At 38.2% G+C, this 285,329-nt stretch overlaps 1 protein-coding gene across 1 annotated transcript; it reads left to right on the forward strand.

Moving 5' to 3' along the window:
* Positions 1 to 13,646: 13,646 nt before the first annotated feature.
* pdgfc.S (platelet derived growth factor C S homeolog) lies at positions 13,647 to 202,802 on the forward strand. Its single transcript, XM_018243245.2, has 7 exons — positions 13,647 to 13,723; positions 19,538 to 20,623; positions 132,009 to 132,204; positions 172,979 to 173,159; positions 194,002 to 194,209; positions 199,308 to 199,525; positions 201,834 to 202,802. The coding sequence occupies exons 2-7, from the start codon at positions 20,500 to 20,502 to the stop codon at positions 201,948 to 201,950; spliced, it is 1,044 nt and encodes a 347-aa protein (XP_018098734.1). The 5' UTR covers positions 13,647 to 13,723; positions 19,538 to 20,499; the 3' UTR covers positions 201,951 to 202,802.
* The last annotated feature ends 82,527 nt before the right edge of the window (positions 202,803 to 285,329 follow it).

Consider the following 285,329-nt stretch of genomic DNA (forward strand, 5'->3'; position numbering starts at 1 on the left):
CCCTGTTTGTGGTGTGAGTGCAGAAAGGGCTTCTTTCTCATCACCCTGCCATATAGATTTGTGCAAATTGCGTTGAATTGTAGAACGATGTACAGATACACCATCTGCAGCAAGATGTTCTTGCAGGTCTTTGGAGGTGATCTTTGGGTTGTCTGTAACCATTCTCACAATCCTTCGCATACAGTATGCTGCTCCTGTATTTTTCTTGGCCTTGGCCAGACCTGGGTTTTACAGCAACTGTGCCTGTGGTCTTCCATTTCCTTATTACATTCCTTACAGTTGAAACTGACAGTTTAAACCTCTGAGATAGATTTTTGTAGCCTCCCTTCCTAAACCATGATACTGAACAATCTTTGTTTTCAGATCTTTTGAAAGTTGCTTTAAAGATCCCATGCTGTCACTCTTCAGAGTGACACAACTTGCAATTGGCCACCTTAAATACCCTTTCTCATAATTGGACACTCCTGTCTATGAAGTTCAAGTTTCAAGGTGTTGCCAGTAATTTTTGCACAGCCAGTTTTTCACATTTGATTTAATTCCACACAACTTAATACTGCTTCACTAAAAATCTTTGTTCAGAAAACACCCCAGTACTCAGATGTTCCTGGGAAATGAAAGACATACCACTGTTATCTTTTTTTGTTGAAAGTGGAGTAAATTATCATGCAGGCTGAGGGGGGTTCTCAAACTTTTTCATATGACTGTATGTGTGTATATGTGCTTATACTGTATGTATATATGTAACCATCCATTAATTATAAAACAATTTCTTCCATCTCAAAAAATGCTAAGTAGTGAATATTTTTAAAAGTTTAAGCAATGTGCTCTCTCTGGGGCAAATTCACTAAGATGCGAAGTTGCGCCAGGCGCAACTTCGCCGCACTTCGCCGCACTTCGCCAGGCGAAGTTTTGCCAGGGCTCCGCAAATTCACTAAAATCTGAAGTTGCGCACAGGGGTAGCGTAAGGTTGCGAAGTTGCGCTAGTGTTGATTCGTTATATAAAGCGAAGTTGCGCTAGCGAAGGCTAATTTGCATAAGGCGCGAAATTCAAATTTCAATGGAGGAACACGTATCTGCACTACAAATGCCTAGAAAACCTTCAAATCAGCAAATAAAAATTTTATTTTGCCCTACACATGTGCCCACTGTCTAGGTAAGTTGCCATGAGTCAGGAAATGTAGGGGGGAGGAAGGGGAGCCCCAAAAAATTTTCGATCTTTTTCAGCCTATCACCCATCATGTAGAAAACACGCCAGCGTTTTTTGGGACTTAGAAAAAAAATTGACTTTTTTTTAAAACAATCCCTATCTACTCTATTGCGCTTCGCCAGGTCTGAGGTGGCGAAGGAAGTCTAGCGTAAAAGGTAGCGTTCAGTACACTGCGCAAGTTAGTGAATTTGCGTAGTTTCGTCGCTAGCGAAGATTCGCCTGGCGTAAGGTTGTGAAGTAACACTAGCGAAACTACGCCAGCGTTCGTTAGTGAATTTGCGCAGTAGCGAAAATGCCAAACGCTAGCGAATTAACGCTAGCGTTCGGCGCTTCGCGCCTTAGTGAATTTGCCCCAGTCTGACACCAGCACAGGAATTATCTACCCACATCTAAAACTACTAAAGAGGAAAATCTTATCATACTTACCGTGATTTTCTTTTCCTGGACTGTAACATGGCAGTGGGCACTAACGGGTTAACCCCCCTCGTCATGTGACGGACAGGAAATACCTCATCAATAAAAGCCTCCCTAGCCCCTGATACGTCCTCCAATTTTTTCTCTGTACCGATGATCTCCCCTTAAGGGCTGGGAAGTGTTGCCCACTGCCATGTTACAGTCCAGGAAAAGAAAATCACGGTAAGTATGATAAGATTTTCCTCTTTCCTGTCCTTCACATGGCAGTGGGCACTAACGGGACCTTACTAAGCAGTAAAGGATAACACTTGGGCGGGCAAATGCAAATATATTTATTCATTTAAGGTAGCTGCTTGAAGAATGGATCTTCCAATTTTGAACGATTTTCTGCCCAGACGTCTAATTTGTAGAACTTTATAAAAGTGTTGACACTGGACCAAACTGCCGCTCTGCATAAATCCTCTGTCGAAACTTGGGCATGGAAAGCCCAGGATGTCGCAACCGCTCTGGTGGAATGAGCCTTAATGTTTAATGGGACTTGCACTGCACTAGCTTTGTAAGCCTCTGAGATACAAGACTTTATCCATCTGGCTATTGTAGGCTTTGAAGCTTTGCAGCCGGCCTTCGAGCCTGAAGGGATGAGAAGGATATTATCGTCCTTTCGGATGTCTTTTAATCTGTTAAGGTAAATCTTTAGGCATCTCACTATGTCAAGGTTATGCCATCGAGCTTCTTCCTCTGTTTGGGGTGAAGGAAAGAAAGTAGGTAGTACAATGTCCTGATTCATGTGGAACTCTGATACTACTTTTGAGATGAAATTTTGTGGAGTTTTCATGATAACACAATCATCCATGAATCTGAGGTGACTGTCCAAGGCTATGAGAGCCTGAATTTCACCTACTCTTCTAGCTGATGTTATTGCTAGAAGAAAAGCCATCTTCCAAGTTGTGAATTTTAGCTGAACTGTGTCAAAAGGTTCAAAAGGTTCTTGTGTTAGAGCTTGTAGCACCAGAGACAAATCCCAAGGCGGAACTCTTTCTTTAATTTTGGGCTTTATTCTTCTTAAAGCTTGAAAGAAACGGGATACTAGAGGTTTTGATGCCCAAGACTCTCCATGTAAGGCTGATAAAGCTGAAATTTGCCCTTTTAATGAGGAAACACTCAGATCTTTGTCTAAGCCGGATTGCAAGAATTCCACAACCTGCTCCTGAGATGCTGCTTCACTGGATTTATTGTTGCTGACACACCAGTTTATGTAAACTTCCCATATTTTGTAATATTTTTGGGAAGTAGATGGCTTTCTGGCTGCTAGGAGTGTGTTTATAGTCCTATGAGATAGACCTAGGTTTTCCATGTTTAACCTTTCAGTCGCCATGCCGTCAATTTCCAACTTCTCGGGTTTGGATGCAGAAGAGGCCCCTGTCTCAATAAATTCTGATGTACTGGGATTTTGAGTGGGGGAGCTTGTGCCATATTGAATAATTGGGGGAACCAGATCCTTCTGGGCCACCAAGGTAAAATTGCTATTACCTCTGCTTTGTCCTCCTTGATTTTCCTGAGAAGCTTGGGAATCAAGGGGATTGGTGGGAACACATAAGCAAGTTTGAAGTTCCATGGAATTCTGAAGCAGTCTTGGTACCGGGCTTGATTGTCTTTGAACCTGGAATAAAACAGGGGAACCTTCCTGTTCATTGATGTGGCCATCAGATCGATTTCTGGTAGACCCAAAATCTCCGATATCTGGATAAAAATATTTTGATCTAGTTCCCATTCTCCTGGGTGAGGGTTCCGACTGAGCCAATCTGCCCATACATTCATTTTCCCTGGTATGTGGAGGGCAGCAAGATCTGATATATGAGCTTCCGCCCACTGGAAGATAAGTTGAGCAATTTGAAGTAAGGATCGGCTCCTTGTGCCTCCTTGTTTCATCAGGTATCTCACTGTGGTCATGTTGTCGGAGTTCACCATAATCGCCTTTCCTTTGATGTCTTTTTTGAACTTCAGGAGAGCTAGTCGGACTGCCATAAGCTCTTTCCAGTTCGATGAATACTTTATTTGATAAGATTTCCATCTTCCCCAAACCGACTTGTGTTCTATGTGAGCTCCCCATCCGTGTTTGCTCGCATCTGTGGTCAGGTGTAGCCACTGAGGAGATAAGAGAGATTTCCCCTTTAACAAATTCTGCTGAATTTTCCACCAGGTTAGGCTGATTCTGACTGCCCGGCTGATTTGAATGACTTGAGAATCTTGAGTTTTGTTCCATTGCTTCAAGAATTCTGATTGAAGGGGTCTGATATGGGATAGAGCCCATTTTACAGCATCTCTTGTAGCCACTAACTTTCCTAGGAGTTGTTGGCATATTAAGGCTGTAGAGACTGGGAACTTTGTGAATTTGGTTATGAGATGATGAATCTCTTCTGCTTTCTCTGTCGGAAGAAAAATCTTGAAGTTCACTGTGTCTAGGTAAAACCCTAGATATTTTAAGTTTTGAGTTGGTATTAGACAAGATTTTTCGGTATTTAGTATCCATCCATGATCTTGAAGGATCTTTGTTACGGTTCGAGTGTGATGATTTAGAATCAAAGGACAAGAGGCCTTGATCATAATGTCGTCTAAATAGGCAAATATCTCTATTCCCAAAGTTCTGATGTGTGCTAGTAGTGGAGCAAGAACCTTCGTAAAAGTCCTTGGCGCGGTGGCTAGGCCGAACGGGAGAGCCGCATATTGGAAATGTTTTCCTCGAATGCAAAACCTTAGAAATTTCTGATGAGCTGGAAACACAGGTATGTGTAAATAAGCATCCTTTAGATCTATTCTCACCATCCAATCTCCTGGTTTCAGCATTTGAGATATTGAGGAAGTTGTCTCCATACGAAATTTCTTTATTGTCAGATATTTGTTCAATTCTTTTAAGTTCAGAATGATTCTGAAGTCTCCTGATGTCTTTCTTCTTAGGAAGATTGATGAATAATTGCCTTTTCCCCTTTCTTGTATTGGAACTGGAAGAATAACTTTTTCTTCTAGTAGTCGTAAAATGCCCATCTTTAGGGCTGTATTCGCTTCTTCGGTTTTTGGTTCTCTTGAACTTTTGAATTTTGGAGGAGGGAAATTTTTGAATTCTAGGCAATAACCATTGGAAACGATTTGTGTTACCCATTCGTCCGAAATTGTGTGAGCCCAAACAGAATGAAAGTCGAGAAGTCTTCCGCCAACCTGATGCTGTAGGGCTCGCAAACCATCATAAGTTTTTTGGATTTCCCTGCTTCTTGTCTTCTTTACGTTGAAAAAACTGGCTTTTGCCTTTCCAGTAATTTTGCCCGGAGAAATTTCTGCCCGGTCTATAAGATCTAGCTTGTCTGAAAGCTCCCCTTGATGGTCTTGGAGGTTGCCTTTTGTCTCCCTGTCCTCTTCTATCCTGGGGCAGGAAAAAGGATTTCCCTGCCGAAGCTTTTGAAATTATGCTATCCAGCTTTTGACCGAATAAGAGATTTCCTTCAAAAGGGAGGGAGCAAAGGTTGTGTTTTGATGGTGTATCCGCCATCCAATGTCTTAACCACAATGATCTTCTAGCTGCAACTGCAAGGCTCATGCCTTTTGCAGCCAGCATAACTCCATCTAAGGAAGCCTCGGAAACAAAGTCGTTTACTGCTTTTACTTTTTCCAACATTTTTAAGATTTCATCCCTGCTGATTTTTTCATTTAAAGCTTCTTCAATCTCTCGGATCCAAATGTTGTTTGCTCTTGCCAAGGATGTAATGGCTATAGCCGGTTTACAGGAGGCGCCTGCCACCAGGTAAGCTTTTTTTAACGTGTAATCCTGCCTTCTTTCCATAGCATCACGTAGAGATACCCCTTCATCTACTGGTAAAGTGGTTTTCCTAGCGACCCTAGTAATAGCAGCATCGACCTTGGGAGCTGTGTTCCACTCTTTAATCTCCTCATCTTTGAAAGGGTACATTTTCTTTATTCTTTTGTTAGTGTAAAATTTTTTATCTGGAGTGTTCCATTCTTTATTTATCATATCATTAATTACCTTATGAACTGGAAAAACAGCTGATTTTTTTGAGGCTGTATGAAACATTAGGTCTTTGTCTTCCGTTGTTTTAGCGGATGTATCTAGTTTTAATGTTTCCCTCATGGCTGTGATTAGAGGTTCCACAAGCTCAATGTTGAAAGAAAATTCTTCCCGGTCTTCGGCTTCATTCTGAGATAACTCTGTGTCACTTGAAATGGGGGAATCCGATAAGGACACATTCTGTCTGCCATCCAAACTTGTTATGGTCAAAGATCTTCTTTCCAAAGCGTGAGAGGAAACTTTTGATAAAACGTTTTCGGTAACTTTGTTAACCATATCGTTCATGGTTTGATCTACTTTCCCTTTCATCCAATCCATGAATGATGAGACCTCTTGTGAGGTAGATGGGCTTGCTAATTGATTCAGGCATTCTTGACACAGCTTTTTGTTTAAAAGTGCTGGATTTTCACAAGAGAGACACTCTTTCCTTGAGGATTTACTTCTCCCTTCGCTTCTTTCTCTGCCCTGATCATATCTTCTTCTGTCAGGGGAATGCCTGTGAAAAACAGTGCCCATAATATTAATAACATATAAAATAATGCTTTCTTCGGCTCAATCACTGTCCACTCACCCCCTTGAACTTGAGTGCGATCGCCTCCCAGAGCTCATAGCTGTATTAGGGAAAAGGTAACAATTATCCATAAGCAAGTAGGTAGAAAAAAGAAAACCTTACTGCCAATGTTCCCTGTGGATGCACTTACTGCAGTGTCTTAATCCCAGTTGGAGGCTTAGAAAGTTGTCCTTGGTTGATGATCCAAATCTCACCTTGGTTTCCTTGAGGTTATTATATAATTTATGCGGGGAGACCCGCGGAGCACGCCAGTTTTTATCCGTGCTTGAATTCCGCCGGAAATGACGTCATCCGTCTGGCTGCGCTCCAGATGATCCGGCGTCTTACTGCGCATGCGCCCCAAGCGGAGCATTGCGGCTTATGGCGCCGGCTGGCAACAACGGCCACGGCCCCGGAGGAAGAGGCCCTGCAGGGACTCACTAAAGGCATGATGCATTGTCCCGCAGCATCAGTGGATGGAGCCAGGATCCACCGGATTCGAGGGTGAGCCACAAATGACGAGGGACAGGAAAAAATTAAGAGGACGTATCAGGGGCTAGGGAGGCTTTTATTGATGAGGTATTTCCTGTCCGTCACATGACGAGGGGGGTTAACCCGTTAGTGCCCACTGCCATGTGAAGGACAGGAAAATAACATTGCTGTTGATTGGTTCATTTCTGGGCTTAAGCAAAGAGAAGATCTGTAGCAGATAGTTGTAACAGCTGTTTATTTAGTTCATAGCCTGAAATGCAAGGTGAGGGGCAGGGGGGTTCTTTAATTCTATGTTACATGAACTTGTTACTATGATGGTGTACATTTACAAAAGTTCTTCTCTGCAGTTTTTATTATTATTTATTTTTTATAGTTCCTGGGATATTATTATTATTTTATTATTAACATGTATTTATATAGCGCCAACATATTGCGTAGCACTGTAAAGTAACTGTGATTATACAACTACATCACATGAATTACATACATAGAATATATGGAGTAACAAACATCACAATCAATACAGGTACAAAGAGGTGAGGAAGGCCTTATGCATAGGCATACAGTCTAAAGGGAAGGGAGTAATACACAAGGTGTGGGAGTGGGCAAGATCGAAGTAAGTGGGTGAGAAATGTGGTGTTGTATGTGGTGTTGCGTTTGGTAGTTAAGCAGAGTGAGGGTAGGCTTCTCGAAAGAAGTGCGTTTTCAGAGATTTTTTGAAAGCAGAAAGGTTGGGAGAAAGTCGGACAGATCGTGGGAGAGCGTTCCAGAGGAGGGGTGCAGCCCTTCCAAAGTCTTGAATGCGAGCATGTGAGGAGGTAATGAGAGAAGAGTTGACTAGCAGGTCAGTAGAGGAGCGAAGTAAGCGAGTGGGTGAGTATATAGAGATGAGTTCAGAGATGTAGGGTGGAGCAGAGTTGTGAAGTGCTTTGAAAGTCAGTGTCATTAATTTGAATTTGATTCTGAAAGGTAACGGAAGCCAGTGCAGGGATTGACAGAATGGCGAGGCAGAGGATGAGCGGTTGCTGAGGTGTATGAGCCTCGCAGCAGTGTTCATTATGGACTGGAGAGGTGACAGTCTCTGGAGGGGGAGGCCAATTAAAAGAGAGTTACAGTAGTCTAGACGCGATATGATGAGAGAGTGAATAAGAATTTTGGCAGCGTCTTGGGTGATAAATGATCGTATTTTGGATATGTTCCTTAGGTGGAAGTGACATGATTTAATAAGTGACTGGATATGAGGAGTGAATGACAGGGCAGAATCTAGGATAACCCCAAGGCACCGGGCCTGGGGAGAGGGGGTGATAGTGGAATTGTTAACTATGATGGATACTTCGGGGATGCTACTGGTGTTTCTTGGAGGAAAGAGAACCATTTCAGTTTTAGAGAGGTTTAATTTAAGGTAGCGTTGCGACATCCAGGTAGAGATAGCGGACAGGCAGGAGGAGACGCGAGTTAGGAGTTCTGGGTTGAGATCAGGAGATGAGAGATAGATTTGAGTATCGTCAGCATAGAGGTGGTAGTTGGTTTAGACTAATACCAGTCTTTTGGTAATGCTCTTTTATAGTCAGAGTATCTGCAAACTTACGGTTAACTGATTATGTAGATGGTTAATGTTCTTTAAGGAATTCAGGATTATGTAGATGGTTGATGGTTAATGTTCTTTAAGGAATTCAGATCATTTTACTGACTATGTATGGCAGTCACATACATTGCTTACAGGTTATAAATGTCTTTATGGATCCATTCCTATTTGTAGCTGTTTTAATCAGTGAATGATAACATTTTCTAAAAATCCATCTGAAAACAAAACGAAGAGCAAGCCTCACTCGGTAAGTGTCATCAATGGTTTCAGATGTATGACTAATCTGTGTGGTTTCATAAATTGTATTTTTATTGTGGCAGGGGTCAAGTTAGTAAAATGAAGTGTATATTATGTTATAAAGTGTTTGATGCATTTATCAGGGTTTGCTTTTATGTTATGGTTTCAAACAGCTGTCGGTTCAGCAATTACTCTTTTCATCTGCCTTCAAAGTAAGAGTTAACGTTATTTATATTGCTTCTGCGATTAGAAACTTCAAAATAATGTTATGTCCCTTTGTCTTAATTGGACTCAAGTTGCAGGGGATTATTGAATGAAAAAGTTTGATATTATCACAAACTAGTAATACAGTATGTAATGTGCTGCATGTAGGGAAATCGGTAGGGTTAAATGAATCATTTATTAAGGGTAAGGCCACACTAAGCGATAGCGCGGCGTTTTGACTCGCCGCGACTATTCGCCGCGACTTTTAATCACAGCGAGGCGATTTCGAGCGACAATAGAAAAAAGATCGCCGCGTGTGTTTTTACGCAGCGATTCCCCATAGATGCCAGCGCCAAAGTTTCGCCAGCGATTGAGGATTAAAAGTCGCGGCGAATAGTCGCGGCGAGTCAAATCGCCGCGCTATCGCTTAGTGTGGCCTTACCCTAAGATGCACAGAATGCAAACAGAAATACAGTCATCTCTTGTTTTGTATTCTGTAGGATTAGTTTAATACCATCATTATTTTATTGCTTTGCTAATTAGGAATAGAATGAAATGTGTTTCAGGAGTCTGTATATTGGAGTATGCCATAGTTCATGGATGAGCCAGTTAAAGGCATGGCTGTGTTTGAATCAAATAGCCAAATAGTTCAAATATTGTACAGTTTGGCCTTAAAGTGGACGACCAAATGTCAGTAATCAGACTGATTTGCAAAGAAGAAGTGTAGGCCAATGCAACACTAGTATTGCAGAGATTCCCATACAGATGGTGAGAACTTCCCTGTAACACATAGCTGCCGAACAGGTCCACCCATAGACTGATGTTTATGCAGTTTAGCCAGAAATTAGTACATTGTGGTATGGTATAATCATAACCAGTTATTCCTTTTGTTTTTGGAATATGTTTTGCGTGAAAGGACCAATATGCTCAAAAAACAAATCAAGATTGTTTGGCTTTATTTTTTAATGGCTATTTTCTGGTAAACCAGAGTCTCAAGAAATAGGAAATTAGTAATATTATTATTGGTAATTAGATATGCACCAAATCCACTTTTTTGGATTCGGCTGAACCCCCGAATCCTTTGTGAAAGATTCGGCTGAATACCGAACCGAATCTGGACCCTAATTTGCATATGCAAATTAGGGGTGGGAAATTAGGGGTGGGAAGGGGAAAACATTTTTTACTTCCTTGTTTTGTGAATAATAGCATAATTTCCCTCCCTGACCCTAATTTACATATGCAAATTAGGATTTGGATTTGGTTTGGCCGGGCAGAAGGATTTGGCCGAATCCGAATCCTGCTTAAAAAAGCCGAATCTTGTCCGAATCCCGAATCCTGGATTAGGTGCATCCCTATTGTTACTACATTTTTGTGTACCAGTGGTTTTTTGAAGTGCCATGTAAACATCATGGCACAAATCAGAATCTCTGGCTCTTGCACTATGGTCCTTTAGAACTAGCCAAGTGGATTCTACAAACTATAGAGTTTTTCCTCTTTTTAACCTGAAGTTGAAATATATGTATGGGATCTCTTATCTAGAAAGCTTTAAATGATGGACTGCTCAGGGGACCTGAGATGAAAGTTATGTACAAAATACAGCAGATTGTAGGATTTACAATTATATGATGACTGCAGATATGAGTGGGTTACATGAATGCTGTTGGCTCAAGAAGAAGACATTTATGATTTTGGCTGCAACAGCTGTGTTTTCCTCAGTGTCAGTACACTCAGATGTTCTTTTGAAATGTGTATACATAACATTTATTAAACTGAGGACTTTTAACAGGTAGAGGATTTTAATATAGATTCACCTGGATGGCTAATCAGTTTTTATCACTAATGGGATTACTCTGTCACTGGATATCTTACAACCATCAACAAAATCATAAAGCTGTGTGTTCAGTGCATTCACAACCACCTATATATTATTGGAAAGCCCACTGGAATCCATTAGTTTGAGTGTCTCCGTGAACCTCTCCTGTTTGGAGTTCACATCTTGGGACGTTTCACATGGAAGCATGGCAAGCCTTGTCCAGTACATGGTGTTTTATACTTTCAAAGAAGCTTTCTTCTTCATTTGCCATCAGGAGTTCCCAGCAAAAGGAAAATTGTATATATTTTTAATCATGTTTGTGGTATTGAGCATAGTACTATTTTATGATTGCATAATACATTCTATTTTGTGTGAGAAAGTAGGCTTTTTTTTAATGAATAACTATTGCTCCAGCTTTGACCCCTTGTATTGGGAATGTGCCATTTCCTGGGAATCCAGGTCTGACCCCTTGCAACAGAGACATAATAAGGGAAGCAGAGCAGTCAACCCCTCTCACAGCTTCTCATAGGTGAAGCTATTCTGCAAGACCAAAACATGCACAATTACACAACTTCTGTTTTCACTTCCATAGAAATTTAAAATGTTTAAGAATAAATATTTCCTGAGTAACTCCATATAAGATTAAAAAAGAAAGAAAGAACCCCTCTTCGACCAGTGCTGAAATTCCACAATGTTATCTAAAATGTTATTATATAAGGTACCCACCTTGATTAAAATAAATACCACTCCCAACTTAACCTCGATACTGGGGTTAACCAGATTTTATATTAAAGTGCAAGTGCATTTGATATAAATAAGTATATAAATATCTGAGTGGAGTACATTTGATAGTACCTTAAAAAACTATGTACATTAAAGTGCTAGGTATGATAAATTATAATCAGTTGATTATTAAGTACAGACAATTAATAGTTTTTAAAGTGCAGTGCTATTGATTAATTCAATTCATACATTTTCCAGTAGATCAGTTAATTCCTTAATATATTATGAATTATTGAAGTGCAGTGCTAATAAATAAATTGTCCCACATGATTTAATAAATAGTAAAATTCATTGTGACCAATTAAGTATTTAAGGACAAATTAATACCAATGGACTCCAAATGGAGTCCAAATGAAAATAGTGAGAAAAGGTGGAGTTGTGCCTAAAACTTCTGCCTATATCATTACTAATCATGGGACACCACAAAGATAGAGAAAAGCAGGGTAACCAAGACTGGTCTCAATTTTAACTTGCCCTAACTTATAAAGAACTGTCTTATCCTTAAAAACAACAAATCAATGGTCCCTTAGGAATCCCAGTGCGGGACTGCAATAGAAGAGGGAGAAGAAGATTGAACCAGATGCCAATTTGAAGCTCAGCCCACCCTGCCCGACCAATTTAGTGTTTGAATTAGAAGGCTTTTAAGCTAAAATATCTTATAAAAACAATTTACACAGCAGCTATTCTATATAGTAATATATAGTAACATATATAGTAACATTTTAGATAACATTGTGGAATTTCAGCACTGGTGGAAGAGGGGTTCTTTCTTTCTTTTTTAATCAATTTAATTCTATCTGAAATTTTTCAGACCTCAATTTCATTAAAGGGATGAATAATTAAGTGTTAATCACGAGTATCTAATTCTTTTCAATATAACTCCATAAAAGATAATCTTGTAAATATCATTTGTATTATTATAATACTATTTTTGGTACACTAAAGCATTTTGTTACTTTTCGCATACATGGTAAGCTCCCAGTAGACCATGGGTTACATAGGACACTTCTCAGACAATGCGGACACTTGCTAAAGTGGTGGAGGAAAGGGTAATTAATGTAGTGGAACTGTAGCACTCATGTACAAACAGCAAACATGAAGAATGAACTGAGTGTCAGAGGTTATTAGCCATGAAAAATGGTTTTATTCAACATACAAATAAATAGCAATAGACACTTGATTTGTATTAACACTGAGGTACATAAATCCAGTCAAATAGAAGAACAGGTAGAATTAATATTCTAACACACAATCAACTGAGTAGATAGGTTGGATTAAAAGTCCCACCAGTGCGTAAGACATCTCTGTGTACTCGGTCCTCAGCCCTCCCAGGGAGAAGAGCACTAGCCCGGACCAATTTCCACTTTGGTCCCTGTAGTAGGTACTGTAGGTGTAGTGAGTCACACACTGCTTCTTCTAGTTTATCTTGTTCTGGTTTACAGGGTCCCTGATCCCCAACTACAAAGGTGAGGGATCACCTTTGACTGTGATAGTCTCCATACTAAGGGGTCCCTTCATCTCAGGTCCTCCAGCACTTCCACCTCCTGTCCAAGGTGGAGTCAAGAGAGGAAGAATTATGGGTTGCCCTTTTATTGAGTAGAGAACCACAAAATACCCATCATATACCTGCGCCAATGACAATACCACCCTCTAAAAGGTAATTTCAATTTGGTTAAAAAGCAATTGGGATTTAGAATGTGGAGTTGTTTTTTAGTTTTATTTATTTATGTAAGTTTGAGGTGTAATGGGCTAAGCATTGTACTATAAATATCTAATATAAGTAATTCTAAAACAACTGGACCTGCTGAGTAATCATTGAAGACGTTTTACTACTCATCTGAGCAACTTCTTCTCATTCTTCTCTGTGTATACATCCATTTATCGTACAGCACTGTAAAATATTTGTCACTTAATAAATACGTGTAGACTGTTGTTATTATTAATAATAACAATGATGATGGTAGTAATAACAACAAGGAATGCTTGCAAATATGTTAAGGTGCTGTACATCAAGGCACCTTTCCTCATCTAGGAAAATTATCTAGGATAATTATGAAGATGAAACTAAGGCGCCAATTTGACAAAAATAAATATGCCTCTAAAAATCCCATAGGAATTAATAGACAGTATACTTGTAATTCAGATTTTTTTTTCTTAGGAAGTCCACCGCCAACTAAACAGCTTAAATAAATACCAAATTGATTTAGAGGACAAAGGTAATGAGAAAATTAAACATGTAATCCTGTTTGTGTCATTTATTTTATTTGGACTATGTCCTGTTCTGTCAGATCAGTACAAATGTCTTTTTCTGGTTCTGAGTGCTCCTGATAAGTTCCTGAGCTTGAACCTGAAATGTGTTCTGGGTAAGTAACCAGCCCCAGTGTGCATGAGCTACAAGCACCATTGGTAAATTGTATGTCATTTATGCATGTGGACAAGGGGGTGAAACTTGTGCTTAATGTTCTGTGCATGAAATTTGCACATTAGTCTTGACTACGGGATGTGTATTTCATATATTTGTATTGTGTCATTTGTAACATTCCATCAGGGCCAGAACTAGGGGTAGGCAGAAGAGGCACCAGCTTAGGGCGCAATGGCAGGAGGGCGCTGGGCAGGTACCACTTAAATTGTCTTCTGCCTACCACTAGTCTGTTTTCCCATGTCTCTTTGGTTTCCCCCCTCCCCAGCTCTGCGCCCTCCCCTCTGCCCCCTTCCCCTCTTCTTGCTGCTCCTTTCCCCTCTGATGCTCTCCTCCCCTGCAACCCCTCCCCTCCATCACTCTCAACTCTTTCCTCTATCTTTCCCCGTTCTGCGCATGCACAAATTGCGGTTCATCTGGGGCGCATACGCGGGAGGAGCGGGGTGGCTGGCCGGGTTGCCTAGGGCACCCACCTGACTTGGCCCAGCCCTGCATTCCATTAAGCTAGCTTTTTTGTAAAATGTTCTCTAAAGAATAGCATGACCAGTACCACTGATTACATTGCATTGAAACAGAGGTGACTGATTAAAACGTTCTACTACCTGCCCAAGACAGGCTTAAGCAGGGCCGGAACTAGGGGTAGGCAGAGTAGGCAAGTGCCTAGGGCGCAAAGCTGGAGGGGCGCCAGGCACGTACCTGCTCAGTCGCCTACCCCATGTCCGGTCCCGTCTCAGATGAAAGTGAGTCTGAGAAAGCCAAAAATAGAGGCCTATATAAAACTAAGCTCTCTATGTACTCGAGGGTATATTCCATCTGAGCCTAGTATCTTGTTCACATTCATTTTGAGTACCATACCCTGTGTCAGCCACTGGCTTGGCTGCCACACCCGCAACCTGTATCTTTTTACTATTAATATACTTAAAAAAAATGTTGAGCCTGTACCACATTCTGTTCCTAATGTTCTGTCCTTGCCTTCTTGGTTACTGTTTTACAACATGTGTTAACAGTAATTGTGTCCTTTATGTCCCCTCTGACTTGTAGTTTTTCAAATGTTTCCCTCTTTGTTACTTTTAACTTCCTTACTGCTGTTAAGTCACTTGGGTGGTCCTTAATGCTCTTACATTTCCTCCTTAAGGGAATATATTGAGAACAGTAATTACAGTATTTAATATCATTTAAAATTACAACTATTTCTGTTCTGTGTTTTTAGCCCCAATCTAAAATACTGACCTTTACAAGTTTGATGTTGCCTCAGTGTATATTTTCTTATTTCAACAAACATTAAATTATATAATATTATGGTTACTATCACCCGGGGGTTCAATAACTTGCACATTTGTTATAGGGATGCAGCGAATCCAGGATTCGGGATTTGGGCAGGATTCAGCCTTTTTCAGCAGGATTTGGATTAGACCGAATCCTTCTGCCTGGCCGAACCGAATCCTAATTTGCAAATGCAGATTAGGGTTGGGAGGGAAATTATGTGACTTTTTGTCACAAAACAAGGAAGTAAAAAATGTTTTCCTCATCCCACCCCTAATTTGCATATGCAAATTAGGATTCGGTTCGGTATTCGGCCGAATCTTCTGCAAAGGATTGGGGGGTTCGGCCGAATCCAAAATAATGGATTCAGTGCATCCCTAATTTGTTTTACAATCTGGATTATTAAAGACCATAAGATGCAGTATAACATGATATCTGATTGGCTCCTCGGGAACCAGTAACATAAAATTGTCATGCAACAATTTTATAAACTTGTTTCCATTAACTGTCCTGCCAGTACTGTTGCTTCAACTCCATATCTATTTGCAACAGGAACTAAGCCTATTCTTCTTAGCTAACTTGAAGGGTTCTATAGCAGTGGCCCCAACCTTTTTTTTGCCCCAGGGACTGGTGTAAAGCCTTCATTTTTTTCAAGGACTGGGGGGGGGGGACGTCAGGTGTGTGCGGTGTCAAATTTTGTGTATGCCGTATCAAATTCAGACGCATTGCGTCAAATTCGGACTTGGCTCGGTGGCTCAGTTCAAGTATGTCTGAGGCCCGGCGGTTGGGGACCCCTGTTCTATAGCATACTCTAACAATTAATTTGCTGGATTCTTTACAATATGTGAAAAGCTTGACTCATAAGGTTTTAGCACTTTTTCCTTTATGATGAGTTTTAAATTCTGCTTAGCAAACAGACATACCTCTCCTCCTTTGTTAATGTCCTCTGTCCCTCAGAAAGAGGGGAAGTATAAACTTCTATATTCATTACACAGTCGTGTGACTCATTCCACCATGTTTCAGCAATACCAGTTACATCATATCCCCCCCCCGTGCCAGTACCTCAAGCTCTCCCATTTAAGCTTCTTGCTTTTGTAAACATACATTTAATACTGGCACCATTTGTAACTTGTTTAAATACACATTCTGACCTTGTATCCAACTCGCCACCTTCATTTTTCTTTATGCCTACATCCTTCTGTAACCTTCTTTCCAAAGAATTGTTTACTGGTAGGTGTGCAGTATACTTTTTCTGTTAGTTTTGTTAATTTTTTGACATTTACTGCTGTTTTTGTTTAATTTTATGTATAAGGACCCAAAAGGTCCCTGTTCAGTAACATATGCCTAGTGAAAGGTTGGTTTCCCCAATTGACCCAGATACCTAGCAACCAAATGCTGTCTATCTTAGCAAGAGACACATCTGTTGCACTGATGAGCAGTAGTGTGGAGTTAGTAGTAAGCAGAAGTGTAAGGGAACAGAGTCTGGAAAGGGACTCAGGCTATTCTTAGAGACATAGGGGGAAATTCACTAAAGGGCAAAGTGACTAACATTAGAGAAAATTCGCCAGCATGACGTCATTTCGGCACTTTGCCGATTTACTAACGGGCGCAGGCGTAAATTCGCTAGTGAAGGAGATAGACTGTGTATATCACACTCTAACGCCAGGCGAATTATCGCTCTGGCGAATGGACGTAACTACGCAAATTCACTAAGATTTTAATGAACGTGAATGTTGTGCCAGACTTGCCTTCACCACCTCAGACCAGTAGTGCATTAGAGTAGATAGGAGTTCCTCAAAAAATAGTTGAAAATTTTTCTAAAACCCAAAAACCGCTGGCTACTTTTCAGTTTTCCAGGGTGATAGGCTGCAAAAGATCGTAATTTATTTTAGGGTACCCGGCTTCCTCCCTACATTTTCTAACATATGGCACATAAACTATACACTGGGCTCATGTGTAGGGCAATATAACAACTTTATTTTATTTTATTAAGGTTTCCCAGGCTTGTGTAATGTAATGTATTCACTGCAACATATACGTCCATTCAACTTTAACTTTCCGCCGTATGCAAATTAGCCAACGCTAGTGAAACTTTGCCATCGTTCGGTGCCCTGGATGCAACTTCGCATTTTAGTGAATTAGCGTTGTCCTGACTAATTTTTGCCTGGCGAAATGTGACAATGTGAGCAAAGCCGTCGCTGGCGAATTTCCGCAGGTTAGTGAATTTGCCGCATAGAGAGGTATCCTATGCCTTTACTTTCTCCTGCATGTGGCGCAGCATGATCTTCTGTACTTGCTTAACCTTTGCCACAATAAGACTCATATAACATCAACATTTGTTTTATTCAGGAAGTACCTTTGCTACTGTAATGCATCCTTTTTTGGTTAAAGGGATCCTGTGATCGGAAAACATGGTTTTTTCAAAACGCATCAGTTAATAGTGCTGCTCCAGCAGAATTCTGCACTGAAATCCATTTCTCAAAAGAGCAAACAGATTTTTTTATATTCAATTTTGAAATCTGACATGGGGCTAGACATTTTGTCAATTTCCCAGCTGCCCCATGTCATGTGACTTGTGCCTGCACTTTAGGAGAGAAATGCTTTCTGGCAAGCTGCTGTTTTTCCTTCTCAATGTAACTGAATGTGTCTCAGTGGGACATGGGTTTTTACTATTGAGTGTTGTTCTTAGATCTACCAGGCAGCTGTTATCTTGTGTAAGGGAGCTGTTATCTGGTTACCTTCCCATTGTTCATTTGTTTGGCTGCTGGGGGGGGGGGAGGGAGGGGGTGATATCACTCCAACTTGCAGTACAGCAGTAAAGTGTGATTGAAGTTTATCAGAGCACAAGTCACATGACTTGGGGCAGCTGGGAAATTGACAATATGTCTAGCCCCATGTCGGATTTCAAAATTGAAAATAAAAAAATCTGTTTGCTCTTTTGAGAAATGGATTCAGTGCAGAATTCTGCTGCAGCAGCACTATTAACTGATTCATTTTGAAATTTTTTTTTTCCCATGACAGTATTTCTTTAAAAATCACCTGGAGACTACCTCCTCTCTAGAATTATCCTTCCCTATTTATCTATTCCTCCTTACTTTCTACCAACTCCTGTTAACCACCCCCCCCCCTCTCCACCTCTTATCTTTTCTTCTTTTTTTACATCTATGTCTGTACAGGTACATACCTCCCAACTGTCCCATTTTTAGAGGGACAGTCCCTCTTTCGACAGCTCAACACAGTCCCTCGTTTGTACTGGAAAGTCACATTTTTCTCTGCACTGAAGAGCCAGAAAAAGAAACAAAGTTTCTAACTTAATTGGCTTTTCACTGAGAGCCCAGAACAGCCACAAGGTTCTGATAAGATACTTTTGTAACATATTACAAATATTTTGTGCGGCAACTTTTTTGTCCCTCTTTTTATTTCCAAAATGTTGGGAGGTATGCAGGTATAGGATCCATTATCCAGAGACCCATTATCCTGAAAGCAACAATTTACGGGAACGTTGTCTCCTATAGACTCCATTTTAATCAAATAATTAAACATGTTAAAATAAATTTCCTTTTTCTCTGTAATAAAACAGTATCCTGTAATTGATCCCAACTAAGATACACTGAATCCTTATTAGTATGAAATTGTTTAAATCATTTTCAGTGGACTGTATGGAGATCCAAATTACAGAAAGACCCTTTATCTGGAAAACCCTAGATCCCAAGTATTCTGCATAATAGGTCCATACCTGTACTATACTTATACTTGTTAATTCACCTGACTGTTATGTACCAATAGTCCATAAAACATTGATTGGGAATAAAAAATCACTGGTGTCGTTTCTCACATCTTGAAAGTTACAGTTCAGCTTCTTGAATCTTTCCAGGGATGAGAAAAGAAGTTGCAACATAAAAGTGTTTTAATGGTCTGCAGCTGGGGTTTTTGAAAAAAAAAGTCATTTCTACCCCTTACTGTTATTTTCATTCACTGAAAAAGACGTGAAATCCAGAAAGAGACTAATAAAATGCGGCAGATTTCTTCATTAAGGGTAGGACTCCACTAATGATTTTGTCGCGATCCGACTCGATTCGACGCGACACGACTGTCGGATACAGACGCTGCACGCTGCGTCTGCATCCGACAGTCGTGTTGCACCGGATCAACGCTGCGACACCATGCAACAATTCAATTACTTACCTTATTTTTGTCGCATGCGTTTTGTCGCATGCGTTTTGTCGCAGCGCATCGGATCGCGACAAAAACTCTTGTGGAGTCCTACCCTAAGGCATAGATACTATATGCAAGCACAGTTGTGTTAATCTCATAATTTGGGATCTCCATGACCCCCTATCTCTGTCCTACCACCTGTTGAGTCACAAGGTGGCAGTCTGCATTCACTCTGGTTTAGGAAAGTGAGAGGGAATGAAAGGGGGAAGAAGGGAGGGGGGACGAAGGAGAGGGAGTCAAGTACTTTCATCAGCTCTAAACTCTTTCCTATTTGTTGCAGCTAGGAGCAAACTTTAAACAGACACCCACAGTAAGTTCTCAGACTCCCAGCTAAGGAAATTGTTTCCTTTTTCACTTCTGAATTCACTTCAGAAGCAAAGGAATCCCACCAGCAAAGCAAGCAGACCCATGAGTGACCCACAACTCTATTAAGCTCTGGAGGATCGCCTGCTGCCTGGAACCTGCCGCCAGACAGGGAGCTCATTGCTTCTTTATTTTCATGCTGCTGGGTCAGTGCACTGAGCAGGAAAACAGTGTGAGGAAGTTTGGGGCATAGCCAAAAAGTAAGGTAAATAATCAGCACAGCCGTGAAGCGCAGACTTTGATACTGCCTAAAAAAGGAACTGCCGGTGAGAAAAAGAAAAGGGAGGTGGATGAAGACACGTTTTTATCCCACCATGTCCTGAGGGGACACACATTGTTCTCTCTCTGCTCTGGATAAAGGCAAACTTTGGAGCACTTTAGCTATCTTGCCTATTTCTTTATCAATTGTTGGAAGTTTTTTTTCATGTTGTTGCATGCAGCAGTATAGGTTTGCAAGAGAAGACAGCTTACCCAGGAAAGTGTTTTTCTATGAGCTGGAAACTTTGTTCTTTTTCCTTTTTTTTTTTGCTTCACTTTGAAGTTGACAGGTGCTGGCACTAAAAACAACTTTCAACCCCCATTTCTTCGGAAAATATAAAGCTGACTGTTTGTTTTTTTTCTATGTATCTCTGCTGGATTTAAAACTGTTGCCAAACATAAGGAATATCATTGCTTTAACAGAAACTGGAATACGGGGGTCCTCTGTAAATGGGATTATGAAGGATCTACCCAGCGATTATGTGCTACCAATGTTACCGAGCCAGGAGCAATACTTTCTTGTGAGGGGTGCTGTTATCATGCTGTTTTAAGGGTGACTGCCATTTGCAAATCTCAAGTGCTGTTAGTGTGTGTGTGTGTGCTTACCTCCTATTCATCCAAATGATCCTCTTAGTGCTACTCCTCAGAGTCCTAACTACTGCACTGGACTTCCAGCTACATGGGGTACAAGCTGATTCCAATTTAAGCAGCAAGTTTCACTATGGAAGTGTCAAGGAGCAAAATGGTAAGGCAATATTTGCTTATTTAACACATCGCTTACTTGGCTAGAACACTGTTTCTCAAGGACTGGCCTTTGAATGGATGCCAGCTCTTGGTGGTATCAATGTCTGCCCCAAGAGACCTAATGACTTAGAGCTTGAAACTGGTCCATGTCAGTATAGGAGGGTAGCCAGCAAGGAGTAAAGAATAGAAACACTGTGCTAGATATGTTGTCCTGCAAGTTCCACAACTTGAATAACTTAGAGTATTATGCAGTGCCACAAAGTGAAGTGCAAAATGGGCACATTTATTTTATTAAGAAAGAAAAAAAACCTTTTCCTTTTTATTTTAGAATTTCTCCATATGTTTGTTCCTGTGGACCTAGATCCGTTTGTGTTTTTTTTTTTAAGGATTCCTGTTCCTCTATGCGCTGGAAGCAGTCTAATCCCACATAGGAAATGAGAATTACTTTTAGCTTTCAAGTGTACCTGAATTGTTTAGAAAACTCTCAAATGATAGATCCCAAGGGCAGGAACTAAGGCATGTCTACAGAAAGCCTCCATTCATTCTGCCAGGGCAGCTCCAGGGTGTGTAATTTGCTTGGCCTCTCAACTCCTTTGCATTGACATTATTCCGATTTTGAAAGTGCCGTTGATTAGAGCTTCTGTGGGGTTCTCTGCAAGGACAAAATGCAAGTGAACTGCGTAATCTTAGCCTTAACCTAGAAATGAGAGTGTACGTTAGGAATTAAAATGTGTCTGTATGTAAACAGTGAATCATACATTCCCATAGCTTGTGGTGCCTGTGGTATTATTTGGCGCATACACATACTGGCCATGTGAATTTCCCCATATTTATGTCAGCTAAAAAAATTGTAAATCATGTTGACTTAAACGTGAAACAAATCGCTCCAATGAATAGGCTTTTTGTTACCTTCCCTTTGAGAGTTTACTTAGAGTTTTTTTTTTTCTTTTCTCTAGCATTCATAAAGAAGCTAAAAGAAGGGAAACGTATAAGGGGTTAATTCTCCTGCAGATAACAGGCTCAGAAAAGCCCAGCCCTTTATCATGTGTACTGTACTTGTTTCAGAGGAGGCTGATATTGTCTGTCCATGCTGCCTGCTAATGTGTTGACATGTGGCACCTGCAGACTGCCAGAGATTGTGATCAAAGAACAGCACAGGGATCGGTCTTTAATCAGACTTAGCTGTGAAGGGCCAAGAGAAACTGATCAAACGAATAGGAAACCCTGCTTTGTTGTGACAGGAACCGATCAAGATGACCTTTGTCTCTTCTTTAGTGTTATAAGAGGGTTTGTCTATATCATGCTCTGCATGTCTATATCATGCTCTGCATGGCTGGGCCAAAGTCCTCTTTGCTACTGTGGATAATCAAAGTTTCTGTGAGTGCATGCTTAGAAAAAAACTGTTATTAAATGTTATGTTCTTCTAGCAAGGGTGGTATCATTACTGTATGAAGGCAACATTTTAATTCCGGAGTGTGGTATTCTAAGGAGATGTGCAGACTAATCTTTTTTTTTTGTTTTTTTTTTATTACTGCATTTATTTTGTTGTCGTTATTTAGGTAACTAAATCCAAAATTGTAAAAACACTCGCTGTCTATTAAAATAACCAGAGACAGTCTATTCAGTTTAATGCATGCTCCAGGTTCCTTGGCAGCAGCCAGCAAAATGTTCAACATTAACTACTAAGTTATACTTGGTTCCCTAAAGATGGGTAGTTTTTCTTACAGGTTGTAGCCACGGATAGTGGTCCAAAAATGGTTCTGACCCAGAATATGCTTTCAGTAGTTAAATATAAGACACATTTTTTAGAATTTTACATTTTCTGCATCAATGCAGAATTTTGTTAACAGAAAATGGAAGCCCCTGCTAACATGTAGGTTGTAGTCCAACATCAGGTCTATGGGCTGTCCAACTCCCAAGTGCCACCAGGCAGAATGATCTGAGCTACATCCTTGACTTTGTATTTCCATGGGAGGCTTGATACTTGCAAGTGCATGCAGCCATCATGGTGCTGCTGTGGGCCCTTGCAAATGGTAGCAAGCTGTCAAAAGTAATGCAGATGTGTAAGTCCAATGCAGAAAAAGAACAAAAGCTTAGAAGCTTAATGGATGTTATGCATTTTACCCTCATATGCAAAAGACAAAAGAAAAAGGGGTTGCACATTGGTGCATTAGGAAAAAGTATCAGATTAGAGGATTTTTTTAATTAAAGAAAAATTCACAACAATATATGATAAGAATAACGTGTCACCAAAATAAACAAGGTAAGGAAGAACATGAAACTTGGAATTACTTTGTTTGCTTAAGTATATATTCATTTAATTGGAGCTGGGGAATTGCTGCAACCATGGTCATATATATATATAATTTCCATTTTGGAATAAGGGTCACATTCACTTTTCTTAGCCATAAGGTGAGGGTAGGAGAAAGATCAAAGGACTGTGTGGGGATCTATGAGTTACATAGTTACATAGTTAAATTGGGTTGAAAAAAGACAAAAGTCCATCAAGTTCAATCCCTCCAAATGAAAACCCAGCATCCATACACACACCCCTCCCTACTTTCACATAAATTCTATATACCCATATCTATACTAACTATAGAGCTTAGTATCACAATAGCCTTTGATATTATGTCTGTCCAAAAAATCATCCAAGCCATTCTTAAAGGCATTAACTGAATCAGCCATCACAACATCACCCGGCAGTGATGACCATGCCACATAATTCTGCTCAAGCTAATCAGAGATTGACATGGCAATAGTTCACTCACCACATCCAGCCATTTGTTGGACTGTGGAACATGGGCAGAATTCTACTTGTCATTTATACAGTATATGGACCCAAGCTGTAGGCCTTTTGCACAGACATACCTGTGAGTTTCTATCTATTCTACCATACATTCCACCTCAGCCACTGCAGAAAAGAGATATACATAAAATTTGAGAGGTGCAGCCATGCACACTGTGCATTTACTTCATTCTGCAGGATTACATATCTCAGGGGTATATTTCTCATTCTCTAATATCAGAGCGTGAGAAATATATACTGTATATGAAGTATAGACATGTGTGCCAAGAGCCAATTTAAAAATAGAATGAAGGATGAAGTTTATATACTTGAAAGCAAATATTAATGGGGCCCTTTTAGATAGCTGGTTAATGCAGCTTCAGATCTGATAAATAACCTGTATGGGTTAAGGGATATAAACCGGGGTCAGCTGAGACACCTGCTTTCGAAATAGACTGCTGTAATGTACCAACATACATTTTCCCTCCTTGAAGAAACCAGAGTCATTTACTGGATGTCTGACTTGCAATCCCCAATCTGACTATATCAATGGGTGACTGTCACTAGAATTTGTTGGATATAACTTTTTTTACTACTTTATTTAATCTAAATGGTTAGTGGCAAATAGGAAGATTGGGATGTACCAATCAGAATGCAAACCCCTTGAATTCTATCTTAAAATAAATGTATTATTCAGTTGATCTGTGCGATCATGGGATTTTCACTGTCCAGCGATAAGCTCTTGAAGGCTATTTGACCAATAATTGAATATTGTTCTCTTCAAGAACACAAATCACCAAAGTACACACTATTCATTAGTACAACTTAAGCTCATGTAATTTTGGAGATGCTTCCCCCTTGAAATTGCATCACTTTCCCAAATGCCTGGTTCTGTTTTTGTGTCTATTATGTTATGGCCAAGTTCAGAGGTCACCAAGGTATCTGGTTACAGGCTGGAAGTTTGTAATGCCACTATTCTAAAAAGTGTTATTTAATCTTCTTGAAATTATGCAGAATCAATCTGGTGCCTGATTCCTACATACAATTTAGAAAAGGTGGATTTATTATTTTATGTGGAAAGAGGTGTAAACACAATAGTGTATATCACTTTTTTTTTCTTATTAATGTTGCAGCCCTTTATACTGTTGAACATACCTGTTTTTACCATTAACTAAGTTAGGAAATTAATTAATAATATCATGTTTGTTTTAGAGTTACTAGGGACTTGTTCAGAGTTATGACTTTCAGCTGACTTGCCCAAATGTTGTCATAGTGCAAAACAACTGTTTGTTGGTTAATTTCAAGTTAAAAAGACAATTTCTTGTTTTTTGTTAAGCATTTACTCACTTAAAACTATTGTAGGTGGAAAAAGGAAACCATTAAACATTATACTAGGTAAGTAGTAGGGGTATGTCAACAGATATTTATTATCACAAATCATTGACTGTATTTTACATTTCCTGATGTCCCTACCTTTTTCTGAGCCTGTGGATTCCTGCCTTTGTCTAATATCAAAGACCATAGACACAAGGACAGACAAACAGGGAGGTTAATGGTAGCTGAATAGAAATGGGAGTTCATTGTTTCCTGCTGGAGAACATTTCCCGTAACATTATTTGAGCCAACAATAATTTAGTTCTATAAATCACTCAGCTAATGTTTATAATAGAATGCTGGTATTTAATATCCTAGATTAAATACAGATACAAAGAGGACATGCATCCTTTAATAATCCTTCTTCATGATTTGGCCTTGTGAGTGAACTGCCTGAATGCTCACTAGCTACCTGTACCTTTTCATGTCAAGTGCACAAACATTGTATAGAGGTATATTGGTTTGGTGTTTGCCAAGGATTTGAGATGAGTTTATGTAAGAAAGACCATTTGTGTTTCTCTTGTCATGTGGACCTATGGTATGTGCCATTTACATACCTGAAAATAGGGAATGCTAGTATTTAACAGCAGAAACTAGAATTGTCCTGAAAAATAGACTTTGTACAAATAACCCCCTAAGAAATTTCTACAGAGCCTTATATAAAAACAGTTCTGGAACAGTGATCTGTATAATATTAATTATGTGTGAACTGTGATTGGAAGCACTGTGCTCTATAAATGTAATAACCTTTATAGTGAAGAGCTGTTATCCAAAATACAGCATACTTGGGGCATGTATTTTTTAAACAATATAGGGTCCTTTCAAAATATGAAACATCATGACTTGAGGGTACCGAAAAACACATATATGTACATTACCACTATTATAAAATTGAAGGGAATTAGAAGTTACCAGGACTATATCAATTCACCTGGCCCCTTGAGTCAGGTATGCAGGTTAAGGAACTCCAAGATTATTTCTAGTATCTCTGCACTTTAGAGTGCTTTATTTCTCATGATATACAAGTATTAGTAAGTCAAGTGTCTCATGACGCAGGTGACATTAAACACCGATTATAATGGCATTCTTCATAAGGATATAATTATTTTATAGGTTCTTCATTGTTTTCTGTAAGACAAGGATTCTACATTATGAGGCTTATTTACTTATTTTTGAGGTTGAGAATAAAAAATGTGAGTGCCAAGACAAAGCTGCGACAAAATTCACCGGACCTTTTTTCTGGAATGCTAGCTTATTTACAGTAAGAAAAAACTGCAACAGAATATTCCCGCAAGTGTTTTTTCTCATAAAAAAGTTGCAATCCAGCAAGAATCACATTGTTCCATTCACTTTCTAAAGAGGCTAAAAAACTTGAATGTTTTAATATAGAATTAAACTTTTGGAGACAATTCACATTGACTCTTATTGAACCTCTCCGGCTTTTACTTGCCAAGTTTTTTCTGGTGATTTTTCGTGGTTTTATTCTTGAATAAAGGATAACAATTCAAGGTTCAAAAGAATATTCTTAAGTATAATCGAACAGCCATTTTTTCTCTGGGTTTTTTCTCGAACCGTGGAATAAAACTGAAAACTCTGCTTTTGATAAATTGACCTCTATATGTGTGGTTAAAGGCTTTGCATGGGCTGGTATACGTTGAGTAAATTACAGTGAGTATACAGCGAAACCTACAATAAAATATTGAATAGACCCGTTTGACATCACCATGATGGTATAGTTAGCTCTATATTGCATATAATTATGTCAGCTTATGGATAATACACTAATATAAGACAGCATTTGGAACACCACAGAAGCCGCAAATGTTTCCTGTTGGTGCTACATGTAACCAGTGATGTTCTGGGATGTATGTTAGATGACATAGCCAAAGGTATTTGGGTAACTAGAGTTGGCTTTAGAAGTAGTCAATAAAACCATACCAGACAACTCTTTGGGCTGAAGCCTCAGGCTGAAGGTCTTACACAAATGTTAATGTCCCTGAGGGATAAAATCATCAATATAATACAAAGCAATTGTTCATATACTTACTATTTGTAGTAAAACACTGATTCTAGAATCCTAACCCAGGTATGTCATATTTAAATAGCTTTCAGTAAAAGTGCCCTGCAGTTTTTATCCACAGTGGAACAGATGACCCATTCTGAAAAGTTGCAGCTGTCTGATTTACCAGTGAGTGTTAGCAGAGCATTCACAACAAGACTCACTCAGTAAAACTGCACTCATAAAAAAAATAAACAAACACATACAGCAGCTTATATTCATTAGCACAATAAATCAGACACTGATTCATGGAGCTTGCAGTCAGACTAACTAGCACAAAACCTAAAATCAATGTGTACTTTGATCTATGAGCTTGCACCCCAGACCCTGACAAAATAACAACTAGGCTTTATATACAAAATATAAATCTTCCCTCACCCCTACCAGACAAATGCATGGAGAAAATTTGTGCAGCCTCCTGCTGCCCCTGCAGAGCATATATTATAAATGACTCTTAAGACTGAACTACACGGGAGATTTTATTGGCTCAACAGCCAAATTATAATGGAAATGATAAACAAATCATACTGTAACAGTGGGTATCAGATATTGTAGGATCACAAACAATCTTGTGCTGTTGCTAGATTTTGTGGGTCTGGTAAAGTCTGACCCACAAAATATATTCAAGTTCTCCTGTGTTAAGCCCTTAGAGCAGGGGTCCCCAAACTTTTCTACCCGTGAGCCACTTATAAGTGTAAAATAAGTTTGAGAGCAACATAATCATGCAAGAGGGTCCTAGGGGTGCAAAATATGGAATGTTATTGCCTATTTGGTAGCCCCTATTCGGATTTGCAACCTACAAGAGACTCTGTTTTTCACATTGGGTCACATGAGGTCACAAGTACGCATGGGGTCAGAGCACAACATGTTGCTCATGATCCACTGGTAAGTGATCACTGCATTAGAGGAATAGGGTCTGCAAAGAAACCTATATGTCCATCACAAATTCTCACCATATTTTGCTGTATCAGTGGATCTTAAAGGGCATGTAAAGGCAAAAAAATAAAATCCCATGTTTACTTTTTTAATGAAAAAGAAACCTCATGTTTACTTTCTTTAATGAAAAAGAAACCTACTGTATCTCCAATTTACTTTAATTAAAAAATGTGTACCTTTTTTTATAAGAAACCTGACTGTATGCAATGAAATTCTCCCTTCATTTACTGCTGTGGATAGGAATTTTCAGATGGTCCCTAACTGCTGAGCAGGGAAACAATCATACTTATGAACAGCAGGGGGAGACCCCACCTTACTTCCCAGCCATGCAGAACTCAAGCAGCTTTGTTTATGACGATCCCTAAGCAGCCCAGACCACACTGAGCATGTGCACAGTCTTAGTCTTGCAAAGATGTTTAACAAAGTTGCAAGATGGTGACCCCCTGTAGCCTACTTTGAAAGCATAAATTATTTGTTTGATTAGGCTTGTGGTGCAGTAAGTTCATGTTTATATTTAGTATACAAAATACAGCATTTCTAGCCTTATTCTATTTTAGACTTTACATGCCCTTTAAGGACTTCACTATGTAATTTCCTGCTAAGAAAAATCCTTGAAAAGCAGTAATTCAAATAGAACACATGGTCCAACGCTAATGCCATAGGGGCTGCAGATCAGCATTTTTCATCCAGTTTTGTACTCTCAGGCTAACCAGAAACCAGCACAACTGAAATATAAGATAACTATGCTGTCATCATTTATATAATTATATAATATACAAGATCCATGAATATCTTTTATATTATATCCTTATAAACAGAAATATATGTTTCCCTTGCTTTCCTTCGAACCCACTAAAAAAAAAATTTTCACTGTTAATTTCCTGTCACTGAGTAAAATTATTTCCCACATATAATGCTTTTTATACTACCAATACTTGGTTGAACCACCTTTGGTTCCAAAAACAGCTGCAAGTCTTATGAGGTAAATCTATACCAGCTTTGTGAATCTGGATCCTGCAATTTTTGACCGGTCTTCTTGACACAAATGCTTCATCTCTGTCAGGTTGAACGGGGACTCGATAATAATTTTCAAGTTGTACTGCAGATTCTTAGACTGAGGTTTGGGCTTTGACTGGACCATTCTAAGACATTTATGGTTATGGTTTACAACCACTCAAGTGTAGGTCTGTCTGTGTGTTTAGGGTCATTGTTCTGCTGGAAGCTCTGCCCCAGTCTCAGGTCTCAGACTGAACTAGGGTTTCCTTTGGAATTGGACTGTGTTTAAATACAAAGAAGAAAGAAATAGTTCATCTGATCTCAATGATTCACATTATTACAGTATAAAGTATATTGTTTAGAACCAAAGCCCATATTATACCTCTAAATAAGAGTAGGGGCATCCTGGAAGAAATAATAAGCAGAATCCCAAAATGATTGCTTATTTAGCATTGATTTGTGTTTAAGACCTTTGATCAGACCAGAAACCCTTTGTCCACAAATGTTTTTGTCTCTCACCAGCCTTTTGAAAAACTACAATCAGACTTATATATGTCTTGTTCAAGTATCAATTAACTCAATATGGGTGGGGTGCTAGCAGGGCAGCCATCAGGGGGGAGAGTTGTAGGGGGCCCAGCCACGCCACACTTACTTGATTAGCCGCCCCCCCATCTTTCTGAGAGCTGCTGACTTCGGGAAGGCATGGACGTTTAAGGGGCCCTGGCCACTAATTTTCTCATAATGTGGGGGGCCACCAATTTTGGCCACCAATTATTTTTTTCTCATGTGGGGTCCTAGCCACCAATATTTTTTAATGGGGGGGCCCTGGCCACAAATGTTTTTTTATGTGGGGCCCTGACCACCAATATCTTTTTATTTTTTATTAACATGTGGGAATCCTAGCCACCAATATTGTTTTTGTTTTTTTTACTGTGTGGTGGGGGGCGGACCTGTGGGGGTGGGTGGACTTGTAGGTGGGGCTTGCGGTGGGTGCAGCCTAGGGGGCCCAGGAGATTTTGTCGTATGGGGCCCTGCGATTTCTGATGGCGGTCCTGGGTGCTAGCAACTACAGAAAGAATGTCAGACTTCCAAAATATAAAAAAATAAATCCTACGCTCTATGATTATGAATGAGGGTATTTTTAATTGCGGTATAAGGCTACCTATAGAGTAAACAGAATGTATGTAGAGAGTTGTTTAAATGGATTCTGTCATGATTTTTATGATGCATATTTTACTACTAAATTACACTGTTTACACTTCAAATAATTCACGCTACAATATAAAATGTAATTCTTGAACCAGTTTTTTTAATTTTTAATATTGGTGTGTAGGCAGCTTAGATCTACCAGGCAGCTGCTATCTTGTGTTAGGGAGCTCTTATCTGGTTACCTTCCCATTGTTCTTTTCTTAGGCTGCTGGGGGGGGGGAGAAGGGAGGGGGTGATATCATTCCAACTTGCAGTACAGCAGTAAGGAGTGACTGTAGTTTATCAGAGCATAAGTCACATGACTGGGGGCAGCTGGGAAACTGACAATATGTCTAGCCCCATGCCAGATATCAAAATTAAATATAAAATATTCTATTTTGAGAAACAGAATTCAGTGCAGAATTCTGCTTGAGCAGCACTATTAACTGATACCTGTTGAATTGTTTTTCCCATAACAGTATCCCTTTAAATTCAGGTCAATTGTAAATAAAAGGATTTATAACGTCGATTTTCAGGGCTGTTAATGGCATTTGGTATAACTAAAAATCTTGTTTGTATTAATATAGTGCAGGCATATTATGCAGCAATACAAATGTCTTAAAGTGTTGTACAATAAAACTCTAATATGATTATGAAGATTTTCATTCATCCAGGTCATGGTATAGGTAAAACTAAAAACAATTGGAGAAGCTGCCCGGATGAGTACTGAAACGTCTTCAATAATTACTCAGCAAGTCCAGTTGTTTTTAGATTTACCTACAGGTATACTAGATATAATACAATTCTGAGTTATGATTGAAATGTTTTCCAAATAAATGCATGCATAAATGTTTTTATATGCAATATATTTTAAGTGTGTGCTGGTCACTTCTGCTAGAAGAGTATTTTCTCTTTTTGCGATTGTTTTTTTAACTGGATCAATTCTTATTTTTACAAAGAAACTAAAAGCAAAACCTTTATTAACACGAATCCAAGCATTCTTTTTGTCCACTTAAAGTGGAGTTGTGTGATTGATTTGGCAGGATTTCAACATTTTGCCATCTGTCACATTTGACACAAGTTTAGCTACCCATTCAACTGTGGAATGTAAAAAAGGATTTGTCACTGTTCTGTCCACAAGTAAATGGACATATATATGGAACATGTTAAACTTTTGCCTTACTTATGAAGGAGCAGTTTTGCTACTGTGTGCATGAATCTGTCACTAAAATATATGTATATGTAAATATACAGTATGAATGTGTATATATGTTATAATGTACTGCCTATTGTAAAATACAACTGGCAGATAGGCAGTTTAAAAAAAGTAAATAGTAAGTATGATATCCTTATATTTTACAACAGGGGGTACAACATTTATTATGATATACAACTTACAGTGACTTGCAACACAAATTGAAGCTCTAAGAACCAATCTCTAAGCATTTTTTAAGCATATAATTTACAAGATATTCATGGTGCTTGTATATTATATACAAGAAATAATATACGGATTATTGTAAATTATCAGGCGATTATAACCTGGCCCTCAGCCTTGTGCCTTTATATGATCATGGAACTTCTGGTTGACTTCAAATATCCTTATATTTTATAACAGGGGGTACATTGTTATTATAATAAACAAGAGACATATGAAACCACTAAGCACTTATTATAACTAATGGCATTACTAAAGGTGTCATAAGTATATCATTTACAGAATATTTATGGGTCTTGTGTATTATATGCATACGTAAAACACCAACAGCACAAAAGAATATTAATGCATTTACATAATAAACACGCTAACTTTGAGAATCCAGTAGGTTGTGGAATATAATGCCGGGTGATGTTGTGATGGCTGATTCTGTTAATGCTTTTAAGAATGGATGATTTATTACAGACATGATATCAAAGACTATTGTGATACTAAACTCTATAGTTAGTATAGATATGGATATATATAATTTATGCGAACGTAGGGAGGGGTGTGTGTATGGATGCTGGGTTTTATTTCAAAGGGTTGAACTTGATAGACTTTGTATTTTTTCAACCCAATTTAACTATGTAACTAACTATGTAATTCCAATAGGTTTATATAGGGTTGCACACACACACATTTCGGGGATTATTTATCAAAATCTGAAAATTTCTGATAATTTTTGGTAAAATAGTTCAACCAAATCCACCATTTTTTCCACTTATTTATCAATCAATTTTTCTGAAAATTTCCTGTGCGTGACAAAACTTGATAAAATCGTGATCTCATTTTTCCGTATTTTTGCCCGAAAACCACTAAATCCAGGATATCTTTGGGACTTCTCCCATTGACTTCTACATGACTTTGACAGGTCTGAGCTGGAGTTTTTTTTTATTCTGACTTTTAACACCCTCGGGGGTTTAGTACAGTCAGAAAAATTCTAGGTTTTTTTTCCAATAAAAATTTGGATTTTATAGTAAAAATGAATTTTTCACGGTTTTTGCATTTGGACTTTGATAAATAACTCCCTTAATGCCCATTTTACATACATTACTTATTCTTTGTGTGAGCTGACAAACCCAAGCAAATAAAATCAGAACAGCACTTGCAATTATTTTTCAGATTACTAACGTTTAATTGCCATTTGTGAACGTGTAGGAAATGCCAAACGCGTTCTTGAGAACAATGTTTGTTAATGAATACTTAGCAATGCACTAATGTTGGATATTACATTTTTTTTATTTGGAAGAGAGCCTTGAATGATGGTCTTGCCTTTGGGTGTGTATTTTACATATCTTGTAATGGTTATAATTATTTTGAATTTTGGCAAATCATCCTAATGGAACTATTCATTCTTTTATGGCAACTGTTTATATAATCTACATGCATTTTTGATGCCACTGTCTGACATCACTTTACATTTTAATACAGGTATGGGACCTGTTATCCAGAATGCTCGAGACCTGGGGTTTTCCGCATAATGGATCTTTCTGTAATTTGGATTTTCATATATTAAGTCTACTAAAAAATAATGTAAACATTATATAAACCCAATAGGCTGATTTTGCTTCCAATAACGATTCATTTTATCTTAGTTTAGATCAAGTACAAGGTACTGTTTTATTACTACAGAGAAAAAGGAAATAATTGTAAAATATTTGGATTATTTGATTATAAAGGAGTCTAAGGGAGATGGCTATTCCGTAATTCGGAGCTTTCTGGATAATGGGTTTCTGGATAATGGATCCCACACCTGTACAACATAAAATAGAATTTATGATGCAGCAGGACGCAGTGAAATTAATTTGCATATGAGACATATCCGGTCTGAAGATGGTGTTTACTGCAGCAGAGCTGCATAGTGAACATGGAGCCATCTGAACCCTGTATTAATGCATTTGATGCATTGATCACCCTGCAAAAGACTTCACTCCCAAAATGTATTGTAAAATTTACATGATTTAATCAGGTTGAAATTTTAGATGTTGAGATTTTACATGGTTTTATTTAGGGCTTCGGCCAAATACCAAATCTTTCACAACGATTTCAGGCCAATCCTGAACTGAATCTGAACCCTATAATTAGCGTACAAAAGGAGATGGAATAAATAATAAAACATTTTCAATTTCCTTAATCACGTGATCTAAAGTCACATGGTTTTAAGAGTTTGGATTCAGTTCATCCAAATCCAAATTCTGCTGAAAAAGGCTCTGATTCATCCAAATCCGAAGTGAATCTGGTGCATCTCTAGTTTTATTGCGTTTTTACGGAGGCTATCTGGATCCCTATTACTTTCAGTCTCTACTAGTCTCTAATACAGCCACTTCAGTCCACCTATTGCATTCAGCCAAAACTGTTGGCCCTTATAAATAAATATAATAATAATACTATGTGGCCATACATGGTTATGATCTTTTTAAAATTCCTTTTTAAAATCTCCTAAACCCTTAGGGAAAAAACATACCAAAAAAGTCAAGCAGTGTGGTAGAAAACAGCCAGACTGCTCTACCAAATCTTCGAAATGGCCAGCTTCCTAAATATACTTTACAGTGTAGTACAGCCTACTGTACGTTGTAAATGAAAATATTTAGAAAAGCCAGATAACTTCGGCTCTCATGTTATCAGTATTATCTTGAAAAGCTAGCTAAATAGTCATCAGAGTAAATGAGTTGGCCTTAGGGCATTTTTAGGGTATGGTTTATTTTTTTTTGGCAGTTGTGGTTTATCCCAGGAATTACATACATTCTGGGACTCGATGATCAGTGGTCAAAATCAAATAGAGCAGTTTGACAACTGGATGTAATGATAATTATGGAGGGACAATGTGCTAGAGTGGATTTAAACATTCATCTAAATATGCCCTATTCATATATACTTCCTTAACTGCATTTACTTTTTGCCCTTGTAGCATTTTCAGTTACACATGGTCCTTTTTTCCTCCTGTGAAATTTGAACTCACACCAGACAAAGGGACCTGTAAATTCCACATCAGAGACAAAGAACTACATTTTCCATAGCCTTCAAATCAAAGGCTACAGGTTTCAATTTAAAGCTCAATATTTGCAAATCACATTTTTCAGCTATGTGAACTGCTTGAGGGTTGAATAAAAATGTTATTAACTAAAGGTTTTGGTAGCAGCATATGATGGAATGGCCTGGCAGTTTATTAAAAACATCATATCTAATTTATTTAATGCATCCATAATTGAGTATGACTGCAAGATTAATAGATATTTGCCTTTTGCATAACATGAGAAAAGTTTGATGGTAAAATCCTGTAGCATGAGGAACAGATTTTCTGAAATAGTAAATTCACTATAAAAGAATGTAGTGAAATGGATCAAATGTGCTCTTGTGTGGTTTTAGGACATTTCAGTATGGATAAAGGCTAGAATATGCATTGAAACACCCTTGACGGACTGAATTTTTATTTGAAGCAGAAAAGGTGGTTCATTATGAAGAGGGCAGTTAAGTTATGCCGGGCGTAATAAAGGGGTGGACCTTTATCAATAATAATAATAATTGTATTAATTAATATTAATACAAATATTAATACAAATATACAGGATCAATAATTAAACCTTTTGATAAACTGCTTGTGAGCAATAACTTACACACACATAAGTGAAGGTAGAATTTAAAAACATTTTCTTAGCTTTGTATGATGATAATTACAAGAATAGCCAGTTCTGCATCAAATCAGCACAATCGGGGAGCCCCACAACCTTTGGTTCAGCACCCTCAGGTTCCTGATAATCAAGTGATGATCTAAATCCTGGCACCCGCTCATGGGTCCGAAGGCAAAGGCTGTGCTTTTATGCCCAAATGTCTTGTTAAACCCCCAACCCCAACTGCTGACATAGGCAAATTTGTTTCTAAAAAGCAGCAAATACTCAGCCATTGTTTTAGGAACTGTATGCTTCTTCAGCCAAGTCTTAATCAAATAAATTGGGCTTGTGAGGCTGTTGTCTGCCTGGTATTATTAGGGCTATTTGATGGGTAACAATACCTATGTTTACGATATAACGATAAACAATGGCTATGACTGTTTACCCAGCAAGGCACATACAAGGACACTGGACTCCCCTTATTCTCAGTAGGTTTCTCTAATGTGTTGTGCAAACTGTTGTCATAAACACAAATTTAAATTAAAAAGTATTAACGTTGTACAAGGCCTTATTTCTTAATCGAATAAGTTGTCTGGATAGATTAATATCTATCTGCTGTAACAAAGACATTGTACATTGACCATTGGACAATAGCCGTCCATAAATCTGCTGCTTTTACCGAAAACAAGGATTTCATATATCAAAGCAGATGTATATATTGTAAATCATTATCAATCAGTTTATATAAAACCGCTATGCTACACCGGGTGATGTTTGATTCTATTAATGCTTTTAAAGGAACAGTTCAGTGTAAAAATAAAAACTGGCTAAATAGATAGTTTGTGCAAAATAAATATTGTTTCTAATATAGTTAGTTAGCCAAATATGTAATGTATAAAGACTGGAGTGAACGGATGTCTAACATAATAGCCAGAACACTACTTTCTGCTTTTCAGCTCTCTAACTCTGAGTAAGTCAGCAACTTTAAGAGGGGCCACATGGTACATATCTGTTCAGTGAGTTTGCAATTGATCCTCAGCATTCAGCTCAGATTCAAAAGCAACAGTTATGACCCATGTGCACCCCCTCAAGACATTGATTGGTTACTGCCTGGTAACCAATCAGTGGAAACCAAGAGAGCTGAAAAGCAGCAAGTAGTGTTCTGGCTATTATGTTAGTCATCCACTCATTACAGCCTTTTTTGGATAACTAACTATATTGAATTTTTTTTTATTTAATTTTTTTTATCTATTTAACAAGTTTTTATTTTTACACTGAACAATTCCTTTAAGGGTGGCTAGGAGGACTTCTCCAACAAGCATAATATGTGTGTGCGTGTGTGTGTGTAGTAGCCATTGCTACCTCTCTATGAAATAAAAGAAACAACTACTTTTTAATACCATTTATGTTATATCTAAAGAAAATATTCCTCTCAAATTCCTGTGCATGTATAAATAATCCATGCAACCATGTAGACCAATAAAGCCTCCCCAATGAATTCATTGCTGAACTTTAGAGCCAATTTAATCTGACTTTTGAAATATGAACTTTCTTACATATGTGGATAAAACAATGTTCTCAGAAAGTTTACCCTGTATCACCATGGCCCCTGAAGACTTTAATGGTGGTCTTTGGAAACGTCTCAACATTTCATTAGGGAAAGCTTTCACGTGCAGACAAGGCAACTGATACCACTTCTGAAGGTTGGCTTCTGGACTCATAACCAATGTTTATGAAATATGTCATTTATTTCAACTGAGTCTAAGTTTTCTAAAATGAACATTAACACCATAGTCATCTGATATTTGAGAAACCATTAAATGAGAAGATATAGGGATAATGTACTTATTTTTGTGTACATATACTTGTGGTAGTTCATTATACCATTCTCCATTATTTTCCCATTTCTATTTATTTATAGGGAATATAATATTAATAGAGAATTCGTATATTTTGGGATTTTTTTCTCTTTTTCACTTCCTTATATGAAGGAGTTATCAATTTCATTTTTCTTGATGGCTTGGTGTCAAAATTCTTTTTCAGTTGTCATAGAACCGATCCATTCACATGAAGCCAATGGGTGAGTGGCCTTTTGGGGGAAGGTGTGTGGTACAGGTATGGGACCTATTATCCAGAATGCTCGGGACCTGGGGTTTGCCGGATAACGGATCTTTCCATAATTTGGATCTTTATGCCTTAAGTCTACTACAAATAAACCCAATAGGCTGGTTTTGCTTCCAATAAGGATTAATTAGATCTTAGTTGGGATCAAGTACAAGCTACTGTTTTATTATTACAGAGAAAGGTCCCCATAGGCTTCCTAACAATTTTCTGATCGAAGGAATATTGTCACGGTCGGCACCCTACACCAGAACAGAAACCAAGCACCCTGGTCTCGGCTCGACTTCACTAGTTAAGTGACCGCCTTTGGCCTTGGGAGGAGCCCTCAGCTTACTCAGATGCCACCTGGACTTAACGAGAGGTGCAAGGTGTAAGTTCTGGCAGGCAATGGGGCACGACTGTTTACAAGGATACTGGAAGATAGGAAGCCACCAGGAACCGGCAGGCCGGGCCAGCACAAGCAGGTAGAATAATCAGACAGGCCAAAATCAGGATAGAGATAGCGTAGAATGGTCAATGGACAGGCAGAGGTCAGGATTGGAGATGTCAGAATAGTCACAGACTAGCAGGATCAAGATTGGAGAGTTCGGAGTTAACAGACAGGCAAAGGTCAGGATTAGAGAGATCAGCGTAGTAAATCAGGCAGGCAAGGGTCAAACACGGTAGATAAATCAGGAATCACAAGTAATAGCACCCAGGAACAAGCTAATTTGAACCTAACAACGGGCAATAACCTGAAAGCCAAATTCCCCTTTTATACATTTGAAATTCGCGCCAATGACGCCAGCGCGACTGCGCCTTTAAATAATGCACACGCGCGCCCTAGAGGAACCGGCATAGGAGGAAGAGGGAGCTGCGCAGCAGGCGTCCACGCCGAAGGAGCGGCGGTGGACATTACCCCCCCCTCTAGGAGGGGCCACTGGACCCTCAAGCTTACCAGGAGACCTGGGATGGATCTGTCTCCTAAGGTGGTCTACCTTGGCATCAGACTTGACCAGACTTTTCACCAACACTGGAGTAGGACATGATTGTTGGTGGACCTGAATGGCTGGTTTTAACACAGAAACATGAAACAGGTTAGATAACAGAAATATCTCAGGTAACTCAAGGCGTACAGAGGTTGGGTTCACAATTTCCACAATAGGGTATAGACCTATAACTTTGGGCCCCTGCTTAAGAGCTGGAATTTTAAGCTTAATATTCCCTGTGGATAGCCATACCAAGTCCCCAACCTGAAATTTGGATACATCCCTATGGGACTTATCTACTGCTCTTACTTGAGCGGATGTAACTGCCGATAGGGACCTACGTATCCCAGAACAAGACTTAGAGCTATGCTCAACAGAAGGGAGTTTCTCTAAGGAAGTAACTGCAACCATTAGAGTGGAAGCTAGACATGAATCTTGGCACTTGGAACCCCACTGAATAACCTCCCCAGTTAGCCAATCAATGTGGGGGTTGTGTACCTGTAGCCATGGTAACCCCAGAATTAACTGGGATGAGGAACCATCGAGAATGTGAAAAGCTAATTTTTCATAATGCATATTGTTCACACACATGGATAATGCTTTGGATTTTTGGGTTACCAAACCTGACCCCAGTGGGCTTTTATCAATAGCAGAAATCCTCATAGGAGGTGTGAGGGGATTAAGGGGAATATTATACCTTTCTGCGAAGGCAGCATCTAAAAAATTTCCCCCAGCCCCCGAATCCACTAAGGCCGAAACTGTAACTGAACCCCCAGGCCAGGATAAAACTACAGGTACTAAGTTTTTTGAGGCGAATTGGGAAGAGGAAATCTCTCTACCCAAATGGAGCTTCCCTTCTCCACAAAGGTTTTGAGAATTTCCAGGCCTCTTGGGACAATTTTTAAGAAAATGCCCCTTATCCCCACAATACATGCATAGACCCAGGGATCGCCTATGGTCCCTTTCCTCGGAAGACAGGCGTGTAGCCCCCAATTGCATGGGTTCCCCCTGAGGGTTAGGAAACGAGGGAGTTGGAGACTTGTCATTACATGTAGTAGGGAAATCTATATCCCCCTCAGCTCGTCTTTCCCTTTGCCTCCTATCAATTTGGATGGCTAACCTCATGAGGTCATCCAAAGTGGATGAAGGAGGGTAATTAACCAGGCTATTTTTGACAGAGCTAGAAAGACCCACCCGGAATTGACTACGAAGAGCTGTATCATTCCACCCCGTCTCAACTGACCAGCGGCGGAATTCGGTACAATACTCCTCAATAACTCTTCTCCCTTGACAGAGTTTACAAATAGCGGAATCGGCAGAACTAGCACGATCCGGGTCATCGTATAACATGGCCATGGTAGCAAAAAAATGCTTCTAGGGATAAACGGGCAGGGTCAGAGGGGGGTAATCTTAGTGCCCAAACTTGTGGGTCACCTTGTAGTAAGGTCATAACAAACCTTACTTCATCCTCACCAGTAGGGAAGTTGTGAGGGAAAAAACTGAGGTATAACTTACATGCCTCTTGAAAAACAAAAAATTTACTCCTATCCCCACTAAACTTATCAGGAAAGGGGATTTTTGGGTCATGGGAAAAACCTCTATTACCCGGAGTAACTGACGAAACAGGCCCCTCAGGAATCTCAGATTGCTGTGCATCCAACCTCTCGGAAAGAGACCGCAGACCTTGAATGATAAAATTCTGCTTCCCCTCTTGTTCATCAAGGCGCTGGAGGAGGGTTGAATACAACAGTTCAGTGGTTTGCGGAATCACGGGAGTTTCTTCCATTTTCTTCCGTCTCATGGCCCGTTGTACTGTCACGGTCGGCACCCTACACCAGAACAGAAACCAAGCACCCTGGTCTCGGCTCGACTTCACCAGTTAAGTGACCGCCTTTGGCCTCGGGAGGAGCCCTCATCTTACTCAGATGCCACCTGGACTTAACGAGAGGTGCAAGGTGTAAGTTCTGGCAGGCAATGGGGCACGACTGTTTACAAGGATACTGGAAGATAGGAAGCCATCAGGAACCGGCAGGCCGGGCCAGCACAAGCAGGTAGAATAATCAGACAGGCCAAAATCAGGATAGAGATAGCGTAGAATGGTCAATGGACAGGCAGAGGTCAGGATTGGAGATGTCAGAATAGTCACAGACTAGCAGGATCAAGATTGGAGAGTTCGGAGTTAACAGACAGGCAAAGGTCAGGATTAGAGAGATCAGCGTAGTAAATCAGGCAGGCAAGGGTCAAACACGGTAGATAAATCAGGAATCACAAGTAATAGCACCCAGGAACAAGCTAATTTGAACCTAACAACGGGCAATAACCTGAAAGCCAAATTCCCCTTTTATACATTTGAAATTCGCGCCAATTGTGATGACGCCAGCGCGGCTGCGCCCTAGAGGAACCGGCATAGGAGAAAGAGGGAGCGGATCGTTCGATTCGAAGGATTTGATCGTTCGATCGCAGGAGTAGCGCAAAATCCTTCGATATTCGAAGTCGAAGGATTTTACTTCGATGGACGAATATCGAGGGTTAATTAACCCTCGATATTCGACCCTGGGTAAATTTGCCCCTTAAGGTGTTGCATTAGTCCTGTGTGCCATTGGATTCCTTTACGTTTGGTATAACATTGGGATCGGAGTTTGTAGCAGAAAATATTGAGATAAATTTGGACTTTGATAAATAACCCCCTTAGTGTATAAAAAGCCTAACCTTCGATATTTTGTAATGACGTACATTAGAAATGTCCATCCCTCTCACTTACAGAATTGTTTGCTGTGCAAGCCTCAGCAGCCTGTTTTCAGTTAACTCGAGCTAGAAGCTGAATTGTTTATAAACAGTGGATTCAATTGGCAGCTCATTTCAAGCAAGAGAAGTGTGCAGCTTTCAATAGTCAGCAACTTCTGTTACAGTGTAAAATTAAGCTTACATTCTTAGACTGATTGCTTTTATGCTCTAAATAATATGGTCAATTTAGCAATCTAATTGCTAGAATTAGCACACGTCTAATGAAGATGATCCTGACAGACCCCCAACATATTTTGGTTTAAGAATAGTATTATCATGGCTTGTTGCTTTTTGATTGAATGAGTTATAAAGAAAATAAATGTCTGAATGTGTACAACTCCACAGCAATGTGGAATGGAATGTACAAGAGATAAAAATTGTGAGCCTTTAAGCATTTGGTTTGCACTTAGGATTGCTGTATCAACATCAAGGTTCATGTTTGGTTTATTACTTTAGAACTTAATAACCCATTTGTCACCACTAAGAATTTCCTAAAGCTGGCAGAAAAGAAAGTGGTTGGTTTGTCTTTCAAAATAGCTCTCATCCACAGCAGGAGGACCAGAAATGAACTAAGAAAATGTTAGTTTTCTTTCTGCCTAATTAAAATACAGTATTTTACAGTTCATATGCTCATATTTGTTTGGAAGAATGGCTGTTTGGAAACAAGACAATTAAACTGGCAGTTGTCAAAGGTTAACTGATTTAATTGTACTCTGAATGCCATGTATGGGCAGTGGAATATTTTTTTTTCTTTACCTTTACAGGTACATGCATCTCTCTGCATCTGAAAATCGTATTCAATATCATAAATAAAAAAAATGGTTTAAAAAAGAATATATTGTAGACTCAAACCTAGATAATAAGATGGATGTCTGTTTCATGTAGCCATCAGACCCTATAGAGTAAAGTTCACAAGGGAGTTTAATGGTGCCCTGTGTCGGGGCTATGGTGGTCATTCGCTATGACCCTGGATGCAAGTGCTAAAGCGCTATCGGGTGCAAAAGCTTGCCTCTTAATGCTCCTCCTAAACACACTTGCATACTCGTACTGGCTGTATTCTACAGCTATGCACAAAATTGGAAACCAAGCACTAGGTACAGAGCATCCCTAGGGAGATAGTAAGTACAGGGTTCTAATGTGTATGAATGGCATGCAAGTTAAGGGGTGTGAGGAGGACAACTTTGTGCCTCTCCCCTCTTCATGAATGAATGCATTGCTTCATTTTGGAAATGCAGAGACGTGCAGTGCAGGACACAAAGTGCAAAATAAGACAGCATCCTCTTTGGACTTTTTATCCAACCCTGCACTTAGTCATCTAGTTACCCTCCATATACATCTGTCTTGTTTGACCATTGGAATGGCAGTTTTCTTGCCCTGTAATTTATTTTTTTTCATATTTATTTGTGATAGACGGTCTATTTGTGCCAGAGGGAGTCCCAAATTACCTTACTGGTTGACTGTTTAGTTACACCCCTGTATAGGAAGCGGAGGCACGAGTGAGAAGAAATTGACCTTAAATCTGGTCCATGGGTAATATGATAGTTATTTAAGCTTAGGTTTCTTCTATGCTGTATGTGTTGATAAGGTTGTGTAAAGGTCCTTATCCCTTAATGTGTTCATGCTGCTTAGAACTGGCCTACTGTGATGTCTCTGGCAGGTTCTGTTTTGGTTCAGGTTACTCATATGTGTACACATTTCAGGTCAGGCTAGCTGTAGATTATAAACAGTTGACTTGGGTTCAGGTTTTTGTTCTATTTGTTTGCAACTAGTCATCAGTATGAGGCCCTAGCTCTTAGACCAGACATAACTTACACAAAAAAGAAACAGGCATTACACAAGTGTGCAGATTTTTCACAAGAACAATATATAAAATATATGTTCTTACTTGGTTCTCTTTGTATCACTCCTCAGTCCAATCCAATAATCCAATGTGTTTTTGGGTATTCATACACTGGCTGAATCAGTCTAGTTCAAGTGTTGGGATTAGAGTTATCGAAATTTTCCTTGTTTGGTTTCATATACCTGTACAAATGGGTTTTTTTTCGTGCAGGTGAATTTTTTTCCATATTTAAAAGAAGTTGAATAAAGAGCTGAGTTTGTTTTTAACTTTTCTTTCACAAGCAGCAAAGTTGTTTCTAGTGAATATTTTTTTGGTAAAGCCAGATATCTTCAAAATGTTAACAGGACATCTGCTGTTGACTTCTACATGAACTAGGCAGGTCTGAGTTGGAGTACTTTTTTATTCGGACTTTTAACACCATTGGGGTTTAATAATTCTTGAAAAATATGTTTTTTTCCTATGAAAAAATAGTTTTTCCCATTTAAAAGCCTGACCAGAAAAAAACGACTTTAATAAATAACCCGTGAGATTTATTAAAAGTTGAAATATATATATATATATATATATATATATATATATATATATATATATATATATATATATATATATATATATATATATATATATATATATATACATTGCCTGCTGACATGTGACTCTAAGTACACACCATAAATCAAACACAGATGCGGGGCTTTTCTTCGGAAATCTTAACAATGAATTGTTTTTGAACCCTGTTTCTGGTTAGGGACTTCATGTTTGCTGCCAGCTCTATTTTAGTTAAAGTTCGTTCACTGTGAATGTGTTGCTGTACTGTTATTCTGTAAATAGTGGTTCTGTTTGTGTCGAAGGTCTTTTATTTTTCTATTTAGAACATTTATCTGTACCATTGCTTTACTTGTTAGATGCTACTGTTAAACAAAACGATTAACTTAGGTTATAACTGACAGCAATAAATTAGTCAATTAATGGAGAACAGTAACAAATTAGTTTTAATAAGCATTTTACAAACAATGCATTATATAATACTGGAATTTGCACTTAGGCGACTGTCTTTGCCGTTCAGACATGTTATCTACTATTGTGATGCCCATACTGTCAATGTGCCAAGATGCTTTCCAATGGAATCATAGGCACTGGATTGCCTGCTGGATTATCATATACACTTTAGAATTGGGACTACATGCTTTGAAATCAGGTTTTTAACAGCCCCAGCTATTGACAGACTAGAGTTTCTTTTTATTAATGTTACAGGTTGCCAAGGCTGAACAATGTGCAGCTGTTTTTGACCATCTGTTCTACTTAAAGGGCATGTAAAGGCAAAAAAATAAAATCCCATTTTTACTTTCTTTAATGAAAAAGAAACCTATCTTCAATATACTTTGATTAAGAAATGTGTACCGTTTTTATAAGAAAACTGACTGTATGCAGTGAAATTCCCCCTTCATTTACTGCTGTGGATAGGAATTGTCAGATGGTCCCTAACTGCTGAGCAGGGAAACAATCATACTTATGAACAGCAGGGGGAGCCTCCGTCTTACTTCCCAGCCATGCAGAACTCAAGTAACTTTGTATATGATGATCCCTATGCAGCCCAGACCAGACTGAGCATGTGCACAGTCTTAGTCTTGCAAAGATGTTTAACAAAGTTACAAGATGGTGACCCCCTGTAGCCAACTTTGAAAGCATAAATTATTTGTTTGATTAGGCTTGTGGTGCAGTAAATTCATGTTTATATTTAGTATACAAAATACAGCATTTCTAGCCTTATTCTATTTTAGACTTTACATGCCCTTTAAGGGGAGACTCAAAAATCGCAGAAGTCATTTTTGGGGTTTCAGAAAAGTAACTATTTGCTTCGCTGCCTGATGTTGTCAGAGCTCACAAAGACAAGAGTGCCAGGTGTCTTTGTTGGGTACTTAGCTTATTCTATGGACAGAGAAGCTAAGAAACAGGTAAACAAACTAGTACAAAAAAAACCACCAGATATGTTAGTTGTTGCTGTTCACAAGTAAAAGTCATTTCTGGGTAATAGAAATAAGAGTGAATTCCATGGAGATACAGCAGAAAAGGGAACAGGACTGCAAAGGAAGTTCACTAACACTGATCTGGGTAGGATTAGGGAAAAGTGCACCAAGATAACTAATCAGAGAACTTGGACAGCAGCCAAATGCCTTGTCAGAGCCTAGACAGGAAGGAGATTCACACCACAACGTACAGAATCACAAGTACACAGACTACAATGTCAGTATCTCCAATCTTTTTTACCCATGAGCCACATTCAAATACTAAATGGAGAGCAACATAATCATGCTATAAGTTCCTGGGGGTGTCAAATAAGGGTTGTGATTGGTTACTGTTACCCCCTCTGTGGATGTGGACTGGCAGCCTACAGGTGGCTCTGTTTGGCAGTACACCTTTTATGCAACTAAAGCTAGCCTTCAAACCAGAATTTCAAAAATAAGCACCCGCTTTGAGTCCACCAGAAGAAACATTCAGGGTTGAGAAAGACATGCTGCTCTCGAGCCACTAGTTGGGGATTATTATTATAGTTCACTGGTAGGACATCATGTTACAGTCTAATTCTGCAATTCTAAGCATCATACACAGTTTTAGTTCAACTAATGATGAATGCCAGGTTTTTTTTAACCATAATTGGACCCCGATGCTTTTTTCTTCTACAATACCCAATAGTAATTAAAAAGTATTTCAATCCATCCTCAATTTTGGGTCCTAAAACAGACTCCCGTATTTAATCTGGGTGCCATTAAAAAAGTTAGAAGAAAACCCTCGGTTGGGTAGGTTTGTATTCTTGCAATTTTCATTGGTCGAAGTAATATATTTAAAAATATAAAAGAATGCTTTAAAAAGAATCTCTATTTCTATAACAATTATCCAATACAACTTGGACAGTCAACCTCTGGATTTAGCCAGTTACTAATGGTCTCGTTTGTTCAGAACTTCCACAATATACAGTATTAGCAAACAGAAGCTACCTATTGCCTTCCAGTGTCTGATTTTAAACCTCTTTTTTCCTTAATTTATATACTGTAATGTAGGTTAGCTCTCCAGTTGCATTGGTCATTCTGTGGAGTACATAGTTACTAGCTAGTCATTTAAGTAATTAGCTGCAATAGCTAAGAGCCACTTAAGGGATGGTGACTGCTGCTTATGAGAGGCCAGTGCAAGCTACACTGCCTTGAAGTAAAAGTAAAAAATGAAATGAAATGTTACTTGCCATTTATATAAAATGTGGTAATAGTGATAGCTGTAAATTTCAATTTATTACCCCTAGAGCAGCTACTCTGGAGTATCCTTGGGCTTTGCAATGCAGCCCCTGACAAACCACGTGTGCTTGAAGCAGGGACACATGAAAGTATGTGAAATTTATCTCTACAAATTCATTAATTTTGATAATTTATTACAAAAGACAATTCAACTGCCTAATTAAAAATCTCACAATTCAGTTTAGTAAAATGGTTTATTTTTAGACTTTTTGCATTACCCTAAGCAAGTGATTGTATCAGTTCTATAATCAATCATCTGAAGGCGGTATAACTGTGAAATGGAGAAGAAAGTGCACATGAGAAGACAAAATACTAAAGCTAATGAAGAAGGACTTGCATTTAAAAAAACAGCATAGTAAACTATAGTTCAAAAGAAACCTACATGATTCATCTCATTTTCCTAGTAATTACACAATCTCTTGTTGCTACAAATGATGTAAGGTTTGAAAACACATTTCTTAGTTAGTTGTCAGTTGCAGCTGTTCCTAGAGAAATATGATTGTGCCAAGGAGAACAGAATTAGCAGCAATCACCCAACGCGTGTGCCCTATTTCTAATAGGACATTTGCACCATACAACAACCTCACGGATACAACAGAACAATCAATCTTAAAGGAGAAGAAAAGCCACAGAGGCATTTTATTGCCAATAGATTAGCTGCAATAGTGCAAGCTAGAATGCTATATTTATTTTGTAGAATGTTTTACCATACCTTAGTAAAAGCTCTAGAAACTCTCTGTTTGTTTAGAATAGGAGCTGCAGTATTAATGTGGTGTGACATCACTTCCTGCCCGAGTCTCTCCCTGCTCTTGGCTCAGATTACAGTAGAGAAGGGAGGGGTGGGGGGAGAGGAGCAAACTGAGCATGCTCTTGCCCAGGGCAATGAGGTTTAAGCTGAAGGCAGGAAGTCTGATACAGAAGCCCATGTGTACACAATAGAAGGAAAGAAACACAGTGTTTCTTTTGACAGGGGACTCAGAGCAACATTACTTTGGGGGTTTACTGGTATATTTAGATGGACCTTTCTGATAAGGCTTACTTAGTTTTAACCTTTCCTTCTCCTTTAATAAAAACTTGAATTCTGTGATGTACAAAGATAGTATTTATATTGAATATGTCACTGGAAAACCACATTTAGCCAAGGTCCTCTGCAAAGAGAACTAATGAGTTCAAATCCTTGAGTCCTAAAATATGGTTGTGGTCTGGATATTATGACCTTTTAATGGTTTTCTGCCCCAAGAAAAAATAACTTTCAACTTCTACATGCTTCTTCCCAACTTTGATACATGATTTCTGCTAAATTATGTCCATTTGATAATAGGGATGTGTCAACTCTAAAAAAAGTGCATCTCTATTTCCCTATATCAAATGATGGAAATTTAGTTTGAGCCTAATGTAAGAATATGTGCAGATTGCAAACAGATAGATAGATCCACCTTTAATAAGTCTCTACTTGTTTGTGTCTCATGTGAAGATAAGTTAATATACATTTTCTCCAATCATGTTTTAAATAATCTTGGCCTGTTGTATGTCTCCTTAAAGGAGTTGTTCACTAGTGATGGGCGAATTTATTTAGCAGGCCCAATTTGTGGCAAAATTCTGTATTTCGCTGCCGGCGAATACATTTGCGAATTTGCAGCGAAAATTAGCTGGAGTCACATTTTTTTGATGCCAGCGACAGTTCCGACACCGGCAACAATTAAACGGACGCCCATTGACTTTAATGTGCGTCAAATGTCGCCGACGTCAAATTCGCATTTTTTGCACATTACGCAAATTTTGTGGTGAAGCAAAACAGGACAAAGTCGCCCATCACTATTGTTCACTTTTGAAATTAACTTTTAGTATGATGTAGAGAATGATATTCTGAGACAAATTGCAATTATTTTTTTTTTATTATTCGTGGTCTTTGAGTTATTCAACTATTTTATTCAGCAGTTTTCCAGTTTGCAACTGGGAATTGCAAAGCCCATGCATTTGTTTGAATAAGAGACTGGAATGTGAATAGGAAAGGGGCCCAAATAGAAAGGTGAGTAATTAAGGCTAAGAGCTTTTGTTTTTTAGATGGGGTCAGTTACCTCCATTTGAAAGCTGGAATGAGTCAGAAGAATAAGGCAAATACTATTAAAAAGAAGGGAAAAAATGAAGACCAATTGAAAAGTTTCTTAGAATTAGCCTTTCTATAACATGCTAAATGTTAATTTAAAGGTGAACCACCCTTTCAAGGACAGCAGCCTATATTGTCAATAAAGATATTGGGTCCTAAATGTTTCCACTTGTTGACGATACACAGGTAGGGGCCCATTTAGTTCGAGTGAAGGAATAGAGGAAAAATAGTTCGAATTTCGAATGGTCGAATATGGCTACTACGACCATCGAATGGGCTACTTCGACCTTCGACTACGACTTTGAAATAAACGATTCAAACTAAAAATCGTTCGACTATTCGACCATTCGATAGTCAAAGTACTGTCTCTTTAAAAATTTCTTCGACCCCCTAGTTTGCCTCCTAAAACCTACCGAGCCCAATGTTAAGGAAGGTCCCCATAGGCTTCCTAACAATTTCCTGATCGAAGGAATATCCTTCGATCGATGGATTAAAATCCTTCGAATCGTTCGATTCGAAGGATTTAATTGTTCGATCGAACGATTATTCCTTCAATCGTTCGATCGTAGGAATAGCGCAAAATCCTTTGACTTCGATATTCGAAGTCGAAGGATTTTACTTAGACGGTCGAATATCGAGGGTTAATTAATCCTCGATATTCGACCCTAGGTAAATGTGCCCCGTAGTGTTCTGATCAGCAGCTCTATTGCCCATGTGATGCAAAGCACAAAGAGAAAGAGCAGGGAAATCAAAAAATGAAAATATGAGGGAGTACAAGGTACAGAGAAACCATGGGAGGGTTTCAGGTTAAAATAGTGTTACCCTCAGCTGAAGAACAAGACTCATAAAGTCACCCTATGCCTATGTCAATAATTACAGTGTGTTTCAAGACTTTATTTGTTCTTTAAACATATTTTACTGGTGACCATCTCTCTAAGAAGCAGATGTCTGCATTTTATGAAGACAATACGTTTCCCCGTTGACTTTGCCAGGCGATTTGTCAACTTGACTTGTAACATCAACAGTTAAGACAACAATAAATCTCCATGTGTGAGAAAGCCTTTTCCATTACTTGTGGTCAGAGTCGCATAAGACAAACCACAATAAATGGCATGGAAATAATATCCTGTTTCTGGGTTAGACCAAAAAAGGACATGGCTGTGTAAGCAATTATGTCATTCACTAGAAATGGACTTACAGTCTAAACTTATGGTTACGAGTTAAAAACCTTGCACCAGAGTATACTGAGGATACCATGACCAGATAATCCCTCTCATATCTGTACTGAGCTTAACATATTTTGTATTAGTCATTGGTGGTGGGTTAGTCATTCTGTCTGTAACAAATGTTGAAAACTACAGATGTACTGCAGAAGGCTACCATCGATTTTATGGCTGAACAACAGTTCTTACATCACCACAGTAATTACATCACGATGGGATACTACAAGAGAGCGCCGTTCCATAATATAAAGATCATAATTATAGCATTTCCCTTCTGGGTTTATGCATGTCTGGGCTAGTCCCTGAATAATCCTCACATCTTTCTCTTTTCTTCACTCCATATGGTTCAGTGCCAGAGCATCACATTGCAGAAATTTGTTAACAGAAAGCTTTGTTCTTTACTCAACATGGGCTAAATTATCCAGGTTTTATTGTGCTAATATGTTATTTTTCAGAGGAAGCCTAGTGTTCATGCTTTGTATTTAAAGGGATGATATCAACCACATTATTAGAGTTTTTCATGTTTTTTACACTTAATAAGTATCAACATTTTCGTTGTTTAGAGTAATTATTCTAATACAGTTATTTTTAGACATTAAATAAACCCAATAGGCTGGTGTTGCTTCCAACAAGGATTAAGTATATCTTAGTTGGGATCAAGTACAAGGTACTGTTTTATTATTACAGAGAAAAAGGAAATCATTTTTAGAAATCTGGATTATTCGATTATAATGGAGTCTATGGGAGACGGACTTTCCGTAATTCAGAGCTTTCTGGATAACGGGTTGCCGGATAACGGATCCCATACCTGTAGTTTTATCTGCCAGAATAGAAATCAGTCTCTATTTTACACCTTTCTTTATGGTTCCCCAGTACTAAAGAAATACACTTCTCAACTCTGGCATCTGGACAAAACAGAAGCAAAATCCACGGGGAAAGTGTGAGAGACGCAGGAATAAACACATGTGTAATGTGTTGGAATCCAGAGCGCACAATGCCGCGCACAGATTAAAACCATACCACTGCTATTTATTTACATACGGGGGGCTGCTTTAACTTTTTTGCCTTCTGTGCCTCCTGCTTTTAAACTGATGTTAACATATTTCACATATGCTTTATTATGCTTTCTGACGTTGTATGTAAGATATTGAACAAGCAATACCCTATAGATAATTAAATGCCAATTAAGTATGTGTGTGGTGCTAGTGGGTGGGTAAAAAAAGTGATATATGTGTTTGTGTATGTTTGACTTTTCGACACTTGTAATCAAGTGTCTGTAATCAGCCTGCAGAACTTACCCCAACACATACTTTATATTTTGAGAAACTTGCCAGAATATCTTTACAGAGGTTCCATCCTTAATAACTCCTGGGGCCCTCGGTTTAAGGTGGGACAGCAACAGCATTCAGCTCTCCTCTGTTAAAATTCTCCGGGGCTGCTCATTATGCTCCTAGTAACTGATTGCAGAACATCTCTGGCCCTCACAAAAAGAATATTTCACACCCAGTCCCTCCTCTGACACTCTAGGGGGCTGGAATTCAATGTGTGTATACTTCACAGCATGGGTGCTTGCAGGTTTGGGTGCCAGAAATGTGATATTGGCTAAAGCACATCTATGAAAGGAGGCCTGTAATTTTAATATTCCCTGTAGTACTAATTAGGCAACTAGGAAAAATTATCCTTGGCACCTCTGGGTATGCTCCCTCAGTTGTTGTGCTACTGGTTGCCTAATTAGTATTAGAATTAGTGTCATTTAAATGACAGGCCTCCATTCATAGATGTGCTATAGCCTTTTTCCAACCAGTCTAGCACCCCATTCACCACAAGTGTGGCAGTGTGAGAAAGACAACTCACCCTGGTGGTCCAGTGGTGCGGCGGGGATGCCTGCCGCTCCTCTTCGGCCACCATTGCGGCTACTTAGGGCGCGCGTGCCCGCGTCTCGTTTGTAATATTGACGTGGGCGCGCTGGCGTGATGACACAAAATTCAAAAGGGTATTTAAAGGGATCCCATTCATTCACTCATTGCCTGTGATAGGTTTATCCTGGTGGTGTTAAGCTTTGAGCTATCTGTTCCTGATTCTGATCTGTATCCTGTTTTGACCCCTGCCTGGCTATTGACTATTATGAACTCTTGTATCCTGACCCTTGCCTGAATATCAACTACCTCTTCTGCCTCATTCTTCTGATTGACTACCTGGTTTTGACCCTCGCCTGCCTGACTACGTTTACTCTCTGCCTGCCTCGACTCGGCCTGATCTGACTACGATTCTGTCTAACGCCTTGTACTGAGACCTTCTGCCCAAAGACTTTTGCTTTACAGTTGTGCCCCTTTGTTTGTCCAGAACCCTTCCCCTTGCACCTCTCAATATAAGACCTGGTGGCATCTGAGTAGCTGAGGGCTCCTCCCGAGGCCAAAGGCGGCCGCTACAGGCAGAAGCATGAGCCGAGACCAGGGTGCTTGGCATCGGTTCTGGGTTTAGGGTGCCAACCGTAACATTCAGACTGCACACATTGTAATTGGCATAGGGGATTGTAACACCCTGCCATGCTGAGATGGCACTTGACCAGGTACCTGCTCCAAAGGCTGCAACAGTTTTGGATGGGAACTTCTATGGCTTACCAGATATTCTTATAGTCATTACCTATTCTCACACTAAATTTTGAATTCTGGAAATGTCCTTTGTTTGTGCCCACTAGAGATCCTCTAGTGCACCTGCAAAGCTGGAGCTTGGCCATTCCTGATGTAGATATGCATAAATTAGCAGGTATCTGTATCTACATCAATATTTATATTTAACGCAAAGAGTGTAGTGACACTTTGGCCTATCAGTGGCGACACACATTTGAGCACAGTCAAGCTTTCTCCACATATTTGTTGAGGGTGGTCTCCCTACAACAGACACATGCACATGGGCACGTAATTATAAATGTACTAATCCAGTCCAAAAATACATATACATTGGCCATTATAACTTTAGTTACACAATGCAGAATGTGTTATTGTATATATTGTTTTGAACACAAAAGGTAAGCAATGGCATAAAGCCCTAATGCAGTCCTAGGGAATTGGCAGCATGTTAGTTACTGTATATCAGCTATAATGTATAGCAAGGAAGTTAGCAAAGCACTGCTGTGTATTGTTCATTCTCAAAGTTTATCATAATTAGCAATTCTGCATACCTTTCTTACAGAACATTTTCCTAAGAAAATATCAAGACAAACCATATAATTATGCAAGTCTAGTTCCGTTACATTTATATGTAAAGGTTACAGGCCATTCTAAAAGGCACATCTGGATACTTTGACAACACAGAGCCAGAGCTTTATCTCCACACCCATGCTGTTTCCCAAAACCATTACATTTCTAAGTATCCTTTTTATCCGACTTATGGCTTCCTTTTGTCAGATGATGGTGCAATGCTTTTTTTTAACAAACATTTCCTATGATCTTGGTGACTTTTTGTTACTTAATATTATGGCTATGTGGGAAATGCACTAATTAATGTCTTAGAAACTCAATACATTATTCACAGAAATGTTTTAACGGTAGACAAAGGCTTGAGTAGATGCAGTTAGCCGCCAGTGAATAAATTTGTGAAGCTGCGGCGAAAAATTTGCAGCAACAAAAAAAAGTCAAGTGCATAAAAATTGATGCGTGTCAAAATTATTCGGGCGTCCATTGACTTTAATGCTTTTGAAAACTCAGCTCCAGTTTCCAAATCTGTTTTAAGCGAACCCCTCTTTTAATGCCACGGTTTTTGTCTTTCTTCATACTTAAATAAATGAATAGTTTGGGGGTTATTTATCAAAATCCAAATTTTTCTGATTTTTTAAAATAAAAAAGTCTTACCAAACTAGAATCCATGTGACCTTATTTATTAAAAAGCTCAATTTAATCAGACAAATTTCTTAAAAACCCAGAATTGTGTGATTGTATCTGAGTTTTTCACGAATCATATGATTTTTTCAGGCTTCTTCCCGAAAAGCCCACATTTTTCAGATATTTTCCTGAAAAGTCTGACATAGTGGGAATTTTGGGTTAATTCCAATGCAGACCACAGAAACCAAATAGGATAGGGACCTCTCCCATTGACTTATATACAACCTAGACATGTCTGAGATGCCGGATTTTCAGATTCAGACTTTTTGCAGCATCAGGCTTTAATATATCCCAAAAAATTTTAATTTTTTTTTACACTAAAATTCAGATTTTATATGGAAAAAAAATGAATTTTACGAGTTTTTTCCATTTGGACTTAAATAAATAACCACCTTTCTCAATATAAGGAAGATTCATGAAGTTACCATCTTTGGAATTCGTGAAATTATCTAAGGTCCCGGTTGAGAGCACAAGGCACAACATAACAGTAAAAAGAAATAAATGAGATGAAATTAAATAAAAAAAGGTCAAAGAGTTGTCAACCATCTGCAGGAAAAGAGGTCTGATGTTATCAATGAACTGTATTAACAGATTGTCCTTTTTGGTTATTAACGTCCAAAGGAAATGGTGGCTTTCAAAAGTATCAGATTGCACAGTGTGATTTATACTGCACTTTCCCACAAAGATCTACTTTTCTCCAAAATCCAGAGGCTTAAATCATCACTTTGTAGATATTGTAGTTTTATGTGCAGGGCACCAGCATTAACAATGCACTGACCAAATAACTTGTGCAGGTGGCACTCACATTATTCAGTAGGGAATGTCTGTTATCCAGCGTGTACACTGTGCATATTACAAATTCAACTAAAAATCTAATATATGATATATAACAGGTATGAGACCTGTTATCCAGAATGCTCCGGATCTGGGGTTTTCCTAATAAGGGGTGTGTCTGTAATTTGTATCTCCATGCCTTACATCTGCTAAAAAATAATTTAAACATGAAATAAACCCAATAGGATTGTTACTTCCAATAAAGATTCATGATATCTAAGTTAGCATCAAGTACAAGGCATTATTATTAGTATTATTAATACAGAGAGAAAGGAAATCATTTTTAAGATTTTGAATAATTTAATTAAAATGGAGTATATGGAAGATGGCCATCCTGTAATTTAGAGCTTTCTGGATAACAGGTTTCCTGGATACCAGATTCCATACCTGTACTACCATTCAACACAGACTTAGGGCTCTAGCTGCAGTATAGCTTCAGATACTAAGGGGCAGATTTATCAAAGGTCGAAGTGAAAATTCGAATTTCGAAATTTATAATGTACTGTCTCTTTAAAAATTCAACTTTGACTATTCGCCATCTAAAACCTGCCGAATTGCAGTTTTAGTCTGGGGGACCTCGTAGAACTTATTTGGAGTCAATTGGTGAACTTTGAAAAATCTATGGGTTTTTTTATAAAAACTTCGAATCAAATTCGATCGAATGCGCTATTACTTCAATTTGTATGTTTCGAATTCAAAAACAGACCTATTTGATCGAAAATTGACCTATTCGGCCAAAAAAAACGTTGATTTTTTTTAATAAATTTCGGTTGGTATTTTTGAATTTGAATTTCAAAGTTTTTCAAATTCGAAATACGACTCTTGATAAATCTGCCCCTGAAAGTGAGGGACCCCAGTTTTCTTATTATGCCCTGAAGCTTAAAGGAAGAGTAATAAAAAAAAGTGTTTTAAAGTAATTAAAATATAATGTACTCTTTCTTTGCACTGGTACAAGCCATATGTTTGCTTTATAAACACAATTATAATTTATATAAACAAGCTGCTGTGTAGCCATGGGCACAGCCATTCAAAGCACAGGTTACTTTCAGATAACAGATACACTTTGTAGAATCCAATAGTATTCTATTACAGAGCTTATCTGTTATCTACTAAGTAGCCTGTGCCTTTTCTCCTTTTTTAGCTTGAATGGCTGCCCCCATGGTTTCACAATTGCCTATTTACATAAACTATAGTTGTCTCTCTAAAGCAAACACTTTACTTTTACCAATGCAGGTCAACAGTACATTATTTTGTAATTACTTTAAAATGCTTTTATTTGTTGGTGTTAATGTTCTTTTAAGGGGCAGTTGCACCCAATCACTAATCCTAGAAAGAAGATAAGATCAATATCAATTAAACGTAATGTAAAATATATTATATTAGGTGAAAAAATGTAGTGTTGCCCCTTGACTACTATGGGAATTAATACTTCAGACCAATCAATCCTTAGAAAGTTTGAGGGCTTGCATTCCTGGAAGACTCAGACAATATTAAATATGGATTTTGATTTAAAAGAATCAATTTAGCCTATCCATTTAATCAAAGTGATAGGCTACTTTGATCAAAAAATTAAATCTAAGATCAAACGGCTGGAAATACTGAAGGAAACCTGCAGAATTTGCCAATCAAGCTTTGATGAATTGGCTCCGTTCACTAACTGCATGCTGAACTTTTTATCAAAAATCTTGCTTAGTGAGGGTTTGTTTGGAGAGCATTGCAGATGTTTGGCATGAAGGAATATAAATGGGGGCACTCCTATGGTGAATGGAAGAGAGTTGCAGTATGGTACAGTCCAGTGAGCATATAAAAACACCTAGAGGCAGATTTACTCAAGGGCGAAAATTCGCCACCAACCGCTTCGCACCCATCACTACACTCCTCGAGGCGAATATTTGATTAGACAATGCTAATTCACTGGAATGCGGAGTTTCGTTCTGGGCGCCAAACGCTGGTGACATTTCGCTAGTGTTACTTCAGCAATGCGAGCAATTGAAATCAAAGATGCGCTAGCGTTCATTTCTGTCTAGCGCAAATTCGCTAGAGGTCATACCCTCAAGTTAATTTGCATAGGGTGGGAAATTTAAAGTTCAATGGATGCATATGTTACAGCAAATACATATAAATTACACAAGTCCAGGGAACCTTAATAAAGAAAATAGAGTTGTTATAATGTCCTACACATGAGCCCACTGTATAGTTTATGTTCCATATGTCTGGGGGAATCCAGTCACCCCAAAAGAATTCAAGGACTTTTGCAGGCTATCACTCTGAAGAAGGGAAAAAGACGCCAGCGGTTTTTGGACTTAGAAGCATTTTCCACTAAAAAATATGATGTAACAGAAAATTGAGGAAGATCTATGCATTCCAATGCACTTTGCCTGGTCTGAGCTGGTGAAGGCAAGTCTAGCGAAAGAGGTAACATTCAGTAAAATCTGCATTTCATTGAATTTGTGGAGTAACATCCATTCTCCAGAGCGAATTGTCGACTGGCGATATATTGTGAATGACCGCTAGCATCTATCACTTTCACTGACAAAGCGATGCCTGCGCCCAGGCCCAGACTGGCAATCTGTAGGTTCTGGCAAATGCCAGAGGGGCTGCTATAAGGTGCTATAGAAAGTCAGTATTTTTTGGTTACGGTCTCTTTAAATAGCAATTTACCAATCCAGGAGCCCATAGTCCCTTTTGCATATGAAAAGTACTGGGAACTGGGAATTACAGCGCAGTGCCTCCACCTAGTGAACACACCTCAGGGGGATTCCATTAGGAATAATTAAACACACAGTTTGCAATTGAACAAATATATACTTTATATAAACAGTTTAACACTTGGGCAACTAATACACTCTTCACTCCTACACTGGGGACATGTGGGGCACTATCTAAACCACTATTAGGTGCTTAACTGTTGCTTTTACAAAGTCCTTGGTAAATATCACAGTCCCAATCTTCCAGAAGGGGTTAATACCCACACAGTTCAAATGGTTGTCCCTTCCCCAGAGCTCTTATTCCCCAGGTAGCGCTACCTTATTCCCCAAAAGTGCCAGTATTCTCCCTTGGGTGGCTCACTCACTGGGGTGCTCTCAGAGGAATTCACACTGGAGATCACATGCAGCTCTGCAGCAGAATCAATCTCACTAGTGGCACCTTTCTCCTTCTGAGTTTCTAGCTGCTTGGCAGGGGACAGGCTGGGCTCAATCTCCCCAGATTCAGCAGCTTCTCTGTACCTTACAGTCTTACAGCTACTCACACTGGCTCTCTCAGCTCTCTCTCTGGGAGACCCCATGCATTTGGCTCCAAAGTCAGGCACACCCTTTCCCCAAGGATGCACTGGGGTTCCCAGCCAATCGGATCGCTATCCAGCATGCAACTGGACTGGATGATGTCACAGGCAGACAAACAAGGGAAGGAATCCTCATGTCCCTTACAGTAGTGTGTATGGTTTATTTATTAACAGGGTCAAACACCTGTTTATTATTTTAAATGCAGTAAGAGTGAACTTTGCCCTTATTGTTACATGGACAATTGAAAACTGATTGCTGAACATAAGCACTAAACTGCACAGCTGCAGTTGCCAACAGTGATCAATCAGCAATATGTTTTGACCAACCTACTGCAAGTTAGAAAGTGAAAGCAAAGATCTAAGTGGTTGCTACTTGCAACTGCATTTTAAATACAGTGAATCAGCCCCTGTCATTTTTGCAATGTATTAACCTTCTGTTTGACAATATTCACACTTGCCCCTTACTCTCCCCCTGACTGCAAGTAGCCCGTGCGTATGTAGACTGTATACTAAGGGGCATAAGAGAATCAGCAGAAAAGAAGATGAGGAGCTACTGGGGCATCTTTTAGATCTTCAGATCTTCCCTGCTAAAGGGCTGGGGGTTGCATTGGGCTGGTATATAAACCCAAAACATAATGTACAACATTCCTAGCCTACTTCTTCAGGGCAAAATTTTAAATGCATTTTAACGCATTTTTCTTTTCCATTTGTTAAAATTTGAAAATGAAATTCACCCAGCTCAACCCAATCCCCTTTTTAGCATTGCAAATACTTAATACCTTGATGACACTGCCTGCTGAAATGTGTTTGACTATATATATATATATATTCAATGTGCTAGTATTATTGTTGGTTTATCTATCGTAACTAATGAATGAAACACTGAAGCTGTAATGTACAGTGTTTTGGTGTATGGCAGCCTATTGGCTTACACAGGAGGATTATTTATGAATTTTATTTAGTGCCGACTTTGTTCTTACTTCCTTGAAACTCCATCCCAGTCAATGAGTTTCCCACATGTGCCACAGAAAGCCTGCTGTATTGCTTTTCCTCTTAATATTGCACTGCATTACTCTTCAGTGTGTTTCCATTGGTCTGGGCTATGAGGTGCCTAATATCGTACAGTAGAAACATATGTTTTACATGTCATAGTAGAGTCATTCTCTACTACTTTGCATCTTACCTAGTGGTTTGATGATATTCCCCATACTTGAGGTAGGGAATATATTAAGCAAGGAGAGGTAATTTATATATTTATAGTATATATTTATATTTTTATGTCGGCACTGCTCCCAAATCTGCACAAATAAGCTATGGACCATATTTTATTCTGTATATTGATACAGACTACAACATCATAAATATACAGACTAATTATTATTATTATTATTAACATGTATTTATATAGCGCCAACATATTGCGTAGCACTGTATGAAAGCAGTTATTATATGTACTGGTAATAATACTAATTATCGATATATAGAATAATGAGGTGCAGTCATTATTTGTTGTGTATAGTTTATGTTAGGGTGTACCTGTGGTAAACCTGAAATAAGCTCAAGATAGGCAGAGATTAGATGTCTGCCTAGTGGCATTCTATGTTGTCTTTATAATTTGTGCAAAAAAAAAAAAAGCACGAATTATTTAGTCCAAGTTCTGCACAGTGAATGAGCCGCTAGCATGTTGAGTAACGACAAACATGTGTTTCCACAAAAAGACAAAAACCACTAGGTGCAATGAATATGTAAGAAAACTGGTATCTGGAATGTTTGTAACCTGGGCTTTTCTGGGTAAGGGCTTTTCCTGTAATTTGGGCCTATTTTTCAACATCTACATTTAACCTTTTGCCACAATTCAAGTTTTTATTAAGCGCAAAAAAAACAATAAAAAAGGTAGACCCTAAAAAGGTGACAAATTCATGTAGAATTTATTGTGAGCTGTATTAGCACAATTCAAGCTATTATTTAATTGGCGGACTGATTGAAAAAGGTTTTCTTGATCAAGTTTTTAAGTTCCAAGTTTTGAATAGATAAGCGTATATTTGAGACTTTTTTGTATAAAACGCTAAAATTAAAGTGATACTTTAACTTTAAAATTTTGATAAGTCTACCTCCCTGTCTACCATTTAAACATTATGTAAGTCATATACATTTGTTTTGCCACCAAATAGCTGTCATCTATGAAAAGATGCTGTTTAGAGAAAAAGTACATCTTAGAAAAGGAAAATGGATTTCGGATAATAGTCTCTCTCTCTCTCTCTCTCTCTCTCTCTCTCTCTCTCTCTCTCTCTCTCTCTCTCTCTATATATATATATAAATATATATAGAAATATAATATACTGCTGGGATACTAATGTTATATCATTTAAATTACGGTATGGAGATTTGCAGTTACAATGTATGTAACATAGAATCCGATGAACGGAGACTTGTTACAACAAGTATGAGATTGAATGATATAGTGTATATCTCTGTTGAATCTCAGGCTCTATATTTTCATCTTTCTTTTGTGTTCTTGAGCACATCAGCTTGTGTGTTTGTTTTTTATATATGTTTGTTTCACACTGGTGACGCATTTATGATGTAAAACTCTTGGCCCAGTGCACCTTTTTTGCCATCCACAGTTTAAAAACGTAAGTTGTGTTTTTTTGTGCACAAAACTTCTACATAACTCATTGGATCTGCACCCAGGCAAGCAGGACTGCTTATACATAAGTACCTACTTTATGTGGCACATTTACTAGGGTTGAATATCGAGGGTTAATTAACCCTCGATATTCGACCGTCGAAGTTAATTGAACGATTCGAAGGATTTTAATCCATCGATCAAACGAGTTTCCTTCGATCAGAAATTGGCTAGAAAGCCTATGGGGACCTTCCCCATAGGCTAACATTGATGCTCGGTAGGTTTTAGGTGGCGAAGTAGGTGGTCGAAGTTTTTTTAAAGAGACAGTACTTCGATTATCGAATGGTCGAATAGTCGAACGATTTTTAGTTCGAATCGTTCGATTCGAAGTCATAGTCGAAGATCGAAGAAGCCAATTCGATGGTCGAAGTAGCCAAAAAAATACTTCGAAATTCAAAGTATTTTTTATTCTATTCCTTCACTTGAGCTAAGTAAATGTGCCCCTAAGTGTAGTATTTTATATCTATATATCAATATGAATATACCTGTATATATAGAATACAGACAGAGATCATTGCTAACCCACCCAGAGAGAAAATGTTTGGTTTTCAGAGGAGCTGAATGCAGTATTTATATAATTACGTACTGATCTCTGTTTTGGTTTGGTTATATTATATATACATAGGATTTCATTGATTCTTATACTTTGATCCATGTGGCTTAACCAATTCCATTTGGGAGATCTTTTTTTTTTCAAATAACAACTATTTAGGCTGAGTGAAAACGACCAAGGATGTATTTATATTATTTCCATAATACATACTTCTTTTATTCAGAAATATCTTTTTCTTCTAACCTGTTCCTTCTGGGTCTTGTTAAACAGTGGATGTTTATTCTTTCTTCTAGACACAGCAGCAAAAACATTAATCACAAGTTGTCAGCTGAAGCATAATTCTCAACCAAAGGGCCTCAGCATGTTTTCATCTCCACATCAAAAATGACATATCTATAATTATATTGCAGCCCTTTAACAGTGACATATAACTGTATTCCATATTTGTTTGTCCGGCACAAAGAACAGGAGCCGGGCTCACACTACTAGGCTTTTGTTTGTGAAAATAACATTTTTATCCTCACAGGATTAAAATGAATAAACATTTAGGGACCTATTTATAAAACCTCAAATTTTCTGTTCCCATTTTTAAAGGGAAAGAACTCACATTTTTAGAGGAAAAAATTGAGGTTGTTTATGTTCTGAAACTGCTAAAAATTAAAATCCGAAAATATTTTAGAATCAAAATCATGTAGAAGTCAATGGCAGATGGTCCCTTTAACAACTGGAACATGTTTTTTACCTTCAGGATTTTCTCCAGTTTTGGGCTGTTTTTCGGGTAACAACTTGATAACGTCGGCTTTATAAACTGCTTGGGTAAAAAGTATACAGTAAGGGGCACATTTAATAAGGGTTGAATATCGAGGGTTAGTACAATCCTTCGACTTCGAATATCAAAGACAAAAGATTTACAGCATTTACTTTGAATGATTCGAAGGATTTTAATCCATCGATCGAACGATTTTCCTTCGATCAAAAATTGCATAGACAGCTTATGGGGAAGGTCCCCATAGGCTAACATTGGTGCTCGGTAGGTTTTAAGTGGCGAAGTAGGTAGTCGAAGTTTTTTTTAAAGAGACAGTACTTCGACTATCGAATAGTCGAATGATTTTTAGTTCGAATCATTCGTTTCGAAGTCGTAGTCGAAGGTCGTAGTAGCCTATTCGATGGTCGAAGTACCCAAAAAAAAACTTCGAAATTCGAAGTTTTTTTAGTTGTTTTACTTCTAAACCTTCACTCGAACTAAGTAAATGTGCCCCTTAATGATCACTGTGTATGGGTAATATTACAGATATGAAGCTTAAAAAAAAGGCACAAGACGTTTTACCATGGAAATGACTCCAATAGACTCCAATGGGAGAAAAAAATGACATGTGTCAAAAAATTTTTTGTCGCCCATAGACTTTAATGTATTTAGGCAAACTTTTGCCGGTGGAAACGGGTCAAATTCGCCCATCCCTAAGTTCTGTACCCTGAGCAGGGGCAGTTTTCAGAAAGGACAAGCACCGTCCCACGGCATCAGGTACGTAATTATAATCACTGGTGTTGCCCAACCAGTCATAGGAAACCCCAGTCCTTTCACCTTTCCTTCTCCTTTAAAGAGATACTGACACCAGAAAATAATATTTTTTTATTTCCATCATAACATCATCATCGAATACTATTTATAATTTTGCCATAAAAGTATTCGTCTGTTGCTTTTCGATTACCTTTCTTACCCCTATGTTCCTCTGTGGGGGCTGCCATATTTGTGCTGTCGTAGTTGGTTACCATTAGAAACTCTAACTGACAGGTTAAGGAGGGACAGTCAGGTTGGCAAAACAGGTTTAAGAACTTCAAGTAACAATTACTTACAAAGCAGAACTATCAGCAAAAATTGATCAAAGTGACCTATAGGTAACTTTTAGGGGGTTATTTACTAAACTTTGAATGCAAAAATCACAAAAAAATTTTGATTTTTTTAAAATAAAATCTGACTTTTAAAAAAATCACAAATTTGTCGGAATTTATTAAACCCCGAGGATGGAAAGTCAGAATCTGAAAATACACCATCTCAGACCTGTCGAGGTTGCATATAAGTCAATGGGAGAAATCACAATGATTTTTTGATGTGCGCAGGGTTTCATGCAATACCCTGAAGTTATTTGGAGTTTTTGGGTGAAAATTGTTAAAATATCGTGAAAATCATGAAAATTGGATGGAAAAATCCTAAAATGTTTTTTCTCCCAATCAAATTTTTGCAAAAAAGTAATAATAAATGAGCATAAAAAACCAAAGCTGATTTGATCAGAGTTTGTAGCACAAAATATTGAGATAAATTCGGACTTTGATAAATAACCCCCTTAATGTAGATTAATATTTTGAAAAGAAAATGCTTAGTGTCAGTATTACTTTAAGTATAAAATAACACATATAAACCCAATAGAATTGTTTTGCCACCAGTATGGATTTATACTATCTTAGTTAGAAGCTCTAAGAATCATCCTGTGTGGCTTAATACAGAGGTAAAGATGTTAATGGGAAAGAAGAGAAAGGCATTTAAAAACTACAAATCTGTAGGGACAGAAGCTGCATTTAATGAATATAAACACTGTAATAAATGTTGTAAATCAGCAATCCGGAAGGCTAAGAAAAGAAATGAAGAGTTAATTGCGGTGGAGGTGAAAACTAACCCTAAAAAGTTTTTTAAATATATTAATAGTAAAAAGATGCAGGTTGAGAGTGTTGCTCCATTAAATAATGGTATCAGTATGGTTGTAACAGATACAGATAAGGCAAATGTGTTAAATCAGTTCTTTTCTTCAGTGTATACAATAGAGGAGTCTGGGTTCACAGGCTCACTTAATAACTGCACGAATGGTTCAGCTCAATCTAGTCAGTGGCTGACTCAGGATATGATTCAAAAAGCTTTAATACAAATTAATGTAAACAAGGCTCCAGGGCCTGATGGCATACACCCCCGGGTTCTAAGAGAGCTTAGTTCAGTTTTAGACCAGCCCTTATTTCTGATTTTCTCAGATTCACTGTCATCTGGTATGGTGCCTATGGATTGGAGAAAAGCTGATGTTATTCCAATATTTAAAAAGGGATTACGATCTCAGCCTGGCAATTATAGGCCAGTAAGCTTGACATCTGTGGTGGGCAAATTATTTGAAGGCTTGTTAAGGGATCACATACAAAATTTTGTCCTAATGAATGGCATTATGAGCAACAATCAGCATGGCTTTATGAAGGATAGGTCATGTCAGACGAATTTGATTGCATTTTATGATGTGGTAAGTAAGATTCTGGATAGTGGGGGGGCAGTAGATGTGATCTATTTGGATTTTGCCAAAGCGTTTGATACTGTGCCCCACAAACGACTGCTTTCTAAACTAAGGTCTGTTGGGCTTAATGAAGTCGTTTGCACATGGATAGGAAACTGGCTACAGGATCGGGTACAGAGGGTGGTTGTTAATGGGACATTCTCTACTTGGAGTAAGGTTCTTAGTGGGGTCCCCCAGGGCTCAGTATTGGGTCCACTTTTATTTAACTTGTTCATTAATGACTTAGGGGAGGGTGTTGTAAGTAATGTATCAGTGTTTGCAGATGACACAAAATTATCCAGCCCAATTAATTCCATCCAGGATGTGGCATCCTTGCAACAGGATCTTGACAAACTGGCAATCTGGGCAGCTAAGTGGCAAATGAGATTCAATGTTGATAAATGTAAAGTCATGCACCTGGGATGTAAAAATATCGAAGCCACTTATACCCTAAATGGGACTGCACTAGGCAAATCCATTATGGAAAAGGACCTTGGAGTCCTTGTAGATGATAAACTTGGCTGTAGCAAGCAATGCCAGTCAGCAGCATCAAGGGCAAATAAGGTCTTGAGCTGTATTAAAAGGGGCATAGAGTCACGGGAGGAGGGGGTCATTCTTCCACTGTATAGAGCACTTGTAAGGCCCCATCTAGAATATGCTGTACAGTTTTGGTCTCCATCACTCAAACAGGACATTATTGTATTAGAGAGGGTACAGAGAAGAGCAACTAAGCTGGTAAAAGGTATTGAAAATCTTAGCTATGAGGAAAGACTGGCCAAATTGGGGATGTTCACGCTGGAGAAGAGGCGCTTAAGGGGTGATATGATGACTATGTATAAATATATAAAGGGATCATATAACAATCTCTCTAATGCTTTATTTACCAGTAGGTCTTTCCAGCTGACACGAGGTCACCCATTCCGATTAGAAGAAAAGAGGTTCCGCCTAAATATTCGGAAGGGGTTTTTTACAGTGAGAGCTGTGAAGATGTGGAATTCTCTCCCTGAATCAGTTGTACAGGCTGATACATTAGATAGCTTTAAGAAGGGGTTGGATGGCTTTTTAGCAAGTAAGGGAATACAGGGTTATGGGAAATAGCTCATAGTCCAAGTTGATCCAGGGACTAATCCGATTGCCATTTTGGAGTCAGGAAGGAATTTTTCCCCCTCTAAGGCAAATTGGAGAGGCTTCAGATGGGTTTTTTGCCTTCCTCTGGATCAACTGGCAGATAGGTAGTTAATAAACAAAAAAAAAAAAAGGTTGAACTCGATGGACATGTGTCTTTTTTCAACCTTACTTACTATGTTACTATGTTACTATGTTACTATGTTACCATCCCAGTGGAGATTTCAATCGGAGGACCCTCCCTATATCTTTTACACACGATAGGCAATTTTATCAGGAGCAAATTAACTGCATATACTGTATGTCTTTGCAGTGTGAGAAGCGACCACTCTAATCAAACCTGGGACTAGTGATGGGCGTATTTGGGCTGTTTTGCTTCGCCAAAAAAATGGCGAAAAAAATTGCAAAACGTCGCCGGCGTCTCGTTTTGCGAAAATGCACCGGCGTCCAAAAAAAGGACACCAGCTTAAAAAATTTTTTTGACGCAAGCTAATTTTCGCAGCAGTTTCATGAATTTATTCGCCAGCAGCGAATAGCGGGAATTCGCACCTGGCGAATAAATTCGACCATCACTACCTGGGACCCCAGTGTGGCAAGGCAGCAGCGCTAACCATTGTACCAACATGCAGTCAGTCATGTCAAGTCATAGCTTCTATACTACCTTTATAAAGATGCCATATTCCTTGCAAACTTTCTACCAAAAAAAATAAAAAATGTTTATATAAATATAACCTGTATATGCATGATCTATTGCAGGAAATATGGATCACGAGAGGCTAGTGTTAAATGTATCAGCATATTTCTCTACAAATTTTGCATATCATGACTTAAAAGTTCTTTAATACCCTTACCATGATAATTGATTCATTTTAAGAATAACAGTAACAGTTCAGTGTAAAAATAAAAACTGTGTAAATTGATAGGCTGTGCAAAATAAAGGTAGGCTGTAGTGAATGGTTAGTCAGCAAGTTGAAGGGGGGGGGGTCACACGGGACATACTGTAACTGTTACGTTTGTTTGGTTTTAGCATGCAGGTCAGATTCAAAAGCAAATGAGTGGTTTTGACCCATATGCCCTTCCCCTCAAGCCACCGATTGGTTACTAGCTGGTAACCAATCAGAGAGCTGCAAAGCAGGAAGTTGTGTTCTGGCTATTATGTTAGTCATCCAGTCCCTCCATCCTTTATACATTACATATTTAGCTAACTAACTATATTAGAAACATTTTTTATTTTGCACTGCCTTTTTACCCAGTTTTTATTTTTATACTGAACAGTTCCTTTAAGTGAATTCTGTTTTAATACCTGCAATATATTATTATTTACTTATAACTAGCTTTCTCCTTCTACAGACAATTTTCACAGACTAGCTGCTGTGCAACCTTCTCACCCCTCATTAATAATTTACTGGAGCTGGTTAGAAACTACAGAACTGGTACATTTGTGTTTTCTTTAAATTCCTATAATGGTTAACTTGGATCATTCAGGAGAACATTCTTAGGGGTCTATTTCACCTTCTTAATCAAGAATCCCATTAATGCTCCAGGTAGTGGTGGGCAATATCTGTTTGAGGCTGCTGCCAGTTCCTGATGGCAGAAGGTAATAAATACCTGTGTTTACTCAATCATTTAAACCAAATGTTTTCTTTTTACGAGGCCTGCACATATAATAGTGTAATGAATTCAGGTATTACTTGATTTGTTCTTTCTTTGGCATATTTATTTGTAGTGTTTGTGTTAACTGGAGTTCAGCTTGGGCCTTGTCAATTTTTATGAGTGCAACAGAGAACAGAGCAGAGACAAAGCTTTCACAGTGGAAAAACCAGACAGGCAGAAAGCAAGGTAGAAAAAAAGATATAAAGTCAGGGCAGAGAAAAGAAGCAAGACTGGGACAAAGTAGAATAAAAAAGTATAGCACATGTGGCAACAAGGGCAAAGGTAGATACTGTATAGGGGGAAGAGATAAGAAATGTATCTTTAAATCCCTTAATAAATTTGAGATGGGTAATCAAAAGAGGACTTTATAGGCTTCATGTTCTAAGGGGCTGCAGTGTTACCCTTATTTGTTTTAACTCATTTAGACCAAAAAAAAATCAGGAATGATGGTAAAAACATGGCAAATTGCATGAAAAGTTGGGATTTGTGAGAAAATTAGCAGCCAATAATAAACAAGCCCCAAGCAGACACTAGGGGCATATTTATTATGTTATGTAAAGAACAGCAGGATAATACACCACACATTGCCAGGCTTTCAAATGATGCAGAAAGAGAAGAACTGGATTTCAGCATAGAAAATGGCATTTCTTCATACTTTTTGAAGAAACAGACAACTGTGATCTGTATATTAGGGGTTTCTGTGTTATGTGGGCCTCTTTATCAAATTTTGGTTTGGAAAACGGAGTTCCCCTTTAAAATATTTATTAATTATTATGCAATTGATTAAAAGATTATAATAAGGAATGACCATTATACAGTGCAGCAATGTGTAATATGCAAAATGATAAAGTACATTATTTTTGTCAATATGATGTAGCACATGGTGCCATTCGGCCCCCAGTCATTTTCTTGTTCAAAAGTATTTGAAATGCTCAGACATTGCTACAAATGGACTGTACTTCGAAAATGAGCAATAAAGAATTTTATGAGCACATGCTTAACATTTCATTGCTAGAAATCCTTAATGAAAACATTCTTGCCTTTCAGCTTGAAGGTCTGTAGAGTATAATGTGAGCTACCACAATAGCAATTTTAGAGACCGGGCTCCAGGTACAGCATCAGTCTATTATTACTGAGCATCCCAAGGAGGGTATTGGCTTGTATGGAAGCATGTCTTGTGTGCAGAGAACATCTAATTACCAAGCTGATTTCTGGTTTTATATGGTGCACATTTTATTTCAATGCATCACTTATAAAACTACTTCTATAAGCTAATTCCTCTTTAAAGAAATACAGTTTTGCAGTATAACAATGTCAAACATGTTATTGTATTTTCTGGCTTGAAAGCAGGTATGGGATCCATTATCTGGAAACCCATTATCCAGAAAGTTCCGAATTACGGAAAGGTCATCTCCCATAGACTCCATTATAATCAAATAATCCAAAATCTTTAAAATGATTTCCTTTTTCTCTGTAACCCATTGGGTTTATTCAATGTTTACATGATTTTTTAGTAGACTTAAGACATGATCCAAATTATGGAAAGACTCCTTATCTGGAAACCCCCAGGTCCCGAGCATTCTGGATAACAGAATTATTTTTGCTTTAGTAAGGGCCCTCATTTTTGCACGGTTGTCAATAATTTATGACAATGAACCCCATCTGGACTGTGTTATATGTACTGTATACTGTATATGTATATTGGTGATGTAATGTTTTGGGGCATGTCTGAAGAAGGGGCTTGCCCTGAAAATGTTACATCACTTGCACCAATAAAAATGCAGGGTTTATCCCGCTTGTAATAGCCTCATTGTACCGGTTTCCGAGCGCCGATCCTTAAGGACTCATTGAGCACCAGGTGGAAATAGGCCAGGATTTGTGGAAAGGCTTCCAAGGCCGGTGCCTGGGGTGGCAGGATTTTAGGGGCCAAACACACCCACATTGGTTCAGAAATACTGAAGATACGTAGGAGATAGGATAGTTTTTTGAATTTCCTGTGTGCCAATCCCCATTGCTCTGGTCCTGATGATGAAAATTTGAGCAGGGACAGGGCAACAAATGCCAGTGGGCCTAGGGGCACCCGCTATGTAAATCCAGCCCTGGGCGGAAATCAGTTTCAAGGGCAAGGGTGAGTTTCTTTACCTTTTAGCAGAGAGCCCAGAAAATGTGGCAGGTGCACTTAGATACATTTGTAACAATTTAAGATAAGCAAAGAAACAATTATAACACTTTAAGATAAGCAGGTCTCTCGGGGGAAACTGACTTGCAGCATAAAGGGCTTGGCAAAACTGTAATAACACATAACAACCACAGAAATGTGTTCAAACTTTCATAACCTTCCAAATTTTGTAAAATGAACATGGTAATTAGGAGGAGTGGCCACAAAAATTGGCGTGGTCAAAACATTCAAATCTTTCTGAACCTCTTTCTATTTCCAAAATGTTGGGAGGTATGACATGGCAGTTCTTACATGGAATTGCCTAATAAGGATAAGGTACCTTTTGTATCTAGTATGTGTTCTGCTAAATCTATTCTGCGTAAATAGTCTGCAACTGAGGAAGGGGGGCAAGAGACCCTCAAAGCTTGTTCAAATCACACAATGTTTTTATTGTATAACTTCACATGAAATATTTCAGTGGAATGAATGTACTTCCCTATTGAAATGTTGGTGTGTTTGCCTCTATTGCATACTTGTTACCTAATACAAATAATATAGATTGAATCTGTTATGTGTTCTGCGCTTGGTCTAATTTCTTAGGTTGGAACTCAGTGCACTTTTGCCGGTGTTTAACAAAATTCTCCTGTGCCTTATAGTCTTGTGCTGCTGACGTCATGTAATGGAGATTGAGCACTTCACTTACAATGGAAAATTCACATTGGTCTTGGTTACTGGGGTTACTGGCAGCTCCAAAGTCCCAGAGAAAATGAGCAGGAACAAGAACAAGTGACAGGGAATTAAAAGATAAAACTAAATGGGGCCCTATCATTGAAGTCTTCTAAAACACATTAATACAATGTTGTTACCCTTTTAAGGCTGGATTTATTAAGCTGTGAAAAAGCCCATAGAGTCAGATAAAAGCATTGCAATTCCTCTTTATCGCACAGAGGCTGGCACAGCAACGTACTGCACAACTGCATTGGAATTTGGGAGATTTCACTCTCCATGATAGTCTTCATTGGAACTGGGCTAGAAAACCAGATGCTGCCGGGTCTGTGTCAAAATAGCCATGTGGCATCAGCCTTAGGAACAGCTGCAAATACATACCTGACTTTCAAAACTCTTAGTAGAAAGGAGATAGTAATGTAAAGATAATGTGATATGTATTTTTATCTAAGTATCGTTATTAAATAGATAAGACAGGAATGTCCAGGATACTGTCTCCAATCTCTTGTTAAACTATGAACTTTAATTCCAGGAATACCTAACATTTCAATCATATGTATGATATTCACTCTATATATATATATATATATATATATATATATATATATATATATATATATATATATATATATATATATATATATATATATATATATATATATATATATATATATATATATATATATATATATATATATATATATATATATATAAAACCGAAGGAATGGTGCACTCCATAGACAAAATTAATACCTGGGTGCCAGCATGGGAAATAAGCAGTGTTTGCGGCACTCACAGGGTTTTAGTGAAAAAACAAAAAATGTTTTATTATTAAGCCTCAATGTTTCGAACAGGGGGATCGAAACGGTGAGGCTTAATAATAAAACATTTTTGTTTTTTCACTAAAACCCTGTGAGTGCCGCAATCCTTTTTCACTATATATATATATATATATATATATATATATATATATATATATATATATATATATATATATATATACACTGTAATGTGCAGTAGATTGAATTTTTCAGTTTTACGAACAACAGTACCCTTGAATGCAATACTGTACAGAAGAGACACGGATCAGAGCAGGGATTTTGGCTGGAGACCAACATTTTGTTATAAAATTGAAGGGGTTGTTTTTAGTATGATGTAGACAATTTGCTGTTGGTCTTCATTTTTTATTATTTGAGTTATTTAGTGTTTTATTCAGCTGCTTACCAGTTTTCAATGTCAGGAATCTGGTTGCCAGGGTTAAATTACTCTTAGCAACCATACACTGATTTGAATAAGAGACGGGAATATGAATAGGAAAGGGCCTAGCAATAACAATACATTTTTAGCCTTACAGAGCATGTGTTTTTTGTAGATGGGGTCAGTGACCCCCATTTGAGAGCTGGAAGAAGGTTAATAATTGAAACACAATAAAAAATAAATAAACAATGACAACCAATTGAATATTTGCTTGGCCATTCTGTAACATACTTTTAAAGTTAACTTAATGGTGAACCACCCCTTTAAATACTACTGTTAATTGCAGAAATAAACTTCACTGTGTTAAAGTTGAGCATAGAGACTCACACTAAAGTACAAGGACCCAATTTTGAATTACTGTTGCACAAAAATATAAAACTCTTATCATCACTTGATCTATCACTCTGTAAGAGAAGGTAGTGTATATATATATATATATATATATATATATATATATATATATATATATATATATATATATATATATATATATATATAACACGATGGATCAGCACACACTGTTGTTTGGTGAAGCAATAGTGTTTATTTCAAACAAAACACATTTTCTATCCGACGTTTCGGTCCCACCTGGGGACCTTTTTCAAGGATATATATATAGAGTAGTCCAATAGCCGGCACAACACGTCAAGTGGTCAAAATTGCCTGGGTGCAAAAGGCCCAAAAAATAAACAGATGAATGAAGAAGCTCGCACTCTCAGGACTTATCACATCAAAAAAAGTGTTTATTCAAAAACAAAACGACTAACGTTTCGGCTCGCACTCAAGCCTTTCTCAAAGTGAACACTGCACACAAACACCAACCTTTTAAAACCCAAAATGGCGGGAAGCTGGGGGTGATGACGTCACAGTGACGTTTGTGGGGGAGTGTACTGGACAATAGGGTAAATAAGTAAATAGCAGGAACAGAAAATCAATAAAGCACAAAGGGTATGGGGTCATAACATCAAAATGAGATAACAAGCAGCACTAAATTTATATACTTAGTTGCAGTAGCAACTTGTTGCTAATATGCGACTTATGAAAAAACGCTACTGCAACTAAGTATATAAATTATCATTTTGATGTTATGACCCCATACCCTTTGTGCTTTATTGATTTTCTGTTCCTGCTATTCCCGCCATTTTGGGTTTTAAAAGGTTGGTGTTTGTGTGCAGTGTTCACTTTGAGAAAGGCTTGAGTGCGAGCCGAAACGTTAGTCGTTTTGTTTTTGAATAAACACTTTTTTTGATGTGATAAGTCCTGAGAGTGCGAGCTTCTTCATTCATCTATATATATATATATATATATATATATATATATATATACACACACATACATTCCTCCAGCTACAGGCTCTCAATGAATATGGGTTATATTATAGCAGAGGGGATTAGATTGCTTAAAATCCACCTGTCCTCATCTGTAATTAAAATTATTTACAACCTATTGGACCCTCACAATAACTACCGAAACCAACACAGATGATGCATACCTCCCAACTGTCCTGCGGGGACAGTCCTGATTTTGACAGCTCAGCCCGCAGTCCCAGATTTTTACTGAAATGTTCTGACTCTCTTTAATCCCCTGCACTGAAGAGCCAAAAAAGTTTCTAAAAATTCATTGGCTTTTGGCAGAGAGCCCAGAATTGTGGCAGGTGCACTTCAATACTTTTGTAACAATTTAAGATAAGTAAAGAAACAATTGTACCAATTTAAGATAAGCAGGTCCCTTGGCGAAACTGTGACTCACAGCTTAAAGGGCAATTCACCTTCAATAGCAAAACTGTAATAACATATACAACCTGACCCAAAAACCCCAAGAAATGTGTTAAGATTTTTCATAACCTGCCAAATTTTGTAAAATGGACATGGTAATTAAGAAGTGTGGCCATAAATAGGCATGGTCAGAATTTTTCGTTTGTCCCTCTTTCTGTTTTCAAAATGTTGGGACGTATGGAGATGTTTGGTAACACACCCCTTTTGTGATTGACAGTTTCCCTTATGATGTCAGAGACTGGCTGTCTAACAGCAGCAAACAATGATGTTTTAAAAATTAATATTTGGTTGTTTGTAGCTCTCCAGCCTGGAGACTGTTTGGTTGCTATGATTATTGACTCTAGCAACCATTCATTTGCAGAAGACTTACCAATGAGAAAGCATTATACATTTACATTTGACATTGAAGAGTCGCTAAACAGAAAGGCAAACCATTCTTAACCAACCAGGAATAGGACTACTGAGAGTTTCTTAGATTACCCCCATATGCATGAAACAAAATGTTAAATTAAAGATGAATTTATCCATGAAATAAAACATGAGATGAGGTAAGCATACTAAAGGCTTTCCTTGGAGAGCTTGAATAAGGAGTGTGTAAGCTGATCTGCTTGTTACTGATGCCCAGACACAAAAGAAACCTGACACTTGGCTGATTTAAAGGGGGGGGGGGGTTGGCTTCCAGACCATGCATGGCTTTATGAGAAATAGTAGGCTAGAAGCATTTTAGGAACACTTGTTTTGCCTTTAATCTTGTGAATGGTTCATCTTTTATTGTTACTTTTTTAACTAACAAGCAATGCAAAAGCAGCTTGTGCATTTTTGTGTCTTGATATCATTTTGGATGCTTGCCGTTGCTCATATATGGCAGTTCTCTTCTCTCATGGTGGGGTTTGTCCATGAATGTGTGTCCTTTTACTGCACATCTGTGTAACACACACAACAAAGACACTTTCTTTCTTTTCCTACGTGAAGAGTGTTCCCCAGGCCCCAAAATACACAGGGAACCCTCTTTCCATTACTGGGAATAGTAATATGACAGCTGGAGCACAGAAGAATGGATATTGCTGATTTTTCTAAAGTTTTGCCACCAATATGGATTTGTGCAGCTTAAGGTGGCCATAGATGCACAGATAATATCTTATGAAATAAATTTTTGTACGATATTCATTGCGTGTATGGTGGGAAAGGAGCCGACCAATATCAGCAGAAGACTTGAATGTCGGTCAACACGTAGATCAGACTGGAAGGAAAATTTTGATCGGGTGCCTTTGAAGGCTCCCACATATCGGCCAGTGCTAATTCATCAGATACAGGTAGAATTCTATTGTTTCTACCTGTATATCTCACGATTCAGCTCTACACGTGTGTATTGAAATGAACAATCTTTCTTGGAAAGATCTTTTCCAAGAATGGACGTAATTGTTATGTCTATGGCCACCTGAAGTCGTCTAAAATGCTCTGAGAGCTATCCCACCGGCGATTTACATTCTAGCTGGCGGGAGGCAGTTCGGGGAGATTAGTCGTCCCGAAGAAGAGGAGATTTGTCGCTGGGCAACTAATCTCCCTGAATCTGAGCACGTGCCCTGACCCTAACTCTTTATCATCAATTTAAATGGCATTGGGTTTCACTTATAATGCAACATGAGTGTAAGTGGAGTGAATCTGTTTTTTCTATTGCTGATATGACTTTCAGAGCTGAGTTAAACTGAGAATATAAACTATCTGCAGCAATGGTTAATGGAATGTACTTCCTTACAATGTTTGTCATTAACCACAAAGGAATCAGAGGGAATATTTGCAAAATACACACCCAAATTTCCTAGTAGGAATTTGTTCTGAAGTAGAAAAACCAAGTGGCGTCTCCTTTTAACGTAGCGGGTATGAAAATAGCAGCCATTACCAACCCTGTTTAAACAGGCTGAATAAATTGGCGAATTGCCCTTTAAAGACCTGTCATTATGCTACAAACAAGATCTGTATCTGTTTTGAAGAGCAAAGGAATGAAAAGTATAGTCCTGAGGATAAGAATTTCATTGTCGAACAGAGCTGGAGAAAGCAGGCAGCCATGGACACTACTTACATATTACATATTAAAAATGCATTCCAAATTAGAGGCAGAACAGTGACCGGGGCTGCCATTTTTAGGGCTAATGTTTATGCAGATTTACCTAAAATTCCATGTGTATATCGGATTGTTACCCTTAACATGCTGCCTTCAGAAACTGCCATATACAGGGAAAATAATACAGATTAAAGGGGTTGTTCACCTTTAAATGATCTTTTAGTATGATACAGAGAGTGATATTCTGAGACAATTTGCAATTGGTTTTCATTTTTTATTATTTGTATTTAGCTTTTTATTCAGGTGCTCTCCAGTTTTGCAATTTCAGCAATCGGGTTGCTAGGGGCCAAATTACCCTAGCATCCATGCACTGATTTGAATAAGAGACTGGAATGTGAATAGGAGAGGGGCTGAATAGAAAGATGAGTAAATAAATAGCAGCAATAGCAATACATTTGTAGCCTTACGATGGGGTCAGTGACCCCCATTTGAAAGCCGGAAAGAGCCAGAAGAAGAAGGCAAGTCATTCAAAAACAATAAAAAATATATAATGAAGACCAATTGGAAAGCTGCTTAAAACTGGCAATTCTATAATGGGGGAACCGCTCCTTTAAAGGAAACTGGAGCTGGGCTTGACTGTGATCAATAGAATTGAGTGTTCTTGTGCCCTAAATATATTGCAAAGGTGTTATTGATTTGCAATAGAATTCTCATCCATCGTTTTTCAGGGGATGGTGGAAAAATCCAGGAAAATGTAAATGTATTATGCCTGATATACTGTGTATATATATATATATATATATATATATATATATATATATATATATATATATATATATATATATATATATATATATATATATATATATATATATATATATATATATATATACACACATATCTACAGTATATATATATATATATATATATATATATATATATACACACAAAAGAAAAAGCTATAAAATGAGGGGAAACCTACAATCAGGTTTCACTGTTTTTGTTCTTTAAACACCCACTTGACCTTAGTAACCCTTGGGACACACAATGAGCCGTCACCTCACCTAAGTTTGGGATTAAGTTCTTTTTATTTTGCATTATTTGCAACTGCACCTTTATATGATTACGTTCACTTACTTCTAATGCTGATTTGGAGATACAACCCCATTATTTATCATTTGCCGCTACATGCACATATCTTCTTGATTGAAAACCAGAGCTCATAAAGATTTAAGGTTGTCCTCAGGCTGTGTCTAATGTTCCTATGTTAGCAGAAATTCCTGTGTTTACATGCTGATATTATCAGAGAACGGCTGCCTTTACTTTGCTCAGACTTAAATCAAACATCACCGCACTCATAAGCAAGCCAGTGTCAGGTGGACTGAGGCAGGGAAGGGGGAGGGATAGGGGGAATAATTTATATTTATTGCTGGCCTTAGTTGCCCCATGTGCTCTTAACAAAACAAAGTTGCTCTGAAGTACTGTATAATGTAATGCAACATGACCTAACTTTTACTGCCAGGTTTGTCTTATGAAAACAATCCACCAACAAAGAAGTGAAAAAAAGATTTACTTTTAAGAATCCCCTCATAAGTGTGCATGTATTATATTATCACAGTTTTAAATATACCTATGTACGTATCGAATGTAATCAAGTTATTTCCCCCCAAAGTATTAAATACGAACTAAGAAACCGGGTACCATAGTAATGGGTTGCTCAATGATATTGATGACAAACATTAAACAATGTGAACAATAAGATGTATTTTATACGTCTGAAAATAAATTCCGGCACAAACCACTGGTGAACATTTACAGGCTCCTTTTAGTAGCGAAATTGATTTCTTCAACTGTGAGCCTTTATTCTGGATTCAATTAGCAGGACACATCACGCTTGTGGCATAGCTGTTATTTGTCAGTCTGAAATGTTAACAAACTGAATAAACACTGACATTATTGTCTTGAGTGGCTCTGTCCTCTGTATTTTCATTCCATTAATTATTCTGAACTTCACGAACTAACAAAGCAGTTTGTTTTTTGACTTTCACTCTGTTCATTATTGTTGTTGTGAATAGACAGCGGTTGATCACGTGAGCACTTGCTGCAAGCCAAATAAATACATACATCTGTTTGTCCACTGTAAAGGCTGAGCACTAGACCACAATTTTACCTTGTGACCTGCTTCCAGGATTCATGTCTTAACAGTCTGAAACAGCAACATATTACAAACAATTTGCAGGTCCTTGTATGACCTTCCACCAGATATAGATAAAACTGGAATAGAGAAAAACCCATTCCTATTGCAAGGACCACCATGTAAACCAAACATCAAATAAGCTTTTTTTTTAATCTGTTTCATTCATACAAACATCCTGCATTGCACTGCTCAACCACACTCAGGAGCAGATTTATCAAGGGTCCAATAGAAAATTAGAATTAGATTTTTCCAGTTTCAAGATTCACACATTCCAATTTTAATCCCCCTATTCGAATGTAAATTTGAATGTGAGCTTTATCACACCTTGGCCATGGAAAGAGTCCTAATTAGAATATTCGCCAACTAAAACCTGCCAAGTTCATGTACAAGTCAATGGCAGAGGTCTATTGAGCCATTTGGAGATGTTAATAGCCTTCCTGACATTAGAGGGGTTTCTTTGGAGAAAAACTACTAATCGAATATGAATCGGATGCAATTCGAATTTTCGGGTCGCAACCATTCGATCGGATATTAGACATTCAATTTTTTTCTTAAATAACTTCCCAGTCAAATTGTATATAAAGAGTATATTCAAATTAAAAAAAAAATGAGAAGTTAGACATTTGAGAAATGGGCCTTCCTGTTGTTGCTGGACTACAAATCCCAGATACAAATTATCAAAGTTAAGGCATGCTGGGAGCTGTAGTACAGAAACTCAGGGTTGTTTTTTTAAAGTAATATTGCTCATTAAAACTTTTACCCAGCTCTTCAGGGCCCACGGCAGCATTAATATGTAAAATAATCCTCCAACGAGGATCACAGCTTATCTGTGTAAATCTGGCTCCATTTTCTTTGTTCCTGCATTTGGTGTTGGAAACATTAAGGCTAGTGACACACGCTAAGATTCAGGAAGATTTAATCGCCCGACGACAAATTGCCTCTTCTTCGGGGCAACTAATCTCCCTGAAAAGTCTTCTCGTCAGCTAAAATCTAAATTGCCAGCGAGATGGCACTCAGAGCGCTTCGTTGCCTTATAAGGAAACAGCGACTTCGGAAAACGAAGCAATACGAGTGCCACCCTGCCGGCAATTTAGATTGTAACTGTCGGGAAAGCTTTTTTCGCCTTAAGTGACTAAATCCCCCAGAATCATAGCGTGTCACTAGCCTAAGAACAGATACCCAGCACTGAACAAGTCTGTCCTTACGCCCCATGTTTAATTCCAGTGTAATATAATGACCCCAAAATGGCATAATAATCTCTTTATGTAAAATAAGAGCAAAGTTGATACTTTTACCTCTGTAATTAAGTTTTTTCTCAACTTCTACAGAGAACTAGGGGGTGCGTGCAGAAGGACAGCTTTATAGTTGGGTTTAGTGTTCCTTTAAGAACTTATGACTAGTCATGGAGCTATCTGGGGATGTAATTAATCAGGAGTATATGGACAGAATGAAATAAAAGTGACAAATGGAACAAAATTCTACAAAAAATCAGAATGAATAATAACATTTTGCAATGTGATATTTTTCACTAGACAATTTATTCCATCACATAATATAAGTGGTCACCATGCAATAATTTTTCCACTAGTGGGCGAGGCACTAAATTGTAAAATTTATTTGAAATCAGCAGATTTAAGAAGAGAAATTGTTTGAACGGAGGAAAATGTATTGGCATTGGCCATATTTTCTTCCAATATCAGTTGTCATTACATAACAGCCAATTGTGTATTTTATGCTGCACGTGTATCTATCGCAGTGTAGCCATAGCTGTGCAAAACAACTTACAATAACAATAGAATGATCTCAATGGCAGAATGCATCAAAACTAGTGTCTTGTACATTGTCCATGAGTCATTATTAGTATTTCCATAGCAGTATCATACAATTTACAATGACCATAGAACCAGCTTGCAAAGTAAATAACTCCGCCAAGGGTCTTATATGCTGCACACCAGCCTACAGCAGGGTTTTTATAGGTGCATTAATGTTTTATTACCCCTATTAAGCCATACACAGCAATGAAACACAAAGGCAGACAAAGATATAAACCATGGCAATATTTTCCAGTACGTTTACATTGCTACATTGGTTTTTTAAATGATGACAGTCTATGACTGTCTGTGACCTGAGAACTCAATGAGTCTTCGTTTCAAGGGAAAGTATAATGTTACCTATGTGCAGCTGTATTATTTAATCAACTGGAGTATTTACTGTTCATAGAATGCAGCAGTGCAGTAAAGATGACCCAAAGCCTTTGTGCATGACACACATTTAATACAACAAGCTTACCTTTTTCTAGTAGTTAATTGCAGGTCTAACTTTTTGAGGTTTTTCTATCAATGTTACAATGAAATCTGCTCAGTGTAAATGATTGACGTTTCATGAATGCCGTACACTGAAAAGAAGTTCTTACTAGATTGTAGGCAGTTTATTATTGACACTCTTATGAGAGGCGATTTATAAAGCACTAAGGATTTTTTTCGTAAATGTGTTCCTAGCAGGTGCACTGCAAGCCTGTGCACAGTTGGTAGACTGTTTTTTTTAGCTAAAGTATTATACACATGGACAGATGCTAAACAGAAGATAACATGGTCTTGTCAGAGCTGAGCTAGCAAACCATTTTTTCTGCATTTTGGTCATTGGTAGACATAAGGTTTTCTCTACTGTATATGCCATCGGTTAAAGTATATCTATATTCACCTAGGTTCATAGACTCTCCTGCTATCCTCTGTACCCTAATCCCTGTTCCTTATTATACCTACATACCAACTGCTACATGTGGGAATGAAAATGTGAAGCCACTAAGAAAAATTACACTGAGAAATACTGTACTATAAAGTCAATTGAAAGTACAGGGTTTTACAAGCTTATTGCAAAATACAGCTTTCCACTTTGTTTCTTTCTGTTGTGTGATACGTCATAGGTAAATGTTGATAAAAAATGGCCTTTAAAGGGCATGTAAAGTCTAAAATAGAATAAGGCTAGAAATGCTGTATTTTGTATACTAAATATAAACATGAAGTTACTGCTCCACAAGCCTAATCAAACAAATAATTTATGCTTTAAAAGTTGGCTACAGGGGGTCACCATCTTGTAACTTTGTTAAACATCTTTGCAAGACTAAGACTGTGCACATGCTCAGTGTGGTCTGGGCTGCTTAGGGATCGTCATAAACAAAGCTGCTTGAGTTCTGCATGGCTGGGAAGTAAGGCGGGGGCTCCCCCTGCTGTTCATAAGTATGATTGTTTCCCTGCTCAGCAGTTAGGGACCATCTGACAATTCCTATCCACAGCAGTAAATGAAGGGAGAATTTCACTGCATACAGTCAGGTTTCTTATAAAAACGGTACACATTTTTTAATCAAAGTATATTGGAGATAGGTTTCTTTTTCATTTTTTTCATTAGAAAATTCACCTCGACCTTTGATAAATCTGCCCCTTATTGTATGACAATGTTTCATTTTTATCTAATTTAGTATGAGCCTAGTTGTTACTAAACAAATGTTGGACTACAAGGGAATGCTTGAACTCAGTGGGATAGGGAGAGGAATAGGAGGTAGGGGATATATAATGCAACTATAATGTTTAATACTTGAAATTCGACTGTTTAACATTATCCTAACTAATGGAAATATCTTTGCCCCTCCAGAAACAGTGAACTGGATTTTCTAGCACTTGCTTGCTAAGGATACTGGGAGCTGTAGGAGTAGTTATATGGATATGTGAGCATCCCTAGTCTTGGGTCTTTGCCTTCAGTCCAGAAATCCGAGAAGATGATTTTCTTAGAGCTGCTAGTACCACTTCATCTACAGCTTCTGTAAATTCTCTGCGTTAGCTTTCATTTTATGCCAAAATGGAACAAAGAGAGAAATTTCAGAGAACATGTCAGTTCTAAAAACAGAGGTCTCCAAATTTATATTCAGACACAATTCTAAGTAACGAGCAGGCGGTTAATCAGCCTCTTTGTCCTTACCGAGCAAACTCCACTTATGCTTTTCATTTGATGTTACAGTGTGCTGGATTTGTTTTTCATTTGAAGTCTTAAAGATTAAAAACAACAAAAAAAGGAGGTTGGAGAGACTTTTAGCTTATTTTCATATAATTGAGACAAGGGTCTCCTGTGCCTTCTGAAAGCTCTTTTAGAAATAGTAATATTATAGGCAGCAGCATTGTATTTCTACAGATTTGTATTTTAGCTTAGAAAAGAGGAATTACAATGTTAAGTACAGCATGAAGGTAAATTATTACTCCAGATACAAGTTCTCTGTTGTTTAAAGGTATTATATCAATAATAGCTTGTACAGAAGTCCAAAACATAATGTATGACATTTCTACTCTACTTCTTTACTTACGCTTTACATCTTCTTTAAATGCATATACGGCCAATAATACCTTTATCCTAAAGATTCTGGACCTCAGGTTCTGATGGCCAATCTACCGCAGTGGTGGATTGGCACTACAATGTCCATTCACAACCATATACTCTATTATTTAATTCTATCATCATCACTGTATGTTTTCTATTTTTTAAAACTGCCTAGCTGTTTCTATCTTTGGATTGGATTGTTATTCTTTTGCATTAGTGAGTGACATTGAGTTCAATGTAATTGATTATAGTGAAGCTCTTTAGGCTGATGGCCGAAGGGGTAGTTTCTCCACTGACCTATATTAGCCAGCAGAGAAATGCCCAAAGCCACATATGAAGCTTAGCTTTCCATCGACTTTAATGGAAACCACCTGACACTGTTAGAACACTCTCTAATGCCTCTTTGTGCCACGCACCTATTGCTTTGGGCAGCAATGGTATTAATAATAATGGTGTAAAACAGTGCTGTCCAACTTCTATGGTACTGAGGGCCAGAATTTTTCCAATCTACATGGTGGAGGGCCGATAACGGAAGCCAGTGATAGCCACTCCTTGTTTTTAGACCACACCCACTATAAACCACACCGATGTTACTGCAAGACCATGTCCACATTAATAGCACACCAAAAAACCAGATGGTTGGTGCTCACTGCAGGGATAAGGGCTTGAACTAGGGGTAGGCAGAGTAGGCAGCTGTCTAGGACGCCATCATTGAGGGGCGCACTTTTCAAGCGTTTATTTAATAATTTGTTTCGGTAATCATGGTCACCCAGATGGGTGGAATCCATCTCCTTCCCCTTCTCTCTCTTGCCGGCAAGTAATAGCTCCTTCTGTGCAGTGCAGCGCGACGTGTGTACACGCGTCAATGACGTCACTGATTTGTTGGGTGACAGAGAGAGGCAGAGAGCTGGGGGGCTGCTTGGTGTGGCTCTCGCTGCTCTCAGTCTTGCACAGTTGCACTGAACTGAAGACTTTCTTTCTATTACTGTAAAGTGTGAAGCTTCCTGCTGGCACAGCCAGGTACAGATTTGGGTCGGGGCCATATGCTGTTGCTGCTGGGCTGGGTGCTGGCACAGGTACATAAATACTTGGGGACAATATGATGTGATCAGATTTATTTTTGGCTGCTACTGACACAGGTGAAGATTGGGGGCAATATGATGGCTGCAGGAGGGCTGTATGATGGATGGCTGCTGAGCTTGCTGGTACAGGTACAGGGGGTAGTAATATAAATGAAAAAGTGTTGTACATTTTCTTGCTCTTTATTTAACAACCATCATGGTAAGGAGGGAAATGGTAATGCAGGACAGGGGGGCACTGAGTGAAGCTCTTGCCTAGGGTGCCGAACTACCTTGTGCCTGCCCTGGCAAGGATGTCACTCTTATGAACAATAGAGGTGTCACAAGTGTGAACAATACAGGGGGATCACAGGTGTGAACAATGCAGGGGATTAGTCTGAATTTGAGGTTTAGACAATGCAGTTAATCTCTGTAGTGATACCTTTTAAAGTTTACATATGGTAAGAAGACACAGCAGGCAGACTTTGATGTGGAGGGCCACGTAAGGAGGGGTTGCGGGCCGTGCCGCCAGTTGGACAGCCCTGGTGTAAAACATCTTCTACAATTATAACTGATGTCATCTGAAAATTAAAAGCAGGCATTTAAATGGCCAACATACATTTGTTTTTCTTTTCTATTGTATTTGTCCAGTTTTTTTAAACTTGTCTTAGATTTGGGATTATAATTATTTACCTCACAAGGACCAAACACAGGGTATCTTACATTTCGCTGTTTGCCCTGTTTAGCTCAAGAAATAACAAAAACCATGAATGTTTTCTTAATTAAAATAGGCAAAAAGTATGTTCAGCACACGCTCTACACATTGTACTCATTGTGGGTATACAGGTGAGTATACTGCTCTTTTAAAGACAATAAACAATTGCAAGGCTGCTGGGCACAAACATATTGTAGACAACAATGGAAAAGAGATAGCGCTTCAGTGGCATAGATCTTTACCTTCAGCTTGGCACAGTAAGCCCTATGCATACAATTAATAATTTTTAGTTATTCCTTTGTGATGCATTATTTCTCTTTTAAAACATTAGCTGAAGCATTGCAAGTTTATTTGTCTGGGAACAAAGTGAGTCACTAATGGGCCGATTTAAGCATGTTCGGGGAACATTGGTTTGCGCTTTTTTGTGCAAGCAATCATATTTTTCTCATAGTACCTTAAACCACAATTTTTTTCATAATTTATCAAGTGCCAAAGCCGTAAAATCCATGAAAACACAAAGTCATTTAAAACTCAATGGGAGCTGCACTTCTTTTCTTGCAAAGATCTGTCTTTCTTTCACGGTTTTAGAGGTCTTCGATGAGCCATTCATTGATTGTTGTACGAACGTTCATTTCTAATTATTTTTTTGAATTGCACAACAGCTAATTTCATTCGTGATCTTTTCATCATTTTCACGGCTTTAGTAGTTTTAGAGAAAATGAGCTAATCGTGGGTTCAACCTTTGTGCTCTATATAAGTTTGTTACCATACTGTGAAAGTGCACATGATCCGGATTAATGTTTTGTCTTTCTGAAGGGAATATATGAATCAGCGGGTGGCAATTTTACAGCACCACCTGTAGAATTGTTATGAATGTTATCACTTGACATTTCTTTTTTAATTGTAATAGTTTTTTTTGCTCTTTACCCTCAAAACAAAAGAAGCCGTGCTTGGGTCACGCATCTGTTTTCACATGGCAGAGATCATACTCTGAATACCATCACATCCTTTCCTTCACAATTCCTGTCAGTGAAGCACTTTCTTGGATTTCCTCTGAAATACAGGAAGATGTAATTATTGTGTCTCTCAGCAGGAAAATTGGTGTATTGTTGTGAAGCTGATGAGGCAGAAAATTTGACATTGAGACACCAAGTCATGCTCTCTAAGCACCCAGATTCCCCAGTTCCTGGCTTCCATTAAAATGAATGCTAATAAAAGGAAATTAGTCCCAAATAAAGTGCTCTGAGTGGTATTTAATGATGGTTACATCTCAAAAGGGGGGCAAGACACACTAGATGCATCAAGAGCTAAAAATGGAAGCAATGCTAAAGTAATTATGTTGTGGGGCCAATAGCGCTTAGTGTTTTATTAAAAATATGTGTGTTCATGTAGATAGGCACTGAGACTTTGCAGAGTTTTTAGAGGGAATTAAGTGGAACGTGCTGAAGAAATGATTAATAGTATAATTAGAAAGTCATGCAAATTTGCTTCTGGTAATAATTATGAAGTGAAGACTCAGGTACTCAAGAGGTAACATTCTAATCACTTTGAAGAACCACAAGGACTGTGGTGATCTCTAACTTCACTCTTTGATAAATATACCCCTATGTGAGCAGACTGCTAAGGCCCTAGTTCACTCCTATGACTATGCATTGTAATTGCAAGTAAGCACGGCTTGTTTCACCTTTTGCCAATCTGGCCACAGGTGGTCTGTGTAAGCCATTAGTCTGGCTATAAAACCCCATACTCTGCACTGACTCATTGCCCAACGTAGGTCTATTTCCTGATAGTTCCTGGTGTGATTCTCGTCTGATTTCCTGTTCCTGACCTTTGCCTGATTTTGATCTCTGCCTGTTTATCCGGACTACGCTCCTGGCTCCTGATTCTGTACTGTCTGGTTGTTACTGTCATAGCCTAATCGATGACTTCAATTTCTGTTACCCATTCCTCCTGTATACGTTACAGTTCGCTTGCCTGCCCAGAACTTTCTCCGTGGTCCTTTAAGACCTGGAGGCTTTAAGCGGAGGGCTACTCCTGAAGCCAAAGGCAGCTGCTATAGGCAGAAGTGTGAGCCGAGGCTGGGGCCTAGTGGTTTGTTCTGGGTTTGGGATACCATACGTGACAGCAGGCCTGTCATTAAACTGCCTTTAAAAAGAAGAAAAGTGTCTGTTGTGGATTCCGCAGCTTACAGTAGATAATGAGATGCAATGGTGGTTGTTCTATCTTCCTAACAGTGATTTGACAGCCAGAACCAGTGGCAGAACTACCGGGGGATCAGGGGGTGCAATTGGACCAGGGCCTGCACCCCCTCAGGGCCCCCAGGCAGCTTGCGCACTGCCGATTTCCGGCCGCATCTCTCGATTTCGGGGCAAATAATCTGGTACGGAGGGGGCCCGGCGGCACGTCCCGCACCAGGGCCCGCCCCCCTCCAGTTACGTTACTGGCCAGAACCTGGCAAAATTCCTTTTGGTCAAAATTGTTAATGCAGTCTTGGTATCAGAATATTCACAGTTTCGCACTGGAGAAATTTCACCTTGTAAAAAAGTACAAATGCTCCTCAAACTACTGATGTTGTGATGAGTTTCTCTAAACGGTAACTTTCTCCCTGTAGTATCTATGCCCCTGTATCTGAGATGCCAGGACTTAAGGTCCAGCACAGATGAGTCACACACGCAAACGCTGCAGACTGGTGGGAGAACAGTTCCCGGAGTAAATTTATTACATTACAAAATGCCAGGGTGTCAGCATCTCTGCAGAGGAAATTCTGATGTGGACATAGCAAAATATTGTGTTACCATAAACATCAAGTTCTTTTTTTTGAATAAATCCTGTTATCTGAATTCCTCTGTTGGTTTCAGCATATGATTTTTACCCATGTTAATCACAAGAAACAAACAACTGCAAAAAACGAATTCTTCCCTTCAAAAAATGTATGTTCAGTGGTCTAAAAAACCTATATAGTGCCATAATAAGTGACTGTGCTGCAGATATGATGCCTGCGACAGCTTGCCAATTTGGCATAGAGTTTTATTCTAGTGTTTAGTAGATTAGTCCAGCCTGGCATTGTCAGACTTGAGTACCCGGGGGCCCACCAGGTACCCGAGTCAAGGGCCCTCCATCCAACCACCGCCACACTGAAATCCCCACCTGAACCACTTCCTGACCATTTCTACCCCACTCCTCAGCAACACACAGCTGCTTGCTTCCTGACATCAGGCCACACCTCTGTGGAAAATTTAAATATGGCCGTATGTTCCAAGTTTCCATAGTTGCGTGAAGGTAGCAGGGCCCAAGAGGATTTTATCTGAGTGTCCCAGTGGGTCAGTCAAACACTGCAGCCTGGGCAACATTTCCTAATGTATTCTGCAATGCTGTATGCTTTTATGAATGAATGCTTTTTCATGAGGTGGAAGCAGGGGAGCTGCTGCCATTAAGTGAGTTGAGAAACCCGCCGCAGGCAGCAGCAGCCTGCAGGTTACCAGGGACTTCAAAAATCCGTTCCTGGTAACTTTAAGGAGAATTAAACCCTAAAAATGAATGTGGCTAAAAATGCCATATTTTATATACTGAACTTATTTCACCAGCCTAAAGTTTCAGCTTCTCAATAGGGGGTCACCATCTTGGAAAGTGCCTGCGACACTCACATGCTCAGTGGGCTCTGAGCAGCTGTTGAGAAGCTAAGCTTAGGGGTCTTTGCTAATTATCCAGCAAAAAATTAGGTTGGCCTGTAATATAAGCTGATGCTACAGGGCTGATTATTAAATTCTGATGCTAATTGCACTGGTTTCTGTGCAATTTTCTGTATTAATTATTAATCAGCCTTATATTGTGACATTTATATTCTATATTTACTGTATATTGTGAGTCAGTCCCTAAGCTCAGTAAGTGACAGCAGCACAGAGCATGTGCAGTGACTGAGCAGAAAAAAAGATGGGGAGCTACTGGGGCATCTTTGGAGACACAGAACTTCCCTGCTAAAGGATTGTGGTTGCCTTGGGCTGGTACAGAAGCTAGGCTTTAGTTCTCCTTTAAAGAGCAAAAATTAAAATTTTTAAATCAGAATTTTGGCTCTTCTAGTGCAGAGAGTGCAATTACGATGCGCCCCCCCCTCAACCCACTCCAGCACTTGGAAAGGTAAGAGCCAGGTGTAAGGGGGGCAACATCTGAAAAGACCTCAGGCAGCAAAAACCCCAGAAACACCCCTGGGTGGAAGGATCAAATCCATATGCAAAACAAAGATATGGAAAACATATCTCAATTAAGATCCCATTGTTAATTTGCAGTCTTCAAGAAACTTTAAGTAACAAGCTGGTAATAGTTCACCTATTTTAAATTTTTCATGGTAGAGCTTTTTTAAATGTTATATTAACTTCACTTGTTATGTATTTCATTATATAAGCTGTTATATTACTAACATCTTATGTCCTAGTTTACAGACATTTCACACTGTATTTATTAATAGTAATTTACAGTAAGACCATGCAAATATATGTTGTTTATTGATATCTGATGTGGTTCGAAATAAACTGCAATAAAAACGATTGAAGAAATCCATATGCAGCAGAACAAAACAAATCCAGCAGTTAATGGGATTTGGCTATTCAGAGTACATAGTTGAGGTAAAAAAGGCCTCATGGGCTGCTAAACTGTTATTCTTGATTACTCCTTAATCATCAATATATAACACACAGAACATCTCTGAATAACAAAGGCTAAATTAATGAAAACTTTAAAATATGCTACTGTGAAAAATTTCTGAAATTTTCTGGCAAAATTCTGAGTTTTCTGGTGAAAAATCAAAAAAAACTGTGAAAACTGGATGAAAAATCCGAAAAAATAGTGAAAATCTTATTTTTCACAATTTTTTCGGATTTTTTCCCGCAAACAACATTTTCGGGACAGTGTATTAATAAATAACCCCAAAGAACCCGTGCTGATTTTGGAGTTTTTTTTTCAGAAAATATTGAGATAAATTTGGACTTTGAAAAATAACCCCCTAAGAGAGAGGGTAAAATTGAAGGTTGATAGATCATTATTAAGAAAACCATTGCATGTGTAGTATATACTACTATTGGCAGTATGATTTACACAGAAAGCATAGGTGCATTTGTAGCACATACATATGGTATAAAGAATAGGTAGCCAAAATATTTTAGCATCATGCATTTTTAAGTATTTAACATTATAACAGCCACAGAACTTTTTTAACTTGTATAACTTGTTTAAAAATGCTTTACTGCACCCTTGTGAGTATTGCTCTACTGATCGCGCAAATTATATGCATCTCAATTGGATGAATCTTGTGCCTGTGAGTGAGCCCAAAGTGAATCATTTTCAGGTCTGCTGTGTGTTATTATTTTTTTTTTGCTGTTCCCCAACATATTCCCACAATGCTTTACAGAGAAGTTAATGGCTTGCATTGGCCCCTGCCCCAGTGAAGCTTATGATCTAAATTCCCTGTCATAAGCACACAAGTTAAGGTGGCCATACATGGAGAGATCCGCTCGTTTGGCGATGTCGCCAAACGAGCGGATCTCCCTCCGATATGCCCACCTTGAGGTGGGCAATATCGGGCTGATCCGATCGTGGGCCCTAGGGCCCAACGATCGGATCCTAGCGAACGCGAACGGGCGGTCGGATTGCGGGACCGCATCAATAAACGGGATTTTTAGTCCCATCCAATTGAGATCTGGCTGACTTTCGGCCAGATCTCGATCGGGGAAGCCCGTCGGGGGCCCCCATACACCGGCCAATAAGCTGCCGACTCTGCCTGTCGGCAGCTTTTATCGGCTCCTGTATGGCCACCTTAAGGGTCAGTTTCTAAAGAAGACAATTAACCTACCAGCTTGGACTGGCTGCCTATCAGTGTCTGCAAAAGCTAATAATATATTATGTACAGATGGCGCCTTTATTATTGCTCAGATCTACGTGTATGAGAATCCCCTTGTGTGATTTTCCTCCCATATTGTGAGATTATTAGCGTTCACCATAGTAACCTTTAATATAATATAAGAGATTTCCACTAAAATGTTCCCTGTTTAAAACAAAGCTGTCCTAGTGAAAAAATAGAAGCTGGTTGGGTTGTTGAAGGATTTCTGTATGGTCCCTAAAAGCAACACAGACTCATTTTGTATGGAATCCCTATTATAATATAATCCTGCACTCAAATGTACAGCTGGGAATTTCTAATACAGGCTTTGTTATTTGTTATCAGATTTGTTATCCGGAAAACCATTATCCAGAAGTTCTGAATTACGGGAAGGCCATCTCCATAGACTCCATTTTAATAAAATAATTCAAAATGATTTCCCTTTTCTCTGTAATAAAAAAGTACCTTGTACTTGATCCAAACTAAGATATAATTAATTCTTATTGAAGACAGAACAACCCAATTAGAGTGTACAGATCCAAATTATGGAAAGATTCCTTATCCGTTAAACCCAGGTCCTAAGCATTCTGTATAACACTTCCCATACCTGTATAGTGAAAAAGGGAAAGACATTTGGGTTAATTTACTAAACACGAAAATTCACCAGCGACGGCTTCACAGCCATAGCAACACTTCACTAGACGAAAATTCGCTGAGACAACGCTATCTTACTAAAATGCAAAGTTGCCTCCAGGGCGTCCAATGCTGTTGAATTATTGCTAGCGTTACTTCTGCAATCAAAGTGAAGATGCGCTAGCGTTCAATTATGCCTAGTGCAACTTCGTTAGAGGTCTTCACTCAGGCTAATTTGCATACGGCGGGAAATTATAAAATTGAATGGTGGTTTATGTTGCAGCAAATACATTACATTACACAAGTCTATGGAACCTTAATAAAGAAAATAGAGTTGTTATATTGCCCTACACATGAGCCCAGTGTATAGTTTATGTTCCATATGTTCGAAAATGTATTGGGGAACCCAGTTACCCAATAAAATTTTTAAGGACTTTTGCAGGCTATCACTCTAAAAAAAGGAAAAGCCAGCGTTTTTTGGGTCTTAGAAACTTTTTCCACTAAAAATATGATGTAACTATCAGAAGATTGAGGAAGATATATGCACTTCAATGCACTTTGCCTTGTCTAAACTGGCGAAAATTCGCCTGACTATAGAGTGTGAATGACCGCTTGCGTCTGTCTCTTAAGTGCCTAAAAGCTTTTACGCTGGCGAATTGTCCCCAGCATTACTCACTTCGCCTTTTAGTATAATCTGCCTCTTGGTGGGGTACATCTACATTTGCTCTGCCTACATCACATTCACAGTTTTAACAAAATGAATTTAATTTTTCTTCTCCATATTTATTGTTGATTATCAGTTGGTAAAACCATGGACATTGCTTTAGCAGAAGTCAGACAATTACAGTATGTGTGATTCCACATTCGGTTCTTTTGTTGATAAGACAGAAGCATTTGTTTGAGAATCTGTCTAGCTGATGATGAGTCTAATCACAGGCAGTAAATAAGACAAGAGATGTGATGACAAGTCATTGCACAGGTTAAGTGGGTAGAAGAGTTGCTTCTTATTTTTTTCTTCCTTGGACATAACCTAGGCATCTCCAGATCCCAGAAAAAAATCATGCCAGAATGGATTGCTGTCAGTCACATCTGTTTATTTCATGCACGCTGAATTTAAGAGTGTTTCTCTAATCCTGTAAATGTTGGCTTTGTCTTTTGGCATTGGAATGGTTACACCGCACACCTGGAACTTTACTCACTTTTTCTGCTTTAGTGGTGCTGGTTATCCTCCGGCCTGACGAGGCCCTCCAATAGTAGCAATTTCAATTATGGATCCGCACACACCAATTTTCTGCAGTTTTCTTTAATTTTTATTCACCACCAGTATCAACGTTTCGGGGGGTACAACCTCCCTTCGTCAGGATGTCTTTTGGCATCCAGGGCTTCGGTTTGGCCTGTGTTGTGCATTTCTGTTTGAGTTATGAAGCGACTGGTACAAACTTGTTAAATGTTTTGTTGCACTATGCTGAGTATCTTGTCTGCTCGCAGCTTATTTTGTTACGTAAAAAAAAAACATTTACAAACACTAATGGGGTGTCCAACCCTTCACGCTTCAGCTAACTACAGTTCCCAGCATTCCCTGATAAAAGCTCTTAGTTCCAGTTGAAAAACAGCTGGAGGAAAGAAAATCACATGGATAAATGAAAATGTAATCACATAAAACAGGGATTTAAATAATTCAGTCATAAATTCACAACTTTTTATTTGAAAAAAATCCCACTAAATACACAAGTAGGAGGCATGCATGGAGATGGGCAAATTCATAGCCCTTAAATGAACAGCTATTTGTTCTCCATTTGGGGCACACATAGAGCTAGACATGAAATGAAAAGATTGAGTACATAAACTGCTATTAATCAAGGGTGTCCTCTTATTAAATCTGCATGGCTCCATCCCCATAGCCAATGTTGTATGGTTTAGTACATACAAGAAATCATCAGTAGTAAATGTGGAGAGAGATTTATGGGTACGTAACACCTCAAGGAGAGATGCACACAAAAATTAGCTGATGAAGGCACATGTGTCTACATACCCTGTGCCACTCATATAGGTATGTAGATTCACTGCTAAAAGATGCTGAATATTTTTGACTCATAAAGCTGCCCCTAAAACAGTTGTTTCAAACTATCTTGGTTTCAGTTCTTATGAGATTCAATATATGATCCAGGACCCCCGTAATCCATAATAAGATTCAATATGTCCACATCATCCATTTAGCCATAGTTGCAAAGATATTTGGGCAGCAAAATGTGTTCTCTCCAGATCTTACCCGAACTGACACCACATTATTTTCCAAAATCTCAGCCCTACTAATCTACAGGCTCAGCCCGTGAGCTTGGGAGCCCCCAACATCATTGGGGATTCCATAACCAACAGCTTTTGGAATTGTAGACCATGGCATAACTTTGATACTAGTGCTACAGTATATTTGTCATCAAGATATTCCAATCAATGATAGAGTACAGCATAGCAGGGCACTGGTACAAAGTGCAGCTTAGGTTAAACTACTCTGCTACTTATCCTGAAAAGAATCACAGAGCTGCTATAATGTTGCCATTCTGTCTGAGATCTCCCATCTATATGGGGACACAGGAAATGTTCTGGGTAAGAGTAAATAGTGTGTTCTTGGGCTCCATTCATTCTGGAAGCAGTGTGTTTTCATTGGCATTGCAGAGTGTACTTAGTACCTAGCCCTACCCTTGCTTACTGAACAGGTCAGTTAAATGTCACCCCCTTATAATGCCATTCTATTAATATCTCTAGCTCCAGCCTGTGTTTATGTTATATGCCATTGTGCATGGTCAACCCAATAGCTATTGTTATATACAGTAGATTCCATGTACCTGGAACAGTAGTGCCCATAATTTACTAATGCAAGGTCTACTTTTAGTGATGCTGTCCCAATATGACATCCATATTTTCCATGGAAAATATTACTTAAAGGAGAATTCAACCCCCCACTAATAAAAACCCCTACCCCCTACCATACATAGTCTCCCCTCCCTCCCACATAGGTGATACCACCTGTAAGTGCCTCTAATCCATTACTCACCTATCTAAACCGAGTAAGCACAGCAGAGCTCATGGGCACCACCCCCGTCTCTTCTGTATTTTTCGGGGAAGCAAGCACCGTATCGATGCAAGCGTAGTTGGAGAAAACTGCACATTCTCCAAAAGTTACGGAAATTGTCAAAAAGAAGGAAGAGGACCTGAAGAATACCAAACAGCCGGAAAATCGCACCCCGCTGCACTTACTCTGCTCAGATAGGTGAATATTGTATTAGGGGGGACTATGTAGGGTAGGGGTTTTATTAGTGGGGGTTTGAGTTCTCTTTTAAATAGACAAGCTGTTTGTTGAGTTTTTAGATCTACTGATCACCAACTAAGGGTCTACTGGTAGATCTCAACCTACCTTTTGTGCACCCCTGACCTGGAGTTTACGTTTCCCCAAAATTGAGGCAGTTTTTTCTTTCCCCTGTATTTTTTACATTTTCATTAAATTTACACCATTTTGATGCTGCTCCATGGGACTTGTAAAATAGTGGTTCTACTGTACTATTAAGTAGAGAGAATTCAGAGCAGCAGTAAACCCCCCACCTCCAAATGTGGGAAATTTTGAAATCCATGAAAACTGGAGAAGTAGGATTTCACTTCATTTTGTTGTCCATTACAAATTGGGTTGTTTCCATTTATTAAAATTTATTACAATACTGGTGATACTTCAGGTATTTTATTGGTTATAAGGAATGAAGCAAGTGGACATTTCTAATGACTATGAATATGGTAATGAATATGGAAGAACTTCACAGGATTCATGTTGCTGCTTGTCCTGTAGTGCCCCATGTTTGTTGCATTCCTGTATTGGAAATAGGGATGTAGCGAACTGTTCTGTGGCGAACTTGTTCGCGCGAACATCGGCTGTTCGCGTCCGCCGCAAGTTCGCGAACGTCGCGCGACGTTCGCCAATAGGCGTTCGCGTCAAAATCATTCGACCTTTCGGTCGCTAAAATCGAACGATTTTCGTTCGATTCGAACGAAAATCGTTCGATCGAACGATTAAAAATCGTTCGATTGTTCGATTCGAACGATTTTCGGATGTTCGAAGTTCGCGAACTGTTCGCGAACTGTTCGCATTTTTTGCCGGTGTTCGCGAACGGCGTTCGCGAACACATACTCGGCGGTTCGCTACATCCCTAATTGGAAAGACTGTGAGCAGCATGCAGCAGCAGGTTGTTACAAAGTGTAAAACATATGTGCTCTTGGTCTTGCCTGGAATGTAGAATGCATGGATTACATACTTTTAATGAATTCATTTGGCATATAGCTTTTTATAGAACCCTTTTTTTTAAATTTAGCCCCTCTCATATTAATGATAGACGAGGAGTGCCTAACCACAGTAACTCTAGTTGAGAAATTAAAATATCTGTCACTCTAAGGCATGATGGAAGTTGAAGTACAAGACAGCTGATGTGTTTCAATATCACTCTGCTAAAATGTGCCCACTGTTTTGAAATACTTCATTAAAAAGCTTTCTTGATTACTGTGAATCACATTATATGTTTAAAATGAAAATGTATTATGGAATATGGAGCCCATCTGCAGAGTGCCACATGTTAGGCATTGTACTTTTTCCTCCTTCTAGACAATAAAGGTAGTTATTATAAATATTTACTAACCACATATATCAACCAATCAGTAGGTAGCATTTTCTTGTCACTCATTTAACTATGGATTACTACATTTGAGCAATTTTTTCCCTGTATTTTTAATAAAGCAGATTCATCTGTGGCTTTTTAAATGTCCGGAAAATAACAGCTCCTATCAACTGTAAGTTACATGAATAAATACACAGATACTTTAGTTTGACAGACGTGCCTCCCCCCTTTTCTGGGGGAAAGGCTTTTTTTATCTTTATCTTTCCTAATACAGTTATGAGATCCATTATCCGAAAACCAGTTATCCAAAAAGCTCCGAATTATGGGAAGGTCATCTCCCATAGCCTCCATTTTAATCAAATAATTCACATTTTTAAACATTATTTCCCTTTTCTCTGTAATAATTAAACAGTACCTTGACGTGATCCCAGCTAAGATATAATTAATCCTTATTGGAAGCAAAACGATCATAACAAGTTTAATTGGTTAAATTATTTTTTAGTCATTTTGATATGGCGTGCCAAACAACGGAAATACCCCTTGTCCCTATTCCCAAATTCTGGATACCTGCAATAATACTGGCATCACATTGACATCCCTAGACACGGGCTGATTTGGGTTAGCCAGAAAATGCCTGGCTGTATGACAGAGGCTTTTAAAGAGGGACTGTTAAAGCTTCTACAGATTTCCCAATAACCAAGTAGGATAGAAATAAATAAATGGTATTTTAAGTCAAATCAAAAACTTTTATTTTTTAATATTTCTACTATTAATGAGATTATTCTATCTGTGCTGCAGCAAAGTGCTAATCACCCCCTCCCTCGCCTCCATGATGCTATAGGGTGCCAAAATCCAAAGAAAAGAAATCTGATGAAAGCACTGCTCACAGGTAATAGAAAACCAACCATAGTTAAGCAAACCTGACTGTACTGATTTTATTCTCATTAGAGCCAATTCCAAACCTCCCACATAGAAGTGTTGGTATGCTGGCTGGTAGGACCAAGCACAAAATGTCATGGCCTCTTAAGTGCAGGAAAAAGATGATAGTGATTTTTAGAATGTCTTGTAGGATAAACAGTACTGTAATACAATACACAAGGAGGAGGCCACATAAACGATATAATAGAAAGAACATTTTACAGTCCAACACATCACAAAAGGATCACTTTGGAAGCCAAAGTATTAGAGACACACACTGCTGTTTTGTATTATTTGAGACTCCACTTTACAGCCTCCTTTGTAGAACTGTGTAGGAGCAAAACCAAGTGTGTCACTTTAGAGAACCACAGAGGTGGTAGCATACATGTAGGCGGGATGGTTTAGATGGAATCAGTGTTCATGAGACATATTAAATACCCTTCTCAAAGTGAGAGATGGATGGGCAAAGTTACCAAGATCTGATGGGAAAAGCTCCACAGTACAACAGCTATTTCTGTAACAGTCCCTTAGCCGTGTGATTTTTATTTGAAACAATGACACTTTATAACCTTGTGCCAGATTTAAAGCATATGTTAAAATATAAAAATGTCATACAGTGTCAGCAGAACAAATATAACTCATGGCTTAACTGTGAATAAGGTTAGCTGTGCAGCTTCTTCACACACAACCTTGAGACTGAATTCAGCAAAAGAAAATTGGAGTGTAATCGCATTCCCTGATATAAGGGGCATTGATTTAAAATGTGCCTGATGGAAAATGAATCTAAAGGCACAAATAGAAATGCTTAAAACCTTTCCTTAGACCTAACATGGAGACAGACTGAGTAGCACCAGACATTCATTGTGAGGCTGTTGCATTTCTGTTACTCTAGAAGCACTCACTCTTATGGCATTGGCACTAGTGTCAGTTTTGGATGTTTTGCCTGCTGTGAAAAGAGCTTGTAAACCCTCAGACATTCTTAACATAAGTATTCTGAAAGTTGAGTAGAGTATTGGGTCAATGTGAGATTGCCATTTCCAGATATAGCTTAATGAGGGCATCAGGTCAATATTTGATTGAGTATATAACTGTGCAGGAGGATTTTCAGACATAAAAAAATGCACTGCACTTTGCTTGAGGAAGCTCCTCCATCCTTTTGAAATCCAGCACATGAGGCACTGGCTTGGGATTTAGATCCGCCTTGGCAGTGTAACTTGATTACTGCTAAATCCTCTTAAAGGAAAACTATACCCCCAAAATGAATACTTGAGGAAGAGATATTAAACAGATATCAGATATTAAAGAATCTTATCAAACTGGAATATATATTTAAGTAAATATTGCCCTTTTACATCTCTTGCCTAAAAACACCATTTTGTGATGGTCTGTGTGCTGCCTCGGAGATCACCTGACCAGAAATACTACAGCTCTAACTGTAACAGGAAGAAGTGTGGAAGCAAAAGACAGAACTCTGTCTGTTAATTGGCTTATGTGACCTAACAAGTGTAGTTTGTGTGGTATGTTTGTGTGCACAGTGAATCACATGATCCCAGGAGACGGTCCTTATTTTTTTATTCTATTTATGATTACCCAATGGCACATACTACTATAAAAGTATATAATTATGGAAATGGTTTATTTACATGAAGCAGGGTTTTACATATGTGCAATATCTTTCTATAGAGACCTACATTGTTTGAGGAGTATAGTTTTCCTTTAAAGAGCTAACATAAATATATTGTCAGAGTCCTCTAGTGGGAACATTTACTTTAATTTTGTCTGTAAGTTGACAGCCGCCTGAAGCCTCCTCTAGTGGTAAACGTTTTTGCTAAGAGGCAACAGAGGGTATTGTCTAGTGTACAGTTGGTTGTGGTATTCTACCATATGGATGATGCCACCTGAAAGTGGTTAAAGAAAAAAACAAGGCAACAGCAGGAAAACTTTTTTTCCTCATAGCACATTCAGAAAGGTCTAAAGCTGCTTTAATGATTAATGGCGGTGTCCATGACTTTACGAGGCTCAGTTGGACTAAATACTAAGGTTTGAGCCATATCCAGCCCTGCTAAAAATGCTGGGATATGAATGAATCACAAGGGAGATCAAAGCAACCTACATTCTTAGTTGTAGTAAAAGGGAATGGAAAGGCAACAGTAAACTTATACAACGTAGGATGGCCATATCATCTGATAACTGTAGGATACATTTGAAATACTGAAATCAGCAGGCATATTTTTAAACAGTTTTAAAATTAGGAATACAATTTAAAATGATCCCTTTTAGGAAATTGCCTGCTTAGTAAACTGTCTACACCCGGAACTGAGGTTCGTTGAGGTATTTTCAATCCCTTGAGACTTGAGACTTCCTCAATACCCTGTACAGTACATGTATAAGTAAATGGTGGGCTTATCACTCCTCGACAATTACATTGTGGTGGTTCACACTTTCTGTATATGTATGAATATGTTGGCAGCAAAATGCATTTGAATAGTCAATGTACCTTTGGCTGCCAACATGCTGTCAATCAACAATTGCCTGACCTTTTGCCATGAACTTAGCGGGCTACTGCTTCATACTGAATCTGCCCATTTGCTATCAAACCTTGCTAATGATGATTATAGTAGAATTTGCCCTGTCTGTCTATGTGTTCTGCATTGATCCCTCTTCTAGGGGGTTATTTATCAAAGTCCGATTTTATCTCAACATTTTCTGCTATAAACTCCGATCAAATCCGCTAGGGTTTTTTATGCTTATTTATTATTACAGTTTCCCGAAAATTTGCTTTGCGGAAACAGATTTTCATAATTTTTTCAGATTCTTCACCCGAAAACTCTGATTTCTTATTAGTGATGGGCAAAAATGTGCCGGCGTCCAAAAAAACAGATGCCGGCGTCCAAAAAAAATGGATGGATCCGCCAGAGGATCACAGGAATTCGCTGCGAATTCGTGCCTGTCAAATAAATTTGCCCATCACCATTTCTTATGCTTTTTGCCCTAAAACGTGAAAACTTCAGGGTATTGCAAGAAACCCCAAAAAATCATTCGGAGTTCTCTCATTGACTTATATGCAACCTCGACAGGTCTGAGGTGCCGGATTTTCTGATTCTGACTTTTCCATCCTCGGGGGTTTAATAAATTCCGATAAATTAGTGATTTTTTATGTCCAATTTTATTAAAAGAAAATCACAAATTTTTCGGGATTTTTGCATTCGGAGTTTAGTAAATAACCCATCTAAAGTCCATTCTCTCAAAGCATTTATATGTAGATAGTGGAATATATTATGATGTCATATGGTAAAAAAAGAAGGCCCAATGGGAATTATCCCAAGCTTGGGCTACTCTCTAGTCTGAACCTCCCCTGTGTCGGCCCTAGAAACATGCCACAGAGATTCTAAGGCTCCTTACCTATTGAAGTAATAATAAGTAGTGTAACTACAGCTTTATGGGCACTAGTACAAAATCTGCATACCCCCCTGCACTGCTTCCTTCCAATATATATATATATATATATATATATATATATATATATATATATATATATATATATATTACAGTAGAAAAGAAAGAGATGCTCACATCATTCCATGTCTTTTTACTTATGCTGCAATGAACGGATTCTGAAGGAAAGTAGAAAACAAATAAATTACTAAGGAGTTAACACAAAGTCAGTGGAGCGATTCAAGGGAGGTGGCTTAAAATGCATTAGCAAGTTCAAAGCTGATAAGAAAAACAAACTAAATGACAGGCGATCTGCTTGTGAACCAAAAACTTAAAACCAAATTAGAGGTTAAAAAAGAAGAAAGAAACATAAGCATTTTCTAATTGGCCAATGTTAAATAAACAATTAAACTGAGGTTATTTCTTTACTTTTTTTTCTTCCTCTTCTTCTTGGTATTTTTTTTTAAATGAGGAATGTCTAGTCTGTTGTTGATCTTCCACTCCCAACAGCCCTTGACAGAAACTTTGAAGGAAGTTGGATTATACGCTTTCAATCAAACCTTGTTCTTTACTTGCTCCATGGTAGATCACCTGCTTTGTTGTAGGAAGGCTTTCATGAATGTTTTGGTGCTCCATCTGTAGTTGGTAGGGTTTTTTTTAGTTACAGAAGCATATATCTGAAATATATTATTGATATAACCAATGAATGCATACTTGATGGCACATATACATGAGGTTGTGCTCTGTGATTTCCCTGCATGATATCATCAGGTTAATGTCCTTTATGTTAATGCCAACTAAACTACATAGAACAAGCTGGAGAGAACTGATTTTGACACATAACTTTGACAGTTAGAGAATTTATGAAGCGTTTGCTCACAACATTACTGGGATGGGGATCCCAACTGTTGTGATGACATGCAAATGTAGGAAAATATTTTTCTACCCTGCAAGACTTGTGGAATGAATGGCAGAACAAATGGCAATGGATGACAATTTATAAAACCCTACATTTAATTAATCCCACCCTCTGATGCCTGTAGGGACAGCATTGTCTAGTCTTTTTGGACATATCTGTTGTTGTGCATCACAAGAGGAAACTGCATTTCTAGTTCTTATTTCAGTTCATAGGTATTCTCTCCTTTGGTGGATCTGCTTTTCTACTTTCCTTTCTTGCTTGCTTTCTATGGTTTTAGCTCTACCTAAATGATCATTGCAAGGGGCACACAGAATGTTTACAGGGTGGGGCAGTTTTAAGCTCTGGCCTCCTGAATCATACTTAAAGCAAAATTCTAATTTGCCCAGTTTGAACAGCTTTGTTGATGTGAGTATAGAGAGAGCTGTGTTTACATTAAAGGAAGGTTCTTCTTTGTGAGTGATTAGGAAACTAGGTGGAGGTATGAGTGAAGGTCACATCAGTGTGTGCTCTGAGAGTGATGGCATAACTAATGCATTTAAATCAGTTCAGAAACCCCATACAAAATCAGTTGTTTTTGCAAGTAATATACAGGGTTTTGATTACATCATGCCACACTTTGTAATTTTAATTTAAGTTCAGACCAGAACGGCAGGTTTTATAGCACAGATGCAGCCTTACAATTTAGAGCCAAATATCCAAACTTGCAGACAGCCTGTTTCAATCTTGTTAGATCTCATCAGTGCAAAGTATTGAAACATGGCTTCTGACTTGGTAGGACTTGGAGAGGATAGTAGGCTGTATCTGTGCTATAAAACCAATGGTTCTGCATACCTCCCAAAATTTTGGAAGTAAAAAATTTGCCAGGTTATGAAAGTTTGAAAATATTTCTTATCTAAACTGTTTTTATGTGTCTCAAAATTGTTACAAAGTATCTTATTTGCACCTGTTAGCTATTCTGGGCTCTCTTCTAAAAGCCAATTAAGTGAGAAACGTTGTTTCTTTTTCTGGCTGTTCAGTGCAGAGAAAAAAGGGACTTTCAAGTACAAATGTGGGACGGCGGGTTGAGCTGTCAAAAGAGGGACTGTCCCTCCGAAAAAGGGACAGTTGGGAGGTATGGACTTCTGGGTGCATAGTTGGCCACAGGGACATAAAGGAGTTATTTGCATGTCTCTGTCCATAATGCCTTATGTGATAGTTGAAATCTCATTTTGGGTATAACTATAAAGGCATGCTATGTGTATAGCATGAGGCATATAAATACCTTCTGTTTTCAGAAGGCTTTCCACTGCATATCCCAGTAAGAAAGACAAATATAGAAACTGTATATGTAAAGTGTAAGTTTCAGTTTCATCAGAGGGTAGCAGCATACTCTAAGGGTTGCCTTTGGTTAAGGCTCCCCAAAAAGTTTCTAGTGATGGGCAAATTCCAAAGACTTAGAGTATAAGCTGTATGAGTTGCTTGGAGAATGGGAAATGCCTCTTAGGCTTAACAAAGAACTTGGACAACGTGAGCCAAAAGTAGGTTCTCATTCTTTGACTAGACTCTGTGGGTGCAAGTGGAACCTGAAGGAATAAATAAGGTTAGCCTTATTAACTCACATGAGAAGTAAAAAGCAGGTAGGATAGTGACGAAGGGCAGCTGGGGTCCTGTAGAGGAGATTTTGGGGGACCATTAGTGGGCAGACTGTTGGATGCCTGTTCCAGGTGGCAGGAGGAGCTCCACAGTGTGCATTTGGCTTACTCCGTAAAGCTGCATTATTGCCATGCAACGTGTGCTGAGCAAGGGAAGAGTGATGTGGTAATGGAGACAGATGTTCCATAACTGTAAAGCATGGTGCATTCATTTAGTTTATGCAACTCATTCTGACAACACTATAGGCCTGAACCTATTTTAAGTAGGAGTTCCTAGCAAATCTGCATATATGTCTGTAGCAGCTACAGGTAAATTAATGTACAACAGTCTCATAAGAGGCCACAAGTGAGAGTTGCAGCTGACACCATTAACATTGTTTGCATCCTCCCCTTGACATTTAATAGCTGAAATATAGTCTCCAATTATGGATGGCTCTGCCCTAAGTGTCAATAGGCCATTTCACACTATAGATTATGCTGATTCTAAGCACATAGTTGCCAACTGTCTCTAGTGGCAGTCACATACCTTGAATATTTGTATCGGGAAATAACTGTCCATGGAAATGTCCTGGGATTTTTAAATCAATCAACTGCTATAAGAGTGCTTAGAGCTCTCAGGCTATTGCTGTTAAAAGTGACGGCAGTAGAGAAAAATAGTTTTTTAACTGCTTTTTAAACATTCACACAGCCAGTAGTATGTAATTAAATTGTTAAATGGAATGAAAATAAGCAAATAAGAATGACACGTTTGTACACTACTGTACACTTGAAAGTGCAGTATATGTACAGGTATATGTATTAGCCTAACCTATTTATAGGTTATAGACTATTATAAATAAAAATGAACTAGGACAGCTGTAGGAGCCACTAGCCTGAAGATACATAATTCTGCAACTTTACACCATAAGACAGTGAGAAAGTTACTCCCACTGTGTTGGGATTTATTTGAGATGTTTCACACAATGAGATAAAAAGGAGTGAAAAGTGCAACCAAATGGTGTGATAGCTACAGTGCTAACATCTGGGGGGGGGGGGGTTTCTTTTGCAGAAAACAACAATATGTTCTGATTTCTACTTACATCAGTCATGAGGCTAAAGCAATTGCTGCCAGTAACTGTGTGTGTCAAGAAAGTTTCAGGCAACTGCCAACTTTCTCAAATTGGTGCAGTAGTGATTAGTTGGTAAGAACAACTCCATACAGAATCAGGAAGACAGAGATATTTGAAAGATCACAGAGGCTCCGTTGTAAGCAGCTAAAAGGATGTAGTGTAACAAAGTCAATACTTCCAATACAATGAATAGAATAGGGTAGGCAAACTGTGTTGCTGTGCAAGTCTGCTCAGCATATAGTAGCAATAGCTAATAGTTGGCCTAATTTGCTAAAGTTAATTGTGTGAACTATTTGGAAATCATAGGGTTCATTTACAGTGCAGGGTGCAAAGATTAGCAAAAAATGACTTCCAAAAAAAGACACCCCCCAAAAAAATAGACCTAAGGTAAGCCTACTGAGAGGATTGAATGAAAGTCCTAAAGTGTTCAAACAGATTTCAAACCTGCCCTGTAAATATCTGGTCATTTTCAGGGTAGAAAATAGGATGGGCATTCGATTGGGCCATGTCGGGAGGTTTTGTTGGCCTGGGTATGGCCACGTATACTGCTAAATCTGTGCCACACAGTGCATTTATTGACAACAAACAAAAGGGCAAGATCATAAAGCTCCTGACATTTTAAACTTTGATCCAGGACTGTTTAGCCAACTGTGCCTGCTTTCATGCCTATGACACACAGCACATTATCCAGGGTGCACAGGTGCAAGTGCTCACTACCTTGGTCATGAAACAATGTAGTTATAAATGTGTCTTAGTTCCTGCCCTTGTCATTCTACTTTATTCTGTGGTTTCCCTGCTTCTGTCCTTGGTCTCGTCTGCTTCTCTCTGCTGCTGCTAACCGTGACCACTGACTTCTGATTATCTGCCCACCAACAATACAGACCCATTTACTGAACTTTGCATCATCTGCAGCCGTGGAAACAATGCCGGACTTGCACTCTCAAAAACTCCAACGCACAGGCCAAATATTAAAAAAAAAGCAAAAGAACCGTATTCAAATAACAATTCCACAAAAAGACTTAATGTGTTTCATGCCTACATGGTGCTTATTCATATAATCTGCTGCCAGCACTGACTACTAGTTTTATTATGAATAGTCTCTTATACACAATGGTGAAATAGGACTAAAGTGTAGTCCCAGACCAGATAATCAAGCATACCTAGTAACAAAGTAAGTAAGGTTGAAAAAAGACACACGTCCATCAAGTTCAACCTTTTAAGTCTACATATAACCTGGCTAACTGCTAGTTGATCCTGAGGAATGCAAAAAAACCCATTTGAAGCCTCTCCAATTTGTCTGAGGGGGAAAAAATTCCTTCCTGCCTCCAAAATGACAATCGGACTAGTCCCTGGATCAACTTGTACTATGAGCTATCTCCCATACCCCTATATTCCCTCACTTGCTAAAAAGCCATCCAACCCCTTCTTAAAGCTATCTGATGTATCAGCCTGTACAACTGATTCAGGGAGAGAATTCCACAACTTCACAGCTCTGACAGTAAAAAAAACCCTCCGAATATTTAGATGGAACCTCTTTTCTTCTAATCGGAATGGGTGACCTCGCTTAAGCTGGAAAGACCTACTGGTAAATAAAGCATTAGAGAGATTATTATATGGAAGCATACTTGCTTCCATTTCACAACAGCATCCATGTACCTCAAGCTTACCAACCACTGATTGTACCTCATTATCCAGCATATGGGATCCAGGTGGCCTTACTGTAGCTTGCATTTCCTGATATCTGTCCTAGCCTAGCCACTGAATTTTAAGAAAAATAAATCACTTTACCTCTCTGCTGCGAAACCGTCTAGTGAAAACACATCACATTTACCAAATAATACTGTCCTTTCACTGGGGAAATACAATTTGTAAATGGGCCCTGTACTGCCATCTATGGGACAACTCTACAGTAGCCTCCCTCTGACAGACTGCATGAACGTCAGTTAGCATTTTGCTTGTAGCACAGATTTTTCATCTTCAAATAGTGACAGTGATATTAAGGACATTTGTCTGCTTAAGAAGCTCTAGAATATAAATAGAAAAGAATGAGCAAATCTGGACTCACTGATCATATCCCTTAAAACAGTGATCCCTAACCAGTGGCTCGCAAGCAATGTATTGCTCACCAACCTCTTTGATGTTGCTCTCAGTGGCCTCAAAGCAGGTGCTTATTTTTTAATTCCTGGTTTGGAGGCAAGTTTTGGTTGCATAAAAATTACAGTAGGTGTACTGCCAAACCGAGCCTCCTGTAGCCTACCAGTCCACATAGGGGCTACAACACAATCAATCAAGCCCCAGGAACATTTTGTTTATGTTGCCACCAGGTAAAAAGAGGTTGAGGACTCCTGCCTTAAAAACTAACTTTGATTAATAACAGTGCAACTATGCTTTTTTTGTATACAAAAACAACTGCAGGTATGGGACCTGTTATCTAGAATACTTGGGACCTGGGGTTTTCCAAATAAGGGGTCTTTCCGTAATTTGGATCTTCATAGCTTAGTCTACTAGAAAATCCTGTAAACAATATATAAACCCAATAGGCTGGTGTTGCTTCCAGTAAGGATTAACTATATCTTAGTTTGGATCAAGTACAAGGTACTGTTTTAATATTATAGAGAAAAAGGAAATTTGGATTATTTAATTATAATGGAGTCTATGGGAGACGGCCTTTCCATAATTCAGAGCTTTCTGGATAAGGGGTTTCTAGGTAAACTTAGAAATCCCATATGCTAATTTGTGAATGTGTTGGTAAATCACAGATAAATTGCAAGTCTCGTTATTTTATATGCCCCCACTATTATGGAAAATAGCTGCTGTGGGTAAAAAACTATTTCTGCTGCATGTTGCAACTGAAACACAGTTCTAGGTACAAGTCCCTTCAAGTAACTGCACAGAAATTCAAACACTAAATAGAAACATTTACGGGTCTGAATGTAAATATTTATAGGCTTCTAGGATGCAATGAATGTTTGTTTCTTGAAAAGCTAGTGGTTATATATGTACTACAAGGGGTAAATTTACTGAGCAGCGAAAATTAGCCAGTGACTGCTTCGCACCCATCGCAACACTTTGACAGGTGAATTTGCGGAGTAACGTCTATTCGTTCACATTATGTTCATTCGTCCCGTTAGTGAAGTTAGTAAAGTGCCTGAAAGTCATAACACTGGCGAATGGTCGCCAGCGTTATTCACTTCTCCCTTTAGTAAATCTGCCCCTAAGTCTCCTGGATATCTGAAGAATTATTACAACTTACGAACAAGCATCTCAATCACTTGTGTGCTCATGCAGGGATAGCCATAAGGAAAAGGCATGCAGGCAGCTCTTGAGGAATGGTGTGAATTCCTCTGCCATAATCGACTTTAATTAAAAATGCCTCAAGCTCTTTGTTAGATTAATCTGATTGATTCTAGAACATTTGCAATTAGATTTTGAGTCTATTATTATAGTGGAGGAAGTTGTGGCCCTTCAGTTGACTAAGTGTCAACTCAAACCATCTCCCTTATGTAAAGATGACGGCAATTGTCATTAAAGAACAGCTGGAGACTCACAAACACATCACCCCTGACCTATATCTATCACCATATTTATAATGATGACTTAGGCCTTGTCAGGTGTTAGGGGTTTAAGGATTTTGCGGGGTCTTTCAGCATGTAGTCTTATTGCAGTGTGTGCCATATTTTCCACACATACAACATCATGGTTTGGGAGAAGACTAAAGAAGATTAAAGTGATTAAAGTGTTGGCCCTTTTCTGGTTTTCTCTTCTCCTTTCTGTATTCTGTATACGTAGGATTATTTCAATTAACATTTGCTTCTATTCTTTTCAGTATGTACCTGCCTATACAGAGTAAGGTTTGCTTGGTTCTAATGCCATATAAGGCATAAAGCATGTGGCCTGTTTAATGAAAGAAAATCAATTGCCAAAAAGTATATTTACTTATTTAGAAAGGATGTTATTTTATTAACTTTTGATGAAAAGAAGTTGTCTCTTGGGGCTTATTGGCACATGGATTTTTTTCCCAAACAGTGTGGACATTAAGATTTCATCATTCTTTTAAAGTCTCATTTTGCTTTTTATTTGTGGCACAAGTTGTCATGAAGACTTCGTTTGAGCAGAATTATATATGTATATGAACAGACCATTTAGCAAAAGAGCATGAAACAGCAGTGTGGAAGGTTTTTTTTTTAAATTGGATTAAAAAATAACACAGTTTTGCTGCTCTCTCTTCAAAAATCATGGGTCCCCATTAGGACCGGGACCAGCTGGCTGGGCACCTAAGCAATGCAGTTGGCCGCCTTGCCCTCCTGAGTGCATGTATGAATGACCGCATGAACTCTTGCACACACACATGGGGGCATATTTATCAAAGAGTGAAGTTAGAGATCACCACAGTCCACTAGAGTGAAATTCTGCCATTCTCCATTTATATATATATATATATATATATATATATATATATATATATATATATATATATATATATATATATATATATATATATATATATATATATATATATATAGTACAAATAAGGTCCGCACTCTCAGGACTTAGGAAAAATTAAGAATTGTTTTATTCACATAGGAGACTGATGTTTCGACCTCTTCAGAGGCCTTTTTCAAAGTATATATATTAGGAAGGACCAAATAGTAATACTTGCTAAAAGCGACGTTCTCAGACGCAAAGGTACCAACTATTCTGTACAGCTGATTTCCCAGGAAGGCTGAATGTAGCATTTAATTGGCATTTCAACATAAAATTAACCAACAAATATCCTTATTTAAAATGTATACTGTTTCCCATTTTGATAGACTCTTATTAGGGATCCTTGTGCCTGACCGAACCGAATCCGAATTTGCATATGCAAATTAGAGCAGGAAAGGCAAAAGTGTAAAAAAGTTCTTCTTTTTTGACAAAAACCAGCCCCTAATTTACATATGCAAATTCGGTTCGGCCAGGCACAAGGATTCGGCCAAATCCGAATCTTGCTGAAAAAGGCCGAATCCTGGCCGAATCCCGAACCAAATCCTGGATTCGGTGCATCTTTAATAAGAGGCTATCAAACTGGGAAACAGTAGACATTTTAAATAAGGATATTTGTTGGTTAATTTTATGTTAAAATGCCAATTAAATGCTAAATTCAGCCTTCATGGGAAATCAGCTGTACAAAATAATTGATACCTCTGCGTCTGAGAAAGGCGCTTTTAGCAATTATTACTATCTGGTCCTTCCTAATATAGGAAACATGCCAGTATGTGTGTATGTATATATATATATATATATATATATATATATATAATCATTGGATAAGGACCCGCACTCCAATGTTTCGTGAAAAAAAGGTTTTTATTTTAACTTGTGCATCCAACGTTTCGGCCCATGCCTGGGCCTTTATCAAGGATAAAGGCCCAGGCATGGGCCGAAACGTTGGATGCACAAGTTAAAATAAAAACCTTTTTTTCACGAAACATTGGAGTGTGGGTCCTTATCCAATGATTGTATGCTGAAGCTTTGACCCAGCACCCACAGTATCTCCAAGACTGAATCAGAGTGCGAGTGTTTGTCTATATATATATATATATATATATATATATATATATATATATATATATATATATATATATTTATTTATATTATACACAGCACAGTCATGTTTTATTAATTTACTGACTCCTAGTGGTGGTGCAAAGCCAAACTTGTTAAGACAAAACTTGTTCGTAAATGGGATGATTAGGGTTCTGAAGAGCAGCAACCAGTTATTTAATGTCAAATGATTAAAGTTGCAAATATTGTGTTATTTGATATTACAGTGAAGTGAAAAATTGGCTGTTTCAAGTGGAGATGTGGCAGAAGTGTAATTTTAATGCATTTTTAAGGAAATCATTATGGAGATTATGGCATTGGGCCATTGTTTGACACATGAATAATGTGGATGTCAGGCAAAGGTTATAATATTAATTCCTCTTTAGGAACTTTTTCTAAATGACTAAATATATGGGTTGTGGGTCTTTTACTACAACAGCCATGCTAAGAGTTAACAGCAGCCTGCTTTTAAAATGTATTTTGTACAGAATATTGGTTATAATTAACATATCAGAGGTTCTCCTAGATTTTGAAGCCCGGCGTACAGACAAGTAGATTATGTGACTGTATCAACATTCAGCCATTTTTGTGGTCTTTAGAAAGTAAAACAGTTCACTTCAGCTTCTTCTTTTTAAGATGGCTTTACAGACAATATACAGTATGGACAAATAATCCCTGTTTTGTTTAAAGGGTAAGAGATTTGTAGTAGTTTAAATCACAAAATGTTTCAATGTCCTTAATTTATTGATAATGGGTTGAGGTCAGAGGACCTCTTGTATTTGTCTATGTGAATTTTGTGGCTACAACCTCATTGCACCCTACCTTAATGTTTTTAAAAATTAGTGGAGAGCACAACTTTCCCTTGTTTGTTATAATTTATACAAGAGCAGTGACCAGCTCCATGTTGTAGCTCCCACCCCCTCCAACTATAGTCAGGTGATCCCACTGGTGTCTAATAAAAGGGCAGCCAAGTTTGGGAGTTTTACTTTGAAAGCAGCAAGTAAGTTGCAGGCAGCGCCGATTCCGACCTAAGCGCCGCCTGAGGCGGCTCCTGCAATGCCGCCCCCCCTCGCTGACTTACTTGTCGGGAGGGGAGGCAGGAACACTAATGCGGAGAGCGCAATTGCGCTCTCTCGCATTAGTAAAGCCGAATTTCCGGTTTAAAAACCGGAAATTCGGCTCTTAAAGGTGCAGGAGCGGCTTTTTGCCGCCCCTGGAAACCGCTTCGGCGTTGCCGCCTGAGGCGAGCATCTCAGCTCGCCTCATTGGCGGCGCGCCCCTGGTTGCAGGTAAAACTCAGTCCCTGTGTAAAATGTATAATGAAGCAATAGAATTCTTAATGAATTAGATGCAAGTCGAGTGTAGGAACTGGCCACACTGTGGATGACTTTGAGGTAGTTGGCCAACTTAATTATATTTCAATATATTGAAAAACAATCCCTGCTTTGTTTAAAGGGTAAGGCATTTTTAGTATCTTAAGTCACAAAATGTTTCAATGTCCTTAATACATTGATAATGGGTTGAGTGCAGAGGACTTCTTGTATATTTCTATGTGAATTTGCTTAATGTTTTTAAAAATTAGTGGAGAGCACAACTTTCACTTCTTTGGCTTTACAGACATCAATAAAGAATATAAAAGACCTATAATAAAGAAACATATAACACCATTGAAATAGTGTGAAAAAGCAAGCAATTTAGGGTGAAGATAGTGTGCAAATTTTGTGGAGTAAATATTATACAGCATGTGGTACTAACCAAACCAAGGATTTAAACTGTGTGAACTTACAGTAGTAGCACATTTTCTCCAATTCCAATGATTTTCAGACAGTGTCAAACCACATTCATCCAGTTCTTGTTGGTCACACATCAACATCCAGATGTATCGTTATGAATGTATAAGGATCAGGCATGCATAAAAAAGAATGCAATATATATACATAATAAAATGAGTTCTCTGCCTCAGGACCTACTTACAGACCATGTGCAGGTATCTAGATTTGTACAGATCTTGACATTAATAGATTTGGCTGTTAGCTTTGCCTGGGAATGGTATTTAAACTTGTCTTAAAATTGCAATTAGCATTAAGCAAGAGGACATAATAAATGTCATGCTAGACGAATGGAAAGTATAGATCTCAATAAGGGTTAAATACTGCTGAGTAGGAAAAATACACGGATGTTTGGAATAAAATGTAACGTTGAGTGGTATGTTTTGCTCGTAAATCCTTCTGGCATGTTTCATGTGTAGCAAATTGCAAAAGATACTTAAAGAGAGACTTTACATGAGTGTAAATGTGCAGTTAAGTAGCAGCTGTGGTCTGGTAACAGCTCCAGCCTTGTTGCTGCTCTCTGTGGGAAAGCATCGACTTTACTGAGCTGTGTAGTGCACCTGTGTCTGTTTGTGTGTTTCTTACTGGTCTCACACATGTGCTGTAGCATGCATATACAAATTAGTATACATTCCTGTGCAAGGCACTGAGGCTGAAGGCATTTTTACCTGCGCTCCCCTGCGTTCCGTTTTTCGGCGTTCAGCCGCAGGGGAGCGCAGGAATAGACGCATTTAATTATTTCAAATAGGGCTGTACTCACACAGGCGCATGTAGGCGCCGAACGCAGGTTGAGACGCAACATGCTGCATTTTTCCTGCGTTCGGCGCCTACATGCGCCTGTGTGAGTACAGCCCCATTTGAAATAATTAAATGCGTCTATTCCTGCGCTCCCCTGTGGCTGAACGCCGAAAAACGGAACGCAGGGGAGCGCAGGTAAAAACGCTCATGTGTAAGAGCCCTTAACCTGTAGAATTTTTAGTCTATATAAATAAAACACCACATACCTGCTATTTGTCAGCAGGAAACCCCCAGCTGAAATCGAGAAACAGCAGGTGAAATGTCAGCGACTCACAGCATTCATGTGTTGTTTGCAGCCAGAAAAAAAGTTAGGTTGAGGAGCTCACAAAAATGGTTAAACAAGCATTTTAAAGAAAGAAAAATAGACCATTTATTAAACAAATATATTAAACATCCACTACAGTTTAGTAGATATTTTATAATATTGTGACTTTTTCTTTTATTATCGTATTTTTACACTAATTAAAAAAACATACTGTAAATATTTCAACACTTAAGAGTATTTAGTAAGCACATGTAAACAGAAAATGTTAAAGAATTCAGAAGCACAAGACTCAAATCATGTTTGTAGTTTGTAGTTATTGTTTGGGGGATTTGAACCTTAATACTTTGTGCTAGACAGTTCAATTTGCAGTTTGGGTCATAGGTTAAAGAAGCAAAATATTCGAGCCCCTGAAGTCAAACATGGTAAAAAAAAGATCATTTTTCACAGTTCCCTTGATCCCATTTGTCTTCAAACTTAATGTTTTCAAGAGGTCAGGCTGCTGTATTTGAAATGAGAGAAAAGTATTTTTCAGCTGGCAGAGAAGTGATTCTCAGGACACATATGTCATTAGGAGATGTCTGGTGAGAAGGAAATGTATGCAGCTCTTGAAGTAACTCTAGCTGACATATTATAATGAAATGCAATTTAAAATTATGGCCATATTGAGTCGGAGAATGAGAAAATCCTGCCATAGGGCAATTTCCATAACCCTTAAAGTCGAGTTCAGTGACTCATTTGACAGGTGGAGAACCTGATGCAAGATAAAAAAAAAATAGAATAAGAAAAAAAAAAAACACAACTTTGTGAGCCTTAAATTTAACTTAATAGTTACATTTTGTTTTATGATTGATATCTATAGACATTCATACAAAAATGATTACACATTTAGTCAATTTGGAGTGAAAAGTAGAAAACAACTACTGCAGGAATTAGTGTTAACAACGGCATATTTGGGTGAAATTATGTGCAGATTCATTTAGATTCATTACATGTAGTTATTTCACAAAAGTAGCTAGATCTAGGTATTTTAAACAGACTTGACATTCTATTCATTCTAAGGTTACCACCTGCTTGGTTTTGAGAGGTCCTGTCAACTTTTCAGCCTACTGTCTGGTTTTCCTGATGATAAGAAAAACAGATTGAACTTTGGGAATCACAACTCACTTTTTGCAATGGTCTATCGCGATTTTTTCCTTCCATTTTATTTTACGCTTCTAAATATATTTACAGAGATAATAAATCATTTTAACCACCTCATTAAATAAACCATTCAATGATCATTGCATAACAAAACCTAAAAAAAGACCTATCCTTGCTTTGCTTAATGTTCTGGACACTTGTGGCATTTACAGCTCAGACTCTATAAATGGCCTTATGCCAGCAACAGCCAAGATTATATAAAATTATTCAAATCACTCATTCCAAGGTCAAATTATAACTTATATCATCACATGGCAGCCACCCATGCAAGAATCTATACAGTTTCCTTATTTCATACAGTATTTGAACTTGAACATTTGCAAGTTAATTTCCATAAAATATATCTGAACAAATTCATTTTATTGTTCAAAATTGGGTCTCTATGCACACTGGGCTGGTTCTAAACAAACTCGCCTCATTGGCGAAGCACCCCTGGTTGTGATATACAAGTCCTTTCTGTTGTGTGATGACCTGATACAGCGGTTTTAGTGGTCGTCAGACATGGGCCAAAAAAAAAATTCAATGGACCCCATTATTTTTATAACTTTTTTCTCACTTGGGTACTGCCAGTTACATTTTAACTACATCAGAAAGGCTGCAGGTTGGGCAACACTTACTGTTTACTGTTGCTATTCAGCCCTACTGTCACTATCTTGTCCTGTTATAGTTGTTGTCCATTATTCATGCCTTCTGTTGCTGATCTGTGGGACCCCCCCACTCTGTGCAGGCCCTGAGGCAGTTGCTTCTATTTGTACCCCCTTAAAACATTTCTTCTCCAAATATCATATGTGCTTAACTAACTTCTGCTGTATACTGGTGTAATGAGGTTAAATAAGAGACACTTAAACCATAGAGGATTAATGTTGCACATGCATATTTTGATCATGAGCTATGATATATTATGAAATATTGCAGACTTACCTATACTTTTTTGAGTGACACAGCTCTGTCGTGACTGTTAGTCAAGATTTTTTTGCCATGTGTTATAGCTGACTGTTTAAGACAGTGGAAAAACTGCCCCGGGCAGCTTGCATTCAGTGAATATTCATGCTGTCTAGCATATATCTATTTTCCTCAAGCAACCCTTGAATAAATGTGTCCTACTATTATAACAATAATCACTATATGTTAATTTCTTTACTCTGAAAAAGCACATTTGCTTTTAGTTTGTCCATACACATATATTATGACCTTAAAATGAGTCTTACGTCTTATCTGATTTTTAATCAATTTTGTGGTTGGAAAATCATTTATCCAGGCCTGCTAACTGAAATATTCCTGATATCCTTTTGTTTGGAGTTGTAGTGGCTGGAATTCTGCCAGGTTTCCTATGTCAACTATTTAAAGTTTGTGGTTGAGTTCAACATCTCTTGAGAGGACTTTGTTTAGTTGGCATTGACATCTGGAACATCTTATATAGTGATACATCTATGTATTTATACAATTGGAAGATCTTCAGTTAGCCTAATTTGCTATAAAGTTGATATTATGTTGAAAAAATATAGATAGCTCCAGTGTTCTAGTTAAAATACAGTGAACACATTAATAAGCCTATTGCCCCCCTTTAGTTTCACACTGCTCATTAAATACACACCAGTATAGAAGGTGTAGGTGATAGCTTTGTGGAATTACCATTCAGAAGTTAGAACCAATATAGCCTGCCTGGCACAATGCCAGTTTAATAGAATCAGTGAATGTATAACTTTACAACCCCCAAGAGTCCATACTTTAAATGTTTTCTACAACTTTGTTAGATGTATGTATAGCCCTTTCTCTAAATTTCAGTTTGCATAAATGCAAATTCTTTGCAAGTATAAAATACTTACAGATTTACCATGGCATAGATACAGTCATGTAAAGATCACGAGATTTCGCCACCATTTTGCCTTTGACAAAGCCTTCACGGGCGAACTGCGCGTCAGGCACAGAGCACTTACCACAAACTTTTTTCTGCTTCTGGAGGCAGCCGGTGGAGACAGGCAAACTAGCAAGATGGGGGATATGATGGTTTGAATTTTGTTATAAGCAAGTAGAAAGCATAATTTTGAAGGATGCAAATTTAATAACCACCGGTTACAGTTATTCACAAGCTGTCTGCGATTGCCTTGGAACTAGCAATAGGGAATAGGCCACAACTCACTTAGGTGCCTCTGAGAGGACAAAGTGGTAGCATCACAATTCCTTCAGCATATCGGTCAGATTCACTTGACTTTGGTTAATGGTGTTATGATACTTTATAGGTATTGGCTTTAACCTTTATTAATTAAACCAAGATCACTTTTCTCCCATAACCCCGCATATACCCTGGGTAAAAAAGTTGGTTCAGGAGGGTTGTTAGGTCTGATGTCATTAATGTATTTATTTTTTGTAATAAGCAAGATCCCTTGCCACTAAAACCGGATCAATACATCCTTGATTTTAATTGTTTTTAACCCATGTACTAGGTGCTCTATATTTTTATCATTGATGAATTAAGGGGCAGATTTACCTAGGGTCGAATATCGAGGGTTAATTAAAGGAGAAGGAAAGGCTAAAATTAATTAAGCTTTATCAGAAAGGTCTATATAAATACACAAGTAAACCCTCAAAGTAATGCTGCTCTGAGTCCTCTGTCAAAAGAAACACCACATTTATTTCCTTCTATTGTGTACACATGGGCTTCTGTATCAGACTTCCTGTTTTCAGCATAAACCTCCAGGGCAGGGCTTGAGCATGCTCAGTTTGCTCCTCTCCCTCCTCCCATCCCTGCTGTAATCTGAGCTCAGAGCTGTAAGTGACCAGGGAGACACTCAGGCAGGAAGTGATGTCACACCAAGCTTATATGGCCGCATCTATCCTAAACAAACAGAGACAGTATCTAGAGCGGTTAACTTAGGTATGGTAATGCATTTTGCAGAATAAATATAGCGTTCTAGCTTGCACTATTGTGGCTAATCTGTTGGCAATAAACTGTCTTGGAGCTTTTCTTCTCCTTTAACCCTCGATATTCGACTGTCGAATGTAAATCCTTCGACTTCGAATATAGAAGTCAAAGGATTTACCGCAAATTGTTTGATCAAACGAAAAATCGTTCGATCAAACAATTAAATCCTTCGGATCGTTCGAAGACATACTTCGACTACCGAATGGTCGAATAGTCGAACAATTTTTAGTTCGAATCATTCAATTCAAAGTCATAGTCGAAGGTCGAAGTAGCCAATTCGATGGTCGAAGTAGCCAAAAAAACATTTGAAATTCGAAGTTTTTTTTATTCTATTCCTTCACTCGAGCTAAGTAAAAGGGCCCCTAAATGTTACATTTTAATCGCTCTATAGCACATGGCTGCTGCTGAAGATGACATTTTTTAAGGAGCTATTTAGATGAATTACACAAGGCACTTTATACACTGAATGCACTTTATATTTAACTAACCAAAGAAATCACAAGCATTGATCATTATATCAATGAGGCACATGCATGATTAATCTAATTGTATTTATTGTAACTGATACAATGAACTTCTGATGATCACTATTTATTTTTTGTATATACTGATACATATTCAACTTTCTCTAACCACAATTTTATCATGGATGGTGCGACACACTATAACTCTTCTGATTGCTCTCTTTTTTGGATACATTTAATACTGGAGTTGTAGGCACAGGCTTTTTGGACTAAAGCCTGCCATAGATGCACAGGTATAGTTTTCAGACTGTCTGTGGAATAATCGTTCTTAGAATTTTCGTACCACAGCAATTGGTTGTTTAGTCAATCAGGTAGGTTAGGAAATTTCTGTCGGCTACAATAATATCTTTGCATGTACAGGTATGGGACCTGTTATCCAGAATGCTCGGGACCTTGGGTTTTCCGGATAACGGATCTTTCCGTAATTTGGGTCTTCATACCTTAAGTCTACTAGAAATTAATTTAAACATTAAATAAACCCACTAGGCTGGTTTTGCTTTCAATAAGGATTAACTATATCTTAGTTTGGATCAAGTACAAGGTACTGTTTTATTATTACAGAGAAAAAGGAAATCATTTTTAAAAATTTGGATTATTTGGATAAAATGGAGTCTATGGGAGACAGCTATTCCGTAATTCAGAGCCTGTACATACCTGTACTGCCTATTTGACAATATCCATCAGTGACTGTCACTACTAATACTGGGACACAACTTTCATTTGTTTGCTGTCTGTCAATTAATGGCCAGGACTTTGTCTGATTTGTTATTTTTCCAATGACCAAACAAGACAATTTTATAACACAATGTACAATTATAATGCAATATAGGTTACGTGGAGATCTGATTATGGTGTAATTAAAGAAGCTTTATAATCCTCACCTAACAGACAAGGAAGGGTATAAAAAAAGATAACTGACATCTAGCCCTAAAGCTATAGAAGGAAATTAAAAATCACTTTTAGTGATGGCCGAATTTGTCCCGTTAAATTTGCGAAACACATTGAAGTCAATGGGCGCCAAAATTATTTTGAAGCATGTCAATTTCATTGCCCACAACAATTGTTATAAGTGGGCCTTTTTTGGCCAAATGCATTCAATTCAATTGGCGTCTAATAATTTTGACACGTGACTATTCTGATGCCCGGCAAAATTTTTCCGATGCAGCGAATTTTTCACCGGGTGAATTTCCGCTGCAGTTTCACAAATGTATTTGCCGAAATGCAAAAATTCACCGCAAATGCACCCATCACTAATCACTTGCTTATCATAAGGACTTACAGTTTTTAAGCTGATCAGAATTCAGTGTTTGCATTCTAAAGCAAGAAGTATTTGGGTTGAAAAAGAACAGTACTAGTGTCTAGAGATGGGCAAATCTGACCTGTTTCTCTTCGCCGATCATTAGTGAAACAGTGAAATTCAGCGAAATGCATTAAAGTCTATGGGTGTCAATTTTTTTGACATGTGTAATTTTTTTCTCCCATTGGAGTCTATGGACGTCACATTCGCAGCGAAAACTTTCGCTCATCACTACTAGCAGCACTTGATATCATGTATCTATAGAAAATATATAAACAGGCAAGAAGTATGTGTAAATAAATACTTGTATAGTATTTATTTGTGCTAGATTGTAAGCTCTGCATTGCCTGGACCTTCTCCTTTGTCTCTCTCTTTACAAACTTCTCTCTTTACTGTACATATTTATTTTATTTTTGCTATTATTTGCCCCATGAATGTATTGTAATAACTGTTGAACCTCACTTATACTGTAATATAGTATAAAAATCTGTATTTAATTCCTGAATACATTTACAGCAGCTGACAAAAAAAATGGGTAATATAATAAAGACCACTTACATTTTTTAAGTTTGCTACTTGTCTAATAACCCATATAAACCAATCAGCAGGTAGAATTTAATAGTCAGCAGAATGAAAAAAAATATCTGAGTGGATGCTATGAGTTACTATCTGTGGGAATAGAATTTTAATTACTTTGTAAGAATAAAAAAAAAATATTAATGCAGTGGTGGAAATGTGTGGATATAACCACAAAACTCATACCCACTGGGTGTAACTATTGTCAAAGGAAGAGGTTTTTAGAGAGGCTGATATTTGTATCTGCCAATTAACTGACCTGGGTTATACTGATTATACTGAATCTACTGTTTAAACCTACAAACACATGAGTAAGCTTAGGTAGTGAAGGCAGCCATACATGCTACATTCAAAGCCGGGCCAGACCGAGCAGGTGCCCTAGGCTCGCGCACATCGGCATGCACGGAAGCGCACATCAGCGTGCGCGCATGCGCAGAAGTGTGACTCTATGTGCGCACATGCACAGTAGCGCAAGAAGATGCTGAAATGTTGGGGAGAGAGGGGACCGGACATGGGGTAGGCGACAGAGCAGGTAAGTGCCTGGTGCCCCCCCAGCTTTGCGTCCTAGGCATGTGCCTACTCTGCCTACCCCTAGTTCCGGCCCTGGCTACATTTACAATCGTTCCCACAACCATTGGTCGTACGAAAAATCTTTTCTCCACTCTACTAACGTTAAGAGTTGAATCGTCAGATATGCAGGTAAAAACAAAAGTAATTATTTAGCTCTATCTGATGATTCAGCTTTATGTTACGATGTTGGGGCACCTTAAAAGGTGCCTGATCAAAAATTTTCAGTCCTGCCTGATTGATGAGATGACCGATACCCCAGGCTTTTTTCTGATATTGGTCGCCTTTTCTCCCACCACACATACACCGATTATCATACGAAAGATGTTAATGCGTCTATGACCACTGTATGGCAGAAACATGGTTAAAGTTTGCCTAGTAAGCCATCACAACTCACCAGCTGCTAGCATTTACTTGTCTTCAGCAGTTAGAATTGGATCCAGTGCATATTTGAACTGTTGTTGAGTGCTGGGAATTGTGATTTACGCACTCTTGGAAGCTTGTAGGTTGTGCATACATGATTGACAGTTGACAACTTTTCAGCATTATTAAAAATTCCTACCATTTTGGTAGGACCCTTATTTCTGCTGGGGGATCTCTTTGGGTGAGAAATTATTTTCATATGGTTGTGGCTGTAGCTCCCTTTTTTTTTTTACTATTTGATTTGTTGCTTTGCGCCTATTTATAATAATTGACACCTGCCAATAAGTGAGAAACACTGTGAAAATGATTTGATTCCATTTTCAGATGGATGTGAGACAAAAACTTGAAACGGTAAAGGAATGACTGATTACATCTAATTCTCCGATGGAAAGATTGCTACTTTAGGGAGAGAAAGTTATACAATAAAAAATGACGAGTATTTAAGTGAAAAACTATTCCTCCTCTGATTTATTCATTTCAGCTCGAAATACACAAATTGCAGACATTCCGCGAGCAAAAAAAAAAATCAGCTTTGGAAAAATGAAGAGCTTGACGCCAACTGTGAAACTCATTGCTCATACGCTTTTGACCCCATGATCTTTATGAATAGTCTTTGGAATTCTGTTTTGGAAGTATTCAAATCCTCGGATGCAGTAGCATCATGTTGGAAAGAATTTCTACTAACCAGATCGTTGTGTCCAACATTTTTTTGGACAAACCATCATAAGTCACAATTCCAAAAGTACATACGGCATGCAGAAAGTACTCAGAGCTTGAAAGATCAGAGAGCCAGTACAATTGTTGTAGTAACTTATTTGCAGTTTATTGGAGTCAATACAGAATCCAGCAATGCTATGATAGTGGGAGCATATCCAAATGAATTTTTTGAAGAGGACTTTTCCTAGGTTAATACTTTTTCTATTTCTTACAGCTGTTCCTTAGTGGATCATAAACAAAACTCACTTCAACACACTGCACCAACAGTTCTAAGAATTTCTATCCATCTTTTACATTATAGTTTTTATAGTCTATAAACAATAGTATTGCAACAGCTTTAATTTATATTAGCTCACTTTATTTTGTTGCAGCAGGTGATCTGTTAGTAGAGCCAAAAGGATAGGAAATTGGGGCCATTTGCATGAAACGCCAATGAACAGCACAGTTTGTAGTTTATTCTTTGGTTTTAGTTTATAGAGGTTGTTTATTATTACCAAGGGCACAAGTGCTAGAGCACTAAGGGGAGCAATGATACCAGTATAAACAGTTAAATCTAACAAGTAAAGTAATAAAGGTGATGAATTTCTATATAATAAACAACATTAGAATTAAATATGGCTGCCTATAATATTAACTGAATTGTCATGGGTTGTCCTTCAGTAAATATCAGAGGTGAAGTACAGTCTAAAATGCCTACTGCTGAGCCAAGTCGATTTTCTCAATATTTATGTAACTGATTATTATTTCTGGATAACAGCAATTCCATTTTAGAAGTAAAATTGGTTTTGTTCAGTAGTTGTTCTCATTTAGGGGGTGAGTTTTTTTCCCAATTCTCTAAATATAGTGAGTTTAGTCATAGCTAGAATATGATAGTTTTAGATGTGCTGTGTATAAACTGAGATCTAATGCTGGTGTGCATAGAAATGCAACTTTAATAACATTTTGCTAATAGAATGTCTTTTTTGTTTGCCACATTCTTACCAGATAACTATGTATATGCGACCCACAACCCACATTTCTTCCAGCCTAGTTTGTTAAAAGATAGGTACATTTTTGTCACTTTAATGGGTTTTTAATAAGTTTGTATTGGATTCATGAAAGTCTATTGACTTGTTTGATAAAAATATCCACATTCCCCATTAAGCATATCATAGAAAGGTTAATTTTAAGTTTCTGGTAAGCCTATTAGTCTAGAAAAATAGCGTCTGTTCAAGGCTAGTGAGCTGCTTAATTATGAACAAAGGTGAAACTTGGAGGATATCAAACTGGCTTTACAAGCAAATCATGACTGGGACCTGAATATTTTAGATGGGTAAAGAGAGTATAGATCTTGGATTTATATCACCTGTGTTTTAAATTAATGAGGGATGTAGTGAAATGGATAATACATATTTGATACACAGAGTATGACATCTAAACACAGCATTTTTATAGATATAGTACTGTCTAGAATCTAAATGAGGTTCACTTTTATAAGCCTGTTAAAATAATTTTTGCAACTCCTGTTTTTCAGATGTGTTTTACTCACTGAGATTGTTGTATCAGTGGAAAAGGGAAATTTTCCTTATAACTGCTAATTAAGTGGTTCATTTATTCCTAATGAGGGTGCAGTTTTGATGTCTGCACAGGTTTGAGTCTTCCATCTAGTGGCCAGATATGTACAGCACAACAACTATATTTATATGCCTTCTACCTTCCACCATGCGTTTGTGGATTAAGCATTCTTTAGCTGCTTGTCTGCAACAAGAATAAATTGTCTGTCATTCTCTTATAGCAGTTCTTTCAAATACTGTGTTGTCAGTAGACAATAAAGAGTATAAGAAGATTCTAAATTACACAGTTTCCCATAATAGACTATAAGCTCATCAGGACAGGGACCTTATACCGACTGTGAAATCAAACTCCTAGAACTTGGATTTATTCTCCCTGTGTGTGTGTGTGTATATATATATATATATCAATTATCTTCAGACCAGCACTCCCTTTAAAAACTTAGTTGTTTATTATTGCATAGTATTAAATGCCCGACGTTTCGGTCCATATTAGGACCTTTTTCAAGGTTTCAAGCCTTGGAGTGCGCATACTCATTGGAAAGTATATACTATATATTGTTCCAAAGTGCCTGCATTCAATCTGTTTTTGATACATAGAAAACAATCATAAGTGTGTTATGGATTGATGCAATGCATCAGCACTCTCATAGGCTACAAAAGTGATCTTTATTTCATATAGTGGTACTGAATTGTCCTTTGTCATCCATATACTGTATATCCATATTCCAAAATGTTGATATAATAAAGCATAAATATATATATATATATATATATATACACACACACACACACACACACACACACACACACACAATAATTATTTCTTTTAAAAAATACATTTATCTCAATATGCTAGAGACACCTGGGTTAATCACATGTGGCATTAATGTGTAGTGCAAGGATCAAAATAAGTGCTTCTTGGAGGATTTTATTTATCAGTAATTGTAACCACACATAGGATACCTGCTAAAATATGCAGTCCATCAGTCTGAAGGCCAATATTTCAGATATGTGTGTGTGAGCCAACTGCCCAAATTATTGGGGTAGATGTATGATTTCACTGCAGTGGGGGCCATAAGGTTGGTTATAAAAGTCATTAGTTGGTTTGGTTGTTTGGAATGCTAACACATTACATAGCACAAGTAGTTATGTAATGTTGAGCCAAGTAGCAGGACCCCCATCACACCATCATGCCTTCTGTGTCAGAAAATGAACAAAGTATATAAAAACGATGGAACGTATCGAGCTTAAGGTATCACAAGTCATGTTTAGCAAATGTTCATATCTTGATGGACAGAACAGCATAAAACCCTCAATCTGTTGTAAATGTATCTGTAGTACTAACATATATTTCCTTATGATAACTATTACATTTGAATGAAAAAAATAAAATAAGGAAGGAAAATGAATAGGATTCCAGCGCATTTAGGCTGCTTTAAAACGTGGAGTAAAAAATGCAAGGGGCAAATGCACATGTGACACATAGGAGCAAGTACTGTATATCCATATTTTTGAGTATTCGTTTTGATGGAAAATGGTGATAATATTAATGCAGGGGAATAGACTATTGATATTCTTGAAAAGCCTGAGCTTGGCCCACCTCTGATATGATTGATTTGACTGCTTTAAACATAACTGGTATTCCATAGGTCAGTGTAACCGATATCACTTGGTCATTTGGTGCCTTGAGTGAGGGGCAGATTTATCAAGGGTCGAATTTCGAAGTTAAAAATTCGACCATGGAATTAAAATACTTCGAATTTGAACTTTTTTTCATCGAATTTGGCTATTCTGCGTCGACGTAAAATCGAACGATCGAACAATTTAATCCTTTGAATTGAACGATTCTAACGATTTTATCGTACAATTGAATGATTTTTACTTTGACTTCTAAAACGTAGAAAAATGCTGTAGAAGGTCCCCATAGGCTAACATAGCACTTCAGCAGGTTTAATATGGCGAAGTATTGAAGTCGAAGTTTTTTTAAAGAGACAGTACTTTGATTATCGAATAGTCGAACGATTTTTACTTCGAATCAAAGTCTAAGTAAATTCGAAGTCGTAGTATCCTATTCGATGGTCGAAGTATCCAAAAATTACTTTGAATTTCGAATTTTTTTACTTTGAAAATTCCCTTGAATTCACTTCGACCCTTGATAAATCTGCCCCTAAGTGTATCTAAGTATCTAATCAAGGTGTATTATTTGATAGTGTTTGTGTACTTTGATTTAAATTATCCAATAATCTCACTCCACCTCTGTAAAAGCACTGGGACAAATAATGGCAGAGAAGAAATTCTTGGGTAAAAAGTAGTGTAAAAATAAGTAAAATTTTTTGCACCAGAACTTTTTGCTTTCATGTGGTTTAGCATGGTCTTAAAGTGGTGATATGTGCTATATATTAACACTTTTTTACACAATTTAAGAAACAGGCCCCTAAAGTACAGCTAAGATGTCAACAGACACAGCCCATTAACTAGTCTCTACCTTGTCAAAACTAGTTACTAGTGATGGGCTGGAAAAATTTGCAAAAAAGTGAAAAATTTGCAAAACACATTGAATTCAATGGGCGTCAAAATAATCTTGACGTGGGACAATTTTGACACAAGCGACAATTTTTGTTACATGCAACTCTTTTGTCCAAATGCATTAAAGTCAATGGGTGTCCGAAAATTTTTGATGCACGACAATTTTGGCATGCAAATTTTTTTTTTTTTCGTGGCTAACTTTCCACAGCTAATTTCACTGTTGTTTCGTGAAAACATTTGCAGGCCGTGAAACAAGGAAATTCGTCGTAAATCAATGCCTGGTGAATAAATTCACCCATCACTACTAGTTACCTCATATTGAAACCACCAAATGGTTTCATCAAATTATTCTTTCTTCACCAGGCTCACTGATAACTTTAAACACATCTGAACTGGGATAAAAAAGTGCTTGATGGAAACCACAGCTGCTTTATGACAGCAATAATTTAAGCTTTTAAAAAGCATCAGTCCCAGTACAGTATATAACTGTATTACGTTGCAGGTTCCATTAGTATATCAGTTATTCTTTTAATGACTGACTTAAAACCCCCATGGGAGTAATTGTAGCTCCCATGACATTTACTCATATAGTGTGGAAACTTCCTAAAGGGATTATATGCCACAATAAATTAGAAACCATCAGCCATTGCTCTCAGTTTGCATGGTGATGGTGGAACTCAGAAGGTGGTGAAAGGCCACCATTATAATGTAAATGTTATGCATACCACAAGGCATTCCCCTGTCCATATTATACAGGCCTTCAAATAAGCCTGCTTCTTGCAGTACAGTCCTATCTCCTGCAACCAAAGGGCATTCCATGGTAGAATAACAGGGGTGAAAGCTAAAGAAGCGGCAGCTATTATTTGTAGTGATGGGCGAATAAATTCGCCTGGCATGAATTTGCGGCGAATTCCCACGTTTCGCCGCCATCGAATAAATTTGCGAATCTCCCGCGAAAATTTGCCGGCGCCAATTTCCGATTTTTCATGAAAATGTCAGATGTTCACGATTTTTTTGTGAAAACCTTCACATTTCACAATTTTTGAGTGAAATCCTTCAAATTTCGCAATTTTTTGGTGAAAACCTTTACATTTCACAATTTTTGAGTGGAAAACGTCTGAATTTCACGATTTTTTTTCGGGAACTTTCCGATTTCAAGATTTTTCGTGAATTTTTCGCCCCCAATTCGCCCATCACTAATTGTTTCTCAACTTACTGTATATCCAGATACATTTCCTAACTACATTTAGGTTTAACATTACAAATCCAACCTTGTGTGTGTTTGATATGATTTTAGAAGTTTTATTGCACCCCCTGGATAATAGCAAAGGCCGTCAGATCACAGATCTCTATCAGAGAATAAGTCTTTTAATTATCATTATTAAAAAGCAGGTACAATACCAGTGAACAATGTTATAACACTAGGGCCACACTACTGAAATGAGAGAAAAGCCCATGTTACATGCAAGTGAATAAAGTCAGTGGAATTTAGAAACTTGTCATAAAAGAGGCACCAGTGTTTTAAATTGACTTAGCGCTCCTATGCTTTTACTGCATTTATCTATTTTATTGTAATACAGACATCTGACCTGTTATTCATAATGCCCTGGACCTGGTGTTTTCTGTATAAGGGATCTTTCCATAATTTCTATCTGCATACCTTATGTCTACCAAACATCATTCAAACATGAATTAAACTCAAGAGGATTGTTTTTCCCCCATAAGGATTCATTTAATCGTAGTTCATATCAACTTCAAGGAAATGTTTTATTATTTTAGAACAAAAGGAAATAATTATTAAAAATAGGAATTATTTGATTGAATTGGAGTCCATGGGAGATGGTTTCCCATAATTCAGAGCTTTCAGGATAACTGGTTTCCAAATAACGGATCCCATACCTGTAACTCTAGTCAGTGATGACAGATACAAGATAATTAAGCAATGAGCTGTACAAGAAAAGGAATCACTCTTAGCAATGATAACACTGCAATGGAACAGTAGTTATGCCTTCTGGAGGAAGAAGAAAAGTGTAGCAACAGCTGCAGTGAATAGTTAGCACAGCTGCACGGGACACTTAATGGTTTTGGTAGCAGCTGTCTATAGCGCTGTTCAGCTGGTTCTGCTTCACAATGACACACAGCAGGATTTTTTTGTATTTGCTCCTAGTATTGCTCCTAGTTTGCTTCCTATATATACATATATGCAGTGCACTGTATAGGAATGTTAATCTCTAAATAAGATCATTTTTTGCTTCTGACGAAAGCTTTTATTTTCCTGTCCATTGCCCAATCACTTTGTTTACAACCTGAAATGGGGAAAAAAAACAATTCATACAAGAGTGAATAAAACAAATACTATGCAGAAATATTTACTCTCTATGTACTATATTAAAATGGTTGGAAAGTGCTTTGTATAAGAGGTCAACCCTTATGATTAGAGGGAAGAAAGTTAAAAGCAAATGCTTAGTTAGAATAGTACATTTATGGATTGATATCCCAGTCAAAGGTTGCCTTGAAAGATTAAATAATTTAAATAGTACAAAATATGAAAAGTGCCAAGCATACTTGGGATGTTTCAGGATTTTTAGAAACATTCAGGTTTTCATGTCAGGACACTATAAATAAAGACACATTATGATAACCATGCTCCTTCCTTCCCACTTAGTATGGCTTACTGCAACTATGATGTGTTGTTATTTCCCAGAGCAAGTTTGTTCATTGCTGAACTAATGTTTTAACACCAGGTTCTTCAAGTATAAGGATGTTTTTTTATAGACAAAAACATGACTGTAGCATGGATTTGTCCTCCATGATAGTGAGCCTTTATATAGAGGAAGTAGACAAGAGAGGAAAGAGGAGCAGCACTGAGTCATCCGATCTGATATGTAGATGGCATGTGGGTCGAAAGATTCCAGCCTTAACTGAACACATATACTCAGTGGGCAAGAACATTATATTCACAAGAGAAGATGAGACTACATCAAAGGGAGGAAACATAAATATTGAAGTATAGAAAAAAACCCGCTCATACTTCAGTATTTGCAGTATGATTTATGTTACCCTCTGAAATATAAATGGCGGTTACAAGACCAAACTGGGTCCAAAGACAAGGAATGCAAGCATCTCAAAGGAGTTTTGAAAACATATGTATTCAAGATCTAAAGGAAAAGGGACACTCCTTTGAGGACTGCAGTGTTCATATTTTGGACCACAAATATAGATGGTTTGAAATTGGTGTTAAAGAGGTAGTTTATGCCAAACAGGAACAACCATCCCTAGACAGAGGAGGGGACTTGCAACGTTCAGTGCCACTTCCAGTCATGTTAATTGAAAAACTTGACACCTGTCTGATGATATTGTCCTGACAGGATCACACCAAGCTGAACTGAAGGAGCTGTTCAGATGAGGGTGTCATGTTTTCAAGAAAACTCAGCAAGTCCAGTTGGAGTATACTCTACTAGATACTAGATATATCATGACTAAACACCTTAATAGAAACTGCTGTAATATTTGAGGGGAAAAAACAGAAAAATAATATATAATATTCTTCCAAAGCCTTAACGGCGAAATGCGTCAGTGATGAAGAGGAAGTGCAGAAGTGTGCTGCTGGGGAGCGGAGACATGCGCAGTGAACTCTGGAGAGGCGCAAGAGAGACAACAATCGCTTTGAAGCTGCCCTTATTGATTTTAATGCAGATTTTAATGTGGATTCATACTATATGTTTGTGGGTGTATTTTTACTTATTTATTAAAAGATAGTAAACGCTTCTACACATGTCATTTTTTATTACCCACGAAGGAGAAAGGAATTGTTGGGACTTGTGATGGAATATCCATACTTGATACATGCCACTAATCACCTGTTGTCTGTGAGTATAATAGACAACCAGAACCACCGTGGATTATAGTGTGGGTATCAATTGTACCCCATTCTCTCACATCACCCATAATAAGCACAATGTTTGATGTGTTATTTCTCACCTTTCACCACAGTAAAAGACAATCTTTGGGGTGCACCGAGTTGAGTGATGCTAACATTGTTTGGTGGCAAACTAATTAAGAATACTACGCTATATTATTTTTCTGCTTTTTTCCACCAATATTTTGATTTTTGATGTAAAACAGAGATTTATTTTGAAACTGTCATTTTGTTTGGAGGCAGAAGAGAGCCTGACAAATTGCAGGCTTGGGAACACAATGTGTTTGGGATTCACTTTTGTGAAAATACCTTAATAAATATATTTTGATGAGCAGATTTCTGTGTTTGTTAAGAAATATGTATACTGTAGGTAAAAAGGAAGAAACCCCAACTTGCTTCAGTGTAATACAAAAAGACTTATTAGGGACATGAATTGCTGAATAACACCTGGAGGGCTGTAAGTTCCAGCCTTTTGCAAGGACCCTATCTTAAGGCACCAATAGATTTTCCAGCTTCTTGTTGCTTGAACTTTTACCAGGAAAAGCATCACTACAGTGCAGTATGTATAGGCAATTATCACCTGTTGGTTAATACTGGGACATTTACAGGACTGTTAAAGGTCTGGAGAGGAGAGAAAATTTGGGTGGAGATAGGGGACCCTTTACTTACCGATCACCTTCACTTAGTGTTGCGACCTTCATCCAGAACCTCCTTCTCAAAAGAAGATAACACCCGCTTTCTCTGTTGGATAATAATGGCCGCAGCTTCTTTATTAATTTTTTTCTCAAACATTGAACAGCAATAATCAATAATAATTATTAATCATTTACAACAGATATGCAATTTTGAACATCCATAAAATTACATATTATTTCGTAACCCAAACTATTTCCTAATCCCTACGGCAGATGGTTCTGGGATTACTGTCCTGTGCATTGTACCGCCGTACCACTGCACCCCTCATGAATTTTGTTTTACCCATCAGCCACAGTACACCGACTCAATGGTATTTTTCCTTTTTTACCACCAGTCGACCCCATGCCCGAGCTGACCAGTTATCCAGTATTCCTCCTTTTTCCGTAACTCATAATAGTTCCTCTTTTAACTCTCTGTTTTTTCCAAGGACCACCGCCAACTGCTGCGACATAAACTACACCCTTCCGTTACCTATTCTACTTTTTAAACCCATAAACTACTTCCTGCATACTTACCATAAACTTTCGCGTAGCCTTGAAAAAACATGGGAGGGTAGGGTGGGCTTGCTCCTCCTGTGTGCTGCCTCTAGGTAGGAAAAAGGAAGTACCCTCTCCTGCACTTTTCCATATATATATGCCCCCAGCCCCCTAGCCTGCCTTTTCCATTACCACTTCCTAAACTGTACTTCCTGCCTTTCTCTCCCCCCGTTTACCTTGCAGTCATGCCCTCTTTCCGCCCATACCAGCTCCATTGTATCTTTATGTGCCTACAGTATGGCACTAGTGATGAGCAAAATTCTGGACTTTGACACCTACAAATTTTTTCATGAAACTGTGGCAAAATTTGGCTGCGGAAAAATTCTCCATGTCAAAATTGTCCCAAGACAAAAAAAGTCACCATAAGAAATGAGTGAAATGAGACAGATTCACTCATCGCTATTTGACACATTTCCACAAACATGGCCAGCTGCCTTTTAAAGCAATAGTCAGGTAGAAGTGCCATACTTAGGGCAGTTCCTATTGTCTAGCAAATATACTGTAAGTTGATGATTCTGCATGTTTTATTTTCACTACTACACATCACCTGTTGGGACATTAGTCTTGACTCCTTGCTTTCCTTCAAATCTGCAAAAGGTGTTTGGTACTTTAGTTTGACACCTTTCATGATTATTCCAGTTATTTGTCTGTTTAAAACAGACACATATATGTATATAGTTCTAGCAATGTGTTCAGTAAGGGCTTTGATGCCTTTTTATAAGATTGTATAGCAATATTTGCTTGCCTTACTCATTAACAGTGTCATTCATACTTAACTGTCACATTTTATAGACTAGTTTAACCTCTAAAGCACCCATTCTATATCTTTAAAACTGAATAGCATTAATTTATTTTTGCTGTGTCTGGTCTACTCGTTGCCTGAGCTGCTCGAACATGACTGATATATTCAATTCTATTTCAGGACTTCAGAGAGTGTGTAATAGAGGAAATAGACAAAACACCTTTCCTCGTTTTTCTTACCTTGAGATGACCTTCAGACAAACATATTTAGAGTTTCAGGGTTTTTTTTTAACTGTTCTTTGGGAACATTTTTGTTGGATGGAAACATCATAAAATAAATATTCTTTGCCAGTTTAATCTCGTACAGTCATTGCCCATAAATGGACAAACATATAAAAGTGTTTTATTTGGTTGCAGTTATAAAATATTGTGATGGTCTCATTGATAAAAGTTCAGAAGGATTAGCAAGTAATTTAGGATCATTGATAAAATACAGTTTTGCATTAATATTCAGTAATGTGGTGTTTGTTGGCTTTCAAAGTAAAAGTCATGACATCACCTTCACTTTTATTACTGTTTTACTTTAATAGAATCTAGACATCTGTATTGGATGCAAAACTGTTTTTACTAAGTGACTATACATTAATAAACTTTGCTTGATACCGACTAAATAATTCACATTTTTGGCAATATACAATATGAGCCCATTTAATTGCCCATCAATACATATAGAACTGCTGCTTTCATAGGGAAAATACATTTATACATTGGTCTTATAATAAGGTCTACCAATATTGAAACAGTCTGTTTTAGTTCTGAATTAATTGTTGTATCTGTGCTTTTAAACCATGGTTTCAAAATCTATATATGTATAAATGAACACATAAATGTATGTATATAGGAACATATAAGAAAAACATTGAAAGTCACCACCCACAATTCCTAAATAGCTTGTTACTCTCTTATTTTTGGTTGTGATGCCACCTGGCCCTTTAATTTCGGTCATTCTTTAAAATAAGCAGTTTTCAGTCCTAAGAAATGAAAGGGGTGAAAATATATTGTGCAGGCACATTCTAGAGTTTTCCAAACTGTGCACTGCATCTTAAAAAAAAATTTACGCCAATTGACTTTAGTGTTATTGCCCAACACAATTCATTCACCCTGTCATGGAGCAAATGCCCATCCTGTGGAGAGAGACTCAAATGTAACTGGTGCTCTGCCTGTTTCCTAGCCGGACAAGGTCTAGCCTAGCCTAGAAGAGGTTACACCTAGGGGGCCCATTTACTTAGTTCGAGTGAAGGAATAGAATAAAAAATACTTCGAATTTCGAAAGTATTTTTTTGGCTACTTTGACCATCGAATTGGCTACTTCGACCTTCGACTTCGACTTTGAATCAACGATTCGAATTAAAAATCGTTCGACTATTCGACCATTTGATAGTAGAAGTACTGTCTCTTTAAAAAAAAGTTCGACCTCCTAGTACCGAAGTCGATGTTAGCCTATGGGGAAGGTCCCCATAGGCTTAGCTATCTTTTTTTGGTCAAACAAAAATCGAATTGAACGATTCGAAGGATTTAATCATTCAATCGAACGATTTTTCGTTCGTTCGTTCGAACGAATGGAGCTAAATCCTTTGACTTCGATATTCAAAGTCGAAGGATTTAACTTTGACAGTCGAATATTAAACCCTCGATATTCCACCATAAGTAAATTTGCCCCCAAGTGATGGGCGAATTGGTCCCGTTTCGATTCGCCACAAATTTCGCGGCGGTGATCGATCACTGAATTTATACAATAGTTGCTAATATCCCAAAGATCCTGCTGATAAATATCAACTAATGTAGTAAATTGTAACTGTTCAGATTCTGCGCCTTGACTACTAAACTGCCAGACTGAAATCCCAGTGACAGGAAAAAACTTTGACGCTGCAAATTTTTGCGGCAAATTAGCAAATTTATGCGCCGGCGGCGAAACTTGCAAATTCGCTGTGAATTTGCTCCTGGCAAATAAATTCCCCCATCACTAGTTACACCTTTTCAAACTAATGAAATTACTAATCAGGTTTTCCAAATGCCATTTCTACCATAAACACCACAATTTGTGAAGCACATGTACAGCCACAATGAGATCGATTCAGTCCTGTGCTAATTTTTCAGGATTTTTCTGTTAAATATCTATGCCGTTAAAGGGGTTGTTCACCTTCCAAGCACTTCTTTCAGTTGAGTTGTTTTTAGATTGTTCACCAGAAATAAAGACTTTTTTTCAAATGCTTTTCATTTTTTATTTTCTACTGTTTTTCCAAAATGTAAGTGCAAAGTTTAATGTTCCTGCCACTGGGATTTCAGTTTAGTTGTCCAGGCGCAGAACCTTGACAGTTACAATTTACTACATTAGTTGATATATTTATCAGCAGCATCTATTAGCAACTATTGTATAAATTCAGTGACCCCGCCAGAGCTGCTGCAGAAAGACGTAAGTAGGTAGAAAATGAAACTTTAAACCAGAATTATTATACTGTTTTGGCGAAACCCATTGCACACTGGAAAATGTAACCTATTTAAATAAATTAGGGAAGCACCGAACACTGTAGTCAGGGGTTCGGGAGAATCTTGGGAATGGATTCACCAACTACCAAACCAAATTGAAACCCTCATTGGTGCTGGAGTTTTCAGGCGCACAGCAAATTTTTACTATTATATAGGATTAGGATTCAGTTCACCCAAGCTCTTCGATTCGAACGAATCTGAACTGAATCAGGGATTTGGTGCATTCTTAAAATAAATAGGAGCTGCCCTATTCTTTGCCTTATTTAAGTCATACTCCAAAAATGTTTAGCAGTAGAACCTTTAACATTAGATCATTCTATAGTTGTCCTAATTGCAATACCATAGTCAAGGATAGCAATAGGTAGCACATTGCTAATTTATTTTGTGAAATCAATGGTAAATAAGTCAGAAATTTCTAAATACTGAATAAAAATAGAAATGCCAAAACAGGGAACAAAGAGCAGTTCAGAGTTTATGTTCATTACAAAAAAAAATTATTGTTAAAATAACTAAAAGGACTACAATGAAAAAGTCACATTGCAATATAAATTATTCTCTAACTACTAATGTTTTAATGCCCTGGTTATTGCATTACTTTGTTACAGGAGTACAAGACCCACAACATGAGAAGATTGTTTTGGTTTCATTCAATGGAAGTATTCACAGCCCTAGGTTCCCTCACTCTTACCCTCGCAGCACAGTGCTGGTATGGAGACTGGTAGCAAAGGAAGAACATTTAAGGATACAACTGACCTTTGATGAAAAATTTGGGCTGGAAGACCCTGAAAATGATGTATGCAAGTAAGTGAAAATGTTATCATTCCACTATTATTGTACTCAGGGCCAGGCCAAGACAACAGGGCGCCCTAGGCACCCTCGTTGGCTACCTCCCTGTGTCTGCATTCGTCATGAGAAGGGAGGGGAGAGTAACTAAGGGGCAGGGGAGGGAGGTAGGAGGGGGTGACGAGAGAAAGAGTGGAGGGGAGAGCAGCAGGGAAGTGAACACCTGGACTAAGTGTAGGCAGAAGACTTTTGAACGGGTATCTGCCCAGCAACCCCACATCGTTGCACCCTAGGCAGGTGCCTATTCGGCCTACCCCTAGTTCCTGCCCTGACTGTACTGCAGTATGGTGGCTAGAGATGTCGCGAACTGTTCGCCGGCGAACTTGTTCGCGCGAACATCGGGTGTTCGCGCTCGCCGGAAGTTCGCGAACGTCGCGCGACGTTCGTCATTTTGGGTTCGCCATTGTTGGCGCTTTTTTTTGCCCTCTCACCCCAGACCAGCAGGTACATGGCAGCCAATCAGGAAGCTCTCCCCTGGACCACTCCCCTTCCCTATAAAAACCGAAGCCCTGCAGCGTTTTTTCACTCTGCCTGTGTGTGCTGAAGAGATAGTGTAGGGAGAGAGCTGCTGCCTGTTAGTGATTTCAGGGACAGTTGAAAGTTTGCTGGCTAGTAATCGTTTTGATACTGCTCTGTTATTGGAGGGACAGAAGTCTGCAGGGGTTTGAGGGACATTTTAGCTTAGGTAGCTTTGCTGGCTAGTAATCTACCTTCTACTGCAGTGCTCTGTATGTAGCTGCAGTGGGCAGCTGTCCTGCTTCTGATCTCATCTGCTGACTGCTGCAATAACAGTAGTCCTTGTAAGGACTGCTTTTATTTATTTTTTTGTTGTTTTACTACTACTACTACTACTACTACTATAAGAGCCCAGTGCTATTAGTCTAGCAGTGTTGGGGAGTGGGACTGGTGTGCTAATCTGCTGCTCCTAGTAGTTCAGCAGCACCAACTTTAATTTTTTTTTTTAATATTCATTTTTTTTTTATTTTACTTTTTTTTATTTTACTACCGCTGTAGTAGTGTATAAGTTGACCTTTTAGGCATTATTTGCCCTGTAGGCATTATTTGCACACTGTTTTCTTCAACCCGCCATCGAGCTGTGTGACCTTGTTCACATTCTGTCTAAATATCCATAATATTACCGTCTCCAGAAAAAACACCGGAGTCACTTTTTTCAAGCAGCCATAATATATTTTACGTAATCCGTATCCACCGCTGTAGTAGTGTATACGTTGGCCTTGTAGGCATTATTTGCACACTGTTTTCTTCAACCCGCCATCGAGCTGTGTGACCTTGTTCCCATTCTGTCTAAATATCCATAATATTACCGTCTCCAGAAAAAACACCGGAGTCACTTTTTTCAAGCAGCATTCATATATTTTACGTAATCCGTATCCACCGCTGTAGTAGTGTATACGTTGGCCTTGTAGGCATTATTTGCACACTGTTTTCTTCAACCCGCCATCGAGCTGTGTGACCTTGTTCCCATTCTGTCTAAATATCCATAATATTACCGTCTCCAGAAAAAACACCGGAGTCACTTTTTTCAAGCAGCATTCATATATTTTACGTAATCCGTATCCACCGCTGTAGTAGTGTATACGTTGGCCTTGTAGGCATTATTTGCACACTGTTTTCTTCAACCCGCCATCGAGCTGTGTGACCTTGTTCCCATTCTGTCTAAATATCCATAATATTACCGTCTCCAGAAAAAACACCGGAGTCACTTTTTTCAAGCAGCATTCATATATTTTACGTAATCCGTATCCACCGCTGTAGTAGTGTATACGTTGGCCTTGTAGGCATTATTTGCACACTGTTTTCTTCAACCCGCCATCGAGCTGTGTGACCTTGTTCACATTTTGTCTAAATATTGATAATATTATCGTCTCTAGAAAAACCACTTGAGTTACTTTTTTTCAAGCAGCATTCATATATTTTACGTAATCCGTATCCACCGCTGTAGTAGTGTATACGTTGACTTTGTAGGCATTATTTGCACAGTGTTTTCTTCAACCCGCCATCTAGCTGTGTGTATTATCGTTTCCAGAAAAACCAACTGAGTTTTTGTTGTTGTTGTTGTTTTTTTAAAAATAATGCCAGGCAAAGGCAGGCCGCCACGCAGAGGCCGTGCTAGGGGCCGTGCTGCTATGCAATCCTGTGGCCCTAGCAAATTGCCCAGTTTTAAAAAGCCAATGACCCTGAACTCCCAAAATGCTGAAGAGGTAGTTGACTGGCTTACACAGCACACCCCATCCTCTACCGTTTCTAACTTTACCACAACATCCTCCTCATCCTCCACTGCTATGGCCACCCCACGTAACACTTCCTCCACCACCGGTGCCCCTTCTTCACTGGGGTCAGAGGAGTTATTTTCCAATGAGTTTCTTGAACTGAGTAATGCGCAACCATTATTGCCAGAAGAAGATGAAGGAGATGAGGACCTTACACCAGATTTAATTCTGGCAGAGAACACGATAGAGATGGACATAATGAGTGATGAGGAGGAGGTCCCCGCTGCTGCTTCCTTCTGTGATGTGTCAGAAGAAATTGATGCATCTGAGGAGAATGATGATGAGGAGATTGATGTTTTGTGGGTGCCTAGTAGAAGAGAGCAAGAGGAGGGTAGTTCAGATGGAGAGACGGAGAGTCAGAGAGGCAGTAGGAGAATAAGACTTAGAAGAAGCAGGGAGGACAGCCCGCAGGGATCAGTAGGGCAACAACATGTATCGGCACCTGTGTTCAGCCGGCCAACGCACCCGCCATTGCCGCCAATACCGCCAACTCCGCCAACTTCTACTGTTACCGCCAGATCGCACACTTCCAAAAAGTCAGCAGTGTGGGATTTTTTTAATGTGTGTGCCTCTGACAAAAGCATTGTAATTTGCAATGAGTGCAGTCAGAAACTGAGCCTTGGTAAGCCCAACAGCCACATAGGTACAACTTCTATGCGAAGGCACATGAGCGGCAAGCACAAAGCACTTTGGGAGCAACACCTCAAAGGCAACAGGCAAACTAAAAGCCACACTCCTTCTGGTCCAGCATCTTACTGCTCTACCTCTGCTCTCCTTGACCCGTCTGAACCACCCTCCACTCCGCCTTCCACCTTGACCACCTGTTCCCATTCCCAGTCATCTGCCACCAGCCAAGTTTCTGTGAAGGCCATGTTTGAGCGTAAGAAGCCAATGTCTGACTGTCACCCCCTTGCCCGGCGTCTGACAGCTGGCTTGTCTGCACTCTTAGCCCGCCAGCTTTTACCATACCAGCTGAGGCCTTCCGCAAATTTGTAGCAATTGGGACACCGCAGTGGAAGGTACCCAGCCGCAATTTTTTTTCTAAAAAGGGAATACCACACCTGTACCAACATGTGCAGAGCCAAGTTACCGCATCTCTGTCACTTAGTGTTGGGCCAAAGGTCCATATGACTACTGACGCATGGTCCTCCAAGCATGGTCAGGGCAGGTATGTCACCTACACTGCCCACTGGGTGAACTTGGTAATGGCTGGGAAGCAGGGAATGGGTAGCTCAACAACAACAGTGGAGTTGGTGTCACCGCCACGGATTGCACGCGGTTCTGCCACCACCTCTACTCCTCCATCGCTCTCTACCTCGTCTTCTTCTTCTTCTTACTCTGCTGCTGGGTCCTCCTTCTCCTCCTCCACCCCTGTGCACCCCCAGCTCCCCCTAGGCTATTCGACGTGCCAGGTACGCCGTTGTCACGCTGTCTTGGGGATGACGTGCCTGGAAAGCAAAAACCATACCGGATCTGTACTCCTGTCATCTCTGCAGTCACAGGCCGATCGGTGGCTGACCCCACACCAACTGCAGATCGGAAAAGTGGTGTGTGACAATGGAAGCAATCTGTTGGCAGCGTTGAGACTAGGCAATTTAACACATGTGCCCTGCATGGCACATGTGTTAAATTTAATAGTCCAACGTTTTGTCTCCAAGTACCCAGGATTCCAGGACGTTCTCACCCAGTCCAGAAAGGTGTCGGCCCATTTCAGACGTTCCTACACAGCCATGGCACGCCTTGCTGACATTCAGCAGCGCTACAACATGCCAGTCAGGCGTTTGATTTCTGACAGCCAGACTCGCTGGAATTCAACGCTCCTTATGTTGGAACGTCTGCTGCAACAACAAAGGGCCGTCAACGAGTACCTTTTTGAACTGGGTGGTAGGACTGGATCTGCACAGCTGGGGATTTTTTTCCCCCGTTACTGGGTGCTTATGCGCGATGCCTGCAGGCTCATGCGACCTTTTGAAGAGGTGACAAATATGGTCAGTCGCACCGAAGGCACCATCAGCGACCTAATACCCTTCGCTTTCTTCCTGGAGCGTGCCGTGCGACGAGTGACAGATGAGGCTGTAGACCAGCGTGACGAGGAGCTGGAAGCGCACGATTTCTGGTCGGAATCACCAGAACGAACCCAGGCACCTGCTGCAACGCAGGGAGAGGTGCCAGAAGTGGAGTCAGAGGAGGAAGGTGGCTTTGTGGAGGAGGAGGAGGAGGACCAACAGGAGCAGGCTTCCCAGGGGGCTAGTGGTGACCTTTTGGGGACCCCTGGTCTTGTACGTGGCTGGGGGGAGGAGACCGTGGATGATGCAGTCCTTGATAATGAGGAAGCGGAGATGGATAGCTCTGCATCCAACCTTGTGAGAATGGGGTCTTTCATGCTGTCATGCCTGTTGAAGGACCCCCGTATCAAGAGGCTTAAGGAGAAGGACCTGTACTGGGTCGCAACGCTACTAGACCCTCGGTACAAGCATAAAGTGTCAGAAATGTTACCAACATACCACAAGTCCGAAAAGATGCGGCATTTACAAACCAGCCTGCAAAACATGTTGTACAATGCTTTTAAGGGTGATGTCACTTCAGGAACTCATCAACATTCCAGGGGCAGAGGTGCCAGTAATCCTGCCACGAGCACACCTGCAAGGACAAAGCCCTTTGGCCAGTCTGTAACGTCAGACATGCAAATGTTTTTCTGTCCAAGGCAGCGCCACAACCCTTCTGGATCCACCCTCAAAGAACGCCTCGACCGGCAGGTAGCGGACTACCTGGCATTAACTGCAGATATCGACACTCTGAGGAGCGATGAACCCCTGGACTACTGGGTGCGCAGGCTTGATCTGTGGCCAGAGCTGTCACAATTTGCCATGAACCTCTTGTCTTGCCCAGCCTCAAGTGTGCTCTCAGAAAGGACCTTCAGTGCAGCAGGAGGGATTGTAACTGAGAAGAGAACTCGCCTAGGTCACAAAAGTGTCGATTACCTGACCTTTATTAAAATGAATGAGGGGTGGATCTCGGAGGGTTACTGCACGCCGGAAGACTTGTTCTGACTTCTATGCAGCTGTCCTTCTCTTCAAGCCTCATGACTCCACACACAGCTGTCCTTTAGCGTCCTCCTCCTCCCTCCGCCACCGTTACAAACTAGGGTGCAAACCCTACTGGTTTAATTTTTTCTGGCCTCTGTGCTTCAGTGGCTGCGACCAAAAAAATGCCTATTTTCTGCATTTATATGACATAATTTTTCTGGCCTCTGTGCTTCAGTGGCTGCAACCAAAAAATTTATATTTTCAGCATTTATATGGCATAATTTTTCTGTCAACTGTGCTTCAGTGGCTGCGACCAAACAAATGCATATTTTCAGCATTTATATGGCATAATTTTTCTGGCCTCTGTGCTTCAGTGGCTGCAACCAAAAAAATTACTATTTTCAGCATTTATATGGCATAATTTTTCTGGCAACTGTGCTTCAGTGGCTGCGACCAAAAAAATGCATATTTTCTGCATTTATATGGCATAATTTTTCTGGCCTCTGTGCTTCAGTGGCTGCAACCAAAAAAATTTATATTTTCAGCATTTATATGGCATAATTTTTCTGTCAACTGTGCTTCAGTGGCTGCGACCAAAAAAATGCATATTTTCTGCATTTATATGGCATAATTTTTCTGGCCTCTGTGCTTCAGTGGCTGCAACCAAAAAAATTTATATTTTCAGCATTTATATGGCATAATTTTTCTGGCAACTGTGCTTCAGTGGCTGCGACCAAACAAATGCATATTTTCAGCATTTATATGGCATAATTTTTCTGGCCTCTGTGCTTCAGTGGCTGCAACCAAAAAAATTACTATTTTCAGCATTTATATGGCATAATTTTTCTGGCAACTGTGCTTCAGTGGCTGCGACCAAAAAAATGCATATTTTCTGCATTTATATGGCATAATTTTTCTGGCCTCTGTGCTTCAGTGGCTGCAACCAAAAAAATTTATATTTTCAGCATTTATATGGCATAATTTTTCTGTCAACTGTGCTTCAGTGGCTGCGACCAAAAAAATGCATATTTTCTGCATTTATATGGCATAATTTTTCTGGCCTCTGTGCTTCAGTGGCTGCAACCAAAAAAATTTATATTTTCAGCATTTATATGGCATAATTTTTCTGGCAACTGTGCTTCAGTGGCTGCGACCAAAAAAATGACTATTTTCAGCATTTATATGGCATATTTTTTCTGGCCTCTGTGCTTCAGTGGCTGTGGCCAAAAAAACTGGGCAAACAATGCCTACAAGGTCAACGACGTTGACCTTGTAGGCATTGTTTGCCCAGTTTTTTTGGCCACAGCCACTGAAGCACAGAGGCCAGAAAAAATATGCCATATAAATGCTGAAAATAGTCATTTTTTGCCATACGTTGACTCAACGTATATGGCAAAAAATGACTATTTTCAGCATTTATGTGGCATATTTTTTCTGGCAACTGTGCTTCAGTGGCTGCAACCAAAAAAACTGGGCAAACAATGTCTACAAGGTCAACGTATGGCGAAAAATTACTATTTTCAGCATTTATATGGCATATTTTTTCTGGCAACTGTGCTTCAGTGGCTGCGTCCAAAAAAACTGGGCAAACAATGTCTACAAGGTCAACGTATGGCGAAAAATGACTATTTTCAGCATTTATATGGCATATTTTTTCTGGCAACTGTGCTTCAGTGGCTGCGTCCAAAAAAACTGGGCAAACAATGCCTACAAGGTCAACGTATGGCAGTTGTTTAAAGAGAACAGTAGATTACTAGCCAGCAAAGCTACCTAAGCTAAAATGTCCCTCAAATCCCTGCAGACTTCTGTCCCTCCAATACAGAGCAGTATCAAGCAGATTACTAGCCAGCAAACTTACTATCATCTGTCCCTGAAATCACTAACAGCTCTCCCCCTACACTATCTCTTCCAAGCACACACAGGCAGATTTTTCAGATACATTTTTGCCCTTGATCCCCCTCTGGCATGCCACTGTCCAGGTCGTTGCACCCTTTAAACAACTTTAAAATCATTTTTCTGGCCAGAAATGTCTTTTCTAGATGTTAAAGTTCGCCTTCCCATTGAAGTCTATGGGGTTCGCGAACCGTTCGCGAACCGCTCGCATTTTTGCGCAAGTTCGCGAATATGTTCGCGAACTTTTTTTCCGACGTTCGCTACATCCCTAATGGTGGCAGGTTCCACTTATATATAACTTAATATTGTCAGAAAGGAAAATCTACATCATTCACAGTTAAGAAATAAAGATAAACAAATGCTCGGTTCACATAAGCTCTCACATCTGTTTCTTTTCATTTAGCTACACATTACAAGGCCAATAGAGGCAAGAGCTATTGCTCACTTAAGCTGTGAAATCTGCCTTCTCTCCTTTGCCAGAAAATAATTACATTTCAAATGAACATATTGCTTTTGTAGAATTTCAGATTCCCGGATAGGTTTAGGTCATTTGTATTTTCACTCATGGTGGTTTTATTCTTGCAATTGTGAAATTATTCCACTGCTGTTTCTACATGCTGCTATGTTTTATTGCTTAGTCAAGGTGAATCTCTCCTCATGTTATGGGAACAGCTTCTGTTGTAAATATGCAATAAGCATATTTGTTAGGGAGTAGCGCAAAGTATCCTTCTCAGAGGCAGTATGGTGGGTACAAGCACCTTTTGTATCTGGAGGTTCCTATAGTCATTTTCCTTACAGATCTCTATGAAATGTTAATGCCTGCTACATGCATTAGGGTTAGGAGGTGATTGTTAAGGCATTAAAAAGAGATTAACTTGTATTTGAACACAAGTTGGACACACTAAAGACCACAGTCTTCAGTACATGAGTACAAATTTTGTTCTGTGGAAAGCTACCACATTATTATATTTCATTTTGTCAGTGAAAAGTCTTACACAATTGGCTTTTATCCCAGATGACAACTCTGTACGTTTACAGACCTTTGTGTACCGGCACAGAGACTTCTGCATGTTCAATTCACAGACCTCACTTTCAGTCTCTCTAGTCAAAATGACTGCTTACCAATCAGCCAGCTAAGGTTAATCAATAGTGATGGGCGAATTTGTGCCATTTCACTTCACCGAAAAATTTGCGAATTTTGACGCAGGCAAATTTTTCCCGCGAATTTTCACGGGCATTTTGCGGATTTATTCACTGGCGGCGAAATGCGCAAATTCACTGCGAATTCGCGCCTGGCGAATAAATTCGCCCATCACTATTAATCAAGCCCTGCTATATAGTCTGCAGCACTTGACTCTGCTATATGCCACCTCTGTTTACTGGAGGCCCTTTCTTCCAACAGCTGAAGCCCAACTCTCCAAACCTTATCGGCAAAGGAAAATTTGCATTTTGATTAGCCTTTCCAGGCCTGTGTTGTACCTTAAATGAAAACTATACCCCCAAAATGAATACTTAAGCAACAGATAGTTTAAATCATATTAAGTGGCATATTAAAGAATCTTACCAAATTGGAATATATATTTAAGTAATTATTGCCCTTTTTTTTTTTACTTACTTGGTGATATACTGAGGTTTTTAGAGGCTGTACACTTACAGTAAGAGCACCATTACCTCCTACAGGAGTTTTAACATTCTAGCTCCACAGGGAGCCTCATCCAGAACAGCTCAAACTGTTTGGAAGCAAATTGTTTAGCAGTAGCTGTTCTTAAAGGCAATGCTTCTTGCTCTTGGAATACTTACCTTTTACAAAAGGTTCCAAAGGAACAAAAACATCCACACCCACTCCCTCAAAGGGAACACCAATTCAAGGCAAATGTATTAAAGGGGCAAGTTATAGTCTTATTTGGCTGTTTTACAGTCTGGTCATATATATATATATATATATATGCACATAATAATATCTATATATATATATATATGCATATATAATATCATTTTAAAGGTGACCTTATTGAAGGTGCTCCTGGCTACACTGACCTCTGGTACGGTGATCCTCTTTATGAGAAAAAAGGTCCCATTACTATTTGTGTATAATGTCCTCTAATGTACTTGTAAAGTGTTATCATGTAATTTTCCAGAGAAAACAACCCCAACCTTGACAGTCTATTTATGTTTATTTAAGTCTTCCATTCCCCTAACCAGTTTAGTTGCACTTAGTCTCTGCACTCTTTACAGCTCATTTATATCCCTCTTAAGAACTGGAGCCCAAAACTGCACTGCATACTCCAGGTGAGGCCTTACCAGAACCTATAAAGAGGCAAAATTATGTTTTTGTCCTTGAGTTAAGGCCCTTTTAAGACAGTACTTTATTTGCTTTAGTAGCCACCAAATGCCACAGCCTGGCATTAGACAACTTGTTATCTACGAAACCCCTAGATCCTTCTCAATTAAGGAAACCCCCAACACACTGGCACTTATGGGAAATGGCTAATTGTAATCTTAGTCACCATTACAAATAATGCATATGGGTTAACTAGGCAGGTAAAATTGTACCTGTGCTGCAAAATACTGAACAATGTTAGAGCACACTCTACTGTTTCTGCTTTATTATGTTTCAAGGAACCTATGTAGAACCAAATAGGATGGAATAAATCTACTATATAAGCAGTACAAAACAAATACAACATCTTTGGCTTGATAAAAATAGACACAGGCAACCAGTATAAGAAAAAACGAACCCACAAGATTTTTGTGGTTGGAAAAGCATGCTAATCATACTATGGTGCTGGAATGGATAAAACCATGCCATCCACGTCTATGGGTTTTTCAGTTGCTCAGAAAGATATTGTATAGCATCATGCAACATCTGTCATCTTGTAACATTTTTTTAAGATAAAGTAGACAGTTGATAGAATTTTAAATGAGTACATGAAAAACCAATAAAACATCTTTATTGAATGTTAAGTAGTACATTAAAATGTAATCAGTACATTTCATACACCCCTCCATGGTGTTGTAAGGCTGTTCCTTTGTCACACGTATGTGTATAGGATGGTTTATAACCCTGACTCTCATGTTGAAGGCTGATGTTCTTTTCCACTATGTGATGCTTGGTGAGATGACTCTGTACCTAAGACCAGGGGCCCACAAAAAAACTTTAGACCAGGGGCCCACTCAGTACTATTTTGTTCCTCTCCTCGCTCAACCTATATTCTCCTACATACTGTAACATATTATTCCATCTATTTAGCCTCTTTGTTAAGGAAATAAGGAATGGCCATGAAATAGGCCAAAAAAAAGTGTGCCAGTCTGACACTGACCATCTGTTACTAACTTTCTTGCCACCCCAGACCAGGAGCCTGCAATTCCCCATTCAGGAGCATATACGCCTGCCTCTTCTTGACCCTTGCTTGGTTATTTTCCTTTGACTAGCCATGTATCTCCCACTGTTGGAAGCACACCAAAGCTGTATACACAGCAATAAGACAGATAATGTTGGCAGGTTCAAATCATTTTGTTCATTGTAATGTGCTACTAGACCTAGCCCCAAAAAGTTTTCAGATCTCATTCAAGAATTTTATTGGTAGATTTATTTTGAGTATACTCACCATCTAAAGTTTTATACACTGTAGCTGTAAGGTATGGGATCCAAAGTTACAACTGCTACTACTACTACTACTACTACTACTACTACTACTACTACTACTACTACTACTACTACTACTACTACTACTACTAAAACCATTTTACAAGAGAGCCAAAAAAATATTGCATCATCATGGATTTATATAGCTTAATTAACAAAAAAACACAAGACACTGTGCTCCAGAGTGAAAGAGAAGTATTTCATTTATAATGTGCCATATAAATAATAAATATAACGTGCCATAAATTATAGAACCAACAGTAGTAAAATTCAAGCACCAGAGTTCCAAAGCCATTAGGTTTACATTTGCAGGTTCTTGTATGGGAAAAACAACTGTTGTCACTGGGTCAAAATTGTGGCTTCTTGTTAAGTTTTCAGCATTTAATGCAGAGATCTCCTTACTTTTAAGATATAGCTGTATGCACAACCACCATTATTAATGGGGATAAAGAGTAACTTGTCAACAGCAATCATAGAGTCGGATGTTATATATCATCCTGCAGACATGAAGCTTTGTTCTGCAAAAAGGGGTTTGGGTTATTATCCCTGGACTAAATCTTGGAATGACAATGTCTTATGTTTATTTCTCTAGGTACTATTTACTGCTTAGAAAGCCTTTGGTGTATTCGTCTTATTAAGTTAATAAAAATGTTAAGGCATTTTTAATTGTTAATTCTTCAATATTTTCATAATATTAAACTATTCAGTTTCTAAAAATATCCTTACTTTTAAATGGCAATCAACAAATGTACATTTATACTGACATTGATACAAGTAATTATAATAATTATAGTATTATTAACAACTTTCTATATAGGAATGACCCACTTTATATATACCCACAAGGGCAGCCTCCTGCATGCCCCCAAGCTATGACAAATGAATCCCTCAACCCCTTTCTGACCAACCCACCCTTATTACACGCAAGGACGAGAGGGCAGGATATTGTCTTCCCTTCTGTTCTTAAGCAAACGGTCTGAAAGATGCAGTTACAATGACTTATAGAGTTAGAGATTTGCTGGCAGATTTGCTCAGCAGATTCCAGTGCACTCCATGTCCATATTATTTTTAGATATGTAAAATGGCCAAATTTGTAAGATTGGAATGAACTGGCAGCTTCTCAGGGCCCAGGACACTACAACAATCCACACTTTGCTCAAAAAATATAGATATGCCTGATAAAGAATAACTCAGAGTAACTCAATTCCATGGCACAGATTATTCTTCTTTATCAGAGGTTGCAAAAATGTCTATTGATGATGCGTGTGCATAGCCCACATTCCTTTTCAAAAGCTGAAAGCTTAAGTATGACACAACACATTGGCAGCTGCCTTTGGTAATTCTTGGTGTTCTGCCATCCTCCCTTACTTTGTTGTTTGATTACAGCAAAGTGCAGTATTATTGTGTTTTATTGGTGTTTACCAGTGCTAATAACAACAGGGTTTGACTATAACTCTTATCAACTTTACCAAGATTGGTGAATCTGAGCCAGAATCGTAACTGCAGTACTTGTAATCAGATTTGATGAATTACTGAGGTAATAAGAAGTTTGTACTGGTAATTACATGATCATTATTTGGGGATTACATAATCTTGTTTTGTCAGCCTGCTTTTTTTTTGATAAATTCTAGATTAAAATAGCTCTTGCTCGCAGACCAAGATGCTTATTCCCTTTAAGCAATTTTAGCCACACACATTTATAGTGTTGTTCAGTGGGACCTTTGTATTTATATAAGCAGGAGTTATGATAATAAACAGTACTTCAATTACTTGTAAAAGAGGGTGGTGTATCTGGCCACCTGTGAGTGTGGGGCACAGTGTGTGGGTAAAATGGCCCACTGTGCAGGCAGTTTATAGAGAGGTGTCACCAGAGATCTGCTATAGCCAAACATTTGGGGCATAGACATGGAAATAAGAGCAAAATGGTCTTCCAAATTATAGATAAACATAGAGAATAAAATATTGGAAAGAGAGGCATATTGGATTTACCATCTCAAGACCATAGATACTTATAGGGGGATGAATCGGGATGAATCTTTTTTGGATAAAAATAGTGTACAAAACCTGGTATCCAAGGATATAATGACTTTAGCTTCATGTAGCCCAGGCAATCACACGTAGAATAACAGAACAATATCAAGATATTTTTAAAATGTTGTGTCAGTGCATACTGCATTGTTTTGCTCATATATAACTAATTTATTGTTTAATCACACAACTAAACATGGGTTTGAAGATACTGTAACTGCTGCAAATTTCAAAATTCAGGAAAAAAAATTCATCACAATATGGAAGTCTCCCGATATGGTAGTGTCCTTAAGGGGGAAAATGTATTTTGTAGTTGTGGCTATGCCATTCCCAAGAACAAATTTCTCGGCTGCTGTAGCTAAAATGGAATTAAAAAAAGAACTGCCATCCCTAGGATGTCAGAAGTTGTCACAACGTGCATCTGACATGACATGACTGTCGGATGCGAATGCTGCATGTTGCGTTTTCATTCGAAGAAGATTTTATTAGGTACTAAAAGTTAATTAACCCTCAATATTCGACTGGCGAATTAAAATCCTTCGACTTCGAATATCGAAGTCGAAGGATTTTGCGCAATTCGTTCGATCGAAGGATTTTAATCCATCGATCGAAGGATTATCCTTCGACCAAAAAAAGATAGCCAAGCCTATGGGGACCTTTCCCATAGGCTAACATTGACTTCTGTAGTTTTTAGATGGCAAACTAGGGGGTCGAAGATTTTTCTTAAAGAGACAGTACTTCGACTATCGAATGGTCGAATAGTCGAACGATTTTTAGTTTGAATCGTTCGATTCGAAGTCGTAGTCGAAAGTCGAAGTAGCCCATTCGATGGTCGAAGTAGTCCATTCGATGGTCGAAGTAGCCATAAAAACACTTCCAAATTCAAAGTATTTTTTCTTCTATTCCTTCACTTGAACTTAGTGAATGGGCCCCTAAAAGTTACCTATAGGTCATAATGATTGTTATTCATTGATAGTTCTGCTTTTGTAAGTAATTGTCACTTGAAGTTCCTAAACCTGACTGTTTTGCCAACACGACTGTCCCTTCTTAACCTGTCAGTTAGAGTTTCTAATGCTAACGGACTACTGCTGCACAAATATGGCAGCCCCCTCATAGAGGAACATGGGGGTAAGAAAGGTAATGTAAAAGCATCAGGCAAATACTTTTATGGCAAAATTATGAATAGCATTCAAAGATAATGTTGTGATATATATATAAAAAAAGGTTATTTTCTGATGTCAGTATCTCTTTAAAGTTCACCCCTGAACAACATCTTTAGCAAAGACTCAGTTTTCCACAATGCCTTGCCAACTTTCTTTCTTTATGTGTCTGATAATAGAGCGTGCAAGGCATTGTGTTAATTGACTGAAGAGAGCTATCTGCTATAATTTGTTTTTATATGATATTAATTAGGATGAGCAGTGCAGGCTATATTAAAGGGCAGGACGCTGTTTCAAAATAAACTAGGTTTATACATATCATTAAAAAATTGCAATTAAGAAAATTTCTTAAACAAGCCTTTCATTTAAAAAAAAATGTAATGTTTAACAGAGAATGTAATAAACTTTATGAAATTTGTTCCAAATACTTAAATAATGTTGCATTTTAAGAGAATATGCTATAAACTTGGATATGTCTTATATTTTCCTGGGAATAATTTAAGGAACTGAAAGACGAGTGAAAGGCAAATTTACATAAAAGAAATTCAAGAACATAGCGACATTGAAGAAATGAGAGAAATTCATTGTTAATGTCAAGAAACTTGCATTATGATCTTCAGCGCAGGCCTTGTGATTGCATATATAGCAGTAAATAACCAATGTAACTGCATAGATATATATATATATATATATATATATATATATACCAAATGAACAGGAACGCACAACCAAAAAGGATCCAAAGGCTGGGTGCCAGTCTGTTAAATATGCAAATCTTTCCTTCGATGACGGCACTCCAAATACAATCAAGCTTAGACAGTCAATTCAATTTATATAGGTTTATTTTGGTGGACCTACCAAAATAAACCTATATAAATTGAATTGACTGTCTAAGCTTGATTGTATTTGGAGTGCCGTCATCGAAGGAAAGATTTATATATATATAGTGCAGGGGTACCTGACTCTTGGAGCACCATAACTTCCTACTATCCCAACACTTCCTGCATTCTTTTAGTGTTGCTCCTTCTTCTGTTGTACCGTAACTTGTGCACAATGACACACAAATATAGTGGCTCTGATGTCTTTTAAAAGATCCATTGTAGGAGATTTTGTCAATCACATATTTAACTAGTCTCTGCATGGGACTTGTATCTTACAATGCCCCACAGAAGTTTATGCTAGTACCAGTTGTACCTGCCACTGTCCCACAGACACAAAAAGCAGTGTTTCTTTTGATATATTTTTATTTGCATTTTATAGATACTGGAAAAGACAGTAATCTCTAAACATAAACTATTATCACTGAGTTGATTACAGAGGGGATTTCAGATGTGTCGCTATTGAGCATTTGGTGAACTACTACTCCAATGACCCTCTGACAGTGGTCATTTGCCAAGAACCTTTGTACAGTATGTTCCCTTCATTTCTCAATAACAGTTAAAGAGTTTGATACCATTTAGACCTTAGCCCTGAGAACACGTCCTGTAGTATGATGCTTACTTCTAGTTGATAGCTGAGAAGAAGCATGATGAAAAGGAAGGCTAAATTTAGCAATGTTCCAAAAATAAACCAACATGAGGATCTAGAAGTAACTCAATCTGCCCTGCACACAAGTGGGTCACACCAAATGTCATTTTATTTAAATAGAGAACGGGTAAGCTGACGCCAATTAACTGAAATGAGGTTCCTGAGAAAGGAAATTGACTGGTAATGTATAAAAGGAATGTAGTAGATAATAGCAGATATCTTTCTGTGTTGTTCTAATTTACTTTACTACAGTGTAATGCAACTTTTGTTATGCACTTTGAATTTGGAAAACACACACACATGCAAAGTCAAGATATCTGCACATAGGCGTATGCATTCTTATAAAATAGAAGCTCACATCCAGTGAAGAGTCTGTTGCACACTGTATACTGTATGTACTAGTTACTTTTAACCCACCAATTTTAAGGCCTCCCCCTCGTACATGAATCATATGCAACTTAGTCATCTGAGCACATGGGTTCTGCAGCATCTGTGGTTTTCAGGATCTGGGCCTCAAGACAAGTGGAAGACATAGGTAGGTGCACTAACCCTTACCTGATCCTTAGCTGGTGGAAAGGAGTGATTAAAAACAAAATAATGTCCTTACACCTACGTACACGTTATTTCCCTTTCATCTGATTCAGCGGTGTATCATACCGTTCAGTTGAAAAGTTAAAGTGTATGAGAACTTGAGCCCAATTTTAAAAAGGATTCTCTATATGAATACTTTTATCCTTATACTATAAATAATACATGTAGTAAATAATGCCACCAGACCTTCAAAGAGAAAGACACCAACTTAAAATATAAATCCTTGGCATGAAGGAGAAGTCAGAGGTGGGGCTCTCAAACATCTCAAGTTCCAGACAAGATTTATACTTTGGAGGGATCCCACCTACATAGTCAAAAAAAAAAAAAATGAAGCATCAAACAAACCTAGGTCTGCTGCATTAAATGGTAGATTAGAATATAAAGAGTATCCAAAGTTTGGATCTTGTATTCATTTGTGCAGCTGAAAAGGGGACCAGGGGTTGTGCTTATATAAGCAAGGAGGCAGCCTGGCAGGGCATTCACAGGGCAGTTCAGGCTATTTGAATCTCAGCATTTAATAAATTCAAATCAACCCTCAAACTTATTACATGGTATCTACCAGAATAGGCTTCCCTGTGAATTAAAAAAATATATACACTTGTTGGAACACAGCACTAAAATCAACCCTGGACCACTTTAATATATCTGCAAATATATCCTCTCTTATATAGAACAAAGTATATTCTTGCTTCTTAGACACGTTTAGAAATTCACTCCAAACTTATGTAAATTGAGCTGATCCCCTGACAGGTGTCTTTGTTCAGAAAATAAATCTCTGCAGCTGTTTGATTAGACATTTCCCAAGATGTATTACTTTGCTCACTGCAGTCGTATTCCAAAGATAACGTAAGTTTATCATTTACATTTATAACACACACAAAATGAAAAATGCTACAAAATGCTAACATTTCACATGGTGTATGTTCAATTCTTGGGAAAAGATATTAATCCTGATAAATGCCTTAAAGGATAGGTTTAAATTACACATGCAGACTATCACTGTTGATACAAGAAATATTTTTGGGACCCTTTGAAGACGAGAGCTACACTGTTCTGTCTCGTGTTACTGTATCATAAAACTGCAAGGAAATGCACGGTGATTTTTAACTTCTTTGTTATGGGGTGTTACCAAAATAAATGTATATTATACACATTTAAAAAAATGTCCTTTACAGTATTAAAGCACCCAAATACAGGTATACGATCCATTATCCGGAAAACCTGTTATGCAGAAAGGTATCCAGAGAGCACTCTCCCATAGGGGGAGATTTACTCGATGGCGAAGTTAATTAACCCTCGATATTCGACTGGGGAATTAAAATCCTTCGACTTCGAATATCGAAGTCGAAGGATTTTGCACAAATAGTTAGATCGAACGAATAATCGTTCGATTGAACGATTAAATCCTTTAAAACGAATGATTCGAAGGATTTTAATCCATTGATCGAAGGATTATCCTTCGACCAAAAAAAGATAGCCAAGCCTATGGGGACCTTCCCCATTGGCTAACATTGAGTTCGGTAGCTTTTAGGTGGCAAACTAGGGGGTCGAAGTTTTTTCTTAAAGAGACAGTACTTCGACTATCGAATGGTCAAATAGTGGAACGATTTTTAGTTCGAATCCTTCGATTCAAAGTCGTAGTCGTAGTCGAAGGTTGAAGTAGCCCATTTGATGGTCGAAGTAGCCCAAAAACACTTTGAAATTCTAATTATTTTTTCTTCTATTCTTTCACTCGAACTTAATGAATGGGGCCCCTTAGTATAGGATTCAATAAATGGGAACAACATACCAAACAATAAACAATGGAATAAAATAAAGTACTAGATCAATATAGAGGTATAGATAGCGAACTGGGAAAGATCAGGGATAGAATTTCACAGGATCCCAATAGTACTATTGGGAATACATAGATCTTCCTCAATCTTCTGTTACTTACATCATATTTTTTAGTGGAAAAAGCTTCTAAGTCCAAAAAATGCTGGCGTCTTTTACTATTTTTAGAGTGATAGCCTGCAAAAGTCTTTGAAAATTTTTTGGGTAACCGGGTTCCCCCATACATTTTCTAACATGTGAAACATTAACTATACAGTGGGCTCAAGTGTAGGGCATTATAACAACTCTATTTTCTTTATTAAGTTTCCCTGGACTTGTGTAATGCAATGTATTTGCTGCAACATATAAGTCCATTCAACTTTAAATTTCCTGCCGTATGCAAATTAACCTGAGCACAAGACTTCGTGAATTTGCGCTAGGCAGAAATGAATGCTAGCACATCTTCGCTTTCAATCGCTTGCATTGCTGAAGTAACGTCACCAGCATTCAGCGCCCACGACAAAACTCTGCATTATCGTTATTTGATCGAATTTTCGCCTGGCGAAGTGTAACGATGGGTGCGAAGCAGTCGCTGGCGGATTTTCGCCCTTGAGTAAATCTGCCCCATAGACTCTATTTTAATCAAATAATTTTAAAAAATATTTCCTTTTCCTCTCTCCCATAGACTCTATTTAAATTAAAAAATGAAAGCATATTTCCTTTTTCTCTTTCATTTTCAGGTCTTCACAACGATTTGTACTACCCAGTTTAGCTAGTATAAAAGTCAGCTGCCTTTGGTTCTTTCATTTGTGTGCCAGGAGTACATGTATAAGGGCCCGTATTTGGAGATCTCTATTAACAGATTCATTGACTGTGGTAGTATTTTTATAAACATATTGTGATTTGATTGTTAATTGCTTCCCTTTCTCATTACTTTTTAAGTCTGTGTAGTTGCTAAGATGAGTCAGTTGCAGAAGTGAGTAGGAGAGATGCTGGAAGCCTTGTCAGAAGCAACGTGAGATGGAGCCTTGGTAGCTATGTTTATATGTACAGTATATTGGCTACCTTCTTCAGTATACTGCTCAGTTACAGTGCAGTTGGCTTTGTACAGATTCCCCCAGATTTATTGAAGGCAATTGAGTCAAAAGGTGCTCCTTGCACTTCCATATAGTTGTGCTCGGAGTCACTTGACTCTCCTGCCTCCTGTTCCAAACTTGAGCACAATGCACCTATTCATGCAGGGGAACCCTGGAGCTACCATCACCTCCAAAATCACATTATTTTATTGGTGAGCATAAAAAAATGATGTTAACCCTGACAACAAAAATTTTCTTTTCAATTGCATTCAACTCACATTGAAGTGCAAGAGGAGTTGCCTGCATAACACACTGGCTACAATTGTGTAAAGCACATTGACCCTTTGTAAAAAAAACATGGTGAAATTGCACTTTCCACACTGCTCGCTGCACATTTTAACAGATTGCAAATAATCCTTTTATTCTCCTGTTAATTGCCAATTGTGTGTATTCTTGCTATTAGTTATTTTGAAAGTATTAACAATTATCAACATCCAAAAATAATCCATCTAAAATCCATGTAAAAGACAATGGCAGATATGCCCTTAACCATTTGAAGATGTTTTAACCCTCACAAAATGTTCAGAGTTATTGGGGTTTGATGCTGGGTTTTCCATGAAAATGCATATTTTTCGGCATAAAACACAAAAAATTCTGGTTTCTTCAAGGGACAATCCGAAAAAGTGGAGTTATTTTATTGATAAGTAAGGTCTAATCATGGATTCTAGTTTGGTCAGACTTTTTTTTATTCAAAAAATTCTGAAAAATTCAGATATTTATACATTACCCCCTAAGTGTACAAAATAAATTGTGCAAAGTTTAGTGTTAAATCATTTTTAAGTAGAAGAATATCGGGGGAATGTAATAAAAATCTCTAACGGAAAAACTATTCGCAATGCGAAAAGTTATGCCTTTGCGCGAACAAATTTTGCTTTGTGCGAATTTAATATAGCTTTTGCGAGCCCGGAAACTGTTAAGCGACCACTTCCGACAGTGAAAGACCGTTTGCGAATTTTATAGTTTGCGCCAATGCGCAGTCAATGTAATAAAACTTCTTACTTAAAAAGTCGTTATGTTTGCTCCAAAAGATTACGACACCTTCAAGCACTTCTTATGAGTGCGCAATTAAAATTCGCAATGCGCAATTAAAATTCGCAATAACAGTTTAAGGAACAATATTACATTGCGAGATGTGGATTTTTAGTCTTATTGGTGCGAATTGTTTTGCTCTTTGCGACTTTCATTACTGTCTGAGATGCTGGATTTTTGAATTCAGACTTTTTCCATCCTTGGGGTATAATTAATGCCACAAAATTTGTGGGGGGTTTTTTCCAATAAAAATTCAGATTTTATATTAAAACAACATGAATTTTATTGGGTTTTTGGCATTCGTAGTTTAATAAATAACCCCTTTAAGTCTAACTTTAAAACATTTAAAAAAGCCAATAGGATTGTTTTGCCATCAATATAGGTTTATGCAGCTTAGTTATGATCAAGTACAAGTAAATCCTTTTTTATAATCTGAAGTATTTTATAATGGAGTCTATGGGAGATGCCCTTCCCTTAATTCGGAGCTTTATGGTTTCCGAATAATGAATCCCAAACCTGTAATAGATTCGAGACAACATGGCTACATAATAATAAGAATGAATGGTATAAACCCTTCAACAGTATTTCAGACAATTTTAGAAGTGAAGCCTTTCCATTACAGGTATGTTAATAAACATAAATATTCGCTGTTGTTGCCTCTGTTGCCTTATGCAATGGGGGAAAGGATGTGGAGTCTGAGCAGCAATATGTATTGATATCTATAAACCACATGCAAGTATACTGGCAAAAAAAAGGATACAGCCTTGAAGCAAAATATGTGGCAAATGAATGTTTACAGTCATCATGGCACTGAGTGTTGCAAGTAAAGTGCAGGCAGTTTGATGTCTAGTTAAAAAGAATCCTAAAATAGCAGGCATGCCATCTGTTCCACTTCAAGCCAGACTGTTATGATTCCTTAATTGCCACCGAGTTGTCTTTTAGATTCTTGTTTCCTGGCATGATCCTCGCTGTCATTTTAGGGGAAAAATTCAACATCTCAGAGTAAATTACAAGTGTTTAACATTGCATGAAATAGCCAGGGTTGTATCCAAATAGTTTTTCAATGAAAGCAATACTCGTTGCCAAGCAAGACAAGAGGCATCCAGTTTCTGCCTTTAACTCATTATTTGAAATCTGCTCAGAGTGTTATCTAGACAATTACAGACCATTTATGTTTGTACCATGAACCTTTATTGGACTTATATAGCCAATTGGGGATATTTACCAGTTATTTAAGGGCATTTATCAGTTTCATGTAATCATATAGCACCATCTGTGTATGCAGCATTTTACAGGCTAGCAGGATAGAGAAATAATTGGCCATATTGTTCAGTCAGTAATAAGGGTAGATATAATTATATTCATAAAGTCAGAAAATCAATAGACGTAATGTTCATAAAGATTAAATGATCACTTTATACGCTCCCTAGGATATCTGTGAAGGGTGCAAAGGTTTAAAGCTGTATAGTAGTGAAGGTTTTACTGTGGATGTTATATATATATATATATATATATATATATATATATATATATATATATATATATATATATATATATATATATATATAAAGTTTTGACAATTTTTTGACAATAATATAGTGCAGCACCTCAAACAGTCCCATTGCAGGAAATTCAACACAAACAGCAGAACCCTGCTTTTAAGCTTTCTAAGGGTTTGCTAAATACAAACTTAAAATACACGAAAACTTAAAGTCCTGGAAGAAACAAAGACAGTGTATAAGTGCTGGATGGGGGATGTAAAATCAGGATTCTTTTGTAATTCAGTTGCACAGAACTGGGCTATGGAATTCTCTTTTGCAAAATGTTGTGATTGGTTGTCTGTTCACTGTGCCCCTTTGGGTATTGGCAGGACCACCTCTGGGAACAAGTTATGTGTAATTTTACTAGAGAAGGAAAATGGGAAATACATAAAGGTATAGGGAATCTAAATGGAAAGTAGGACATGTGAGAACATAGAAGGAAGATTACAGCATGAAAAAAGACTTTGCATGTATAGAATATCTTTCAAAGGCTAAGGAAATGACAGAAACAACTTAAAATACAATATATACCTAATATATATTCTAAAGAATGTTATATATATATATATATATATATATATATATATATTGAGTAAACTTCTACCTACTGTAAAATAAAAGGATATTATAAGTCACTGAGTAGTTCCATAACCATATAAAAGCACAAGGCAACAGGAAGTCCTTTCTTATAATACACACGTTTAAGTGAGTCACAATAGCAATTCACACCACTAAGTAGTGATTATAACTGATGACACCACTAAGCGCTGTTTAGTGGATATGTATGGCACTTTTGTATTATGTAGGGTATAAATTATAATTTTGTAAAATGAACCAAAACTGTGGCCCTTTCTGTCACATGTGCTTTAATAAGTGTGGGCAGTATGAAAATATTTCTACTATATTGATGCCCAATGATAGACTACCAACACAAAATCTAAATAAGTGGGCATCTTGCGTGGTGTGGCTCCACAAAATCCAAAATATTACCATTATGACCATTATTTTAAATGTCTTGCTGTAAAAACCGATGGGACAGATTTAAGAACCATTACGTAATATTACAGATAGCCTAATTTTCAGAAAAGAGCATTCCTAAATTAGTAAGCCCATTTTAACATACATTGTGTTAGTTTTAATGCAATGCTGCTTATTTTTTTTGTGCTTAAAGGAGAATGAAAGCATGACAAAGAAATAGGGTAGAAATGTTGCAGAGATTATGGTTCTTTACCAACCAAAGGCAACCACAGCCCTTGGGCTGAAGATCATTGTTTTCCTAGTGGCTTCTTATCTTCTTTTCTGCTAAATCCTTGCACATGCTCTGTGCTGCTGTCACTTGCTGAGCTTAGGGGCCAATGCACAATATACAGTATGGGGGTTATTTATTAAAGTCCAATTTTTTTCTGGTCAGATTTTTAAGGGGCTTTGGAGCTTTAATAAACCCCAATTGTGTTAAAAGTCCTAATAAAAAAGTACTCCAATTCAGAACTGCTGAGTTCATGTAGAAGTCAATGGCAGATGCCCTGTTGACATTTAGAAGATATTCTGATCTGCTCTGAGTTTCATGTTTTCAGCTGTCAAATCGCAGGTTTTATTTGTCAAATTTGAAAAAGTCACAGTTTTCAGGACAAATCCCAAAAAATTGTATGATTCAGATTTTCTCACAATTTAAGTCTTTTCCTGCACAAGAAATTTTCATGAAAATGTATTTATAAATAGCAGCTCAGAAACCAATGGAGTTAGCATCAGAATATAATCATCCTGGTAGCATCAGTTTCTATAACATGTGAAACTCGTTTTCTGCTTGATGATTTGCAACTGCTCCTAAACTTAACTTCTCAACAGCTGCTCAAAGCACACTGTCCCTTTAAAAATTAGACTTTGACAATTCACCATCTAAACCCTGACAAATTGCTGTTTTAGCCTATGGGGGACCTCCAAGAACCTATTTGGAGTCAATTGGTGGACTTTGAAAAATCAAAGGTTCTTTTTGGGATAAACTTAGAATCGAATTCAATCAAATTTGCTATTCCTTTGATTCAATGGATTCGAATTCGGCTGAATATGGACCTATTCGATCAAAAACTTACCTATTTGACCCAAAAAGAAAACTTTGACTGAATTTTGATTGGTCTTTTTGAATTCGAATTTCGAAGTTTTTTCAATTTGAAATTCGACCCTTGATAAATCTGCCCCTTAGCATGTGAGTGTCACTGATACTTCTGAAAAAGAGGGGCTCTATTTTGAAGGCCTTAATCATTACTGTTATAGAGAGCAGTAACCAAGAAGATTAAGATGGCACACACATAGCAAAATGTGCATACATTTTGTGATTTATTTGGATCTCTGTTATAGAGATGCTGAATCTTTAGGCTGGTGCCATAATTCTATATACAAAATAGACATACAGTATTTAATATTTAACTTTTTTCAGGTGTTATTATAAATAACAGTTATCTTGCTTAAAGACCTTAGTGAAGCAGGATATGAAATGTAAATGTGAAGCTCTGGATTTATTTGACCTTATGCAAGACTTGTCATAGCCTTGGGCCAAAAGCACCAAAAAGTCAAATATACAGGTACATACATACAAAGTGTACTGCCTGCTGGCTAAAGAGCTTTGCAGCCTAAATATAGCAGGGGTATATAAAGTCCTTAATGCATTATACATTTTTTTCATGCTGATTGGGAAACTGTAAAATAAGCTGTTATAATAATTAATATAAATATGCCCCAGTCTGTATTGAATGACTAACAATTACTTTTACACACATAAATTTACTGTTCTCTCTTAAACATTACTTTTTTTTACCACAAACAATTCAGCCATGCTGTGCGTTCGTCAGTTTGCTGACTTATGCTGGAACCCGCCAGTTAGAGCAGCTTCTGTCTGTCAGCTCAGACTTACAGCATAAGTGTGTAGTTGGTAGCCAGAATTCACTGTTTGTGAAACAGGTTTTTATTTATCCACTGCAGTTAAGTGACTTTTTTTGGGGGAGGGGGGGTTAGCACAGAATACAAATAGAAGCTTATATAACACACCATCAGATATTCTGACGCCATTATTTAGCATTCACAATAATAATTCTATGCACGTGATTTTTGATGCAACAGTTTTGTCCAAATTAGTGATGGGCGAATTTTTCGCCAGGCGAATTTGCGCGATTCGGCGCCAGTAAATAAATTCGCGAAACGCCCACAAAAAATTCGCCAACATCAAAAAAAACTTTCGCCGGCGTAGAAAAAAAACTGGACGCCAGCATTAAAAACGGGCACTGGCGTCAAAAAACAGGTGCCGGCGTCAAAAACGAGACGCTGGCACCGTTTCGCGAATTTTTTGCCGTTTCGCGAATTTCGCACAAAATTCACGAATTTTTCGGCAAAGCGAAACGGCGCAAATTCGCCCATCACTAGTCCAAATGCATTAAAGTCAATAGGTGTCCGAATAATTTTGACACGCGATACTTTTATGCGTGCAACAATTCTGACGTGTGACAATTTGTTTTTGTTGCGGTGGATTTTTCGCGAATCCATGCCTAACAAATTTATTCGCCCATCACTAAACAAAACCGTAGATGGTCTGGTTACAACAGAGATCCCTCCACCCAGTAGATGCAGGTAAGGACTCCTTCATCCCTTTTTCAGTTTTGATTGTAATAATATAGTGCACATAATAGAAAGAATGCACACGTTATTGGCAAGAAAATTAGCACATGGTTGCACTAATAGACTGCACAGGAAACACATCACTTTTCTTTAATTATAGGGGTGATTATTTAGCCATATTATGTGGTTGTCCCTTTTTATATCAGTTCCAGAGTCCATTGCACTATACTACTACTACTACTACTACTACTACTACTACTACTACTACTACTACTACTACTACTACTACTACTACTACTACTACTACTACTACTACTACCAGGGCCGCCATCAGAAATCACAGGGCCCCATACGAAAAAATTTCCTGGGCCCTTTGGGCTGCGCCCACCACAAGCCCCACCTACAGGTCCACCCTCCCCACCCCACAGGTCCACCCCCCACCACACACTGAAAAAAAAAACCATTGGTGGCTATGGTTCCCGCATGTTAATAAAAAAATATTGGTGGTCAGTGCCCCCCCCCATTGAAAAAAACATTTGTGGTCAGGGCCCCCCCATTTAAAAAAAAACATTTGTGGTCAGGGCCTCCCATTAAAAAATATTGGTGGCTAGGACACCACACGGGGAAAAAAAATTGGTGGCCAGGGCCCCCCCCAACGTTATAAGAAAATTGGTGGCCAGGGCCCCCCTTAAACGTCCATGAAAAAAACTTGCCCTCCCAGAAGTTTAAAAAAAATTTGGTGCCAGGGGTCCCACCACACAACAGGGACCACAAAGGGTTACCTTTAGGGGGGCCCTGCCATGTTACACTTACTTCATTAGTGGAGCCCACCTGCTGTAAGTGAGCTGCGAACTACAGAAGGGAGGAGGGGAGCACAGGTGGCTGCATCTTCTTCCAGTGACAGCATTTTCTTTCCTTATTGGTCATAGAATTTCAAGTCCTGGTAAAGCTGCGTGGTGATTGGATGAGCTGGAGGGAAAGTTCAAACCTCAGCTATCCAATCCCTTAGCAGCTCAACCGGGATTTAAACTCAGTGACCAATAAGGGACAGTAATGGACAGAAGATACCTCCCCTTGTGCTCCAACCCTGCCTTCCCGAAGTCAGCAGCTCTCAGAAAGCAAGGGGGCCCGGCTAATCAAGAAAGTGCAGCGTGGCAGGGCCCCCCTTACCCTCGGGGCCCCCTACAACTCTCCCCCCTGTCCCCCCCTGATATCTGCCCTGACTACTACTACTAACTCTAACAAATTTTTTAGGTGTTATCTACAGATGTGAACTAAGGGCATACAGTATTTGTTATGCTGTGTAAAAAGAACTTCACAGAAAAAAACGTGTAAAAAGCTGTGTATAATAAATGGCGATTGTGTGTAAATTTACACCATATGAACGCCAGATTTGTCGCCGTTATTTTATATTGTGGCGGAAGTCATTCCAAGTAAAAATGCGGAAGAAAAATGTACATGGCAAAGCCTAGTGATGTGTGATGTTTTATCCTGCTTTTTTTTTTTTTTTACATAAAATAAGCTGCATTGTAAACCCAGAAATAAAGAAAGCACTTCGCTTCCAGCACATACTGTCGCAATATGAAGAACCATAAACATGTTCTAATGGGCCAAATATGGCATATATTTAGGATTTAGAGATTAGAGCTCACCACAGGAAAAACGTACCCACTGTATATTCATTCCTGTAGGAGAGTTTTTATTTTCACCCATTGGTAAATATGTTTCTAAAAAGTCATGGAAATAAATATAAAATGATATCATGATGTGAATACTCTTTTCCTGACATCATACTATGTACTAAATGCATAGGGGGCACCATGGTACAACATGGTACAACATTTCTGTTAATTTAAAAAGGTGTGATAATAATAATCTGTTTAGAGAATGGGACACTGTGGGGGTTGTTTATCAAAATTCTAATTTTTCTGATTTCTGACTTTCTGAACAAACTTCCAGGATTTACCCTTATTTATCATAAAAAAAAAGATTAAAAAAATCGGATCGGGAAAAACCTCTGTGACTTTTTTGAATTGTTGTGTGAAAAATCTAAATTTTTCGGATTTGGTGCCTGAAAAGTCCACGGAAAAGCCGGATTATCGCACAAACCCCAATGCAGATCATAATATCTTCAAATTTCAAATAGGACCTCTGTCATTGAATTCTACAGGACCTTGACAGGTTGAAAATTGAGTATTTTCGTACTTTTTGCATCTTTGGGGTATAATAAATTTTGAAAAATTCGAGGTTTTTTTTACACTAAAAATTCTGATTTTTTTTTAGCATTCTGACTTTAATAAATAACTCTTGGTGTGTCATTACCTAAATTTCTAGATGATTTTCTATCCATTTACAGCTTTAGTTCATGGTTGGATCTCCAAAGTTTTAAACAATAAGTACCGGTGAATCTGTATATTTAATCAATAACCTTCCACAAAGTAGCTAATATATAACATAACAGCATTTGTTTTTTGACTAGCGATCTACTTTTCTGATCCCAAAACATTTATATGCATCTGCACTGTGATTGCCTTCCAAAAGATAATTTCCCACAAAATGCCTCCAATAGTCCAGTATGCTAGAGGGACTATCTTTCTAGAACAGATCACACCACTGCCTCATTTCTACAATTAAACCTCAAAAATCGTTCTTTCCTATGTATAGTCATGGACAGGGCAGCCATCAGGGGGGGACAGGGGGGAGAGTTGTAGGGGCCCGAAGGTAAGGGGGGCCCTGGCCACGCCACACTTACTTGATTAGCCGGGCCCCCATCTTTCTGAGAGCTGCTGACTTCGGGAAGGTATGGACGTTTAAGGCCACCAATTTTCTTATAATGTGGGGGGGGGGGTCAGGCCACCAATTTTGGCCACCAAATTTTTTTTTCTCATGTGGGGTCCTAGCCACCAATATTTTTTAATGGGAGGCCCTGGCCACAAATGTTTTTTTTATGGGGGGCCCTGACCACCAATATCTTTTTATTTTTTATCAACATGTGGGAACCCTAGCCACCAATATTTTTTTTATTTTTTTACTGTGTGGTTGGGGGCGGACCTGTGGAGTGGGGAGGGTGGACCTGTAGGTGGGGCCTGCAGTGGGCGCAGCCCAGGGGGCCAGAAAATTTTGTCGTACGGGGCCCTGCGGTTTCTGATGGTGGTCCTGGTCATGGATAATACTAACGATACCAAAATATGGTCTGGCGTGGTACAATTCAGTTACACCCATGGTTGGCAAAATCACTGTGGGCCAATAGACTGGTTCACTCTTTTGGCAATGCAGGACTGTACTATTCCAGATCAGCCAATGACCCCATACACTTGCTAAACTGATTCATATGTAGTAAATACACCAGAGTGACTGGACAAATTGTTTGACGGCAAGCCCACACTTACTGACCCAAGATTATAGTGTTTGGTTGGAGAGCTATTACATTTTAGGAAACACTTGTGTTTGTGTGTCCAGCTTCCTCCCTGTCTTTGTCTGGAAAATTACTTGCTATGACTAGAAAAATTTAAAAAAAAAGGATAACCAATCTTTATGTTGTCCTTAAACTATATAGTCCCAGTGGCTGTTTCATCCACTTAACCATGTACCAGTTAAAAATTGTTGTCGACTGGAAAGGCAAAATCTGGCACTGCAGTCCTTTAAAGTAAGTCCTGTGGATTCCATGATTCTAATAACCATGTGAGGGATCTTGTTACAAGCTCTATCTTAGCACATTTGCTTTACTAATGCTTCATGCCACAGTTATACAGTACATGTTCTCTTTTGTTTTCCTCTCTCTCTTCCACGGTCTTCTTTCGGTTCTATGGCTTCTTTTCACCCACCTCCTCTCGTAATCTATTTTGCTTAGCATGCCAAAGCAGCTTTCACACCCAGCAGTTTATTGTTACAGTCAGTTCCACAGACTGGAAGATTTTATAGAGTATACAGTCCCCTGTGAAATCTCATATCAATACACTCTGTATATAGGTATCACTTAGTATCTTCTCATCATCCTCTCGTTGGCCTGTTTCCTTTCCTTTCACCACCTGGAAATGTGTAATTCTTATTTGTTCCCTGGCTGGTTGTTGCAAATCTAGTACCTCATTCTCCTCTGCCTTCGTTTTGTGCCTGCCGCATGTTTCCAATCCATTCTGAATTTTCTACAAAATCTTTGTTTCCCCAAAGGCAACACTGCCTTCTTTCATGTCTCACAACTAAGTCTGATCCTTTGAAACCTGTAAAGTAAAGTTTTTGATTGGTTCTCTTATTCTCCAATATGCTACATGTCTGGGTTGAGCATAATTTATAGTATCCCTTGGTACATGTTTCTGGGATAAATAAAGGTTGTTCCTCTGTTTGTTATGTCTAGAATATAGAATATAATTGTGTTGATGCCTGCCACTCTGACAGTGTGTGTATGTATGAATGCTGGGTTTCATTTGGAGGGGTTGTACTTGATGGACTTTGGTCTTTTTTCAGCCCTATCTAACTATGTAACTATGTAACACCCATTGACATCTGAAGCCCCCTTTGGTTCACCTAAATCAAACCCATTGTTGCTTACAGAAGATACAGTATATTAAAGATAATATAGATGGCTACGTATAGAATTTTAAGACCACATGTCTTTTATAAAGACTAAGGGGCAGATTTATCAAGGGTCGAAGTGAAAATTTGAATTTTCAAATTAGAATTTTTGAGTTTTTTTAAGTGAAATTCGACTAGGGAATAGTTAAAATTAGATTCGAGTTTTTAAAAAATTCAAATTAGATTTTTGAAATTTACCATGTACTGGCCCTTTAGGGATTCAAATTCGACTATTCGCCACCTTAAACCTGCTGAATTAAACCTGCTGTTTTTGCCTATGGGGACATCCTATGATCAATTTGTAGTTGTTTGCAGCCTTCCTGAAAATCAAGTTTTTTTCAGAGGAAAAAAGTCGAATAGAATACGATTCAAATTAGATTCAAATTCGATTAGAGTTTGCGGGTCAATCCCATTCACCAGAGTTTAAAAAATTTTAATTTTTTTTTATATATTTGTCGAGTTTTTTTCCGAATTTCGAGTTCATGGGAGATTATGGGAGTTTTACAAACACCCATGAACCCTAAATTCGACCCTTGATAAATTTGACCATAAAACTGCAAACTGAGTCCATAAGAATTATGAAAAAGAAAGCAAAAGGAAAACTATATAAATAACTTTTAAAATGTTTTTATAATTTTATAATTTAAAAAAATATAAACTTGAAAAACGTTTATGCTTATGATGATTATTTTACAGCCAGGTGGGTTATCCAAAGACTACTGGCTTTCATAAAAGGCCACCCAAGGGGTTGCTGTGACCTGTGATAGCTGTTTACACAAGTGTTCCTGTTGGTACCATAGATATCAGAGTGTAAATAAACATAAGGGACTATTGTAGCCTTCTTATGCCCATGTGTTTTTATTTCTTTCTTTATATTGCCAGTTTCCACAAGTTTATGCTGAATGCTGACATCTAAAGGATTTCCCTCTTACTCAAAACCAGTTTTGAGGCCAAGTCCAACCGAGAAAAAATGTTGACAGAAAATGCAGACGAAAACTGTATCTGTCATAAACATGTTGTATTTGTTCCCCAGCTGTTTGTAAAAATGTATGCTCATTGCTCAATCTGTGAGGCACACACCAATAATTTGCTTGCCTTTAGAATATGTCCAGACATGTCTCAAGACATGAAATTTGGCAGCGAATAATAAAAATTAATAAAAAATTAAAGAAAAAGAAAAAAAGAGAAATCTTGGAGAATATGAGTGCAGTATAACTTTAGTTCCATGTATGACTATAAATTATATGCATATCAAGTGAATAATAAACAGGGGTAAATACAGTAGGGACTGTTCCAACCAGTGTCTAAAAAGGCAAAGTTTTGCTGCATTTTATGCTCGATAAAAATATTTTTTGCAAACATTTAGGATTCAGAATACATGCAAGGACAATCTTAATGCCTTAAGGTAAGTGGTAAGTAGTGATGGGCGAATCTGTGCAGTTTTGCCCAAAAATTTGCGGCTATACGGTTTAAAAATCAGCGAAACGCATTGAAGTCAATGGGCGTCAATAATTTGACACACATCAATTTTGACGCATACATTTTTATACGTGTGACTATTTGGTCCAAATGCATTAAAGTCAATGGGTGTCTGAATAATTTTATTGATTTTTCGCCTGTGAATTGTCATTGTAGTTTCGCAAATTAATTCACTTGCGGTGAAAAGCAGAAAATTTACAGCGAAATTGTGTCTGTTGAATTTATTCGCCCATCACTAGTGGTAAGGACCCTAATGCAGGCTGCAAGTCCTGATGTTCACTACATTGCGCATATGAATGACAGTGTTGGATCCAAAGGCCGTGCCGAAAAATCTCCATTCTGAAACAGAGCTCAGAGGCCTGTGGTCATTTGCAGATAGATGAAAACTGTGTGCAAAGCGTAAAAAATGGCAGATTGTGTTCCGTTGGGCTATGCAAATGAGCCCTAATGACTCTTTATTTCATAAATTTGTTTTCTTCTTTTTTCATTCTCTGAATCCTCTTATTCTCTCCACTCATAACTTGACCCATTGATCCTACCTCTAATTTTTAATTTACACACTGTGCTGCTCTCCATATATTTGTTTCTTCCCAATCTTCTAAAACGTTCCACTTTTTATTAAAAGCGTTTGATATCAAATTTAGAGAATACTTACACAATCTGTTATGAGTAGGGATAAGTAAACTATTTCAAGCAGTACAGTTTTGTGGGGAAATTTGTTGCGTCATTATTATTCATCATTGATATCCATCCTTCCACATCAACCAATGGGAATGTCTATCTAAGGAGCTATCTAAGCACTATGTTTGGAAGAAATTATAAAGTTGTAGGATAGTGGAAGGAGCTTCTTTAGAAAAGTAATTGTACAGTATATGTTATTGTTGACCTTAAAAGTTTTAAATGCAATGTTATTTTTTTATTTTTGTTATTTTGCCGTCCCATGGCTCTGCCATCTGAAATGAAAGGATTGCAATGCACACGGTGCAGTTTTAAATAAAGCATAAAACGCACAAAACTAAACCTCTTCCCCCCAGAAAAAATGTCCATAATACATGCTATTTGCATCAATTAAGCCTTAGCATATTTGAGTACATAGTTACATAGTTACATAGTTAAATTGGGTTGAAAAAAGACAAAGTCCATCAAGTTCAACCCCTCCAAATGAAAACCCAGCATCCATACACACACCCCTCCCTACTTTTAATTAAAATTCTATATACCCATACCTATATTAACTATAGAGTTTAGTATCACAATAGCCTTTAATATTATGTCTGTCCAAAAAATCATCCAAGCCATTCTTAAAGGCATTAACTGAATCAGCCATCACAACATCACCCGGCAGTGCATTCCACAACCTCACTGTCCTGACTGTGAAGAACCCTCTACGTTGCTTCAAATGAAAGTTCTTTTCTTCTAGTCTAAAGGGGTGGCCTCTGGTACGGTGATCCACTTTATGGGTAAAAAGGTCCCCTGCCATTTGTCTATAATGTCCTCTAATGTACTTGTAAAGTGTAATCATGTCCCCTCGCAAGCGCCTTTTTTCCAGAGAAAACAACCCCAACCTTGACAGTCTACCCTCATAATTTAAGTCTTCCGTCCCTCTAACCAATTTAGTTGCACGTCTCTGCACTCTCTCCAGCTCATTTATATCCCTCTTAAGGACTGGAGTCCAAAACTGCACTGCATACTCCAGATGAGGCCTTACCAGGGACCTATAAAGAGGCATAATTATGTTTTCATCCCTTGAGTTAATGCCCTTTTTTATGCAAGACAGAACTTTATTTGCTTTAGTAGCCACAGAATGACACTGCCCAGAATTAGACAACGTGTTATCTACAAAGACCCCTAGATCCTTTTCATTTAAGGAAACTCCCAACACATTGCCATTTAGTGTATAACTTGCATTTATATTATTTTTGCCAAAGTGCATAACCTTGCATTTATCAACATTGAACCTCATTTTCCAGTTTGCTGCCCAGTTTTCCAGTTTAGACAGATCACTTTGCAAAGTGGCAGCATCCTGCATGGAACCTATAGTTCTGCACAATTTAGTATCATCTGCAAAAATAGAAACAGTACTTTCAATGCCCACCTCCAGGTCATTAATAAACAAGTTGAAAAGCAAGGGACCTAGTACAGAGCCCTGTGGTACTCCACTAACAACACTGGTCCAATTAGAAAATGTTCCATTTACCACCACTCTTTGTAGTCTATCTTTTAGCCAGTTCGCTATCCAGGTACAAATACTATGTTCCAGGCCAACATTCCTTAATTTAACCAGTAACCTTTTGTGTGGCACTGTATCAAATGCTTTAGCAAAGTCTAAGTAAATCACATCCACTGCCATCCCAGAATCGAGGTCTCTACTTACATTCTCGTAAAAAGAAATTAAGTTAGTCTGGCAAGATCTATTACGCATAAAACCATGCTGGCACAAACTCATAGTATTATGATTTGCTATGAAGTCCAGTATCTTATCCTTTATTAACCCTTCGAAAAGCTTTCCTAATACTGACGTCAGACTAACTGGCCTATAGTTTTGAGGCTGAGAACGGGATCCTTTTTTGAATAAAGGCACCACATTAGCAATTCGCCAGTCTCTTGGCACAATACCAGATCTCAATGAATCCTGAAAAATTAAGTAAAGAGGTTTGGCAATCACAGAGCTAAGCTCGCTAATTACCCTGGGATGAATACCATCTGGCCCTGGACCTTTGTTAATCTTAACCTGTTCAAGTCTCTTTTGAATTTCTTCTTGTGTGAACCATGCATCATTAGTTGTATTACTAGAATTGGGAGTGTTAAGAAGGAAACCTTCACTTACTGGTTCTTCATTTGTGTAAACAGATGAAAAATACGAGTTCAGAATCTGCGCTTTTATTTTGTTTTCATCAACCAGCTGATCCCCCTCTGATAGTAAGGGTCCCACCCCTTCCTGCTTCATTTTTTTACTATTGACATATTTAAAAAATAATTTGGGATTTTTTTTACTGCTTGCTGCAATATCCTTTTCTATAGCAATTTTAGCTTGCCTTATAGCTTCTTTGCATGATTTATTGGCCTCCTTGTACCTTATAAATGTTTCGGCTGTACCAGCTAACTGTATACTAGTAAGATTAATTTGTTTGGTAGGTATAAAATATGTGCCCCTCATCATAGTTCCCAGTGACCTTTTAGTTTCCCAACCAAGAGTTTAGGAAATTTTCCATTAATAAGAATAGACTGCTCATATAATCATATGTTTTCTTCAAATAAAATGTTTATTTCTACATGGAGTGTTTTGAAATCATTTGCATCTCCGCTACTTGGAATGCAGTTGGAATCATGCTTATTTCTTACTAATATGCTTATTTCTTTCTAACTGATGGGCAAAGACAATGTTCGTCAAAATAATTTTGATGCGAGCATCAATTTTTATATGTACGACTATTTTGTTCAAATGCAGTAAAGTCAATGGGTGTCTGGATAATTTTGACACATGACAATTTTTATGCGCGTCGAATTTTGCAGGTGGAGAAACTCGGAAACTCAGAAATGTATTCGCCATCACTACTTACTGATAACTGCATGACTACTTTATACCAGTAAATGGTCCATGTTTCATATACTTTGATATAGTAGTGCAAATAAATCCGGCTTGCTACAGTGTGGAGTGAATAGCATATCCTATATCTACATTTTAGAAACATTCAGTTTATTTTCCTGTAAAAAGTTCAATAAAAGGCACCAGCATATGACTTTTTTATTTATTTTCATGTTTTCTCTATTTATATCAACCAAAACCATAATTGCTATAATTATAAGCAAATTCCTTGATGATGACACCCCCTTTTGTGTCGAAGCACATTGTGTTAGTATGTCTTAATTTAAATAAAGCCCTCTTTTTGCCTTTGGATTTTGGAGTTCCCTGTCTATGTATTCACTGAACTTTTGAATTTGTAACCAGTGATGGGAGAATTCGGGGCGTTTCACTTCACCAAAAAATTAGTTTGCCAAAATTGCGCCGGCGTCCAAAAAAACTGCGCCGTCCATTTGCGAATCACAGGAATTCTCCGTGAATTCGCGACTGGCGAATAAATTTGCCCATCACTATTTGTAACAAAGTAATTAATATTATGTCATTTTGAAGTCAAGCTTCGAAATGTTTGCCATGACCCAGTGTTGGGTAACCAGTTTGTGCAAGCTATTAGTGTTTTTTTCCTTTTCTAAATTGAGTAATATACCTTTTAAACGAAGACTCTCTAAGACTCTGAAGTACCATTATGTTTTTCAGAACGAGCAGCACTATAAGCATTTATTGATATCTTATAACATAACACACTTCAAGGGGTCATTTTACACAATCTGAAATTGTTCTTCAAAAGGGATGCTTTGTACATGGCACATATTGCTTCATTTACTAAGGGAGATTAGAAGTGAAAACAGGCAGTGAGTGATGGGAGTCAAGTAATTGGTTCTAGGTACTGTATGTTAAGAATTATGAAAATTGTCTGCAAACTTGAACTTCTTTTATCAGGCTGTTTTCTAGGCTTTCATGGCTAATTCTGGCACCCTTTTTAAAGGCATGCTGCATTTATGTGTCATCGAAATTAAAGAGGTGGTATTCACCTATACATAAGAAAAATAAATAGAACTTGTTCAAAAATGTATTTTTTAAAATAATCTTTGTATTTGTTTGTATTCTTAGAACCTCCCTATCCATCTCACTGTAATGAGCTCTTTTGCTTACATATTAAGGATATGGCCACATGGGGCCAAAATCAACCTGCTGCTTTCAACCCCTACCATTGGCAGTAGCCTCCTTCTTCTTTCAAATTCAACTCCATTGTGTCTGCTCGGGCGGGAATACATTAAGTGGATTTCTGTGCAAAATGCAAAGTCTCGCTTTTCTTTGGCAATATCCGCCAACACAGTGGTTCCAGATGTGAACAGAAGAGGGAGGCTGCTGCCAGTGTTAGGGACTGAAATCAGATGCAGTTTTCAGCAATTCTAGCCTAAAATGAGTTCATTGTGCAGAGGATTATCTTTGCAGCGGTAATCTGATTACCTTCTTCTCATCCCATATTTGCTCTGAAGAATCAGAAAATTTGAAATTAAAATCACATTCAGTGACAAATCACGATTTAGTAATAGGCAGCAAAGTATGTTCAGCAAAAGCTCTATTCATTGAACTCGTGATGAACAAGGGGATATATTGCCCCGCTATTCATAGATTTCTTGTTCAAAACAAGAGCAGATTCTTTGTCGGCAAACCAGTTTGTACAACATAAAACATAGATCCTGTAAAGTGTGCAAGGCAAACCCTGTAATGGGGAGTTATTATAATAAACCACTTAGTGCTGAATACTGTGTATTATATTGCTGTGGGAAAGCTAGGTTTAATTGGTTGATAAAACAAATCAGTAAATCCTTTCTAGGTGGGATAAGGCAGTTGTATGCCCTGTAATACAATACAGTTATTTGTATTGCAAGATAAACTGAAAAAAACCCCAATTGTTTCCATGGGATAAGGGCATGGGCACACATGCGGTTTTACTGTAATGCAGCGAGTTTTTTAAAAAAGCTGACTGCGACGTAAATACGCTAACCTAGTGTGCTATTGGCTAAACTTGAAACCGCTAAGCATCTTTACGCGGCAGTCGGCTTTTTTTAAAAACTGTGCCACGTTACTGTGCCATAAAACAGTATGTACAGGTATGTGACCAGTTATCCAGAATGCTCGGAAACCTTAGGAATTCCAGATAATGGATCTTTCCATAATTTGGATCTTACTACCTTAAGGGGCAGATTTACTTCGCTCGAGTGAAGGATTTGAATGAAAAAACGTAGAATTTCAACGTTTTTTTGGGGTACTTCGACCATCGAATAGGCTACTGCGACCTTCAACTTCTATTCGAACAATTCGAACTAAAAATCGTTCGACTATTCGACCATTCGATAGTCAAAATACTGTCTCTTTAAAAAATACTTTGACTACATACTTCTGCAGTTTAAACCTACCGAGGTTCAATGTTAGCCTATGGGTACCTTCCCCAGCACTCTTCTAAGTTTTTTATGATCGAATAAAAATCCTTTGATCTATCGATTAAAATCCTTCGAATCGTTCGATTCTAAGGATTTTATCGTTCGATTGAACGATTTTTATTTGATCATTCGATCTAAGTATTTGTGCTAAAATCCTTAGAATTCAATATTCGAATTCGAAGGATTTTACTTCGAGGGTCGAATTCGAGGGTTTGTTAACCCTCGAAATTCGACCCTTGATAAATCTTCCCCTAAGTCTTCTAGAAAATTATGTGAACATAGGCTGTTCTACTTTCAATAAGGCTGAATTATATCTTTGTTTCGATCAAGTGCAAAGTACTGTTTTATTATTACAGCGAAAAAGGAAATCAGTTTTGAAAACGTTAATTATTTGGATAGAATGGAGGCTTTGGGAGATGGCCTTTCCGTAATTCTGAGCTTTCTGGATAACAGCTCCAATGCCTGTATATACTGTAAGTATACAGTGTTTACTGTATATGGAAACCATATCAGTGTGGTAAAGAAACAGCACAAGGAATGTATACAATTTATTAGGCCATCATAACATCAGCACTGGCTCATCTGTCCATTTGGAGACTCACTAGGAAGGCAACTCACTGTTGTTTGGGATAAGTTCTTATTGGAGAACATGGATTTGAATGTAAAAAGTGTAGCGGAATCAAGCCCAAATATGTGGGAAGGGATGTTATCGAGAGCTGCTGACCCGTCACTGTGCAATGTTTGCCATGACCCAGGCATCATCCAGCACATCCTCACTCTGACTTCACTACCCAATAAAATGCATGACTTTATCATGTTGGAAAGATACTGGCCACAGATTTATAACATCCATAACACAACCATATCAGTGCACATAAAATCCCATTATAGAATTTTATAACAGTAAAATTAAACATTGTGAACATACATAGCAAAAAATATCACCTGGGTCGCTGACAGTCTTCCCTTTCATAACCTGAAACAATAACCTGTAGCAGCAAAGGATCCTGGCTCCATTCCAGAATTATTATAGAGCCTCCACCTTACCTGGGGCCCACCATCACTTACTGAGTATTTTACCTGAAATCCATCCCAAACAATGGTTACCCACCTTAGGGGTTAAACCATCCCACCAAGCTATGCCTCTTTCTCTCAGGAAAGATAAATCAGTGCGTACATTTTATGGTGCGTGTTATGTGCTTATATTTTCCTAAAATGGAATACAGAGGCAAAATAGATGCAAAACTAAAATTCATTTACATTGCCCCATATTTTTCTAATAGTGCTATAGATTACATTTTCACCAGTTTCTACTTCAATTGTACCAGAAGGTGCAATTTTAATTTTACAATAACGATCTCTGTGTTAGCTTGTGTTAAGTTTATTTCTGTGTGCCATATGTAATAAACAGGGGTCTAAGGATACCCCAATAAAAAAGTCTCAGGGCCCCCATTTCATATTGTGCTGCTTTGATGGCCCTATTCATGCCAAGAAGGTTCCACACTGGAGTATATATATATTTATAGAATTATAGAATAATACGAATTCTATTAACACTGACACTACTGGTATCTTCGAGTACCTGCCCCATGTTTTCCCTCAGTCAGCTAAAAAACAGATCAATTACAACAATTTAAAACATTCACATTTTCAAAATGTCTCATGTTCAAAAGCCCTTTCATCTAAGAACCTGTTATGGTATGATGGCTTCTTCTGTGCACATTAGTTACAATTTTCTACTATACAACCCTCATGATAAACACTGATGTATTAATTCCAGGGAATAAGCAGTGTGCACACAAGAGTAGCCACAATAAATCAGTTGGATGGCAGTTGCTAGACTATTTACCTTGTCACATAAGCACCCCCTCCTAAATAACTTTGGGGCTCAAACTCTTTAATCTGAGCTAAGGGACATTAATCAATCTCTGTTAATTGAAATCAGTAAGAGGTAGCATGCCCCAGTGAGTGAAAACAGAGGCTTACATATTTTCTGCTTCCTTCAAAATGTGTATTTAGAGACACCGTTGAGAGTCAGCTTGTATATAAAAAATTCTGAGCAAATTATATGTTTTGATCAACCTTTCGTGCAATCACACCAAAGCTGGTCAACCAATAAGGAAAACAAGACCAACTGTTTTTGTATATACAAGTGGGGCAATGGCTCTGCCTGGAACGTCACAAGACTAGTCTCTTTTCTCGTTTTCTTTCTCTCATTTTATTGGACTGATTCTCGGGTTAATTGTGTGGCAAAATAAGCTTATGTATGATGTAAGATATGATGTAAGTGTCATCATTATGTAGAACTATTTTGTGGTCAATGACAGGCAATTGAATAATGGTGGCTATACAACATGCACAGATATTATTTTAAAACGTTTTGTACGATATTCAGTGCGTGTATGATGGGAGGCAAGAAGACTTATATCTGCAAAAGACTTGGATATCGATCATCTTGTTAGTTGGGTAAGATGGAAATTTTAAGTAGCCCAAACATCAGTCAAACCTTAATGCTGAATTGTCAGATCCAGATAGAATTATTTTGTGTCTACCACCTGTATATCTGACAATTTAGCTCTTAATATTAGTAGACAAAAGGAACAATATTTCCTGCAACCTATGGTCACAGGAAATATTGTTATTATAACATGTATGAACACCATTACTGCAACAGGATAAATCAGTATGTAACTATGTATGTATGTTTGAGCATGTTGGTGTGCATACTGTACATGTCGACATTGGTGGTTCTATAATCCTACAGTAAGTATGTCCATTTTGATATACTGGGGGGGGGGTTGCACAGATGGATGAGTCTGTGGAATAAAACATTAGGTGGAGTGCACTAGGGTGGGGCTTTTGGTGAGACCAGATATATAATAGATGTCTTTTTAAATATGTATTTATTTATTTATGGAGATCAGTACTATATAAAATATGAAACGGAGCTGTAACTGGCAAACTAGAGAGAATTTTAAGATGTGCTAGCTAGATTCAAACTGGAGCAAAAATTCTTCTGGAGCAGAACCAAATACTAGAGCACATGCCATGCTATGGTTTGGAACTGAACTATAATAAACACCTTTTCTGATACAGGAGCAATGGTAAAGTAGGTGAAGGCAGACTGGAAAAGAACTGCAACCATGCCACAGAACAGAATGTTTTGTTCTTGCTTAATGGCAGTTAATTTGGCACCTGGAGTAACAGGTTGCGCTATGACCAGTGATGTTCTGGTTCAGTTCTGTTTAGCCCCAAATACCTACTGTAGCTGGGTAATACTAAATCAAACATTATTTGTATTGTTTAACTGTACATGAAACGTGGTTACTGCACACTTAGCTGTTGATCTTCATTGCTCTTTATCTCACTAGGTATGATTTTGTAGAGATTGAAGACCCCAGTGATGGCACAATTCTTGGACGCTGGTGTGGCTCTAGCGCAGTGCCGAGCAAGCAAATATCGAAAGGGAATCAGATCAGAATACGCTTTGTATCCGATGAATATTTACCTTCAGAACCAGGATTCTGCATCCATTATACACTTCTCACACTGGTAAGTAAATAACGTCTGCTAAGCTCAGCACACTGCAGTAATTATTAATCACTGTTATACTTGGGGTAATCTGATCTGGTCACATACTGGGAAGAGGCCAAAAAAGTTAATGAAAGATAAACAGTTTTCTCTGACAAGTAATTTATCCCTTACATGAAAACTAAATACTGTGTATTGGATTTGCTGATTTAGGATCTACCGGCAAGTGGGTCTGTGGTCAGTCATGTGAAAAGTCTTCCTCAACATATCCCCCACTTTCTTTAGGAAATGTAATATCCATGACATCGTTTTTAAAGTTTGTTAAATAGGTGTTAAAGTATTTTTGTAACTCAACATAGTAGGCATATGCCTATATCTTCTTTTAGTAAAATGCACAATTAAAAAAATCATATCAATCAAATTCTGATCAATTAAAGGAACAAGTAATACTAAAAAACGCACGTTTTTTGAAAGTAATTAAAATATAATGTACTGTTGCCCTGAACTGGTGAAACTGGCGTGCTTGCCTGAAATTCACTACTACAGTTTATATAATAATCTGCTATGTAGCCATGGGGGGCAGCTTTCAAAAGAGAAAAGGCACAGGTTATATAGCAGAAAGCAGATGAGCTCTGTAGGATACAATAGGTTTGTTTGCAAAAAGGATGGTGGAAAGGTCATGGCTCAATACAGAACTATATCATGTACAGCTCTTTAATATAAAATAGGACATCTGTTACCAAGAATGGTTTATTGTAGGTTTTAGATCAGTGATCACCAACCAGTAGTTCATGAACAACATGTTGCTCTCCAACCCCTTGGATGTTGCTCCCAGTGGCCTTAAAGCAGGAGCTTATTTTTGAATTCCTAGATTGGAGGCAAGTTTTTGTTGTATAAAAACCAGGTGCACTGCCAAACAGAGCCTCAATGTAGGTCGACAATCCACATAGGGGCTACTAAATGGCCAATGACAGCCCTTATTTGGCACCTCAGGTGCATTTTTAATGCTAGCATTGCTCCCCAACTCCTTTTACTTCTGAATGTTGCTCACGGGTTTAAAAGGTTTATCCCTGTTCTAGATCAACATATACAAACTTTTAATGTTACTGGTCATTTAACAAGGAAAGTTGCAGTTTAGTAAGAACCTATACTGTATCTACTGTACACTGACTATAGAACTTGAAAAAAATAAAGCATTGCCCGTGGTCTTTAATGGGATTTTATAGCTGAGACCTATCTTTATTTGGAGTGTCAGAGATAAATGATACCTGAAGGCTTGGTCAAATAAAAATATTGATTTTGTTAAATTAATAAAATTGGCCAATAGAAGCTGCTGAATTGGCCTATCAAACTGATCTAAGCAATAGACTAGGTAGATCAACCTACATGAGTCCCAGTTTGAACTTTTCTAAATCTGCTCCATAATATAATTAACTAAATTTACTAAAACTTGGTACATTGAGCTTATGTTAAACATTAAGTTAAAGCCTGGTGGGCCCAGACCTGCTCCCTGCACTCGCTCTCCTTACCTCTCTCCCTGAACCCTGTGGCGCTGATGGGCCAGAAAAATGTACATGCGTGCACACTAGCCCCCCCGAGGGCAGGGGTGGTGTCGGGGTCCCTTGTGGCTGCAGGCCCGGTGGGCCTTGGGCCCCCCAGTCTGACACTGTTTGCATCATACTAAAACTTAATTCAAAATTAAATACACATTTAAATATTTAGCTAGGCAGATCCTGGGACTTCACTTTGGATAATGCATCATTCTGCACTACTTGTAAGGATTTGGGAATGAAGTCAGTCCATCTGTCTGCCTGCTAGTAGTCAGGTAATGGTTTGTAAGAGATTATGTATAATGATGGGCATATAGAGAAAGGACATTTCCTATTTACAATATGCCAAGGGTTATCCTTCTATTGGTGTGCAAGGCTGCTCACATTCTGACAAATCATATAGAGACAATATACATACTGACATGTCAAAAATTTGTGTGTGTAGCATTGTGGAAACCCTTCCCCCAGCCTGTAAGTGAGGAGTTCTGTGTATTGTGTGCCAAACAGTGTGTTATGTTTCATAGTTAAAAATAATAACAATTAATATTTTAAACACTGAAGAATTGTGATTCGTATAGCAGTTGTGGTCATGGCAGTAAGAAAAGGAATTATTATTGTTCATTGTTTATATAACACAGACATATTCCACTGCACAAAGTCTCTGTACTTATAGAGCGTGTGGCAGCATTAAATGATGGAGACTAAGGACTGAAATGATGGATAGTAGTTTTCTCTAAAATGTAGTTCTCACAGCTATAGTATATAAAAATAGTCACCACTTCAGGAATTATTGGCCTCTTTCTCTGTGATTAGAGGTTGGCAGGGGGCCATAAAGGATGTGGATATTGTTGAATTGTGTATGTAACCTAAATTTGTTCACACAGGCACACTTTTGTAGGCCTGCGGAGAGGCTGAAAATATATTACTTTTTCACTTTTTTCTGACGGTGATAAAGATTGTTTGTGTTTCTAATAAAATTCTGTCCACATCAGAGTTCCATCATGCGCTTTTTTTTTTGGGCATTTAGAAATCTGAGGGCTAAATTACTAAAGCATTCAAAAAGCAAAAATCAGGCTAAATTTGTTGTGTGTGTGTGTGTCTGTGAATAAAAGAGCATACAGCATCATTGCTCTTCTGTGTGATTCAGTTGGGAACCCTGAAATTGCTGCCTGCTCAATAGGGATGTAGCAAACTGCCGATTTGGTGTTCGCGAACGCCGTTCGCGAACACCGGCAAAAAATGTGAACGTTCGCGAACAGTTCGCGAACTTCGAACACCGCTAAAATCGTTCGATTCGAACGATCGAAGGATTTTCATTCGAATCGAACGATCGAAGCCATTCGATCGAATGCTTTTCATTCGATCGAATGCTTACAATCGTTCGAACGAATGGAAATCGTTTGATTTTTAGCGGTCGAAGGAATTCGAATGGTCGAATGGTCGAACGATCGAACGCGAACTCAAAATGCGAACGTTCCCAAACGTTCGCGAACATTCGGCGGACGCGAACGGTCGAAGTTCGCGCGAACTAGTTTGCGGGCGAACAGTTCGCTACATCCCTACTGCTCAACACAGGAATAAAGTACAAGGAATGTTTGTGTTAGAGTTTGTTGTCCCTATTATACACAGCAGACACAATAAGCAAATAGAGCAAGGCATGTGCATTTTTTTGTATGCCATATTGACTGGAGAATGGAACACCAATATTTCCTCCTAGCACTGTTGTTATTTATTGCTATTATAAATATGTCCCATGCTTACTTTCATTTTCAGATTTCAGTTTAGAAATAGAGGTGAAAGTTCAGCAAGTTTAAAATCTTCATGATGTTGATGGTCAATGGCAGTGGCCTCAAATCCAAAAATCTATGGGGGGTAATTTACTAACAATCAATTTTCAATATTTTTCCACGAATCTCTAAAAATTCTATATTTCTTAAAAATGTATCACGTGTAAAAATCACGAAGGCAAAACTTTCCAAGTAAAAGTTCCCACGGTGCTATAGAAGTCAATGGAAGCTGCGCTGATTGAGCTTTAAATCAATGCGGACGATTAGTTTTCTGATATTTCTCCATTAGAAATTGTCTGAAAAACGCAAATTTTTTCGAGGTATTCATATTTTTAAGCGCATCGTTCAACACTTTCTTTTCTTTGTACTTTTTTTATTCAGATTTTTTAATATATCTCATAACATTCGTAGTTTTAGGGGTCTATTTATTAAAACTACACTTTTCCCCAATATTTTAATAGTAAAAATTCAAACAAACTCCCATCCACGATCCGGCTTAATTTACTAACAATTCGGTTAACAGGTTTCCAGATAACGAACCCCATATCTGTACAGTATAAGAATTATTTATATATAAAATTGTATAACAATTAAAGTAATCATAACAAAGCAATGCCACATCAGAATCTTGCAATAGTATGATTTTACAGCAGAAATGGACATTCCTTCTAACAAGCTGAACCCTCCAATGGAATATGTTACACAAGGTTTATGGGCAGGATTCAATTTGAAGAGAAGAAAGCTTTCTCTAATTCATTTCCAGGCCATATCTTATATCACTCTTTATCACATCAAAACTTTATTGAAGACAAACCCATTTAGTGGGTGGGTCATGAAATCAGTGGTTGAAACTATGACACAGCAATTGGTGATTGGCTGATAATCACGTCATTCAAAGAGAAAGTTTTGACCAGGACAGTACTTACTTGGGTAGGGTTGTCACCTTAGCTGGGACCGGAAAACGGGCAGGGAGGCGGGGCGGATGATGTCGGAGGCGGAGCAGATGTTGGGGGTATTGGTGATGTCGGGGGGGGACTGGTGACATCAGGGTTGGAGCTGATGACGTGGCGACCAGTGATTGGCTGATCGCCATGTCATTATTTTCAATTTCCTAATTCGGAAATCCGGACAGGAAGGTTTCAGCTGGACAGCCCGGGCTGTCTGGGTGAAATATGGACAGATGACAATCCTATACTTGGGTCTAAATTGGACAGATGACTGACCCCTCTGCCGCCCCTGATCCCGCTGCGCTCACCCTTTCAGCATTGGAGGTAGTCCAGGGGATGTCCATGTTGTTAGCAGGTTGTTAGTCTATCTAGACCAGTGCCTTAGACTAACTGGACTCCAGAAGCCAAAGCAGACTCCAGAATCAGAGCCTTAGCAATTTGGTTTAGTAATAAGATATTTATCATGCTAATGTCCATCTAGGCGATTCACATACTTACCAATAACTATAAGTTACTATTATAAGGGCCCCAATAGAAACATTTTCTGGGGTACATGCATCTGATATGGCCTGGATTTGAAAGAATTTCATGCCAATTAAGAACAAAAATAGAGTTTTATCAAAATAAATGGTGATATTGCCTAAGAGTTTCAGCTTTTTATTGCAGAACTGACCACATACTAATCTTCACAGCAAAACCAAATAACTCCGATATGTGATTTACTGGAAACCAAATCCATGAAATATGCGCCGTTTAGACTTATGAATAATTGCTCCTTCGCAATCAGAATCTTTGGTATCTAACAACAAACAGAAATTGGCTGTATATATCAATAAGCAGAGGTATTTAGCCAGACATTTTTACAGAAAAAAAGACATATAACCTTGCAGATCATTTGCAAGATGTCCAAAACAGATACGTCTTATGACAGATAAATGGAGAAAGTTAAACAAAAAGGTATAGAGTTTCCTATCAGTTGCACTTAGATAAGCATACCTTGGGTATTAATAGTCTGGGGCTGGCAAGGGTTATGATTGAATCTGTAAATCCCATGCCTTTTCAATTTTTTATTTTTTTTATTTTTAATGCTTGGAAAGTTCCTTTTTTATTGGCTATGGCTTAAGCAACATAATCGGCTCTAAGTATTTCTTGGCACAGTAGTTCTAAAACATAATGCTACTCAAAAAAGACAATAGAATTTACAGAATAATTGTATGGATTAGGTAGAGGAAGGGGATTAACCCTGTGTGGCGATTTAACTATTACAGGTCATTTCTCTCAATGTACAGTTGTAGGCAGCATATTCGTACCAGGCAATGGTAGAAATTCACTTAATTACATTAAGCTGCAGATCTGCAGTATTGTCAAACAGTAGTTCCTAAAGAAATGTTTTTCATTTTGTAAACCTCCTTTAAAGGAAAATTATACCCTCAAACAATGTAGGTCTCTATAAAAAGATATTGCATAAAACAGCTCATGTATAAAACTCTGCTTCATGTAAATAAACTATTTTCATAATTATATATTTTTTTAGTAGTATGTGCCATTGGGTAACCCTAAATAGAAAATTGGCATTTTAAAAAATAAGGGCCACCCCCTGGGATCGTAGGATTCACTGTACTCACAAACAAATCATACAAGTTAAGTCACAGGAGCCAATTAACAGACAGAGTTGTGTCTTTTGCTTCCACACTTCTTCCTGTTACAGTTAAAGTTGAAGTATTTCTGGTCAGGTGATCTCTGAGGCAGCACACAGACCATCACAAAATGGTGGCTCAAGGCAAGAGATGTAAAAGGGCAATATTAATTAAATATATATTCCAGTTTGGTAAGATTCTTTAATATGCCACTTAATTTGATATAAACTGTCTGTTGCTTAAGTATTCATTTTGGGGGTATAGTTTTCCTTTAAGACAGAAAAGTATTTTATCTATTGTGACCCGAAAAGCATCTGCTTTACTAACATTGAAAACTACATAGATATCTACTTTCAAAATATCAACTGTAGTGTAGACTTGATGTGTTTTGACCATGATGCTTAATAATGTTTTTAGTCCTTTGTAGTGGGCTAGGCATCTTGTTCCATGGATAACTTACCACCAGCAGCTCTTTAGTTTGGGCACCACAAAGTTGAAGAAGAGGCCAATGGCAATCACCAGTGTGATTTGCAGGAGAAACTCAAAGAACCCCACGAGTTAAAACTTAAAAAAAATCCAAATTGTACAGGGTCATTCTGGTTTGCTGTCTGTACTTGCTGCCTCTGAGGTCACATGCTCATTTTATACCCTTATTTTGACAAATCTTATTGTGTACATATAGACACTAAAAGGAAAACTAAAGCTTAACAAAAGAAGTAGCTAGAAATGTTGTACATTATGTTTTGTGCTTCTTTACCAGCCCAAGACAACCACAGCCCTTCAGCAGTAAAGATCTATGTCTCCAAAGATGCCCAGTAGCTCCCCATCTTCTTTTCTGTTGATTCACTACACATGCTCTGTGCTGCTGTCACTTACTGAGCTTAGGGACCCACTCACAATATACAGTACACATAGAATAGAAATGTCACAGTATAAGGCTGATTAGTAATTAATACAGATAATCACAGCACAGAAACCAGTGCAATTAGCATCAGAATTTAATAATCAGCCCTTTAGCATAAATTTATATTACAGACACACCTCAAGTTCTGCTTGATAATTTGCAACATCCGGTAAACTTAGCTTCTCAATAGCTGCTCAGAGCCCACTGAGCATGTGAGTGTCGCAGACACTTTCCAAGATGGTGACCCCCTGTGACAAGTTTGAAGTCCTGGATCATTGCTGCTATTGTGAATCTGAAACTTTAGGCTGGTGCAATAAGTTCAATATATAAAATATGGCATTTTTAGCCACACTAATTTTTATGGTTAAGTTCTCCTTTAATACCTCTTAAACAGAGACAGTGAGCCCTTGGATCTTGGCTGAAGAATAGCTTACAATGGCAGCATAGGCACTTTTGTTACTACTACTACTATCATTAAAGGGGTGGTTCGCTTTTAAGTTAATTTTTAGTATTTTATATAAAGGCTAATTTTGAGCAAATTTTCATTTGCTCTTCATTTTTTTTAAAATAGTCTTTTAATTATTTGCCTTCTTCTTCTGACTCTTTACAGCTTTCAAAAAAACAAATGCTCTGTAAGGCCCTCTCTTATTTATATTCCAGCCTTTTATTCAAATGAATGCATGGTTGCTAGGTTAATCTAGGCCCTAGCATTCAGATTTCTGAAATTGCAAACTGGATAAATCAATTTGCAATAAGTTCATCAGAATAGATTTAAATGTGATCAATCTTCACTAGAAATGTTTTGGCCTATGTCACACCATTTGACATGAGCATGATCAGGGCATGAGCTAGGACTTTCACTGAAAGTGAAACAAACGCTATGGCACCAAGAAGAAATCATGCAGATAGTATGGAGTAAAACATGTATTAAAATAGTATTCCAAAGGGTTATTAACTGCTGCCTTTTATAAGATAAATTATTTAGGTAAATTTACAAGCTTTTAAAAGTATTTAGCAAAAGTTCAATAAATGTTTCCCTATTTTCATTTTCCTCCACTTAACCTTCCAACCACTCCTGTCCATTGTTCCTTCTCTCAAGCTCTGCCTATTACTCTGTTAACCAATTCACCTTATCTTGGTTTATGCTTTATATACCTTTAATAATTATTGTTCCTTTTCACCACCCCTGGTTCATACCTCTGCAATCCACTGTATCTGTTCTCCCTCTCTGTTTCAGACCTCTCCATTTCATTGAACCTTCTGTCTTTGCCTCCCTCCTACTGCAGCTCTCATATCTCACAACCCCTACTTTGTAGCTCAGTTACCTAATATCACGATCGGCACCCTAAATCCAGAACAAGTGCTAGGCTCCCTGGTGATGACTCTGCCTCCACCTATTGCAGACGCTTTTGGCCTTGGGAGGAGCCCTCAGCTACTCAGATGCCACCAGGTCTTAATAAGAGAGGAGCCAAGCAAGAGTTCTGGACGAGCAAAGGGGCACAATTGTTTACCAAGGATTTAGGACAGAAGGCAACACAACTCAGGGTAAACCAGAATAGAGTAATCAGGCAGGCCGGGTCGGTACAGGCAGAGTTCAAGGATAGACAAACAGGCCGGGTCAGTACAGGCACAGTTCACAGGATAGTCAGACAGGCAAAGATCAGGATTGGAGAGTTTAGAATAGTTAGGCAGGCAAGGGTCAATACCAGGATATACAAGTAGGATTCACAAGAAATAAGCACCCAGGATCTAGACCTACAATGGGCAATCAGTTTATGCTCAAAGCCCCTTTAAATATCTTTGAATTTTGGCAAGATGACATGATCACGCCGGCGCGTAAAACCCAGAAGTGCGCGCCACGTGCACCATAGAGAAACCGGCATTAAAGACACAAGGAACCATGCGACAAGTGTCCCCACTGGCCGCTAGACCACCAGGGTAAGCGATCCTTACACCTGATCACCATTAATACTCCTACATTCATTATTTATCCCTTCCTGTCTATGGCTTCATTGAAATCCATTATATTCTCCTTTCCCATGCCACCATTACCCCTGTCTGCAATCCTGTATCTCAAACATATTTTCTACACCTTTCAATACTATCATATGCCTTAAAAATTACTTGCCCAAATTCTCCATTGTCTTTATTCTGACCTATGTATTATCAAGTTCTACTTATGTTATCCAATGGCTTCTTATGACTATCTGCTGAGTGGAGGAGACAATTAAAGTAATGCCTAAAACATAAATGCTCTTTCTTCAATTTTATTTTGCTTATGGATTCACTTCCCCTTCATTTGAATTTCATTGTGCTATGTAATTAATATCATCAATTTTCCTCTATAATTGTTTGGCCTCTCTCTTATAAAAAGAAATTTTGCTGAGTTTTGAAGTGCACACTGTTTAACATGGCCATTTAAATCATATATTAGTTCAAGTGCATTGAATATCCAGTGATACATTCCATATTTCATTGGGGATAAATTGTTTACATTGAGACATTTGTCTTTTCTGGGTATGAAGCCATAAAACATTCAAGACTTTTATACGGCTTTATTAAAGAGGCCTGGAAACAATTACAGAGGCAAGTGATATGTGTTTTTCATATATTCATAACTCCAGTGATTCATAGTCTGTGATGTGGTTAGTCATAGTTACATAGTAGCTGAGGTTAAAGAAAGACATAAGTCTGCGCTAAATGCACACAGACGCAATATACAAAAATCAAGATAAAGGCAAAAAAAATATTTATCTTTGAATATAAATACACATTCCAGTTTGGACAGGTTTTTTTGGTCAATATTTTAAATTTCAGAAAGAAATAAAGGAGCCATTTTTTTTTTAAAAAAAAGTCACTGAATCCAGAAAGTGACCGTAATGAGAAAGCTAAGCCAGTGTCAACTTGGGTGAAATATATAGGAAGAACAATTCTGTTGTGGGGACTATAGAAGGGAACTATTCTCCTGTCTGTCTATGTATATTGTCAGGGTTTAGGTAGCTGGGATCAGCTTTCTGGGGGTTAAATCAGCCCACGGCACAATCACAACTCATAAGAGGGTAGTCTCTTTCCAGCAGTTTATTTTCTTTTGCAGCAAAACAATAACAGTTCAAAATAATCTCCTTGCCACTTAATGGGCTTCTAACTAATACAGGTCAGTTGTCCTAACTAACCAGGAGTAGGCCTATTGCCTGTCCCCCCAAAACAAATGAAAAGGAAGTACAACAAAAGTTCCCGCTTTGTAGTGATTCAAAATCTCTTTGTGCTCATATAGGCAGCTTCCCTGTGTCTTTTCCGAGACCGGAGCTCTCCCCACTCTGGCTTGAGCTGCCTTTTAATTATCTACCTGAGATCCCTCAGGTAGACCCAAAACACTGGAGCTGGACTAGCAGTCCCAGAACCACTCTGTTAGGAACATGGGGCATAAATAAGCTCCATCCTTTACTTTCCCAGGTATCCTAGTGGTGACCTCACCATAATATTTATTCAGTTAAAGGGCATGTAAAGGCAAAATAATAAAATCCCATGTTTACTTTCTTTAATGAAAAAGAAACCTATCTCCAATATACTTTGATTAAAAATGTGTACCGTTTTTATAAGAAACCTGGCTGTATTCAATGAAATTCTCCCTTCATTTACTGCTGTGGATAGGAATTGTCAGATGGTCCCTAACTGCTGAGCAGGGAAACAATCATATTTATGAACACCAGGGGGAGCCCCCGTCTTACTTCCCAGCCATGCAGAACTCAAGCAGCTTTGTTTATGATGATCCCTAAGCAGCCCAGTCTTAGTCTTGCAAAGGTGTTTAACAAAGTTACAATATGGTGACCCCCTGTAGCCAACTTTGAAAGCATAAATTATTTGCTTGATTAGGCTTGTGGTGCAGTAAGTTCATGTTTATATTTAGTACAAAATATAACATTTCTAGCCTTATTCTATTTTAGACTTTACATGCCCTTTAAGAAAATACCTTCATATAAAACAATGCTCCAATAAAAAACCCCATATAATTTCTGAATTTTGCCACTGCAGCTTTCCAATCATTCACATGTATGAGATCTTTTATCCAGAATGTTTTTTGAATAAGGGATAATTAAGTCTGCTAAAAAAATTATTGAAACATTAAATAAACCCACTAGCATTGTTTTGCCTTCAATAAGGATTAATTATATGTATTAGCTGGGATCAGGTACACAGCACTTTTTTTATGATTACTGCTTTATTATTACAGAGGAAAAAAAAACATTATTAAAATTTTGAATTATTTAAGTAAAACTGAGTCTATAGGAGATGGCCTTCCTGTAATTCAGAGTTTTCTGAATAACAGATTTATGGATAATGGATCTCATACCTGTAGCTTTTTTGTTTAAACCATAAATTAAAAGGCACAGACAGATCTATCTTAGATTGACATTTTTTCTATAGTAAGCTTTTATAAAAAACCCATGTGTTTTCTAAATGAATTGTTATTTCACAATGTGGTTAGGCAACTGAGATTGACTGAATTTATTATTCCAGTAGCAAACATTAATGTGTTTACTTCTGAAGTACTGTAGTTTCACAATCCCTAGACATATTATGTAAGTGCTTCCATTATTTCATTGTTTACACCAATGATTCCAATCCTTAAGGACATTTATTTCCATTTTCTTCCTACTCGGAATCCCTTCTCTCACTAATTTGGAAGTAGTGTGTGTGTGTGAATGTATATATCACTACCACATAAAACTATCATTGCTACTGTATCCACTGTGTAGTTCTGATGATTATAACCAAAAGGCAATGTTTCCTAATGTGAGAGAATAATAGGTTAACTTAGGGTTGCCATGGTTTTAGGGCCCAATTATTAAACTGTGTAAAGAACAGCAATTATGTACACCACACACATCCCTATGTGCCTGACAACATTTTTATCAAGCTGTATTGCTTGAGTTTTTACACCTTTTTATTCTTCTGGAAGTTACTTACCTTCTGGCATAAAATAACAGAGTTAAATACTGAGGTGTCAAAGAACATCACCTCACTGCTTGGTGAAAAAAATATCAGGGATCTCATAACAATCAGAGTTCTTAATACCTGTTTGCAAAAACAGGGAGTATTAACTAGTTGCTTGTTTAGGTGTGTAGTTTCTTGAGAACTAAACCCAAAAAATTAATATGGTTAAAAATGAAATATTTTATTTTACATACTGAACTTATTGCACCAGCCTAAAGTTTCAGCTTGTCAATATCAGCAATGATCCAGGACTTATAACTTGTCACAGGGGGTCGCCATCTTGGAAAGTGTCTGTGGGCTCTGAGCAGCTGTTGAGAAGTTAAGCTTAGGGGTCAATGCAAATGTGCAAGCAGAAAATGAGGTTGGCCTATAATATAAGCTGATTGGTTTCTGAGTTGCCATATAGTAATTATCTTTATAAATTACTAATCAGCCTTATATTGTGACATTTATATACTATGTGTACTGTATATTGTGAGTGGGTACCTAAGCTCAGTAAGTGGCACCAGCACAGAGCATGTGCAGTGAATCAACAGGAAAGAAGATGGGGAGCTACTGGGGCATCTTTGGAGGCAAAGATCTTTCCTGCTAATATACTGTGGTTGCATTGGGCTGGTACAGAAGCCCAAAAAATATTGTACATTCCTAGCCTACTTCTTTAGTTCAGCTTTAGTTCTCATTTAAAGAACAAAGAAAAGTAGAGTCAATGGTGGTGTGAATATGTTAAGCACCCACCAATGACTGTAATTGCTAACCCAAGGCTGGTGCTCCTCAACTGTGAAAAAAACAGACATGTCTAGGGTTTGGATTAGGTGATTAGAGTCACAAGGAGTGCCTTACAAAACAGAGCAGAGGAGTAAAGGTGGCCATACACTTTGAGATGCGGATCTCTTCCCGATATGCCCACATTGAGGTTGGCCCTAGGGCCCAATGATTGGATCAGAATGGAGGCCATACGGGTGGTCGGATTGTGGGACCGCATCAACAAACAGATGCGGCCACAATCCGATTTTTTACCCTGAATAAAGAACATCTGGCCAGATATTAATAGGGAAAGCCTGTCGGATGGCACCACACACGGGCCAATCAGCTACCGACTCGGTCTGTCAGCAGCTTTTATCGGCCTGTGTTTGGGGGGCCTTAAATGTTATAAAAGGTGGGCCATACATAGGGAGATCGCCAAACAATGTCGGATGTTTGGCGATGTCGCCAAACGAGCGGATCTCACCCATATATGCACACATTGAGGTGAGCGATATCGGACTGTTCCGATCACGGGCTGTTGACTCGGTCTGTCGGCAGCTTTTATCGGCCCGTGTAAGGGGCAAATTCACTAAGTGCCGAAAATGCGCTAGCGACACCTTCACTACACTTTGCCAGGCGAAGTTTCGACAGGGCCCCGCTAAATCACTAAAATCCGAAGTTGCGCTCAGAGAGGCGAAAGGTAGCGTAAGGTAGCGAAGTTGCGCTAGCGTTAATTCGTCAAGCAAAGTGAAGTTGCGCTAGCGATGCCTAATTTGCATACTGCACCAAGTTAAAGTACAATGGACGTATATGTAGCAGCAAATACATTACACTACACAAGCCTGCGAAAGGTTCATAAAATACATGTGCCCACTGTATAGTTTAGGTGCCATATGTTAGGAAATGTAGGGGGGAATTTATGATCTTTTTCAGCCCATCACCCTTGAAAAAGTAAAAGACGCCAGCGTTTTTTGGGACTTAGAAATGAATTAAACTTTTTTTGAAGCAAGCCCTATCTCCTGGTCTGAGGTGGTGAAGGCAAGTCGGGCGCAAGAGTTAATGTTCAGTAAAATGCGCAAGTTAATGAATTAGCGTAGTTACGTCCCTTCGCCATAGTGCAACTTAGCCTGGCGTAAGGGTGCGAAGTAGCGCTAGAGTAGGTCCACTTCGCTAGCGAATTTACGCCAGCGCCCGTTAGTAAATCGGCAAAGTAACGAAATGACGTCAGCCACTTAGCCACTTCGCCCTTTAGTAAGTTTGCTCCTAAGAGTCATTAAGATAAACAGCTTATGATGCAACTTTTGCAGTGGGTGTCTGGCGCTGATCCTCAAACTGTATATAGAATATTAATATGCCATAAAGCAAGACAGAGCTTCTGTGGTTTCCCAGATAGGATATAGAAATCGCCATATGTGTATCATAAAGTTTGTTTCTAGTGTGTAAATGGTGGCAATAATGTTTCCAGCAGTAAAATCTGTTTTTTTCAAAACTACACAACTTTACACATTTTTAGGCTAAAGTAAATACGTTCACATTCTGATGACAGAATTTGGTAACTGGACCTCGAAAAACAATATATATGTATACATTAAATGCTATATACTGTACATAAATATAAGCTAAACTATTTAGTATAAACATTGTGCTTGGTATGAAAAGTTCTTTGTTTTAAATATCTGTTTCACAGAAATGCCCTTTCATTTAGTTTCATTGATAGCATTTCATTTCATTCTTTTCCAGCTCTCGAAATGCCCGTAAAAAACACTTTTGGCAGAGCTTTGTAGCAACAAAAAAAAAACGTGAGAGTGTTTAAGTTGTTCCACGGCATGCCTGTGCATTTGTAGAGACTACTGTCAGTTGTTCCTGGCAGGATCCATTGTCTGCATGCCTTGTCTGCTACTTAAGCTATTTAAAATGCACAATTATGTGCATAAATGTGCGAGATTTGATACACCATTTTATTAAGCTAGCCTTTACAAAGTGGTTACTGTTCTTTGTTGGTGTCTATAAGTATAGATAGGCCCATTTCCAGGCTTTCATTACAGTAATACTTCTTCTATGGTCTTTATCCCTTTAGATTGGTATGTAGGAGGTGAAAGGGTAACCTATCAACATTATTTTAGCCAGAAAGAAACTAAGAAATATATCTTGGAATATATATATATATATATATATTCTGTAGTATTTTGCAGCTGCTTCTAAGATATAATATGTAAAAGCCCGGCGCCTGCAAACCTTCATGGCAATTATATTACATTATACTATTCTAAAAATGTTCAAATATACTCTGTGTATATGGTTTCCTTTTTATTTGTAAAGGGGCAGATTTACTAAAGGGCGAAGTGGCAAACGCTGGCAAAAATCTGCCAGTGTTACCGCCCGCAGGGACATCGACAATTTACAATGGCGCAGGCGCCAATTCACTAGCGAAAGATATAGGCACTAGCACTTATTTGCACTCTATCGCCAGGCGACAATTCTCTCTGGCGAATGGATGTTACTCCGCAAATTCAATGAAATTCGGATTTTACTGAACGTTACCTCTTTCACCAGACTTACCTTCACCAGTGCACTGGAGTGCATAGATCTTACTCAGGCTTCTGTTACTTACATCATATTCTGTGTGTGGAAAAAGCATCAAAGTTCAAAAAACTCTTTTCGTTTGATAGCCTGCAAAAGTCCTAAAAAATTTTTTTTGGGGTAACCGGTCTCCCCCATACATTTTCTAACATATGGAACATAAACTATACAGTGGGCTCATGTGTAGGGCGTTACAACAACTCTATTGTCTTTATTAAGGTTCCCTGGACTTGCGTAATTAACAGTGGAAATGCAATGTATTTGCTACAACATATAACATAAAGACGTCAATTAAACTTTAAATTTCCCGCCGTATGCAAATTAACCTGTGCGCAAGATCTCTAGCAAAGTTGCACTAGGCAGAAATGAACGCTAGCGCACCTTCGCTTTGAATGGCTTGCATTGGCGAAGTAACGCTAGCGAAAAGTCGACACCCATGACGAAACTGTTTGTAAGTAAATGTGTATTTTATGAAGAGAATATTCTGCTTTAGACATATGGATTTGGAATACTACAGTATATGGCTAAAATAGGCACTCTTCCCTCCCTCTCAAAAATCATGACGACTAGACCAGGATTCCACTCTATGCAGGGCCGGATTTACATAGCGGGCGCCCCTAGGCCCACTGCCGTTCGTCACCTGTGCCCTCCTTTATTCATGCAAATTTTCATAATTGGGACCTGAGCAATGTGGATTGGGCACAGGAAATTTACAAAATTATTGTATTTTCTGCACATCCCCAGTGTTTTTGAACCAATGTGTGGGTGGTTGGGCAGCATGCCGCCCCCCTAAAATCCTGCCGTCCTAGGACCGGGCCTAGGTGGCCTTTCCACAAATCCGGGCCTGACTCTATGGCACCAAATTTCACCAACAGAAAACTTTATTGATTGTAGGTCTCATATACAGTGAGTTCATGGGGTCTCTGTTTGAATGCTTACAGTGGCTCAGCCTGGCAATCAATGAGTAGAAAACTAATGAGTAAATAATGATAAACCATGCTCAAATAAGTTACATTTTTTTATTTATGGCATCATGCTATTTGCTAATATGTATTGTGCTGTATGGGATCTGTTATCTGGAAACCCGTTATCCTTGAAGTTACGAATTACGGAATGAACATCACACATAGACTGCATTATAATCAAATAATCCAGATTTTTAAAAATGATTTATCTTTGCAATAATAAAACAGTACCTTGTGCTTGATCCAAACTAATATATAATTCTTCCTTATTGAAAGAAAAGCCAGAATATTGGGTTTTAATTAATGTTTACATGATTTTCTAGTAGACTAAAGGTATGAAGATCCAAAAGTACACGTAATTTAATTTATGCAGGACAAGTTATGAAAGCATTTTAATTTAGTGAAAAAAGTATCAGGCTATTTTAAAGCCACTTTATTTATTTCCATTTAACGTTTCTGATTTGCCAAATGCTGAATTTTAGTTGAACATGGACTAAATTTAGAATCTTATTTTCGAAAAGCTAAGGAGTTTATGCAAATAGTTGAACAGAGCATTTACCCATATGTTGCAACTGACAGACTGTGCAAAGAAATGAACGTTGCCTAATTACCTCATTAAAATAAATATTTTCCCCGAAAAAGCAAATTTCTATTAGTAGAGAAAATATATGTTTTGCCTGCACACATACCAATTGGATCTTCTATTTGTTTATTGAAGCCACTTTAATTCAATATACCACATTTTTTGTTCTCAAAATTCGAATTTCTTATGTAAAACATAATTCAATGAAGGTAATTTTATTGTACAGGTATTAGGGATTCACTGATTCTGAGCTCTTGTTGGCAAAATTTGCTAAATCCAAACCTTATATAAGTGAAAAGAAATTGCTTTTTTCAGATTTGGTTTGGTATTCAGCTGAATCCATAACCCCAGATTCGACCATACCCTAAAAAGCAGGGTTTGGTGCATCCCTAACAGATATATGATTCTTTATCTAGAATCCAATTATCCAGAAAACTCAGAATTACAGGAAAGTCAAACGGGACTGCTGCTAGCGTTAATTTGCATTCTATCGCAAGGCGAAATTTTGCTCTGGCGAACGTACGTTACTCTGCAAATTCACTAAAGTGTGGATTTTACTAAACGTTTTTCACCAGAGTTGACTTCATCACCTCAGACCAGGCAAAGTGCTAAAAAGCAGATAGATCTTCCTCAATCTTCAGTCACTTACAGTACATCATATTCTGTGTGCCAAAAATGCATTAAAGTTCAAAAAAACGCTGGCGACTTTTCCTTTTTTGAAGCGGGATTGGCTGCAAAAGTCCTAACTTAGACTTTTTTTGGGTAACCGGTTTTCTCCAGACATTTTATAACATATGGAACATTAATGTTACAGTGGGCTCATGTGTAGGGCATTATATTAACTCGCTTGTCTTTATTAAGGTTCCCTGGACATGTGTAATAAAAAGTGGTAACTTGAAACATTTGAACCAACATTTATAATAAAGACTTCCATACAACTTTAAATTTTCATAGACTCCATTTTAATGAAATCATTCTAATTTTAAAAAATGATTTCCTTTTCTATTTAAAACTAAGACAGTACCTTGCACTTGATATAGAATTAATACTTATGGGAGACAAAACAATACGTATTTGATCAATGTTTACATGATTTATTTTTGTAGACTTAAGGTATGGAGATCCAAATTATGGAAAGACCTTATCCGAAAACCCCAGATCCCAAACATTCTGGATAACCGGTCCCATACCTGTACTGTACAGTTCTAGATTTAACAGGCAATTAAAGCTAAAATCCTGTAAATGAACTTTAAGGGTATGTAAAGTCTTAAATAGAATAAGGCTAGAAATGCTGTATTTTCTATACTAAATATAAACATGAACTTACTGCACAACAAGCCTAATCAAACAAATAATTTATGCTTTCAAAGTTGTCTACAGGGGTCACCATCTTGTATTCCTGCAAGACCAAGCACATGCTCAGTGTGGTCTGGGGTGCTTAGGGATCGTCATAAATAAAGCTGCTTGAGTTCTGCATGGCTGGGAAGTAAGGCGGGGGCTCCCCCTGCTGTTCATAAGTATGATTGTTTCCCTGCTCAGCAGTTAGGGACCATCTGACAATTCCTATCCACAGCAGTAAATGAAGGGATAATTTCACTGCATACAGTCAGGTTTCTTATAAAAACGGTACATATTTTTTTATTAAAGTATATTGGAGATAGGTTTATTTTTCATTAAAGAAAGTAAAAATGGGATTTTATTTTTTTGCCTTTACATGCCCTTTAACATACATTGGTAATAAAAAAAATATGAAATAAATATGGTGAAAGCAGTTATAGGGGAGCCCTATATGTTCTTAAAATAAGGCTGGAATAAAATTGTGCCTTTTAATGCTTTTTCACAGAAAATATGGAGTTTAAAATTCAATACAGTTCTATTCACAGTGGTGTAGTACTGACAAAAATAGGATTGTTAAAAGTCTTGAGAAGGCACTGCAAAAGAGAACACAGCTCTGGACATATGTTATGACAAGCACCACTACACATTACTCAGCATGAGCAGGAAAGCACAGCAGTTTCTGGTTTGTTTATCACAATTACCTGGCTGGACCTTGTGGAGAGCGGCCAAGCAAATCTCTCTCAAAGAATGAGATTGTGTTCCCTGCAGATCATGGCTGGAAGCATTGTTGATGGACACTGTATGTCATGCTCCTTGGCTTGGGGGGATTCAGCATATTGTACAATGCATTCTTTAAACTAAAAGAATAGGACATTGTCAGAAACAGATTTTTACATTTTTATGAGTTTGCTCACCCACAGTATTGACCATGGCTATTTCTTCTGCCATTGTCTTTGCCCCTGTGAAAAATAACACAGTCAGAAGTGCAAATCTTAAAGGGATACTGTCATGGGAAAACGTTATTTCCAAAACGCATCCGTTAATAGTGCTGCTCCAGCAGAATTTGCACTGAAATCCGTTTCTCAAAAGAGCAAACAGATTTTTTTATATTCAATTTTGAAATCTGACATGGGACATGTGACTTGTGCCTGCACTTTAGGATGAGACTACTTTCTGGCAGGCTGTTATTTCTCCTACTTAATGTAACTGAATCAGTCTCAGTGGGACTTGGCTTTTACGATTGAGTGCTGTTCTTAGATCTACCAGGGAGCTGTTATCTTGTGTTAGGGAGCTGCTATGTTGTTACCTTCTCATTGTTCTGTTGTTAGGCTGCTGGGGGGGGGAGGAGTGATATCACTCCAACTTGTAGTACAGCAGTAAAGAGTGACTGAAGTTTATCAGAACACAAGTCACATGACTGGGGGCAGCTGGGAAACTGACAATATGTCTAGCCCCATGTCAGATTTTAAAATTAAATATAACAAAATGCTCTTTTGAGAAATGGATTTCAGCACAGAATTCTGCTGGAGCAGCACTATTAACTCATGCATTTAAAAAAAAAAATGTTTTCCCATAACAGTATCCCTTTAAAGAATGAGCTACAGTGACACAAGATGTTACCCAAACTTTATTTATTGATCCAATAGAAGGAGTAAAACTTAAATGGCAATGCTATTTCACCTTGCTTTAGTTATCTTTATAGTGAATTATAAACTAAGCCCTTAACACAATAATTCAAGTTTTTCATGATGCACATGAGAAAGGAAAATGTCTAGATGTCTGCTTGCTGCCAAGCAAATCTCTCTCAAAGAATGAGATTGTGTTCCCTGCAGATCATGGCTGGAAGCATTGTTGATGGACACTGCATGCCATGCTCCTTGGCTCAGTAGATTTGGCATACTGTACAATGTATTCTTTAAACTAATAGAATAGGACATTGTCAGAAACAGAGTTTTACATTTGTATGAGTTAACTAACCCACAGTATTGACCATGGTTATTTCTTCTGCCATTGTCTTTGCCGCTGTGAAAAATAACACATAAGTGCAAATCTTAGAGAAAGAGCTACAGTGACACAAGAGAGCGCCCTATCAAGAGCCAAACTGTATTTGTTGATCCAATAGTAGGAGTAAAACTTAAATGGCAATGCTTTAGTTACCTTGATAGTGAATTATATACTAAGCCCGTAACACAATAATTCAAGTTTTTTATGATTAGTGATGGGCGAAATTTGCGATACGCCCAAAATTCGCCACACAGCGCCAGTGTCGTTTTTTACGCCGGTGCACATTTGCTGGCGACAATTTTTACACTGGTTTCGCAAATTTATTCGCCCGTGGCGAATTCCCGCTATTCGCCGCGGACGAATAAATTTGTGAAACCAGCGTAAAAATTTTAGAATAAATTCGCCGGTCACTATTTATGATGCACATAAGAAAGGAAAATGTCTATATGTCTGCTGGAGCTATATACATAATATAGTTTTCTATGAAATCATTGCACAATTTAGTAAATAAAATAAGAAAGGCATTAGAGCAGGGTCAAACTGGTCCAGACCCGACCGAGACCCACTCCCCCAATTGTCCTCCCTCTAAAGAAAAAGATAGCCGCAAGATGCTGGGGAGGGGCGGGGGAGCCCTGGTAGTTTGGATGTTCGGAGTGGGCCCCCACTAACTGTTAGGAGGAGGGCCCTGTTGTTGCAGTCCCTGTGTGCCTCCAATGCTCCAGTCCGACCCTACATTTCAGTCCTGGTTGCCTTTTTCCATATCATTATATTCCTGTTTAATGGTTTCTTTCTCATTGTTTTAACAATGCTAATGTTTCTTTGTTTTCAGCAACAAGCAGCACCTGCAAGTCCATCAGTCCTTCCGCCTTCAGCACTGCCATTAGACATACTCAGTGAAACTGTTGCTCGGTTTGAGACTCTGGAAGAAGTAATAAGATACCTTGAGCCAGACAGATTGCATTTGGACATAGAAGATTTATACAGACCACCGCTGCAATTACTTGGAAAATCCTACATGTATGGAAGAAAAAACCGAGGTATGTCTTGTCCAATTTAATTTTCATTGTTCTGTGCTGATTTCATACATTGGATTTTCTTCAATTTATTTTCCATTTAAGAGCTATTTATGTACTGTATGCAGGGATACCCTTTTCTTGACACTAAAACTGATTTCTCTATATATGCCATACCAATGGCATATTATTTTTCCAAAGAGTTCAACCAGAACAATCATAGTATAGCTACTTTTGTCTATAAGAACACCGAATAGGAAAGAAGCAGTACTTTTACAAAGAGTTTATCTTATACTGTAGGAAATAAAATACATATTTTCTGTAGACTACTGGAATGATTGTACTTTATTGATTTGATTGGCTGGCTATTTCTAGCTACAATGCAGTCCTACAATACAGTGCTTTTTCCCAGAATTCTGCCATCATTGTAGTGAAAAAGGGGTGATGCTCTTGATGCAATGACACTGTGCCTACAACAACTGCATCCAATTTGCCATATTTAACACATATGCCTGAATTGCAACATGTGCGCTTTGTCACAAATCAGGCACAGTTGAGCCTTTTAATTCAAGGTTTGTCTGCCGTCATTTCCGTTGTCCAGTGTAAGACACCATTATTGAGGTGCCCAATCTTGAAGGTCACTTTTGGTAGTCGAGGCTTAATAACTACCTAGGAAACACTCCATTTGGATTTCATCAATCACATTACACTTACAACAAGACCACGTTGACTGTTTATGATTCTGGGTAGTGATAAGCAAAACTTTTTGCCATACATGGATTCCCAGGAAAAATGCCCATGGATTCCAATTCATTTTTGTTTGGAGAAAAAAAAATGCCCATTCACTTCAATGCATTCTTGTACAAAAAAGTTTCAGATGAAGCAAACCAGGACACATTTGCTTATCATTAATTTCAGGCACTAAAATAATTATAGAAGGAGGAACTTGCCAGCTGCACCCTCCCCCCATCCATTGATTTATGACACTGGTTATTAGAAACCAATAGAAGAATAAACCATTATATAAGATTAACACAGTAGTAGTTTGTTAAGCAAAAAAAACTGCAGAAAAATAATGATTCTTCTCATTGCAATTAGAAACAGGGCATTCAGCTTATAAAAGAATGTGCCTCAAGGCAACATCATGTAGACTCTTGATAAATTCTAAAACCTATATATTTATCGTTGTTTCCACACTTTCCAAGAACCTTCAGTCTCATGACTTATCTGGCACTTCAAATGACAGATAAACTACACACTTGTGTGCACCTACTAATTAACTTTATTGGCCGTCCACAAACAATTCCCCTCAATGCATTTGCAGCAATGTCATTTTGCTATGTGGAAAATGTCTATAAATTAATTTTACATCCACTCCTCATCATATTCCTAAAAGTCAAAAGCAAAAAATTGTGTCTATGTGTATTTGTATACAGTATGTGCCTACAATTATTATTATCCCAATTATTGCCGCATGACTTTAGTGAACACCAACTGATGAAGGAAGTTTAAAGTTTTGAATATTTTGTGTATTCTCTCAAATTCGGGACCATGGGATGTAAAGTTCACAGGTCATGAGACCACCTATGCATTAAGGCCACAATATCACATATTATAATTGTTTACTTATTTCTGGATAAAACTCAAAGAAGCTTTAACTCCAGCAGGTGAAATGGTTACTATTATATAGATGGTGCCTAAATAAAAGAGAAGTGCACCTGTTGTCCACAACCCACCCCTGGAGTCCTGCACAAAGACTATTATATCTGACATAACAGCAGTACTGTAAAACATTTATCTTGCTTAGCTATCCCTTTAAAGTCATATACAGGTATGGGATCCGTTATCTGGAAACCCTTTATCTATAAATTATGGAAAGGCTGTCTCCCATGGACTCCATTTTACACAAATAATCCACATTTTTTCAAATGTTTTCCTGTAATAATAAAACAGTACTTGTACTTAATCCAAAGTAAAATATAATTAATCATTTTAGAAGCAAAACCATCCTTTTGGGTTTATTTAATGTTTACATTTTCTAGTAGACTTGAATTACAGAAAGATCCATTACCCAGAAAACCCCAGGCCCCAAGCATTCTTGATAACAGCTCACATGCCTGTACTCCTCTAAATTGGCAGTTCACTAGCTGGACGTGCCTCTATACTATTTTACTTCTTGCTTCAAAATGTTGACCTGTTGCAGATGTTCTTGTCTGGTGTATCTTGAAGGTTGTTACCTCTTAGTATAACAACCTTTGACACTTTGTCCTGTCTGTCCCTTTATTGCTGAAGTTTGACCTAGTCATCTCTATAGCTGTCTTGGGTTCTTACAGTTTGCTGTTGTTTTTTCTGGGTAGATACTGTATATATATATTACCCTGGTAGCCACAGAACAGAAACCACAACCTACATTTAAAAGAGTATCTGAAGGGACAATGATTTTCAATAGACGTATGTCTCTGAGCTCAGTCATTTTTTACATTGTTCGTGCTTAAGTGGTGTTACTGGCAGATATAACAGAAAGGTTTAAGAAACGATTACTGGTGTCTATTACAGCAAGTAAATGTGTTGGATAAATTGAATGGACCATGGCATGTCTGATCTCCATATTGGAGTAGAGAAGGAGATTTTTTTCTCAATTTTAGGCAAAGTGGCGACAAGATTCAGTGAACCTTAAAGGAATTGTTCAGTATAAAAATTAAAGCTGGGTAAATAAAATAAAAAGATTCTAATATAGTTAGTTAGCCAAAAATGTAATGTATAAAGGCTGGAGTGACTGTATGTCTAACATACATCAATAGCCAGAATACTATTTTCTGCTTTGCAGCTGTCTTGGTTTCCACTGATTACCAGGCAGTAACCAATCAGTGATTTGAGGGAGGGCCACATGAGTCATACTTGTTTGCTTTTAAAGCTGAGCTGAATGCTAAGGATCAATTGCAAACTCACTGAACAGTTATGTCTTATGTGGCCCTCCTTAAAGTTGCTGAGTAACTCAGAGTTAGAGAGCTGAAAAGCAGGAAGTAGTGTTCTGGCTATTATGTTACACATCCAGTCACTCCAGCGATTATAGATTACATTTTTGGCTAACTAACTATATTAGAAACATTTTTTATTTTGCACAGCCTATCTATTTACCCAGTTTTTATTTTTACACTGAAATGTTCATTTAATATTCTTCTATGACATTGGTAGGATTTAAGAGTGAAACAGGATCCACTAGAATCTAGTGCTTTCCAACTTCTGTGGTACCGAGGGGCAAAATGTTACATAGTGGAGGGCCGATAATTTAAGCCTTTGTTGACCACTCCCTGTTTTTAAACCACACCAAATTTAACCCACACCCATGTTGCCACAAGATCATGTCCACATTAATTGTGGTAGCACACTAAAAAACCAAATGGTTGGTGCTCACTGCAGGGATATCACTTATCACTCATATGTGAAAAAAGTTGTCATATTAAGACATACCCTTAAATCCATATGCCTCTCTTCACCTTGGATAACACAGCACCCCCAGCACATGATTAAACACCTTAGGGGACCCTAACAATAATTTATTTTCAAATGCTAACAAACCCCCAGAACAAATACCAGGCTTATGTTCCACATGCAGAGCAGGGCACACACAGGCAGAGTATGGCACACACAGGCAGAGCAGGGCACACACAGGCAGAGCAGGGCACACACAGGCAGAGCATGGCACACACAGGCAGAGCATGGCACACACAGGCAGAGCAGGACACACACAGGCAGAGCAGGACACACACAGGCAGAGCAGGGCATACACAGGCAGAGCATGGCACACACAGGCAGAGCAGGGCACAAACAGGCAGAGCAGGGCACACACAGGCAGAGCAGGGCACACACAGGCAGAGCAGGACACACACAGGCAGAGCATGGCACACACAGACAGAGCAGGGCACAAACAGGCAGAGCAGGGCACACACAGGCAGAGCAGGGCACACACAGGCAGAGCAGGGCACACACAGGCAGAGCATGGCACACACAGGCAGAGCATGGCACACACAGGCAGAGCATGGCACACACAGGCAGAGCAGGACACACACAGGCAGAGCAGGGCACACACAGGCAGAGCAGGGCACAAACAGGCAGAGCAGGGCACACACAGGCAGAGCAGGGCACACACAGGCAGGGCACACGCAGGCAGAGCAGGGCACACGCAGGCAGAACAGAGCAAGAGACAGGGAAAACTATCAGGACCACTCTAATATGTACTACATATAGTGAATAAGGTGTGAACAATGTGAGCAGTTTCAGTCTGGATTTTGGGAGTGAACAGTCTTTAGGATATAAACAATAGAGGTGTCACAAGTGTGAACAATGCAGGGGGATCACAGGTGCGAACTATACAGATGATTAGTCTGAATTTGAGGTTTAAACAATGCAGGGGCCAGTTAATTTTTGTAGTGATACAATTTAAAGCTTTCACATGGTAAGCAAACACAGCAGGTAGGTGGGGGGCCACACAAGGGGGACGGCCACGGGCCGCCAGTTGGACAGCACTGCACTAGATAAATGTTATTATGCCTTCTGAGAATCTCTGTGATAAACTGGCAATCAGAGTAGTTTAAGTATTCTAGTGAAATAATTTCTGTACAAATCAAAAATATAAATGTTTCTTGGGTGCCATCAATTCTCTAGCTTTTGATATACAGTAATTGCATACAATTTTATAAAGAACATTTGTGAATAATTATAAGGTACCTTTTCCAATGGATTATAATTATTATAATAGCTAGTGGTGGGGACCAGAAGCTGGATAATGTAATTTCATGTATTCAGCCTGTGGAGTTATATAACAGATTTATTGTTTTTTTAAAGGTACATTTGGGACCAATTCACATCCCTTTCTTTCCTGAATAATTTCTATTTCACTACAGATGGGAATCATAATGTGAATTTACTGAAAATTCTGCTAATTCCTTACATCAGACCAAGTTTTATAGAGTATGACAAATAATATCCTGGGAATCTGCCAGCTAGAATTCTTTGCGTAAATTGATTATTACATTACCTGCTGTGACTGGTGGTTCCTAAGTGAACAATCGGGGGGTTGTGCTTTTTTTACAAATATAATTTTTTTTTGTCTTTTTCATAGTTGTGGATCTGAATTTGCTAAAAGAAGAAGTCCGATTGTATAGCTGCACCCCAAGGAACTTTTCAGTGTTTTTAAGGGAAGAACTGAAGCGGACTGATGCTATTTTCTGGCCCAGTTGCCTCTTAGTGAAGCGCTGTGGAGGAAACTGTGCATGCTGCAATCATGTATGCAGTGAGTGCCACTGTATGCCTACTAAAGTCACCAAAAAGTACCATGAGGTATTTTCATTTCAATTGTATTTTTTGTGTTCATTTTATTTTTTAGAGAAATAAACTCTAATACTAGTGATGGGCGAATTTGCGCCATTTCGATTCGACAAAAAATTCGCGAAATTCACGAAACGGCGAAAAATTCACGAAAGGGCGTCGGCGAATTTTTCTGGCGAATTTTCACGGGGGTTTTGCGAATTTATTCGCTGGCGGCGAATCGCGCAAATTCGCCGCAAATTCGCGCCTGGCGAATAAATTCGCCCATCACTATCTAATACTCAATATTTCATTCTTTTTGGATCTGGCACTTGAAACATTCAAAACCAACTTTGTAATAAAATCTGTATCTATGGCATTAAGGGGTAGTTCACCTTAAAATTAGGCAATCCTGGAATCTGTTTCAGACTGAATCTGAGAGTTAACCAACTGATAACATCTCCCGCTGCCGAGGCAAAATATCTGTAAAGTATTCATATTTTTTCAAGCATTCTTCTACCTTACTTTAGGATTACACATTGTTTAAAAGAACGAATAAAAATAAGTTGTCTATTGACAGTTGGCAAAAATAAAATGAGTTTACAATATATATCAATCACAGCTCCATCAATGCTTCTTGTGTTACAAAACTATAATCAGAAATCTTGATTGCAGCTCCCTTGTTATGTCCCCCCTGTGGGACAACATACCTCCCAACATTTTGGAAACAGAAAGAGGGATAAAAATATTTGCAGCGCAGTGCAGCAATTTTTTTGACCATGCCCATTTTTGTGGCCGCACCCCCTAATTACCATGGACATTTTACAAAATTTGGCAGGTTATGAAAGTTTGAACACATTTCTATGGTTTTAATATGTAATGCTAATTAAGGTGAATTGCCATTTAAGCTGTGCGTCTTCCTTCTTAACTTATCTAAAACTGTTACAAAAGTATCTTATGTATGTGTTCTGGGCTCTCTGCCAAGAGCCAATTAAGTTAGAAACTTTGTATCTAGTTTTGGCTGTTGAATGCAGCAGATCAAAGGGAAACTTGGGAAATATCAGTACAAATCTGGGACTGCGGGTTGAGCTGTCAAATGCGGGACTGTCCGGCTCAAAACGTGACAGTTGGGAGGTATGGAACAAAAGCCTAATCTGTAGGGAAGCTCAGAATAAACTACAGTTTTCAGTAGTTTTTATTTAAAGATATAAAAAATGCTCAAGCGTGTAATTCTTTCAATTCATAAATACAGGAAAATATGCTAAATACAAGACATAAGTTTCCCTATACAGGTATGGGATCTGTACTCCAGAAACCAGTTATCGAAAAAAACTCCCATAGACTCTATTTTAATAAAATAATTACAATTGAAAAAAAACGATTTCTCTGTAATAATCAAACAGTACATTGTGCTTGGCCCCAACTAAAATATAATTAATCCTAATTGGACGCAAAACAATCCTTTTGGGTTTTGTTAATGCTAAAATAATTTTTAGTAGATCCAATTTATAGAAAGACCCCTTATCTGAAAAACCTCATATCCCAAGCATTCTGGATAACATTTCCCATATCTGTATAAATATTTCACCAGAACCAATGCACAATTACAATTGCATAATGTTAGGAATCAACGGGGGGAGGGGGGGCCTAGTCATGAGAGCTAAGAATGTAAAATCCATAGGAAATTAGATCTACAATGGTAAATGTGAACAGTGTGGCTGTAGAGGTCCTTTTGGTTAAGACAGATAAGCGCATAGTAAAAACTGGAATACCAGCAGTGTGTGTGTGTGTGTATGTGAATAAAAAGTAGGGGTGTTAGGATGTTCAAGTTGCTGAGGGCTTAATGACTGTTCGAAACGGCTTAGTGACTGTTTGAAGGCCTGCAAGACTTTGAAAGTACCTAATGGGATGGGAGGTGAAGGTTCATAGGATGGGTGCAGAACATGAAAAGTCTTGAGTGCAGAATTGAAAAGGAGAGAAGGAGGGCATGTACAGACGGTGGGTTATATCTAGGGGTGTAGTTTATAACTTTATTATAGTGGTACAACATTGTTGCATGAATGAGTGTAAATAAGCAAGAACCTTAAAACTTCCCAGAACTTACATGAACAATAAGCATTTTTGATGAGTACTTGAACTCACATTAGGTATGAAGAACTAAGGAAATATTATTACTTTGCACCCTTACCACTCAATGTTTGCACAAATGAAGGTGTGCTTTGCAGTGGTGCATAGTACTGTACATATATGAAAATAGCTTATATGTGAATATGAAACGTTACTAAGCTAAATTGTGGATTTGTATAAACTTATGGATTTCTGTTTAAATTCATCCTTTTAGGTTCTTCAGCTGAAGCAAAGGATTGGGATGAAAACACTGCAAAAATCTTTGGCAGATGTCCCTCTGGAACATCATGAAGAATGTGCCTGTATGTGCAAGGGTAACACTGAAGGATAAATCAAGTTGGAGATGAACATACAGCAGCATACTGTTTAAGGAAGAACATTGGTTTACACTGTAAATTTGGAAGCCTGACTCTGCCCCTTGCAAATTCACAGAAGCAATGTCCTAGGAGAAAGAACTCTAGTCGCCTCCATCTCAGAATTCTTCTAAGTTTTTACTTTTATATTAATGCAGAACATTTCCACACCCTGAAAAGAGAAAGACTTGCAGATGGGTGAAAGCTTCACAAATCATCACGTTTTATGAAAATCCAAACTGGTTGCATGATATATTCTTGCTTGTATGCTTCCTTTTTGGAAGCAGGAACATTTATGAATAAGAACACTGAAATTTTTCCTTCTGAACCATCTTGTGTTCAGCATCTGAACTTGTATTTGCTCATGCAGTATGTTTGGACCAATACGAAAACCCACTACCAAAACATAAATGGTTGCCCTTTTCTATTTTAAATAAAGTCGTGCATTTTGTTTTCTCATTTTCTGTTAATTTTGTACATTTTATACGCTTTTGACATGATATGTATTCGCATTTCTTATTGTCTTAAGTTTATCTATTTTTACCTAGGGTATTTAATGTGCTGCCTTTTTAAGCATTTTGTGTAGTTTCAATTCTACCTTGTGTTATAGAACCCATCGGAATGATGATCGAACGTCATTATTTGTATATGGTGCTAAACAGTGAAGTAATCTGGGTCTTTAAGTTTTAAGAGTAAAATGTCAGATACAAAGAATATATTGGTACTGAACTGCTTCTTACAATACTCTTAAATGTATAATATTAACTTAATTATGGGTTTTTGAAGAACAATATTTTTTTTGGTAACATATAAATACAATTTTGATTTGGTTTAGTGTTATGTGTCTCTAATTTTTTTTAAAAAAATTGGTCTATACAATGGAGCTCATTAAATGGAGCTGGAAAGGGAGGTAAAATCCGACAAGTATGGAGGGAAATGTTACTAGCCCACATTTATTATAATAAATTTATCAGGAAAGACTTATTCTTGCAGTAAATTCAAAATGGTATCTCTTCAGTAAAAATATTTTAAAATTTCGAAATTCTAAAAACCATTGATCATTTATGGTGAAGTTTACCTAAGAATAAATGTTGTAGACAAATATGTTTTCTTTATTTTTCTTTTTTTCTTATTACATAAACTTTAAAGTACATATTTATCAGCGATGACCTGAATTTGGCTGAATCCCAGGCATTTTTACAGAATTTGGATTGAGCCAAATCCTGAGCACCTGGATAAACCCAGGGCCTTAGATGGGGGTAGACACAATAGAAAGCTGCCTATTTAAAATAAAAAAAAACATATTTACTCTGCTCCCTTTAAGCCTTGCTCTAAGTTTCAGAGAGGGTGAATGAGAGTGATCTATGGTGGGGAGAGGGGAGTAGATAACAGAGCATGAAGGCAGGGGGTTTCTGCTGCTGGCAAGAGGTTGTTGCCTCTGCCATGGGTGGGCGGAGCACTAGAGTGAGAGATGGGTCAAAATACTTGCCTTGGGATGTTGAATCTGTACCATATATATCACCTGACTTTAGACCATGAAACGATTGAAAGTTAATTTTTTTCCATATACTGCAATTTTTAAAAGAATTTTGCCCATTTCGACAAAGAAATTAAGTTTCATGCTCAGTTTGAGATTAGGCTTAATCTTTGGTGGTTTTGGTATTCAGTCTTAAAATTGTAGATCCCTAATACTGTATATTCTACCATTTAATTCATGTACTTAGGCGTTTGGAATATTTCTGAGTCAAGTTTGTGAATTAGAATTTTCTTCTGGCTGCTAGGCTGAAAAAAAAAATACTCTACCACAAAAATTTAGAAACAAGTATTAACCTATAAATTCTATATATGTGTTTGGAGAATGTTAGGTACAGAAAAACATTAGCATATTTCTTCCTTGGAGATCCCATAGTGAAGTGCACCAGAATATATTTAACAACAGCTTTGGAATGTTATTTTAAATCAGTAAACTGCTAAATACCACATTTTACATGGTGGAGGAACGTAGGTGGCTATAGACATGCACGTTATGGAAAGCTAATGGGTGCAAGACATAAAGGAGGCCTGTACTTACTTCCTGATCTATGAAAAGAAAATGGCAGGCTTGCACCTTCCACCACTGGGCTCTGTATGTCATGCTGGAGTTTTAAGATGGCTTAGATGTCTTTTGTTATGTGATTCTGTAGAGGTCTGTTAATGTATTTCTATATACACCGAATACAGATTTTGTACAAATGATAACAAACAGGAAAATGATGGCTTGTAAAATTCACTGCTTGAACACAGTGCAACCCAATAGGCGCATGCAAAATGCCATTTTTTCCCCCATAATTCCATTGACATAACATGGAGGTGTTGACATAACTAAATGCAACACAACTTGTACATGTTTATTAATGCAACCATGTGGGTAAATTGAGAGCAAGCAGTGTTTGCAATTTTGTGAAGTCAGTGTGTGTGTGTGTGTGTTGTATTGTATCATTCCACCCAGGGAGATTTATACAGTGCTAGGAATGCTGTTAACAATTCTCTATTAGCAAGCTATTTGCAACTGCAGATGTCAAAGGAACCCTGCAAATACTGTCTCCTCAAGGCACATGTTGCCTCCACATGCATCTATGTGCAAATTACATTTAACTGGCATTTTAAAATAAGGACATGTGTATTGAGGCACTTGTGCACTTGCCATTGCAATAAGTGGAATGCAAATCAAATCAAAATGGAACCTACCACCCTGCAGCCAAATAATAGATGATGTTGTTCAACAGGAAATATGCCATAAGACACAGATGAATGCAATCCAATGAAGTTTTAAAAAAACACCTGAATGGAACACCTGTTTCTTTGGACTTGTAAATCTCTGTGGAGACCAAGTGTAAACACTTATTGGTGCGGTGTTTTTTGTTCGCAAGCCTTAGCATGAAAGCAAAACGAAAGCACAAATACCATACCTAGAAATGCTGCAACTTACCAGCAAAGCGGTTCAGCAACTTTATAATTGTTATGATCTAGGTTTTGTCCAATGTGTCCATGTGAGCTTGCAATTTTGGATCTTGAGCACATGCTCAGTATGCTCTGGATAGCTGTGAAGAAGCTACAGAAAATGAGGTTTGTCTCCATAGAAGCTGATGCTACAGGGCTGATTATTATATTCAGTTGTGGAATGCGCTGGAACTGAGCATAGGGATTATTTTTTATGTAAGTGTCATAAATAACAACAATCACAACAAAATCACAGCAAAAAAAAAATCTCTTCATAATTGTGTCCAGTTACAGACTAAAGTGCAAGCACAGTTGCATGTGCTTTACCAGATTGCCCGCAATTGCGCCAGTTGGGTAAGAAAGAACATAGCATTTGTCCAAAACTGCCCATTGCATGCTTCACTTGTAGTTAATAAATGACCCCCGTATGCGAAGCATTTTCGGGCTGATTCTTTGTAAAGCTTTAGTTCTCCTTTAATAGATTGATTTGTTAGTAGTATAGTTAATGGGTTGGAATGTAACCGTGCTCATACAAAAGCAGATACTGACTTCTAGGGGCTGATTCACTATGGGTCGAATATCGAGGGTTAATTAACCCTCGATATTCGATTAGGAATTGAAATCCTTCGACTTCGAATATCGAAGTCGAAGGATTTAGCGCAGAAAATTAGATCGAACGATCGAAGGATTATCCTTCGATCAAAAAAACTTAGGCAAGCCTATGGGGACCTTCCCCATAGGCTAACATTGACTTCGGTAGCTTTTATCTGCCGAACTAGGGGGTGGAAGTTTTTTTAAAGAGACAGTACTTCGACTATCGAATGGTCGAATAGTCGAACGATTTTTAGTTCGAATCCTTCGATTCGAAGTCGTAGTCGTAGTTGAAGGTCGAAGTAGCCCATTCAATGGTCGAAGTAGCCCAAAAAAACCTTCGAAATTCGAAGTTTTTTTACTTCGAATCCTTTACTCGAAGTGAATCGGCCCCCTAATGTGGCCTTTCTGGACTAAATTTGTAGTTACTGATTTTTTTAACCAAGGGATGATTGTGAAAGAACACTGATCCATTTTTATGCACACTCTCCATTTTTGCGTTTAAGCATACCTCCCAACTGTCCATTTTTTAGAGGGACAGTCCCTCTTTTGACAGCTCAACCCGCAGTCCCTAGTTTGTACTGGAAAGTCTCGTTTTTCTCTGCACTGAACAGCCAGAAAAAGAAACAAAGTTTCTCGAATTGATAGAGGTTGCCAAGGTACTTAATTGGCTTTTGGCAGAGAGCCCAGAACAGCCACAGCAGCAGATAAGATACTTTTGTAACACTTTCAATCAAATAAGTAATTGTAACAATATAAGATAGCAGATCCCTTGGGAATAGTTAGACGCACAGCTTAAAGTGCAATTCACCTACATTAGAAAAACTGTAATAACTGTTATAAACAGAAATATGTTCAAACTTTCATAACCTGCCAAATTTTGTAAAAATAATATGGTAATTATTGGGTGTGGTCACAAAAATGGGCGTGGTCAAAATTCCACTACGCGTGGCAACTTTTTTGTCCCTCTTTTTTTCTCCAGAATGTTGGGATGTGTGGTTTAAGTCTTATACTAAATTCCCTTATTAGTTTTCAGTGTATTTTCTCCTTATTACATCATCATAAAAAATACAATTATGTTATTGTATCCAGCATTTAAAATATCAGTTACATTGGAGGCAGCCAAAGTCTTTCCCTCATAACAGCTGAGGCACACCTTTCTTTCTAAATATTTTATATTTCAGCAACCTATATTAACAAGTCAGGATAATGCTAACAATGCTTAGTCCAACCAGAGTTACTGCCATGACAGTATTTACCTGGTGTTGTGGATACAGGGCATTATGTGAATAAATGCTTCAGTTGCCATGTTCTGGCTGCTGCTAAAACCTGGGAAGTTTATGTAAACTTGTGCTTTCAAGAAAGAAGTTTTTCTTTAGCTGACTTTACTTTGTTCTATGTCAGAGTTTTATATTAAGAAAACACTGCAATTGATTGAAAGGGATAATATATCTTTATAAAACTGCCTTTACTTTTATCCTTCATTTAATGCTGAACAAAAAGTTCTAGAATACATTAAAAACATGTTATTCTGGTAAGTACTCTGAATATGAAAAACTGACCCCATATAAAAACAAATGTAAGGCTACAAATGTATTGTTACTTTTATTATTCATCTTTCTATTCAGGCCCTCTGCTATTCATTTTCCAGTCTCTTATTCAAATCAATGCATGGTTGCTAGGGCAATTTGGGCGCTAGCCACCAGATGGCTGAAACTGCAAGCTGGAGAGCTTTTGAATAAAAAGCTAAATAACTCCAAAACCACATATAATAAAAATGAAAACCAATTACAAATTGTCTCAGAATATCACTCTCTGCATCATACTAAAAGTTAATTTAAAGGTAAACAACCCCTTTAACTGATTCAGTCTCTCATTTTGTCAATAGTTGAAAAAAAGACGAAAGTCCATAAAGTTCAACCCCTTCAAATGAAACCCACTAAAACTATAGATACTAATATCTATAAAAAATTGTAGCCTCGCTTCCTGAAGTTCTACTGAAGTGAACACTTTCTTATGTTTGCACTCATTCATCCGTGCCTTGCTCTTCTGTTACTTAGGCTGGTGACCCCTATGCGCTTGTCATTTGATCTAGGTCTGCCAGAAATTTTAGAATCAGTTGCTTCACTGTTTCTTGATGCCATTTCACATGCTTAGATATATAAACCTTGCATTATTTTACAATTAATTTGAATAAAATAAAAGTCATAAACATTTTTGAGTTGATATACAGGGAGTCCTCCCGACATACACCCAACTTACATGCAACTCACACTTCCATACAGTGACGGACTGGGGGCCCGGGCCCACAGGTCCTGCAGCCTCAGGGCCCCCCATGCCGCCCCTAGGGCCCAGAGCTCCAAACTATTCTATGTCCCACTGGTACCTCCTCCCCCCCCTCTGCGTGCACACGCATGCGCACTAAGTTTTTCTGGCAGAAGAGGTAGTGCAGGAGCCTGGGCCCGCCGGGTTTTTCCCCAGTGTCCTGCCTGCCCATTCCATCCCTGCTTACATACAGGGGGATATTACAGAAACATACTATGGTTTGCTTAGCCTTTATTAGCATTAAGCTTTAATAAACCACCCGCCATAATCCCCTGTGGTATGTGTCGTCTACTGCGGGGCACAGAAAAGTAAAAATAAATACTATATTAAGACAGACATCTGTATAAGTTGCATTTAATAAGTAAATGTATATCTTTCTACTTACATACAAATTCAACTTAAAGGAACAGTAATACCAAAAAATGTAAGTGTTTTGAAGTAATGAAAATATAATGTATTGTTGCCCTGCACTGGTAAAACTGATCTGTTTGCTTCAGAAACACTACTATAGTTCATATAAACAAGCTGCTGTGGAGCAATGGAGGAAATTGAAAAACGGCTATATGGCACAGGTTAACTAATAGATAACAGATAACACCATTAGACAGACAGAGCTTATTTGCTATCTGCTGTGTAACCTGAGCCTTTTCTCCTTTGAATGGCTGCCCCCATTTCTACACAGCAGCTAAACACAGCAGTTTTACCAGTGCAGGGCAACACTGCATTACATTTTCATTACTTTAAAACACTTTTATTTTTTGACGTTACTGTTCCTTTAAGAATAAACCCACAGGCCCAGATTTGTGGTGAGGCCACAAAGGCCCGTGCCTAGGGCGGCAAAATTTTAGGGGCGGCATGCCCCTAGGTGCTAGGACCCAGAGGCCTCGGGGCATCCGTAAGAGAAATCCGGCGCTGCAAACCTACAGACCCTATCTCGTAGGTAACTCTGGGACTGCCCGTATTCATATTCCTAAATTACATCTTGAAATTTAAGGGTAGACTGGTTGAAGCATGCTAAAAAAATAAGGTGTCTGACTGCAAACAGAAGATTGATATATAAGTACAGTATGAGGCAGATTTATCAAGGATTGAATTGAAAAATCTAATTTTTAAATTCGAATTTCGAGGTGTACTTCGACTAGGGAAAAATCCAAATTCTAACTGAATTTGAAAAAAATGTGAATATCGAACTTGTATTGGCCATCTAAAACCTGCCGAAATTGCTGTTTTAGCCTATGGGGGACCTCCTATAACCAATTTGGAGTCCTTTGGTGGACTTTGAAAAATCTAAGGTTTTTTTTGGAAATACAATCCAAATTCGATTTGAATTATCGAATACAGCCTATTCACCCGAAGTTAAAAAATTCGATCTTAAAAAAATTTTGGTTGGTCTTTTTTTTAATCAAATTTGTAGTTGATGGGAGTTTTAAAATAACCCTTGATAAATCTGCCCCTATGTGTCTTAAGTACTTGTTGGAATGTAGAATTAGAAACATTTGCAGTGTTGGTAGACTGTAGTCTATGTTTTTTTCTCTTTTGGCTAAACTTCCTATAGAAATATGATCATGAAAATTCCCATTTAGTAAAATCCTTTTGATCATTCATTTTTGCAGATGATCTCATTTTGGTTTTCAGAATAATGACCTCTCATTCTCATGGCTCTCAAAAGCCAGACATTGTGAGTTAAACGGACAGCTGAAAAAATTGGCTACAAATGACTCGGTTATTACACAAAATATGCATCATGTTTTGTGTAGGTGTTCCTGGAATCCATTTTCCCTGTTAAATTTAATAAAAGAAGCTTAGTAGTGCAAGATAGTAGACAGGCTGACCTGTCATCCAAAAAACAGTAACTTTTATAGATAGTTTAACCCTAAGGAGTCGTTGTGACTACTCCTTTGGAAGTGCATTTCGCTAAACCGATCAAGTATTTTATATTTTTTAAAAAGGTTGAAAAATCTTCACTTTAACATCTTCCTTCAAACAGAAAGCATTACTGGGTACAACATTTAGTCCATTCACAAATGTATCATTGATTTTATAAATAAAGTATTAATCACAACAGTAAAATTCAGTTAATCTATCTAATATATATCTGAAAGGCACTGATAGGGCTTGAACCCAGGACTTCCTGGTTGTTGGCTGCTCTCTCTTACCACTGGGCCAGGAGAGCAGCTGGTGTACAATTATCTCTCTTATACCTGTTTCCCTGGGTCTGTTGCTTCACCCCATCAACCTTATTGGTTGGGTGAGGTCAGCCAATCAGGGCCCTATAAAAGCCCAGCTCTCCTCACAGCTGGTGCCTCAGCATTGGCCTTGTTCTGAGCACTGTGGATTGACCCCTAGCTCTTCTGCTTTGTCCTGCTCTGTCCCTTATTCCTGCCCTTATTCAACTACTCTTGCTCTAATCCTGCACCTTCCTGTTCTTGTTCTGTTCCTGCTTCTATCCCTGTTTCTAGTTCTGCCCTTGTTCACTCCTGCTCCAGTCTTTTTCTTGTGTCCTGATCCAGTCCCATTATCTTCACCTGCACTGTCTCATTTCTGCCCTGTCTCTTGTTTTCCATCCACTCAATCCTGTTTTAGATTCTGACTCTTTGTCTGCTCTGTACTGCTTCACTTTATTACAGTCCTGTTCATTGTTCATCACCTGCTCCATCCCTTTCCAGGCTAATTTGATTCTATGACCAAGTTACCCTGTTCTTGATCATGTTCCTGCATCACCCTGTGTGCACAGTAGCAGCTAGTCGCATGGAAGATTCACTCCTTTCACTCTAGAAACTGTTTCCAATATCTCTGTATTGTCTGCCCCATTAAAGAAAGTAAAAATCCCATTTTTACTTTCTTTAATGAAAAAGAAACCTATCTCCAATATACTTTAATTAAAAAATGTGTACTGTTTTTATAAGAAACCTGACTGTATGCAGTGAAATTCCCCCTTCATTAATGCTGTGGATAGGAATTGTCAGATGGTCCCTAACTGCTGAGCAGGGAAACAATCATAATTATGAACAGCAGGGGGAGCCCCTGCCTTACTTCCCAGCCATGCAGAACTCAAGCAGCTTTGTTTATGACGATTCCTAAGCAGCCCAGACCACACTGAGCATGTGCACAGTCTTAGTCTTGCAAAAAAGTTACAAGATGGTGACCCCCTGCAGCCAACTTTGAAAGCATAAATTATTTGTTTAAATAGGCTTGTGGTGCAGTAAATTCATGTTTATATTTAGTATACAAAATACAGAATTTCTAGCCTTATTCTATTTTAGACTTTACATGCCCTTTAATCTGTGACCAGAAAATATTTAACTTTAGTAAATAAAACTGTCTTAGCATATATCAGCAGTAAATATGCACTCGTTGTTTCTTGCCTTTCTAACTTTAGTAAATCTAAAAAATGTACACCTTATATTTAAATTTCCTCCATCGCCTCTTATATTAAGATTCAGTTGACATACTTTGGAGAATCCTTCCACATAACTAAATTGTTCTTGTCCTTTATTAATTTTATTATTACACTAAATAACAGTTGCACTTGATGTATACTAAGCTGCATAAATTCATATTGTTGACAAAATAATCCTATTGGGTTTATTTGTAATCCTTACCCCACATCCCAATCCGCATAATACACCCTATTCCTGTATTACATTATATGTCAATCTGGAAAGCCTAATTTATTTTATTATGAATTTGTGTAGCAAATGATACTGTATGTTTATAAGATTGTAAATCCTGGTTTTTAACACATTCCTGACCCCCAATTTTAAAATATTTAGGGGGCAATTTATTAAAATTTAGATTTCAATTTTTTTCATGAATCATATTTTTTCTCTAAAAGTTTTTTTATTCCTCTAAAATTCCTCCGAAATTTTAGATTTATTAAATGTAAAAACAACACAGAGAACTCTTATACAAAACTTCTCCAAGTAAAAGTAGTCTAGGTCCTATAGAATTCAATGGGAGCTAATTCTATTGGACCTTTTAACCACTTAAAGTTTTTCGGATTTTCTTTTCACTATGTCACGGTCGGCACCCAACACCAGAACAAATGGCAAGCGCCCTGGTCTTGGCTTGTGATTCACCTGTAGTGTGACCGCCTTTGGCCTCGGGAGGAGCTCTCAGCTACTTGGATGCCACCAGGACTTAACGAGAGGAGCAAGGCTAGAGGTTATGGATAGGCAGAGGGGCACGACTGTTAGCGAGAGTGTTAGGAAGAAGGTCGCGGTACAAGGCGTTAGGCAAAAGAGTAGTCAGATCAGGCAGGGTCAAGGCAGGCAGAGTACAACAAAGTCAGACAGGCAAGGGTGAAACCGGGTAATCAATCAGAAGGGAGTTGGCAGAACCGGAGTCAGATAACAGGCAAGAGTCAGGTTACAGAATTCAGGATAGTCAATAGCCAGGCAGAAGTCAAAAAACAGGATACAGATAGCACAGGGCTTCAAACACCATGAGGTAACTAAAACCTATAACTGGCACTGAGAAAAAGAAACTGTCACTTTAAATACATTTAATTTTTGCGCCCTTGCGCGCTGGCGTCAACACCTATAAAAATGAAGCATGGTGCACGCGCACCCTAGGAAACCAGCACAGTGGAAGATGCAGCAATGCGCGCCGGCATCCCCGCCGACCCCCACGAACCCCACCAGGGTAAGATTTTGTCACACACTAGTAATAATCTGAAAATTCTAATTTTTAGAGGTTTTACAGATATTTTTATTTCATTTTTTTATTTTTTATATTCATATTTCTTAGCACATTGTTCAGTGGTTTGTTTCTATTTATACTTTGTACTTTTAATAAACAGATCTTTTAATAACTTTCACGACATTCGCCATTTTAGAGAAATTAGAGTTTAGTTAGAGAATCGAGTTTAATGATTTCAAAAAGATCAAAGAACTTTAATGGATATTATTTCTGAAGGTTTGGATCCTCTAGCCGTGAGGGTAAAGATTAAATGCCGCCATTCCTCTCTACCACAAGTTCCTTCCCATGTGCGAGGTGATGAATTCACACCTAACACATTTCACTGATCAGGCTTCATCAGAAGTGTTCAGGATGGTCTTCTGAAGGAGCAGTTTAACTTACTTAAAAATATAAAAGCAGAGGAGCACATATAGTTACATAGTTAAATTGGGTTGAAAAGGGTCAAAGTCCATCAAATTCAGCCCCTCCAAATGAAACCCAGCATCCATACACACACGCACTGACACTGACCCATCTATACACTCACATAAATGATATATACCCCTATCTATACTAACTATAGATTTTAGCATCACAATAATCTTAGATATTATGTTTGTTTAAGAAATCATCCAAACCATTCTTAACATAATCAGCCATCACCTGCCAGTACATTCCACAACCTCACTGTCCAAAACTGAATAATGATCAATATTTGCTGTTTGATTCCCATCACTTACTTTACACTTGTCTTCATTATACTATATCATCTTCTAGATGTATAGACTGTATATCATTCATGTTCTAGATGAATAGAGTTTGTATAGAGCTAGATGAATAATCCAGTTTCTATAGACCTAGATGAACAGAATCCAGTCTGCATAGAGCCACTTGTGTAATTTGCAGCTGTTTGGGTTGCCCTGTGAAATAAGGTCATATAACGTTCTTTTTTACTTTTGCCATTGGGGTTTGGAGGCAATTTGAAAAGGCATTTTCCATGACTATTTTAATAGGTCTCATTTTTTTTTTTGCAGATATACAATATAATTCCAGAAACTGAACAACCTTCACAAACAAAAGGTCTCAATGATACTGTTTATATAGAAGCAAAATCCTTCATAATGACAGATGCATTAGTTAGGAAGGCTTAACTGAATGCCCTAAGGCTTTCAGTCTCTTGGACTGGAATTAGTATTATGATTTGCAACTAGACGTCCATCATGTGCTATAAAACAAAATAACCTGACAAGTCTGAGGCTTGGAACTATGCTTATAATGGATGTGGAACAGAAACATGGATAAAAAGGTGAAAAGTGGAAAATATGTTGATTGAATAAACTTCAACTTTTCTAAAATACCAGCCAACAGAATAACACCTTAGCTACCAAGAATTGCAAAGGATATTGGAGTCTTGTTGGCTCATTATGTCTTATATGTCAGACATATATATACGGCGATTGGCTTTCTATTAGAGAAAGATAGTAATGTAAAAAGCATAGACATTCATGTGTATTGGGAGAGTACTCCTGGGATGAATGTACTTTGTTTTATACCAGGTAAACAAGAAGAATAAAAGCTTTCCCAAAGTGGCTCCCAGTGCTTACAGTTACCTTTCCTGCGCCGGAGTGGGTATGAGGGGAGGGGGGGGGGGATAGCTAGCGCAGAGAGAGCAATTACACTCTTTTGCAGTAGAAAAGCAGAATTTACTGTTTTAAAAACGGAAATTCGGCTTTTAAAGTTGCCACCTGGTAACTTGCTTGCCTTTTTAACTCCTCATTGCATATCTAGGAACACTCATCTGAGAGCCTTGTTCCAGCAGCAGTAGTAGCTGCCATGTTCTGCCTTATAGGATCCACTCTATTTTAATCATAAATACACCAACACGGAAGAGTACATATTAGATGATTCTAATTTTAAGTGCTGGCCTTGTAGTCTCCTTAACCCTTAAAATGAAGCATTGGTGGCGAAGACATCAGGGCTCATTCACAATGCCACAAACAATGTGTGTAACTGTGCACATAGGCATATCTATTTAAATGAGGCGGAGGGAGGCACATAGGCAGGTGGCAAGGACAGGGTTGGGTGTATCTCCTGATGCTGCTCTTACACGAAGCAGTGTATTTTTAATCCATTTAATCTGCAACTAAACCGGGGGCACACGTGTTTAGGAAATGAGCACTAATAGGTTTGTCCCCAGGGGTCATGAATGGCCCAATTATGTACAAACTTTGTATGAGAGGGGCGAGTCCTAAATAAGAGAATAGCAGTCATTCTATACCAATCACTTGCAACACTATCACATATTAAATAGACAGAAGACCGTTGATTCACCTATGACTGCTTTCATATGGTATAAGTGTTAGAGGTTATGTGTGAATGTATAAAGTAAAACTGGTTCGTTATATTTCCAGTAGTTCCCAAGATGTCAATGAGTTGTATTGTCAGGAAGAATTAACAGTTCAGGAGCCTTCATAAAAGTACCCTGGTGGATTATGTATCAATGTGTATACAGTGTGGGTTAGTGGTAGTATTCCTATATTTGGTATTTTAAGCTTTATCATTCGAGTATCACATCATAATTTGTGAGAAACCAAGGGGCAAATTTACTAAAGGGCGAAGTGACTAACGCGGGCAAAACGAGAGAGACTCTAGCGGTACTTCGCTCCCTAACGCCTGGCGAATTTGCGCTCTGGTGATTGGACTACTCTAATTCACTAAGATGCGGATTTTACTGAACGTTACCTCTTGCGCCAGACTTGCCTTCGCCACCTCAGACCAGTGCAATAGAGTAGATAGGAGTTCCTAAAAATAGTTGAAACATTTTCTAAGTCCCAAAAAACACTAGCATCTTACTTTTTCAGGGTGATAGGTTGAAAAAGAGCGTAATTTTTTTTTTGGAGTAACCGGCTTCCCCCCTACACTAGGCTCATGTGTAGGGCAATATAACAACTTTATTTTATTTTATTAAGGTTCCCTGGGCTTGTGCAGTGTAATGTATTTGCTGCAACATATACATCCATTCAACTTGTCTAATTCTGGGCAGTGTCATTCTGTGGCTACTAAAGCAAATAAAGTTCTGTCTTGCATAAAAAAGGGCATTAACTCAAGGGATGAAAACATAATTATGCCTCTTTATAGGTCCCTGGTGAGGCCTCATCTGGAGTATGCAGTGCAGTTTTGGACTCCAGTCCTTAAGAGGGATATAAATGAGCTGGAGAGAGTGCAGAGACTAAGTGCAACTAAATTGGTTAGAGGGATGGAAGACTTAAATTATGAGGGGAGACTGTCAAGGTTGGGGTTGTTTTCTCTGGAAAAAAGGCGCTTGTAAGGGGACATGATTACACTTTACAAGTACATTAGAGGACATTATAGACAAATAGCAGGGGACCTTTTTACCCATAAAGTGGATCACCGTACCAGAGGCCTCCCCTTTAGACTAGAAGAAAATAACTTTCATTTGAAGCAACGTAGGGGGTTCTTCACAGTCAGGACAGTGAGGTTGTGGAATGCACTGCCGGGTGATGTTGTGATGCTGATTCAGTAAATGCCTTTAAGAATGGCTTGGATGATTTCTTGGACAGACATAATATCAAAGGCTATTGTGATACTAAACTCTATAGTTAGTATAGGTATGGGTATATAGCATTTAATTAAAAGTAGGGAGGGGTGTGTGTATGGATGCTGGGTTTTCATTTGGAGGGGTTGAACTTGATGGACTTTGTCTATTTTCAACCCAATTTAACTATGTAACTATGTAACTTTAACTTCCCGTTGTATGCAAATTAGGCAATGCTAATGCAACTTCGATTCGCGCAGTAACACTAGTGCAGCTTCGCCAGCGTTCGGAGCCCTGGACGCAACTTCCGATTTTAATGAATTAGCTTTGTCCTGGTGAATATACGCCTAGCAAAGTGTTGCGCTGTGAGCGAAGCCGTCGCTGTCGAATTAGTGAATTTTTGCCCAAGAGTGGCATATACAGTGGCAGCATGGTGGTACTGTAAGGAGTTTGTAGGTTCTAGACCTGCTTTTGGAGTTTCCTCCCATATTACAAAATATACAGGAAAGTTAACTCATTATAAGGCACATGTGAATTCACTAAAAAATATAATAAAGCATAATACTAAAAAATAATACAAAAATAATACTAATAAAATTATTAATAAATGATTGTATGTCTTTTCTCCTACATGACGGATGCTAAAATAGCCAACCCAATCAGTCATTAGCATCTGTTACTAGAGCCCCCAGTCTTCTTGTTTCAGTAAGAGAAGAAGCACCCAAAAAATGATCGGTGTATTCTCCACCAGTGTTTTTAGCTGGCAGAGAAGTGCCTGAACGTGGCCATTGTCAGCTTGTCATTTACTTCAAGGAAATCTGTCTGTCAGTAGCTTCTTTCACTAGAAACCCCAGTCTTACTTTTTGCAGCCATAGGAGAAGCAACCAAAATGATTTGCTCAGTGAACATATTTGCCCTGTGTGTTTATGTTTATAAAGCTAGACAACATGTATGATGTAGAATAGATGGTGTATTCAATGTGCAAACATAATTCCAATTTTTAATTCACACTGTGTCCTTAAGAGCTTTAAATATGGCATAATCACAAACTTAGAATATCTACAGTCTGTGGACACGTTACGCTACAACTTTCATGGCAGTCAAAACATTTGCTAAACTATTTCACAAATTGTGACCGTATACATGAAAGTATATTTTTCAAGCTGAAAAACACCAGCAACAATTATGCTCTTTTGGTAATGTATATAGCTAAGAGCAAAACAAAGTACATTTCTATAAGGAAATTATTTTATTCATCTACACCTCAAAAATAAACTTTGCAACCCCCTGTGCCAATCATTTTTTATATTGTTAATTATTAAATATAAATTATATAATAGGGCATTTATAATAAACATCAATATAAGATTATCTGAACACTAGTTTTCAAGAGAAAATCATTATTTTTGCATACAAACTATACATGCAAATATAATACACTGTACATACATACATTGGAGTGCACAGGATTGTTAATCAGTGTTGTTACTTTAAAAATTAGTTCCGTTGACATAACCGCCTGGTCTCTAAAACAAATCCCCCATGGAAATTCTTTATCTCTGCAGTGGTTTTTCCTGGTTATTGTATCCATACACAGCATTAATTGCAGTAATGTTATTTCAGAACTATTGGAGGCTTTACTTGATAACACTGAAATCCTCATATTCAAAAACAGTGTCATAAAGTATAAGCTAGTACATTCATAGTGTTATTTGTGAGAAATGCCATATTTATGCATCCCCTAACTTTAGTTCTGACTTTGAGACTTCCACCTTGGTGGTCCTTAAAACAGCAAGACTGGGTATTAGTTTCATTGTGCAGCAGAGTTTTACACTTGGTAATTTCATGTTAACTTATTATAAAGCACATGGGAATTTACAAAAAAAAAAAAAAAAAGAAAAACAAATGTGTTCTCACTCAATACCCTAAGTTTTACTGCAGCTGAAATATCACATTTGCAGATGGGGGGGGGGGGGTAAAAGCTGACAAATCAAAAGATCTGATATTTGTTTTTAATCTCCAGCTCCGGATATATGGGGGATATTTACTACAGGATAAATGTTTTTTTTTGCCAACATTTGCCAAAATGACAATTCGAAATGACGTTGCATATCTACTAAAAGGGGATTGACAATTCGATACTGAAAAAGCTCAGTGCAAGTTTCGCCTCTTTTCACCAAGCGAATTTTCACCCAGGCAAACGTTAATTCATAAATTAATTAAGGCGTGAACTTTTCTATACGTCACCCTTTTTTTTACAAAGTCTATTTCGCCAGGCTCTGGCTGGCGAATTAATAAGATGATGCTACAGCCTCAACATTTTTGTCATATTATGTCAGTGGCATCATATCCTGTAGTCCAAAAAAGTCATAAAAATAGACAAAATGCTGTTTTTTTCATATATTAATTTGGGATTATATTTACAAGTTGTAACTGTTTAACATGCTATTCATGTTTTTTAACCATTTGAAGCTCCTGCCACATTTGTTTTAGGGTAGGCTCATGACTAGGACAATAGAGGATCTCTTTTGTCTGTATTTTCCTTGGGCATTTTTAACAAGTGGCCACTTCCAGCAATTACAGCAACATCACTAATAAATACATACTGTACATATGATCTTTTTGTAGCCACCATATTTAAATGCATAAAGGCATATGTTAACAAAGTTTCGATAGAAAGAAAGTAACGCTAGAGAAAACTTCCTAAGAAATGTTTGCGCTGACGAATTTTTGCTGGTGAAACTATGGCAGTGTTCATTTGCCGAGGCGAAATTTAGCATTTTGAGGGTCATTTTAATGTCTGACGTAGTTGCGTGAAGTATGGTGAAGATTTCCAAAGTGAAAATTTAGACGTAGGTAAATCTGCCCCTATGAGTGAGAGATCCTGACCTTGGAACTAGCTGAGGACTCTTATGTCTAGCTTGGAGTCACAGTTTGTTAGTTTCTAATCTTAAACATAGATGAAAGTTATGTTCTGCTTAGGATAAATATATATACAAGGTATTGCAACAACAATGTTTTGCACTTTACACTCCTCTAGTAAATGAGCATTATGATTTCTCCATTGGCATTCTGGATAACAGGTCCCATACCTGTATATTTTGTTCCGATCTGCATTCATTAGAAAAGAATCAGACATCCTTCCAATGACTCATATTGCTAAAGAATGAATAATGTAATATGTGGGACTGCTACTCATATGAACTGAGCAATTTCTGTATCTAGGTCAACTATAAAGTAGCATATAATAATAATGTTGTTATTATTATTATTATTAATAATAATAATAATAATAATAATACAACTAGATGATTATACTGGGGCACAAGACATCAATACTAGATTGGATGTCCTGTTCAACAATGGTGTTATCAAGGATGAAACAACACACAATCTGACCATTTGGGGTTATATAATAAATGAGCCCCAATAAGTATAATAAGTTTATCAGAAACCCATTTCAATCTTTGGGAGATAGAACTGCTACACTTCTCATACAGAACTAAATAATCATTTAAGTCAACGAGTGGTGGCCTACCAGGTGGTTATATAGTCACTTATTTAAACAGTGTCGTAATTACCGGGGGAGCAGGGGGTGCGATTGGGCCAGGGTCTGCACCCCCTCAGGGCCCCCGGAAGCTTACACACCGCTGATTCCGGACAGATTCCGGGCGTACGGAGGGGGGCCCGGCTGCACGTCCTGCGCCAGGGCCCGTCCCCTCTCTAGTTACGTTGTTGTATTTAACATACAGTAAGATTAATTTTGGTACCAGATACACCCAGAGGTTATTCAGAACACTAGCTTAGCGTAAAAAAGAGGAGGGAAATACAGGTGTTACAAGTTAAGGTGTTTCAGGAATTGAATGTAACATATTAAGGGCATATTGCCATGAGAGTATTATGTGAAAGACCACAATGCTAAATGGTTAATAAACTATGGCAGTGATCCCCAACCAATAGCTCGCGAGCAAAATGCTGCTCACTTACCCCTTGGATGTTGCTCCCAATGGCCTCAAAGCAGGTGCTTATTTTTCAATTCCAGGCTTGGAGGCAAGTTTTAGTTGCATAAAAACCAGATGTACTGCCAAACAGAGTCTCATGTAGGCTGCTAGTCCACATAGAGGCTACCAAATAGCTGATCACAGCCCTTATTTGGTACCCACAGAAATTTTTTGCATGCCTGTGTTGCTCCCCAACTCTTTTTATTTTTGAATATGACTCATGGGTAAAAAAAGTTGGGGACCCCTGCACTATGGGGTGTGTTACCCCCACCTTCTTAGTAAGTTAATTGAAGGGTTGGGGCTACATTCCTATTATTGAAAAGGTACAGTTTATATGTGGAAGAATAAAATAAATAAGAGTTTTAATCAGTCCAATCACATACATGGAACGTGCTGCGTTGTCTTTCCAGGACCCAGGCAGATGTCCAATCTATTTCTATATTAGATGTACTAAATGGCTATAGACCTAAAAGCTTAATGGGATATAATTTGATAAAGTGGACAGAAGCGGATTTGTTGTTTTAGCTAGACACAGAGTCGCCAGACCCATTCCATTGCTACAGAAGATAATCTTCATCTTACACTGGTAATATTTCCACAGTCTGAGCTTTATTACAGGTGAGTGGCGTGCCCATTACCCAGAGCACTAAGATAATATTTTGGAGATGGGAGACGAGAAAAGTGAAGTGACGCTGATACGTTTATTGCCAAAGCAAAGAAGATAAATACACAAGAACTGAAGTCTTCCACAATTATTTAACTTACTGGACAATAAAAGTATAATCTTTGGTTCTCTTTTGTTCCTTTCTCTGATTTATTATACAATTCTCTTTGTGCTTATAATAGCAGCGATGCGCTATTACATCTCTCTAGAGTCTGTATATATTGTTTTTCATAATGAGAAAGGTTTATTTACACATACCATAAAAATTTGGCTTGCGTTAATTTTTAAAACAATTTGTGGCTTAGCCCATAACATAAAAGAAGAGCGAACAGCAATTTTTAGTTATGCTCGACCTGTTGCCTTGTTTCAAGTTGTAACTGCATCACTCCGGCCACCCACACTGCAGAACTGTTTAGCTTTCAAGATAGTGCTATACAACAAAGGAATATTTCTATCATCAACACATCCTGCTTAATGTAACGTGGACCATTTCAAAGCTGATGACAATGTATCCCAGTTAATTGACTCTTCTTTAAAACAGGACCTGTTTACTTTTGTAGAGACCTGTTTACTTTATATAGAGTGCTGAGTTTAACTCTACATTTAAAGGGTTACTGACACATTTGCAAACAATTTACAAGACCCTGTTTTCAAGGGATGACACTTTTTTAGAAAAAGGAAAGCCACATCACCATACATCCATAAAAACTAATTTTATTAGCCTATGATTAAGGGTGCATGTGCCCAAAATGCGTCAGGCAGCAGACCTAGTTGTTTTTAGGCCCAGGTGTCAGTGGCCTCTTGCTTCTAACCATTTGGCATATTTCATGGTCATTCCCTATTTTTTAGGCTTAATAATGGAAGAATAGAGTATAGTAAGTAGATATAAAAGACTAGTAGAATAAAGAGGTTAAAGGGATACTGTCATGGGAAAAAAATTTTTTTTCAAAACGCATCAGTTAATAGTGCTGCTCCAGCAGAATTCTGCACTGAAATCCATTTCTCAAAAGACCAAACAGATTTTTTTTATATTCAATTTTGAAATCTCACATGGGGCTGGACATTTTGTCAATTTCCCAGCTGCCCTGGTCATGTGACTTGTGCCTGCACTTTAGGAGAGAAATGCTTTATGGCAGGCTGCAGTTTTTCCTTCTCAATGTAACTGAATGTGTCTCAGTGGGACATAGGTTTTTACTATTGAGTGTTGTTCTTAGATCTACCAGGCAGCTGTTATCTTGTGTTAGGGAGCTGTTATCTGGTTATCTTCCCATTGTTCTTTTGTTTGGCTGCTGGGGGGAAAAGGGAGGGGGGTGATATCACTCCAACTTGCAGTACAGCAGTAAAGAGTGATTGAAGTTTATCAGAGCACAAGTCACATGACTTGGGGCAGCTGGGAAATTGACAAAATGTCTAGTCCCATGTCAGATTTCAAAATTGAATATAAAAAAATCTGTTTGCTCTTTTGAGAAATAGATTTCAGTGCAGAATTCTGCTGGAGCATTCTATTAACTGATTCATTTTGAAAAAATTTTTTTTCCCATGACAGTATCCCTTTAAGTGAAGAGAGGAGAAATAATAGTTGGAAAGTGGGCCCATGGTCTAAGGTTTTCTGGTGGGCCCACGGTCTGAGGTTTTCCGGTGGGCCCCTGGCATCCCAGTCCAACACTGGGAGTACCGCTCAGCTCCCACAAAACAAGCGTTGGACCTGCTATGGAAACGGAGGGAGGCAGAGGTGGAATACACGGGCGTTCATATATCAACACTGGGCAAATATGTCCATCTTAAATGTACTTAAAAAACAAAAACCCAATAGCATTGTTTTGCTCCAATAAGGATTATTTATATCTCGGTTAGAATAAAATATAAGGAACTGCCATGACAGCTATAAACCACTTTATTGTGGTACTCTTTTAAAACTATCTATTAATTAAGAGTTCAAAGTCATATAAAATCTTTATAAATCTTTATAAATCTTTATAAATTATCTTTATTTTTTTTTCCTTTTTCCAAACATGAGTCAGTTACTTTTATGGGTTTTTTCAGTTGGCATTAATAAAACGATATAGCAGAAGGGTTAGACACCAAGTATCACTAATCAATTATATAAGCGCTATAAAGTCAGAACATAATACTCAGATGACAGTTCCAAACTGACACACATGAACATTTACATAGGCCATCTGGGTTTTGTTGACCATGACCAGAATTACTAATGAAATATAATTCTTCCACGCTGATATCACACAGATTCTTGAAGTCTTTGAACAGCTGTGGTCAAATCTTAAGGCATTAGGCTTGTTTTTCACTGCACAGATGAGTTTTTATACTATACCATATAATACAGATGACGATAAAGTAAAGAAGCCCTGCTGCACTCACAGTGGTATATTGGGTAAAACTTAAACCACTGTAAAGTGTCCTTTAATAACCATGTAATTTGAACAATTATAACTCCATTCTAATATTTCCAATCATTATACAGATTTTTCCATACTGATGTTTTTTTCCACTCCATGCTTTCTAAATAAGTGCCTAACGGTATATTCTCTGGATGATAGAATTTGCATTTTAAAGGGAACGTCTTACTCTGCTCTATTGAATCAACTAAAAAATTAAAGCTTATTTAGGCTAAAGAAAGGCTTATTTATGAATGTAGAAATAGTGCAAAGTGTAGTTTCCAGGTACATGTAATGCAGCGTTTTTTTACGAAAATACCAGGGTCATTTTGGAGGTAGAAGTTTCAGCAAACCTTTTTGGACTGGGGAAGTTAGCACTTCTGGCATATCATTGCACTTACATTGGCACATGGTTCCTTGTCAGTAGTGTCTAATGCTGCAATCCACTAGTTCAAGTCTGGAAATCCCGTCATGTCCAGGCTGAAGGTAATTCAAATGTTCACTAGTGTCAGTATCTGCACTGGCTTGTAAATCATCAGAGCGGGTTGTGCAGGTACATTGGCATTTGAAATAAAAATACAGAATTGCAAGTATAGGTACAATTACCTTTTATGGATGGTGTCAATTTTACAGCATTGCCATTGTGGTTGCATTCATAAATGTAAAAAAATACAAGCTTGACTACCACAGTGGCATCTACTAAGGGGAGTCTCATCTGCCTAGGGGATTATCCAGATGATGAAGACGAAGAAGAGGAGGAAGACACATCCCCTAGAAAATGACCTCGTCTTGGTTCATAAAACAAAGCTGACAGATATTGTTTGGGGATTCTTCAATGACGCAACTGATGTTCATAAGCTTAGTGAATCAGCTCCCCCTCTTGAAACAGTGTGGACATAGCCAAACAGCTGTGGCACAGCGATAGCGCCAAGCTTCCATGGAACCTTTCTAGTATTTCAGGGTGGGTTAGCTACAACTACAACCTACAACGGCTTGAATGCAACACGCATCTTGTGTTTGAGAAGGGGGCAAAGTGGAACATTTATACTTAAATGCAATGTTGCAGGTTTGCCCAAAGATGTAAGTCCTCTCCCGAAATAAAAGCAAGACGCTTTCAGTTGCAAAAAAAAAAAAAAAATGTATGTAAAATATGTCACCAAAGCCAATGTTGCTGCAAAGTGTGACTGAAAGGATTTTCCTTAAAAGCCTTTACACATAAAGTTTCTTAGTCTGCTTTTTCAGAAATTCTCTCCCATTCTCTAATGCCACAAATCCTAGTGTGCAGCCTGCATCATGTACCTTGTGGGTGCAGTGGAGTCCAGTATTTAACAAATGCAATGGTGATGATGAAAGTATGATGCACAAGTTAGGGTCTGGATAGGGGATACCTGCCCTTTACTCCATCGTTCAGTACAAAGAAAGTCACCTGCCCACATTCAAGGAGTCATTTATCAACATTATAATTCAACTTCTTTTTGTAATTCTAATTTTTTTGTAGCAAGAATCACAAATTTGAGTTTCCAAAACTTGATTTTTCAATATTTTAAAGTGTGTCTAAAAGTGTGTCTCAAAGGTCTAAACATCACTTTTTTTCCCTTTTAGATTAAAATTTGTCTTGACAATTTTTAAATATAATGGACCCTAGCACAGTCCAAAGTGGTCCTGAAAAAACAAGCCCACATGGTGACATGGCTAAAGAACCAAGTGAAAGAGAAATCTAACACCGCTAGACATGGATCATGTAGTTCTGTTAGAATAACAAGGAGTTCTTCAAGCCAAATTAATCCACCTAGGTCAGAAGACGAAATCCATTCAGATCACAGAAATGTCAGTCCAGTGGATGATGACAATAGGCAACGAGGCCACGGGTTTAGCTCTGATCACAGCTATCATTGAGAGATATGATAATCTGTTTGGAACTGGCAAGGTTCATACATCCTATTCACAAAAAACAAAAAAGCATGAGCAGTGTACGCAGAACCTCTAACGAAAAGCTTTAACGACTGCAAAAAAATAGTCAAAAAATGTCAGAAGAAGCTCTTCAGGTCAAACAAACTGGAGGATGCCCATTTCAGCCTGTACACTTCTCTGCATGGAAATCGTTGCAACGGACAAAAAATTCTCCATCAGCTTGTCTGGGGTTCCTGGTGGCATGGATACAGAAGATCCATCCACTTATCAAACACTTTGTAATTTTTATTTTCCTTAAACTACAACCAACATATCCTAATGATTGATTTTGTAAAGGAGTACTTGACCTTAACCTCAAGATTTATTCTGATGTCAAGATTGTTTTTCATTGACACTTTGAAACCGGTCTTCTTGTATCTATGTTTGGAAAATAATCCTTTGCATCACATCTCCTATTTTTACTGTTAGCATGTAACTGGTTGCTAGGATCAAATGGAGCCTAGCAACCAGCCAGTGTTTAGAAACAGAAATATGCCTAGAGGATGGATTACAATGAATGCCAAGTGTGAAAAAGTTATAGTAAGATTGAAATATGACCCTCATCCCCATTATAAAAACATGGTCTAACATTATACAAATGTCAATCAACATTCTGCCATTTGCTGATGGATAATTAACACATTCTTGTCTTCTTTTACAGACCAACAACCAAAATTACACCACCAACCATGGGACAATCTTGTTCTGTACCACAACAAGATTGGTGCCAAGTAGGTGCCACAGCAACTACTAATGGATCCCATGCTAAGAAGTGTGATGCAGCATTGGAAGCAACAGTCCTTCTAACCTGCAATCTTATGTGAAGTCGCTTTACTATTCTAAATTGCTTTCTTTGCTCAGTGTACCAGACTCATCTGATCAACATAGGAGCCCCTACACCGGTCCATATTGCACAGGCAAGAAGCCAAGGAATGACATGTTTTTATAGTACTGTTTGCCCTTGCCAAATTTTAAAGAAAAAGCAATGGCTCCAGTTCAAAGTGGCGTAAGGGAAACTGGAAGTTATTGCAAAAGACTTCATGCACTAAGTGCTTTCAGGTTGTACTATATTGCAAAAAGTATGCCTCCCCACTACTTTCAATGGGCCGTTAGGCAGCGGAAAACATAGGTAACGGAAAGATATATTCATGAAAGTGTTTACGGCAATGAATTGCATATCGGACAAACAAAAAGTTGCACTTATAACACCAAATATACCATATCACATATGAACTGAATCAAGACCATTATCTGAAGCTCTATTGAACACAAAAGACTAAGGGGCAAATTTACTAAATGGCGAAGTGACTAACTAACTAACGCTGGTGAAAATTCGCCAGCGTGATGTCATTTCGGAGCTTCGCCGATTTACTAATGGTCACTATCGTAACTTCGCTAGCAAAGGCGATAGACTCTAGCGGTACTTCGCTCCCTAACTCCAGGAAAATTTGCGCTCTGGCAAATGGACGTAACTACGCAAATTCACTAAGATGCAGATTTTACTGAACGTTAATTCTTGCGCCAGACTTGCCTTCGCCACCTCAGACCAGGCGAAGTGCAATAGAGTAGATAGAAATTCCTAAAAAAAATTGTTGAAAATTTCACAAAATATGCTAGCGTCTTTTCCTTTTTTCAGGGTTATAGGCTGCAAAAGAGCGTACATTTTTTTTGGGGTAGCCGGCTTCCCCCCTACATTTCCTAACATATGGCACCTAAACTATACACTGGGCTCATGTATAGGGAAATATGAAAACTCTATTCTCTTTTATTAAGGTTCCCTGGCCTTGTGTAGTGTAATGTATTTGCTGCAACATATACGTCCATTCAACTTTAAGTTGGCAACGCTAGCGCAACTTCGCTTCATTTGGCGCAGTAACGCTAGCAGGGCAGCCATCAAGGGGGGACAGGGGGGAGAGTTGTAGGGGGCCCGAGGGTAACGGGGGCCCTGCCACGCCACACTTACTTGATTAGCCGATCTTTCTGAGAGCTGCTGACTTCGGGAAGGTATGGACGTTTAAGGGGCCCTGGCCACCAATTTTCTTATAATGTGGGGGTGGGGGCCCTGGCCACCAATTTTGGTCACCAATTCTTTTTTCTCATGTGGGGTCCTAGCCACCAATATTTTTTAATGGGGGGGCCCGGGCCACAAATGTTTTTTATGGGGGGCCCTGACCACCAATATCTTTTTATTTTTTATAAACATGTGGGGAACCCTAGCCACCAATATTTTTTTTGTTTTTTTACTGTGTGGTGGGGGGCGGATCTGTGGGGTGGGGAGGGCGGACCTGTAGGTGGGGCTTGCGGTGGGCGCAGCCCAGGGGGCCCAGGAAATTTTGTCATATGGGGCCCTGTGATTTCTGATGGCGGTCCTGAACGCTAGCGCAACTTCACCAGCGTTCTGTGCCCTGGACACAACTTCGGAATTTAGTGAATTACCATTGTCAACGCCTGGTGTTGCGATGTGAGCGAAACCGTCGCTGGTGAGTTTTCGGAGGTTAGTGAATTTGCCCCTAGGACTTCTTACAAGAAAACATTTTTTCATGCATAAGTTAGCAATAAAGCAGACATAAATTAAAAATCTGAAGGAATACCATCATCCACACATTCCCCTTTTTACATGTTTCTGTTTTACTTTATGTGCAATGTAATTAGATCTGTGCAGTTTCACGAAACATATTCACTCATCATACAATTTTTAAAAACAGCCGGTAAGTTGTAACTTTGGATTGCTAAGCTTTTAGATCTCTATCACTTTGCTAATAAATCCAGCTAGGGGCTTGAAATCCTTCATGTAAACAGTGGAGTTTAGATATGATGCCAAATTGCTAAGGTGCTACTGCCCATTATATTACTAACTAGATTTGCTTAGATGATTTAACTACTGCCTTAAGAATGAAGAGAAGTTTACACTTTCTCATGGAAATACAAAAGGTATGATAACATTTTGAAAATCTGAATAACCAGCTTTTTCAAAATCATTCTAATTTTCTAAACATTGCACTTAAGAGGCACACATACAAAGTTATATTATAGTGTGTCTTAAAAGTGTATCGTTTATCAGAGTAAAAAGCGCGAAACTCTGAAGCATTTGCTTGCATTATATAATGTATGATTTTAGAGAAACTGTTTTCCTTTTTTTGTAAAAAGTTTTTGTGCTACATGGTGGTGTATTTTCTTTTTTCTATGTGGCTTTGTTTACTTCCTGTTTGGTATAATTAGCAGTTCTGTTTTGGTTCATTGCACGGATTCCAGATATACACTCAGAATAAGACCAAGGGTTTCACAAGCCACATGACAGGACAAATTACCCTTAACCTGAAAAGAATATTTCTATTTACTACATAGCTGTCTGGGGAGGTCAATGGAGATTTATTGTAGTTAGAAAAGCAGAAGTGATAAGTCCTACTCTGCTACATTTTCAAAATGCATAAAGATTTTTTAAAAGCAATTAAATTGAATACAATTGATATAGCAGTCAATGCCAGAGAAGACCTAAAATAAAAGCTATTATTAGCATGTATTAAGTTATGTCAGAAATGATCAGCCTGCAAATAGTGGCATTCTATACACCCCTTTCATAATGTCAGGGCCGGAACTAGGGGTAGGTAAAAGAGGCACTTGCCTAGAGAGTAATGGTGTGGGGGAGGGGCACACTTTTTCTGCTGCTTAACCCTAGTTCGGACCCTTGTGTCCCCCAACACCCGCTGTTCTGTCCCCCCCTGTTGTCAATGCACCAGTATGTGTAGGGTTGTATGTGTGTAGGGTAGTAGGGGGCCAGCCGGATTGCCTAGGGTGTCTGGCAGGCTTGGCCCACTACTACATAATGTCACGGTTTCGCATTAATTTATGTATAAACTAAAATTGAAGTACACATAAAGGGTCATTTACTTAAAACCCAGGCAGAAGTGCCAAAGCATTAAGAAGCACAAGAAAGCTGTCAACCCTAGGCCAAGCTATTTTCGTGGGGGGCAGCTGCAGGTCTACGTGTTCCAAAATGGGCTGGAGGTTCATTCAGAGATTCTCAAGATAGCATTTCGATTGGTGGTCTGCCTTTCATTGCCCCCTGTGCAGAGTTTTTGAAAGAAAAATGTGAGAAGAAGAGACAGAAGAGGGGTGTTTTGACGACCAATGTTTTACACCTGATTGCAGTGTCAGTGCCCATATATTAGCTTTAAGGTCTCATTTATAAAAACAGAGCAAAACTGCAAAGAACTAGTGATGGACGAATTTGGGGCATTCCGCTTCGCCGAAAAATTTGCGAAACGGCACGGGCGTCTCATTTTCACGGCGGTTTCTTTGCCGGCGGCAAATCGCGGGAATTCGCCCATCACTACACAGAACTTTATATAAAAGGGCCAGGAGGAAGGCAGAAAAGATACTTTCTTATTCTTCTGCTAATAAAAGACTTGTTTAACCCTGTACGTATCACCTAACCATGACATAACAAACAGGGTATCCTCACACATGAAAATATAGAGAATTTTACTTACCTACTTGACGTAAATTCCTTTTCTTCTAGTCCCGACATGTCAGTACACATGGGGCATTGCCCCTCCCAGACCTGGAGGTAGGACCTATAACATAGCCAATCAAAATGAATCATGACCTATAAGACCACATGACCTCCTCCTCACCACAGTTATACTTTTGCCATAGCAGTACAGTAACCAAAATAAATAATTGGGATGGGAAACCCTGTACTGACATGTCGGGACTAGAAGAAAAGGAATTTACGTCAAGTAGGTAAGTAAAATTCTCTATTTCTTCTACGTCCCTCCATGTCAGTACACATGGGATCTACCAAGCCATGCACCGAAAACAAGGGGTGGGAATAACCAACATAATGCAAAAACCAAACTGATGCTAAGGAGGCCCTGAGAAAAGGCCAGCATCACATCCATCCAACAGGGGAGCTGATAAAATGTATATCTCCTGAAAAGGGTAGATAAAAGGCACAAGAACAACATGTCCTAGGACATGGTAAACGATTAACAAGAGCTACAAAATAAACCACAAAATTACAGAGATCGGTACTTGAGGATCAAGCATTGCAGATTACGAATAAACATATTCTGTTTAAAAAGGTTCCCTCAGTGACTAGAGGGATACCTGCAATATGGTTATCTGACAAAACCCCACCTGGGGAAGAACAAAAATCCTGCAACTGTTAAAACAAAAAAGGTGCCTAGGACAAAACCAGAATGATGGCAATAGCCATCTCAGAACTAAAACACCCTAGAAACCACCAGGAAATCAATCAGATCAGAAACTAAACACAACTTGAATGCATCCATCACCAGTGCTGGAGAAATACACGATCCTCAGCAATAGCAAGTGGCCCTAAAAAGACTTGGCCCACATTAGCCTGGTCCTGCATCTTAATGGAAGCAGCGCAAACCAGTGCTGACCAGAGTCAACTCCACACCAGAGATCAGTCCAAGATCCACCAACTCCATGCTAATAATACCTAATGAAGACTTAACTAAATGAACACCAACTCTGGGTTATCATAAATCAGCATATCATTGTAACCATTGTAGAGCCATGCTGGTACAGCCCAGTAGCTCCACCAACCACCAAATCTAAACTGGGTATACAACAGCACAAGGATAAGCTGCTGAACCAACCAATGTGACTTAAAGCCATCTACCAGTAAGCTATGCTGTTGCCCCAGCCAACTGCTACACAAGCAAGCAATGGGACCCAAGCCAATTACAGTTCTAGAAAACACCCACAAAAGCCGAGGCCACTGCAGCTCAAGCTGCACAATGCTACAGTTTATGCAAAAACTGAACCAAACCTGTGACCATACATAGAAGCTACTGAACCAGCCAACAGCTGGGATCACAATCCAAAATCAGGCATGCCAGAAGCTTATAGCCTACAAAAACTGGAACCAGCAATGATGCACAATCCACTGGCAGAGAGCCAGCCACCATACATGCAACCAGTGGTGGACCAGCCAGGTATTATGTATTCCAACATAGATGTGCAAGGCCATTGTCACACTAGCAGGCCAAGATGCCCGTCAGCTGAAGTGTTTGCAAAAAACCAGAGTGGAATTCGAATACACAAGCAATAGAAAATAAGCCAGCTATTGTGAATGTCACCCTTAGGGACAAGGTAACCAACTGCACTGGCACCTGACACAAACGTCAATTTCCATACATGAAACAACGGAGCACGTCAGTTGTTGAACTTGCAAAACCCTGGTCCACAAGCCAGCCTTATTGATAATAAGCAGTGGCATACAATACCAAAAACAATGCATGTAAGGCAGAAGAAAAGGTTAGCTGTAAGCCAATATATGACCAACATCAGCTGCTGAATACCAATCAGCAACAAAATTAGCTATGGGCTGTGAAACTCAGAGCAAACACCAGCTGATGGTACAACCCATGCTAGATCCAACCAAATAGTCAATCATGCCTACGGTGTAACCAGAACCATACCTGCAAGGATTGCAGACAAGACAAAAAAAAATGGCTGTTGTCCTGCCAAGGATTGCCGCAAGGCAAACAGACATGCCCACCAAGGGCCACAGCAAGAATAGTAACCATGCCTATCAGCCGCCACAGCCTGGCTGGTGACCTATGCACCATAGGTCACAGCCAAGACTGGCAGCCACAAGCCCACAAGGACTATAATAAAAACTATGGGCCACCTTAGCCAGGGGCCACAGAAAAGGCCAACAGCCCAAGAACCCTGGTAAAAGGCAAGCAAGCGCCTAAGTTAAGGGCCATGAAAACAGGCCCGCAGCCATAATAACCCAGGTAAAAGGACAACCAAACAAATGTGCCAAGGGTAAAAGACCACATGAGCCAAAGGCTCATGCAACAGGCCAGCAGAACAAGGGCCCTTGTAAAAGGCCAGCAGACCCAGGAGCCGAGGACCATGGTAAAAAGCCATGGACCAAAACAAGGGCTCTAATCCAAGCCAAGGGCCATAATGAAAGCTAGAGGCCACACAAACCCAGCTCCCTAGCGAGATGCCAGAGGCCACACAAAGGGCCATAGACTACAAGCTGTCTTCAAGCATGTTAAGGTGCCAATAGACATAACAGTAAGTGCCCTTTAATCTACCAACAAAAGAAGGGAAACCTACAGTCACAAAAACTCAGTAGATGTAGTATAACTACAACTGAGCTCCCAACAAAAGCCACCAGATGGGAATAGAATATCTAAGAGAAGGCCTATATCACACAAAAACACACCATATAACTCGGAACACTGCCTGTTAAGTGTGGAAACATCATAGGAAAAAGTGGGGTACAATGCTGCTAGAGCAGAACAAACCCCTAGCCGGTCCTGGAAATACCAGGTGTAATAAGAGCACACTTGCCTACTGTGTCTGCGAAGAGAACTCGGGCTCACAAACCTAAGACCTCAGATGACAACTATACAAGAAGTCAGAGGAATACAGGCACCTAACCAGATAATATGCGCTAGACAGTAGGAATAATCCAGACAGATCCTTGGTGGCAGACTGCTTCTAAGGAGCAGACTCAGGGGCGTAACTAAAGAGGAAGCAGACCCTGCGGCTGCAGGTGGGCCCAAAAGGTATAGGGACCCATGAGGCCCAAATAAGAGCAATTTCAATACATATTGGTAAAAAAGCACAACCTCTGGATATATTAGGGGCCCTAAAATGAATTTGCTGTGGGGCCCAATGACATCAGGTTACAGCACTGAGCAGACTCAATGTAAGGAAGGGGCTACCATACTGCTTCAGCAGTGCAAGCCTCCAGCCAACCCTGCAAGCACCCAGTGTAATAAAAGGCAAATATAACCTGTGTCTGCACAGAGGACAATAGAAACAACAGAAGCAAACTGAGGAGTATCTGCACATTACCTGATAGCAATGAAAAGTCTGCAGGTTGGAAACTTCAGCTAGAACCCGGATAGCTTTCAGCTGAGGGACATAATTAGCTTATTAACATGCAGACTTAGTACTTTGCGTAACTGCATTTTGCACAGAGGACTCCAGCTCACAACATACGACTTCATATAATATAAGAAGGAACACAGGCAGCTTACCAGATAGCTCAGACTTGTCAGCAGGAATATCCAGTCCAGTGGAACACTGCTTGTTAAGAGCAGACTCATAAGAAAGGAAGGAGGTGCCATACTGCTTGAGCACATGAGCCAATATAACCACTGTGTCAGCCAAGAGGATGCAGGTTCACCCATACAAAACTTAAAATATTAAACAGCAATAGCAAATGGGCCAAAGGAACACCTGCACCTTACCAGATAGTGACTAGTTAGCTTGATGGAAACTCCAGCCAAAGCCCTGATAGCTTTCAGCTGAGGGACATATTAAGCATATTAACATGCAGACTTCCCAGTGAAATTAATGTTTCAAATACACAATGGATACTGAGAAATCAAAATCTCTGGATTCAGGTACCACACTGCTTAGGCAGAGGGATTCACCAGCCAGTACTTAAAGTGTAGCAAGAGCCAATACTGTATTTTGCACAGAGGACGCCAGCTCACAACATAAGACTTCAGATAATACAAGAAGTCAGGGGAACACAGGCACCTTACCAGATAGCTCAGGCTTGTCAGCAGGAATATCCAGGTGGAACACTGCTTGTTAAGAGCAGACTCATAAGAAGGAAGGAGGTGCCATATTGCTTGATCAGTGCAACCTCTAGCCCTTCCTGGAGGTGCCAATATAACTTCTGTGTCTGCACAGAGGATGCAGGGTCACCCATACAAGGCTTAAAATATTAAACAGCAATAGCAAAACGGGGCGAAGGCACACCTGCACCTTATCAGAGTGGCTAATTAGCTGGATGGAAACTCCAGCCAAAGCCCCAATAGCTCTCAGCTGAGGGACATAATTAGCTAATTAGCATGCAGACTTCCCAGTGCACTACACACAGTAGATAATGAAGAATCATACTCACCAGCTTCAGGCAGTTATAACTAGCCCATATGCATACCCACGGCCCTTTTGCAGAAGTTCTGTAGAGTTCTGTAAAGTCTCACATAACTCAAAAGAAAAGGGGAGTCCAAAAAGCTCACAGGTAACAATGTGGGAAGCCCACACCTGTGTCTGTTCCCAAAAAAGCACTAGATTGAATCTTGTGCCTCGCTGGGCATATAGCAGGGGGGCTATTTTAGCACAGGGCTAGGACCATGGGTATGCCCACACCTGCACTTCTTCCCAATAAGCGATAATTTACAGATTATGCATCTTGAGGCATCAGGTAAATTCTTCTCCATTACCTGGGAATCATCCCTCTGTGTCCACACAGAGGTAAAAAATAAGCAAAAATAAATAAATAAATAAATAAATAAAAATACAGAAGAAAAAACAAAAGGCTCACAGGTAATAATGTGGGAAGCCCACAACTGTGTCTCTTCCCAAAAAGCACTAGATTTAATCTTGTGCCTCGCTGGGCATATAGCAGGGGGGCTATTTTAGCACAGGGCTAGGACCATGGATATGCCCACACCTGCATTTCTTCCCAATAAGCGATAATTTACAGATTATGCGTCTTGAGGCATCAGGTAAAATCTTCTCCATTACCTGGGAATCATCCCTCTGTGTTTACACAGAGGTAAAAAATTAATTAATAAATAAACAAATAGAAAATGCAAAAGAAAAACAAAAAACAAAAACTGTGTTTGATTTCTCTCAAAATTTAACAAAAAATAAAAAGTGAGGAGGAAGATCCTACCTCCCTGTCCAGTAGGACAAAAAATAACTGTGGTGAGGAGGAGGTCATGTGGTCTTATAGGTCATGATTCATTTTGATTGGCTATGTTATAGGTCCTACCTCCAGGTCTGGGAGGGGCAATGCCCATGTGTACTGACATGGAGGGACGTAGAAGAAAATGTGCTTTGAGTCCTACAGTATATAAGAATATTTATCCAGCAATAGGTGCAGAGCAAATATACAGAACCAATGTGCTCACATCCCATAGAGCTTATTTGTGGCTAGCAAAGCTCTAGGCCAGGGGATTATTATGATTAACATGTATTTATATAGCGCCAACATATTGCGTAGCACTGTAAAGTAAATGTGATTATACAACTAAATCACATGAATTATATACATAGAACATATGGAGTTACATACATCACAATGTGATTTTGCATCCATTAGCAAGGGATTGTTGCCACCACTGTGTTATGAAACCCTAGGGCCATTGTGTACTAAATGTGTGGGGTCACTGTGTTTTATATTGTCAGAGCCACTCTGTAATTACATTTTAGGGCCACTGCTTGCATCCATTGAGTTTCAGGACGCTGTGCCATGCGATGTTAGGACGATTGTATCTTGAAATGCTTCTGTGATGAAATGCTGGGGTCATTGTATCAGAAATCTCTGGGGCTATTGGGTCATAAAATTCTAAGGCCATTTTGTCATATAATACTGGGGGCATTGTATTAAGAAATGATGGGCTCACTGCTGATGCTTGTTTGTCATGAAATACTGGAGCCACTGTGTCTAGAAATGCTAGGCCTACTGTCACGTAATGCTGGGGTCACTGCGGCAGTCATGAAATATTAGTAACTCTATGTCACGAATAGCTGGTGCCTCAGTGTTATGAAATCCCATGGTTACTATATCACATATTATTATTATTATATATATTTATTATATATATTTATTTTTATATTTGATGTCATTTATTGCTGGGGCTACTGGTTTAAGTAATGCTGTGATCATTTGCTGAGTCACCATAAACACTGGCTAGCCAAATTGGCCATTGTGCAGATTGTGCACAAAGCATTGAAACTGGGCAAAAATTATCCTGTGCTTATTTACTGTACAGGTATAGGATCCCTTATCCGGAAACCCAATATCCAGAAATTACGGAATGGCTGTCTCCCATAGACTCCATTTATCCGAATAATCCAAATTTTCAAAAATGATTTCCCTTTTCTCTGTAATAATAAAACAGTAGCTTGTACTTGACCCAAACTAAGATATAATTAATCCTTATTGGAAGCAAATCCAGCCTATTGGGTTTATTTAATGTTTAAATGAATTTCTAGTAGACTTAAGGCATGAAGACCCAAATTACGGAAAACCCCAGGTCCCGAGAATTCTGGATAACAGGTCCCATACCTGTACCTTACTTAACTGTTGATTAAATACTAGCATAGGTAGCAACATAATTACCCAAAGTTGTTTTAAAATATGTACAGTAAATGTATAAAGAAAAATAGCACCTGTATTAGAAATTCTGACTTTATTGATGGGTATTACTGGACAGCAGTTTCCCTCTTTAAAAAAACAGAGTTTTACTTTTTAGTTTTAATAGGTTCATTTTTGTGAACAATATTTTATCAGAGTTTTTTTTAAATGTCCTTGCTGCTAGAGCAGCACATACAGACTGTAGAGTGGAAAGCATGATTCATAAAGGAATGAATCATAGTTAATAATAGCTATAGTTTTTAAGTCTTCCTGATAAATTTCTTATTGATGTGATGGCATTTAATTGGAGATTTACTGAAAATCAGTACACCAGCAGATTTTCAATGACAAATGCAGATAATAATTGATCTAAAAGTAAAATGCTTATCTGCCTTCTTGATATATTATATAAGGAAACAACTGCACAGAATTACATTGAATTGGGAATTTAGAGGCATGGGGAAACATAAAAGGAAAGAAAAGGCAAAGGTGAGGCACATACTTGGTATTTAACAGTGCCGGGAATATGTCCAGTTTAAGTGGCACATAATGCAAACCTCCCCCCCCCCCCGCCAACTAAACTCCCCATTAATTGCAGGGGAGGGCAATGGTGCGACGTGCTGAGGGAGCTGCAAAATTCACTGGATGTGATGGATGATGGTGGAGAGCTGGGGAGACATTGCATAACTTACACATTGCCAGGTAAATTCAGTGTACAGAAAGCCGAATTAGGGGTATGGAGAAGACGTATACTGTATGCTCTCCCTCTGCACTTGACTCTTCTGCTTACCCTTAGTTTCGGCATTGATATGCAGCACTGAGGGCTCGAGCTGCAATGCCAGCTTATTGTGCTGGAACTAATACCATTTAACGGACAAAGTATATAACAGCATTTCTGTTCATATTCAATCTTAGGGTTTAGTTCTTCTTCAGCAAACAATAACTTGTATCATAAAAGCTGACCTGCAAAAGAAAATCAGTAAACACCGGCCTTTTACATCTTTTACCTATTTTATATATTCTGAATTCCATAGTACTCGTAAACTATATGTTTCATGAAAAACATTTTTTTCTAAGAAACTACAGTCAGCATGAGTCAAGAAGAAAAGAGCAGCAAAAGTAATTATTAAATTTCCTCCCCATTTAATACACAATTTTTGGTTATTTATGATCACTTGTCAAGCATCATTCTAAACTAGGGAAATCATTCAAAAGATGCTATGATTAGTAATAGGAGAACTTTATATTTGTTGCCTCTAAATTGCATATTTTATTTATATTAGTTTTTTTTATAACAAAATAGTAATAATAAGGAAAAAGAAAGAAATTACAATAACAAGGAAAAAGAAAGCAGGCTAAATTGCATATTTCTATTGATTTAAAATGACAACCAAGCTCAAAAGCTACTGGAAAGCATAATTTTTATTTAAGGATGAAGAAGAAAACATTTGTAAACTAAAATACAGAGCTACACTATGGACCTGTTCCAAAAAAGTATCCATCTTGTGGGAAGCAGTGGAACAAGAGGTAAGAGATGTTCCTGCAGCTGGAAAGGATTCAGCAAGGGTTTTAAAGTTCAGTGCTTAATTAAGGTTATAGATATTTAAGTTATCGGAAAGATTCATCATTATTATTACATGCTAAGCTGATGCAATGCTGAGTAGCATTTTTCACAATGTGATCCTCCACATCTACTGTAGAGCTCTCAAAATTAGGCTGATGGCACATAGGGTTTACTGGCAGTGTGAGGCAGTTCCCATTACAGTGAACAGAGTGGGGGTCCAGATGTTTTGAGGCCTTTTTTTCTACTAGACTGAAATATGGTGGTAAAAAGAGCTGAGAAATGGGTTTCAGCATAGAAACAAAATTAATATAGACTTGTGGTTGTCTGATATGCAACATATTCCAATTAGGGAAGAAGCACACCAGTTCAGCTAGTCAATACATTGCCTAGCTGAACTGGTGTGCTTCTTCCCTAATTGGAATCTGTTGCAGTGTTGGGCTTGGAAGCAGCCTGGGATATGGATGCACCGGGCAGCATGAAGTAAGTGGTGTGCGGCAAATCTAAAAGTGTATTTGTCTGATATGCAGCACAACAAGCAATTTAATAGAAGTAGGAAGTTACAGAATGCCTATTGTGAATGAAGAGCAAAGCCCAATAGAATACACAACTCAAGTCAACTTTTACTAATGGAGCAGATTCTTCAGAAAATGTAATGGCATTGGAAAAGCATTTCTAGAAATCGATTTGTAAATATAATACAATAATGTAAGTATAATATTACAAATATCAAATATCAAAAATGATAGTAGAACCTGGGGTATAGCACCTATAATAATATTACTTAATAAAAATACCAAGTAATTAATATATGTTGTTAAATTTAAAAGAAACATATAAATTAAAGGAAACCTAGCTAGTCTAGATAAAGTACATTTATGGGGAAAACTTTTCAAATTAAAAAAAACATGTCTCTTAAAAGAATATACAATGATATTATTTAAGGCATTACCCAGTATATTCCTTAATAAAACAGTTGCAGCAGCAATCTAGGACAGAATCAGAAGAAATTGGCTGTAACAAGGGACATTATTGCTTAAGAAACTAGCCGTGCGCTAACAAAGGTTTGTGCTAGCACAACCTATCCAAGCTAAAGGTAAATTCACAGGTTTTCGGGTGTCTCATGCAGCCCTAGATGTCTACTAGCAGTACTTTCGATTAATGGGCCTGAAGTTGGGTAATAAGACCTGGCTCACAACGCAGCTCAAGAGAAGAAGAAATAATTGTTCACTGCAGCATTAAGGGGTGCTTTAACTGTAAAAGGGCCATTGGCCAAAAAATATAACAGTCCCAGAATGCCATCCTTCCTCTTCCAATCTACAGTGGGAATTATGCATTGAGTTCTGCCACATCCCAGACTCATCAGACATCATCACCCCAGGTAACGTTTCTCCAGAATCTAACAGCAGTTACCATTACACCACTAAAGCCAATGAATAACATTATGCATGGTAATGTGTGTGTGGGCTCAGGCCCAGACTGGCAATCTGTGGGTTCTGGCAAATGCCAGAGGGGCTGCTATAAAGTCCCATAGAAAGTCACTATTTAGTGGGCTGGTGGGGGCTGTTTGGGTCTCTATGTTGGCTGAGTGGGCCTCTGTGTACCTGAAATGCCAGAGCCTATTTTAATTCTCAGTCCAGGCCTGTGGGCTTGTGTGGGGCAATTATTAAACAAATAGTTCTGGTCCTGGCCTTGCGTACAGACATTCTGAAAAATTTAGAACGTCCCACTCAGTGTGCAGTCGTACTAAACTAAGCAATAAGAAATGGAATTAAATTACTATAATATATTTCTGAACGTGGGTAAATTATAGATATTATTGGAATTAATAGTATATATTAATACTCTTACACTTTGAATTGCAGGTATATTGTGGCCTCTGGACATGGCAGTATGTTACTAAATGAATTATCATAACATCTGGTTATAAAGTTTCCTGGCTTGCTGGTTGCTATAGACTTTTTCTAGGTTAATATAGCAATGGTATACTTTCACTTTTTTCTGTACCACTGCTTCAGATAGAAAATGACAGCTCCTCTAGCCAAAGAACCTATTATGAAAGACTTTAATGTACTATGAGATGATGGAATTTAGTTTAATTTTCTCCTGCTGGGGAATATACATTGAGGTCATTGACAAATGATAACAGTATGGTTCTTTGACAAAAAGATAAGAATAATGACGTTGTTGAACAGATGCACATACAACATAATACAGAGACTGAAATACACACCCATACACACCCCATATATATATATCAATGTTCTTCTGCATTAAATGAAACACCAGATTAATTACTGTGAGCTGCAAGTATGCTGCTGGAGTAACCTTAAACAGATGAAGGCTGTGCTCTTATGGAACTGCAGTTGACCCATTGATTTCCTAAGATTCAGATTTTCTTTACATTTGAGGTATCCTCCCTTCTCAGAAAAAAGAATTGTCAAGAGATACTTAAACAAAGATTTGCCGTTGACAAAATACATTTACATAATATAGATTATTCTCAAGAGACGTGTCTCATTCTCCTTTCATGACTTACAGTATTTTTCAAACCCAAGCCGATTTTGCCTGTTATTGGTTACCCAAGTGCCTCTTTATGTAAGTGTATTGATAGTCCAGTATAGGAATATACTGTATATCTATATATATGTGTGTGTGTATGGAACATGGAGGAGCATTCACCAAACAAAACCACAACATGCCTGAGTGCAGGTCAAACATGTAATAAGTAACAAAAAAAGTACCGCACTTTAAAGTTGAGTGGCATACTTTTGTGTTGCTTTGTATATACAATATATATATATATATATATATATATATATATATATATATATATATATATATATATATATATATATATATATATATATATATAGTGAATAATGTACCCCATATTGTAAAATACAAAGATATTATAAGTTACCGAGGAGTTGACCATATATATTTTATATAGGTCATGGAACTCTATGGTGACTTTTAATATTCTCATAATAAACAAGATTCAGTGAGTCATGTGACATCGCTAAGCTTCAATTATAACCGATGACATCACCAAGCATTGTTTATAAGGATATAATTTACAGGATATACATGGCTCTTGTGTATTAGTCCTGTGAGTGCTGAGTTATTGCTGTGGATGTTCTTGCTGAACTACCACTTGGAACACAGGCAGTTGGTGGATTTTTTGTGTGTGCACTGCAATTATTATAGTATATTATACTGCATATACATGCAATTTTCATAGTAAATCACTCAATGGGAATCCAGTCGTGTTCAAAGGCTGAGTGCTTTTATACAGGCTATATACAGTATATATATATATACTTAAGAGGTTGAACTTGATTAGCATTTGTCTATTTGTTTCAATCCAAATTAGCTATTCATTTGGCATTACTCAACTTAGATTAGTAATGTTTTTGTTCATGTAACCATTTTATTTACTTTTACGTGTAATGTCCATGAAATTAGCTCATTTTTATAGGATAAAGGAAATTACTGAAGGAAAGGAGTGATAAAGGAAATTAGGGAATTGTCATGACAGCTAAAAAAAAAAAGGTCCCAGAATCCTACAGATCAGTTTTTGTGCAAATATTTTAATGGCTTATTTAAATGTTGTAAATCATGTGAAATTTGAATCTTACAGAAACAATATACTAATGTCTAAATTCCATTCAAATACAATCCATGTTTTTGTTTTACATTTATAATACTCATAACCAGTGAGAATCCCTCTGACTGGAATAGACATGTCTCATACATACTAATTTTACATTTCCCAAGTACAAGGACTGTATGGATAAAATGGTTGGCCCATAGAGTGTGGGCATAGTCCAGACAGTTTGGCAAACTAACACAGGGATGAGTGTTTTGAATAATAACATAAAAGAAAAGTGTGGTTGATTTTATGGGTGTAGCTATGTTTGAAAATTCATATGCAAATTACACAAATCCACAATTATATACAATACTTGTTTCAGTGGGCATATTGTTTCATGTGTTATTGTATGTCTCCTTGAGGTCATGAGAAAGTACTTGTTTACTGGTTTATGTCTGAGGTTTGATGGTTGAAAGGAATGCAAATACCATTTTTTGGAAATAAATGATTTCCATGTGTCTCTTTGTCAGCAAGTTTTATCTTTCTGTTTATCCTCTTGCAGTGGATTGATGGGGAAAGTGTATTCTGCTCTTTATATACAGAAGCAAGTGTTCTCATTTCAGTGCAGATGGGATTGTGTGGTTGACAGTTTTTGGCTTAAAATTTTTTTCAGAATTCTTTTTGCAAGAGGTTCCCTGTTGCAGTTCAAATACCAGTCTTTATTAATTTTTTACCTGTACAATGGCTTTTAGGGAGGACAGTCAAGTGCATACACTTTGTTTAATACTGGAATTATAAACTGCATTATTTTTGGTAACTGCATTGTTTGAAAAGAAAATATGAAACAAAACAAAAGATTTAGTGATACACTTATCCTGCGTGTAACCTCAGTTATGGTGTAGGTTTGGCAAATGCAACCGTGTTTGAACAAAGCCAAATAAGGTGCAGTGATGAATGAAGCTGCTTCCTTTACAGATGACCCCTGGGTTATTGTTTGCTGGATATTCTAATATTACGGAGAGCAAGCAAATAAACACATAACGAATTGTTTGTTAAAATAGAAAATGTCATTCCAGTATTTCACAGCCCTGGAATCAATCCCTTGCCTGTACTTATTTGAAAACAGATAAGATTGGGTCAGTTCTATGTCTCTCATTCTTTCCTTTTATTTGCCAACCAAGATTTGTCTTGGGGATCCCTGGGCAGGGAACAAGTAGCTTACATAAGGTGTCTTTTATTGCTGTGTGTTTTACCTTCCCTGATACAGTTTTTCTTCTCTTCTTATGAACAGACCTTTGAAGCCAGTGATTGCAAATACAATAGAATAATCTGTGGCAAAGCAGTGTGGAAAATTTTGGATGTAGGGGAGAAAAAAGCAAATCTCTGTAGGGAGGGGCAACATGGATACCATGAGGCAGTACCCTTTATTAATTCTAATAAAGTATTTATCCATTAATGAGGCTAAGGACTGGTAACATACATACTGTAGTAACATAGTAAGTTAGGTTGAAAAAAGACTCACGTCCACGTTCAATCTTTTAAGTCTATATAAAACCTGCCTAACTGCTAGTTCATCCAGAAAAAGGCAAAAAAAACAAAAACATTTGAAGTATCTCATGACTCCTGACTCCAAGATGGCAATGGGACTAGTCCCTGGATCAACTTGTACTATGAGCTATCTCCCATAACCCTGTATTCCCTCACTTGCTAAAAAGCCATCCAACTCCTTCTTAAAGCTATTTAATTTATCAGCCAGTACAACTCATTCTCACTGTAAAAAAAACCCTTCCGAATAATTAGACTGAACCTTCTTTCTTCTAATTGGAATGGGTGACCTTGAGTCAGCTGGATGGACCTACTGGTAAATAAAGCATTAGAGAGATAATCATATCACCCCTCAAGCACCTATTCTCCAGCATGATCAAACTCCAACTTAGCCAGTCTTTCCTCATAGCTAAAATTTTCCATACCTTTTACCAGCTTAGTTGTCCTTCTCTGGACCCCCTCTAATTCAGTAATATCCTGTTTGAGCCTTGAGATCAAAACTATATGGCATATTCCAGATAGGGCTTTACCGGTGCTCTGTTCTGAAAAATAACCCCCTCCTCCTGCAAATCTATGCCCCTTTTAACATAGTTCAGGGCCTTGTTTGCCCTTGAAGCTGCTGACTGGCATTGCTTGAAACAGCGAAGTGTATGATCTACAAGGACTCCAAGGTCCTTTTAGTAGGATAAGACATTTCTACAAAACTATATAGGTAAAGAAGTTATGCCAAGGGATTTACAGATTGATAACAACACACCTTTGTAAGCAATAATGATGACTTTATTAGAAAGTGAGAACAAGTATTGGACGGATGCTCTCAAATGAATGAAAACCATTGTAAAATCTAAAAGGCAGATTTGACTGAAGCAAGAAACAGAACTGAATAAATTTAACCAATTTGAACCAACAAATTTAGCAGAAATGATGAATGCCAAAAACGTAATGAAAATATAATGGTACAAGGTGATAGATTTGAGAGAGATTGAATCCAACTGAAAAAAATAAAATTGGCTCATGATCATGAGTCTGATTATGCTAATGGGAGACCTAGAAATGTCTATTTGTCAAGAGAATGACCAATCAGGTGTTTAAAATAAATCAAATGTAACTACACATCAAGAGACTATTTCTCTTCAATTCAGGAACCTACCTAAACACCTCCTTGAATTAAAATATAGGAACACAGATACCCCCAACCTCAGAGTTTGTGAACCCAAGGAAATAAAATTACTAATAGGTTGGACATATGATCCAACTCACCTGCCATTGATGAGAGTCCTAGCACCAGCAAAGGGACTAGGGATTTTCATTCATATCCATTACCAAGGGGGATAAATAGGGACTGGGAAGTTTTAGAGGAACAGGAGCAGGGTAGAGGGCCCAAAAGAAGAGGACCCCAGTGAAAACTACATCCCATGTATTTAATCTATTTAAGAAATCCCTCAGCTAATATCAGTAAGATCAGTGTTAAACAAAGGCCTTAAACATGCCACTTGTAGTAAACTTATAAAGAAGGCCTTACATACTTTAATGAAACATAATGCAATTATTATTATGCCTGCAGGTAAAGGAGGGGGTGTGGCAATAAAGCAAAGGGAAGATTATAAATAAGCTATAAAACACCTGATTGATACATCTAACTGTTGCAAATTAGATCATAATCCTACAGAGAGATATTTTAAAGGGATTCTGTCATGATTTTAATGGTGGAATTTGGTTGCGCGTATAAAACTTGACGTTCGCAACGAAATTGATTCACATCAGAATTATTTTGACGCCCATTGACTTCAATGCATTTCCCAATTTTTTTGCCGTTTTATGAATTACGCTGTAACTGCACAGATTCGCCCATCGCTATTAAACAGACATACATGCCAACAAACAAACATATATGCCTTTTCATCTTACTGATGCCATACATGTGATAATATACTGGATTGACATTCCGCAGTTCATATTTACAAATGTAATTTTTTTCAAGCCCCATAAATTATACACCAGAACTCAAGTCTTACTTCATTTATATGATTTATAAACCGGAGCAAAGGATTGCAGAATTAAGGCTATATATTATTAGTAGGCCATAAACAGCAAATTTAATATTGTTCAGGGTCTTTCATTATGCATTTTAATTTTCATCTCCAGTAAATTCAAATAGCTCCTGCATAAGGCACTGACTGCATTGCTTTGGTTTTGCACTGTTTATTAAAACAATGCTGCCCTCTATGGGAACTGGCAAGTCTATAGGAAAGAAAACACAGGGCTCATGATTTCAATGCTTTTGCAATACATGTGAACCGTTCATGTATGTCGCTGAATAAAAGTAGGACTGTATCTACATTAGTCAATAACATCAGCTATTAATGATAATCGGTTAATGCGATAAGTGTTTAGTGCAATAATTTGCATAGCAACATGCAAAAAAAAAAATGCCGGCCCAGACTCAGTACTGACAATATTACTTACTTACTTACACTTTTAAGGGTACAGTTAAGATGGTAATCCATAGCTTTATTGTATTCCACCTAGACTATAGCAACTTGCTTCTAACTGGTCACGCTAACTTCTACCTCTGCACATTTCATTCAGTCTTAAAATTTGCTGCTAGAATCCTCCTCCTCTCATCTAAGAGAGAGAGAGAACTGCCCTCTCCATTGTTACAATCTTTATCATGGCTTCCCATTAAGGGGTTGATTACCTCTGAGTTACCTTTTAGTATGAATTAGAGAGTGATATTCTGAGACAATTTGCAATTGGTCTTCATTTTTTATAATTTGTGGGTTTTGCATTATTTAGCTTTTTATTCAGCAGCTCTCCATTTTGCAATCCAACGATCGAAGGAATATCCTTCGATCAAAAAAACACAGGCAAGCCTATGGGGACCTTCCCCATAGGCTAACATTGAGTTCGGTAGCTTTTAGCTGCCGAACTAGGGGGTCGAAGTTTTTCTTAAAGAGACAGTACTTCGACTATCGAATGGTCGAATAGTCGAATGATTTTTAGTTCGAATCGTTCGATTCGTAGTCGAAGTCGTAGTCGAAGGTCGAAGTAGCCCATTCGATGGTCGAAGTAGCCCAAAAAACACTTCGAAATTCAAAGTTTTTTTAATTCGAATCCTTCACTCGAGCTTTGTAAATGTGCCCCTAAATGTAGCCTTCACAGAGGATATTAATGATTTCAGGTGAATTTATTGCCTGAATTCATTCATAATCTTTACATGCCTAATAACAATAACTGCATTAGGTTTATTATATAGTTATACTTTATAATATATTATATATTTTAAAAACGTTATACACATTTGTAAAGTGACTTGATATTGTTAAGTTTGTAACAATGCAACAATAGCATTAAATATAAGTCAAAGAAAATGAATGGGACATCAAAAGCAGTGTCTTTCCTTCAGCCTTGTTACACAGTGAAATGGATTCAGTAGTTGCTGAAACTGAAGATTAGAGGTACAGTAATTGTTGCTTATGAAGCATCATCTAGGTTTAAAATGCTCCAAAGGAATACGCTGTGCATTTTGGATTAAATGACAAATTCATGACAAATTTGGGCAGTCCTTACTGTCTTTGTTTCAAAATATTCCTATTAGTTTTATTTAGTAAAAATCCTTTGAAATGTAATATCTCATATTCTTTGAAGTATGCTCCAAAACATAATGTGATTTTAATCTACGGGGAGAACAGACAATTCGATTGCAAAACGTTCCAAACTAAATTAAGCAACTATAACTGGACAGTTTCAAGACATAACTACGTTTAGCTAAAGATGCAACACAAAAAGCGATAAAAAATTCTCAACCTTCATTAGATGCAATAAATTACCTTTAAAGGGAAACCATTGCTTTTAGAAATATTAACTAAACTGAAGTCAATGTTTAATAAACTGTTTCAAAAATAGTTTCTTATAGTTGAGTAAATGTTCCCCCTGATTTGCTGTGAAATTTGCGTGGTTGTGAGTGGGGAAAGTTTTCACAAAAAATGCAACAAAGTTATTTTGCTTTAAAAAAACAAGAAAAACCACAAGACATTCACTGGGGCAAATCCACTAACCTCCGGAAATTCGCCAGCGACAGATTCGCTCACATCGCCACACTTAGAGACAGGCGAAAATTCGCCAGGACAACGCTAATTCACTAAAATGCAAAGTTGCGTCGAACAATGGTGAAGTTTTGCTAGCGTTAATTCGGCAAGCAAAGTGAAGCTGCGCTAGTGTTGGCTAATTTGCATACGGTGGTGACTAATTTGCATACGGCGGGAAGTTAAATTTCAATGGACATATATGTTGCAGCAAATACATTACACTACACAAGCCCAGGGAACCTTAATAAAAGAGTTGTTATGTTGCCCTACACATGAGCCCAGTGTATAGTTTATGTGCCATATGTAAGGAAATGTAGGGGGGAAGCCAGGTACCCTAAAAAAATTTACGATCGTTTTGCCCTGAAAAACTGAAAAGTCGCCATCGTTTTTTTGGAACTTAGAAAAATTTTCAATTTTTTTTTGAGGAAGTCCTATCTACACTTCACCTGGTCTGAGGTGGCAAAGGCAAGTTTGGCTCAAGAGGTAACGTTCAGTTAAATCCGCATCTTAGTGAATTTGCGTAGTTACGTCCATTCGCCAGAGCAAAAATTTGCCTGGCGTTAGAGTGTGAATTACCGCTAGAATCTATCTCCTTTGCTAGCAAAGTTACGCCAGTGCCCGTTGATACGGCGGAGTCCCGAATTGACGTCTTGCTCGCGAATTTTCGCCAGCGTAAGTAACTTAGCCCTTTAGTAAATTTTCCCCATTGAATCCAATGGAAAAAACGTGAGCAAAAAATTGCCATTGACTCCACTGCATTTGCAAAAAAATGGGTCATTTTCCTCATTACTACTGTTCATATTTTTTTATCATAGAGTTCCTCAGACTAACACTTTGGGGCAGATATATCAAGAGTCGAATTTTGATTGATAGGAGTTTCTAAAAACTCCCATAAAATTGAAATGTATTAAAAAATTACAAATTTTTAAATTAGGGTGAATAGGATTGACCTGCAAACTCAAATCGAATAATTAGATTCTAGTTTTTTCACAAATAAAAAAAAATAATAATGATTTTTTTCAAAGTCCACCAAACGACTGCAAATTGATTGTAGAAGGTCCCCCATAGGCTAACACATGAATTCGGCAGGTTTTAGATGGCGAATAGTCAAATTTGAATTCTTAAAGGGACAGTACATGATAAATTTCAAAATTTGAATTCGATCCTTGATAAATCTGCCCTTTTCTGTAATTGTTTCAGCAATTAATGAAAGAACATTTTTTTAATGTATTTTCTTCTCTGTACCTTGGTTGGGAATTGATCACTTGGTGGTAGTGGTAAACCATGAATTACATGAAACTTAAATGATGTATGTTGATATACCTGTATTTCCTTTTGTGTGACCATCACACCTTATGCATAGATACAGGAGATCCCACCAATATATAAGTGGTTCATGATTCATTCCCTCTCTCATTTTTTGTATATTTTATAAAGTGGCTTATTTACTACCCAAAATAAGTCACTTTGTAATATATTTTCGTACTTTTTTTACTGGGATGTACCAAGGAGCTTTTCTACCAATTATCTAGGAACAGTCTGTGAGGTCATCAACAGAGAGCAATTGATCTAACAAATTGGCAAATGTAAGGGCTCGTTTATACCCGCAAGTGCAGGTCCAGGGCCCCCAGCACACTGTGTCAATAGGTTCAGTTGTGTCAAAAGATTAGGTTATACGCATCATTCTCTCGTCAAAAACCAGAAATTATGCCAGGCAGACTTTGAAAATAGTCTGTGCAACTGTGCCTGATTTGCAACAAAGCACATGTGCAGCTTTGTAAATATTGGCAAACTGGCACATTTGCTGTAGGTGCAGTGCAATTACTGTACATCAAGAGCATAACCTCTTTGTGCAGCTAGAACTTGTACTTTAGTCACTATACTTGTGGCAGTACATGTGCCCTGTGGTGTTAGGAAATGTAATAAAATGCAGAAACAAAAATTGCAGAACTAAGGACAGTTCATAATTGGAGAGCAACTGTTTCCAATGCTCTTAATAAAAAAGTTGCCCTGGTTTTGTTTTTGACATATTCATTGGAATATTGATTTAACTTTAACTTTTGGGTTTACAAGGATAGTACCTGTTATCCAGAATGCGATACATCTACTAGAAAATCATGTAAACATTAACACACAATTAGTAAACAAACCCAATAGGCTGGTTTTGCTTCCAATAAGGCTTAATTTTATCTTAGATTTGATCAAGTACAAGCTAATAATTTATTATTACATGGAAAAAGGAAATTGATTATAAAACTTTGGATTATCTGGATAAAATGGAGTCTATGAGAGATGGCCGTTCCATAATTCAGATCTTTCTAGAGAACAGGTTTTTGAAAAATGGATCCCATACCTGTATTCATAAAAATATAACTTCATCAGAAAGGTAATTCATCAGAATGACCTTTTATTACATCACCATGGTAAGGGTAAGGCCAGAGAAATGCTTTAAACAAAGATAATGAATTGTCCATTGACACCTTTCAACATTTCCCTTTAAAACAACTAACTGTTGCACGTGGTTTGCTAAAGGAGGTGCATGTGGTTTGCTAAAACATGGACAGCCCAACCACCAAGTGTTTAGCAAGCAACATTGCAACACTGCATCAACAATGAGTTGATGCTAGTGGTGGGCGAATTTATTCGCCAGGCGCGAATTTGCGGCGAATTTGCGCGTTTCGCAAATTTTTTCACGAAACGGCGCAAATTTGCCCATCACTTGTTGATGCAACAGTCCCATGAAAAGAACTGAAAACATATCAATTGTACTGCAGTGAATAAAAGCAAATACAACTGTAAATTAGATTATTTAAACTCTGGTGTCACTTTTAAGATTATTTAAATTAGTATTCCATCACCATTTATTATAATTTTGCAGAAGCATTTTTGAATTACCTTCATACCTAAATTGCGTTTGTCATATTTTTGCACAGTAAAATAACTTTTCTTGCTGTCAAAACTACCCTAATTGAAGGCATAAGCCTGATAAAACTCAAGACTTTGCTATATCATATGTTTTCTGGTTGAGAGGAAGCAATCTTTCTCTCAGAGCTGGATTTATAGCCATTCTGTATGATGTCCTGCTGTGTTTTTCAGTTGCTTTATAATTGAGGCTACTGAGAAACATAGTAAGACATTTATTGGCAAAACATAACGTGAGGAGTGCAAAGGTAAATGTATTGTGTGCAAAAAAATGTAAATGTATTTATATTTGAGAGGACAGTATGATCCCTTGTCCAACATGAGTGTAATGAATAGGGCTTGTATTTTTTTTAAGCATTGTTAGTAACTCTTATTTTGGGAAATCCTATCCTTCACATGTTGTATTATCTTGCCAACATACCTCAATTTGCAATGTTTTGCAAAAAAAAAATGCCTTGCAGTGTACTATGTTTCTCAGTTATCTCCAATTTATAAAGCAATTGTTTCTCTCTAATTGTCTAATAAGGAAAATGGAAAATCTCTGTTCTGGGGTTATTATGGACATCATGGCTATGTTAAAACTGGAGAAGAGGCACTCATAAAGAGTACATAATTCCGACAACAGAAGCATATTTACAATATATCGCATGAACTATAACTTCTTGTTTCCCCCTAACACCCATTGACTGTTGGTGGTTTCTGGTCCGGAACAGGTTGAACATTGTCACAGTGAGGCAGGGTCTAGTGTGAGAACTATATTTAGAGCAATTGCTAGTGTACTGAATACAAATATGGATATTCACTATTTTGGGTGTACCTGATAGGCATCACTTGGAGTAAAGGGTACAATCATGGAAGCAATAAAAGGCCCACAATTTGGGTCTTCGTTGGGGTTGCTACCTATCCTGTTTTGAATGGACAGCCTATTTTTTGAAAGGCTTTCCTGTTAAAAACCTCCTGCCCAGGCAAAATCCATGATATGCGTAGAGAGTGCCATGGCCCCACCCCAAATATCAGCCACCACCCCCAAATTTACTAGCCCACTAAAATACTGATCCTCCCACTGATGTCAGAGGCCTGTGCCATTTTAACGGACTATGATTCAGACAAAGGTGGCAACCTTAGCCTTCACATATTGTGGGATCCCGCTCTGTCATGAGGTCCTTGACTGAACACCCCCATCCCCCTTTATAGCAGGGAGCTGAAACTTTGGGAGGTATGATCTACATTATTGCAGCCTCCATTGCCCTGCTTTACTGTCCTCTCGTTGTGGGATAATTACAACAGAAATGCCACAGTATGTGTTGTACTTGGGGCAGAGCACACTGCACGCCCCTGAAACGTAACATTGCATTAAACACGCAGGGCTTTGCCCGCTTTCATGGATACCTGAGTGCTGGTTTTTTTCCTGCTAGTGTGTTCTATTAAGGTTTGCCGATCCCTTTTAACTGTACACCGGACCAGCCTTAATTCGAGAGGCCAGGGAGTGCAGGTGGGCTTTGGAAATTGTACTTGGGGTAGAGCTCATACACTATTGTTCTAGATGCAACTGGTTTGTCCATGGCTCTTAAGAACTTCATTTTGTGCCCCACAGCCCGGGGCAATAGTAACTGGGAATCATAGGGCCAGATTCAATTCAGTGAGAAAAATGTTTAACACATGGATGAGATTCAATTTGAGATGTAGTTCAATTCAGAAAAACTTATCTCATGGTTTGTAACATGAAAACTCTATTGAAGTTTATGGGAAAAAACTGGAACTGAATTTAGAGAAAAAGTTTTTTCTCCTTGAATTAAATCTCTTCCTTGAGTTGTCATGGCACTGGCAGGAGATCTCTGCATTAATCAGATAAAAGTGTATGTAGGACTGGCCAGACCAGGGATGCCTTGGCTACCTTGAATATTTTGCAATTTATGGACAAATACTATTTTGTTTAAAAGGCAGGGTATTTTTAGTAGCTCATTGCAATAAAATATCAATGTATGATAATAGGCTGAGTGTGGAGAACCTCTTCCCTGGGACTAGGACAGTTGTGGTCTAAAAAGTTGCGGATTTGATGGTTTTGAACATATGCAGCAAACCAACACTGCCGCAAAGGTGCCTGGCATAGCCCAAAGCGACCCAGCAATGCAATAGACACCCTATGAGTCAATACAATACTGGTCAATACAAATGTTAGCTGCATTGTATGGAGATGCTTTGTGGGTCATTTGAACCCTCAACATTACAGTATTTAATGGTCAGTTAATTTATACAACTCCAAAAACATACCGCAAGGCAAAGGCAGAAAAAAAATCATATAATGTTTTATAATGATCCCAAAAGGCAGAGTACAGTAAAGCAGGGTCATTGAGAAAACAATAATGTCATACCAACCAACATTTTAGCTCCCATAATGGGGGAAAGGAAGAAGTATAGTCAAGAGCCTTATGACAGAGCAGGTTCCTGAAATACATGAAGGCTCAAATTGTGGCATTTATATCAGGTGTCAAATGTAAACCAAATATGTAAGACAGTACTTTTACCCCTTCTTTATCATATTTAACAGAGTTCTTTTAAATCATTGGATAACTGATGCTGGCTTTTTACACTCTTCCACAATTTCTACTAAATTAACTTGTTCAGTGGATGTTTTAATTGTCCACTTTGTTTTTTATTACTTTCATTATGTTTCATTGCAAAACAGACTGAGATTTGGGATTTTGACCAATGTGTAATAATTGTCTTTATTGCTTTGATTGGTTTTACTGAAATGTTCTTGTTTTAGCGCATCTTCTGTTGTTCTTCAATACTTGTTTTGAGCTGTAAATATTTTGGGGTAGATTTATTATGTGGTGTTAAAAAATGTTGGAATCATTCGTCAAAATGTTGTAATTTTTTTTACTCACTTTTTCTTTGAGCAACTTTCCCTGGAACTTACTTACAAAGGTCTGAAGCAGTGTACTGTAATGGTGATAAAATTAGCATAGCATAGCAACACACCTTGATAAATTTGCCATCTATAGTATTTTACACAGCTTTTTACACCTTTTTTCATCTAATTTTGTTTTACACAGCATAATAAAGAGGTCCCTTTGTGTACTTTCTTCTACATGCGACAATCATCTGCCACTAGGTTGGTATCAGGCATACAAATAGCAAATAAAGGCATAGCTTACTCCTGCAGAGACAGTGATTACTGGTTTCCATTACAGGTCATGTGAAAATTGAAGTAATTCAACTATGTCTTACTGAAGCCATCTAGGAGAGAGACACTGGGACATTGACAATATTATGAAAGTCTGTGGAACAGGCAGGGGCACAAAGCATGTAGCAGTAGACAGCGTATGGACAGTTGATGGTGAATAAAGTAGAAACCAATGCTGAATTCCTAGGAAATTGTGCTCTTCTTAGTCTGGGTTCATGTTTCTCCAAGATTGATATCCAACATATGTCTCTCTTTCAAATTGTATTCTGAATTGAATGGGCATAGTCATCTTTATCGGCACTGTGTTGCATGGCACCCAACTGTGTGGGGGCAAGTGTAAGAGCCAAACACTGTTTTAAAGAAAGGCTTGAAAAATATTGCAGCTTGGGGTTGGAGAGTAGGGACGAGCAAAATATTTTGCCGACTTTTGCAGCAAAATAACATCCATAGACTCTAATGGATAGTAAAAAAAGTAATGTGGTTTAAAAAATGTTGCACAGCTAGAAAAATTGTGGTGAAAAAAAACCGCCATTGATTTGGTGAATTTTTTGTCATTTTGCTAATTTTTTTTTGAGTTAAAGAACACAAGACTTCAGAAATAAGAGTATTTTGTTGGGGCATTTTTGTAACATACCATAGCTGGCTTCACATCTCCTGTGAGCTTTGTTTCCATATGTAGGTGGTTCCATATATAAGTGTAGTGTTGTCAGATTGGTTATTAATCTTTCTTTTGCCTATTTCTTGCATTAATTCTGTCTCCCCAAGCTTGTATCTCCCTTATCAGCCCCTTAACCTGTGTGTTTGTCCATATGCCTCATCTAACCTAAGGATTCTCACTCTGTGATCATTCAGGTTTGTCTGATTTAATGCAAGCTCGTGCAAAAGGTCTGAAATCACCACACAAGGTCTAGGAGGGGCCTTGAACTGAAGGTCCATTTATAAGTGAGAGGCCTGAAGACTTTTTTAGAGATCGGCAATATGATTTTAACATTTTAGGCCAATGCAGCTGACGTAATTCTCAGCTAGATGAGCGGGATAATAATTATTTCTTCCTGAATAAATGTTATTGGACAACCATTGGTGGGTTTTTTTGGCTGTGATTTTCTGGGCAATGCATGAGGTCATACTACATAACCAGTCCCTTTTTACATCATCATATGATATATATTGCACTGAAGCATTTAAAAAATGCACATTTGTATGTTCATTACAGTGACCAAAGTAAATAAAGTGCCCTTGTACCTCTGAATTTGTTGCAAATTTTTTTTTAAAGAATCTTAATATGAAAAAAAACAAAAAACATTTGTCCTTGGATATTAAAATAATTTTACTCTGAATAAGAAAACTGCTACACATACTATAACACTATTATACAAGAAAGGCAGCTTGTTCAGTAAGAAGTAACAGAACAGTACCGTACCAAGTCAAATTACCATGGCAACACTCCATCTCTCAGCCAATCAATAGCCAAAAGGTAGATAGATTCTTTTTAAATCCCATGACAGTTATACCTTCTAAGATAGAATCCTTTCTATGCTCACCTCTTAATTTGTGTACAAAAGTAGATCAATATAGAGTATATTGATGCTCAATTCACATTCAAGGTGTTGATATCTTAACCACCTAGAATAAGATTCTATCCTATTCCTTAAAATTGTCTATTAAATAATATTATTTATTTATGATTTCTGATAGATATATTTATTTATTTATTCTGCAGTTTAGTATATGCTGTATTTAATCAAAACTGAAATTATTTATGACCTTATTTCCATATATGAAAAGTTCTTGCAAACACATTTTACAGAGACAAATTTCTATTTTTCACCTACAAACTATTTCCTACAACGCCTTTCTTTCCTACACCATTTAAGAAATAAAAAATTGTAATTCAAGCATAATCTGTTACATACAGTCTTTTAAGTAGTCCTTTATATGTGTGTGTTAATTCATGCACTTATATTTTTATGGGGGGAATAAATGGTAACTATTAAATCAATATGCTGCAAATTAAGCTCTCGACAAGCACAACATTTCAGTAATTGCAACAGTGCGATACTCTGCCAATATACAGAAAAATAATTTGCTTTTATTATTGTTGTTGTTACCATGAAATCAGTTTTTCCTTTGCAAAGTTTTTTTTTTGCTTTTTATGCTCCTTCCAATAAAGTAAAAGAGCTCCATCATGAGGCCAATTTAGGGCAAAACTTTTGTGTAAGCCGCATGTTAGCCACATAAGCCTTTCTAAGGATATTTTAGATCTCTATCTACAGTATATACATATACAGTGATGTGAAAAAAGATATAATGGTTTCTGATATTTTAACAATACAAAGAAGTTCACCATGTAACAATAATGGGAGTAAGAAATGTCACACCTATCATGTTGTGCACACCCACTCTACCACCACAAGGAGCCCATGATAGTAAGATACAGTATACACCAATTATAAAGTAATTAACATGGCCAGACATGGTTATTGATAGTTATTGTTAGTGATTCAGCTCCCTAGAATTGTGTTTACATACTTCTTTGAAACTGTTGGGATGGTCTAGAGTAACAGATTATTTGCATTCTGTACTACATAAAAAACTGCATTTATTAAGATTGTCCTTGATGTTTATGAGGACTTATTAGAATGGTGTTCAGTGCAGCTGCTTTGTACTTTGCAATGCTTGGAAAGGCCATTAGGCTAATATCATTAATGGTGTTCTCTGCCAGGGCATTTAAATGGGAACTATCATGAAAAATAAAATTTAATATAAGCTTGAAATAAGTAGTTTTATAAATACAATCAATTAAAAGTTCTGCATCATTTCTGAAATAACCAAGTTTATCTTCACTATCTCTCTCTCAGCATTTGTTTCTCTTCATTCTGTCTTCATGCAGCAGTTGGGTGTCAGATAGTCATTGACAGTTACATCCAATCCATCTTATTGTGCCTAGAAGATGTATTAGAGCTCACGCTATTAAAATCACCAGACATCATGTCTCTCTACATGCAGAATTTGTGCAAAAGGCAGTTATTTTGTTAGATTTTGTTTGTACTGGAATCAGTTATTTGAGCGAGCTGTAATACATCTGCTAGGAAAGGAAGCCCCCTAAAATATATATTGGATCTAACTGTAAATAAATATCTGACACCCAACTGCTGCATGAAGAGAGAATGAAGAGAAACAGATGGTGAGTGAGGGATAGTGAAGATACACATGATTATTTCAGAAACAATGCAGAATATTTAATTTATTGTATTTAGAAAGTTTCTTATTTCAGTATAATTAAGCTTATAGAATTTATTTTTTGGGGACCTATGTAATGTCACATTACCACAAAGCCCTCCTTTCCTCTCACTACAGAATGGATCTGAAAGCTTGCTTGCAGGTAAAAGAGAAGACACCAGTCCTTAAAGTGATATAATGTGGTTGCAAGGTCTGGGGATCTGGCTGCAACAGATACACTGAGTAGCAGTGTTTTTCCTCTGGCAGAGAAATGATGATTCACATCAGCCTTAGGTTTATGGCACATGTACCATCTCTGCCATCAGGTGTAAAAAAATCAAGCAAAACAACTGTCAGTCTGATGTTACCAAACTATAAGGGGGTTATTCATCAAAATCCCAATTTTTTTCACTATTTTCTGAAAACCACTGCACAAAATCTGCACTGACTTTTTCCTCTTATTGATCGATACAATTTCACTAACATTTCTTGTGCAGGAAAAAACTCGATAAAATCGTGAAACAATCTGAATAGTCTGTTTTTTTTGGATTTGTTGTAGAAAACTGCAACTTTTTTGTATTCGATGCCTGAAACATGCGACTTTTTCGGATTTGACACCCGAAAACCACGAAATCTTCAAACAAATCCTAGCGCAGATTAGGATATCTTATAAATGTCAACGGGACAATCTTCCATTGACTTTTTTATGAACTCGGCAGGTCTGAGTTGGAGTACTTTTTTATTCAGACTTTTAACACTATCGGGGTTTAATAAAAATAATAAAAATGTGTTTTGTTTTTTCTACAAAGAAATTGTGGCTATCCACCTTTAAAAGTTTGACCAGCAAAACCCCCTACATGTCAGGTATTCTTCTGTAATACAATTCTCACATGGAACAGGTTGAAATGATCATTTTGCCGATGATTTCAACTGAGGGGCAGATTTACCTAGGGTCGAATATCGAGGGTTAATTAACACTCGATATTCGACCATCGAAGTTAAATTCTTCGACTTCGAATATCCAGCAGGTCAGTAAATTTTAAAGTGACCCCAATAAAGAGTCAAATTGTTACCTACAGGACTTTTTTTTTTTTTTTATATCTTCCAAAAGCCAGCATGTGTCTTATCTGGTCTTGTGATATCTATAGCTATGTGGTGCACCTAATGTCACCCTGGCTGGGGCCATTTTCTCTAGCCGACAGCCTGATCATTGTACAGGTATGCGACCTGTTATTCAGAATGCTGGGGTCTTTGTGTTTTCTGTAAAGGGATCTTTCCACAATTTAGATCAGCATACTTTACGTCTACTAAAAAATCTTTTAAACATTAATTTAGCCCAGTATGATTGTTTTGCCTCCAATAAGGATTAATGATGTCTTAGTTGGGATTAAGTACAAGGTACTGTTTTATTATTACAGAGAAAAAGGAAATCATTTTTAAAAATGTGAATCACACTAGCTGATTATAATGGTGTATAGGAGCGATGGCCTTCCGGTAATTCAGAACTTTCTGGATAATGAATCCCATGCCTGTACAGTGGTACCCGTCAAAGCCTTGGTATGCAGAAAATCATTGGGACCTCTCCCATTGACTTATATGCAACCTCGACAGGTCTGAGATGCCGGATTTTCAGATTCAGACTTTTCCATCTTCGGGGTTTAATAAATTCTGAAAAAATCTTAATTTTTTTTAAAAGTCAGATTTAAAGTCAGATTTTTGCATTCAGAGTTTAGTAAATAACCCCCAAAGACTAGATCAAATCAAAAATACATTGCCTGCTTTACTAGAACAGAAAGTAACAATGTTCTTTAATTTAATAACAGGAATATGGTATAAAGGCCGGCAGGCTGTTACTTGAGTGTGTTGTATATTTTCAAGCTTATACCTGGAATGGTGAGCTTTAGGAAGTGCCCCTTATATGTCTGAATATGCAAGCGTAATCACATGTTTTATGTGTATGATTATCTGGGCTTCTGATATTGATTAGATCATACATACCTTTTGTCTTTTACGGTAATTTGTTTTTTTTCCCTCTCTTTTTCAGAAAAGGCAGAAATATTTGAACAGCAAATATTTGAACTGCATTCTCTACAAACCCTACAAGTGCTACACATTATGGAATCAATCAATTTTCAGACGTGTCAGCCAAATAATTTTTTAGTAAGTAAGAAAGGCGCAGCTGTTAGTGATGGGCGAATTTGGGCCGTGGGTGTCTCGTTTTTGAGGCCAGCATCTGTTTTTGGATGAAAATTTGCTTTAGCTCCTATAACCAAAAGCAGCCAATTGGCAGCTACCATTAACTTCTCTGCTGTTTGTATCCAAACATCTGACTGTTAGTTGATTTTGGTTAATAGTCCCGCTGTAGTTATTGTGCCTAAAATTACATTACAAGCTGTGTAAGGGGAAGAAGCACACCAATTCAGACGGGCTTAAAGCTGGCCATAAACGCAAAGAATCCTTGATTGTGCCATTTTGGCACAGACAGGTTGATCAGACAGGTTAGAAAATTTCTGTCGGCTGTTGATAATATCTCTGCATGTATTGCCGATCTGCCGATCTTCAGTAGGAGACTGTCACTAGCTTTCGTACTTGCTGTAGGGGCAGAACATTGGCTGATCTGTTCTTTTCCTACTTTATTTGATCTGAAAGGTTAGTGGCTGGTCGGGAGATGGGGAAGTCCAATTAGTTCCAATCGTATGAGGATTCAACTGTTGTTGAACTAGAGCTCCCAATCAGTTGTTATTGGTTAGATGCATTGCTTTAGGGATGAACTAAAACTATAACTCGAGGTGAGATAGTAAAAGAGAATATATTGAGATAAATGGCAACTGCACTATATTGTGCTACTCCTCTCTGAAAGATTAACAAATATCCATATCTGGGTATTGGAGCAGGTGTCTGGGCCAGTATTGGAAGTAAGTGAGGAAGACTTTTCTGTAAGAATGCACCAAATCCAAGATTAGGTTTATAATTCAGATGAATTTAAGGGGCATATTTATTAAGGGTTGAATTTTGAATTGAAAGAACTTCGAAATTCGAATTCATAAAGACCAACCGGGGGTCAAATTGGTCCGTTTTCGATCGAATAGGTCCATATTGATTCTGTTCGAAGGAATAACGCATTTGATCGAATTTGATTAGAAGTTTTTCCCAAAAAAACTTCGATTTTTCAAAGTCCACCAATTGACTCCAAATAGGAGGTTCCTCATAGGATAAAACAGCAATTTGGCAGGTTTTAGATGGCGAATGGTCGAAGTCGAATTTTTAAAGAGACAGTATATAATAAATTTCGAATTCGAATTTTAGAATTTTTTTCAAGTGCCCCTTGTGCCATCAGCCTTACAGTGAAAATAGTGAAAGCAAATGTCTTATTGGTTGGTGCAGGTTACACTGTCAGGAAAACTGCCCGTGTTTGTTCATAACTCCCACAGCACTAAACATTTCAAGGTAAAATGTCATCTTCGTCATGTTACTTGCCCTAGGTATTCTTGCATGTAGGCACTGGTTATTTGTAACTCACTCTAACATTTAGTTTTAAAATTGTTTAAATTTCTTGGTGTATTTCATATACCTAGTCTGTCTCAAGCCCCAAGTAATACCCAATGTTCTCCCAGGTCTTTTTTGCCATGCAGTGCCGGATTTCCTTTTCGGGCGTCCCTAGGCTATGCCCCTTTTTTGTGCGGTCCTAGCACCCCTGGCTGCGCAGTCCTAGTGCCAGCACAGCCCCGCGCACATGAACAAGAGCAGGAGCATTGGGGAGCTGTGCGTCCCCAGTGCTCCACAGAAAGCGGCTGGGCAGCATGGCTCCCCTCACTTTTTGTCGCCCTAGGCCCAGGCCTTTGTGGCCTCGCCACAAATCTGGGCCTGTTGCCATTCAAAAATACAAAAAGGGAGTTGTAGGGTTGCCACCTATCTTGTTTTGAACCGGACAGTCCGGTTTTTAAACACTCTGTCCAGTTGGAAAATGTCTGCCCTGTTTTCAAAAGTCTGAAAACTGGGCAAACCTGTCCCCTGCTTTTGGAGCGATTTGGCCAATCATGAGTTGCTGCTTCAGTGACCCGCCCCTCTGTATCACTGACCTGCCCCTCTGCATCACTGGCCTGTCCCTTTGTATCAGCAACCCTGTCGCTGTGCTTTGCATCATTGACCCTGCCTCTGACATCACTGGTGCCACCCCCTGTCCAGGTGCAAAGGAAGGAAAAGGTGGTAACCCTAACTCCAAGGCTAAGTAAAATATATTGTAATACAATGGAAGTTCTACTGATCTGGAAAAATTAGCGTCAAGCATAAAAAAAAGAGAAGGGATTGCTCAATGCACATTCCCTGGTCCCCTGTTTCATAAGTAATCCAGGATCTATTGTATTGTATTGACAAAAACAGGCGCCGTTTCGCGAATTTTTCACTGTTTCGCGAATTTCCCGCGAAATTCGTGAATTTTTCGGGCAAAAAACAGCACAAATTCGCCCATCACTAGTCAGAGGGCTACGTGATAACATGCACAACACTTGGCAGTGTCTCCACTGCTTTTCATTAAGAATTTAGAGGAGCTGGTAGGACTGAACAGTGTATTTGTAATCAGTATTCAGTTAATAAAATGTACATATCCTAGTAAAATAGCAAGACTATATTTCGAAACACTTTACTCTGTGCATATTGCTGAGATATAACCATTTTTATTTTCATTTATATCTAGATACTTGTTTGAGAGTCGTCCCAACCATCAATTACACATCCAATAAACTTCTCAATTCTGCACAACAATATTTTTTACCTTTGTGGTTTGACTGGAGAGACAAAAAGCTTGTGACGCCTGTGAAAAATCAATTGAGTGTAAGTGTTAATGGCATTTTGTGGTTTCCATTTAATTACAGTCAGGTTAGCTTTGTTAAGGACTTAAGTCCAATGATTTCAATTTTCAAATCTGTATTTAGCTAAATCATAGACAACTGATTACAACACATTTGGGCCCATTTAAATGGGCAAGACATTTACCAGTGATCTACAGAGTGCTCAGCTAAACTTCATTCTTGTTAAATCAGGGTGTTTTTTTTTTTTTTTTACTTTTAAAATATCACTATTATGGGGGCGTGGCTTGGCGCCGTGGGTAATGGCCGCTTGAAGCAGTAGCTCGTGAGGCGAACACCGGTTTGGACGTTCTACACACCCAAAATCATGGGGAAAACCGGGAAACTAAGAGCGACTAAGGAGAGCACCCCAGCGAGAAGACAATCGCTGTCTCAACAGGAGCTAGCCCCTCTATTTGCAAAGAAAAAGCCGGACCGCTCAATATCCAAGATGGCGGCGGCTCACGATCATGCAGAGAGATATGAGGAGGCAGCGCGGGATACCTCGGATCAAGAGAGCGACGGAGAGGAAGAACCTAACATCCATGCCTACCTGGCGAACCTTCCTTCCAGGTCAGAATTGAAATCAATGCTGCAAGAAATGACTTCCTCGCTCAAAGAGGAGCTGCAGGATATCAAAAAAGACATGATTAATCTTGCTACTCGCACAGATGATCTGGAAAGGAACCAGAGCAAATTCCTACAAAATGAAAAGTCTCTTCATGCTCAGATTATTGCTCAAGCTCGCACGATGGCTGAAATGCAACGACAGCTGGAAGATAACGAGAATAGGAGCAGGAGGAACAACATTAGGGTAAGGGGCCTTCCCGAGGCCGTTTCTACTTCTGATATTCTTCCTGCATTGAAGCAAATCTTCAATGGTATTCTCTCCAGAGACATTGACACAGAAATTGAAATAGAAAGGGCCCATAGGGTCTATAAACCTAAAGCTGCCCCCTTAAATGCTCCAAGGGATGTGCTATGCTGCCTAAATAGTTTCAGGCTCAAGGAGGAGATTCTCCAGAAAGCTAAAGATATAAGTAACCTCTCCTATGAAGCATCCACCGTCAAACTCTTTCAAGATATATCCCGGTCTACCCTGATGAAAAGGAAAGCCCTGAAACCTTTAACTGATATTCTCAGAGAAAAGAACATCTCCTATAGATGGGGGTTTCCATTTTCCCTGATGGCTTCAAAAGACGGATCACAAGTTGTGCTCAGGCTTCCTAATGATACGCCATTTTTCCTACAAAAATTACAACTTCCACAGATGGATCTGCCTGGATGGTCAGTTGAAAGTGATCTCTCCCAGCCACCTGACTTCATCCTACAAGGAGAATGGTCGTCCCATCATACGCCCAAACACACACCGAGATCAATGAAAGGCATTGCTTCGAGGGATAGAATCTCCACTCCTGGAGGAATTTCCCATTAAGACCAGCTACCGCTGATAAGTATAACATTTTTGGTTTACCACTCGGCTTGCTCTGGACAGTTTTCTCAGTTACTTAACAATTGATGTTAAACAATATATGACAATTTATATAGAGGGATTTAAATAAATGAAGATGGGAGAAAAGAGGGAAAAAAAAAAAAAAAAAAAAATATATATATATATCTATCTATATATAATACAAAAACGATAAAAAAAAAAAGAAAAAAAAAAAAAAAAAAAAAGTCTTTTACGTTTCTGTTTACAGTACTATATTTATCACAATGTTATGACTACCCCTACACGTCTGTTTCAGTGATTATAAGGCCCTTCCCCTTGGGGAGGACGGACTATCTACAGATAATCCTTTACAATACCAGAAGTGCTTCTTAACATGGTTTTTTGTTTTTGTTTGGTTTTCTTGTTTATGAATGCCTTATTGCGAAAGAGACCCGAGAGGTATTTATACAGCCTGAAATTTATTCCTACGATAATGTGGAAAGCTTTTCGCTTACTGTTTTGCTATGTTTCTATTATATTTACTATACGGTTGGTGTTACAATATGTTCTCTCCCAAGGTATTGCAGCTCTTCTATTTCTATGCCTTGAATTCTTTCCTATCACTAAAAAGGTCCTTCCGGTGGCCAGCTCTGCTAAGCTACCACTTTCTGTTCAGCCCACCCTCGACTGACAATCACGCCCCACCACTCTACGGCCACTTTATGTGCAACCAGACAGGGGTTATTTCCCCCATAACACCTGGTTCGGCCGGTCGCGAACAAATAGTTCCTATATCTTTCTCTTACCCTTTCTCCTTCTCTCTCCCTTACCCCAACCCAGTTCAGGTGACAATGAGTGATACATTAAAGGACTCTACTAAATATACTTGTGAAATGGTAAAAATGCAAATGTTAATGTTTTGTTTTGCTTACGATGAAGTACAACTTGGTTAGTTATAATGTTAATGGTATAAATAATCCAGCCAAGAGATCTCAGGTTATAGGTGAGTGCAAAAGATTACAGGCTAAAATTATACTGCTGCAAGAAACCCATTTTAAGGAAGGGAAGCTTCCTCAGCTGAAGTTCAAACATTATCCCATAGTAGCCACAAGTAATAACCCAGTTAAGAAATCAAAGGGGGTTATGACTTTAATCCACAAAGATCTGCCCTTTACATTATTGGAACAGAAGAAGGACAGGGAGGGGAGATATTTAATACTGAAGGGTAAGATAGCTGAAGCAAAAATCACCATTGCCAATGTATACGCGCCTAATACGGATCAGGCCACGTTTATACAGAAATTTATTTCTACTCTGTATTCTTTCGCTGAGGGGTTGGTTTTTCTGGGAGGTGATCTTAATGTCACCCTTAATCCACTGGTTGACTCCTCCACCAAGAAGAGTCATGTTTCCTATAAAGATTTGAAAAAGATTAAAAAAGCTTTGTCAGAGATTCAACTAGTGGATGTATGGAGATGCTTCAACTCTCATAAAACTGATTTCTCGCATTATTCCAAGACACATTCTTGTTATTCGAGAATCGACTACATTTTTACCTCACATAAATGGATACAGAATTGTCAAGATGCTAAATTAGTGCAAAGCACCCTCTCTGATCATGGTCCTGTATTGATCAGTTTTCAGTTCCCAAATGTCACCAAACCAGAATTCAACTGGAAATTGAATAGTACTATACTCCTTAGCGATAAAAATAAGGAACAGATACGCACATGGTTAAAGACCTTCTTCCTAGAAAACAATGTCCCTGATACTAACTCAGCGATACTATGGGAAACCCATAAATGTGTGTTACGAGGTCAATTGATTGCTATGTGTTCCAAAATTAAAAAAGAGAGAGAACGCACTGTACAGGAGCTTCTAGCTGAAATTGCCAAACTAGAACAGTCCCACAAGCAAACAATAGCAATAGATACTTATACCCGACTTGAGGGAAAGAGGATGCAACTGAAATCATTATTAGACCAGTACTCCTATAAAGCTTATCTGCGTTGCAAACAGAGAACCTATGAATTAGGGGACAAAAGTACTAAATACTTTGCGACTATTCTGAAAAAGATACAACCTAACTCATTCATCCCATCCATTAAGGATAGAAACCAACACATATGCCATTCCACCCCACAAATAGCCAACTGCTTTCAGCAATTTTATCAAGCTCTGTATAGCCTAGAAGATTCGAATACACCTCCCTCCAAGCAGCTAGATATAGCCAAATTTATCACTGAGGCTAACTTGCCCAAGATCTCCCTAGCACAGAGACAAACACTAGATGAACCAATTTCTCAAAAAGAAATCCTAGATACTCTTCATTCTATCCCTACCAATAAAAGTCCGGGGCCAGATGGATATAACTCCCTCTATTATAAAGCTTTCTCCCAGGAACTAATGCCATATATGCTGAAATATTTTAACGACATAGACCTCAGCTCTAACTTCCCTGCACAAGCAAAGGAAGCTCACATCACAGTTATCCCTAAGCAAGGAAAAGATCCACAATGCTGCGCTAGCTACAGGCCCATTTCTCTTATTAACGTGGACATCAAAATATATGCTAAAATTCTAGCGAATAGATTAAAAGGAATGCTTTCTCAACTTATCAACCCCGACCAATCAGGTTTTGTCCCGGGTAGAGAAGGAAAGGATAACACGTACAAAATTATATCCCTTATTCATTGGGCTAAACAGAAACAAATTCCAACAATGATTCTAACGACTGATGCTGAAAAAGCATTTGACAGGGTGTCATGGGATTTTCTTAGGCATACCCTAAAAGGTTTTGGTCTAGGGGAAACGACTATTGGTAGAATTTTGGCATTGTATGATGATCCCACGGCTAGAATTAGAGTAAATGGCAGTTTATCCCCTCTGATTCACATTAGGAATGGTACAAGACAGGGTTGCCCGCTTTCCCCTATCCTTTTTGTTATGGTGATGGAAACTGTTCTTGCGCACATTCGACTGAACGAGGACATAACAGGTCTAATAGTACGTAACACTGAACATAAAATCGCTGCTTTTGCAGACGATCTGTTAATGGTCATCACCAAACCCCTACTGTCCCTCCCCAACCTCATGCTTCTCCTCTCTAGATTTGGCAAATTATCAAACTTTAAAGTCAATCTAAGCAAGTCTGAAGCATTGAATATTAACCTCTCATTAACTACAAAAACTTCATTAGAACAGAATTTCCCCTTCCGCTGGGCGCAGGGAAAGATAAAATATCTAGGGGTCCAAATTACATCTGACCCATTAGCTATGTATCACGCTAACTTCCCTCCTCTCCTTATTAAACTGTCCTCACAACTTAACAATTGGAAGACCCTAGGACTTTCATGGTTCGGTAGGATCCAAGCAATCAAAATGTCGGTAATGCCCCAAATATTATATTTCCTACAAACCATACCTATTAAGCTACCTGGATTGTTTTTCTCTAAAGTGAGATCTCTATTCAACGACTTCATTTGGGAAAGTAAAACTCCTAGATGCAAATTTGACAGACTAACATTACCCAAAATCAGGGGAGGGTTAGCTTTACCAGACGCCTACCTATATTATACCTCCATACATTTAATAAGATCCCTTCATTGGTATAGGAACAGTGAAGGTAAACAGTGGATAGGAATTGAACAAGCTATGTCCTCCATTCCCTTAAGCAACCTGCTATGGTCTCAGACTACTTGCATACCCAAAGAAGTCTCATCCCACCCTGCGATATCCGCCACGCTGGCTTTCTGGTACAAACATAGGACTAAGCTCAATCTGATGTCAGAATTCCCAGCTATCCAACCATTGCTTCAAAATCCAAATTTCCCCCCAAGCCTTGACCCCAAAGCTTTTTCAAGATGGGGACGATTGAGAGGTAGGAATACTAGACTGATCGACTTTCTCAATAGGGGAAAAATGATCCAGCTAGCTGCTATCCAGAAAATTTGGACCCCCCATCCAAGAGATCCTTGGTGCTACTACCAACTTCACAACTTTTTCAGTTCATTACATCTCAACCTTGCAGAATCCCAACCAACAGTATGGGAAAACATATTAGATCTTAAAGAACCACCAGATAGACCTATCTCATCAACTTATAGAATGTTGCTTTCAAACAAAACTTTATCTCACGCAAATTATTTCGAAGCCTGGGAACGGGAACTTGGAACAAATCTCCCTAATGGGGTTAGAAGGAGAATAATGACCAATGTGCATAAAACTCCTACAGCCTCACGAGTAAGGGAAATGCTTTATAAAATTACGACTAGATGGTATTACACTCCTGAACGGTTACACAAAATTTTTCCAGCAACACCTGAACATTGCTGGAGATGCAAATCAGAGGTGGGATCTTACACGCACATATGGTTTACATGCCCAATTATAATTCCTTACTGGAGAAAAGTTTGCAATCGGGTTACTAATTTAACTGGCACTAATTTGAATCACTCCGATATTATTATGTTACTTTTCCAGTACGACTCTAAACGAAATTCCATGATAACAGATAGGCTTACCCTTCACTTATTACACACAGCTATTGCTATGATTCCCAAAAAATGGAAACTATCGACCCCTCCACTAGAAATTGAATGGAGTAATCTTGTAGAAGATACTAGGAAATTAGAAGAAATCACGAGCATCCTTCATAATTCCATTCCTCAGTACAATTTGGTCTGGAAACCATGGATTGACTCTTGGAATTTCATACCTTGAGAGTAATGTCTCAGCTAGTCACCTCTAAGAACTCCGACTAATCTCTTGGATATTTTACCTATTTTACCTATTCTACTTATTCTACCTTTATTAGTTTTGGATTTGCAAACTGTGTCTCACGGGTTGTATAGAAATGACTCATTGTTTTCCTTTGTGAATTTCAACATGTATATGCTTTGTTTCGAACTTGGTACCTCTCCCTCCCCCCCTTTTTTCCCTTCTGTATCCCCCTTCCCATTTCTTTTAAAATCAATAAAAAAATAAGATTTGGAAAAATATCACTATTATTCAGCAGATGGCAGCAAAAATACATCATTGAAGAGTACATTTTTACCTGAATGGCAAAGTTATGTTTCTGTTGTTAAAGAAGAATATAAATAAAGAATTTGCCTTATAATTGCAGCAGTTCATCCTTTAAAAACATCATAACCCCCATTTATTAAATTTATTTATTAAAATTTTATTAAAAACTAAAACTGTATTTAAGGTTTACAAAGCCTGAAAATGCTAGAGCATGCAGTTCCCCAAGATTACCACAAGAAATGTGTGTTTTTGCAATAATTTATTTGTTTTTTAACTCCTCCTACACATTCCAACACTTCATTTGCATTTTTTAATAACAGAATAAAACGTCACTACAGGCACTTTTCCTCTCCCTGATCACTAAGCTGTTTCAGCCATATAATGCTCACTTTAGCTCTGCAGCAACCAGCAGAAGATATTGCCAGAGTTACAATAGCAAAGTTGCCAAACAAGCTGAGCTTTAACCGATCACACCTTAACAGGGAACTATCGCGAAAATGAAAATTTAATATAAGCTTCATCATACTAAAATAAGAAACTTTGTAAATACAATCAGGTAAAAATTCTGAAGTGTTTCTGAAATAATCAAGTTTATTTTCACTATCCCTCTTTTAGCATCTGTTTCTCTTCATTCTCTTTTCAAGCAGCAGTTGGGTGTCAGATATTCATTGATTGTTAGATACAATATATCTTATAGGAGGCTCCTTTTGCCTAAAAGAGGTATTAGAGCTCACTTTATGAAAATCACAAGACATCATGTCTCTCTACATGTAGGATTTGTGCAAAACGCAGTTATTTTGTTGAGTGAACTCTAATTCATCTGCTAGGAAATGCAGCCCCCCCATAACAGATTTTGAATCTGTCAGTGACTACCTGACACCCAACCGCTGCATGAAGAGAGAATGAAGAGAAACAGATGCTGAGAGAGGGATAGTGAAGATAAACTTGATTATTTCAGAAACGATGCAGACTATTTAATTTATAGTATATGGAAGGTTTCTTATTTCAGTATGATGAAGCTAATATTAAATTTTTACTTTCGTGGTAATTCCCCTTTAAGGTACTGTAGGTGATACTGGTCCGATCCAACCATTTGGCCCAAGGGCCAACACGTTCTCTCAGGTTTTAATGGCCCATGTATGGCCACCTTAACATGTGTTGATCTCTGACATGGCTTTAAGGAGGGCAGCATCCTGATTTTCACTTGAGGAGGCAGGGCAAATTTTTATAGGCAGAGGTGCTCTTTATGTGTGTCCTTTAGGCCATCAAAACATTGCTCCACCCCCAAGCATGCATTAGTCATGAAGCTGCTCTTCTTCAAACCATGTTGGAGATTAATACAAGTAATGAGTTGTTGGTGGCAAGGGGAAGCTCTATTAGAAAAGATGAGCAACGCTAGGGATGGATTGCAGCACCTAATGTATGTTTTGCATGATGTCATTATGCTAAACTGACAGTTGACGATTTCCAAGATGGTGACCCCCTGTGACAAGTTTGAAGTCCTGGATCAGTATATAAACCATTGCATTTTAGCCCTATTCATTTTTAGGGTTTAATTCTCCGTTAAGTCAGCAACTGTCAGTTAAAGAAGGGTGAAACTAGTGTGTGTTTGCACTTGTGTTCCATTATTACACTTTTGTTCTCAAACAGAGTAAGCTGTCATAAATATTACTGTGCTGTTCCTAACAACATACCTATTGCAGTGGTATGTAAATTGACCTTACATTAGGATTCCATTATGGCATGTTGCGCTCCATAAATAACAGAAGAGTGTAGTTCAATTCTTTCATGATAGTAGCAACACAGGAAGGTTAATTACCGTGCTACATAGGGAGCATTATTATCTCCACCCACTGGATGTTCCATAAAATATGTGCCTGAACAAACTGCATTTAGCCATTTTATTCTAATGTTTTACTACCATGGAACAAGAAGCCAAATGCAGCACACCTAAAAGTGGTAAGTCTAAGGGAAGGGATATCATCGCTATTTCTATATGGAAACCATGGATGGAAATAGTCCATCTTATATTGTGACTTAGAAAATTGTGACTTAGAATTTGTATGGAAGTAACAACAGGTTTTCCAAAACACACTGCGGCCATCATCATTTCTTATAGGTAAAATTATAAGTGACATATTCCAAAGGCTCGGTTAAAAATGACGAAAAAAATAACTGTTTTGCCAAGCTTAAATAATGGAGATATAGAAAATATGCCAATAGTTCTTTTCTTGTCATATTGCAGGATACTGGAGTAAAGTACTATTGTACCTCAGAAAACATTCTGCCCCATCACTGCAAGAAAGAAGGAAATACAACCACGGATTCGCAACTTCAACCTCATTTCATGGAGTTCATAATCTTGTAGAGAATGGCGGCTCAGGAGACAACAGCAAATTCCGTATGGCCATATGGACGTCTGTTGTTTCTGTGTTTATTATCATGGCTGTCTGGCAGGTCTGCACTCGAGTCGTCAATTATTTCAGCTGGCCAACAACCACTTCAGTAAATGTTCAATACGTAGAAAACATTGACTTCCCCGCCATAACTTTCTGTAATTTAAACAGGTAGGAGAAGTCCAGTGATTTATTGGTTTTCTATAGTACAGTTCTGTCTTAAGTGTTATTCTGTTTTTTTAGTATCACAAAACAGGCTGCCTACTGAATTCTGAACATTTGCCCTTTGCTAGGAAGACTTTAAAGTACCATAAATTGAATTTGTAAATTTTTTTTTTCAGACTATGGTAATTTCTGCATATAAATGCTCTATGTTGTATAATCATGTCACCAGCTTAAAATATTGAACTGCACCCAAACTAAAATGCCCCCCATTCAGTTCAGTCTGCAAAATGAGCTTTCCTTTTGGATTTATTTTTTTATGTTATTGCTGGTAAGATAGCCAAATTCCTGGTCTGTTTTATTGTGCTTGGTCTTGGCATCTGCTGTTGCTCAAGATGATTACTGAGGCTCATACGCTTTGTTGCAATGTACTCTTTTTCTGTGATCGTGTTAATGCTCCATCTAACATTTGCTTACTGTATACATCCCTGTAGCTTAAAATAATTGTCCAATAACATTATGTGAAAAATATTTGCTTGTTTTTAAACTTATATCATCTGTTTTTATACCTGAGCCATGAAGGAGCCCAAGGGAACTGGTCTTTTTGGATAATTGGTTTCTGAATATTGGACCCCATTGCTATTGCTATAGAAACGTTAGCAAAAGTTTGCTATGAAATGCTTGCGATGCCGAATTAACTCTAGCGAAAAGTTGCCAGCGTTCATCTGCCGAGGCGCTACTTTGCATTTTAGTGAATTAGCGTAGTGGTAGCGAATTTGCGAATGGTGAAGTAGCGCGAAGTGTGGAGATGCTTTAGCAGCCGAGTAAATTTGCTCCTTTGTGTTTTGATTAACTAGATAGCTTGTGCTGATAACATACCTGTATTGTTTGGCTGATAAACTTGGAATGGCATGGTGCTAGAGATGGGATGATACCACTTTGAAAAATATATACTGCATTGGATGTAAATTAATGTAACATACCATTCACTTGCTAATGAATAAAAGCATGTTTTGTTCTGTTTTTCCTTTTATTTGTAGGTTCCAGACCAAAGCTGTGAACAATCTCAGCATTGCATTTTTCTTGTGGAATATTGTGTCTGCCGTTCTTCATTATACCAGCATCATCAGTGATTCCAGTGAAATGCAGGAAGTTGCTGATTTTTTGACGCTCAACAAAAACTTTAGCATTAAAGAGTTCACCAGAAACTATGGCTTTTATCTCAACAATAGTACACTGTTGAAATGCAGTTTTTTTGGCTATCCGTGTTATCCAGAGGTACTGTGTTGTATAGATTGCTAATATCTTGAAATCTAGTAGCAAAATAATTTATGTAATTTGCAAAAGTGCTTGGAAGAGCACTCTAAGCTATTTTACATTAATTTGTTTTGAGTCGTTACATTCCCTTTAAATATGCAGTGCTTTCCCCCTTAAAGGAAAACTATACCCCTGAAATTAATACTTGAGCAACCGATAGTTTATATTAAATTAAGTGGCATATTAAAGAATCTTGTCATACCGATATATATATATTTAAGTAAATATTGACCTTTTACATCTCTTGCCTTGAACCACCATTTTGTGATGGTCTCATGATTCCAGTGTTATTGCAGTTCCCAAGGGGTATGGACTTGACGTAATTGTGGCCAATGAGTTAAGCAATTTTGCTTGTACTTCTATGTGAATGGGGCATAATGAAAAGACATCTGCAGTATTAGGGTCTCCAAGCAGTATAATGATTACTCCCCACAAAAAGGAAGTGGCCCAGGTGCACCATTCTGAGCCCTCAGCACGGGGGGGGGGGCGCACAAACCTACAAACCAATATGGAGCAAGCACTCAAAAAGGGCAAACTTCCACCAGGCAACAAGTCATAGTGAACAAAGTTTATTGTGTCCTCAGCCTGACGCGTTTCGTGTCATCAACACTTAATCATAGGCTATAACAATAATCTTTGTTCACTATGACTTGTTGCCTGGTGTAAGTTTGCCTTTTTTGAGTACCTGTTCCATATTGGTTTGTCAATGGGGCATAATTGCCCTAAAATTGGGCAATTTGTGTGATTTTCGGCATTTGGCTGGAGAATGACATGTGCACCCTATTCTTTCAGTACAACTGTACCATGATTGATGCAGGTTGTTTGCAAATCCTGGAGCTACCACCTGGTTTGGAGATGGTGGTAACTCCAGGGTCCCCTGTGTCAATAAGCTCAACTGTGTGAAATTTAGAACATGAAGAAAGCAGCAGCACAAACACAACTGAGCAAAAGACCAAGGAGCACATGCTGACCTTTAAGGAATGGGATTTATCAACAACTGGCTGCAGACAAATAAGTGGCCCACAACTGCACTCGCAATGGTAAATGACCCTTCACATTTTGTGAAGGGCAAGGATTGGTTGGGCAGACAAGCCCCTGAGATATCACTAGCGATATTTACCCAAATTCAATTTCATTTCAGCATGCAACAAGACTTCACTGATCATTTTATCTAGTGGACAGAAAAAGCTGGGAATCAAAGCTGCATTTTTCCCTAATGAATAAAATGGCATGTGTTGGGAGTCCCACTTCTGCCACTCCTATAATTTGGGCCCTGGGAGTTTCTTTACAAGAAACCTAGATGTTTCTCCTTCAGCAATTCTTATTTTTAATGGGAATTTTGTTATTTTGCAATCAAATGTTATTATTTTTACTTTATTGTTTTTAAGGACTTTGAACACATTTTCACAGAATACGGAAACTGTTATACATTTAATTACAATACTGTTTTAATGAACAAAAGGATCACAACTTCTGGAAGAGGACTAAGTGTTCTGTTTGATATAAAACAGGTACCCAGTTTAATTATATAACGTCCTAATGGCTTGGAATGAAACAACAATACTATTTGTAATTTCTCATTAGTGTATGGCCCAGCACAACATGTTTCCCATGCTTGGAATTGAACATCCTTTTTAATGCTGCATCATTTAATATTACATTTTACAACAGTACATTATATATATATATATATATATATATATATATATATATATATATATAAATACCACTTCCAAAGGATCCACCCTCACAGGACTCAGAAAAAATATATAAACTTTATTACAAACACATAACTGATGTTTCAGCCTACTCCAAGGCGTTTCTCAAAGTGAGATATACATACACAGAAAAATAGAATAAATGCAGCACAACCATTTATATTTGGTGTACATTTTACAATTACATATAGGATTTGACATCACTACGTTAACACTTATTAATATGCCACAGAATCATAGTTTTAGTTGTCAGATAGAAAACAACAAAAAAACAGTAGAACCCAAAAGAATATTTACGGAAAAAAACCATATAAACCGTAATCCTTATTTAATCCAGTAGGTGTCAGTGAATTCAATTGGTAAATCCACCACTCAGTTCCTGGTCCCCCAGCATTTAAGTGGAAGAACACATTCCAGCACTAAACATTTAAACTCAGAATCATTTGAACTCATGTCCAGCTTCCACTAATGTTTAGAAACAGGCAGTTTAACATTACCCCTCCTAATAGTTAGTCCTATATTGTGTGAAATTGTTTGAACATGTAAAACACTCTTTCAGCTGATAATTATGTCCAGTTTGGGGATGCCAAAAGATTCCTCCTTTAATCACACAACAAACAGGGTAACATTCCCCATGACCTCAAGCCAATGTATGTTTGCACAGACCCTACGGACCCCTGGGTGTCAGAATGTTTGCAAATTTTCTTTAGGGTATGCTGATCCAATCCCCTCAATGTTTCTATAGCTCAGAGGTAACAGCTCCACAGTCCCCACTGTATTCTGTGACAAAAGGAATCTGTGGTTCATTATCCCTATGTCTAACCTTTGTGTCCTTCACTCTTCTCTTAGCCCTATCCAGGACATATGGGGGATAAACCCGTAACTCACCAGTTAGGAGTGCTGTATGATAAATCCCTGGTGAGGGGTTGTCTTCCATATGCCCAGGACAGGGCTAAGAGAAGAGTGAAGGACATGAAGGTTAGACACAGGGATCATGAGCCACAGATTCCTTTTGTCACAGAATACAGAGACTGTGGGGCTGTTGCCTTTGTGCTGTGGAAACATCGAGGGGATTGGATCAGCATACCCTGAAATAAAGGAATTTTGCAAACCCCCCGGAGAGGGAGAACCTTAGGGAATCAGAAGTTACATTCTAACACTCTGGGTAGGGTAGGGTCTGTTCAAACATACATTGGCTTAGGGTCACAAGAAATGTTACCTGGTTGTCCTGCAGCTAATGTTGTGTGAATACATGTGGAATTATGATTCACATATTCCCTTTGTCAAAAAGTACAGTGAGCCATTAATCTGACATTATTAAGCAGCAGGTACATTAAGGGTTTGTCTTTGTCTAAAGACTCTCTTGTGGCTCCTGTACTGAGGCCTACTTCAACTTCAGGACCTCATGATGATACTCTCTCTGATAAAGTGGAGTCCAAGAAGAGAGGAAGAGCTGTGTGTTTCCTCCTTTTTCATTTTATTATATGACTATGGTCCGGAACTGGTCACAATAAGCCTGGCCCAATTGGAAAAACCTCCCTTCCCCAGGCTATAAATAACAGAAGCCGGGAAAGGGGTAGTTAACCCTTTAGGTCCCCTACACAGTATCTTGCAGATCAAGTGATGTTGATGCAGAAATTCTGTTATATGGTTTTTTTTTTCAGACAGAATTCACTGACGAGCCTTCCCTGGGTTTTGTTGACGCTGGAATCTCTTTTGTTCTACATTCACCCATGGTACCTCCAAGATTTGATGGCCTTGGGCTGCACAGCCCTGCAGGGATGCATGCTCACGTCTCAATGCGCCAGTTCAAGGTGATTACTAACAAACATGCACATTTTACAGCAAACTTCATTTTTACAGTCTGATAAATACTGGATAATAAGACAGACTTTAGCTATAGTTATATGTATCTTCAAAGATGTCTGGATCCTACAAATGCATATTCATTTGTGCACATATTGCCAATTAAGTTTGCATACTTAATGTACAAAGCTTTGAAGACACAAGAAATCTACCTCTACAGGAGCTTAGCAGGACATAAAGGAGTAAATATCATCTTCAGAGAATTACTTCAACTTTGTAATATTCTCAGTAATAAAACTGCTCATTAAAAGGTTTCAATCAAGCCTGGTATAAGGACTCAGCTGTAGCATAAAATAGGAATTATTATTTTACTACCAACAATTTGTAAAGCTTAAAACTGTCGTTCAGTTTATTTGCTGTATCAAAGTATTGCTAACTGTAGCCTTTCATAATTGAGTTAATACAAATCTCTTATCCAATTGCAATTACAAGGGATTTTAAACTCCATTTTTACAATGAAATAAACAATACAAATAAAAGCAACAACTTAATCAGCAGACCTTTGGATCAATAACCTTGGGCTGTATCAGCAGTTGCCAGTGCTGCAGAAAACAACCCATAATTGGTGTTCTATAAAAACATTGTAAAGCTTTTGTTCATTGCTTATACCATCAACCTTGCCTTGATACTAGAAGGCTGTGGTTTGTGGTATGCCACCAAGGCATAGACCCAGGGCAGTAGATATATAGGGTGTGACAGGTTGTCCCTACAGAAAAAGAAAATGTGGTTTCAACTTTTATTGCTGCCATCTTATGGGTGCTTTAGTACACTGGCTGCACATGCTTCAACCAGCGCTGCTTTTGCAATTAGACAAAACGGAGAGAACTGAGAATTGTGCCACAGCAGTACTTTCCAAGGGCAAATAGAAACTCTTGAAATGAAAGTTGTGCTCTCTACACGAAAGTTGCCATCCCCAGCCCAGTCTGGTGTGCAGGAGATGTCCTGCAGCCAAATACGTGCCCAACTGCTATATGTACTGTATAATCAAGTGGCTGTTGAAACAGTTTAATCCTGCTTTCACAATTTATCTCATGGTATTGTTGGAATTATTATTGTGATTAAATATAACTGTGGTTCCACTTTATTACATTCTTACTCCTAATTCCTCAGATTTTGCTTCTAGAAGCATTTTCCAGTGAATTTTTCCAGGGTAAAATAAAGAATCAGTTAACTTCCCCCCACCTCCACATCTGTTAACTACTTTGAATACAGGTTGATTCACATTTTGTTTGTAGATTTATATTTGTGTCGCCTAAACCTTAATTCTTCCTGCAACACCAGACAGGCACGCTATTCCTTGGGTGGGTGTTTGATCCTGTGCAAGGCTTTACGTTAGATTGCAGATACGCCTGCCAATTAGAGCTGGGAACAGATAACAGCAAGTCCAAAACAGCCACCACCCATTTGAAACACTGCAGAGCAGAAAACACACTCTGCATCTCACTGCCCAGTTTCACAGTTGGGTGTAATATCCTTCCCTTTTCATTTAGATACCATTACAATTGTTTTAAAACATTTTACCATTATTTTATAAATTAATTTGTCTTTATAAATACTTCTGTATGTGTACTTAAAGCACACAATATTTAATTATCATTCACTTCTAATACCTAATTAATTTTATTTATTTAAGACAATAATCCAGGAACACCCTTGGGGTGAATGCAATCCCTCTTTGAAGCTTAAATATCATGAGATGTACAGTACTTATGGATGTTTGCAGGAATGCAAATCATATTACATACAGAATGAATGCGGATGTATTCCATTTCTTCTTCCAGGTAATAGTTTATATGAATGACTTTATGCCATTTATCTCTTACATCGCTCTACTGCAACAAAAGCTGCCCGTTACAATGACTAACGTACTGTAATATTTTATATTGTCATCTAAATATGTAATCTGAGATAATGTGGGTAACTGAGACAAAAGGAAAGTTTTTCTATACTGATCGGTGTTGGGTCTTCTAGGAATTAACACATATGGGGTTCTGAGTCTAAGTTGCCTGACTATTTGCAGTTAAGGGGTGCTTAGTGTGCTTTTATCTATGGCAGATAACTACATTCACTTTCATAAACTCCCCTTGCTCGCTATTTTCTACATGTAACAGCAAAAATGACAGATATGTCTTTGTGTAAAATGGACCTGGAGAAAGGGAGGTAGAGACAAGAGCATGGTAAAACAAATGACTCTGAGGAATGCATCAGAAAAAACAGGCAGGGCAGGGCAGGGCCAGACACGGAGCTTTTGACTTATAAGAACATAACATGGGTCAAAGCAGACAATCAAAATTCAGGGTAAGTAATAAAACAGCTAAACAGGCATATAGCACATCATGTAAAACAACATAAAAGACATACAGCAGAATTCCATGAACACTGGCTCCCCTTAATATTCTGAAAGTATTATTGATACTCTGGGTGGTACAAACTAAGCATAAATAGCATGTCTTAGCATGAGGATATCCAATGAAGGTCTCCATCATACTTAAGATCTCTCAGAATTGTTTTAAATTGTTTTTGAGGCTTTTTCCCTGTGACTCATTCTAGTGTAGTAGAAAATCCACATGTTCAAGATCCCTGCCTGAACCATTTTTACGGAGTGCTCTCTCATTAGAAAGAAATTTGCTCCCTTTTCAAGCCAACTTAGTTTGCCAGTTACAGGAGTACTGTATGGCTAACAAATAGGTCCTGGCTGAGATTCATAATAGAACGTGGCATTTCAAGAACACATAGGCTCAAACAGCCACCCCCAAAGGTCCAATAAATAGTGATTGTCTATGGCCGCCAGAATCTGCAGATTTCTAGTCTGGGTCTACTAACAAACAGTTAAATAAATCAAAGTATCCCTCCAGGGCCGTGGGGTCCTAGCGCCCGCCTTCCCAGCGCGTCGGCGAAAAAAACCCGGCGCAGCTGGTGTAGTTGAATGGGGACGCGAACGTCCCCATAATGCGGCTGGGTGGCATGCCGCCCCTATTTTTTGGCTCCCTAGGCCCGGGCCTATGCGGCCTTGCCGCAAATCCGGGCCTGTATCCCTCAACTCAGGGATAGCAGCCTCCACTAAAAATGTGGTTTCTTGTATGTCTTAGAATAAAATAACTCATAAATTTGTATGGATTAGTGGTACGGTTTTCAGACTACTCTTTAATCTATGCTGCAAACACCTGATCACTCTACTAACTAATTTATATTTGTTGAATGGTGGAAGAACATCCTGTTTACAACTTGTGAGAGTGTTCATATTCCTAAATATATATTATATATAGTGGCAATCTCCATTCTGTAATCATATATTTATTCATTTTATAACAGGTAATGGAAAAGAATGTGATCTCCAGCAGCTTTATACCTGTGTCTCTAATGCACTTTGTAAGTGAATCATATCTCAATGTTTATCAGCTATTAACATTATTACTTCTGGTGGGTATACTCTCTTAACTAGGTATGTTTAATTAGCAAGGATGGCAAATGCTTTGTAAATACATATGAGATTCATTTTGTGTTTGTGTGTGTGTGTGTAAAAACAGTAGCTGTGACAAAAAAGCCTTTTTCACCAATTATCTGTATTATATACAGTATATATTTTATACATTATTTGTTATTATTTTATCTATTTTATTTTACCATTCATTTATTATGAATGTATTTATATATAATTATTATTAAAATCGTTTTAACAGTTCTACACTTTAACAAAGGTGATAAAGTGGAATTGGCATAATTATCCAAAAGAGCTGAATGATGTTGAGCAATCCAAACTAATCACTAGGAATACAAATTAGAACTTAAAATATATTGGATCCCCTGTGAAAAGATTTTAAGTTAGAAATCCATCTCCATCTCACGATTATTTAAGGGCAGGGATAATATTCTATTCAGTTTTATCACCATAACACAGTATATACAAAATAAACACACCTACACTATAACTGTAGGTACTAAATGCAACAGCTTCTGTGCCAGAGTCAGAATTCGAGGACCAAGGTAGAACTGTACAAGCTGACATGCCCATTTGGACCGTAACTTATTTGCTGAATTCTGCCTCTGGGAATAGAAAAGAAATACAACCATCTGTTAGTGCAGTTGCTCCACAGCCTGAGACATAGGTCCTACATTAATTGAAAAAAATACAGAACACAGGAGAACACATCCAGCTGTTAGACTAAAACAAAAGAGACATAACAATATGCCAAAATCAGGAAAGGAAGGTGAAAACATTTATCCATGTGGCTCCTTATTTCAGTAGATAGGAGTGACATCTGAGGACGTTCCTTCCCTCCTGCATCAGTTAGTGAAATGATTCCTATGTGTTTGCTACCTAACAGAAATGTACCTCACCAGATGGTCTGGACCATTTTTTTTTTATAGCTGCCAAAATATTCTGATAGCATTTATCATTTTTGTACTCACTTAATACTCACCAATTACTAACTGCTAATCTAAAGCTGGCGATACACAGACAGTTTCCGATTTTGCTTCTTCAGACCGAGTCAGCAGCTTATCTGCCCATGCATTGGTCCTATTAGACAGTCTATCCAGGAGCCAATTTTTGGCTAAAGGACTGGGATGGGACTGCATCGGTTCGTTGAGGGCCAAATGATTGGATCAGCCTGATATCATCCAATACAAGTGTAGGGGTCCATAGGGGTTAATCTGTCCCTATGGCTTTAAGGCCCTACCCTTTTCTCAGTTACTAGGCAAAATGCTGTGTAGTGTTATTGGCCAAGAGGTGTAATGACCACTTCATGCCACACTGCACTATAGTGTGTGTAAGGAGTGGCCTCTTCTTCTTTGGCTGCTGATCCAGCTGGGTGTGCCCAGGGGAGCCTGGGTACAGCAAGGCCCAGAGAAGCCATGTGCCTAGAGGGACCGGGTTGTCTAGTGTCTAAGTCGGGGACCAGGAACCCCGTGAATGAGGAATAGAAAGTGGCAGGTGAGCTCCCAGTACTAGTACACTCTAGGAGTGTAAGATAGTCAGGGTTGAGCTAAATAAGAGCAGTTCTGAGCTCCAACATAGGAGTGATAGATTGGAGGTATCTCTCCCAGGCAATATTGCCTGTAGTATAGGGATCCCAGCAGAGAGGGAATTAGGAGAGATGATTGCCCTGAGGTTGATCCAGAGATCACTACCTCCTAAGGGAGTGTCAGCATGTGTAAAGCTGCATGTGATGTGCCTGTGCCTTCTTCCTCTAACCTTCTGTAATGTAAGTCATTGTCTCTGACTAATAAACAGTTTTTTTTGTTTGCACCATAAAAACCTCCTGGCGCCCAATCATTTTGTATGCACAGTAGCCTGAGTGTTGTAGTTGCACTACAACTTAAAGGGATAGCTTCCACTTAGCGAAGGCCCTCATCCTGATGTGTGAGTCCAATGTAACCCGTGCTCATACCAATAGCTGGAAACTTTAACTATCTGTGGTCTGGATAGCCCAGATTGGCGTTACACAAGATGGCCACATCAGGCAAAGATCTGCTCATTTGGTAACTTCTGAAGACAATTTTAAGGTGTATGGCCCCTGTAAGAGATCTTTAATGCTTTTTTAAACAAATGATGTTCTTTTTAAGCAAGAATACATGCCATAGTAGAATTACCATTTGTTTCTTTCTTTTTGTTATTTAGATAATATTGAAAAGTCTGAACTGTGTTCAATGGGTACATACAATTCGACCTGCCCTGTTCCTTGTGAAGAGACGGATTTCCCTGCGACAATATCATACTCCACATTTCCAAGTAACAAAGCAGCACAGTTTTTCTCCCCCAAGCTCAGCAAAAGTGCCCTGTATATGAGGTAAGGCTGTGCTAAGTAGCTAAAGCTGCACATTAGATTCAGTAAATATGTGTTTCTGCTTTGTTACCTTTTATTGATCAGAAACACATCATCACAGTAAAGTGGCCTTCATTTCACAGCTCTGTATGCAAACAAAAAAGCTCAGGTTATTTGCCGATCAAATTGTTTCCAGCAAAACACATAGCTCCATCACTAGGTGTGTATGCACATAATCATTCAGGTGTATTAGGGAATGCCAGCTGCAATCTGCAAAATGAGCAGACTATTGATTGCAACATGTACCTTGCGGAAGGTAAGCGCTTTTCTACAATTATTTCCTAGATAAGAAAATGGATAATCCATAAAGTAAACATCAGTAATGGATTGTGTAAGTAAAGATTTATTGTTTAGATAGGTTTACTGCGAAATTGTAATCTGTATAATTTAAAACAAACATACTTCCAGTGTATAAAGTTTTATATAAAGATGAAACTCAGGGTTTAAAATGTACAATTTTTTTTTTTACTTTTTATAATTGTATTAAATAATAAATTCTAAAAATTCTAAAAAAAAAATGACAGTCTTAAAAGATGACCTTGTTAAAATTACATCTTAACTAGCACACCAATAGGGAGTTGTAACAAAAACTTTATGAACAAGTAGAAGAACAAAAAATTACTGCACTGGCTTATGGGTCATTAAATACTTTTTTGTGTTTGCAAAACCTGTTGCATTAGTGAAACTAAAGAGTTTAACAATAGTTTCAATCAACAGTTCAGCTTTCATGACTCTCAGTAGTTCAGCAGTAGTGACATTCAAAGGTTTAGCATTAGTGAAACTTAAAATTTTAGCATTAGTAAAGCTAGGGGGCCGATTCACTAACTTCGAGTGAAGGATTCAAAGTAAAAAAAACTTTAGAATTTCGAAGTGTTTTTTGGGCTACTTCGACCATCGAATGGGCTACTTCGACCTTCGACTACGACTTCGAATCGAAGGATTCGAACTAAAAATCGTTCGACTATTCGATAGTCGAAGTACTGTCTCTTTAAGAAAAAACTTCGACCCCCTAGTTCGCCATCTAAAAGCTAACCGAATGTTAGCCTATGGGGAAGGTCCCCATAGGCTTTCCTAAGTTTTTTTGATTGAAGGATAATCCTTCGATCGTTGGATTGAAATCCTTCGAATCGTTCGATTCAAAGAATTTAATCGTTCGAAAACTATTTGCGCAAAATCCTTCGACTTCGATATTCGAAGTCGAAGGATTTTAATTCTCAGAATTTCTAATTCATCGGAGTTTATGTTAAAATAAACTCCCATGAACTCGAAATTCGACCCTTGATAAATCTGCCCCTAAGAGTTCAGCATTAGTGACACTAGAATACAACTATAGAGAAACTCAAGAGTTCAGAACTAGTGACACTGAAGAACTCAGCATTACTGAAACTGAAGAGTTCAGCTATAATAAAACTCAAGCACTCTGCAATAGAGGCACTCAAGAGTTCAAGAGTTTTCATGATTTTCCACCTGAAAACTCCTATTTTTGCCCAAAAACTCCGGGGTATTGCACAAAACCCAGCCTACATCAAAAACTTATTGGGACTTCTTCCATTGACTTATAGGCAACCTCGAAAGTCTGAGATGCGGAATTTTCGGATTCTGACTTTTCATCCTTGGGGTTTAATAAATTCCAAAAAATTTGGGAATTTTTTTTAGTAAAAATAAATCACAATTTTTTTGTTAGTTTTGCATTCGGTTTAGTAAATAACCCCCTAATTGTGCCAAAACATCATGAATAAATCTGCAGAATGTGCTTTATTTTTAAAGCTATTTTTGCTGAATCTACACTGTAAGTAAAGGTGGCCATAGACGTAACAATTAACAAGAAGGATCGATCATTTCAATACACACATGTAGAGCTGAATTGTCAGATATACAGGTAGAAACAATAGAATTCTACCTATATCTGATGATTCAGCACTAAACAGTAGGCGATGTTCAGGTGCCTTAGAAGGCACCCAATCAAAATTTTTCATCTGGGCCAATCGACGAGCCAACCGATATTCAAGCCTTTTGCCAATATCGAAAATTTGTTTTATACAATAATATTGGTGCGTGTATGGGCACCTTTAGGCTGGTGCTAGATATTTTCAATGGGAGCTAGGGTTGCCAACTTTTCTTCTGGCTTCTACTGGGTGATGGTGTAAGGGTTGGGGTAAGTCTGAGAAGGGGCAGAGTTGTGGTTTTGTGGGGGGGTAGAGTTCTGATGCATTGGTGGGGCAAAACATAAATGGAGGGTTTGGAGACAAACAGGGGGAGGAATTAGAAGAGATTGGAGCAGTTTTTAGGTGTGCAGGAACAAGTAGGGATTACAAATTTATAAGCAAGTACATTACAAATACAGACAAGTAAATCTGTAATATCAGACCCAGCCTTGTTGTTTTGTTTCTTGCCAAGCTGGTGAAATACTGGCCTGATGGCTACCCTAATGGAAGAGCAGAAATCTGCCAGCCTAAAGTGCCCCCTAGGCAATCAGGTCTGTATTTTGGACTGCACCTTAGAAAATACAGCACTTTGGACAAAACAAAATCAATTTGAATGTACTAGACTATATTTCTATACACTATAAAAACTCATTGTCATGTATCTGTGTCATATCTTTATATGGACTGTTTTAAATTAAAATTGATTCACTGCATATTGCAAGCAAAAACGTGTTGAAAATTATTTTTAGTTTTTTTTAATTGATTTTTTTAATCCAAAATAATCTGTCTGAATTAATTCCCTAGATAAAACTCTGGAACTATTTGAATCCAGCAGCTATAAATGCATTACCTGCCACTAAGCTCATAAAATTGGTTATTTGTTTTTCTTTTTTGACACTTGTATTCAGGAATAATTTAGTGTACATCGACATTAAATACCATGAGCTCAACTACAAAATAATGAAGCAACAGAAAGCCCTCACATCCTCTGAGCTACTCTGTAAGTATATATAATTGTAGCATTTGTACTGTCGCCTTCCTGTAATATTGAGCCAGATTCAATTCAGTGAGAAAAAGGTTTATCAACTAAACTCAATTTGAGATGCAATTCAATTAAGAAAAACGTATCTCACAGTTTATCACGTGAAAACTCTGTTGAAGTATATGGGGGAAAATTCTCCTTCTCCTAATTCAATCTCCATATGGAATCTCGTCCATGAGTTTTCACGTGATAAACCAAGAGATAGCTTTTTCTTGCTGAATTAAATATGGTCCTTTATCTGATACAGAGAGTTCATAGTACACTGCATGTACAGTATGTAAAGTATATTAATGCCTAGATTCACTTACTCTCCATACACATACAGTATGGGGCAGATTTATCAAGGGTCTAATTTCGAACCCTCGAATTCGACCCTCGAAGTTAAATCCTTCGAATTTGAATACAAAGCAAATACTTTGAATAAAAAACCGTTTGATCAAACAATAAAATCTTTTGAATCGAACGATTCGAACGATTTTAAGCGATTGATCGAAGGATTTTTATTCGATCAAAAAAAGGTTACAAAAGTACTGGGGAAGGTCCCCATAGGCTAACATTACAGCTCGGTAGGTCTAAAGTGGCGAAGTATGAAGTCAAACTATTTTTTAAAGAGACAGTACTTCGATTATCGCATGGTCGAACGATTTTTACTTTGAATCAATTGGAATCATTCGATTCGATCGAATTTAACTAATTCAATGGTCGAAGTACCAAATTCAAATTCTTTACTCCAGCTTAGTAAATTTGCCCCTATATGTTCACAGAACTTAAAGGGATTCTTTCATGATTTTTATGGTGTAGTTTTTATTTCTAAATTACACTGTTTACATTGCAAATAATTCACTCTATAATATAAAATGTAATTCCTGACCCAGCAAGTGTATTTTTTTTTAGTTGTAATATTGGTGTGTAGGAGCCATCTCAGGTCATTTTGCCTGGTCATGTGCTTTCAGAAAGAGCCAGCACTTTAGGATGGAACTGCTTTCTGGCAGGCTGTTGTTTCTCCTACACAATGTAACTGAATGTAACGCATTGGGACCTGGCAGCTTGTATTTTGTGTTATGGAGCTGCTACCTGGTTACCTTTCCGTTGTTCTATTGTTTGGCTGCTGGGGGGAAACGGAGGGGGTGATATCATTCTAACTTACAGTACAGCAGTAAAGAGTTACTGAAGTTTATCAGAGCACAAGTCACATGACTGGGAGCAGCTGGGAAACTGACAATATGTCTAGCCCATGTCAGATTTCAAAATTTATTTTGAGAAATGGATTTCAGTGCAGAATTCCGCTGGAGCAACACGATTAACTGATGCATTTTGAGAAAAAAAAATGTTTTTTCCCATGACAGTATACCTTTAAAGGCATGGATCTTACTTGTCATATACATTAT

The sequence above is a fragment of the Xenopus laevis genome, chromosome 1S (assembly GCF_017654675.1).
Source record: "Xenopus laevis strain J_2021 chromosome 1S, Xenopus_laevis_v10.1, whole genome shotgun sequence".
Classification (NCBI taxonomy): domain Eukaryota; kingdom Metazoa; phylum Chordata; class Amphibia; order Anura; family Pipidae; genus Xenopus; species Xenopus laevis.

Coding starts and splice junctions, on each gene's coding strand:
- pdgfc.S (XM_018243245.2), top strand. CDS start 20,500: ATGATCCTCTTAGTGCTACTCCTCAGAGTCCTAACTACTGCACTGGAC. Junction 20,624..132,008: donor AAGTGTCAAGGAGCAAAATG/GTAAGGCAATAT, acceptor ACTTTGTTACAG/GAGTACAAGACCCACAACAT. Junction 199,526..201,833: donor TCACCAAAAAGTACCATGAG/GTATTTTCATTT, acceptor TCATCCTTTTAG/GTTCTTCAGCTGAAGCAAAG.